The 288358-nt window shown below is 36.1% G+C and overlaps 15 protein-coding genes, 1 long non-coding RNA gene, 1 other non-coding gene and 2 pseudogenes across 24 annotated transcripts; 12 read left to right on the forward strand and 7 right to left on the reverse strand.

Moving 5' to 3' along the window:
* Window positions 1–4574: 4574 nt before the first annotated feature.
* On the forward strand, window positions 4575–5102 carry LOC143530195 (ethylene-responsive transcription factor ERF109-like). Its single transcript, XM_077025807.1, has one exon. It carries the CDS (start codon window positions 4575–4577, stop codon window positions 5100–5102), a length of 528 nt encoding a protein of 175 aa, XP_076881922.1.
* A 10226-nt stretch (window positions 5103–15328) lies between these two features.
* On the forward strand, window positions 15329–15751 carry LOC143530197 (ethylene-responsive transcription factor ERF122-like). Its single transcript, XM_077025808.1, has one exon. The coding sequence runs from the start codon at window positions 15329–15331 to the stop codon at window positions 15749–15751; it is 423 nt and encodes a 140-aa protein (XP_076881923.1).
* A 15629-nt stretch (window positions 15752–31380) lies between these two features.
* Window positions 31381–33026, reverse strand: LOC143530149 (myb family transcription factor PHL8-like). 2 transcript variants are annotated; one of them, XM_077025765.1, is made up of 6 exons: window positions 32780–33026; window positions 32559–32635; window positions 32406–32463; window positions 32250–32322; window positions 32093–32159; window positions 31381–31979 (listed from the first exon to the last, which is right to left on the reverse strand). In XM_077025765.1, the coding sequence occupies exons 1-6, from the start codon at window positions 32916–32918 to the stop codon at window positions 31488–31490; spliced, it is 906 nt and encodes a 301-aa protein (XP_076881880.1). In that variant the 5' UTR covers window positions 32919–33026; the 3' UTR covers window positions 31381–31487. The 2 variants fall into 2 exon arrangements, with proteins under 2 accessions (XP_076881880.1, XP_076881879.1); XM_077025764.1 differs by having other exon boundaries at window positions 31389–31979; window positions 32093–32162; window positions 32780–33024.
* A 45270-nt stretch (window positions 33027–78296) lies between these two features.
* Window positions 78297–219056, reverse strand: LOC143530154 (uncharacterized). The gene is made up of 6 exons (XM_077025769.1): window positions 218656–219056; window positions 216993–217092; window positions 216532–216652; window positions 216314–216409; window positions 215558–215686; window positions 78297–78315 (listed from the first exon to the last, which is right to left on the reverse strand). The coding sequence occupies exons 1-6, from the start codon at window positions 219041–219043 to the stop codon at window positions 78307–78309; spliced, it is 843 nt and encodes a 280-aa protein (XP_076881884.1). The 5' UTR covers window positions 219044–219056; the 3' UTR covers window positions 78297–78306.
* LOC143530150 (uncharacterized) lies at window positions 78580–79808 on the reverse strand. 2 transcript variants are annotated; one of them, XR_013134800.1, is made up of 3 exons: window positions 79448–79808; window positions 79057–79124; window positions 78580–78993 (listed from the first exon to the last, which is right to left on the reverse strand). It is a non-coding gene; the product is annotated as an uncharacterized LOC143530150 (long non-coding RNA). The 2 variants fall into 2 exon arrangements; XR_013134801.1 differs by having other exon boundaries at window positions 78599–78984; window positions 79448–79778.
* On the reverse strand, window positions 83226–86177 carry LOC143530151 (uncharacterized). Its single transcript, XM_077025766.1, has 3 exons — window positions 85702–86177; window positions 84578–84913; window positions 83226–83737 (listed from the first exon to the last, which is right to left on the reverse strand). The coding sequence occupies exons 1-3, from the start codon at window positions 86147–86149 to the stop codon at window positions 83412–83414; spliced, it is 1110 nt and encodes a 369-aa protein (XP_076881881.1). The 5' UTR covers window positions 86150–86177; the 3' UTR covers window positions 83226–83411.
* Window positions 114722–118926, forward strand: LOC143530179 (KH domain-containing protein At4g18375-like). Its single transcript, XM_077025791.1, has 5 exons — window positions 114722–114886; window positions 116455–117039; window positions 117764–118144; window positions 118224–118481; window positions 118591–118926. Exons 2-5 carry the CDS (start codon window positions 116494–116496, stop codon window positions 118741–118743), a joined length of 1338 nt encoding a protein of 445 aa, XP_076881906.1. The 5' UTR covers window positions 114722–114886; window positions 116455–116493; the 3' UTR covers window positions 118744–118926.
* Window positions 121566–125835, forward strand: LOC143530163 (2-hydroxy-palmitic acid dioxygenase MPO1-like). The gene is made up of 5 exons (XM_077025778.1): window positions 121566–121646; window positions 123552–123971; window positions 124971–125033; window positions 125306–125377; window positions 125556–125835. Exons 1-5 carry the CDS (start codon window positions 121566–121568, stop codon window positions 125670–125672), a joined length of 753 nt encoding a protein of 250 aa, XP_076881893.1. The 3' UTR covers window positions 125673–125835.
* On the forward strand, window positions 181936–184345 carry LOC143530152 (transcription factor MYB106-like). The gene is made up of 3 exons (XM_077025767.1): window positions 181936–182497; window positions 182820–182949; window positions 183396–184345. The coding sequence occupies exons 1-3, from the start codon at window positions 182368–182370 to the stop codon at window positions 184054–184056; spliced, it is 921 nt and encodes a 306-aa protein (XP_076881882.1). The 5' UTR covers window positions 181936–182367; the 3' UTR covers window positions 184057–184345.
* On the forward strand, window positions 196340–200812 carry LOC143530153 (transmembrane emp24 domain-containing protein p24delta9-like). Its single transcript, XM_077025768.1, has 4 exons — window positions 196340–196552; window positions 198702–198911; window positions 199752–199828; window positions 200571–200812. Exons 1-4 carry the CDS (start codon window positions 196340–196342, stop codon window positions 200713–200715), a joined length of 645 nt encoding a protein of 214 aa, XP_076881883.1. The 3' UTR covers window positions 200716–200812.
* On the forward strand, window positions 205020–208875 carry LOC143530180 (G-type lectin S-receptor-like serine/threonine-protein kinase At5g35370). The gene is made up of 3 exons (XM_077025792.1): window positions 205020–205441; window positions 206149–206688; window positions 207137–208875. The coding sequence occupies exons 1-3, from the start codon at window positions 205090–205092 to the stop codon at window positions 208873–208875; spliced, it is 2631 nt and encodes an 876-aa protein (XP_076881907.1). The 5' UTR covers window positions 205020–205089.
* Window positions 219057–222546: 3490 nt separating the features above from the next.
* LOC143530156 (vesicle transport v-SNARE 12-like) lies at window positions 222547–227808 on the reverse strand. 3 transcript variants are annotated; one of them, XM_077025773.1, is made up of 6 exons: window positions 227792–227808; window positions 225703–225812; window positions 224769–224827; window positions 224496–224684; window positions 223638–223808; window positions 222547–222823 (listed from the first exon to the last, which is right to left on the reverse strand). In XM_077025773.1, exons 2-6 carry the CDS (start codon window positions 225797–225799, stop codon window positions 222671–222673), a joined length of 669 nt encoding a protein of 222 aa, XP_076881888.1. In that variant the 5' UTR covers window positions 225800–225812; window positions 227792–227808; the 3' UTR covers window positions 222547–222670. The 3 variants fall into 3 exon arrangements, with proteins under 3 accessions (XP_076881888.1, XP_076881887.1, XP_076881886.1); XM_077025771.1 differs by having other exon boundaries at window positions 222548–222823; window positions 225703–225823; XM_077025772.1 differs by lacking the exon at window positions 227792–227808 and having other exon boundaries at window positions 225703–225835.
* LOC143530201 (U6 spliceosomal RNA) lies at window positions 225118–225222 on the forward strand. Its single transcript, XR_013134809.1, has one exon. It is a non-coding gene; the product is annotated as a U6 spliceosomal RNA (small nuclear RNA).
* Window positions 227809–229637: 1829 nt separating the features above from the next.
* LOC143530181 (hyperosmolality-gated Ca2+ permeable channel 2.4-like) lies at window positions 229638–236627 on the forward strand. 2 transcript variants are annotated; one of them, XM_077025795.1, is made up of 11 exons: window positions 229638–229718; window positions 231207–231550; window positions 231633–231788; window positions 231873–231936; window positions 232657–232866; window positions 232951–233076; window positions 233483–233781; window positions 234721–234997; window positions 235063–235335; window positions 235630–235863; window positions 236346–236627. In XM_077025795.1, the coding sequence occupies exons 2-11, from the start codon at window positions 231264–231266 to the stop codon at window positions 236508–236510; spliced, it is 2091 nt and encodes a 696-aa protein (XP_076881910.1). In that variant the 5' UTR covers window positions 229638–229718; window positions 231207–231263; the 3' UTR covers window positions 236511–236627. The 2 variants fall into 2 exon arrangements, with proteins under 2 accessions (XP_076881910.1, XP_076881909.1); XM_077025794.1 differs by lacking the exon at window positions 229638–229718 and having other exon boundaries at window positions 231177–231550.
* Window positions 236628–244826: 8199 nt separating this feature from the next.
* On the forward strand, window positions 244827–249874 carry LOC143530198 (uncharacterized). The gene is made up of 3 exons (XM_077025809.1): window positions 244827–244965; window positions 247198–247384; window positions 249509–249874. Exons 2-3 carry the CDS (start codon window positions 247247–247249, stop codon window positions 249872–249874), a joined length of 504 nt encoding a protein of 167 aa, XP_076881924.1. The 5' UTR covers window positions 244827–244965; window positions 247198–247246.
* Window positions 249875–251229: 1355 nt separating this feature from the next.
* Window positions 251230–253857, reverse strand: LOC143530158 (uncharacterized). Its single transcript, XM_077025774.1, has 4 exons — window positions 253637–253857; window positions 252442–252531; window positions 252189–252285; window positions 251230–251531 (listed from the first exon to the last, which is right to left on the reverse strand). Exons 1-4 carry the CDS (start codon window positions 253854–253856, stop codon window positions 251393–251395), a joined length of 546 nt encoding a protein of 181 aa, XP_076881889.1. The 5' UTR covers window position 253857; the 3' UTR covers window positions 251230–251392.
* Window positions 253858–257741: 3884 nt separating this feature from the next.
* Window positions 257742–258327, forward strand: LOC143530159 (uncharacterized). Its single transcript, XM_077025775.1, has one exon. The coding sequence runs from the start codon at window positions 257749–257751 to the stop codon at window positions 258226–258228; it is 480 nt and encodes a 159-aa protein (XP_076881890.1). The 5' UTR covers window positions 257742–257748; the 3' UTR covers window positions 258229–258327.
* Window positions 258328–261835: 3508 nt separating this feature from the next.
* On the reverse strand, window positions 261836–267002 carry LOC143530160 (uncharacterized; annotated as a pseudogene). The gene is made up of 11 exons (XR_013134803.1): window positions 266741–267002; window positions 265070–265217; window positions 264897–264968; window positions 264728–264799; window positions 264279–264336; window positions 264045–264188; window positions 263294–263374; window positions 263129–263200; window positions 262964–263035; window positions 262412–262483; window positions 261836–262295 (listed from the first exon to the last, which is right to left on the reverse strand). The product of XR_013134803.1 is annotated as an uncharacterized LOC143530160 (transcript).
* Window positions 267003–282283: 15281 nt separating this feature from the next.
* LOC143530182 (putative inactive purple acid phosphatase 2) lies at window positions 282284–285536 on the forward strand (annotated as a pseudogene). The gene is made up of 3 exons (XR_013134808.1): window positions 282284–282847; window positions 282894–283158; window positions 284208–285536. The product of XR_013134808.1 is annotated as a putative inactive purple acid phosphatase 2 (transcript).
* The last annotated feature ends 2822 nt before the right edge of the window (window positions 285537–288358 follow it).

Here is a 288358-nt window from a genome sequence, read left to right on the forward strand (position 1 = left end):
TTATTGTGGACATATATTAGTTTAAGTATTGTGTAGGGATTATTATTTGTTGTGTAAGGTTGTAATTATGCACTCGTGTAGGGATTATTATTTGTTGTGTAAGGTAGTAACTATGCAGTTGTGTAGGGATCATTATTTGTTGTGTAATTTGTAGTAAATATGCGGCTGTATAGAGATTATTATTTGTTGTACAAGGTAGTAACTATGTGGTTGTGTAGGGATTTTATTTGTTGTGTAAGGTAGTAACTATACGGCTGTGTAGGGATATATACTTGTTGTGTAGTAGGGATTTTTATTGTTGTGTAATGTAGTAACTACGCATCTGTGTAGGAATTTTTATTTGTTGAGTAAGGTAGTAACTATGCGATTGTATATGGAATTTTATCTTTTAGTTGTAGTTCATCATAATGACCTACACCAAATTATTATTATTATTATTACTACTTTTGTTAATTGAGAGTTAAATTTGTAAAACTATGTAAAAAATCCCGACATTAGGTAAAGTTGTTTTTTTTTACAAAAATTGAATACATGTAATTGTAATATGTAGTAGTAATATATTCTATGGATGCTTAATTCTTGAAGAATATGCATGTTGAGTGCACTATTTAATGCTATTGTATTCATAAGAGGTCATGTTTATGTTTCTTTTAAGAGTTTATGCATCTCGTTGTATGGTGTAGTAAGTATATATTGATGGTTAAACTGAGTGCATAAATCTTGTTAGATCGTGTAGTTATTAACGTTTGAATATTACGAATCGGTGTATTTGTTTGAACCCATATGTAGCATATTATTCTGTGTAAGATTATTAAAAGTAGTAAGTGTTTTTAAGTTAGTAATATTTATTTTGTACTTGAGTAACATGCCACTGTATCATTAGAATGTCCTTTTTTAGTTTATTTACAAAGTCTATATGTGTGGTTGTTTTGTGTAATTACTAGTAATAAATGATTAAGTAGTGGTGCCCATACAAAGAATACACATTCTGTAACTCTATAATTGTAATTACATTGAGTGGGTGTTTGGGAGTGTTTTTCTTTTTTGCTTTTTGCTTTTTGGAGGGGTAAAATGTCCAAAATGCCCCTCCAAAAGCAACTAAAAGCACCAAATTGAAGCTTTTATGTGCTTTTAGATGGGCATTTTGGACATTTTGCCCCTCCAAAAAACAAAAAGAAAAAAATAAAAGCACTCCCAAACATGCCCTGAGTAGTTAGTGATGCTTAAACCAAGCATTTAACTAGTAAGTGTGATTTACATTTGCAGGCCAGGCTCGTAAATCCATTCTTTTACAACGCCTGGCAGTAAGTTTGGTCTTTATCTAAATATTAGTGTAAGGAGACTTTTTGTTGATATATATGATATATTAGTAGACTATGTATGGATATGTGTAGGGTATACATATTTTGTAAGGATACTTTATGTTGATGCGTATGATATGTTATTCTATTGTGTAGTCTGTTATGTTGAAATGTGAAGTCTATATGATTTCGGTGTAGGGTGTTGGTGATAATGTGCATGGTATGCATATTGTGTAATGAGATTTTTAGCTGATTTGTATGATATGGTAGTAGACTGTGTAGGTTGTTATGTTGAAATGTACAGCATATACGATTTATGTGTAGGATGTTGGCTAAAATGTGCAGGGTATATTGTGTAAGGAGACTTTTAGTTGATTTGTATGATATGTTAGTAAATTGTGTAGGCTGGTATGTTGAAATGTGAAGTGTATATGAATCCTGTGTAGGGTGTTGGTGGTGTAGGATGCATAATGCGTAAGGAGGCGTTTGGTTGATGTGTATAATATGTTGGTATGCGTGATATGAGTAGATTGTGTAGGCTGGTATGTTGAAATGTGAAGGGTATACCATTTCTATGTAGGGTGTTGGTGATAATGTGAAGGATATACATAGTGTGTAAAAAAGGCAATTAGTTTATGTGTATAATATGCTGGTTTGCATGATAAATTAACTACGTATGATAGATGAGCGTATGAATTATTATATGCTATTTGGTGTTTATGTAAACAAATCAATGATGATAGTGTATGTAGGATATGTTGTTTGGTGTATGTGTGAACAAGTTTTAGTTGACCGTGTATGCTATGTGACGGTGCAGGGTATGATATTTGGTGTAAGGATATTGTTAGATATTGTGTATGACAGGTGACTGCGTAAGCTATAATATTTTGTTACTTGTGTTTATGTATGAATTAAAGACGTTGCATCTGATACTAGTTTAGTAAGTATTATCATGTTTGATATATAACATATTAAAATGATTTTTTTTATTTTGGATGCAAAAGGAGTATTGTGGTGCTACCTAAGGACTCTTGGGATGGTGGATCTAGCAGAGGAGTCATTAAAGTACTATAAGGTGCTCAGCAGTTTAAGGACTACATAATACCTTGAATTTATGTGTTTATGACCATATTATGTAGTGGGTTTGTTTTTTTAGATTTAATGTTACAGGTTTTCAAGATGGCTGTTAGAAAATGTTTATATTCCCTTGTAATTGTTGTGAATTTATGTTTATGTTTTACCATATTTATTAATTTGTTTGCTTGATGTTGATGTGCAGGTTCATTGAAATGAAATTAGCAAATGACATTAAATTATAACCCTAAACTTGCTTATACGAAGTAAATGATACCTAATTCTACTGAGTAATTGTTTGGTCACCCTTGTGTGACGCAAAATTAGTTTTGAGTATATGATACTGGAAGATGATTAGCCAAAATTGACATGAAAATACCTTGAACGTGAATGGATCGATGATCAAGTAATGAGCATAACGAGAAGTGAATAAGAAATCTAATCTTAGCCTGTGATGAAGGATCACACTAGTGATTATAACATCATGCAATAAAATATTTAAATTAATAGTTACAATATATATAATAAATAACAAAAGTGTAATAATATTTGAAACAGTCAAAAAATTAATAATTACCAAATACAGGATGATGCTAGATTACCAATATACCCATCTATATAATTTAATTGGAAATTAAAAATAAAATATTTGATTGGTTGTAATTACTTCTCGCACTTCTGACATTCGAAATACTTCTGAAATGAACCTAATCATATATATATATATATATATATATATATATATATATATATATTTATATATATAAAGAAATTCGGGCCTAACGGGTTTCGGGCATGTAGCCGTCGACCACCCAGCCACCCCAAGGGCCAGCCCCGTCTGGTGTAAAAGGCATGTGTATGTATCAAGTAGGCCTGGTCTGCTCGTAGTGTAAATTAAGTCTTCAAGAATATTAATATGTATATATAATTTATGTACCTATGGTAAATTGTGCTAATTAATACGTTAAGATGTGGTGATTTTATCTTTATTACATGAATGCATGTAAGGTTTTGATCAGTGGCCGATCTAGAACAAAATCTCGATCAAGGATAACGCTTTATATTATTTTACCGTGTTTATGCAAATAAAAAATATATAGAAACACATTAATAATAAATTTAAACACATGGGTTGCAAAATTCTTCTGTTCGGTTTTTGAAAGTTTGAAATCAAGCCATTACATAATCTTCTATTACATTATCAAGTGTTTCTATTTCGAACCCACAATTTAAAGCATTGTTCAAATACTCAGCACTCATTAGATTGCAAAAATTCGTCTTCATAAACTTTATTTTAGGAAAACACTTTTCAATAGTTGCGGTTGCAACCGATAAAACCAACTATAGCTTCAATGTTTGGTAAACCGAAAAGCATGTCATTTTTTCTTAAGGTTTATCGAATATTGAAGCTAGCGTTGGTTTTACGGGCGCAACCGTTAAAAAGTTTTTTTTTCTTTCTAAAGTAAAGCTTATCAAGACAGATTTGTGCAATCGAATGAGTGATGAGTATTTGAATAATGTTTTGATTTGTGCGGTCAAAAGAGACACATTTGATAAGGGAAAAGAAGAGGTTGTGATAATTCGATCTCAAGCTTTCAATATCACAATAGGAGAATTCTGCACCTCATGTGTTTAAATTTATTTATTATCGTGTTTATATTTTTGTTTATTCTCAGTCCATCCCCTAAGAATATGTTAGAAAATTTTGTAAATTATAGGGTAGGGTTGTGAATTATTGAATGGGAGAGAAAGTTACTTTTTTTTTGGTAAATTTGAGGAAAATTTGTTTTTTTGGTAAAAAAATAAAATAAGATAATATATCATCAAACGACCATTATGTAAGGAAAGTAACAAAGTTATATGGGTCAACGTGCTAGTTACTTGAGCAAAATTAGCTAGTTATTTAAATCCAATAACTATGTAAATTGAAAATGACTATCACAATAAACGGAGGCCTTTGCACCTATTGCTTTCAAAATATATGCATTGCAAGTTGCAATTACTTAACGTTCATTTTGTAAGTATGAACCATCAAAGTACTTCTACTACAAAACAAAACGTGGTGTCGTTTTGTAAACTAGCTGGCGACACATGTATTATTATCATGCTCTTGTGATCATTTGACTAAAATTAGACACGTGCGGCATACAAAACTATATAAGCTCTTTCAAAACTATACAAAACTATATAAGCTCCAAAATGTATAATAATAGAAGTACTAATAATAATAATAATGTTGAGCATTTCGCCATGGTTTCAGCACTCATCCATGTCATACGAGGCAATAACAACCCAAGTGATGGAATTGTGATCGCAGCGAGTGTGGATGAGCATGAAACATGTGACGGTTGTGGATTGACGGTTCCAGACGAGTGTTTGGGGTGTGAATTATTCACAAGAGGACATGAGAAAATAATTTATGGGACCGCTACTGCTGATGAAGAGATGAGGATGAAGAAATATAGAGGAGTAGGGTTAAAGGCGTCCGGGAATTGGGGGGCGGAGATTATGATTCCAGGGAAAGTGAGGAAGTGGCTGGGGACGTTCGAGACGGCAGAGGAGGCGGCCAGAGCTAATGACAGGGCTAACATTCGATATAGAGGAAAGAATGCCAAGACGAATTTTCCAGTTGAGAACTATCCGGAGATCCGACCAGAAGATCCGCTATCAGGGCCGGCTCTGAGAAAGCAAAAAAAAAAATTTGAGCCGTTGGCGAAATTTTTTTAGGCTTAAGTAAAAAGAGTATTTTGTTGAGTTTAAAAACAATTTAATTTTTATATGAGTATAATGAGTTATAATTTGGGTTGTGTAAAAAACTTTTTTATAAAAATAGGATTAAACATGTCTAAAATGAAACTAGATACCATAACCTTTTGGTTGGGAGTAATAACATTTTGCCACTAGACCAAGCTAGTGGTTATATAATTGAGTTTAAACATTTAATATACATATTATATATATATTATATTTAAAATTCGGGCCTAACGGGATTTCGGGCATGTGGCCTTCGACCACTCAGCCACCCCCAAGGGCTGGCCCTGTCCGGTATAAGTGGCTTGTGCATGTATCAAGTAAGCATGCATTGTTAGTAGTGTAAATTAAGTCTTCAAGAATATTAATTGGTATATATATAATTTATGTACTTATGGTAAATTGTGTTAATTAATATGTTAAGATGTGGTGATTTTATCTTATTTACATGAATGAATGCACGCATGCATGTAAGTTTATGATGTTTTTTAAATGAGAAATGATCATATAAAAGAATAAGTAAAAATTTAAAAGACATGCGTACAAAACTTACATGATAAAATCTACAACAATCCGAATAGTAAGTTAACTAATTAGTAGGACTAGTTAACTGCATTAGGACGCGCGATTTCGTCGCAAGTCCTTGGGTAACATGGACTACGGACATATTGTAAAAGATAAAAAAATGGACCTTGAACTTTTAATGCCTGATTATGTAAGACTCCAAAAATGAAGTTTTAGGGCTCTCTACTAGAAAAAGAGATGTTTTTCTACAACTGGATTCGTAGAAATTTTGTTAGAAAATTCAATTTTTAACAGTTTTCCAACAAAAAGTTATGTTGGAAAAACACATGCTTAAAAATCGTTTTCAACCGTTTCCCAACAACTTTTCTTACAAAATTGCTACATAAACATCTGGTTTTAAACTTCCTACAACTTTCTTACAAAAGCAGTTTTGATTTAACATAATGTTTATTAGATAATACTGTAGCAACGTTGAAGTTTATTTTTTTTTGTTGAAAATCTGTTGAAACTACTTGTTGTAGGAACTTTTGGGTCTTATGGTTTATATTGTCAGCGAAAGAAAAGTCAAAATCATATAATGTAACTGAAACCTATAAGGCTATAACTATAGACGTTCCTCTTGGTAGTCCAATCTGGCCCAATGGTAGTTATACTGGTATACTGCTAACCCAATCTGGCTTAAGCTGGTAATTCAACTAAACAGGGTGGTAGGCCTGTAAACGAATCAACAAACACGAACAACGGCATGACGTCTGTGTTCATTCATTTAACTTTAACTGAACATGAACAAGGACATAATCGAACAATGTTGTTTTTGTTCATGTTCTATAGTAAAGAAAATGGGCATGATTGAACGTTGTATAATTCAAGAACAAGAAACTTTAACTGTGTTTATAAAAATGATTTCCTTCTAACTTTAGCATAAAGATATATTATATCTAAAAATACCAGTTTGGTTTCCAGATTTTGTTTAAAAAGATAACTTACCATATGGCTATAATATTTAGAGGAACTATAGCTCGCATCCACTACCATTAAACGCGTAAAACGCGTTTGGTTTCCACTACCATTAATGGTTTCCACTACCATTAACTTTAGCATAAAGATATATTATATCTAAAAATACCAGTTTGGTTTCCAGATTTTGTTTAAAAAGATAACTTACCATATGGCTATAATATTTAGAGGAACTATAGCTCGCATCCACTACCATTAAACGCGTAAAACGTGTTATGATGGCGAAGATATCCACCTCTTTAAAAAGAAGACTTTGTTCTCCTACCCAACCGATGTGGGATATACATTTTTCCTTTTGACTTTGATCATTTTGTAACTGTTTTAGAAGTCTTTAATCAAACGGTTGAAAAACTCAAAATTTACAAGTTTAAAATAACATATTACTTGAGCTGTTGAGCCAAATCAGCTCAAATTTATACAAGTGAGCTATCTTACGCGAGAAAAATAAGAGAGTTACAAACATTAAATATTTTTACAAATCAACAAACTCGAGCTAAATCATTACAAAATTTTTAAGGTACTACTAACAAGAGAGTTACATTACTACATAAATTAATTGGAAAAACTCTATTTGTAATGAGTTTAGGAGAGGGAGGTGGAAATGTGGAATGTAAAGTTTAGGGGGTGATCAGTAATATTTTTGGAAGATTAGGGGTTTAGTAAAACACTTGTGGGACACCTTTTCCTTTTACTTGAAGGTGATGATCCAAAGAATAAAGCACAATAGAGGCAAATGATTGATTTTCTTTTGTAAAATTCTACATTATTGTATATGTACAAATTTATATGAATCATTTACACATCAACTATAAAACATTAAGATTTTTTTTGGTCATATTCAATGTGCAACTATTCGAAAAGCGGAGCACAACTGTCATATGCTAAAAAGTAAAAAAAAAAACAATTAGGTATCAATGTGGGTGATAATAGTTTTGTATTTTGTGGTTTGCATATGAAAACTTGTCTCTATAAACTAAATAGGTTTGGTCTATAATACTTGATTTTGTTAAATTACTATGAACAAAGTTTTATTGACATAAATATATGTTATATTTCTATTATTAGTGATCCACAGTGGGCATCATCATACTATGACTCAAGGCGAGGATGTTGCTACTCGAAAACTGGAAAACCAGTCAAAGATTTAGTATCCATAGGCTTTGGCCTAATTATGACGATGACATGATTAGGTGTGATTGCGAAAATTATGTCTGTGAAGTGAATAGATTAGTTCAAATAAGAAGTTATGCAGGGTATCCAACGCACCCCTATAATCAGAGTCAAACAACCCACCCCACACTCCCGAAGGATGTGGTCTTGAAGAACCCAAGATTGGGCCCTTGAAGCCACAAAAGCGTAGGAAGAGGCATCCTCAGCCGAGCCAATCCCAAGACCCCCAAATAAGATCATGACATATGTTCTCATATAATAGACAAAAATTACACCTATTGACAATTCTCGGGTGAAATTATGTTTGAATGTAACTCATTGGGTGAAAACTGCATTTGACGGTGACCCATAGTATAGCTTTTTCTCAATATATAAGTCATCATTAAACGTAATGTTTACCCAACTAGGGCTTGAGGACACATGTTATAATTTGATTCGTCCACTCTACAAGCAACATTGAAGGCGGCATCGGGCAATGTTGCTAAACACGGGAGAGCATGTTTGGAGAATCAACTCGTGTTTATTTCCTTTGTCTTTGACACTTTTGGTTTATTAGCTCCGAATGTTATGGACCTTTTGAACAGAGTTCAGAGGGCCGTATTGTAACTTATCGGCCCATAAGAACCGAAACTTTGTTTTTAGTAGGATTGTGTTTGATATCTAAAAGGGGGTTGCAGCGCAACTTGTTACCCGTTTACCTGTCACTGCATTGTAAATCGTTTGGACGTTTTTTAATCACCCATTGTTTATCGGTTAAAAAAGTCAATATGTACATTTACAAATAATTTAGTAGTACATTGCCAACTTGTAGATGTTCAAAGTGAATCATCATACCCTATATATTATCACAACATAAACTAAACCAATATTGTATGCAATTTGAGTGTAGGAATTAGACATGCGGATGGGGTGTTCCACACAATATTGAGCAAAATGAAAGAGGCAATAACAAAGGGTGTGGGTTATGAACCTTTTATAGAGTGAAATGTGGACTCCTCAGGGAACCACTAGATATTCCAAGTGTACCAATGTGTCGATGCATCGGCTACTAGTTTCATCAAATGCCCGGTTTTACCACATGGACGAGCTTGTGGGAATAAAGTCGAATTTCCATCGTTTTCAACGGCTTCGAGTCGTGACGAACTTTAGATCATTCGTTAAGTTGATTCTTTATTGGATACTTTGAATTTCGTTATACATTTGATAACTGATTGATGTATAATTCTGATATATATAACTTTAATTGCATTGCTTTACTCTCGAGTATAGATGTAAATTTTCTGTCACTATATTATTATATCTAAAAGTAGAAGACTAGTTTAGTAATTTTGTCATAAAATAACTGATTAATATTTTTAATTATCCTAACTCCTGGATCCACTTACTGTACCTGCGGGTACAAACTAGATTTCAGTTTTTTAGAGAAACCGTACCCTGATCAGAACCGAACTGGATTCACCAGAATCAATTCCACGTCTACATAATCAAAACGCGGACCGACCTGACAAAACCGTTAAAAACCTGACAAAACCTGGAACATGACGCTTTAAATTTGGCTTTAAAGCCGCTTTAACAACGGATAGTCTTAAGTGATAATGAAGTTTATAGTTAGGTGTTCATTTGGTACTAAAAAGTACAAACTGTGATGTCATCGATCATGTCATATTTTTAAGAGGCTACTGTTTATGGAAGACTATGAAAGCAATGATGTTTCATGTTTGGCTGATGTATTTAATCACGTACACCGCGGACGACACACCTAGGGCCACCTTGGCAACTGGATACTCGAATCTTTACTCATCCTTATTTACATACACACATACATATACATATGAACTTTCTTAAAAGAGCGGTCGGTGGACTTTCTTGGGGTCTTGGCTGAAGTGGGGATCATTATGTTTGGTCATTTTTGGTGTGTGTGTCTTGATATGTAAAATAAATATTTATTTTACTCTATTAATATAATATAAAATAAATAATCGTGTGTCTTGAGCAGTATTTATTCAACTATAATGAACGTTAAAAATATTCAGTGATGGTAATTATTCGATTATCGTAATTATCTTTACTGTTAGACTACGGGTAATGGGGGCGATAAAATAAAGGTTTTTGGGTGAATTTTGGCAACACCGCCCTCAGGCCCGGGGCGATATTGGGGTGATTATAAATTTGGGGGGTGGGGGGGGGGGATGCGACATAGATTTGTCGTCTGCTTTGTTTAAAAAAAAATTATTTTATTAAATGGACATGGCAACCGTTAGTGGGGGGGGGGGGGGGGGGGGGGCATTTTTTTGTTACAACACCACTACACCCTAAAAAATTAAATTGTCCCTTTGCTGATGTGATGTCATTTGCCGAAAATCCTCTCGTTTTGTAGTTCTTCACTACACATAGCCTTATAATTTAAGGTTTCCTGTAGTTGTGTATAAGAGATCATAAGAGAGGAATTCACCACCTTAACCCTAGGTGCACATCAACATTAGAGGCGCTCCCTCTCTCTCTCTCTCTCTCTAAACCGTGAGCTAAACATCTCACCTAATCTTATAATTGTACATCTTATAAAGGGGAAATCGATCGAGGATTATGACGACATCTCTCAACGTGTTAAACGGAATCACAGGTACACGATTCATGTACGCAAAGTCGAGGTAGTAAAGATGAGGATGTTGTGGTGGATATATGTGCATGTAAGTGTTGGTTCAGGCCCCTTTGATTACACACACAACACACACGTATGTATGTAATATGTATGAAAGACGAATGAGAAAATAAAACTTTATATTATTATCAAAGAAGGGATACTCTACTTCAATAAAACTAGTGGCTATAAATAGCCTACAAATACATAAACGTGCACCCCAAAATATAGAGTCAAAACAAAGAATTAAACAACCTGTAACAACTCCTAACCTATTCAACCTCAATCAAACGTACGCTTCCAAGAAACTCAGACAACATGGACCAAGTATTCTGCTGACCCATTTTATATGCATGACCCGTAAACGACTTAACCCGTACTCGACCCGAACCGACCTGAAACATCAAGATTATATATACTGGATATGAGGTTTTTAGGGAAATGTTAGAATTGACTAGCATATCGGATAAGATAAAGGAGGGAAGATTTAGATTATTTAAGCATGTGAAAAGTAGGCAAACCACAACACCAATTAGAGCAGTAGAAGCCCTTACTATAGTAGGTGGTGTATGTTTAAGTGTGCACTCGTCTTGGTTTGTAGTGAAGTATGTGCAACCCTCAACCCTTTCGTGTTTCATTTCGAGTAGTCTGAGTATTTTTTCCGTGGCATTATTAGCAATATAATATACCACAAGTTCACAACAGAAGAACAACAATTAAGAGAGATCGTGATGGTGAAAGAATGGATAAAGCAAGGTTAAAATCATGGAGAGAAGATGAATTGCATGAATAAAGACAATTAAAATTGGCGGGTACGTTTATGTGAGTACAACAGAAGAACAAAAGAAGAGTCTTAACTTTGGGGGGGGGGGGGGGATAGGATTGTATCTTGGTTCAAATTTAGTTTCGTTTCTGTCATGCTTTTAGGATCTTGCTAAGGTTGCAAAATTTTGGTTTGTTTGAATAAAGAAAGTTCGTTTTGCTGGTAACAAATAAAATAAAAGAATTTATCACTAAACGCTTATCATATAAGGAAAGTAACTAATTTATATGAGTCGCCAAATTAGCTACTTGAGACAAATATAAAACATAGAAACCTAATGCCATTTAAATGCGTGAGCCATCTACGACACATGGACACAACAACCATTGCCCCGGTTGTTATGTGACTGGACTCAAGTATCAACACTAATGGTTTAGTTCGTTCATTTCTTGTGGTCATAGCCACTACCCCATTCGTTCGGATACTTTTAAATTACATTTATGTAATTTATTTTGTATACGGTGATTGTACCATTTCCCAAACGTGTCCTCCTTTATACTAAATGTATGTGTTTATAGATCATAATCGTATAAAATAACCACAAATAATAGTTATATGTATTCCTAGTGAGTATACAAAAAAATGTATAAAATCTTCTGCATAAGTAGATAGAATGTAAACAGAAAAGTTAAAACATATGAAATAACCACAGTTAGAGAAGTCAAACAAACAAAAACCTTATGGCTAAACTAGAACATTTGTTTGGGAAAATGAGATGGGTATTAAGTAATGTGTTTAACTTTGTAAAAAATTGTGGGGTACGTATGAGATAGGCAAAAGAACAAACAATCAAAATGCAAAGAGACGAAACTTGAAGAACAACTCATCGAAGACAAGCAGTTAAGAAACGTAATTAAGAACAACACATCGAAGATAAGTAAAAAAAAATTATAGAGGCAAGTAATTAATTAGTGCTTTCAAAAATTTAGATAAATAATTAAGCTAAACAATCAAATTATTTCAAGCATGAATGACATTAATCAATTCAATACCTTGAAATATGGCATGTATCTTTTGTCGTTCAAGATTTGAGGTGGTACAAATTCAAAAGTTGGAACTTTTGGTCTTATAATGTCGCGTGCTAGACCTTGAAAACCTTTATCTCTACCAGATATTGAAAACCTTGAAAACCAAAAAGTCTTGTTTGGTAGAGCATTTCATGAAGTTCTAGAGGCAATATCTGGTAGAGATAAAGGTTTTCAAGGTCTAGCACGCGACATTATAAGACCAAAAGATCCAACTTTTGAATTTGTACCACCTCAAATCTTGAATGACAAAAGATACATGCCGTATTTCAAGGTATTGAATTGATTAATGTCATTCATGCTATTTTATTTTGTTACTTAACTAATTTCAAATTATATTTAGGATTGTATCGGATGTATTGACGGTACACACATAGGGGCCTGCATCCCAGAGAGTCAACAACTACCTTATATTGGTAGAAAAGGGGTACCAACTTTCAACGTAATGGCAACATGTGATTTCGATATGTGTTTCACATTCGTATCGATCGGATGAGAGGGTTCAGCACATGACACACGTGTTTTCATTAACGCAACCCAGGATAGTAAATTCAACTTCCCACACCCACCTGAAGGTAATATTTAAAATTGTTTAAACATATATATGGAACTGTTTCTAGTTATTTTTAATAAATCCCAACGTCTTTTGTTTTTCAACTCCTTTAATAGGCAGATATTATTTGGTTGATAAAGGATATCCATGCAGAAAAGGATACCTTGTTCCATATTCCAAGACAAGATACCATCAATCTCAATTTCAAAGAGAGCCCCGAATAATATGCAAGAAGCTTTCAACCGTTCACATTCATCTTTACGAAGTTATATTGAGAGGTCATTTGGAATTTTGAAGAAATGATTTAAGATACTTGGTACAATGCCCAAGTATAGCGTTCAAACACAAATTGATGTTATCATGGCTACATTTGCATTGCATAACTATATACGTAATTCTCAAGAAGATATAATGTTTACTACAATTGAGCAACATCCAAACTACATACCACGAGATGAACTTCATGATGTTAGTAACCATGACACGAGCACCAATGGTCTATTTGAATGAGCAACGAATGAGATGAAATTTGTTCGCAACAATATTGCTACTTTGATATGGAATGCACGACAATAACGATATAACAACATTATATTTTATTCTCGACTGTTTGGTATTGACTATGTTTTATTTGATTGAAAATAACCATGTTTTATTTATTTAAGAAACACACACACATATATATATATGTAAGTATATATCTGTGTGCGTTTGATTACATTTAGTATTATGTTCTTTAGTTATTTATTTATGTCTATTTTGGTCATTTTATACATTTTATTAAAAGCTTCAGCTTCTCTACCAAACACCTAAATATATCTAAAAAGCTACAGCTACCAGCTTCCAGCCACCAGATACCAGCTAGTTTTGCCAAACATACCCATAATATAAAAGCTTCAAGCTCCTCTAAATAGACACTACCAAACAAGACTTTTTATTAAATATGAGCTTTTTCCTAAAAGCTTGTAGCTAGAAGCTCTTAAAAGCTCTTTGCCAAACATACCCACCATAAGTATTATTATTATTTTATTATTACTATTATTGTTTTTAGTATTACTATTATTATTATTATTATTATTATTATTATTATTATTTCAATTACTTTATATTGTCTCATATATATGTATTATAGAGCTGAGCGTCTCTCTGGAAGCCACCTCTTTATCCCGTTGGATAGAGGTACGGTGTGCCTACATCCCACCCTCTTCAGATCCTACTTATAGCTTGACTGTTGGTGAGACTTAACCGGGTATGATTGATTGATTGAATCAAATTATTTCAAGAACTTAATAACTATTTTAACTTAGTTGCACAAATAAGTAAACAACATTACCCAACGACAATCAAAATATATAACCACAATACAGAAAAACAAAAAAGTTAAATTATAATTACAAAATAGCGAAGAAAAAAAAATGATAGTTAAAGATGTAAAAACAAATATATCATATTAATAAAAAAATATTAGATTTAAATAATCTCAACTTTTACTTGTTGGCCATAAAAACTCTCAACTAATGAAATATTTATCATTACTCTTAACTTTCAACTTATTTTCTTTTACCCTGAAAAATTAATTACTAGACCCTAACTTTATTAGTATTGTTGTCAATGTTAAGTTTAAAAAATGTTGACATAATTTAAAAAAAAATGTGGCTCCCACTACACGACTTCCTCTCACTTCCACATGATAAACCCTAACCAGCCAATGGCCATCGCCGGTTAAACTCCACCACCTGCAACCATCAACCACCATCTGCAACTACCCGGGCACACCAATCTTCCTTTGGTTAAGGTTTTGTGGAGAAGAAAGAGGAAGTAGCTACTAGCTAGCGGCGTGGAACCCACAATTTATTTTATTATTTCATCATTAAAAAATATCACATTAGCAATAATACTAACGGAGTTAGGGTCTGGTTAGTTTGGAACTTGGAAGTGCCAAAAGAAAATTAATTGAAAGTCAATTGTACATGAGTCATGAAGATACATATTTTGTTAGTTGGAAGTGTTCTCGATCGACAAATGAACGTTGGAATTATTTAAATCCAATAATTAGCCATGTAAATTGAAAAAAAAAACGATATAACAATAAGTGTGGGCCTCTGCACGCTTTCAAAATTTATTCATTGCAAGTTTGGAAGTGCTTAATGTTCTTTTTGTAAAATATGAAACCTCAAGTACTTAATAGTACAAAACATTAATAAACGCGGTGAAGTTTTGTAAACTAGCTGGCGACACATGTATTATAATCATGCTCTTGTGATCATTTGACTGAAATCAGACTCACGTGCGGCATACAAAACTATATAAGCTATTTAGAAACCCATTCTCACAATATGAACTATCAACTATCCAACCAAAATGTATAATAAAAGTACTACTACTACTACTAATAATAATAATAATAATAATAATAATAATAATAATAATAATGTTGTTGAGCATTTCGCCATGGTTTCGGCACTCAACCATGTCATACGAAGCGATAACAACCTTAGTGGTGGAGTTGTGATCGTAGCGAGTCTTCAGGAGCAAGAAACATGTGACGCTTGTGGATTGACGGTTCCAGACAAGTGTTTGGGGTGTGAATTATTCGTTAGAGAACAGGCGAAAAAATTTTCTGGGTCTGCTAGTGCTAGAGAGGAGATGAGGATGAAGAAATATAGAGGGGTAACTTTAAAGGCGTCGGGGAATTGGGGTGCGGAGATTATGATTCCAGGAAAAGTGCGGAAGTGGCTAGGGACGTTCAAGACCGCGGAGGAGGCAGCTAGAGCTTATGATAGGGCTAACATGTACTATAGAGGAAAGAACGCTAAGACGAATTTCCAATGGAGGACTACCCGGAGATTCTACAAAGGCATGCATTGCTCGTAAATAAAGTTTAGTGAATATTAATTAGTACAATTTATCTATCCGCGGTAAATTGCGCTAATTTGTATATTATATATACAATTTTGGAAGAGTTGTGTATCATATTGTTGTAAATTTTGGTTCATCTTTTATACATCATTATCTTCAATTACTTTAATTATTATTGTTTTTCAACGCAAGTGATTTTAATATTTATAAAAAGCACATATGAGCTTCTAACACAGGATTCAATTGGTGTGTTGGTGATAGGTCTCAAGTTAAATCCTTGGATGGGCTGGTTTATGTGTGTTCTAACACAGCTTCTTACACATGATTCAATTGGTGTGTTGGTTACTGGCTGCGCGAGAGGGGATGGTGACCGAGTTCGATGGTGGTGTTGGCGCCCTCATGTTTTTGAGTGAAGTGGGTGTGTGAATAAACAATTTTATACACCCTAGCAACGTGGGGGATCAAATACTAGCAGTGGCGGACCCAGAAGTTATTTTCAATGGGTTCATCTTTTCTCGGTTATCAAATTTTTCGCAACCAAATGTTAGAATTTTCAGGCGGGGCATAGCACAAATGAAAATACGGTATTATAAAAGAATATTAATTAGAAAACAAACAATCAAATAAATGAACAAGAGCTTTACGGTTTTATAGACAAAAGATTTACATGAAAGAAGAAAAAAATAATTTAATTTATAATGTATACACAAGAGAAGATAAGATGCGAATGATATATTGAAAACACACAAAAGGACTGATTAAGAAAGACTCATCGAACCTGGAAATTTCAGTGGAAAGAGATTAATGAACATGAGTTTTACCACTAAATCATCTTAGAATTTGTTAGAACATATTTAATTATAAAATTCTTATGAGCTCACTGATAATTTTTCTATGTCGTTTCTATGAAAATTTCAAAAATATATCATTGGGCTCCGGTGCACCCATGGGTTCCTATGTAGGCCCGCCAATGAATACTAGTTAATATATTAAGATGTGGTGATTTTAAATTATTTACGTGAATGTATGCATTTAAGTTTATTGTGTTTTTTAAATGACAGTGTTCATCAATTGACATAATATTTTCCAACTTCAGCCATAGTTTTGAAAAATACTCAAAATAGTCATTTTTTTGTCGGGTCCGACGTAAACAATACCCCTTCGACGGAATAGCCGAACCTATAACAATTCACCACGTGTGAAAATGTTCCTTCGGATCTGACGGAAGAGTGGAACGCCCAACGGAACAATGAAGGCTCCAACAGAAGATTAAACTATCGCCTTCAGCGCTGCATATCCTGCTTATGTCGGAACCGTGGAAAATAACAAGGGTTCGTCACTTTCTTACACGGACTTCTCAACAAAAACTGTGATTGTGGAAAATAAACAAGTTTTGTTCTCCTCGAAAAACAAAACAAATTACACTATGGATTTGCTTGATCATATGGAGAAATAAAAAGGATAGATATTGGTTACGAAGGTTTAGAATTTGAGACGTAGAAGATGAAGTATTACGTCATAAAATATGCATAAATTGCAATCATTTTTTAATAGTAAAATATGTATAAGTTAACCGGAAAAGAACATTGAACCAACGAGGGCTTGCTCCAATGGCAAGGAATATGATGGATGACCCGAATGTCCGAGGTTCGAATCCTGATTCCGACCGAATTTTACCAGAGCATTAAAACTTGTCGTGCATTCGGAAGGGGTGAGCCAACTGGGTTTTACCGGGAACGCCAAGCCAAACTCGGATGTTAGCGTGGATCCCGATCATATCAACATAGTTGGCCTGAGCAGGGTGGCGGGGCGCGACGTGTTTGCGCAATGAGATAGCTTAACCGTAAAAGTCACGGTTCGAAATAAATAAAATAGAAAAGAACATTGAGTAAACTGATTTTTGCATAGATGTTGACTTTTACCATGTACAAGATAATCACACATAATAGATGAAAATTAGAAATAGAATAATCACACACGAAATATTTATATGCAACTTGCGAATATTACGCAAATAGATACCCTATATATTGTCATAACATAACCTAAACCAGAATGGTATGAAATTTGAGTGTAGGAATTAGACTTGCTAACGGGCAATTTCACACAATGAGCGAAATGAAAGAGGCAACAATTACAAAGGGTGTAGGTTATGAACCTTTTATAGAGCAATGGGGACTCCTTAGGGAACCACCAAATATTCCAAGTGTACCAATGCAATTTCATCAAATGCCCTGTTTTACCTCACTGGTGAGCCTGTTGGAATATCGTTTTTGACTGCTTCGAGTCATGACGAACTTTAGATCATTCGCTAAGTTGATTCTTTATTGGATACTTTGAACTTTGTTATACATTTGATAACTAATTGTTGTATATTTCAATATAATAATTTTAATTGCATCGCATAACTCCCGAGTATAGATGTAAAATTTTTTAACTTTATATTATTATATCTCAAAATCAAAGTTTTTGTAATTTTTGTCATAAAATAACTTATTTATTTTGTTAGGAAGTAGGATAATGTAAGAGATTGTCACTTTTAATTGTCCTAACTCCTAAATACCAAGTACTAATAGCAAACAAACTTATAACTAGACTTATGGGCATAAAACCTAGTACCAGAACCGACCCAAATGTACTCAACCCAGAACCGGACCTGGTGTACCCGACCCGGAGGTACAAACTAGGTTTCAGTTTCTCAGAGAAACCGTACCTGGAACCTAACAGGATCCACCGAAACCGGTTTCACATATACTCGGTCAAAATCCTAAACCGACCTGACCAAAAACCGATAAAAACCTGGCATATTGGCAAAACCGGTCAGAAACCGACCATAGAAGTAACCGGTTCCTAGCTGGTTCCGGTTCCAAAACAAACCCGGTTTATGCACATCTATTTAAAACACTTTTGATTAGGCTAGTACAGACAGTTTTTCAGCCCATGTGTGTGAGTGTCTGGCACTTGGTATGATCCAACCCAGATCACAAACAATCTGCAAGTCCAAAACCATGTTTCATTACAATCCAGTTTAAAACATGATCAGAGTGGGTCCTACAAGTATCAAAGTTGACTTCAGGTTTTTCTTTTAATATACTTCTTACTTTTAAGTAAGGAGAAAAAACAAAGGAAAAAGAAAAAGAAAAGAAAAAAAAATAGAGATTATGAAAAAGGTTCGTTATATTCAAACACGTCTATATGGCGAGTTAACAACTCTATACGACTCGTATCGTATAGCCCTCTCACATGACTGACTATTAGTATAGAGGGAACATGATAACAGCTTTTTCAGTTTATATGGATTGTTTAGCCCCTGTACGAGCCGTATAAGCTTCAAACACTTGACACTCTGACACAAAATGACAAAATTCTGCACCTACACGGCTCGTATAGACTTGCATGATATCCAAGTAAGCTATATGATGGGGAAATAACCTATGCCAAAATGGAAAGACAGTGATAGAAGAAGAAATGGACAGAAATTATAAGTACAAACTGTGATGTCATAAATATTTACAAGAGGCTACTGTTTATGGGAAGACTTTGGAAGCAAAAGCAGTGATTATAAGTACAAACGGTGATCTATTTGATCACACCGCGGCCGACACATCTAGTGCCACCTTGGCAATCGGTAAATCGGTTCTTTGTTTTGACCAGAATTTTGGGATCTTGGCTGAAGTGGGGACTATGTTTGACATTGTTTGGTGTGTGTATATGTAAGATAAAATTATATATATTAATTTATTAATATAAAATAAATTATTTGTAAGTCAACTCTCCACATAATTATTTATTTAACTACAAGAACATATATTAAAAATATTCTATCGATAATTATTCGATTAACGTAATTACTCTGGCTATCATAATTGAGGGTTTTCATTATTATGTGTATATAAGGCCAAACGTAGTTGGGCGAAGGTTGGGGCGAAAAGGGGCGACAAGGTGGTGGAACACCGCCCGGCGATTTTTGAGCGAAAAGGGGCGGGGCCGACATCTACTTCTCGCATTTCTTCCTTTCCTTTTTATTATTATTATATTGTTTGTGTGTGTTGTGTATATATATATGTATATATATATATATATTACCATAACACCATTACAACTCAAAAACAAATTTTCATCTCTGACTGGGCGCCAAATGTCGCAATTCACCCTAATTTGTAGCCCCTCCACTAGGCATAGCCTAAGAGAAGGATTAACACCATTAACCCTAGCCGTCACACTGCCACATCACCATTAGTCCTCTCTCTCTCTCTCTCACTCTGAACCGTGAGCTAAATCTCTCACCTAATCCCCATCATAAACCGTACACCCTAAACAGGAAGTTGATTGCGGACTATTGTGTCATCTATCAATGTGTTAAATAGAATCACATATACACGATTCATATACGCAAAATGGATTTGTGGGCGCAAAAAGGCTTGACCGGATATGAGATGAGGATATTAGGTACGGTTGTTGTTGTTATCCTTCTTCATATCACGAAATTGATCAACAACTTCATTACAAATGAGGAAGAGGGGGTTGTGTGTGCGTGTGTTCGGTGTATATAAGAAAAGTAACTAATTTATATGAGTCAACGATAGCTAGTTACTTGAGCCATATTATCTAGTTACCTTAACCAAATATAAAACATCAAAAACCTAGTGCCATTTTGAATGTGTGAGCCATCTACGACATAATAATATTGCCTCAGTTGTTATACGCTGGACGACATACGCATTTACATTAGGGCCTTAGGGGAGGCACAAAATATGAGGGACTCATGCCGAGCAGGCGAGCATGAAGACTCAACCAACACAAATGGTTTAGTTCGTTCATTTCTTATGGTACGAGAGGCACTACCCCATTGGTTCGGATGCTTTTACATTTATGTAATTCATATTTTGTATACGGTAATTGTACTATTACCCAAACACATCCTCCTATATACTAAATGTAATTTTTTTTATAGATAGTAGTATGAAATAACCACATATAATAGTTATTTGTATTCCTAATAAGTATAAAAAAAATTGTACAAAAACTTCTACATTATATATAAGTATAGGGAATGTAAATAGAAAAGGAAGAAAGTATGAACTAATCATAGTTTGAGATGTCAAACAAACTTGAACCTTATGCCTAGACCCAAACTATTTGGATGGAAACTCAGACAGGAATTGTGGGCTATGAGATGAAGACGATAATATCCACGTGTACGTATGCATGCATGATACCCAACCAATACTAAACCATGCGTGACACAAAGTTGTACGTACAATAAATAATTAAATATGATATGATACTGATATTACCAGTAACTACTCAAATTATCATCCTCGCGATCTCTCAACCATAATTTAAAATTATGTGCAAAACCACCTATAGCTACAGTCAATGTTCAAAAATCCCGACTAGACACTGATTAATCCATGATTCATCGCTAGTCCACACTTCACTAATTGATTTTGGACTAGTCGACTAATTAATCAGTCAACGGTCAAATCCGGCCAAAATCGGCGGTTTCTGGCAGCAAGATTCTAACCAAAGTCAGTGGTTTCCGGCGAGATTCCGACCAAAATCAACGGTTTTCGACGAGATTTAGCCAAAACCAGCGATTTCCAGTGAGATTCCAGCCAATTTCAGGCCAAAATATATTTGTGTAAGTATAAAATTGAAAATTATATATAAATGTGTGCGTGTATATATAAAACTAAAAAATATACATTAAAATCCGATCTGATTAATCTCGAGTAATCTCGATTAGTCGTTAGTCCCCACCTAACCGTCCGACTACCGTCTAACGATTTTTACAACACTGGCTACAGCAAGTCTATAAGCTTGGGCAAAAGAGAAACACAATTAGAAGAACTACGCAATTAAGAACAACACATCGATGATAAGTAAAAAAGATTAATAGAGATAAGTAAGTAGCTAGTCAATGCTTTCCAAAATTTAGATAAGTAATTAAGCTAAACAATCAAATGGTTTCAATAACTTAATTACTATATTCTAACTAAGTTAAAATATTTGGTTCTCTTGTCTACCGGGGAGGAAGATTAATATTTGTGGGTGGTGAGTTTTGGGTAATCTTATCCCAACTCGGTCTAATTTAGTGACTAATTAGGTATTGAGGTTCTGTCTAGTTTATGCCCATTGTGTAATGACGGAATATAATCTGTCCTTCATGTGTTTGGGGATTGTAATGCGCTAAAGAACATTTGAATTTTGGTTGAAAGGTGGCTCGATGTGAATTTGCAAATTTTAAGATTTCCTTCGGATTTGATGGATTGGGTAGACAGCTCTTCGTTAAGTGTGGCTAAGAAAGAAGTTGTAGGTTCGATAATACATGCGACTTGGTGGACTATTTTAATGCTTCAGAATGATTTGGTCTTCTTGAAAAGTCGACTAAAAACTCGTGGTTGTTTGATAATGTTATGTATTTAACTTTCTACTGGTTCTCGAGTAAAACAACAGGTGTAAGGTTTATTGGATAGAGTGGATGAAAAATCTCATACTTTAATTTTCATGTAGTTTTTTTTTCTTTCTTACTCGTCTAGCTTCTGGCTGGTCGATGCTTTATAAAATTTCACCGTTCAGAAAACAAAAAAAACTATATTTTAACTTAGTTGCACAAATAACTAAACAACATTTAAACATCACAACACAATCAAAATAAACTAGTTAAAGATGTAAAAAAACAAATATACTTGCATTAATTAAAGAACAACCATTCTCATGCATTATTCTTGGACATGTGGAGGGGGGCCTATATACCCCATGCTATATATCCATTGCAACTAATTTAACTGCTTAAGGTACAAAACATTAATAAACGCGGTGACATTTTGTAAAATAGCTGGCACCACAAAATATCATGCTGTTGTGTTACTCGGACTAAAATCAGACCCACATGCGGCAATATAAGCTCTTTAGTAACACATTCTCACAATTTCAATATTGAGCTACATATGATACATGATATATATATATATATATATATATATATATCCCTCCAAGAAAAATGAACAGCAACAACAATAATAATGTTGAGCATTCCGCGATGGTTTCAGCACTCAGCCATGTCATACGAGGCGGTAACAACCCTAGTGGTGGAGTTGTGTTTGTGGAGAATCCGCTGGAATAAGACACATGTGTCGTGTGTGGACTGACGGTCCCAGACGAGTGTTTGGGGTGTGAATTGTTTGGTATGCGAGAAGAGACGAGGATGAGGAAATATAGAGGAGTGAGTTTAAAGACGTCAGGGAATTGGGGTGCGGAGATTATGATTCCTGGGAAAGTGAGGAAGTGGCTTGGGACGTTCAAGACGGCAGAAGAGGCGGCTAGAGCTTACGATCGGGCTAACATTTACTATAGAGGAAAGAACGCCAAGACGAATTTTCCAGTGGAGGACTACCCGGAGATCCAACCAGAAGACCTGCACTAAAAAGCATGTGTAAGTAGGCTGGATTTATAGTATGCATTGCTAGTAGTATAAATAAAGTCTTCATGAATATTAATTAGTACAATTTATCTATCTATGGTAAATTGTATGAATTAATATATTAGGATGTGGTGATTTTAACTTATTTACGGGAATGTATTACGCAACACGACGCTGTTAAAGTTCATGTTTGTAGGGTTTCGACCCTATTAAGGTTATTGTTCAGGACAATAACCTTTCCATATTTTTTTATTATGTGACACTCCAAAATCAGTTTTTACTGCTAAGGTACTCAGCCCATTAGCAATGATTGGGTGTGTATATTGCCAACTACAAGAAATGCCAAAGTAGTTTATTAAGTAGTCAGCAAAAGTCAGAATTAAAGATAATAACTGAAACTGAAATGGTAGTTATACTGATCCCCTAATGTGTATAGTGAAAGTACAAAACAGGTTGGTAGCTCTAAATGAACCACGCAAGTTCGTGTTCGTTCTGCATGAACATGTAACCGAACAATTTTTTTTTGTTTATGTTCGTTCATTAAGAAAATATGCATGTTCGTGTTCATTGAGTTTAACCCTAAACGAATAGTTCACGAACGTAAAGGAACATAAATGAATATAAAAAACAAACGTAACTGAACAAACATAAGCGAGCACAATTGAAGATGCTTGAACAAACATAAACGACATAAGTTAGCTTAACGAACACAATGGAACAAGTCTTGTGCCTTTATTTATATAAATATAGATAACTACTTGTGCATTATTTAAAATCTAAACGAACAAACAAAATGAACGAATGCAAATAAACAAACTTAAACGGACATCCACGAACATGAATTAACAACCAAAACATGTGTTCATCTTCGTTCATTTAGTTAAACGATCATAAACGAATTTCTTGCCGAACATTATGTTCATGAATGAATGTTTGGTTAACGAACATAAGTTAGCTTAACGAACACAAAGGAACAAGTCTTGTGCCTTTATTTATATAAATATAGATAACTACTTGTGCATTATTTAAAATCTAAACGAACAAACAAAATGAACGAATGCAAATAAACATACTTAAACGGACATCCACGAACATGAATTAACAACCAAAACATGTGTTCATCTTCGTTCATTTAGTTAAACGATCATAAACGAATTTCTTGCCGAACATTATGTTCATGAATGTTTGGTTTGTTTTCAATTGACGAGATTCATACACTATATTCGATATATGTTATTGACGAGATACATAAACATGAAGCAAATAGATATATCATATATGTCTAGCAGTCTAGATATATTGTACAAGCAAGGTTAGGATAGGATAATACTTCAAAATCATATTATGTTAGAGTGTGTGTGTGTATACACACATCAATAAGCAACATGTCTTCTATATCTAAACCTGCCTTCAACACAACTAGAGACTTTTGTTTTTTTACTTTGTTCAACAGGTTTGTTCATTATTTACTTTTGATATCTTAAAATGTCACGAAATCATTATTACTATGAACAACCTTTAGCGTAATAAATTACTGGTGATCCATAGTGGCCAGGATCATACTGTGACTTGAGGAGAGGTTGTTGCTACCCGAAAACTAGGAAGCCAACCAAAGATTTCAGTATCCATGAGTTTTGGCCAAATTATGTCCCCGTTTGATCAAAACATGATACTTGTGAGCCATTGACATAATTAGGTTTGATCCCTGAAATCAAAACCCGAGTTGTGTTTTTTTATAAAGAAAATAAAAGTTAATGTTATGTTACTAAATATAACAAATGCTAAATCTAGTATGTGTATGTATATGTATATATATAGGTTTCAAATACTGAAAGTGTGTTACAAGAGTAATGGCCAACACAATAACACATGCATGACTAGGTGGCGATGGTTTGAAGTTTTGATGTTACGAGTGGGAAAAAAACATGATACTTGTGCTGAATCGGTTTTCGACGAGTGGGGTTACTTTGAGGCCGGACTTTCTAGAAAAAAGCTGACCTTCTCCATGCTTAGACGAGTGCGAGTACGACTATTTATGCAAAAAGTACAATCATATTTGGAAATGTGAAGTAGGTGAATTAAAATGGACAAGCTAACCGACTTTAATCACAAAAGACAAAATTACACCTATAAAAGACAAGATCACCAACCCGTGTCTTGTCGTTAGACGAAAATTGCACGGTAAGGCTGAGGGGTGTGGGGCTTCAGCGGGGGCGCGAGAGCCCCTCCGCTCGCGCCCCCAGGCGCGAGCACCACACCACCGAGGCGCGAGAGGGGCGCGAGAGGGGCGTGAGCGCGGAAAACTAGGCGGGCGCAAGGTGGGTCGCCGGAGAAAGGGGGCGTAAAGGAGCATTGGGAGAAGTGAAAAAATCCGTTGGATCATTTAATTGAGCCGTTGGGCTCATAATTTAATAAAAAAAAAGTTTTTTCTTCCTATATATAACCAATTTCATATAAATCAATTACCACAACTTCAAAAAAAAACCCAAAATCAACCCATCTTCCCAATTTTTTTTTAAAAATAATGTCGTCGTACTCGTCTGATTCCGACTCCTCCGAAGAGGATGATTTGCTTCTTCATGTAGGAGGAGTTTTGACCGCAACCGTGGTCAATCTCTTGCAAAATCAAGCCCATCAACCTCGACTCCCGAGGGTTAGAGCACCACCTCGTGATCGTGATCGATCGGGTGCTAACGATACTTTGATTAAGCATTATTTTAGCCCTCAACCGGTATATGCGGAGTCGGATTTTCGAACTCGTTTCCGAATGAGCAGGCAATTGTTCATGCGTATAGCAAGTGATTTAGAGGCACGGTATCCCTTTTTTCAACAAAGGGAGGATGCTAGGGGTCTCCCCGGTTTTACCCCTCTTCAAAAATGCACGGCTGCTATCCGTCAATTAGCGTACGGCATCTCGTCGGACGCTTTGGATGAGTATTTACAGATGTCGAAAAGGGTTGCACGTGAATCCCTTTATTTTTTCTGCCAAGGTAAAAAACAATAATTTTACTTTTTATTAAATATCAACCAATGTATGACATTAATTTTGTAATGTATATTGTACGTAGGAGTCATATCGACTTACGCTCGGAGATATCTGCGTAAACCTACAATGTATGACATCCAACGCATATATGAGGTGCACGCAGAAAAACATGGTTTTCCTGGGATGCTCGGTAGCATCAATTGTACGCATGTTGGATGGGCTATGTGTCCAACGGCCTGGCGAGGTCAGTTCCACCGTGGTGATCATGAAGGGCCGACCCTTATACTTGAGGCGGCGGTGTCACAGGATCTTTGGTTTTGGCATGCTTTTTTTGGTGTTGCTGGGTCAAATAACGATCTTAATGTTATCGATCAGTCAAATTTGATCAACGACCTTATCGACGGGGTTGAACCACCTCAATCTTTTGTTGCAAATGGAGAACTCTTCAAGTACGGGTACTATCTGGTCGATGGTATTTACAACGAATGGGCTTTGTTAGTTCAAGCTTTTACAGATCCAATCGCCGACAAACGGAAGTATTTTACGAATAAGCAAGAGTCTGCTAGAAAAGATATTGAAAGAGCTTTTGGAGCTATAAAAAAACAATATTATGTTCTGGCGAACCCGATACGTTATTGGACTCGGGAGAGGATAACGGACGTCGTCTACACGTGTCTGATCCTACACAACATGACGTTAGAAGACGAGGGCAAAGCTATCTGCCAAAACTACCAAGGTGACATTCCGCCACAACCGTCCACAATCAGTGATCAACAAAAACTTCACAACATAGCAAATATCAAGAGCCGTGAGATACACGGGGAGCTTCGACATGAGTTGGTTGAACATTTGTGGGAGAGGCGACCCGATGATCTTGTATTAGATTAGTGTTATTATTAAGTATTATTGTTTGTTTAATTTTTAGTATGTTTTTTTTGTAATTTGAATTTTAAAAAAAATGTGTGTTTTTTTTAATAATTTATGAGTTTTTTTAATAATACGTTTTTTGAATATATTTATAAAAAAATAAAAAAAAATCCGCTGGAGCCCCTGCTCGCGCCCCTCCACACCAGGGCCAGGGGCTCCAGCGGGGGCTCCAACACCCATCTTATCCAGTTTCTCTCTCTGCCACACGTCACAATATTATTGGCTGGAGCCCCCACTCGCGCCCCCGTTAGAGCCCCCCACACCCCTCAGCCTAATTATTCATGGGTGAAAATTATGTCCAATGGTGACTTATTAGATGGAAATTATGCCTTAGTGTATTTTCACTCAATTAGTCATAATCAGACTTAAATATCACCCAACGGGACATGATATACGTTTTATGATCCGGTTCGTTCGTTTACAAGAGTTTGTTTATTATGTCAAGTGATGTTATGTGTACGCGGTTATTTTGTTTTATTGTATAATAAAGTCAACATGTTAGAGTTATTTTATTGGTTATAAAATCAATGTGTGTGTTTATAAATATTTTAATCAATATTTAGATTTTCTAAGGTGCTGTTTGTTTTTTAAGATAAAAACTGTCTGTAATTTGATTTCATGTCTGCAACTGAAGATGTGGTCTAAAGATCTGCAATCTGAAAATATAATACTGTTTGTTTTATAAACTGGATGTCTGCATAATGAGTGGAAGTGAGTGGTGGTGTACGAACTATAGAAGTGGGTGGTGGTGATGGACGGTTTTGGTGGGTGGTGGACGGTGGTAGTTGACGGCGATGGCGTCCGACAGTGGGTGGTGGTGGTGATGAATGGTTGTGGTGGGTGGTGGCGGTGATGGACGGTAGTGGTGATGGATGGTGGTGGTGGCGGACGAGGGGTAGTGGTGGTGGATGGTGGTAGTGGCGGCGGACGGTGGGTAGTGGCGGTGGATGGTGGTTGGCGGCGGCGGGGGATGGTGGCGGCGGCGTACGGTGGGTGGTGGTGGTGGCGGACGGTGGTGGGAGGAGTGGATGAGAGGGTGGTTGCAAAGGGAGAAAAGTAGGGTTTTTTGTGAAGATGTGTTAAGCAAGGTTTCATTGCTTTTCTTTTAAAATGAAAGAAGATAACTTCAGATTTGTTTTAAGAAGAAAAATAAACAGTCTTCAACGGTAATGTCTGCACGCTTGTAGACATTAGCTTCCTTGAAGATGTTTGAAGAAAAAACAAACACCACTTAAGTGAATTAAACCCTACATATCATCACAACATGATTAGCATCATTATTGAATAGTACAAGGATTTCTACATAAAGTACAATACTTGAAGTAAACCTATAACAGAGAATGTGGGTTATGAACCTTTTATGGAGTGCTACGAAATTCGCTACGAATTTCACAAATTTACTCTTAAATTTTCTTATTTTGATATTGCTACGGCTTTTGTCACGGATTTTATTTTGATATATTCTTTAATATTTTTTATTTTCTTAAATTGCTATGAATTTGCTACAGATTTTACCAAAAGTTTTTTTTATTAACATTTTAATATTCACTTTTTAGAATTTGCAATGGATTTTATAAATATATTTTTATTATACTTATTTTCTCAAGTTTGCTACGGATGTTGCTACGAAATATTTTTTGCAACCAATTATCCGTAGCTAAATCGTAGCAAAATGTGTCCCTTGCTAATCCGTAGCTAATTCATAGCAAAATTTGCAACCAACTTTTTCGTTAGCAAAATTGCGTAGCATATGACTGTTTGTGTAGTAGTGTGTGGATTCCTCAGGGAACCATCAATTATTCCAAGTGTACCAATGTGTGATGCATGGCTAATAATCTCATCAAATGCCTGGTTTTACCTCACGGACGAGCCTGCGAGAATAAAGTTGAATTTTCATCGTTTTCATCTGCTTCGAGTCATGACGAACTTTAGACCATTCATTCTTATCAATTCTTTATTAGATATTTTGAATTTCGTTACGCGTTTGATGATTGTTGTATAATACAAGATAAACAAACGTCATTCGCATCTCGCAGCTTCTTTCAATATATGTGATTTCTTTCTGACATTACTATAAAGGTATATCATATCAAAAAACTATATGTTTTGTGTTCTGGAGTTTTTTTACTATGATCATATGGTTAAGACGAGATTGGGGCATTGGGCTACAATTCTACTAAGGCTATAACGGTATTAATTGGGCCACTCCAAGCCCAGTTTACATTTCACAAGTCCCAAAAACTTATGTATTATAGGGATTTGATCCTCATACACCACCCCACATACCGATACGGCTCGTATAGGTCTATAAGGCCGTATAGGATACGAATGACTGACAAGGGGACAAAAAAACAGTTTTTTGCAGCCTATACGACCGTATAGACCTATACGAGTTGTATAGGCATTAAATGGCTCGTATTGGACCATGAGAAACCATAAAACCTATATGGTCGTATAGGGCTATACGACCGTATAGAAAACATGTGCAGAAAAATTCAGATTGTCTTTTGATCACTACTATCGCTGCCGGAAAACGACTATACGAGTCGTATAGTGTTATACGACAACATCAGACAGATTTTCAGTGCTATACGACCGCATAGACAGATTTTCAGTGGTGCGGGTCGAAAAGAAGAACGTTTAAAATTGCCAAAAAAAATATGATGCAAGTCTGATAATATATAAAAAAAATTCATAAAAAATGTCTATACGACCTGTATAGGCCTATACGAGGCACTATAGACTATGATCGACAACATCAGACACAAACTGACATGATTCGGCTGCTATACGACCGTATAGCCCTATACGAGCTGTATAGAAAAAAATGGTATGTGAGAACCGTAGATGGTGTGGAAGGATCCTAACCCATTACAATAACACAATCTGGTTCAACACATGAATACATGATTAGATTGATCCTACACTACGTGCAACTTCATACATAAACTCATATATACGAAATTTATTATTGCAATATATATTTAATACGAATCCGAAGCTAAAGTCGTACAACTAGTGATTTTTAACAAATGAACTTATACTCAGCTCGTCTCAAACTCGAGCCAGTTTTCATCTTATTACACTAGCTGGAGTTGACTCGTTTATTCTTTTAATTTTAATTTTGTATTTTCTAAAATACTTTAATTAAAAAGTTAAAACAATTTCAAATGTTACACAAGGAGAGTAACTAACTTATTTATATGGTGGGGGGGGGGGGGGGGGTTGTTATAGGCGAGTTACTTTAGCTGTCTAGCCAAATCAACTCAAGTTATATTCGAGTTATCTCCAGCTCAAAACCGACTTATAATAAGTACATGAGTAAGTGAACTCATGCTAAATCAACTCGATTTTTTAAGGTACTACTTTAAATGAACTAATAAGAGTTAACAAAAGTTAATTTAACAAGCTCTATAGGTAATGAGTTTGGGAGAGGGGGAGGTGGAAATGTGGAATGAAAAGTTTAGGGGGTGACTTGTAATATGCTTTAAAGATTAGGGGTTGGTAAAAACTTGTGGGACACCCTTTCCTTTTACTTCAAGTGATGAAGCAAAGAATAAAGCACAATAGAGCCAAATGATTGATTTTCTTTTGTAAAAATCTACATTATTGCATAGGCACAACTTCATATGCATGATTTACACATCATTATAAAATAAGTTTATTTTTTTTGGTCATATTCATTATGCAACTATTTGAAAAGTTGGGTACATGACCATATGCTAAAAGCAATGAGGTATCATTGTGGGTGATAATAGGTGTCTCTTCTTCTCATGTTGCGTTGAACGATAGTCGCATGAGTTTAGTCGGTAATACATGATTGGGTTAAATTATCTAATTTCGTATCTTTCGTTACAGTAGAGGACCTATTCGAACAACCAAGTAAACAAAAAAAGAAATAAGGAGGAATGTCAGGTAGTTCAAGCAATGTCGGGCATTACGTGTTGGATGATCAGGAAATCATGGAACGATATGGTATTTAATAGCAAACCACTTTCGTTGAATTACGTGATTGATGAGACTAAAACGACCTCATTTTTCTAGGTGAAATATGGAGGCAAACGATCAACCTTGGAGTGAAAAAGTGGTGTCGTTTTAACTTTATTAATTTTCCTTTGTAGTAGTCGTTTAGCTGTTCTTGTAATTATAATCAGTTTGTTGTTTTTTCTTATTTGTATGTTTGGGTCTCTTGCTTCCTGTGAGTCATTCCCTTTATCGTTTTTAGTATTGTTGCCAACATAAAAAAACTACCAAATGCATGAACATATGATTTGACACCAAATGTAGAATACATAATTTATATACTTCTTTAAATGGATATAAATATTATATACTATATGATATATGATATTTCTAAAAGGCATACATAAATATTACAAATATTCCATCCATCACCAATGTCACAAAACCTTTCACTTGGAGTTCAAATCCAATGTGTATGACCTTGACTCAAAGTCAAAGTCAACATCATTCACATATTCACTATTCAAATCAAACCTCTTACTTTTACTAACTTGACAATTACCATCCGAAATTGTACTCCCACTTCGCTTCCTCCCACTCCGATTTTCGGGCTTCATATCCATCAATGACAAAGCAATATTACCCTTTTCGTTTCTTCCCGAACTCTCGGATGACGTTAAGGAGCTTTCTAATGACGATTTTGTTTTCGGGTTTGTTTCAAGATCCGGTTTTGAAGTTGAATTTTCAAGTTCGGTAAGTACTGACAAAGAACTCGGGCACCCATTGTCCACCATCGAAACTAATTGTGACAACTCAGCTTTTGCTACTTCCACTTCTATAGTAGACGAATTATACCCCGCAAGGGTGTCTTGTGCCTTCTTTAAAACCGACTGTAAATACTTTCCTTGCGCCTCAATTCTCAATTGCAAATGTCTTTGCACCTAAAAAAATCAGCTGTCAGTGACGGATCCAAGATTCTTTATAATTCAAACAAGAATATGTCAAAAAGATTCTTTTTTCTTTATTTCTTCTTTTTTTTTAATATATTTTTTACCTCTATTTGTTCATGAAGTTTTCTTTGCACTTCCATTTGCATTTGCAAAGCTTGAGCAATCTTTAAGCTTCTGATACAATAAAGATTAAAAATTTATCAACCTTTAAGATTTTACATATCAAAAGATGGATCATTTATAGGTAAAAAGACGGATTACTCGTTAATCTGATTTGGGGCTTCAACGATATGATCGGTACTAGTGACATCACTTCTATGATCATCAACAAATTCTGCATAAAAATCAAGAATTTTATTAAAATCATGTATCAAAAAATATGCATATTAACTATTTAGTCATATACATTTTACACACCTTCTTGCTTACTTTCGCTACAATCCGGTGACTGTTGAATTTTCCCGAGCCTAAATTTCTTCATCGATAAACAAACGTAACATAACAACGATAAGTCGATTAGCATAGTACTAATAACTATTAATTGACAAACAAACTAAAGGCTAAAAGTACCTGCAAATGACTCTTTAAGTGGTACAAAGTAAGCCCATGAATGCTCATGACTCTCATCAAAGACTTTGGTGTTGCTTCTGTTCATATTATTCATATTTTTCATATTATTCATACCATAAATGTAAAAAAGATGCAAACTTTTTACCACCCAACTAAAAAAGATTCAACTAAAAGAAACATTTTATATATTTTATATAAATACATAATAACATATTACTCACTTTCTGGACCTCCAAGTTGAGCAACAGCATCGACGAACCGTTGGTGAAGCTCGGGAGTCCATTTAAGGCGCGGTTTAGCATCACTAGATAACACCAAATTCAAATCTTGTGTTTGATGTTGAATATTCTGACTAGCCATTTTTGGTGTTGAATATGTGTAGGTGTGTATATATATGTGTATTATAAGTGTATAGGTGATCAAACATAGAATAGAATTGGTGTGATTCTGTTAAATATAAGATATGTGTCTGAAATATGTGGCAGATGAATGTTAGTTTATATAATTGAAGGTGTGTAGGGGGTGGTTGATCACTTATTCTCACACCATATCTGGAAACAAAAGTGGGACAATGTAAGGTGAAGGAATATATGCTCTAATGAGCTGTTTATTTTATTTATTTATTTATCTAACTTTTATCAATTCATATTTCAATATCCACCCACAAAACAAAAGTGTTTTTTTATTCATTTTTGTTTGACTTCAATGGCATGAAGAGAATCTTTGATGGTGCAAAAACAAAGAAAGCAAACACAGTTCCATTTGGTTCTTAAAAGCAGAGAAAAAGTGCATGATTTGTTTTTATCCTCATGTTTTCAATCACCCACTCTTCATGATTCACACCAAACTCACAAATACCAACATATGGTTTCAAATTCACATCTAGATTTGATGAATTTTTACATGATTATGAATCTTGCTGTTACGTAAGGAGTTTTACCTTATGTTCACCTAAAGATTTTTTATGTTTGACGTACTAGGTTCGCATCCCACTTATATGCTATATTCTCTGGTTTAAGTCTGGGTAAAGCACCATTGGATGGATTAGGTCTCACAAGATCGAACCTCCCCAGAGAGCGTTTCCAGGGTTTCAGTAATGTTTGTCATTCAAAAAGAAAATAAAAATAAATAACTACAATTCACAAAAGGATTTTCATCGAATACATTGTGGGAAGAAAATAGAAATTTAGGCTTTGCACCCCCACAATTTCACGTTTTCTATCGATTGTGATGACGGATGATCGAAATTTCACAATTCACACCAAACTCACAAAATCTAACATTCAATTTCATGTTTACATCTAAACATCATGTATTACATAACCACAATTCTCATACGACTCTCGTCGAATACTTGATGTGCATAAAATATAAATTTAGGATTTACACTCCACAATTTCACGTTTTTTTATCTGAATATGTTGACAGATGCTCGAAATTTCACAATTCACACCAAACCCGCAAAACCGAACATTCAATTATAACATTTACGTCTAAATTTCATGAATTACATAACCACGATTCTCATAGGATATTCATCGAACACCCTGTGAGCATAAAATATAAATTTAGGCTCTACACTCCACAATTTCACGTTTCTTATCCGATTGTGACGACGAATGATCAAAATTTCACAATTCACACCAAACCCACAAAACCCAACATTCAATTTCATGTTTACATCTAAGTATCATGAATTACATAACCACAATTCTCATAAGACTTTCGTCGAACACCTAGCGTGCATAAAATAGAAATTCAAGAATTACACTCAACAAATCATAAAGTAAAGATCTTTGTTCTTTATCTTGCTTGATTCCTACTGAATTAAGGAACCCTACCATGATGTGTTTGTTGGTGCATGATTTCAGTAGTTCAGTGTCGAGTGTCTGTAATCGTGTTAGTTAGATTTGAGTTTTGTATGTAAGCGAAGTTATCACAAGTTCGCTAGTTATAGGCGAACTTGTGGAACAAGCGAAGTTAGGAACAACTTCGCCTGAACTTACCAGGCGAAGTTGTCGCCTATATATTCAGCTAGGTTACGGCTGAGAAGAAAAGAGAGAGGAGAGAGTCTTATTCGTGTATTTGAGTCAGAGAGTTTGTATTCAATGATCATAGTATCACGTGTTTACGGTTGGAATACAACGTGTGTTTGATTATCGTATCGTGTGTTAGCTCGTATTGTTTTCTATACTCGTAACGTCTTACGTAGGGATTCCGCACCTACGTAGAACGCGATATCTCGTGTAGATCCGGCTGGGAACCTACAATTGGTATCAGAGCGTTTGCTCGATTGTGTGGTTCGGGATTATCACGCGAGTGTAGAAATCGTTCCGTTCGACTATTCGCGGGACGAGTTTTCTGAGTTTTTGTGTCATACTCATCTCCTACAATCATAAACAACCCATAACACCTTCACAAACCTCGTAAAATCCAGAAATCAAACCTGCATATTCATCGTGTTCATCAGGCGAAGTTGCCGTCACTGTTCGTAGGGTTTCAACGAAGATATAAGGTTAAGCGAAGTTATCCACAACTTCGCCTACCTTCTCAAGTTCGCTTATCTCAAGCGAAGTTACCCATAACTTCGCCTACCTCTCAAGTTCGCTTATCTCAAGCGAAGTTATTCACAACTTCGCCGAATCAGGCGAATTTAAAAAGGAAGCGAAGTTCATAATCAGCGAAGTTCAGACTTAAGCGAAGTTATCCACAACTTCGCCTACAGTATTGTTTAAAATAAAATTTTTTATTTTTCGAGTTTCTTTGGGTTTCGTGAAAGATGTCTTCAATAAACATTACGGAACTAGTTAAGATGGAAGTGGAAGCGGGTTCGGCTACAAAGGCACCGAAGATGCTTAAGAAAACCGATTATGTAGCGTGGAAAGATCGTTTTGAACAATATGTCAAGTACCAAGATGCTAAGATGTGGGTGTGCATACAAGATGGTTACATTCCACCTACTGCTGAGTATGAGGGTCGTGATCAGATCAAGAAATACAAAGAGATGGAAGAAGAAGAGAAGAAAATGTATGAGGCCGAAAGCAAAGCTCATGCAGCAATTACAATGGCTCTTCCACAAGAGATTCTGCACACTTTCAGAAAGTATAAAACTGCCAGAGAGCTTTGGGAAGCGCTTGAAAACCGGTTTGAGGGCAATGTGGGAATTCGTGCATCGAAGATTAAACTTCTAAAAACCCAATTCTCGGTCTTCAAGTATCTGAAGAATGAATCACTTGAGGATATCATCACTAGATATTATCATCTGATGACTGAACTCAGCAACTATTCAATTGTTTACAAAGAAGATGAGACTGTTGAAAAGCTTCTTGATGCTCTCCCACCGAAATGGGAGATGTATACTGTGTTGATGAGAGAAGACAAAGACTTTGCTGACTATGACCTGGAGACAGCAGTTAACAAGCTAAGAATGTTTGAACTGAACATGGTACGAAAGGAGACACCTACCGATCAGGTTCAAGATCCGGGTATGTATGGTGCAAAGGTTAACTCAGGATCAAGTTCGAAAACTGAATCATCTGCTTATTACTCTAAGGGAGAGTCAGGCGCTAGCTCAACACATGAAGGACATGTATCTCTCAACATGAACGGTGATGTGTGCTTTGTAGCTGGAGGATCAAATGCTTCTCAACCTCAAGCAACCAAGAGTAGTTTTTCCCCAAGTGTTTCAAACAACAACTACTCGAAGATTCCCATGAGTGTTAAATCTGCTGAACAACAGTTTGCTCTCTATGCATCTTTTATTGCTTCGTATGAGAATTACATTCAGGGTAAGATTGTTGATCCTGCAATTTTGGATGAAGACTATGATCAGATCGATGCTGATGATCTGGAGGAGATGGATCTGCAGTGGCAGATGGCTATGATTGTGAGAAGGGTTAAGAGGTTCATGAAGAAGACTGGCAGGAAGTTTGTCGGTGAGAGGCCAGGGTTTGATAAGTCGAAGGTTCGCTGTTACAACTGTCAGCAGAATGGCCACTTTGCAAAAGAGTGCAAAAATGAACGTGTAGAACGCAGTCAAAACAGATCTACACAGCAGAGTGGTAGTGGTAATGACTATAGAGCTATGATTTCCAGACAGAATGAGGAGTACAACTGGAATCTGCATGTTGAAGAAGTATTTGAACAGGCCAATTTGGCAAACATCGAAACTGCAGATAGTGAGAAGGGAATTGGCAAAAATGAAGCTTACATGGCAGATGTGGCAGACCAGCTCTCCGAGGTAAGTACCGAACTCCCTTGTACTAAGTGTGAACATCTGTCTGAACAACTGACAACTATAACTGATCAGTTTGTTAGTTTGGATGCACAATTTAAAACATTAAAAGAAGATCATCATTTCACTAAAGCTAGAGAAAATAGTTACAAAGTAAAAATTAAAGCTAGTGAGAAAGATATTAAAAGTCTTAAAGCAAAGCTTGCTGAAAAAATTCAAGTGATTGATCTTAGCTATGAAGTTCTAGAAGAGAAAACCAAACTAATAGCTGAAAGGGATAAACAGATAGCTGATCACCAGGTGAAAGTGGTGGAACTTAACAGGAAACTTGAGCAATTCAGAAATTCCTCCGCTATACTTGATCACCTCGTTAGTGATCAAGGTTCCCCAAAAAGGGGAGGAATTGGTTATCATGAAGTTCCACCACCTTTCAATCATAATTACACTTATGACCCTAGTAATCAGAAATCTGTCGATGTTGACTATGGTCAGACAGTTCCGGTTAAAGTAACGATTAAGGAACCAGAAGTTAGTAAAGGCGAAACAAGTAAGCCTGTTACTAGTGTTAAGATTTATGCTCCGAGTCCTGTCTCATCAAACTCGGACAAGTCATCTGAGTCGAGTGAGACAAAACAAGAGGAAGTGTTACCAAAAAGTGGAGAGAAAAATAAAACACCTGAAAAGAAGTCTCCACTAAACCCGTATGTCCCACTATATGTGAGACAAACGGGAAGTAATACAGCCTCAACATCTAAGACAACTTTTGATAAGAAAGTTGAACATAGGAGTTGTTTCAGATGTAATCAATTGGGACACCTAGTTGCTGATTGCCCTCTGAAGCAGAGATTCAGAGATGTGAGGCCTTCGAGAACTGAGAATAGAACTAACGGAAATGTTAAAACTAAAAACCCATCAAAATTCAGAAATTGGTCTAATTCAGGTTTTCAAAGAAAAAGATCTCAGTTTTTCACTGCTAACAACCAAACCATAAGTAATAATTCTTTTAATTCACGAAGGTTTGAATGGCCTCATAGACAATCCACAAGAAGTTATCCTGTTAGGACTCACAGAAATTATTATGATACTAACTTTGGACAGCCAAGGTACGGGATGTATCGACCCAAGACCAATCGGTCTTGGGTCCCCAGATTTTAATCATCTGCTTTAATCGTGCAGGAACAATTGAACAGGGCTGCCAACAATCAATGGGTTGTGGATAGCGGCTGTTCTCGGCACATGACAGGTAACAAGAAATTGTTACACGACTGGAAACCTGTTCAAGGAGGAAGAGTGAGTTTCGCAGGAGAGAGCGGTGGAAGGATTACAGGAATAGGGACGGTGTCGAATGGAAAGATGACTTTGGAGAAAGTAAATTTTGTTGAAGAACTGAAGCACAATCTGCTGAGTGTTTCGCAGATCTGTGACAAAGAGTACACCGTACATTTTACAAAGAATGAGGCGATCGTGCTATATCCTGGTTTCAAGATACCAGAGAATTGGATTGTTATGAAGGCTCCAAGAGTGAAGAATACGTATATCATGGATATGAGGTCGACTGAGATGGCCACAGAAGAATCGTGTCTTCTGTCAAAAGCAACTGAATCGGAGTCCGAGTTGTGGCATAGGAGAATGGGGCATATTCATCTTCGAAAAATGAACTACCTTGTCAAAAATGGGCTTGTGCTGGGTGTTCCCTTGAAGAATTTCAACTTTGAAGACAAATGCTTATCATGCAAAAAGGGAAAGCAACACAAGAAATCCCATCTCACCAAGAAGGTCAATTCAATTGTCAGTACCCTAGAATTACTTCACATGGATCTCTTCGGTCCCGTGAATGTAAAAAGTCTATGAGGAACATCTTACTGCTTGGTGATCACTGATGATTTCTCTCGATATTCCTGGGTATATTTCCTGAAGTCAAAGGATGAAACAGTGCAGATGGTAAAGAATTTGATTACCAAGGTTGAGAATATCATGGGGAAACGGGTTAAATTCATCAGGAGTGACAATGGAACTGAGTTCAAGAACTATGAGATGGAGATCTTCTGCTTACAGAAGGGGATAGAACACCAATACAGCGCACCGTATACACCGCAACAAAATGGAGTGGCTGAGAGGAAGAACAGAACCTTAATAGAAGGAGCCATAACCATGCTGGCTGATTCGAAACTTCCCGTGGTGTTCTGGGCTGAAGCTGTTGCAACAGCCTGTTATATCCTTAATAGAGTGTTAACTGTTAAAAGATTAAATAAAACCTGTTATGAACTTATACATGGGAGAAAGCCCAACTTGAGTGGTCTTGAACCATTCGGGTCCCCGTGTTCGATATTAAAGACCAATTCTAAATTTGGTGAAGTAGCCGACGAAGGAATCTTAGTCGGATACGTTGTTGGGACTCCCAACAGACGGGTCTTTAATACATCGACCAGCAAGGTTGAGGTGGTGTGTAACACTGATATCACAAGTTACAAATCACCAAAACCAAGCACGGGACCCGCTGGGGTTTTCAACTATGATAGACTTTTTAAATCTTTTAACATACCTTATCTGGATTTTGCAGAAGTTGAGGAAAGAATTGCTACGAAGATGATATGCGATGAGGAAAACACTTTGGTGCAACGACCACAGTATGATGAATGTCAGCCTTCCTCGTCAAATGCTGTCAATACCCCTGCTGCCTCTACTGAAGAGGAATTCATCAATCCGTTTCACTCTCAACATCAATCACCCATTGATGAGCTATCTTCAAACTTGGAAGATAATCTGAATGTCAGTTCGGTTCCGACTACGAGAATTCACAAAGATCATCCTTTGGAGAACGTGATAGGTGATCTGTCCGCCGGTGTACAAACAAGAAAAAGCTTGAATGAGCACACCTGTGTTTACACATGCATTAAAGACACGGGCATTATCAACGAATGCTTGTACACCTGCTTCATCAGCCAGATTGAACCAAAGAACTATCAAATGGCTCTTAAGGACAGCTCGTGGGTCGAAGCCATGCAAGAAGAGTTAGCTCAGTTTAAGAAAATGGAAGTATGGAATTTGGTTGAAAAACCGAAGAATGTGCATGCGATAGGCACGAAATGGGTCTTCAAATGTAAGAGAGATGAGAAAGGGATTGTTATCAGGAACAAGGCGAGGCTGGTTGTTAAAGGCTTTAATCAGCAAGAAGGGATTGATTACAATGAGGTGTTTGCTCATGTGGCAAGATTGGAAGCCATTCGGCTGTTTTTGGCATTTGCTGCTCATAAGGAGATGAAGGTCTTTCAGTTGGATGTGAAGAGTGCGTTCCTAAATGGTAAAGTCGATGAGGTTGTGTACGTTGAGCAACCTCCGGGTTTTCCTGACCCTGACTTTCCCGATCACGTGTACAAGCTAAGTAAAGCGCTGTATGGACTACATCAGGCACCTCGTGCCTGGTACTCAACGTTATCCGATTACTTGCTTGAGAATGAGTTTGAAAGAGGTAAGATTGATAGCACATTGTTCTTCAAGAGAAAAGGGAGCGAATTTCTACTGGTGCAAGTCTACGTGGACGACATTATCTTTGCTGCATCAAAGGTCGCCATGTGTTAGGAGTTTGAGGCCGTCATGAAGAAGAGATTTGAAATGAGTGCTATGGGTGAACTAACCTTCTTTTTAGGATTGCAGGTTGATCAGAAGAAAGATGGTATGTTCATTCATCAGACGAAGTATGTTCATGATGTTCTCAAACGCTTCAAGATGGAGGACAGCACTCCATATGATACTCCAGTCTGCGTCAATCACAAATTGGGTGCTGATTCAGACAACGATGCAGACGTGGACCCAACCCAATATCGGGCAATTATAGGTTCTTTAATGTACTTAACTGCTTCTAGGCCTGATATAATGTTTGCTGTTTGTCTTTGTGCACGCTTTCAGGCAAACCCAAAAGAATCTCATTTGAAGGGTGCGAAGAGGATACTGCGGTATCTCAAAGGCAAGCCGAAGCTGGGGTTGTGGTACTCGAGAGGAGGAGACTTGGAGCTAGTCGCGTACACAGATTCTGATTATGGAGGGTGCAATCAGAGTCGGAAGTCAACGACAGGTGGATGCCAGTTTCTTGGTGGCAGATTAGTGTCATGGCAATGCAAGAAGCAGACCTCAGTCGCCATTTCAACCTGTGAAGCAGAATACATGGCAGCATCCAACTGCTGCTCCCAGGTTCTTTGGATTCAACAACAGTTGCGCGATTATGGTCTGAATTTCTCACTTACTCCTATTTGCATTGATAACACTGCTGCTATCTCAGTAACTAACAATCCCGTAAAGCACAGTAAAACTAAACATATTGACATTCGTCATCATTTTATACGGGATTGTGCTGAGAAGAAACTGATTGTGCTCGAAAAGGTTGACACGTTAGATAATTTCGCTGACTTGTTCACGAAAGCGTTTGACAAAACTAGATTTCAAAACCTTATTGAGCTGAATGGGATGATCTATCCCGAGTAACCATGTCGTGTGTTTTTGTTTAAAAAAAAAAAACGTCACTATCGCTTAGAATTATGTCGGTTGCCTCAGTTTGAAGGACATGTCTTCGGATATGTTTGGTCCTCATTTCTACTTGTAGAATATGAGGATAGCCATTAACCAGATGACTGAAAGTGACCGGGGCGGTTTATGATGTGTTTTCATTCTTTCGCTGAAAATTAGTCGATCATACTTAGTTAGAAGGACACATACTAGTATGTGGTCGGTCCAGCTGATCCATTGGATCTTCGGGATAGCCGTTTCCCTGAAGACTTTGATTTGGTCGGGGCGATTGAAGTTAAATTTTTTTTCTTTATGGGAGATGAAATTATTTTTCAAGTCTACTACTTCGTAAGAAGTTTCTTTACTATGTTAACAGAAAATTGATCCAACCTTGGAAAGTGATAGATATACTGATTCTGTGTGCTTAACTAGTGAAGTTATTAGGCCTAAAAGACTTTAGAACAGTCATTGTATGTCATGGTAGCTTTTTATGGTGCGTAAAAGTAGAAGTGATACTAACTAAATCTACTCGATTTTATGTGGAAACTCCTTAAGAATTGTGCATGTCTTCATACATATCTTTCCGAATGATAGGCAGAAAAGCGATTACCCAGTCATACACGAGCCCGTGAGTGTTCTGATTCCCGTGAAGATAACGTGTCAAGACACTGCAGTGATCCAGATTCGGGACTTGCAGCTGTTTTCTATTTGAAGTTGTGTATATACATGTTAAAAAAAATGTATTCTAGAGTTCATAATGTTAATGATTCTCAATCAAGACGCAAGAAGGTGAACGGGAAGCAGAGTCTAAGATCGAAGAGTAATTACTACTTAATCAGACACTACGGGTCGAGGTCAATTTGGGGTGACTTGGGGAAAGCCGAATACGCTTTGAGAATAGATAGGAGACATCATAATCTCTGAGTTGTTGCCCACTTAAGTTTTGAGCTTAATTGAACCTAACTCGTATCACAGAAACGATGAAAACCATTTTAAGTATATTACCTGCTTACAACCTGTTTCTTTATGTCATAATACAGCTGAACACGGATCTGTGTGACAGTCACGTAGTTAGTATGATTCCTGTTCGGATCTTTTCTAAAACATGGTAGTCCCTGTCGAGACTGAAATTTGATCCCGTATACTTTATAGTTAAAATATTTTTCTATTTTTGTAGTTGTATGATTTTATACCTGGTTACTTGGTCTTGATCGTATCATTTAACGCTTTAAAGGATGTTTTAAAACTTAATTGCAAATTGTTCAAAGTATGGGGTTTGTTTTGAAAATTTTAATATCAGCGAAGTTCTGCATAACTTCGCCTGATAGGCGAAGTTATCCATAACTTCGCCGGTACATCTGTGATCCTATATAAAGAAGTTTTAAGGTCAGACATGTTCATTATTTCAAAACCAGCGAACTTACTCCCTGTCAACCTAAGCGAACTTATCGTATAACCGATCAATCATCTGTGTTCTTATTTCGATTCAATCTGATTTCAAGGTGTGTAGGGTTCTTTTATCGTATAATCTCTGTCTATTGAGGTTAATCATCGGTCGTTTCGACTCGATTAACGACCTCGATCTTTCGAACCTTAAACACCCGATTTCAAACTTGTTATTACGTGATAGTAATTTACTTGAACGTCTAAAACTTCATAAAATCATGTGTTACGGAGTCCTCGATCTCCAATTTCATCATCTACACGTCGTTCGATAAACCTAACTGTTGCCGATTCGAATTCAGCGAAGTTACAGTTTAGGCGAAGTTATCCGTAACTTCGCCTGAGGTCTAACTTCGCCTGATAATTAATTTTGAAACAGTTTAGGAGGCGATGTTGTGGTTAGGCGAAGTTCTCTTTAACTTCGCCTGGACCATTTTACTTAACGGTTATCAGGCGAAGTTCAAGTTGAAGCGAAGTTGTTTCCCAACTTCGCCCCACCTTTAACTTCGCCTATTCAGAATAGATCACAACTTCGCTCATGGTAACAGGCGAACTTGTGATTTGCTTTGACGTTTATCTAACTTAACCTGTTTGTTGCAGATATGGCTGCTGTTGCTGGAGCAGGTGGTGCAGGCGGTGATGACGGAGGTGATAACCAAAGACAGTTCTTCCCGGGTCACAACATGTATATAACATTAGACCCGGAGGATAGCGGAGTTGATGATTTCTGCGAAATCATCACATTTCTTTTACGCTCGCGGATATTCCACGCGATTACAACAACTCTGCCGATATCCTTGCCCAACATTGAGGATTTTTGGCAGACCGTGGAATATGACTGTAGAGTCGAACCCCAGGTGATGCGCGCAACAGTAAACAATCAGATTGTTCAGTTCTCTTCAGAACAAATCCGGGCGGCTTTACGGTTTGAAAATGAGACAAGGGATGACTCGACAGAGTTTGTAGCTCCTTTCCGTGATGGAGCGTTTTTGAGGATGGGATACTCTGGTCCCTTGGGGGATACGCAGAGAAGAAAAGGGTTTTTGCTTGACCAGTGGCGCTTTCTCATGCATGTCATGATTGTATGCATGTCAGGGAGAAAGGCGGGCACTGATGGCATGGGTGCGACCATGCAGTCGGCGATGACTGCTCTGACTTACAACAAGCGATACAGCTTTAGTCAGATGGTCTTCTATGAGATTGATCGTCATAGAAGGGCGATGGCGCGTGAGAGATTCATCATGTATCCAAGATTCCTACAAATGATCTTGAATCATGTTGCTCCTACGCTACCTCAGCGCCGTCCAATCAGATATGTAGAGAGTGTGAACAAAAGAATCTTCGCCCAATGCAGATCTTCGAGTGCGAGGAGCAAACCTGAGCTCCGTCCTCGGCATACTCCACTTTTTGGGTACTTGATCAACCCGGGGTATGTGCCTACTCGTGGGGACGAGTTTAGGGACCCGGCACCACAACAGGCAGGGGCACCTCAAGCTATACCTGCTGCTCCTGTTGTGTCACCGGAGGAGACCGTTGACCTTGACGCAGCGTTTGGCGGTAAAGGATTTTTTGACATGGAAAGGGTTGATCCAGAGGAGAATGTACAGGTCCCGGTTGAACGTGCTTCGGGTGTGAATGTTACTAGGGCAGCTACAACGGTGGCTGGCTCAGATTCTGATGATGAAGTGGCCGAAGCGAGACAGATTTTGGTAACACATGAACGGACTCATGGGAAGAGAAAGAGAACTGATGATGACAGCGAGTCAGATTATGTAGAAGAGGTACAACAGTTGATCCGGAGGTCAAGAAGGGAACGGATAGGTGCAGGATCGGGAGCCGGTGAGAGCTCTAGGGTGGTACGTTTCACTCCACCAGCACTATCTGGTATGACAATGGTTCCCTCATCATTACAGGTTACAAGGCCAAGCGCTACGGTTATTCCCGTGGTGGCTACCTTATCTACATTTGGCCTCCCACCGACTACTTTCCAACTTTCGGCTCCTGAGATCGTTTCGTTGCCGCCTCCGACTGTTACTCCAACGGAGGTTGTGGCACAATTTATCGAGTCGACTGTTGTGGCCACTGCAGGGTTATCGGTGACGATACCACCTGCGGTTACGTCTATTTCTACTTCTGAGGTCCCGGTGACATCGGAAATCCCTCCTCAGTACACTCAAGATATATCACATATGAGGTTCGATTTCGATGCAACCCTATCAGACTCTGAACGAATAGCAGCACTTGAACGGGTCGTGGCAGAGCAGTCAAGGATTAATCTTATCCAGACCCAGGCTATTCAACGTCTAGTTGCAGAGAATCAGATGCAGTCGTCCCTGCTGGTAGAACATGGAAAAATCATAGATGCTTTTAAGGAGTTCTTGGCATCTCAGGAGGAGACGAGCTGTAAAGGCGATGAGTTGAGGACCAAGAGACGAAATGATAGAGACGATGATCCCAATGCATCGAAAGTTGCAGGTGGTGAGTTGCCAAGAACTGATCAAGCTCTTGGAACTTCCACAACTCAGGGGGAGTCGACAACTGCAGCTGGTGGTGATGATGTGGTGGTAGTGGAAGTTGAGGAGATGGATGATGAGTTGGTTGGTGATGATGATGTATTACCGAGTGAAGAGATAGAGAAGATTGGTGAAGAGATTGTGATTGATACAGAGATAGAAGAGGGAGAGATAGTTGAGGAAAATATTGAGCATGACATTCCAGATGTTGAGAAAGCAGATATGAGTAAAGAGATGGCAAGTGATGAATCTGAATGGGAAGAGCAGCCTAGATGGAAAGAAGGCTATGCTCAGTGGTTCGTCAAAACGAAGAAAACAGCGGTTCCTACAATGTTTAAGAAGAGTTACAACATTAAAGGTTATGCTGAAGCGAAGAAATGGATTATTTGCTGGATATATGATGAGCAGTTGAGGCTCTTCGTGATTAAGAGATATGACGGTGTTCAGTATTTCAAAAGACTGTTAAGATCGTTGAATACACTGCCAGAATGTGAAGTGAAAGACTTAGCCAGATTGGGGTTGATTAACCGAAGTGATGATAATATGGCTAGAGTTATTGGGAAAATTGTGTGGAAAGAGAGTATAAAAGAGAAGAAATTTGAGCTGTTGAAACCACAAAAGGGAAAACTTGTTGAAGACAAGGATAGAGGTTTGAGAGCAGATGGAAAACCTTGGATGATTATGAAGTATAAGCCGATCCGGTGCCTTAAAGAAGTGCCAATGAAACAGATGCCCAAGGATGTGCTCAAAGATCTAAAGTGGTGGTATGTTGATTGTGAAACAGCTGAAGCAGTGATGGAAGACGAAGATGAACAAGAGCTGCTAAGAGTTTATGATCCGATGCATATAGTGAACTTGTCACAAGCTGATTTGCATGTGTTGCATGAGAAGAAAATATTTTATATTCCTGCTTGGAAAGACGAAGCGAAGAAATATCAAAGAATTGTATCAGTTTGTGTACGCGAAGGAGTTCATGCTTAAAAATGAAGATGCAGGATTGTTGAAGATTACAAGACACGTGTTTGAAGCTAAAGAGATGAAGCTACTGCCAAGGGGGAGTCTGTTGGTGCATGATGTCAGTAGTTCAGTGTCGAGTATCTGTAATCGTGTTAGTTAGATTTGAGTTTTGTATGTAAGCGAAGTTATCACAAGTTCGCTAGTTATAGGCGAACTTGTGGAACAAGCGAAGTTAGGAACAACTTCGCCTGAACTTACCAGGCGAAGTTGTCGCCTATATATTCAGCTAGGTTACGGCTGAGAAGAAAAGAGAGAGGAGAGAGTCTTATTCGTGTATTCGAGTCAGAGAGTTTGTATTCAGTGATCATAGTATCACGTGTTTACGGTTGGAATACAACGTGTGTTTGATTATCGTATCGTGTGTTAGCTCGTATCGTTTTCTATACTCGTAACGTCTTACGTAGGGATTCCGCACCTACGTAGAACGCGATATCTCGTGTAGATCCGGCTGGGAACCTACAGTGTTAATGGGCTCTACTTTCTAAAACTACAAGAAACTTTGAGGAAAGGGGATTTAAGTTAGTGGGATAGGTGATTTTTTTTTAAATTAATTTTTTTTTAATTTTGAAGGATATTATTATTACTTTTGGGGATTGAAAGTGATGGCAAATGAGGTTTTGTTTTCTTTGATTAGCCTATATTTGGTGGAAGATGTGGTGGAATTGGCAGATTCTCTTTGTTGTTTGCAGCCTTAGGGGAATCAAAGAATCCAACAATAGATTTTAAGACAAATTTCTTGTTTTTAAGCCATCAATTAATATTAATATTTATTATTATTTTAAAAGTAAAAAAAGAAAAGAAAAGATAAAGTGATCATGAGGGGAATAAACCAATTCATCAATGACCATGCCAAACATATTCCTATCTATATTAATTTTATGTTTGTTATATATATATAGCTTTATTAAATAATTTTGAATATTGTATGTGAGTGTGTAACAAGGTAAAATAATATTACTTCATGAATACATGTTTTATGTTTAGTTCAAAATATTTACAAGTGTTTTGTTTCCTCTCTTTTAACAAAATAACTGGTTCAATTGTTTTACTGGTTCACTAGTTGAAACGACTTTTAAAACCCATGACATGAAATAACTTTTGGATGCGGAATTCCTCTATATTTTACTCGACTAGACCGATTGTATTAGTGGTTCCTGATATGCTCGACGGGTCTAGTTTAGAGAACATTTGTTAGATAGGTAAATATCGTATGACAAATCATAATTTACCTTTCTTCTCCTTTAAATATTACTTATTATGAACATTCATATTAATATGTTAAAATGCGGAATTCCTCTATATTTTACTCCACTAGACCAGTTGTATGGGTGGTTCCTGATATGAACGACCAATCTAGTTTAGAGAACTTTTACTAGATAGATAAATATCATATCACAAATCATAAGTTACTTTTCTTCTTCTTTAAATACTTCTTTATTATAAATATAATATGTTAAATATGATTATGAAAGTTATTTAATTAACATGACAATTGTCATGAGGTTTTTGGCATATTTATATAACTAACCGTGTTTTGAGCTTACTCATTTGACAACTAATTGACAGAAACAAACTAAACCAACTCATTTACAGTTGGGGTTGGCAAACAGGTCGGATGGATTTGGATCAAGGGTTAGAATGGGTGTTTGAAACAACCATCTATATCAACACAAAGTTTCAATAAAAAATGACACACAGGTAGTCATTTTTAAGATGATGGGTCAAACTTGACAGACGTATTTATTATAAAACCGGTTCCACTTATCATCATATTTTCTTAGGATTGAAATGAACAAAACCAATGTTGTAAAAGCAGGTCTACGTGGGCGAGTACCCGCTACAGGATATGGCGCTGATGCGATTTTCTTTAACTCCGTTTAGTTACTAGGAATTGATCAAATGTGGTCAACCTCAACCAGAATCACATTTAGTCAGTTAATTTGGGCTGATTTTGACTTAAAAAATAAAACATAATTTGTATATCTATAAAATTAAAGAACAGATTACGGATATCATTATTTTTTAATTACCGATTTGAAAATTATAGAATAACTTAGTATTTAAAAATGTATTTCTCTTATTTATATTGATATTCATCTATTTTGTTATAAATATTAGTAAACTTATAATATTTGACATATACAAAATATCATAAAATTAATTTTCTTTAAAAATACCATGTCTGAGTACTCCGAGTACACCCAACTCCTCAATTTGCCTCCTAAGGTCCGCATGCGACTTTTGCAATTTTGGACAAAACTAACCTTTATTTATTAGAAAATATAAAATAATGGTAACAACATTGAAATGTAAAGTCACGTGATTGTTGGGTCCATATTTGGTGGTTTGTACTTAGTTATGTGTTTATTGGGTTTAGTGTTGGGCTATGTATGTAAACCGAGATCACTAAGGGATCTCGGTGGGCTTTGGGCTTTACTTTGGGCCTGATTTTTAGCTTCCCTATATATAGAGAATACATGTATAGGGTTCAAGGTTGCTAGTTGTTCACGAGAGCAGAGAGTGGGCAAAACAAAAAGGTTGTTCATTCTCATTATTATCAAGTATTGTAAGTGCTTAAGCACCCGACGTATTCAATATATATATATATACGTGTGTTTTGAAGCAATTCTGCGTTAGTTCTCTTGTTATTTCTCGAGTTCTTGAATCACCGAGCATTGGTATTCTGCACCAATACTCGTTTGGTTGATATCATATTGTAGTGATCCAGATTCGGGACTTACAATTGGTATCAGAGCCTTTGACGAATTCAGGCTCGTTATTGTGATATCAACGGATTCAAGATATCAAGTTCGGTGGTTCTTATTGTTTCCGGCGAACTGTTGATCGGAGAAGAAGAAAGAAACTATTGTTTGTGAACTGATTGATCAAAGTTTGGAAACAAATCAAAATCCAAATTTTCCGGAAATTTGTTACAAGTTAGTTGAGATATTTACTGGTTTTCGGCCATTGTGAGTTCTCGGAAACATTACTCATTTGTGTTCTCGGCTCACACTATTCTCGGCCATTGTTTGTTCTTGGCAAATTAGTGATTTCGGTCCAACTGATTTGGTCAACATACACAGTTATCGGTGAAAGAAGGTTTTCGGTCAACTGATCTGGTCAACCAGAGATTTCGGTCAAATTTTTGGTCAGCTTGTGTTCTCGGTAAACCTTAGTTCTCGGCCCAAGGTCATTGTTCTCAGTCCAGTCTATGTTTGGGCTTCTCTTATTGGACTTACATTTCAATTGGACCTAAAATAAACCTGTAACCATTTTGAAATGGCCCAGTTAACCAATGGTAGCAACTCGACCAACTCGTCTCTTCACCAAGAACTTGATTCAATCATGGGTACTGCTATACGTGTACCTCGTTTATTATCCCCTGAAGGTTTCAATGAATGGAAATTTTGTTTTGAACACTATGCCAAGATGAAAGACTCAAAAATTTGGAAAAGCATTGTGAGAGGACCTCAAGTAATCACCTACCAAAGGGATGAATCAACCGAGGTCCTTATAAAGCCAGTTGCTCAATATGATGATGCTGACTTTGAAAAGGTGGAAGAAGATGAGAAAGCTCTTTCAACTCTAACTATGACACTCACGCCCGAGATTGCACTTCAATTTAGAGAACTCCGATCGGCTAAAGAGTTGTGGACCGCGTTGATAGAAGTTTATGAGGGAAATGAGGATATGAAAAGAAGTCGTCAAGATCTGCTGCGTCAGAAGTTTAATATGTTTAATCACGTTATGGGAGAGACACTGGAATCTCAGCTTCAAAGGTTCATATCCCTTGCAACTGAAATGAGAACTGCTGAAATCTTTCTACAAACTTCAGAGATTAACAACAAGTTGGTGAACTCTCTTCCAAAGAATTGGGACATGCATGTTGCCGTCATTAAAAAGACCAAATACCTTAACAGAATGAGCATGACTGAGATGATCGCAACTATTAAGGCCTGCGATATGGATGATAAACAGCGGGCAATAAATCATGCTAGCTCTTATTGCGCTGCTGGATATAACGTTACTTCTAACAGTGCTCTCATGTCTCAAGATAGTTTCTAACTATTTAAGCCCTCTCAATTACCACCTGGAAACTTTCAGATGTTCTCGTCCACCCTTGGTCAATCATCGTCATCAAATTCACCTAATCCAGCTCCAGTATTTTTTACCAAATCCGGTCAGTCAGTTAGTGATTCTGGCAAAACCACTTCCAGTGTAAACTCCAGCCAGATTCCTACTATACCTAAAGAAACTCAAGAAAATATTGCATTAATGGCAGGATTTATGAATTGTTACCATGCGTTTCTGGACGGAGACTTGGTCCAACCCATGGCTGCTACTGAATTTTATAAGATCCATCCGGATGATGTTGAAGAAATGGACATCTCGTGGCAAATTGCCATGGTGGTTTTCCATGCTAAGAAGTTTACCAAAAGGACGGGTAGAAATAACTGGAACATGCCAAATAATCAAAAAGTGGGTTTTAACAAGGAGACTCTAAGGTGTTACAACTGTCATGAGCCGGGTCATTTTGCTCATGAATGCACCAATCCGGCTAAATAGGGGAATACAGAAAGGGCCTTGGTTCCAGCTGGAAATGCTCGGGGTGAAGCTGGTGGAAGTTCAGGTAATGGGGAAAGAGGTATGGTTGCTCAAACGTTCTCATGGGAAAGTCAGATGGCTGCACTGAACATTGGAAATCAAACTGCTAATTTCTCAACAGTTGAGGAATCTGAAGAGGAAAACACTGCTGAGGAGAAGGTTAAGGAGCTCCAGTTTGCATACATGGCGTTCACTTCTCCGGATTCATCTGAGGTACGTTTTCAACCATGTTCTTTGAATTGTAGTGAGAAAATAGAAATGTATAAACTTCATTATGACAGTCTAAGTAGAGATATGGAAAGAACAAAATCAGAGAGTTTTAAACTTAAGAAAAAATGAAAAGGGCTTTCTAGACAAAATAGAATCTCTTAACAAAGACATTAAAAATTTAAGCCTGATTTTAGTATAAAAAGTTGTCATCACCTTGATGCCAAACAAGAAATCGTTGAATTAACTGCTAAACTGGAAGCCTCCAAACTATAAATCTTGAATCTCACTAGCAAGTTTGAAAAGGCTGAACTTGATTTTAAAAAATTCGATGGTTCCAGTAAAGTAGTTGATTCAATGATTGAAAATCAACTGTGGTGGAAAGAAAATGAAGGTGAAGGCATAGGATATAGTCAGGTTCCTCCACCATATAATCACAATTATGTTCCTACTCCTGTCACCAAAGAACAGGAATACAAAATAAAGGGTATGAAGTATGGTAAACCCGACAAAGGTGATGGAACCAACTCTACTGATGCTGGTCCTTCTAATTTAATGATGAATGATTCTAATGTCTCTACTTCATGTGCAGAAAGAGTAATTGTGAAGGAATGGACTGATGAGGATGACGACCCGTGTTTTGATTTTGATAATAATGTTGTTTCTGATGTTTCTTTAGAACTTCCTGTTTTGAATTCTGTTATTCCGACTGTTTGTGTGGGCTCTGTTTTAAAGAGCAAGGATTCTTGTGTGGTTGATTAGGTTGAAACTTTAAATTCTGATAATGTGATTTCTAATAAAAACAAAATTTCAAAAAATTCAAAAACATCAGAAAAATATGTTGCACCTAAGTTTGTCAAGGAGGGATGCTCCAATGACAACCAAGGTGATACGTTCAAAAGGCGAAATGTGAATTCTCGCAAATCTAAACAGACTGGTCCACACAACCAGTCCAGACAAGGAGCTGCCCAGAATGAATTTTTCATAAAACGCCAGACATGTTTTAACTGTGGCATTCCTGGTCATATTTCCAGAAGTTGTCCACATCGTTCGTACATTCCATACTACGCATTTTATCAAAGGAATATGTCGTATGTGCCTCATGATGCATATAGGCAAGGGTTTAGACATTATTCAGCAAGTTCCTTTGACGATGATTGGAATCGAAACAAATCTGGCAGGTTTAGTCCTCATCAGACCAAACCCAACATGATCAAAAGAAGGGTTAGTAAAGGTGTTTCAAGTTCAAAGTCACATATAAACACTAACACTAGACCTAAACAGGAGAAGAAAACGGTTTCATCTAATAAGTCTCCGTCTAAGGCACCGGAGATCATGACAACCATTCGTACTTATAATTCCAAATCTTTCAGACATAAATGGTTGCCTAAATCCCCGGCGAAAGCATCTAATCATTCTATTTTTGATGATCAAAAGGATATGACATGGTAGTCTGTGACAAAAGTTGATGAGTCAGGGTCACCCAGTGTAAGTATGGACTGGGTACCAAAAACTAACTAATCCCGTGTTTTGTGCAGGGACAGCTATGGAGGAATATCATCAGACCCTGGTATGTTAATAGTGGTTGTTCAAGGCACATGACAGGAGACATCACCCAGCTACACAACATTCAAACATTTAATGGTGGGTATGTGTCCTTTGCGGGAGGAGAGAAAGGAAAAATCACTCAAAAGGGTACTGTAAGTAACGGTGTGTTAAAATTTGAAAATGTTATTTTGTTCCAGAATTGAAGCACAGTCTTTTAAGTGTGTCGCAAATCTATGACAAAGATTTTTCAACTCATTTTACTAAAAAGGAGTGCTTAATTCTGAAACCGGGTATAATCATACCAGAAGAATGGATTCTTGTTCGATCACAACGAAAAGATAATGCTTACGTGATCGACATGAACCAAAATGTTCCCGACGAAATTACATGCTTGTTTTCAAAAGTGTCGAAACATAATGCAATGCTTTGGCATCGTCGGCTTGGTCATGCTAATATTAAAAATCTAAATCGTCTTGCTAAAAACAATTTAGTGCGTGGTTTACCTATCAAAGATTTTGTGACTGTTGAAAAATGTGTGGCTTGCGCTTTGGGAAAACATCATCGAAAATCTCATAAGCCTAAGTTAATTAATACCATCTCGTCAACCTTTCGGTTACTTCATATGGACCTCTTTGGGCCAGTTCATGTGTTAAGCTTGTCTCGCAGCTCTTATTGTCTAGTTATTACTGATGACTACTCACGTTTTACATGGGTGTTTTTCTTGTCAAATAAGGGCGAAACTGCATATCTGATCAAGAAATTTGTGGTATTAATGGAGAATCAACTAAACCTAAAGCTGGAAGGAATCAGGTGTGACAATGGGACGGAATTCAAGAATGCAGTTCTGAATCATTTTTGCTCAGAAAAGGGGGTGCTTCGTCAGTATAGTGCTCCGCGGACGCCTCAACAAATGGTGTCGCTGAAAGAAGAAACATAACTTTAATTAAAGCTGCAAGAACGATGTTATGTGATTCTAAATTGCCACTGTTTTTCTGGGATGAAGCCATTAATACGGCCTGTTATGTTCAGAACCGAGTAATAATAAACAAGTCAAAGATGAAGACTCCGTATGAGATTGTTTATGGTTATCAACCCACTGACGCACATTTCAGAGCTTTCGGGTGTCCATGCACATTGCTGAATCTAGAAACCACTCTAAAGTTTGGGGCCGCAGCAGATGAGTGAGTGTTATTTCGTTGGATATGCCGGTAATACAGACTACAGGGTTTACAACAAGTCTACCAAACAGATTATAGAGTCCTTTGAAGTTCGTTGGTTAGAAGAAAATGAAACTGACGCCCGTGTTGGTCCTGATTGGCTTTTCGACTACAATGAATTCTTCAAGCCTTTTAATGTGGTTCCAGTCATAATCACCGACTCTCAAAGTGGTTCCACAGTGGAGATCACTCAAGACAGCTCTCAATCATTGTCTCATATTTCTCCGTCACTGGATGATGAGGTTATTGAGATGACTAGTGCTTCAACCACAACCGAAAATCAGCCTATCCAATCTTCAGAGACCGTTCATTCACAACCAATCTCATCTGAGAATACTGCAAACGTTGAGGGGGGGGGGAGTTCCGTTTGTCAGATATTCGGGAGCACATTGTTTCCCGACGCCATTCTAGATGAATACGTTGTCGGCACCTCGTATTCTCACAGTACAGCAACGTCTGATGGAAAAACCCCCTTACTGACTCCGGGGAGAATATAACAAATCTTCAACCTAACTGTGATGTTTCTGATCATTCAATTCCTTCAATAATTCAAAAGAATCACCCGATTGAGAACGTCATAAGTCCCATTGAAGCGGGTGTGTCCACCAGAAGTCAGACCGGATACATAAACAGTTGCATGTTCTCTTGTTTTATATCTCAAATCGAACCAAAGAATGTTGAGATGGCTCTTCAAGAACCTAGTTGAGTTGATGCTATGCATGGAGAACTGAATCAGTTTGAGAAGTTGAAGGTATGGAGATTGGTTAAATTGCCGGAAGGAAAGAAAGCTCTTGATACAAGATGGGTTTTTAGGAACAAGCAAGATGACACCGGGGTTATTATTCGTAATAAGGCACGATTGGTAGTTCGCGGGTTTCGCCAGGTTGAAGGGTTAGATTACACAGAAGTCTATGCTCCAGTAGCTAGGCTTGAGGCCATTAGAACTTTTCTGGCATATGCATCATATATGGGTTTTACAGTTTATCAGATGGATGTTAAAACATCGTTTTTGTACGGTGAGGTCCAAGAAGAAATTTATGTCGATCAGCCGCCGGGTTTCGTTGACTCTAAGAAGCCAAATCATGTTTACAAGTTAGACAAGGCTCTGTACGGGCTACATCAGGCTCCACGGGCGTGGTATGTTACACTGACCGCGCACCTACAAGCGGGGAACGATTGATCAAACTCTGTTCGGGAAAACTGTCGGAAAAGATTTGATTCTGGTTCAGATTTATGTTGACGGCATCATCTTCGGTTCCACCAGTGCTGACTTGTGCAAAGAATTTGAAGGCGTTATGAAGAAAATATTTGAGATGAGTTCGTTGGTTGAAATGACAACATTTCTGGGGTTATAGGTTCGCCAAAGTCCAACGGGTATTCTGTTACATCAAGGAAAGTACGTTGAAGATATGCTGGCTAAGTTTGAGCTTCAAAATTGCAAGAGTGCTAATACTCCAATGGCTGAAAGACCGGTTTTGTCATCTGATCCTGGAGGGAGTCCCGTAGATCAGACATACTATCGATCGATGATCGGGTCTCTGATGTATCTCACAGCCAGTCGTCCCGACATAATGTTCGCAGTCTTCCAATGTGCTCGCTTCCAGGCTAATCCTAAACTCTCTCATTTAATTGCTGTTAAACGTATTTTTAAATATCTGAAGGGACAGCAGAAGTTAGGTCTTTCGTATCCCAAGCAATCAGAATTTGATCTTTATGCTTTTGCTTATAGCAATTATGGTGGAGATGACATTGACAGGAAATCCACGTCAGTGGGCTGCCAGTTTCTCGGAGATCGGCTCATTTCATGGCAGTGTAAGAAACAACAAACAGTGTCTACTTCGACAGCCGAAGCAGAGTATGTTGCTGCGTCCGCTTGTTGTTCTCAGGTTATCTGGATGCAAAATCAGTTGCTTGATTACGGTTTGGAATTTCTTGACACTCCTATTTTCTGTGATAATGATGCAACCATTGCTATTGTGAATAACCCAGTCCAACATTCTAAAACCAAGCACATCGATATTAAAATTCATATTATTCGTGACTATTTTGACCGAAAATTGATTCATCTTGAACAGGTCCACACCGATATTAACGTGGCGAACTTATTTACAAAACCGGTCGGAACAGCAAAATTTAATGTGCTTGTGAGTTTTCTTAAAATGCTTCGTTTCGAGGATTGAGTCTTTTTGGGGATAAATTTGTACTTTTATTTAGTTTTTGCACAAATTTAGGGGGAGAAAAATCAAAAAATAGTGTGTGTGCGTTGTCTTTAAAATATATATATATATATATATATATTGAGTTTCACTAATTTCATTTTCGCTTAAAATTATGTCGGTTGCTCAAGTTTGAAGGACATATACTTGTATATGTCGGTTGCTCATGTTTCACAGGATAGCCATTTACCTAACGACTAAAAGCACCTGGGGCGATTATGATATGTTTTTTGTGTTTCGTGCTCTTTCACTTAAAATTATGTCGGTAACTCTGAGTTGGAAGGACATATGTTTTCATGTATGTTTGGTCCAGTTAACCACTTTTGGTTATAATGGATAGCCATTAACCTAAAAGCTTAAAGTAAAGGGGGTGACTGAATGCTTAACACGTGTGTCTTTACTTAACTCTCTGGGAAATGATATTACTATTCAGTTAACAGCTTTTAGAAGCATCAAAACTATTTTCAAATGAAAATTGATCCAACCTTTAGAAAGTGATAGATAAATTGTTTCTGTGTGCCTAACGGGTGAAGTTATTAATCTTAAAAGGCTCTAGAACAGTCATTGATATTGTATGGTAGCTTTCCATGATACGTAAAAGTTGAAGTGATATAAACTAAATTTGCTAAACTTATGGTGGAGAGTCATTTTGAAGAAATGTGAATGTATCCATATACATCTCTCCGAATGATAGGCAGAAAAGCAATTACCCAGTCATACACGAGCCCGTTAGTGTCTTGATCACCAAAAATATTATGTTTCTAAGTTTTTGCTGAAAAAAAAGGAAAAACAAAAAGAGAGAATATATATATATAATAAAATAAAAAATTATTGTGATACAAAAATAAAAATTCGTATTTCAAAAGCTTAAAGGGTCAAACTAGAACTACAGAGATGGGGGCATAAAAATAAGTCCTGTCATGTTTCGAATGAAAGGCTTGTAAGTCCAGATGGCTTGTAAGTCCAACGTTCAACCTTAAAGCTTAAATTATTGTTTGTTTATCTATAAAAATCTTTTGATCAAGCACTAGGGGGTTGGAGTGAAATTGGGGTGATCTGGTGTAACATCCCCAAAATTTCGATCCAAATTTGAAAACTTAGGAAAGTTGAGGGATCAAAAATAATCTCAAAGATAAGTAATGAGAAAATATTAAATAAGGAAATATAAGAAAAATAAGGAAATAAAAATATTTCCTAAGTTAAGTTTACTTACATGAAAGAAATTCCATCCCACATGGAAAGATGTAAGAAAGTGAAAGCCTTACACCAAGGTATAAATAAGGAAAATGGAATCCATCCCACATTGGAAGTGGTAAAGAAATGGAAGCTCTTTATAAGAGATAGAATTTCCATAGTTATATTCTTTTATGAATATCATGCACCAAGTGGTCCTAGCGGAGGGTGCGTAGCACCCGACGCGCACGCGCACGCGCACGGGCTCGGACGAGGACGAGGACGAGGACGAGGACGAGGACGAGGACGAGGCCGAGGACGAGGACGAAGGCGATGGCCAAGGGCGTTGGGCGCAATGTGGCGCTTTGATGGCGCGCTTTTCTACGAGTCAAAGTCGACTAAAATCTAACAAAAGGAGTCGAAGTAAATCTATTCCTTCATGAAAGGAAGAGGCTTATGATAGCTCTACAGCTAATAACGATAACCCAAAGAATAAGAAACGAAAGAAACTCAAAATCGGTGGATGTTCGTTCAAAAACTTCAAGTATTATGGACCAAAGGAGTTTCACAGAGATAAAGGAGCCATCACAACCGTGAGGTGACTTGAGGAGATGGAAACAATAGTGATAACAAGTAAGTGTACTGATGTAGAGAAGATTCAGTATTCCACCTTAATGTTTAACGGAGAGGCGCATGAGTGGTGGAATGCTCTGTTGATGAGCAAAGGGAGAGAAGTGATGTATAACTTAAGTTGGCAAACATTCAAAGATCTAGTATTAAAGAAATTTTGCCCAACTCATGAAATGGATCGAATTTAAACTGAGTTATGGAATCACAAGGTTATTGGCACAAATCTTAGGGAATATAACACTAAATTCCTAGAGTACTGCCGATTGGTTCCACATCTAGTAACTCCAGAATATAATAAAGTAACTCGTTACATATATGGACTACCAAGAGAAATAAGAGACATGGTACGATCCCATATGCCAGAAACAGTTGAATCGGCTACGGAATTGGCCGGATATTTAATCAACAGTATGATAAGGAATCAAGAAGAAGAAAAGGAAAGATACAAAGAAGCCAAGAAACCAAAAGGTTCCGAGAAGTTAGAGAAAGAAGAAAGTACTCCCAAGTCAGCATGTAAGACTTGTGGAAAGAAACATACTGGGAAGTGTCGACTAGAAAATTCAAACAATTGTGCATACTGCAAGAGAGCAGGACACACAATAGATGAATGTCGTAAGAAGCTAGGAGTATGTTTTACGTGTGGAGAAACGGGTCACTTTAAGACTGAATGCCCGAAAAGAAAAGCTAATCAAGATTAATGAATGACAAGATCATATCAAAGAAATGTCAAGATAGGCTAGCTAAATTTTGTATATTAATTGTAACCCGTTCTTAAACGAGAAGTTTTGTAATCAAAGAAGGGTATTTAATTCCCTAAGTTATAAAGGAAATATTAGCATATAGATCGTGTTAATACACAAAAATGCTTATATTCATTACCTCTAAAGAAGAATCAAGAGGTTCAATTATTGCAAAGTTCATGCGAAACTTAGAACAAAGAAGACGTTGAGAAAATTTATCATCTAGGAGGATGATATACCAAATGTTAGATGATATCTAAATATGCAAGGACAATATAAAGTATACCAAATGTGATTAAAGTCAAAGTACAGGGGTACTGTTAAAATATAGCAAACATCATTGATCAAGATCAAGGATAGAATGGATTCGATAGACTAAATCTAAACAACAACTTAGTGGAATAGATTCGACAGATTGAATCAAAACAATAATGTAGTTAACATCAGTAAATGTTTAGAATACAAACGGTAAGCTAAATAGTTAAACACAACTGATCAATGTGTTTATAAATTTATATTTACTAATGATATTCTGAATTATTGACTGATTACATCATTCAAAGATGTAAGTTAGCAACAAAATAAAGACCCTAGTCATTCTAGATACAGATTATAACAACAAGGATAAGATTAGATAGAATCTAATCAACAATCAAAAAGCAAGAACCATTCACTTTTAACTCAACGAATCTCGAGGACGAGATTCATTCTAAGGTGGGGAGGATGTAACATCCCCAAAATTTCGATCCAAATTTGACAACTTAGAAAAGTTAAGGGATCAAAAATAATCTCAAAGATAAGTAATGAGAAAATATTAAATAAGGAAATATAAGAAAAATAAGGAAATAAAAATATTTCCTAAGTTAAGTTTACTTACATGAAAGAAATTCCATCCCACATGGAAAGATGTAAGAAAGTGGAAGCCTTACACCAAGGTATAAATAAGGAAAATGGAATCCATCACACATTGGAAGTGGTAAAGAAATGGAAGCTCTTTATAAGAGATAGAATTTCCATAGTTATATTCTTTTATGAATATTATGTACCAATTGGTCCTAGCGGAGGGTGCGGAGCACCCGACGCGCACGCGCACGGGCTCGGGCGAGGACAAGGGAGATGGCGATGGCGAAGGCGAAGGCGATGGCAAAGGGAGTTGGGCGCAATGCGGCGCTTTGATGGCGCACTTTGCACTTCGCATCGCCGCGAGCCACTTTGAGAGCCGCCTTAATATTTTTGGACAACGAGAATTAGACCAGAAGTGACAAGTTACTAAAGTACAAGGACTGAAAATGAAAAATAGACCCATCGCGCTACGCGATAAGTCCAAGAAAACGGCCATCGCGTATCGCGATGGGCCGTGATGACGCATTAACATGTGTCACACTCTGGTGACACGTGTCAGCATGACAGGACACGTGGCAGAACATGTCAGACCACGTGGCAACACGTGGCAGACGTGTCAGGCCACGTGGCGACGCCTGATGACATGTGTCATCGCGATACGCGATGAACATGAGAAAGGAGCCTATCGCGTATCGCGATAGGATCCAATTTTGGCTATAAATAATGAGGCTCACGGCATTTCTCACACACACATTTCCAGTCTCTCTCTAAGTTACTTTCTCTCTCTACCTCGGTTTGCGTGCCGAACATTGTTTTGCGTACCATCGACCCGACAATCATTACATCGTAATCCGTACCATAAACCCGGTGTTTTCCTCGAAGTTCGTGCCACTCGAAAGTAACCCGACATTCTGTCTCGAAGTACGTGCACGACCCGGCGACCGAATGTAACATCCCGAAATTTCCAGGTAATATTAATTATATTACTTAATATTAGAGAGAAAGTTTACCCGGGTTATTAGGAAATAAATAATAGAGTAGGAGTTGGTATGAGTCGGGCTAGTGTTGGATTAATTGAGATGGGTTAAATGAGAATGGGCCTCGGGTCCGTGGGCTTAGAGGGATATAAATATCCCATCCCAAACCCAATCTTTCATTTCCACCTTCTTTCTTGGCACACTCAAAACACACATTCTAACCGATCAAGATTCGAAGCCGAGACCCGAGATTTTGTTGATAGATCTGAGTTGGTAAGGTAAGAACATATCCTCCAAAGCTAATATTACTGAAAATGGTTAGGATTGGATGGGTTAACCGGACCCGAAACCCAAACTGCCCAAATCGGACCCCTAAAACGTCGATTTTAGGCCGATTTGATGGTTGGGATTTGTAGGCGCCGACCATACGATTCCGTGGGTACCAAAATCGAGTTATTTGGCTAAGAAACGAAGGATTTATGGGCAAACAGATCTGCAGCGCGATAACTTCGCCTGCAAGATTAAGTTCGCCTGATGAACTTCGCCTTCAAGCGTAACTTCGCCTTCAAGCGTAACTTCGCCTAAGGATAACTTCGCCTACGGCCAAGTTCGCCTAAGGTATAACTTCGCCTGAAGCCAAGTTCGCCTAAGGTTTAACTTCGCCTGAAGCCAAGTTCGCCTAAGGTTTAACTTCGCCTGAAGCCAAGTTCGCCTAAGGTTTAACTTCGCCTGAAGCCAAGTTCGCCTAAGGTTTAACTTCGCCTGAAGCCAAGTTCGCCTAAGGTTTAACTTCGCCTGAAGCCAAGTTCGCCTAAGGTATAACTTCGCCTGAAGCCAAGTTCGCTTAAGGTTTAACTTCGCCTGAAGCCAAGTTCGCCTAAGGTTTAACTTCGCCTGAAGCCAAGTTCGCCTAAGGTTTAACTTCGCCTGAAGCGAAGTTCGTTTATAAAATAAATTAAAAACCTAATGGAAAATGTGTTAAGGCAGTTATCGAAAATAAAATTTTTCCAAGCTGACCTGGCAGCTTAACCCCAGCCAGGGGCTCTGCCCCTTGGACCCCGCTAGGGGCTGCCGCCCCTAGAACCCCGCTGCCAGGGGCGCTGCCCCCGGACCCCCGTTCGTTGTGGGTCATATATAGATAGAAATACAAAACGAGTAGTAGTAGTTAATTGATATGTGTAAATATTATACAGTTAGCCGAGCCCAGTTAAAGAAAGGAATTACGATCAACGGCGAGCGTAACAGGATCCAGGTGAGTTTCTAGCCCCATTCCTTGTTATGTTTTCGGTGCTGTGTGCATACTTGATGTGTTGTTAATACATTTATCCTAAGTGATAAGTGTATGCCATATGTGATATATGTGATATGTATGAATGATTGCTTGATGGTACGTGAACGATCTTCGGATATTGCACGTACTGTCAGGTTGTAACGTTATAAATATGGTAAGTATGATATGTATGAACGATTGCTTGATGGTACGTGAACGATCTTCGGATATTGCACGTACTGTCAGGTTGTAACGTTATAAATATGGCAAGTATGATATGTATGTTTATGTGTATGAACGTAATAAAGTTAATAAAGGAAGGAAATGACGTTTGTATGGTTGTATGGTTACGAAAAGGGTACCGAGCCCTAATAATACTCGAGGTATGATGTATGGTTGTATGGTAACGAAGAGGGAATCGAACCCTACTAATATTCGAAAACAAGGGACCAGACCCTAATAATATCTGTGATGTTAGGGACCAGACCCTAATAATATCTGTGATGTTAGGGACCAGACCCTAATAATATCTGTGATGTTAGGGACCAGACCCTTATAATATCTGTGATGTTAGGGACCAGACCCTTATAATATCTGTGATGTTAGGGACCAGACCCTTATAATATCTGTGATGTTAGGGACCAGACCCTTATAATATCTGTGAGTTTATAGGGCGAAAGGCTCTTTAAAACGTATGATTATGAATGTAAAGAAAGTATGTAAGTAAGAAAGAAAGTATGTAAGTAAGAATGAAGGCATGAGTACTTATGTGTGTATGAAAGAAAGTTATGAGGTTAAGTACGTATGTATGTAATAAGGTATTGTATGGTATTGTATGATTAACTAGAACTCACTCAGCGTAGCTGACTTTTAGTATGCACGCAGGTGAGTAGGTTGAGACAGCTGACTTGAGTGGAGGACACATGGCAGAAGACTAAAGCCTGGCATCTGAAGATCTGATATGTTTTATAAGTTATGTTTTGATTTTGAAAGACAAGAGGAATGTTTTAAGACATGATTATGAATCGATATGTAATGTTTTATGAAAGTTTTATATTCCGCGTAAAGTTTTTAATTAACTCTGATATTTAGAACTGTGTTTATGAGTAAATCCAACACGAAAGTAGGGTTACCGGTAACGGGGCCTTACCATCGACCCGACAATCATTACATCGTAATCCGTACCATAAACCCGGTGTTTTCCTCGAAGTTCGTGCCACTCGAAAGTAACCCGACATTCTGTCTCGAAGTACGTGCACGACCCGGCGACCGAACATTGCCTCGATTTGCGTGCCAAGGAAGGTGGATCAAGAACGCCTCGAGAAACGTACAGATAGAGTAGAAGTGCTGCTCGTATAAACTTAGGAAATCTAACTCCGAATACCAGTGCGAGGTAAGGGGTTCTGCCTAAGTTATTATTATATTATTATAAATGGCTTAGACTGTAGTCGAGGGTATAGCCCAAACCTTGATTACGATTAAGAATAATATAACTTTACTTAAGCAAAGGTTATAATCAAAATAATATTTCTTTATGACTAAGAAATATGATACTTGAGATTATTGTTATGAAATTAATGTTTCTTCTTGAAGAAGAAACTCAGTATAGACGTTTCTTCTTGAAGAAGAAACGTAGCATATAAATGGTAAATAAAGAAAAGGACTAAAGGTCCAAATGTTTTCATCAAGGTTAAAACTATATGAAATAGACTAAAGGTCTAAAGCTAGATCGTTGATCTAGATATTTATACAAAAATGTTATTCTCGTACTATAGGTCCGAGGTAACAAAACAAGAAGAAGGAAACAGAAAACAGGAATCAGTAACAGAAACTGATTATAAACAGACAAGGTGAATACGCCCCAAACCTTTATATATTGAGTCAGAATGTTTGCATAGGATTTACGAATCCTTAAAAACTTTGTGTACAATAATAAGAAACGGACACTCTGATTAAGAGTATACATGTGTCTGGATCCAAACATACATGGTGACTCGACATTTCTCCGAGGCCATGCATATCATCTACATGCCTCTGAAGGTCTACGGGACTGTTCAGAGAAATGATATTGTGTATATAATTAATTGTACAAGGTACTTAGGGTAATTTGATCCCAATTTAGTTGGGTGCCTAATGAGTAGTCACAAAGGTAATATTGTTGGTTTCACAAAGGTATTATAAAGAGATTTTAGATTTAGCGTTATTCACCATCTTTGTGCTGACGTATTTTCCCACCCATGTTACAGGGAAACAAGAAAGGTTAGAACATACAAGCAAGAAGGAATAGAAGATTGGAGTTATAGTCATTAGATGCTATCTGGTGGCTCAAATATTTTATTTGAAAATATTATAAAAAGAGTTATGTTTTCCAAAGAAATGTATTTGAAATATCAAACGGATAATTAAACCCGAGATTTTAATAAGTTTTCAATATAATAATATTTTACTAAAGACTTCCGCTAAAACAAACCCGCAACTCTGATTTATTTACAAAACAGGTACCAACTTGTGGTCACACGCCAGGCCCTAAAGTGGGGTGTGACATCTGGGGAAAGCCAAATACGCTTTGAGAAGAGATAGGAGGCATCACAGGTCCATGAGTGATGTCCATCTAAGCTTTATGCCGAACTGAACCTTAATCATATCACTGATGCAACGAAAATCATGCTAAGTATGTTATACCTGCTATCAACCTGTCTCTTTATGTCATAATAACGCTGAACATGAATCTTTGTGAAAGCATCTTGAACAATATGATTCCATGTTCGGATCTTCTCATAAAAGGCGGCGTTTTTATCAAAACTGGAATTTAATCCCTAATTTTGCTAAATTACTAGAAGACCGGGTGATTAAATTAGTTTTATTTGTTGTTTTTAGTTTTATTTTATTTTATTTTATTTTTACTTCTTGATTACTCTTGTCGAAACAAATGTGTTAAGAAATTTTTTGGGAGTTTTCAGCTCATGAAATCTGATATTAGTTATTGTGTTATAGTTGGTTTAGCTGGTATGATCTCATTTCAAGTCTTTTCAAGAAAATTAAAAAAAAAACAAAAAAACATAAAAATTTCAAAAATATGTCTCTTATTTTGTTTTATTTAAATTGTTTTCAAAAATATTTTGGTTGATCTTTCTGTCAAAGATTCAAATTGGATGATGCTATCAGAAAAGGGGAGATGGTAGAATATTGGATGCAGATGCTGAAGTTGCTGATCATGTTCAAGGGGATATGGTAGAGTATTGGATGCAGATGCTGAAGTTGCTGATCACTGAAGTTGCTGATTATGTTCTAGTAAAGATTCTGAACATCATGAAAGAATCAGTCTAAGGGCAAGATTGTTGGGTCATAAATTGGTTAGACTGACGCATATCAAAAGGCCTCGACATGATCAAAACTAAAGTAATGCAAACGAAGACGAGTTGAAGAATTACATTGGTGCAATACCGAAATCGCTATGGATTTCGGTTAGGCTACTCTGAAGTGAAATAAACAAGAACGAAGCTACAAACCAAGGGGGAGATTGTTGGGTCCATATTTGGTGGTTTGTACTTAGTTATGTGTTTATTGGGTTTAGTGTTGGGCTATGTATGTAAACCGAGATCACTAAGGGATCTCGGTGGGCTTTGGGCTTTACTTTGGGCCTGATTGTTAGCTTCCCTATATATAGAGAATACATGTATAGGGTTCAGGGTTGCTAGTTGTTCACGAGAGCAGAGAGTGAGCAAAACAAAAAGGTTGTTCATTCTCATTATTATCAAGTATTGTAAGTGCTTAAGCACCCGACGTATTCAATATATATACGTGTATTTTGAAGCAATTCCGTGTTAGTTCTCTTGTTATTTCTCGAGTTCTTGAATCACCGAGCATTGGTATTCCGCACCAATACTCGTTTGGTTGATATCATATTGTAGTGATCCAGATTCGGGACTTACACGTGCAACGGATAATAACAAAGAATGTTGAAACAATAAACATCAATCGCTAAGTGTCATTTGTTATATATCACACGTCGCTAGTGTTAACCACAAATGATATGTCGAGTCCAATTGTCATAGCCCGTAGGCTCACTATCATGAATGCAATATTTAAGAAAATTGATACTTCATTATGTTTGTATTTATTTTTAGGGGCATTCAAGCAATTTTTTAAATCTACATATCGTTTTTCTGTTTTGAGGTGAATGACATGCATTGATGTGATTGGATGCAAATCAATAGGAAATAGGATTTGAGAGTTGCGGGTTAGGGGAATCACACATCGCCGGTGGGTTTATGTGGAGGGAGACGTTGGAATTCGGAGGAGAGGTAGGAGGTGAGAATTAGGGTTTGCCGTTGTATTGAAGTGACCGGGAAACTCACCGGAGAGTTAAGCTTGCTAAAAGTAGTAGGTTAGAGAAGATAGATGATGTGGGTTTAACTCTATAATTATTAATATAACTTTCTTTTTTTTAATTAAATAAGGGTATGAGTAATTTGCTAGGAAAATGGGATATGTGTAATTTATTTTTTTGATTAGGGAAATATGTAATTTATGGTGTTTACTATTTAGTAAGGGAAAAGATGTAAAAATCACTTATTTTTGTTACAACACGTTACATAATTTATTTACATGTAACCAGCGAAAGTTACAGTTTTGACCCTCATTTTTACCTCTCTTGTAGAAGTGTGTACTATAAGTAGGGTGTAAACAAGACGTGCCCGAGCTCTGCTCATTTTGACTTAGAAGAGTTCGGGTTTAAGCTCTTTTTCTAAAGCTCATGCTCGGCTTGTGAGTTGATTTTCTAAGCTCAGCTCATTTATTATATATCAATTAATTCACATACATTTTTAATTGTTTTTATACATTCCGAGAAAAACATTATATGAGCCTAAGCTCCGCTTGAACTGCTTTGAACGAGCCAAAGTTCGCCTACAGCTAGATAGTGCATTGTAAAATTAATTCACAAAATTCCAAAAGAAGTAAAAACTTGAAAAAACAAAGAAAAGGGGGGAAGCAACTCAAATTAAGCACAAGTATTGTTAAGGCTCGACGAGCCTAAACGAGTTTTTCATACAATGCTTAAACTCGTGCTCATAACTAAATGAGCAATTTGAGGCTCGGACTCGGGGTCAAGCTGGAAAAAGCTCGGCTCGTTTCGAGCTTTTTATCCATCCGAGCCCGAATAACTCATGAGCGCCTCGACTCGTTTGCACCACTAATTACAAAGGTCATATAATTTAAGAAATTAAAATTTTTCGGTTATGTTCCCCTCTTTTACAGTTTTACCCCTTTTAAGATATTACGTGGTAAGCTTAGATAAAAGAGAAAAAAAATAGAAAAATATATAAAATACGCAATTATTAAATCTCTACTCTTAAACTTTAGTAGTTATGAACGTTTAACCCCTAATATTTTTCGGTTATGATGTCACTTCCTTTTTTATCTAGTTCAAGTCAATTAGGTCGCTATTGATTTTATAAATAAGCCCATGAATTGTACCAATGATTCTAGATAATATTCTTTCTTATAGAAAAAGCAATCACATAGAAGAAAATATGGAAAAGGAAAAAAGAAAAAGAAGAATAATAAAGCAATGACATACACATATATATGAATATATTATATATATGAATAAAAGTCCTAAAATTATATTATTCCAAAGGAAGCATGTTTACTTTTCTTTTACAAGTCTCTATCCTTGATCACTCACCAGCTGGGATAAAGAAGATTTTTATAAAAATAAAACACCATAATAAGAAAGAACCAAAAAAGTTGATAAAAACAAGGATAACATTGGTTATATTAAATTGTGTAAACATGTATTATTTAAAGTTAATTGTGGGTATTATTTTTATGTTCGACTGCTTGGATTTTGTCATTTGTTATTTTCTTGGTTTGGTTTCTCTGACTGATTTTGTTGTTTTATGTAAGACCTCGTTGAAAACATGTATCCTTAATCACCACTAATTGATTTTAAGAAGATTATTACAAGCCTAATCGGTCATATATATATAATATGTAACTGGTATATAAATATAAACTATAAAGATAACTAAGGGGCTGTTTGTTTACATCTAAATACCATTCAGATGTAAACATCTGATTCATTCAGACTGTTTGGTTCCAAACAGAAAAACATCTGAATTGTTAAAATTAGGTCTGAATCATTCAGACTTATTGTTTTTGCTGAATGGGACAGATGCTCATTCAGATATGACTCATTCAGATCTGAATGAATCAAACAACCCCTAAATGTTAAAAGTACTAGCTAGATAAATCTATGCATACATTTTTCTCAACACATCAGTGTAACACATGATCGAGTAGATAGATTTTAACGTATGTCGTATGTACATGTGGCAACTAACAAAGGATATCTGGTAAATGGCTAAAATCCGTAAAGTGCGATAGGAAGGACTTCTAACCATGGGACCAAGGATATGAAGAGGGACCAGAGGGCCGGTCTAGTTGTTGAGTTCGTAGTATGATCGATATCAGGACACCATGGCAAATTCTAGTGCGACGACTTGGCAAATCATAAACTCTACGTGCTATTTTATATAAAACATCATAGAAAACACATGTATCATTTATCCTTATTTATAACCTATATGGAGACAATTACTAGAAAACCAACTAATTAATATCTAATAAATGAAAACCGATCATAAATATGAACATACTATATAATTTATATAATTTTCTTTCCATAGCAAATTCATGTTATAACATTACAAATGCTTTGGGTGCTAAAGATATTAGTAATGTTTTACCATCATTTTGTTTAGGAAAAAGGTTTAATTTGAGCCTAGGTAATTTAGTGTTTGGAACATTTCGATGAAATATATGTATATGTATATGTATATGTATATGTATATGTATATGTATATGTATATGTATATGTATATGTATATGATTTGCTAGCGAGATCAATGAGAAGAATAAAATTATTGATGGTGGTTTTAAAGATAATAATTGGTGGACCTCAAAATGTTGGAAAATCATAAGTAAAGGAGTGATTGAAGTTCCTTTGTTTTAAAAAACCAGGTGATGTACTTGTGAACCCCCTTTTCTCTTAGCTTTCAAATATTCCACCTAAGAAATTTCTAAATTGCCCTACAAAGCTCATCTTATTAACAAAAAATTAAAAAAAAAGAGTTGTGCAACAACTTAGGAGAGTACTCTACATAGGAGTTGAACTATTTTTAAAAACCAACCTAAGATTAATCAGATATTGATACTTAAAGTAGTGAGTTAACTTGGTATGGAACTTGAAACGAGGAAATGAATATACATAGGTGGTAGTCTGGTAGACAAACTTTGCAATGGTGTACACGTGTGAGTTTTTCTTGGCCGGATATTAGTTTCCTTAACAATAAAGAATAAGCAGAACCCTATAGGGAACAAGCTGTGATCTTATGGTGACGTGTTGATTATGCACTTTGCGTTGGGTTATTGTTGACATGCAACAACATGGTTGCCACCGATGAAAAGTTACAAAGTGCCATGAATTGAATTGAAAGAAAGTTTTTCATCGTCCACTTAAACCCGTATCAATGCAATCTAATTATGCTTATTACATTATTAAACAAGCATTTCGATCGGCTATCTTTTGTGTGAACATAAAATGAACAAGATGGTTGTTTTTACATACCTATTGTCGATCTTCTCCCCTTTGATCCTTAATTCATTTAACAAACTGAAGACGATTCCAATATATTAAGAGTTAATACTGGCACGCCATACGTGTTTGATGCCAATATGACTGTAACTTAAAATTTCATTTTATATTAAAAGTTAATAATCAATACTTGATTCTTTTTTGAACGACAATTTTTATTAAAAAGACAAAACTAGCAAGCCGTTAAAAGGCACAACAAAACACCCACTTAAAAGTTCAATGTATGATAATACAATATAAGCTTTTAATACATGCGATAATTGGTATCCGTGAATTATAAATTTATAATGTAAAAACCTAGTTTTAGTTAAAGTAGTATTTTTTTATTTTTTTAAAGTCAATTTTATGTAATAAAAACTTCGAGACTTGAATCGGATCTTTGGATGTTTAAGAAATTTTGATTCTGTCACTGGACCACCAACCCGAAAACGTTAAAAGTGTTGGTTATCTAATCAATTATTATTGTGATAAGAGGGCCCCATGAAATTAGAAAGAGATCTATGGTAATTCAAAAGCGATTAAAAGGGGAGACGAGAAGAATATGGAATCAAGAAAAGTGGAACAAAAGGAACTATCACCATCTTTATTAATTATTATCATCATTCATTATATTCTTATATTTCCATCATAATCACGTAATGACGTATGGCACATGTCACTAAGGACATACTTAAACTAAATCAAACTAAGACGATGTTGAAAATTGTGAGAATCGTATAATACACTTGTATATATCAGGTTTTGATTCTGATACGCAATATATTTATGTAACTATCACACCTTTTCTCCTTCCCTTACCTTGATTATTCGTAATACACTACTATGTAAGTGTTTTGTGTGATTCTCGCATAATTCAACATTTTTTAGATTTTAAATTTAAAACTGACGTAATGAAGGTAGATGAAGAAGTTTTGAGCAGGTTAAATGTATGAAAACTACTAAGGCTACCCGTAATGGGCGAAGAGTTGAGGCGACTTGGGCGATAGGGGCTACAACACCCCCCCCCCTCGGGCAAAATGTGGGCCGATAGGGGGGGGGGGGGGGCGAGAACCTTTTGTCGCCTGGTTTGTTTATGAAAATAATAATTAAATATTATTATTATATATGTTTGTGTGTATTGTGTAGTGTGTGTGTGTGTATATATATATATATATTAGCTTACAACACCATTACACCCAAAAAACAAAATTTTATCCTTTTGTTGACTGGGCGTCACGTGTCGTAATTCGCCTAATTTGTAGCCCCTGCACTACACATAGCCTAACTGTATTCTATGAAGTGTCACGAAAGCTTCATATGTCGGTCTAGTATAAGTAATAATTGATAAAACGAAAAACAAGACCGTCACAAATGCTGAATAATAAGAATCTAACAAGTAAGGTGGACATCTTTTCAATGAACCCCACATGTTTGATGTATGAGACAAAAATACATCATGTGAAATATATTCCTTTTTTAACTTAGACGTAACCTTGTATGCTTTAATAACATGTTTGGGGTCTCATTGTGTCATGGCTTGGGCTTTTGTTGGTGATGTCGATTACATTGGGCGAGACGAGGACGTGCTTGGAAGCTTTGAAAGTGCTAAGTCATAAGAAAGACCTGATCTGGTTGATTATGTATGTCACTTGGTGGGTTATACGTAATTTGGAAATGAGTTGGTGTTTAAGAAGAAGCGCCACAACAAACAGATGATCTTTGATGATATTCTACATTTTTCTTTCTTTTGGTATAGTAGTAAGAATCGGAAATGCAAAATTTATATAATTAAGTGGCTTATTACCCATTGTTGTACATGTAACTTTCTTCTTATTCTAGCATATTGCTAGGTTTACTTCTTTATATTCATAATATATATACCCTTCAAAAAAAATAATAATAACGTGTTTAATAGTTATCTCAATATAAATAATAAGAATATGATAATAAACTAATTTAAAATCTGAAAATAGTAGAAAATAAGAGAATAGTATTCAAACGCTATGTCAATGATCGTTGGCTCAGTCAACAAATGTTGGGTGAGTTAAGTGTGAGGCGAAGGTAGTGTATCAAGGTTCGAACCATTCATTTGGTAATAATTTTGTAGGAACCTCCTAAGATTTCGATTCAATTCCAACAAGTGTATGCTTCAAATAGGGAAATATTACAGGATCCAAACTCATATAAGGTGGGTTGTATGCGGGCAGTAAGCCTTTCGGAATCATCTAACAACCAGCTGCAATAAAGACGTTCATCAAAAGTATTCAAACGCTGTTAATCTTTTAATAATTAAGTAACTAATATTTTGTAACAAGAACTATTTAAATAGTTTTCTTTTGTTTTTAAACGACTAACAAAGCCCGGTCATCCGGGTACACCCATTAGCAGAAAGGCCATCCACATTTCTGATCACAGACAACACTTGTGATCTGACCCACCACCAATTTATTTAAAGGATTGACGAACTAAAAAGTTAAATTACAAAAATTATAATCCCAAAGTTGTAAGTCAATAAGCATTATGACAAAATGGGTCAATATGTTGTGGAACTGAAGGCCCAGATATATTAATTGGGCCAGTAATTCAAAGTCCAATTTTTATGCTTAAACTCTCCACTATATCATTGGGCCAGCCAAGAGCCCAAGACAGATGCAATCGCGACGGTAAATAACACTTTAGATTTGCGACGGTTTTGGGATGAAATAGCGATATTCCGGACGAAATATTAAGTATTTAGGAACCTCATTGCATCTTAGTCAGTATGTTGCCTAGTAACGTCTCCAGCGTTTTTGAAGACGCATAAGCCCCTTAACGTTGGTTACACTGTGCTGGGGTGTTAAGGGGTAGGCGTTTTTGAAGGCATGGTAACTCGGTAACAAGCGTTTGGGTCCACTCACCACTAATAAATGAAACTTTTTTTTATTGTTTATATTTCACTCATAATAACTAGCTAATTAATTACCCACAATACTCAAGTTAATAGGGTGGGCTAGTTAAAAATAAATTCCTGTGTGATAGTGAAGTGACGATTAGCCAACAACACGTATCCTTAGAGGTGAAAAACTAACGTAGCATGGAGATAGAATTGGATGTCAAGCACGTTGATTCTAAGAATACCCGTGAAGAACTTCCCAAAACTCCAAGAAAAGACGTAGATCGTAAATAAGATAAATAATTGAACTCGTTGATTCACACGAATACCAGGATCAATTCTTCCAACTATCGTTGATTCACAAAGAATACCGATAATTAGGTCCTTCACACACTAACACACACTGTGATAGAGAGGAAATGATTTTTTTATATATTCCAAACCTTATTTTTTTACATGACAAAATCTTAAGTATTTAAAAGAAACTATAAACCATTGGGCTTCTAATAATTAAACCAAAAGACAAAATATTAATTATAAACTCTTGTAATTCCATAACCTATGTCTTCATTATTTGGTAAATGTTTGATCTCCCCACATCATTCTCTCCACCTTTGAAAAAACTCGCCCTCGAGTTTTTGTCTTTGAACCGTAGCCACCTGGGTCAAAGGGACCATCTATCCGATTCATGTTAAATACTATCACCACACCTTCACCTTTAAGAGTTACGTGTATGATCCCGTCACAAATAATTACCACTTCATGTAATTCTTCTATATTCATGTAATCATCATTCACTTTAGGGCCCACCATATCAAGCTCAAACATAAAATGTTTTTCTTTAACTTTCGAATGTGGGAAATAGTTGATAATTACGGTAGGCAATTTCTTAAAATTTGCATCTTCATTTAACTCATTAATATGAAGTTTCAAAATAGTGGGAGATACCATGTATATGAAAGACAAATTCGAATCACCATTAACCACAATATCACCACCATTTTCTACCGTACCATCCCTTAAAATTTCATCAAAAATACCTGAATAAATTGGAGACCACTCATGCTTTCTTTTTAAACTTTCAAGAACATCACCGGTTGCCCAAACATACCATTCCTCGTCCTCGTATTCATCAAACACGGGCCAGGAATCATAGATATTGTCCCCCTCACAAGCCATATTGAGCCAGGAATTCGGCTTTGATACCACCTGACGCAGCGGTAAAACGAGAATGAAGATCGATCACGTTGATTCAATCGAATACCGTGATGAACTTCCAAACCCTAAAAATCCCACCCAAAGGTCAGGAAAAATGAAGAGGAAAATTAATTATTATAAAATTCAAGTCTAACTTTTTGAATTACATTACAAGCATATAAAAAGACTTTCAAATACGAAATGGGCCTAAAATGGGCCATGGGTCAAACACAAACCCAAAAACAAAAAAATAAAAAAGTGCTGAAAAATATAAAAAGGCCCAAAACTTTATTTAGGAGGCGTTTTTGGGCTTCGGAGCTTCGATTTGACTGGTAATATGCTTGAAACGGAGCTTCGTGGGCCAAGTTATGCCCGTTTTCGTGGGCCACCTTTGGAGACACGATCATGGGCCTCCAAATATAACATGACATGTTCGTCAATACTTAGGCCTTCATCAAAAACCTTAACCTATGGGCTGCCAGTTCGTGTCTTAACGTCTTTAACATGTTAGAGATGACGCGCATAACACAATTATCAATTATCAAACATGAAAATAACTCGTTTAACAATTGACTTTGGTGGTTTGAGCATGACAGTTATACGTTTTATGTACCAAGAAGGAGAAATGATGTACTCTAACGTTTTAATTTTAACTATATATAAAAAAGTATAAAATTGCATAGCGCATTTTTTGCTAAACAGCTATTATCGTGTCTAAACAGGTGCCCATTACGACGGCCGGTGTTCCAAAGAGACTATAGAACTACATAAACAACAATTTACTTGGAAAATATCTTCCTAACACCACTTTGTAGAGTAGTGTCTTTAACTAAACGGGACTCGTTTTCTCTCTTGAACTATAATAGATCAACACTGCTTGTTTATAATAAGACTTAACCCTCACCGCTTGTAAGAGACACTTGATACCATTTACAAGCCCTTTAGTAAATTTACCTATTTAATCCCATTGATGAAGTTCTATATTTGATAAGATAAATAATATAATCATATAATCATGAAAATCTATATTCAATGACAAGTGACCTGTACTTTACACATGTCATGTTACACATAATTATACAACAAAAATATGAATAATTAATGGATAAGTGATTAAGTGCAATCTATGCTTTATGAGGATTAAACATCTAGAATTGTTTAGTTTAATTGATCCCTAGAAGTCAGAATTGAAAAGTTTATTTAGTATCCACAGTAGGTCTATCATTTCATCATGAAACAAATCCTGATCATACTTTATGATTATTTTAACTATGTTTTGTTATTATGTCTCATTATAGTGTTCTACTTTTTCTATTCATATTTGCCTAAAAAAGATTTTTAAAAAATGCATCATGCTAATTACAAATTATCAGCAGAAACACTTATACATGATCACAGTAACGTAAAAGATTAATTATTGCGCGTTATAATTTCATGCAGATTTTTGTTTGAACTAATGAAATCTTGGAGACGATTTATGATCAATCTTACGTAAAAAGTTTCTAAAAATGATACGTGGAATAGTACGTTGCTCCAAAGTCGAATATAGTAGTGTTAGTTTTCCAAGTTATGTATATCCTGTTAACTTAGATTAATTGTGAGTACTCTAAATTGTGATTAGTTATTGGGCCTAAGTTAGGATGACATTGTGTATATATGTGAAACTGAGCTCAATACTAATTCATGACAACAAGTTATTCCTAATTATTTACAGTTTAGTAATTTAAGCTAAAATTTCAGAATTCCTATCATATTTTTAGTTTCTAGTTGTTAGACTTAATCGTTATGTTCACAAGTTTGTTAACATACGGGTGACGAGTCAATGTTAATTAGGTCAGTCAAAACAGAAGTTGGGTTAGACTTCTGAATTAAGTAAAAGGATGTTTTGAGTAAACAACTTGTGTGTCAAGTTGTTATATTATGATAAGTTAAAATAGTGAAGGTTAGCATATCTAGGAAGATAAGGTTGTAACTTGCAACTAGTTGTGCAATTTGTTTTAGATTATGCAGATTTTATGTTGTATGTTTTTAGTATAAATAGGTGGCTAAAGTGTCTTGTGAAAGTGTGGTGGTTTAATCCCTTTAATACAAAAACAGTTTTGTGACTTTGCCAACACTAGTATTTACAATATGTTTTTAACTAGTAAGAGATACCGTTCTTGTCGTGGCATGGTATTAATAATCGAAACATAGACAAAAGGCACGTGGCAACGGTATATTTGTATTGTTAGATTAATTCAAAGTGTAGAAGATTTGGCAAGCTGGCAAGTGACGTGGCTCAAGAGTTTCTTTTTTATTTATTAAAAGTTTATTTAGTATTGGTTGTTTTTGTTTTAGAAAGTGTCTTTATTTCAGTCGTGGGTTAAGAGTCCAAGTCATAGGTTATCATGCATGTTTAGTGGGCTGGTAGTTGTTATCGTGGTTTAGTTGAGTCGTGGTTGGTTTCTTTGTTTCTGAATTTAAAGTGCTCTTGTTTAATGAAAAGATTCATTCGAATCCCAAACTATTTTGTGTTACCCTCTAATTACCCAACATGTATATCATGAAAAAGTTACGTCGTCGTAAAAATGAACATCAAGAAATGGTAAAACGAACTTTAAAAATTGCCAATACTATGCATTTTTTTAATACGTTTCATACGACTTGATTATAATATTGATCGTCATGTTGTCTCTGGAATTATTTTTTTTGTTTAGTTTATTATTTATACCTTTCTTATATGTTTGTTTTTGTTAAACATAAAGTAGGAAGGATATTAAAATAAATTTAAGAAAACAAATTAAAAAATAGAAATTCCAAAACACCAATTGTACATTATTCACTCACAAGTTTGGTAACTATTGAAGCGTCAATTAAAATTCAAAGGTAGTGTTACTAATCCGTTAGTAATAAACCTTCGCTAATCATGTCGGTAAAAGAGTCAAAGTGTGAGCTCGGGAAACATGTCGGTAAGCGTCACTAAAGTTGTATGTCAGTAATCCGTCGGTATTAATCATTAGGCATCAAGTTACCAACAACCAAATTTCCAACGAAAATCACCATTCACCGCGGATCTTTGTCTAGGACCCTCTTTACGGAGTTTTTTTTATATTTTTTTTTGACAAAACCGTCATCGGCAATACTCATTAGTTTTTATTGTATTTAGTGGTGAGTAGTGATAAATATGGAACTAGTGAAAGGAACATGATTGTAACCTGCACATAAGGCAATATTTACTTCATGGGTGTGAGTGAATACCACCTCAGATCCACCTCAACCACACACATACAATACAACACACTAAAAACAGTTAAATGCTCCTGTTAATCTCTCCCTAATGTTTCTAGAGAGTTCTAATTAGTGCTCTACATTGACTTTGATTTTTGTAGGGTGAAGACAATTAAGCCTTTCAAAAAGATGTATTTGACTTTTTCATGTGTTTATAATCATTCATCTGCAGTTGATAACATGTAATTGATGGATGTAGATGCCAAACCTAATTGACAAGCAAAAGCTATGATTGCTTTAAATTTCTTTTTTGCATGGTTAATTTTTGCCTTTTAAGCATGATTTGTAGGCAATATTGTATAAGTTTGTCTCTAAAACTTAAAAAAGGTAAAAAGAGAATCCGGGATGCTTGGGATTTGCTTATATATATATATATATATATATATATATATATATATATATATATATATATATATATATATATATATATATATATATATATATATATATTACAAGCTTATTTTGTAATGTTTATGAAAAGATTTTGACAGCCAACTTTAATCAAATAAAGAATAATTGGTTGAAATAATCGATCTCGAGATTTTTTTAACCATGAGAACCATTATTATAAATCCATGTGACCCTATACCATGCGAATTAATCAACGGGATCAGGTAAGCCATAGTTTGTGCTGAGTGATGAGATTATGGTAACCGTGTAAGCAGATCTATTGAAATAAAAAAGGGGGGGGGGGGGGGGGGATAAGAGGCAAACTACAGTCCAAACTCCCCTTATAATAAATTGGCAGTTAAAGTGTTAAAACACACATGATTAAACATCTTGTTTCAATTAATTCTTGATTCTGGTTAACTCCAAGAAACTAACTTACATGTCTATTAACATGATCTTTATGCAAACAACTTACAAAGAAGTATAATCCACTGACTTTCATTGGAAAAATTATGCTATTAATTAATTTCTAGTGAATTATTACCATTGGTGAATCAATTAGCATAAAATTACCTATATAACGCGGGGAAATCATACATGCAACAATATTTAACCGGGATGGTTTGCTTGAAAGGGTAAATTTACGCGCGTTTTTTGTGTTTATGTGAAAAAATAATAATAATACATGGGTATATATTAGTTACATTTTCACCTCTTTTCCATTGTTGGTTGCTATAGTGATCAATGGTCACCAATCTTATGAAACTTTATAGTGTAACACGCATAATGCATTCGATCTTATTAGAGTACTTTGATCATCCTCCAAGTAATAATAATGATTCACTTCCATCTTCTCAAAGTTCCAGTTAGTTGTTCAATAATGCAACCAAAAGATGTTTTAATGGTACAATATATGTTCTTTAGAATCCATTCATAAACTCACTTTCATCTTTATATATGAGTATTATCATAAGCTTAACCTAGCTAGCTTCTTGATTATGAGAGAGTAATAAATTTCAAGCATTTAATATTTTTATGGATGATCTAGATGACTAGCTAGCTAGATGGTATATGAATAAATATAAAATAAAACACAAAAACATAGATGTACCTAGTAACTAAATACAAATTGCAAATATAGACTTGGAGATATGAATATCCTATCCCATAGTTTTCACTAAAGTCCAACAATAAATTTGTGCCAACTACTTGCACACAAAAATTCATGTCAACTAACACTATATCATATGTCATATCATATCCTAAAGCCTATCATATGATAGGCTTTAATTTATCATGTTGATCAAAGCGATCAACTTGAGATCGATTATACTTGACTACTTAAAAGTTCTTCACATCTACAAGAACCATGATCAAGGAAATAATGTAATTTTGTTGGTGAAAGTATGAGTAGTGAACTTTTCTCTTAATTCATATGTGATGGCAAATTTCCTAACTTGATTTGTCATCTATTAGTTTTGGATTACTAGTCAAACAGTGAAAAAATATTATTTACAAAATCAAAATGAACAAAGTTGTAGCACAAACATTACAATTTACAACAAAACATGAAATTTATTCATAAAATGATAACTTCTGCTTGATCTTACAAAGATACATCACTTATCAAACCTGATACACACACACAGGCACACAATATCCAGCCAATAACAAGATGTCACCATATAAAAAAAAGCCACCTTTTTAAAACCCTCATTTTTTGAAGCACACTTCAAACCCTAATTAGGTTGTGAGAAAACACCCATAAATATTTAAAACTCTTTAATCAGATGATCTCAATCGAGCTGTGGCGGTTTTGGAGTGTGATTTTTGTTTGCTCCTGGTCCCGGATAGTCGGTTTTCTCCAAATCCATCCTCTCACTCATGAATTCATCTTCTAGAAATGTAGTCTCTTCCATGTTTATCATCTTTTTAATTCATTAAAAAAATAACTAAGAGGTGATTCTCTATCTTTTACACAAAACATATATAGGATGTACCTGGTCTTTATTGTCCCCAGATGCCAAGCTTTCAACTTTCTCATGCAACAAATGTCTATGAACCTTTCCTGTCAAAACTTAATAACTTGTTTGATCCGCGTATTATGGGAATGGAAACAATCAAATGACTCAATAACTCGTGCTTAAAATCGAAAGCACTAGGTAAGAACCTCAAAGGTGTTCTTTACAATATTTAAAACTCAAAAAACTAATTGAACAATAAACCCTAGCTAGATGTCAACTTATAAAACATGAAACAAAAGTATGATCTTGATCTTCCTGTATCAGTTTATCAATTAATGTAGAATTAGGCTTCATGTACCCAAATGTAGCACATATAACAAAATGATGCATGCATCATGTGTACAAAAAATTAATCTTGGAAAGATACCTGATGTTGAGATAGCATTAGCCAAGAACATAAGGTGAGAAAAGGCAAGAAGTGCCACAATTAGAAAAAAGCCTTTAGCTGCCATCTTTGAAAATATTGCTCAAGCACTTCACTTAAATATTGGGGTTATAGACTTATAATGCTAGCTCCCAGTTTCTTCCCTATTTATAGATCACATGACATCTCTTTCATTTGTGGGTGGAGACACAAACACACACCAAGTGAGGGAGAAATCATTTAGAAGGTAGTGGTGGACACAAGATATATTCTTGTACATTGTTCAAATTATTATTATTAGAGATAGTATATGTGTAGGTCATACAGGTATTTATTTTCTTCCATATTAGAGAGAGCACATTGGTTTAAGCTCAATGTTAATTTTCGTTTTAGACTTTCGCTCAAGGCTTTTAGCCACCCCCCCCCCCCACCCCCCACCCCCCAAAAAAAAAAACATGCCAGAACCATTTACCTCCCAATCCTAAGTTTTAGCATAGCGCTAGCGGCCTTCGATTAGTTTACCATCAACATTTGATCAATTTATCACTGAAAAAATATTTAAGTTGCTCTTAATATTGACATCGAGCAACTTTTGGATTATTTTCTAATTATGAATTAACTTTTGGATTATTATTTTAATTATAAAATCATGTACTTTTTTATTATTTTTGAGTTGAAGTTGAACTTTTATGTAATAAATTATAGAGTTAACTAGTCAACTCGTTTGAAGCGTCCAGTACAACCGGTTATACGATTATCTAAACCCAACCCAATACATTTAAAAAACTAGTCTGTAAAACATATCTTATTATACAGAGCATCTATAGATGTTTATGTTTTAAAAAACCATTCAATAGAAACATATTTTCAATTTATTGTTCAAAAAATATATAATCCTTTGAATAATTATAAACCACAATGAAATCATAAACATAACTTAATATCAAGTAATGATGAACTAGCATTTAGTACCCATTGTCCCACTATGATTTATATCTGATCAATTATTTTCAAACATTCATAGCTAAAACTTTATCTTTTCTCCTTATTAAATCAACTCTATTATTTACATTGGGAGGAATATGCACTTGTTTGGAAAAAGCCAACACCACAATTCTCCTTTTGTGAACAAAAACAAGAAATTAAAATGCATGTTATTAACTGCAAGTCTAGAAGCTCTTTAACACTATTTTAAGGATTGCTTGTTGGTGTGTATTTGAAGAGCCCATAATAACAAATGCTTCAATAATAGAGATGTCCTTTTACCCAAGACGATTGAAGATATAAAGACACTTAATTGGTTTCTTACGGATTAAGAATAGATCCAAATGTATCGTGGTGGATTCGTTTAGTTGGTGCAACTTCAATTTATAAATACGTTTCCGTTTGTTTGTTGGGTTTTTAGTTTCTTGCTACCGTGGCCGTTTTTGTAATACAACGCCGTTAAAAGGAAAAAATCTTGAAGTCCATAACTCATGAAAAATCTTATATATTATAGTGATATATATAAGATATCATGTAGTACATGACTTTACTATGGTGCCCATTGGACAAAGTCTAAAAGGTTGAAAAGAAGTGGAGGATTACCTAACATTCCCTCTTAAAATGGACAATGTCCCCTTTTTTTGGTATTCTCATGGGCATTATAAAACAATACCAAATGTATGATTATTGATCCAAGTAATGTTATAAAAGTCTCTAAAAGTCTTTAGAGTATAATATAATGAAAATTAACACACGGTTGCTTTTGTGTGGCTTAAATCATAGTTATGTGTACACTTTAGCAAGCACACGTTAATTAACTCTCTCTAGAATTCCTTCCCTAAGGGAAAAAGGTAAATGAAAGACAACAAAAATAAAGGAAAGGAGTGAAACATTTTTTTAACGGCGAACAAAAATAATGTCTAGGTACTCTGTATAAGGTAACTCAATGGCAAAAGGTCATCGTCAGCTGGTCCAATCAGATGAGATGTTGTTGAGAGGATTATCTCCAGTTTTGGAGAACACTCATTCGCCCGAAAACTCACTGGTGGTAAAACCCGAACACCCTCAGAATCAAACTGGAAATCACAACGAAACTCTTCAATTTAAAGAGTGCGGTGGCCTAAAAAACACAAAAAATAAAAATAAAAAAAAAATCGTTTTTTTTAAAGAAAAAACAAATAAACATATTTATGGCAATCTAAGAACAAGCATCATCATATGCAACATGTAGAGATGGGGTAAACCATTAAAAAAAAATTTCAGAGATCGGAACCGGATAGAAATTGGTTCTGGGTTTGGGTCAATAAAGTCAAGAATCAGGCCAGGTATGATCGGGTTTTTAACCAGTTTTGTTTTATTTATCGAGTAGAGATGGAACCGGTTTTGGCGGGTCCGGTTAGGTTCCAGGTTCGAGTATAATTTTTTTGAGAAACTGAAACTTGATTCTTACCCGTGTGTCAGGTATAGCGGTCTCCGGAGCTGGGTTTCTTACGCCAAACTACCAAAGTGCTTAGAGTTTATGTCTTTGTGAGTTGTGACTTGCAACAAGCCCAAGTTCAAGGTATAAGCAAATAATTGGGGTAGGCCCAACTCCCGCCATTTGAAAAATCTAAATCTTTTACTAAAATCAAGGAATTGGGGTAGGCCCAACTCCCGCCATTTGAAAAATCTAAATCTTTTACTAAAATCAAGGATTCTAACTAATGTAAAAAATATTTGATGATTTTTAGATCTTGTATATTGTTTTTTGGATAATATTATGGTTAAGAAAACTCATGCATATCATCAAAATCATTTTATCTCTACCTTGTTTAAATAAAAAAAAATAAATAACAGAATCTATTATATTATATTTTTTCGACCGCAACAGTCTAAACAATCCTATTAATTAAAATCATCCAGCCTACATATTGTAGAACTAGAATCCTCATCATTTTGATGTGTGGAATACGCCTGACCACCCTGATTTATTAAGTTATACAGATGGTGACGGGTAAGTGAATATGAATCAATAATTGTTCATAACATACCAATTTTTAGTAATTTATATGGCTTGTGAAATCAGCCAAACCAGGCCTAAAAAAATTATATATAAATATGCTATCATTATGTTTTAGTTTCTAACAAAATCATGTGCTTTGTCGTTTTCTTTTACAAATCATGAGCTCGTAGTCAATTATGTTGTCATTTCAAATGACAAAACACCACAACAACAAAACAACCAAATGCTAGATATCAAGAATGGTTGTCACACTACAAGAATACTGTCATTACTAACACAGAAAAAGTGTCACTATATATAAAATGTCATTAAAGCCAGAAAGTTATAGCTAATGAAATAACCGGTCAAAAAAGTGTCCCACTATTGTGTCTACACATTTTTATTTTTTTTTTGAACAACAATTTTTTATTCACCTTAAATCCATCAAACCCTTGCATCATTAAGGAATTAAACCAACACACACATTTTTAAAGGGCAAAAATCATACAATCAGACCACTAGATCATATGTATTGTATCTACACATAAAAAGTGTGTAAAAAACACGATAAAAACTATATATAGCGACACAAAAGAGTGGAGCGTACATTTTTACAAAGTTTTTATGACATAATACTTTCATTAAAAAAAGTTAAAAAATTTAAACTTTGTAAGATTTAACCACCATTTGAAGAACTATTCCATATTTACCTTACTTAAACTAAATCATCTTGAACAATACATAAGTGACTACATGATAGATAATTAGATATGTAAATATATATATATATATATATTGAAGCAATAATATCTCACAAGTTAATTGCACTTTTACCCAAGCTTACATCAAGAAAATCACAGTCCTACCTCTCCACTTTTTAAAAAAAAAAAAATCTTAAAATATCCAATAAGTAACTGATAATAGTCAGTACTTGAGATCTTCTGCAGATTTACTGAGTGATTGCATAGAACTATAGAAGAAAGATGAAACCTTTAAACTTTTTTATATGGCTCCAACTCCAAGGAAGTCTATAAATGGTGGTGAAATGTTATTAACCTCAGAAATATCTTGTAGTGGTGGAGGTTGTGGTTGTGAGTAGCTGCTGCTGCTGCTGTTGTGGTTGTAATGGTGGTTGTAGAACTGCTGCTGGTTCATAGCAATAGTCATCAATGATGGATGTTGATCATGATGCTGGAAGTTGATCATAGAGTTTGGAGTGTTGTTCATAATCCAATATCTGTTTGAGGATGATGATGAATGGCTTTCAGAAGTAGTGTTGTTGTTGTGGTTAAACATGCTCATCATCAACTCTGTGTTGTTGTTAGGACCTGAATCATACATTTGTAAAGTTAGTACTTAAGTTGAAGCAAAATAATCCATGTGTCTTAACCCTAGTTTTACAAATTATTATTATTATTATTATTATTATTATTATTATTATTATTATTATTATTATTATTATTATTATTATTATTATTATTATTATTATTATTATTATTATTATTATTAGTTTAGCTTACGGAGGGCTGCATGTCAGCAGCCACACGATCTCCCCTACACCTCACACGGATGGACATCTGAAATGCATTGGAGATGGTATAACAAAATTACAAATATAGTCTCGCTTTAATATTCTAAAATCTTATTTAGCATTGATAAATGCAAGAGTTTTAACAATTTAATATTAGTATAGCTTACGGTGAGTTACACGTCAGCAACCACGCATTCTCTCTCCTCCAACTCAGACGGATTCTTTCCATCCGTCTGAAACGTATTGAAGATAGTCTAACAAAAGTACATATATAATCTCACTTTAGTATTCTAGGAGATCGTGTTTAGCATTTTAAACACAAAAATGCACGTCAGCAACCACACTAGCTATCTCTCTCCTCGACCTTACACGTCTGAAGTGCGATGAAGATAGTCTAACAAAATTACAAATATATTCTAGCTAGCTTTAATATTCTAGGATTCAAATGCATGAGCAGCAAACTAGTAAATTTGCAAGTCAAGTACATGACTCATTTAGTTGTCACATATATTAGTAGGCTTTTGTTGACTATCCTACCTTCATAATTTTGTAGTAGTTAATATTATCATGTGTAAACACAGTGACCAAACAGAAATTTATTAAAAAAAGCCCAAATTCAAGGAAGAGTATAGCTGACCAGAGACAAGACCAAGGGGTGGTGGCATTTGGTGGAGACCATAGCCAGTGGCAGGTGGTGATGGTGGTTGAATGGCGGATGTTTGACTTTGACTGAATATCATCTTTCTTCTTCTGTAGGCATTAGACTGTTCTCTATATTTTCTAGCCATAATAACATGCCAATGGTTCTTGACAGCATTGTCAGTTCTACCTGGAAACAATCTAGCCATTAATGCCCATTTGTTTCCGTATAGTCTGTGTGCTGTCATTAGTCTTTCTTCTTCTTCTTCACTAAATGCACGTTTGTTGATTCTTGGATCTAGTTGATTGAACCATCTTAACCTGCAACTCTTGCCTTTTTTTTACAAAAAATAATTATCCAAATCAAACCCAAGATCAAGTCTTTTAAACAATACAAAACAAAACAAACCTGTCATTTTATTGTAATCGTTTTCGAATTCACTGATAAAAAAATATATATATTTTTTGAAACAAGAATCAAGAAACACACATTTGTTCTTGTGAAATGAGTCAGACACAAAGATCGAGACTTTTATTTAAAAAATATTATTTTTTTATTTTTCCTTAAACTTTTTCTAAATACCCACAATAAAAAACAACAAAATTTACTAAAAAATCAAGTCTTTTCTCAAACAAATCACAGATTTTGAAGCAAGAATCAAGAGCTTCTAATATTTTTACAAGGGTATTCAGTTAAACCTAAAACACACTAAAAAAATAATTTTGTTTTAAATAATTGATAGTATAATACTATAATTTCATTGGTTAAAGTCACTGAAAAAGCATTATTGTGAGGTAATAAAATCTTTGTTAAAAAAATTCTGACTACACAACTCTATGGGCTCTAATCCCCACTGTTCTTTTAACTTTCTTATTTAGGAAAGATAAATGCTCAAACAACCACAAATCTTGACCTTTTTGTGTAACAACTCACTTTTATTCTTTAAAAAATCATTAAAAAATGAAAGAGAAAAGAAATAAAACACAAACTTTGAAATATTTTGGTATGTAATCATCAGCAAAAGGAATTTTGTAGTTTTAAAAGATTTTATTGTAAAAACCCTAAAAAATATTAATATGAGTGAAGTATATATATGTATATATGTATATGTATATAAGTACCTGATCTGCCATCAAGTTTCTCAGCAATGAGGTTCCAATTCTGAGGACCAAAAAGAGCAACAAGCTCTTTAAGCTTAGCATCTTCAGCAGGCTTCCAATGGCCTCTTGCACTTGTCTTTAACTGCTGATCATCACATGGTCTTATTCTAATATTATGAATGTTGTTACTATTTATGGAATAATTGCCAAAGAGATTTAGGTCAATATGTTCATCTTCTTCTTCTTCTCTTTCCTCCTCATCATTATAATTAGTATTAATATTATTATTATTATCTTGATCATGAAAGTTTATTCTTGAAGTACAATGAGGATCATTAGAAAGAGAAGATGAAGATGATGAGGTAGTAAGATATTGGCCATAGATGAAATGATCATTGATGATGATCTCTTTAGGGTTTTCATTGTTGAGTGATAAAGAACCAAAAGAGTCAGCAAATATCCTACTCATTGGCAAGACAACAAAGAACAAGAAGACTATGGTGATGATGATGATGATGATGATGATGATGATGGTTACAATAGTTTCTATGTTGCTAGCTAGCTGTTTCGTTGGAATATTATATCAAGAGAGAGAGTGATGGAAATGTGAAGAGTGAAATGAACAGGAAAAAGGGTGAAAATTAACATGTGAAAGTCACAAATGATCACTCATTAGGCTGAGGGGTGTGGGGGGCGCGAGAGGGGGCGCGAGAGGGGGCGCCATCCAATAATATTGTGACGTGTGGCAGAGAGAGAAAGTTGAAAAGATGGGTGTTGGTAATGGTGATAGCGCCCCGGGGCATGGTGTGGAGGGGCGCGAGAGGGGGCGCGAGAGGTTTATTTTTTTATTTTTTTATAAATGTATTAAAAAAACGTATTATTAAAAAAACAAGTAATTATTTAAACAAACACACATTAATTAAAAAAAGGCTTCGAAGATATGACGATTTTCGGTTTTGGGTGTGGTGTGTGAGAATTCTTTTGGGTGTGATATGTGTTATGTATGTGAATATGTATATGTAAATATGTATGTGATATATATAGAGTATATTTAAGTAATAAATTTTTTTTTTTTTTTATTCCAACGGCCAAACACCCCCAACGGCTATATTCACGTTTCCCAACCTTCTCTCAGGCTGAGGGGTGTGGGGGGCGCGAGAGGGGGGCGCGAGAGGGGGCGCCATCCAATAATATTGTGACGTGTGGCAGAGAGAGAAAGTTGAAAAGATGGGTGTTGGTAATGGTGATAGCGCCCCGGGGCATGGTGTGGAGGGGCGCGAGAGGGGGCGCGAGAGGGGGCGCGAGAGGTTTATTTTTTTATTTTTTTATAAATGTATTAAAAAAACGTATTATTAAAAAAACAAGTAATTATTTAAACAAACACACATTAATTAAAAAAAGGCTTCGAAGATATGACGATTTTCGGTTTTGGGTGTGGTGTGTGAGAATTCTTTTGGGTGTGATATGTGTTATGTATGTGAATATGTATATGTAAATATGTATGTGATATATATAGAGTATATTTAAGTAATAAATTTTTTTTTTTTTTTTTATTCCAACGGCCAAACACCCCCAACGGCTATATTCACGTTTCCCAACCTTCTCTCACGAGCGCAACCTCCCCAGCGCCTGCCTCGGATTCCGCTCTCGCGCCCCTCTCGCGCCCCTTTCGCGCCCCGGTGGTGTGGCTCTCACGCCCCGGGGCGCTATCGCATGCATTCTCGCGCCCCTCCTAGCGCTGCGCACCCCTCGGCCTCACGAGCGCAACCTCCCCAGCGCCTGCCTCGGATTCCGCTCTCGCGCCCCTCTCGCGCCCCTTTCGCGCCCCGGTGGTGTGGCTCTCACGCCCCGGGGCGCTATCGCATGCATTCTCGCGCCCCTCCTAGCGCTGCGCACCCCTCGGCCTTACTGCACACACTCGTGGGGGGTGAGGTTTTTCAGTAATTAGTTTGGGTAAGTTTGAGTCTGGACATTTTTAGCTACTGTTAGAAATAACTTACTCACATTGCCAAAAGATTCTACCTTTTTCCTTATTTTCATTTTTATGTAATTGTTATATGTTACAATTATATAATGATATCTACCATATACTATATACACACAACAAACCATGTAGATCTAATCTATAATCTATACATGTATACATAGATAAAGTAGATAAATGATCCAATACAAAGTTTCTTTGATTACCATAAAAAGCGTAAAAATGTCTTTCGCGCTTTACTTAATTAAGCATAAAGTAAAATAGTTATGCATTATATACAGGTAATTACGCATAAAAGTTAACTCATTATTAACTATTGTACATCTAATCTATACACGTATACCTAGATAAAGTAGATAAAAGATCTAATACAAAGTTTCTTAAATTACCACACAAAGCGTAAAAAAGACAAGTCCTAGCTTTTAAATAAAAAATGAATCCTTTAGAGCTCGGATTTCTAGCTCATTCGATTTTGGTGGTTCGATCGTGGAATTTCTTTGTTTCTGTATTTCTGGAATATGAGTGTGTGACTTGTTATAATGAATCCTATTTATAGTACAGAGAATGGGTCTGTCATCTTGATAGAGATGGTTTTCCTTCGTCGGATATTTATTCTATTATCTGGAACACGGAATATATGAAATAGATTAAAAAATATTTGAACTATGATTCATACTTAATATTCAAACCTCGCGGCCAGACTCCAAAAAGATTTCCAAGAATTAGAATTTAGAAATATAAATCGAAAACTTAATCAAGCATGAAGTAAAATAGTTACGCATTATATATAAGTAATTACGCTCATAAAAATTTTACTAGTTATTAACTATTAGCTACGCACTATTAATTAGTTACCAAATATGTAATAATAATTACGTAACAAAAATAACACAACTTGTGTTAATAATTACGCAATTGATATATAAGACTTTGTATATGCTTTGTAGATTAAGCTTCCATCAATACAATAACCTTTATGTATATCAAGTTATGTAACAAATCTCTATTTAAGACGCGAAAAGGTGAAAACCCTAATTTTCATCGAATTTCAGTAAATCCGAATCAAACTTTCCATTATTATTAACATTCTTCAAGTTTGGATCAATCTAGCTACTTGTTACTACCCATTCGATATTTCTAGTGAGCTCTTAAATTTATATTTTTTAACGGCTTAAACTTTCTTAACCACGGAATTTGAACTCTCACATTCTAGAAAAACAAAGTCTTATACAACACCGACACATGACTGATCAAGAGCATACACAATTACGATAGTTGGAACATATAAATATAATCCAAGTTGGATTATATAATTTTTTTTTTGTCTTTCAACTATTCATTCTTAAATATATAATTAAAGTAAACAATTTTATATAATACAAAATATGTGTATGTGACGAAAACAAAGTATAAAAGTATGAACCAAACCAAAGAATTTAAAAATATTTGCTCATGATAACTTAGTTTCTTGTAATAAAAATCTCGTACGTCGTATATATGTGCATGAGTATATGTGTGCACTAATATGTCTTATTATATACGTGAAAGTGTAATAAAAAAAGTAATATTTTTTTATTTATTTTTGTTCTCACAATAAGGCAAACGGAATTAGTTTGATGGTTTTTATAGAGATTACTTTATATAAATGTAGTAATAAATTTTAAATTTTTTTCAATCAGGTTATTCATAAAATGTTTTTTTCCAATCATATCAATAAAGTTTTCTTTGTGTTCTAATTTATATATTTTCCTAGATAGTAGGTTATGTATGCTTTTTCTATTTCTAAATATTTTGACATTGCAATTTTTTTTAAATTGACAAAATTAGTAAAAGTTGAGAAAAAAAAGTTTTAAATTGCGAAAAATTGCAAATATATATATATATATATATATATATATATGAAAATGTTGCAAAAAATCAGGTTTTAAAAAGTATTTTTGTCATTTTTTACTAATTTTTTCAATTATTTATAAAATATTTTTCAATGTCAAACTATTTAGAATTAAAAAAACCTACATAACCTGCTATTTAGGTAAAAATATATATGATTAGAATATAAAGGAAACTTTAGTGGCCTAATTGGAACAAAATATATATTATATAAGCGACTTGATTGGAACAATTTTAAAACTTGGTTACTGTTATACAAAGTAATCATGTTTTTATATATATATATGTACTTACTTATTAACATAAACATTTATCTTTAAAATGTACAAAATTTTAAATATATTACGTATATATGCATACATATATGTATATAAAGCATGAAATGAGTTGGATCAACTAAACGATTCATCAATGTTAGACGAGCTTGAGCTTCGCCGGCTTAACTCATTTATACATTGATCATGCGCGTCGTAATTACCACCTTTCTCTCTATTAAAATCACTCGTAAACATATATACACAAGCAATAGACACACATCCATGATTTATAGTTATCAACACACTAGCTTGACGATGAGGTGGGGAAGGGGCTATCAGGGTGGGGAAGTATCAATCCTAGTGTCAGAACGAGCATCATCAAAAACATATCCTACTCAATAAATATGTCACCTAAATTTATTGGTAACATGATATAATGATATATATTTTTTTTAAACTTTTTTTTACAGGTTCACATGACTACCCAATTATCTTCACTCATCTGAGTATTCGAGACCATCCTCAGAAGGAAACTCTTTCCATAAGTAAGAAAACTCCTTGCTAGTATTTAATATTTATATACTAGAAAAAACAAATACTATCCTTTTTAAACTCTAAATCAATGGAGTGTTTGGGATTCCTATTAAAACTCCTTATAACTTTACAATAAGTTATAAAAATGTAACTTATTAATTTTTTTCTCTCATATCAAAAACAATCTCAACCATTTTATATTCTTTTTCAAAAAATTAATAAGTTATAAATTGATAAAAATAAGCTGTCCCAAACAACACCCCCCCCCCCCCCAAAAAAAAATAATAATAATAATAAATAACCAATTTGATAATTGAATTCATTTAGTTCACTTCTATTATAACACAAAATAGTTTGTGGTGAATCTTTCATAAAAAAGAGCGTAAATACAAAACTGTCAGTTATAAATATCATATATATTTATATAGTGTGTTAATCGTATTGGTTGGTGGGTTGGCGAGTTTCAAGTACGTAAATTGGTTGAATTAATAAGTGAGCCCGAATCCGATTCATATATCTATATGCATGTGTCGTGCTTATGTCTAGTCTATTTAAATCTATTATTGTTCGTGTCATGTTTACAATTAATGAAATATAATTTTTGAAGTTGAAGAACCAGTGGTACCAAAGATGTTAAATATGGTGACGAGAGTTCAAATTTCATAGTAAGTGATGAAAATTTAGTAGCATGTTAGAGATGTGAGAGTGCTTTTAAAAAAATTGCTAACACTTTAAATTCTATAAATAAATAGTCAAACTATATGTTTGGAATTGTGATTTGGGGTTAAGCCTCGCCACGTAGGCATCTTGGGCGCGACACAACGAACACGTCACCAAACAAAAACGCGGAAGGCGCAAAGGTGGAATGGTGAAGAGGTACATATTGGGCAGGGGGCGAGAAATTGTGTGAATTTTTTTTATTAGTATTAATATATATAAATCATAATCCATCATTTAATGTCACCTCAACTCAATAACCACCATATTTCACTGAAGAAACACTAACCGGACCCCGGGCAGATTACGGGTAACCTGGGGGTTAGATAGATGTTTCCCACGAGGGGTTAGACCCGGCAAAGATGGTTCTTCTGATAACCTGCAAAACAGACCGTGAGCTCGTCACTGAGAAAGGGGGGGGTTCCTCCTTGTGACCACCCTCCGGCGTGAGAATCAGACTAGATTGCTCTTTAAATATAAATGTATATTAAGAGATTGCTAGAGCAGATATCAGGTATAATATGATGATAATGTGATAAGATATGATAAGATGAGATGATCATACCATTTGGGGTATTTATAGCCGAATGTAGGTTTCCAAGGAGGTGTGGCCGGCTGAATAGTATTCCTGTTATACCAACTGTGGCCTACGCACGTGCCCTGCTGGTAGTTGGTGGGTAGGCAGCGGCTGACAGTGACCAGGCCTGCTGTGTACTATTCCTTTTCCACCAACTGCCGGCTATGCACGTGGTATGACAGGAGTTGGTGAGTAGGCAGCGGCTAATAGTGACATACAGTACAAGAGCATGCTGCTCGCCATACTGTTGTCAATAAGCTGTCGTATCTTTAGTCAGATCTTTTGCCCATACCTCGTCAGGTACAGTACAAAAGATCTTCCCGTATCGTACGGACTGGCTTTTGGGCGGGAGTATTCCCCATCCCGCCTTTGTGCGGGATTGTTCCCGGCTTTGCTCATTCCTTCAGGTGACACTGATTGAGAGCTAAGTGCCTTGTGCGTGTAGCCTTGCTGCGCGGGTGGCCTTCCTTGATGGCTTGTATCCGCAGCTGCGGGAACAGGCAGAGTACTTCACCATTGGGAGGCATTTCCTGCGGGAACAGCTTGCGTACTGCGCGTAAGGACGTCACGTCTCTGAGCATGGTGGGTCCTGCGGATCCAGTTGGTTTCTGCGCAGACGTCCCTCTTCAAGGTGAGTCTTGCGGGTCCAACTGGGCTCTGCTAGGACCTACCTCTTCAAGTCCCCCCAGTCCAATGTTCTTCTCATGAATGTTTAATAAAGTGAGGTGAACTTTTGGACTTAAGCAAAGGGTTTTGAAAATGGTTTTTTTTAAGGTTTTCCATGGGGATTCTTCCCGCGGAAGTCCTTGTCACTTGCAGAAATTCCCGACTTTCCTGCTTGATCTTTGGGTATGATGCGGGTAGGTCTGTAACCTCCTCGCAAGTCAGGAGCGTTGAGTCCCACTTGTGTGGATTCTCCATGAGGTTTTGGTAGTTTTGAACATAGTGATCAATTATGTTAAAACCACCAATTCCATCCTGGAGCTTCAAACAATGTAGTTCTCGACGTTCCCGCTATGCGGGGATGTTATTTCCGTTTCCGCAAGCATTGCCCAGAAGATCCTTCTTGGTTTCAATTCCTGCGGAGCGCTAGGTATGTGAAGGGTTTTGCCTTAACACTGTACCCGCGCTCGTCTTACGGTTACTTTACTTCCAAGGTATTCCTGGCGTCCATTCCCTGCGGGTGCTAGGTATTTGAAGGGTTTTGCCTTAACACTGTACCCGCACCCGTCTTATAGTTACTTGGTTGCCGAGGTATTCTTGGCTTCAATTCCCTGCGGGTGCTAGGTATGTGAAGGGTTTTGCCTTAACACTGTACCCGCATCCGTCTTATGGTTACTTGGTTGCCAAGGTATTCTTGGCTTCAATTCCCTGCGGGTGCTAGGTATGTGAAGGGTTTTGCATTAACACTGTACCCGCATCCGTCTTATGGTTACTTGGTTGCCAAGGTAAGGGGTATTTTCCCGCTTACTTTTGAATCTTTTTGAATTTTGAAATTCGAAGAGTTGGTGAAAGGATAAGAACAGTCCAAACCTCTGAAACGTCGTGCGACGGTTTCTTCTGACTGTGTCAGGACGTGCAGGAAGTTATGGTGACGTGACAGTACATGGTCATTCCAGACGCTTTTTCAGGCGCGTGGGCGCGATTTTTCGGGCGCGTGGCCGCGAAATTAATGGTACGCGTCCTTTCAACAGCTGTTGCCAGCTTGATTTTTGCCACGTGTCATAGTTTCATTGCACCTTCGATTTCTCTCTCTTTCGCATTAAATTCATCGCATTAATTGCGATTAGTATATAAAGGGGGAGAGGGTTCTTTGTAATCCACACTTTCACTTTTCTCTTCATCTTCAAGACGATTTCCGGCGAATACTCATCTTTTCAATCGAGCATTCTCTTGAAAATCGTTTTCTTCTTTCATCTGCAAGATGTCTTCTCGTGATCTCGAATCTACAGCCCAGGAGGCTGGGGTGTTCGCCGATAACAAGAGTACTGCTGGCGAGTGCCAGTGTGCTCTACCTGTCGATCTGTATCAGTACATCGTCAGGAAGTTCATGCTCGAGTCTCTCGAGCCTGAGTTTCCTGAACCCCATCAGACGGTGTATGATGCCCCCCAGAGGCAAGATCGGGGTATATGCTGCATTCTTTGTTTATGGGAATCTTAGGTTTCCGTTGACAAAGTTTGTGTACCGTGTCCTGGAGAGGCACGGTGTGCACCTGACCGAGGTGCACCCCGATGGCGATCGCCAAGATTCGCCACTTCGAGTGGGTGTGCCGGATTCTGGGCATTGAGCCCTTCGTCGACCGCCTGATGACCTTCTACTCTTGGAGGTGCATCAGGGGTGGTACACGCTGATAACCCGGATTAAGGGTTTGAAGATTTGCGCAACAGAGCGCAGTCTTCGCTCGTGGAGCGGGAGTTCTTTTACATCTCCGCTCGCGCCATCCCCCTTGCCATGAAATTCAAGAATGGGCAAGCACTTCCCAGCCTTCACGCCTCCAACTACCAGGAGGCGGAATGGTTCTATAATATATCCCGAGTCCAATCTCCGGTTTACCGGTTTGCGGAGTCCGGGATGGTGATGCTCGGGATGAGCCGGGTGTGGAAGGATGCGGATGCGCAAAAGATCCCAATCGTCCTTGAATACGGTTCGAACTCTGTTCCTTACGGTATGCTCTGTTTCTTTTTGTTGATTTAGAATCTCTTCTAACTTCTTTCCTGTTTATTTCAAAGGGGAACGACTTGCAGTCGCTCTGTATCCGCGGGAGGCTGACAGTCCCGCTCGGATGGGTACTCGCGCTCTAGACGAGAACGAGTTGCCCATCCTATAACAAACGGCGGATCGGTTCGTGGATGTCTACCCGCTAGGCCACGAGATCCTGAGCGCCAGGCGGCCAGGTAAGGCGCTATTCAACCCTCGACCCCTCAATGTTGAAAACCTCTGCTGGAATTCCTCTAATCTTATGTTCTGATGAGGAATCCGCAGATGGTCCTCCGTTGGTGCGGAAGAAGAAGGCTGCCGGCGGGAAGGGGAAGGAGAAGGTGGCCTCCACTGCCGATCCGGTGCCTCGGTCTGACTCAGAGGCCGAGAGCGAGGAGGTGGCGGGGAACCCCGGTGGTGATAAGACCACCGCTCCGGAGGCTGCGACTGTCACCTCCGGAGAGCCCCGGATGACGACGGTGAGCGGCGCAAAGAGGCCGGGCTCCATCGGGTTCGTCCCCCGCCTGTCCGCACTTTCAGGCTCAAGAAAACCCGTAAGTACAAACTTTATTTTTAACTTCATAGCTTAGTATCATTAACACTTATCTTCTTTGTGCAGGCGTGGATGTTGACGCATTCCAGGGTGGAGCGGGGAGTAGTACCTCTCCGCCCATGACGGTAGGCTTGGTCAGCCTACCTGAGGCGACGACCCAGGCGGCTGCGCCTGCGCCTGCTTCCGCTGGTTCAGTTGCTCACTCCGTTGAGCCGACTGTTCCAGCTGTGATGACATCACCGCCGGCCGTCAGTGCCATTTTTAACCACATCTTTCACTGAGCCGCGTTACTTTTGCTGCGGATTCCGCAGCGGCGACCGCGGCGGCTTTTACCATACCTCCGTCATCGGCAACGACGGCCGATCCTTCAGGTATGCATGGGGCTTCTCGCCAACCTCCTACCTCCTTCCCATCTATCTGACCTCTTGGACGGATTTCCCTTAGGTTCAGGTGATGGGTTTGGCGGCTATCGGCCTGTTATTGACCCTACAGGTGCGTAGGGTTCTTTTGGCCTTTTTATATTTTTATTCATCTTTTCCTAACTGCTTTTTGTTTTTTGCAGTGTCGGATTCCAATGAAGTGTATGTTCCAAGATGGAACATCCGCCGAGGAACAACCCTTCGCACACCTGTGGAGTGCGTGGAGTGGGCTCGTCACGCAGCTCCCAGTGGTGCGTTGGGGGAAGCCATGGCTAGCTACCAGGAGGGTAGGCTAACCAATGAGCTTCGGGTTCTCCTGGCCCGGATGCAGCCACGCGTCGAGCTGCTTTGTCGTGAAAACGACAAGTTAAAAAGCAGCTCGCCTTCAAGAAGTAGCTCGGGCGCGGGCAGTCCGGGAGGAGAACGTAAAGCTTACCGCAGTGGCTGCGGAAAAGGAGAAGGCCTTCAAGGCCCTCGAGGTTGAAGTTCAGGCCCGGCTCGAGGCCCGTTCCAAGGCTGCCCAAGCTGTTAACGAACAGCTTCGGCTGGCTAAGGAAACTGCAAGGAACGCAACCGAGAGGGCCACCAAGGCTGATGCTGTTGCTGAGCCTCTACGCGTGGAGAATGAGGAGCTTAAAGCCAAATTAGAGGCTCTCCAGCAGGCTCATGATGCCTTGGCGATGGAAGACGCCAAAAAGCTCCAAGAGATCTTGGACCAGAGGGGGGTGCTTGACCACACTGAGCGGAAGCTAAAGGGCGTCGAAGAGGCTGCGGCTAAAGGAGTGTTGCTTGCCAACCTCAACAAGAGTGAAACCGAACGCGCCCGTAACGAAGCTCAAGCTGCCCTCCAGGAGGCTCTGGTTGCCAAGGAATGGCTTCTTCGAGAAGCGTTGTCTCAGGTATGCTTTTCATGTCTTTATGCTTTTCTTTGTAAATAGAAAAGGTTCTGATACTTGTATATTTTCTTTTTTGTAGGTTGTGCATCGAGTCTTCACGGAGACGTCTTATGACGATGCTATGAGCGCAGCCCTCAACGCTTCTCATGAGGATGGGGAAAAGGCCGGTTTCCTGCTTGGTCTAGGGTTCGTTGAGAAAGGCATCCCGCCTTCCAACTTCCCTTTATTTGATGTAGATACTGAAGCTGTATACGACCAAGCAGTGAATCAGTATGCCGCCTTCCCGCATCCGGTGGTGGAGAAGGTAAACGAAGTTGCTGCTGCTGATGATGGGCTAGCTATCCTTAAAGCTTTCCTTGAACTGCCACGCTCTACTGATGGTGCTGGTCCAAGTGGAAGTGGCCCTGAAGCTTGATCCTGAAGATCCCTTCCCACTGCTAGGATAGACTTAGCTTGTATAGATTTATATTCTTGTAGGCGGGTAGTTACCCGGCCATTCTTGTAATGAATATTATGAAATATAAATCTTTGTGCGGGTAAGACCGCTACTTTCACTGGATTCCTTGCTTTATAAACGTTATATGACTTGCATACTTTAGTTTAAATTAGCAATTTTCAAAGTGTTTAGAATAAGTTAACCTTTGAACGTGGTAGATAATAGGTTGAAGTTTTGCTTCCTCTTTCGTGATTGTGCGGGTAGGACCGTCACTTGCACTTAGTAGGATGGCTAAACTTTACCTACATCTGACCTGCGTAGAGGTTTTCCTCATCTTTTTTGAAATTTCTAAGTGTTTATGATAAGTTAACCTTTGAACGTGGTAGATAATAGGTTGAAGTTTTGCTTCCTCTTTCGTGATTGTGCGGGTAGGACCGTCACTTGCACTTAGTATGATGGCTAAACTTTACCTACATCTGACCTGCGTAGAGGTTTTCCTCATCTTTTTTGAAATTTCTAAGTGTTTAGGATAAGTTAACCTTTGAACGTGGTAGATAATAGGTTGAAGTTTTGCTTCCTCTTTCGTGATTGTGCGGGTAGGACCGTCACTTGCACTTAGGATGGCTAAACTTTACCTACATCTGACCTGCGTGGAGGTTTTCCTCATCCTTTTGTTAGAAATTCTCTGTTTTGAATAAGTTAACCGTTCGACGCGCGGTTGTCAATAGGTTCGGTTTCCTTTCATGATTTGTGCGGTTAGGACCGGCACTTTCATTTAGTTGACCAAAGTTTACCTATGACTGACCTGCGTGAGGGTTTGCCGTTTTTTGGGTTTATGCGGGTTTTGCCGCCTTCCCCACGCAACGAATTTCCAAGTAATTATGCGGTGAAAACCGGCATATTAGTGTTGAATAAATTAACCGTTCGACGCGCGGTTGTTAATAGGTTAGTGTTCAGTTTCCTCTCATGATTCATGCGGATAGACCGGCACTTTCATTTAGTGGGATGACTGAACTTTACCCTTCAACTGACCTGCGTGAAGGTTTGCCGTTTTTTGGGTTTATGCGGGTTTTGCCGCCTTCCCCACGCAACGACTTTCCACGTAATTATGCGGTGAAAACGGCATATCCGTGTTGGAAGTTCATAAAGTATAAATGTAAAATCATCAGCGTCGATGTTCTAAGGAGAATCATTTCCATTAGAAGTGGCTCTGGGCCTTTTCTTTACAAATTTGGAATTGATCTACATGCAAACTGTGTAATTGAGCTCCCTTCCATGTTGTTGGGATGGGAGTGCCATCGAGCCGATATGCACCTGGTTCGGGATCTCGTTGTTTGCGCAGTATGTAGTCTCCAACATTGAAGCTGCAATTTTATTCGTGTTTTCCCCAAATGGGGTTCTACACGCATCAGCCTGCTCAGCGTTCATCGCGCCACGAGGTGCGCAAGCGTCCTATCTCTGACAAATGCTTCGACCATGTCCTTCACGTCTATGCATTCTTCAGTGTTGTGGCCTTTTGTCCTGTGATAGTCACAGTATTTGCTCCGATCAGCATTGTGACGATGTCGGATTATTGGAGCCTTTGGCCATGGGAGCTCCTCACTGGCTAATATCTCGGTGACGCTTTTGGTGAGTGGCGTCCATCTCGAGTTCTGGTTTGACTGTACGTTATCCCTTCCGCCTAACCGATGTTGCAAGCCGGATGAGGTGTCAAAGTTTACCCTTGACTGCCAAATGCCTAGCTTCCGCTTTTTGTTTAATCGGGCGGTAAGGACGTTGTCTTCTCTTGTTTTCTGGGTGTAGAGGTTTGTGCTCTGTGGGAGATCTCTACCCAGTTGCTTCTCCGTTTCCGCAAAGCGTTTAGCTGCTGTCATGATGGCATCCCATGTGGATGGCATGCCATCTTTACCCGTTAAGGTGCGGATGAGCTCTGGGTCGTTCGCGCCCTGGATGAAAGCAGCGCGAACAAGATCTTCGTTGATATTACCCAGACTAAGCTTCTTTGAGTTGAAGCGAGTGATGAAGTCTAGCAAAGATTCATCTTCCTCTCGAATGCATTTGAGGATTGTCCATTGCTCTTCGGTATACTTTCTTTGTTGGCTGAAGTGTTGGCTAAACTTCTGTTGGAAGTCTGCCCAGTCGTAGATGTGGTTGACCGGTAGACGATCGAACCACGCTCTAGCAGCCCCAACAAGCGTCATTTGGAACATGTAACACCACGTAGGTTCCGTCCAACTACTGACGGTTGCCCCCGCTATGAACCTGTTCAAATGATCGTCTGGATCAGATATACCATCGTAAGTGCCGATGTTGGACATTTGTTTGGCACTTTTCGGGACGATTGCTTCCGCAATGTCCCTTGCAAATTTGGACGTTCCCGCCTTTGCAGCAGTTGGTGTAAATGTTTTCGAGAAGTCACGTGGACTTCCACCTGGGTTTTTTGGTTTGAAGGCTTCCCCAAAACGCCTTCTCGGTTGGGAGTCTGTTTCTTTACGCTTCCCTTTCGCCTTATGACGAGGGTTTGCGTCTCTATCGGATTCCTCCGAATCATCGTCCGAGTATTCTTCGAACTCGTCAGCCTGTTGGACGGAACGCAAGCGTTCGTCCAACTCAGCTTGGAATTCCTTCTGACGTGCCTCCGCCCATGCCTTAACTTCCTCGAGTGTTTGGCGGGGGAGCCTTGTTCGTTTCTCTAACTGGGTATCGGTGAATCCCAGTGAGCAATTATTTACTGCACTTGCCCCAGCTTGGGTAACTGGGGTAGTGTTCGTAAAATTTACTTCACTTGCCCCGGCTTGGTTAACCGGGGTAGTGTTTGTAAAGACTGTGTAGCCGGTATTCCCCCCAGTAGCTGGGGTTGGGGTTACCGGAGTTTCTTTAACCATCTTTCCAGAAGTTTGAAAAAACTGAAAAGAAATGTTCAAGCTTTATGCACGGATGGCGCCAATGAAGAAACACTAACCGGACCCCGGGCAGATTACGGGTAACCTGGGGGTTAGATAGATGTTTCCCACGAGGGGTTAGACCCGGCAAAGATGGTTCTTCTGATAACCTGCAAAACAGACCGTGAGCTCGTCACTGAGAAAGGGGGGGTTCCTCCTTGTGACCACCCTCCGGCGTGAGAATCAGACTAGATTGTTCTTTAAATATAAATGTATATTAAGAGATTGCTAGAGCAGATATCAGGTATAATATGATGATAATGTGATAAGATATGATAAGATGAGATGATCATACCATTTGGGGTATTTATAGCCGAAGGTAGGTTTCCAAGGAGGTGTGGCCAGCTGAATAGTATTCCTGTTCTACCAACTGTGGCCTACGCACGTGCCCTGCTGGTAGTTGGTGGGTAGGCAGCGGCTGACAGTGACCAGGCCTGCTGTGTACTATTCCTTTTCCACCAACTGCCGGCTATGCACGTGGTATGACAGGAGTTGGTGAGTAGGCAGCGGCTAATAGTGACATACAGTACAAGAGCATGCTGCTCGCCATACTGTTGTCAATAAGCTGTCGTATCTTTAGTCAGATCTTTTGCCCATACCTCGTCAGGTACAGTACAAAAGATCTTCCCGTATCGTACGGACTGGCTTTTGGGCGGGAGTATTCCCCATCCCGCCTTTGTGCGGGATTGTTCCCGGCTTTGCTCATTCCTTCAGGTGACACTGATTGAGAGCTAAGTGCCTTGTGCGTGTAGCCTTGCTGTGCGGGTGGCCTTCCCTGATGGCTTGTATCCGCAGCTGCGGGAGCAGGCAGAGTACTTCACCATTGGGAGGCATTTCCTGCGGGAACAGCTTGCGTACTGCGCGTAAGGACGTCACGTCTCTGAGCATGGTGGGTCCTGCGGATCCAGTTGGTTTCTGCGCAGACGTCCCTCTTCAAGGTGAGTCTTGCGGGTCCAACTGGGCTCTGCTGGGACCTACCTCTTCATTCACATTTCAAATTTTCGCGTCATATGCTCTAGGGTGTGAGATGTGAAACTACACACTATACACGTGACCCTTACATTCATCACCTTTTTTTCACATTACACACTACGACAAGGTCCACAACTCATAGCCTTGTGGGAATTATAAGTCAATATCTAACTTTACATTTTAATAATTTTATCTTTACACCAAAATACGAAGTTAAAAAAACCTCTTAAAAGGATGAACATATTAACTTGTTTATTTAATAGATTGTGTTTTGTTTAACTAATTTTAAAAACATGTCATATTTAAGTTGACTTATATAACTAATGGGTTGTATTTGACAACCCAAAACCTGATTTTGATGTCTTGTATAGAGTTTGTTATTTATTAAACTATTTGTGCGTGAAATTAATAAATATCAGAGAAAGAAAAATAAGCTATTTTTTGTTTGATCCGAAGTCCCAATCAAATGGGGTTGTCTTGTTTGTTCCTCACGTGCTTCTCTTTCCAATTAAAAACAAAAATAGAAAAGTCGTATATAATCTTTTACCTTCTTTATTTACTTTAACACAAGAGTTAAGTATTGTTTTAGTCCATATGATCTTAAAATATTGCTTTTAGTCCAAAGAGTTAAGTAGTGGGTTTAGTCCGATTTAAATCCACTCACTTAACATTGTTAATTCGTGATGTTAACCATTCCTGATGTGCAAGTCACATAACGGGTATTTCGATAAATCGATATGACAAGTTGAAAAACATAACGGATTATAATCGAAGCTAAACAAATGTTTATTAAATTATCTAAGTTAGTGTTTTGTGTAATAAGTGAACCTCGTACAAGTTATGACAAAGATGAAATCCTTACATCATTTTTAAAATAGTCAACTATATAGATACAATGTGAAAGAAATGAATGGCATGAAAGTATTGAATGAGAGTTTGGGTGTCAATCAAGTCGGATAGACGGGTTGAATCCACGAATCTTAGACACAATATGTTTAACTCATTTATTTAAACAAGTCAAATGATGACGAGTTTTAATCAAGTTGTAAACGTATAAAACAAGTCTGATGGCGTGCTGTAAATTGTACTCCATCCGCCCTATTAAAAGTGTCAATATTTCCTTTATTATTTATCCTATTACAATTGTCAATTTTCAAAATTTTTTAGCCAATTTCTAAGTTTACCTTAAAAACACACAACTAATATTGATAAGACCATCCGTAGTCGCCCAAGTTGTGGCATTTGGGAGGGGGGGGGGGTAAAAACGCGGGGGAACACCGCCCCCTATGCGTTTTGGGGAGGCGTTTCCTACAAAAAGCTAAGAAGGCACGGAGTTTGAGGATTTTGTGAGAGAGAAGGGGAGGAGAGTGAGGCGTATTAGAGTCTTTTTCCTACTACATCCACATTTTGCAAAATGGCCAAAAGCTGACTAGGCGCCACATGGCATAAAATGCCCAAGTGTGCCTAGTTTTGACTACGCATGGTCTAAACAATATTGATGAAACCAATTTTCAAGTACATTATTGTCATTCAATATACATTGAATTTTGTGTTAACCATGGCACTTAATGAGACAGAGGAAGTAATAGATGTGTAAACTGGTTGACGGGTCAACATATTCAATCAAGCATCGGTTAAACATGTCAATATATTTGATTAAACCGGTTAAATATATCAACCAAATACTACTCCTTTTAGTAAGTTTCAATTTAAAGAAAAGATAAAGTAAAGGGGGAGTGTGTGAAAATGTGTGGGTGAGAAGCTGGTTTGGAAATTGGAAGTACATGAAAACCTGAAAAGAAAGGACGTACATTAAAATGATGATGTCTCCCCTACATTGCAATGAACAAGACAAAAATCTAAGCTATAACATGGGATTGTTCACTGATTTTAATAATTCACTTGATTTAGCATTTATTCCCCATAAACATAAGTAATAAATAATATAAATAAATGTTAACGGTTCAACAAAACCAATACTATATAAATATCTAATGGACATTAATTTGAGTGTAACTCATGCCTAGTGCTACAAAATAAGATTAAAATTCCATTTGCCATGACAATTAGGCCTTTTTTCTTTGGAGATACTAGTGTTTTGTTCTTGCTTTATTTGGGTTGAATGTTAGAAGTTAGAACCTCTTAGAGTTATTTTTTGCTCAGTGTAGATTACTTTTAGAGAGACAACTGATAGTTTCTTTGTTATCTAATTCACCAACTCAACCCAAACACTACGTTTTTTACTTTAAACACACTACGTTTAGTGTTTACTGATTTCAGTTACTTAACTAATATCCCTTAACGTTTCTGGAAAAGAAGAAAGGATTAATGTGATCTTTTGTTTTCATCAAACTGACATTACTTATCTTTGAATCTTTAATCAACCATAGGATAAATTTTTATTTATTTTTAATAAAATGATCAAATTACAAATAAAGAGGCAGGTAAACGGGCAACAAGTTTCACTACCACCCCTTTTTGAATGGCAAAAACAATTCTACCGAAAACAAAGTTATCGTTCAGAAACGTAGCAACATCGGGGCAAGGGACCCAAAATGTATCACCCATATAAATAAATTTATAATTTTAAAATTTTACTAGGATTTTGATTTTTGTGTAACGATTGTGTGGTGTTATGTTGCTTTAGGGAGAAACGCCTATTAATTAAGAAGACAACAAAATGAAGTCGACGTCACTTTCCCAACAACCAAATTGCCAAGAACATTGTCGCCATTTGAGCTACAATTTTGTCATCAAACATTAAACAACTACAACCTACACAAGTCCATCTAAAGACGTTTATGATTCGATCACAACCGACAAGTTCATGTCAAGTATATAAAAAGGACCTTGATGTAAGAGAGAAAAAAAATTCAATCCCCCTATGGTGAGAGTTAAAGATACATGAAAAAAAAAGATGAAGATTTAAGAGTATGATTAGAGGGTTAGTTAATTAGTTGTATGTTAAAAAAATTAAAACCCAAATAAAAATATTATTTTCAATTTGTATAAAATTAACCAACACGTTTAAAATTATAACATGAAGTTATAAAATATTTAATTTATAAGTTTAACATGACAACCTATTTATTACTTGTTTACAACTTTATTACAATTTGTTTACAGCCCATTAACATGTTTATGACACATTTAAGGTATTTACAACTTTATTAAAGCATCTACAACAACAAACACATACAAACCGTCACCTGATCACTAAATCATATTTCAAACTTTTTCTTAAAAACTTCATTTTCTTCCACAATAACAAACATTCACAAACCCTATTAAAAAATATTAAAGTTGTATATAAATGTTATATATATGTATTAATGTGAGTGAAATGGATAAAGTGACTTTGCCTAACAATTTTTTACTAAATTAATGAAATATGATATATTACAACTAACCATATTATACCTCTTGTTTAAACCCGTTTAGATAATTATTTAATTGGTTATATTCAATGTATACGGGTTCCAAGTATGTTTAGGTTATAGTTGATGTATTTTACACAAAGATATACACGAGTCGTGTTGGTTATCCGTTAATCTGATACGATTACCGCCTCTACTATTAAAACCACTTAAGCTGGTTGTTGTGCATGATTTTAGAGGCTTAAGTTAAAGTGTCACGTAAGGTTAAAGCCTCACCCCTTTAACAATATGTTGTGGTTTAAAGCATCTTAAATCCCTTAATTTCCCACCCCTTATAGCACTTGGGCCCAACCTTGTGTTAAAGCATCATTTTTGCCGCTCGGTAATGCTTTGAAGCCCCAGTGTGGCGTTTGAAGCTTTAAAACCATGCCACGTCAACTTACTGCCCGGTAATGCCTTGAAGACCCTCCCTTGAAGCCCCAACGAGATGTTTGAAGCTTTAAATTCATGCCACATCAACTTGTCGGTCGTGGCGATGGCGGCGGTGGTGGCGGTCGTGAGATTTTAAGTTTAAATACATTTTTCATTTATCCCCCCTTAACTTGGAAAAATGACATGTTTTGCCCTAAAATAACCGGGTTATATCCTGCTAAGAAAATGCTCAATGAAGGCTAATAGGGTGAAAACAAAGATTAACCTAAAATATTTCTTAAGTTGACATTAATACTGGTCAATAGGTCAAAGTTTGGATTATTAAAATTACTCACGAAATAAAGATAATAAACCATAGATCGGATAAACCAAAACAAGGGCCATTGAAAATGTGACAAACATGATATAATTTCAAAATATAAGGCCAAATCGCACCAAAGCTTAAAACGTACAATCAGAACATGCAGTCACCAGCTGATGGGTGATACACGATTGCTTATTTTCAAATTCAAACAATTGGGAAAACTGAAAATGAAAATATATCCCATAAATAGATAGTTGTCCAATCCAAAAAAAATTTGTAACATGTTCTAATTAAAAAATATTGGTAGTAAAATATACATAGCAAATATAAAAGTTTGTAATGTATAGATATTTATGAAATGTTACTTTAGAGTATATTGATATATTGTTGTCCAATCCAAAAAAAATTTGTAACATGTTCTAATTAAATAATATTGATAGTAAAATATACATAGCAAATATAAGAACTTGTAATGTATAGATATATATTTATGAAATGTTACTTTAGAGTGTATTGATTTATTAAAATTTGACTTCTAAATATAAGTATATAGCGATTTAGAAGGTTGTTTCAACATTTGGTTGTTCATCTCCACAACAACGCACCCCTTGTGGTCGTCGGCTAGTTTAGATGTCGACGGAGTCTGTCACCATAAATTGATTAAGAAGGTGCTCGGGAAAGGTAGGAGGTTGTGAGGTCTATTAATTTAACATATTTTTGTACTTAATTTATTTTTTTATATATAGCATATAATTACACGAATGGTTCATTTTTTACCATATTTTAACATCATTGATCCCTAATATGAAAGAACGTTAAAACTTTTTCGCTAATTGTAAAATAACCAATATGCCTATAATATCAAAATAATAAAATCTTTTTTCTGGCATATATATATATATATATATGATTGATTTCTTTTAAGAACCGCTTTGAGTTTTAAGAACTCGAAAGAACTCAACTTAACAACTCTTTTTTTTGAATTTTTTTTACACATGTGTAATACGTAAGTGTAAGTAATGTACAAAAAATTACCGTAATTTTTTACATACCGAATCGACTTATTACACATGTGTAACTAACATTTAAACTTGTGTAATCATCATAAATACTTATTCTCTCTCCTGATTAATATTTTAATCAGATTTATTCTCAGTCACATATTCCATACTCATTTAATTAAATGTGTGGTCCATATTGAGTTCTCAAAGTTCTAACAACTCAAGAGGTTCTCAAATTATCTCTCCCCTATATATATATATATATATATATATATAGGGGTGAGTTAAAATAAAAAAAGATAGTTTTATAGGAAGAGTAAGAATAAATCTAGACCATTGGATCTATGTTCTAGTGGTTGAGAACTATACATTTTTATTTTAACCCTTTTCTATATATATATATATATATTTGGCAGGTGGTAATGGTGAGGATGGTCGACGTGTGTTCACATGGTAAAACGAAGAACAATTCTCTTTATTTCTCTCCAAAATGAGGGTGATGAGAGAAGAGAATGTGAGGCTGCTATCTTAGACTATGTGTAGTGGAGAAGGTGCGGGGGCACCAAGGCATGCCAACTTAGCACAATGGGGTGCCAAAACCATTATGCCGACGCCAAGGAGGGGCGTCATGGCTGCTTTCGCTAATGCTTTAACGGAGGAGGGAGGTAGTCAATTAGATGGGGCCACTTGCAAACCAACAAATCACATATTTTCTTCTTCTTTTTCTTTTATTTAATGTTTAGTTAAAATCATTACACTCGCATGAAATGATAGATTAGTTAAAGGCCCATTGACATGTCATTGACGCCATACTTCAACAATGATCGAATAACATGTAGTTAAAACCATTACTCATAACTTGAATATACCCATATCTTCACTGACGATACAAAAACCCAAACCACCGCCTCTCTCGACCAGTGACTAAGTGTGTTTATTACAATTTTGAAACCAAAACCATAATATAATCGTACTATAACACACGACCTTGTGGTATAGTGATATGATGTTTGTCATTCAATAGCTACAATAGTAAAATTCAAATACTTACAAATGCAAGATTTATAGATTTTATGTGGTGGTAGCTAGGTGGCGAAGTGTCTTATTTTAAAACGACAATTTTAGTTGGTAAAATTACCGGTCACGTTCCAACATCCCAGACAAGGTGGAAATTTACCAAAAAAATATGTTTTCTATTCTCATATCCTTATTAATAACACAAAATTAAACTAATATAAAAAATTAGGTCTCAGATGAAGACTTTTTCCAATGTTTAAACTATAGTTGATTAGTTGTACAAAATAACCTGTTTGGGATCGGTTCACTATAGCCGGTTTCGGTTTGAAAAAAAAACGGTTTCAGCTAAACCGGTTCTTAAACTGACCCAGACCGCCGGTTCTGGCATGGGTTCCCTTTTTGGAACTACCAAACCGGTTTTAAACCAGTCCAATTTGAAAAAAAAAACGGTTTTATATAGGTCAAACCGGTTTTAAACCGGCTTCTAACTGAACCAAATCGCTTCTGACTTGATGAATGCTCTTAAACCGGTTTCCAAACCGGACTCGAATGGGTCAAACCGGTTTTGACCCGGCGTTTACCAAAGCAGTTCGGTTTGGGACAAAACCGGATTTGTACACCACTATTTAAATTTTGAACTTTGATAGTTGGTATATTTTGGACTTACTTTAGACCACTTTGAAACGAGTCATAGCCCATACATAAAACTTGAAGCCCATCAGTTTTGGCTAACCCATCTGGCATTTTGGTTATTGGTATAGGCGTATGGCACGGTGCCACTATAGCTAGGACTAGGACATCAGTTTTTTATTCTAATATTTTAATAACATTTCTATAATCATTTAATTATTTTTTTTCATTAGCAAACACTTAAATACATAGTTATGTTTGATTTTTTTTTTACTCAAAATTTCAATATAATTGAAAATGGAGTTGTATTCAAAGTTAAGAATTTTTCGGTATGGTACTGTGCATATATTGTACCAAACAGAACGAATACTGATCAAACAAGATCATTAACAGTAACCTTATTTACTTTTACGGTTTTTGATTACGATAATATTCATATATCATATATGTATGAGTCATTGAATCCGAGTCTTAAGAATTTCCATCTGCAATAGAGCGTGGGCTCCTTACCCACTAGTAGTATTAATAATTTATCAAACTAATCAAAATATTAATTTAAGATAACCAAATAACAAATCATCATGAAACCGAAGTTCCATCATTAGTTTTTTCCGAACTCAAAGAATTTTGTAACATATTAGGTTTTTAAAATCAAATATGTTATATAAATTTCAATCATTCTATAGGTCTTATATATAATGCAAGGAGGCATCAGTAGTTGTATTTATTTTAAAACAGTCGAGTTGGGCATTCCCTGCCAACCAAGTGAACCCGGCGGTTTCTTGGTCATGATCGAACCGGAAAGCAATGAATTCATGGCTAAGGAAGACAATTAAGAAGTTCCACAAACATCAATGCAAGAAAAAAACTAAATTTACATCACACACACTGTAAGGCCCCGTTACCGGTAGCCCTACTTTCGTGTTGGATTTACTCATAAACGCAGTTCTAAATATCAGAGTTAATTAAAACATTCGCGGAATATAAAAGCTTTCATAAAACATTTCATAACAAAACACGTCTTGTCTTAAAACATCATTTTTGTCTTTCAAAATAAACGAAACATTAAACTTAAACGTCTTGAGTCTTCCGATGCCAGCCTCTTATTCAGTGCCACGTGTCTCCTCAAGCGAGCTGCCTCATCCTACTCACCTGCGTGCATACTAAAAGTCAGCTACGCTGAGTGAGTTCTAGGTAATCATACACTATACAATACACATAAACTTATATTCTTTCATTCATACTTTCATACTTTCATACTTTCTTTTGTATTAACTTGCTTTCATATCTTACGTTATAAAGAGCATTACGCCCTACATTCCTCGAGTATTATTAGGGCTCGGTACCCTCCTTCCTCGAGTATTATTAGGGCTCGGTACCCTCCTTCCTCGAGTATTATTAGGGCTCGGTACCCTCTTTCCTCGAGTATTATTAGGGCTCGGTACTCTTTTTCCTCGAATATTGGTAGGGTTCGGTTCTCTAGTTCTCGAATATTAGTAGGGTTCGATTCCCTCTTCGTTACCATACAACCATACATCATACCTCGAGTATTATTAGGGCTCGGTACCCTTTTCGTAACCATACAACCATCATTTCCTTCTTTTATTAACTTTATCACGTTCATACATATAAGCATACATATCATACTTACCTTATACATAGCGTTACAACCTGACAGTACGTGCAATATCCGAAGATCGTTCACGTACTAACAAGCAATCATTCATACATTTCACATCATTCATATAAGGCATACACTTATCACTTAGGATAAGTGTATTAACAAACATATAGAGTATGCACACAGCCCCGAAAACATAACACATAAATGGGGCTAGAAACTCACCTGAACACGGTTACGTTCACCGTTAATCGTAATCCCTTTCTTCAGTTGTGCACGGCTGACTGTATAACAAGTATACGTATCAATTAACTATCACTACTCATATCATCTTTCTAGTCTTAACTACTACCCACAACGAACGGGGGTCCGGGGGCAGTGCCCCTGGCAGCGGGGTCTAGGGGCGGCAGCCCCTAGCAGGGTCCAAGGGGCAGAGCCCCTGGCTGGGGTCGAGCTGCCAAGTCAGCTTGGAAAAATTTTATTTACATTAACTGTCTTAACACATTTTCCATTAGGTTTTTAATTTATTTTCTAAGCGAACTTAACTTTAGGCGAAGTTAAACCTTAAGCGAACTTAGCTTTAGGCGAAGTTATCAGTTAGGCGAACTTGGCCTTAGGCGAAGTTACCAGTTAGGCGAACTTGGCCTTAGGCGAAGTTACCAGTTAGGCGAACTTGGCCGTAGGCGAAGTTACCAGTTAGGCGAACTTGGCCGTAGGCGAAGTTAAGCCTTGAAGGCGTAGTTAAGCTTTGAAGGCGAAGTTAAGCTTTTGCAGGCGAAGTTACCCAGTTCAGCTACGGGTTTAGTTTTTATCAAGCATTTTGGCGATTTTAATACCCTTGTTATGGTTCGACATCACCCACTACGTTCCCTAACCGTTTTCGGTCGTATATATATCCCGTATATACTATAAAGCTTGGACCTTTAAGTAAAAACGTTCAATACTACGTAAACTTTAAAGGTCAAGAACATACCTTTAGCGCTCGTTCGATTTTGGTTAGCTTGTTTATGCACTCTAGATCTCGTGTAATAAGATCTAACACCAACTAACGTTTACTCTCTCTCGGGTCTTGCTCGTTTATGGTGTGTGTGTGTGTGTGTTTGGAGTGTGTAGAGATTATGATGGAAATGAAATGAGGGTTTAGGGTTTTAGCTTGGTTTAGGGGATATTTATATCCCTTAAAGCCCATGGACCTAAGGCCCATTCTCATTTAACCCATCTCAATTAATCTAAGTCCATGATCCGTTCTTTACTCGATATTAATTAATTAATAACGCGAAATCACTAAACGTAACTTTCTTTATTCAACATTATAAATTTTAGGATGTTACACACACAAAATATATATATATATATATAGATAAAGGATCCAATACAATAATCCCTTATTGTACAGTAGGTACGCGAGTGTCTGGATCGTCGATTTATGAAAACACGCGGTGACAATATTGTAATTTTCTTCAAATCATATTATGTCCCTAATTAAATCTTTCGCTCATCAACCACGATCATACATCGACTCCTAAATTGCAGACCAATATCAGAAACATAATCAATTTTCATTCACAGCCATCGTCTACTGTTTCACAGGGTTTTACACAAAACATCAGATACTTGTACATGATAATCAAAATCGATGAGAATTGATCAATTTACATCAACCTAATTGATCAATTAACCTTGAAATTGATCAAATTGATCATCAATTGAAAGCTTCAATCGATTAATTATTTGAACGTATTAGTTCATTTTGGTCAGAACGTTTAAACTTGTGGTTTTGGTCAGAACGTATTAGTTGAACGTTTAAACTTTTTGTGTCATTTTGGTGTTCATTTTGGTCAAAACGTTTAAACTTGTGGTTTTGGTCAGAACATATTAGTTGAACGTTTAAACTTTTTGTTCATTTTAGTGTTCATTTTGGTCAGAACTTTTAAATTTGTATTTATGGTCAGAACGTATTAGTTGAACGTTTAAACTTTTTGTTCATTTTTAGTGTTCATTTTGGTCAGAACATTTAAACTTTTTGTTCATTTACGGTGTTCATTTTGCTCTAAACTTTTTTACTTTAGAAGTTTTAGACAAAAAATTTAAAAGTTCTGTACAAAAAGTTTAGAAGTTCTGTACAAAAAGTCCAGAACGTTTAATGTTTTGTGCAGAACGTTTAAGCATGAACCCTAATCATAACTCAATTAAGTATATTATTCTACAATTTTATAATCGATTGATGATTCTAAAGCCTCTTACACATCAATTCAGTTGATTAAATCAACAATTTTTGATCAGTTTGAAGATTATTAAACTATAGCGATAACGAGTTTATAGATTTTGATTATGCTTTAGTTTTGTGGATGATTTGATTATGGTTGAAGACTTGCAGCAAATGACGATCTGTTGTGCGAGAAGTATTTTTTAATTTAATTACAATTAGGACACCACGTAGTTTTAATTGCAATTAGGATCGGGTGGTGCAAGGTCTCGCGTACCTAATGTACGATAACCTATTATTGTACGTTAACCCTCCCTTTTATATATATATATATATATATATATATATATAAATACCTAAAGTAAAACTCGCATTAAAACATTTCAAAAAAAAATCTTTTCGTTTTTTTTGGAAGTTCACTATTAACCAATTGTTTATTTTTTTTTTTAATATTCCAAATTATTTAGTACAAAATGCATAAACGGACGCCAAATCGCATAAACAGAGGTCAAAACGCATGAAGGAGTTTGAAACGCATACACTAAGGTCAAAGCACATAAACGAAGGTCAAAACGCATAAACGAACATCAAAACGCATAAACGGACGTCAAAGCGCATAAACGGAGGTCAAAACGCATAAAGAAGTTCAAATCGCATACAGAAGTTCAAAACGCATAAACGAACGTCAAGACGCATAAACGGAGGTGAAAACGCATAAACTGAGGTCAAATCTCATAAAGGAGGTCAAATCGCATAAACTGACATCAAATCGCATAAGCGGACGTCAAAACGCATAAAAAAGTTAAAAATGCATGAGCGGAAGTCAAAATGCATAAACGGAGGTCAAAAGGCATAAAAGACGTCAAAACGCATAAACGAATGTTAAACCTCATAAAGGAGGTCGGAACGCATAAACGGAGGTCAAAACCCATAATGGAGTTCAAAACGCATAAACGGAGGCCAAACCGCATAAACGGGGGTCAAAACACGTATAAGAGGTCAAAACGCATAAACAAAGGCCGAAACGCATAAACAAAGGTCGAAACGCAAAGACGAAGGTTAAACAACAACATAACATATGTTTAAGTTTAAGTATGTTAGCATAGAACTATGACATGCTATTATTTATCATATGCATCAATTATGCATCTTATGAGAACTGAATGCTCATTAAATGCATAATGTGTTGGTCATTGTATTTTGTCAATTTTGATAGTTGTTAAACAAGAAATAAAATTTATGGAAAGTTAAATATATTTTTTTATCTGAAATCCACAAATCAAGGAACAAATATATTAGATTATGATTGCCTGCTTAGTTAACAAGTTTTTAATTAAACATTAAATCAATTAGACTTTACGGAAAGCTATATATATATATATAGGATCAGGATCATGAGAGAACCTTTTTGAAATTGAGAACTATGAGAACCATTTTGGACCACAAAAGATCCAAAAATAAAAAAAAATCATAAAATAAAAAAAACACAAAAATCAAAAAAGTATAAAAACCAAAATTCTTATTTTATCATCCCGGTTTCATAAAAAAAACTCGGTTTAGCTAAATTATATACACATATGTATAATATATACATATATGTATATTTACATGTTTTTTTTGTACACATGTGTATAATTTAAGATAAATGATACTGTACATATGTGTATATTACGTAACCAAAGATTATATAAAATTATACATATGTGTATGATACGACATTTTTTTTTGTTTTTTTTTTGTATTTTTTTAATGAAACCGGAATGAAATATAAGAATTTTGGTTTTTTTACTTTTTTAAAATTTTTATTATTTTTTGTTTTATGATTTTTTTAAATATTTTTTTAAAGGTGTTTTTAGTGGTTTAAAATGGTCCTCAAAGTTCTCAATTTACAAAGGGTTCTCTTAGGATCCTTACCCTATATATATATATATATATATTAATATATATATATATACATATATATATATTAGTTTTAACTGATAATTCAATTAATGTTTACATTGTTTCTCTTTGTATTAGAAATGTTATAAACACTAAAAATGTTTTGGAGGAAGCATACATGTGCTTTGATTATAATTATGTGCAAAGTTTTTATTTAAAGTTATATGTTACACGAGATCGGTATTTACAATTTCACAAGAGATTTACAATACAAAGTTGATCATTCATTTAAAAATTCATATTGTTTGAATAAATTACGCGAATGTTGTAGATTATCAGTTTACTTATAATTGGACCATATTGTCAATTTGTATTATTATATTAAATATGTGTTGGTATATTGTTATTTTAAATACTAGACGGAATATTATGGATTTGGAACCATGACCTGTGTTTGAAAAAATTAAGTATCTTCTATTACAAATTCTTATGTAATTGGTTTATATTATCACTTGTGTAACACGAGATCTAACATAGTTTAACTAATAACTCCTACACTTTGATGGATTGATTTTAACTAACGATTAAATCAAAGAAAAAAGATAAAACAAAACAAATATGTCTAATGGCTAAACCTTGAAGTTTTATACAACTAAATCATTTTTTTAAACCATGAATCTTAAATCGTTTTATTTCCAAGAAAATTATTTTCCTACTATTACGTTAACTAAGATACATAAAACGACTATATATAACCACACATTCACTTTTGTCATACTCCATCAATATTTTTCAAACTCGATTCCTGTGTTTTCAAAACATATGCATACATACATGTTTCTCGTTCTCATATTTCTCTACTTAAAATTAGTATTTAATCCCTTAACAACCATTTTAATTTTCTTTCAATCGTATGCCCTATATGCAGTTGACTGATAAAATTTCATCTCAAAAATAGTTGCCGATGATCCCACCTTTTACACTAATTGTTTTCATTGGAAATATGTTAAAAAAAAACTTATCGGAAGTTTAATCACCCGAACCGAACACCGTTTCAAGATAATTTTTACATCAATCGACTCATATCCTCATTCCGATCGAAAGCCTTAAACCATCAATTTTAAGTTTGGAAAAAACTTAACTATGCTAAGTTTTTTTTTAACGGATGTCCATTGAAACAATGTGTGAAAGGTTGGACCACTAACAACTATTTTCTAAGATGAAATCATTATTGACCAACTGCAAAAAAGTCGGATTATTATAATCCAATTTGCTTAGAAAAAATACGAGGGGTTAGTTGTGTATCGTTGTATAAGGCTGCAAACGAACCGAACGAACACAAATACTGCCTTATTCACGTTGGTTTGTTAAAGAAATAACGTGTTCACGAACACAAACAAATTAGCGAAGCCTAAAAATTGAGAATTTGATATTAATGTATTCATCAACGTGAATATTGAAAAATAAAATGTGAACAATACAAAAATAAGTTAAGAATATGGTTTCCTATTTTATGTTAGAAGTTAATAAATTAACGAATATAAAATATTTAGATAAAATATATAAATATACAAAAAACTTTTTTGAACAAATAAACACGAACATGAATGAAAGTTCATTAACACATTAATATGTTCATGTTCGTATATTTATCAAACAGACAAAAATAAACGAACTTCTTACCGAACCGTTCACGGGATATTATTAGTAACTAACGGCGCCCCTCTTTTGGTGCTGAAACCCTAAATATACAAACAAACAAACAAAAATCAAAACCTGCAAACAAACTGCTACAGTAATAAACCTCACACGCATATGGTATGTGTGTGTTAGTCTCATTCAGACACTCACATCTACACACAGTAAGCATTATTATCTTTTCATTCCAATTGAATCCATTCTATTAAGTTTTGTAGTTGATTTCGAGCATTTAATCGGTGTATAATTGTATATAAATTAAGTTGATGTATTTTGTTTGTGGATAATAATAACGCACGTAAGGTGTTTGTGTAAATGTCACGACTAGTAGACCTTATCAGCTAATGAAGATAAACTCGTTTAGGCTCGTCGAGCTTTGTGTATATTAAGTTTTACCTCTTTAGGACTTTTATGTATTAGTTTAGTTTCACATTGAACGCGAGCTCGAGCCGAGGTTTGGCTCGTTTAGAGGTACTACGAGCTCGATCCGAGATTAGGCTCGATTAAGGTTTTCTCAAAATGTATTAAAAAATGTGTGTGTGTGTGTATAATTAAGTAATTAATTAATAACAAACGCGCCGAGCATGAGCCGAACTCGAGCTTGAAAAATGACTCACGAGCTGAACTCGAGCTTTGGAAAAAGAGTTTTAAAGATCCGAGCTCGAGATCTTTTAAGTCAAAACGAGCTGAGCTTGAGTCTAGTTGAGCTTGGGCTTGGCTCGGCTTCTTTAAGGTATTCCACACGACCTCGAGCTAAGCTTAGGCTCGTTTAAGGTACTACGAGCTCGAGCCGAGATTAGGCTCATTTAAGGTTTTCTCAAAATTTATAAAAATAAAGAATGTATATATGTTTTAATTATTACAGTAAGTAACAAGCGAGCGGAGCATGAGCTGGATTCGAGCTTGAAAAATGACTCACGAGTTGAGCTCGAGCTTTAGAAAAGAGCTCTAAAGTCTAAACAATCCGAGTTTAAGCTTGAGCTCTTGTAAGTCAAAACGAGCCGAGTTTGAGTCTAGGTGCTCTTGGGCTCAGCTCGGCTCGTTTAAGGTATTCCACACGAGCTTGAGCTGGGGTTAGGATTGTTTAAGGTTTTCACAAAATGTATAAAAATAAAGAAGTTACATATGTTGACTAATAAATGATAAACAAGCTGAGACTAAGCTTGAAAGAATGACTCACGAGCTGAGATCTAGCTTTAGAAAAAGAGTTTGAAACGAGGCGAGCTTGAATGTAGTTGCTCTTGGGCTTGGCTCGGCTTGTTTAAGATATTTTACACGACCTCGAGCTAAGCTTAGGCTCGTTTAAGGTTCTCACAAAATGTATAAAAATAAAAAAAAAGGTTACATATATTAACTAATAAATGATAAACAAGATGAGACTAAGCTTGAAAGAATGACTCACGAGCCGAGATCTAGCTTTAGAAAAAGAGCTCGAAACTAGCCAAGCTCAAACTCTTGCTCTTGCAAGTCAAAATGAGCCGAGCTCGAGTCTAGTCGACCTCGGGGTTCGGCTAGTTTACACCTCTACTCTTTTTGAAGCATAAGAATAATGATTTGTGAGAAGTCAAATACACACAATTAGTGTTTGAATTTGATGATTAAGTGAATATTTAGGCATTTAGCTTCAGAACCACTTACTTTATCTGATAATTTATAGTTATTATTACTAATGTACTTAGATCTGATTCATGAAGCTAATAATGTTTATTGGTCTATTTGTTTCCATCTCAAGGCCTATAATTAGAGTGTTTAGCTATAGTAAAATCTGCTAATGGATCGCGAGAATACCGACTATGGAAAACGATATCCTTATCAACCTGATTTCCCTGCTGATACAAAGGAATCACATGCTATCGGACCAGAAGATACAGTGTACAGATACCTATGCCCTAGTAGAAAAGTTGGAAGTGTAATCGGCAGAGGTGGTGAAATTGTGAAACAATTAAGGTTCGAAACACATGCAAAGATCAGAATCAATGAAAACGTGCCCGGTTGTGATGAGAGAGTTGTTATTATCTACAGTTCAAGTGAAGAAACTAACAATTGTGGAGATGATAATTATCTTGTTTCGCCTGCACAAGATGCTTTGTTTAAGGTGCATGATATTATCATAGCTGAAGAAGCAGTTGGTGATGATTTTGATGAAGTTCAACATGTTATTGTTAGAATGCTTGTGCCTTCTGATCAAATCGGATGTGTGATTGGGAAAGGTGGACAAGTTGTTCAAAGTATAAGGAATGAAACTGGTGCTCAAATTCGTATTTTGGGTAGTGATCATCTGCCATACTGTGCATTGAATTCTGATGAGCTTCTTCAGGTACTAAAATTTTGGTTTGTTAACACGTCTCGATTAATTTATGATGTTGGAAAGTTGAACTTTAACCGTTTATGTTTCTTTAACTGGTAACCGTTCGTATGATCAAATCTAGTCCCTGTTTTCCATCAGTTTAACTGAAAACCTGCCAACGTTTAGAACTAATGTAACCATACAGATATACAAAACAAATTAATTCTTGAAAGCGGAAAGTTATTTAGTTAAACCTCTAAAGGAATTGAATGAACCCGAACAGGACATGTTCATGTTCGCTTGTTTGTTTTACTTTAACTGAACTAACAATCGAACACAAATGATTAAATGAACAGGGTTTTGTTGTTCATGTTCGTTCGTTAAGAAAATGAACATGCTCGTGTTTGTTTACGTTCGTTCGTTAACCGTATAAACGAACAGTTCACGAACGTAACTGATTATAGATAAACGAACATAACTGAGCGAAAAACAATTAACAGTAAAAGTTAATAAATATATACTAAATTCTAAGGGGTGATATATTAGTTTCATAAAACTAGGTAAATCGTAATGGATCTGAAAAGCTTAAACAAATATGTAAACATACACACATAAAGAACGTTCACGAACATAAATGAAACAACGAGACGTGTTCATTTTCTCTTGTTTAACTAAACGAACAAACAATGTTCTTCTGTTAGCATAAACGGACTTAAGTGTGCTAAAAGTTTGAAACTTTTTTTTATCTTTATAGATAAGCGGAGACACTACGGTTGTTAGAAACGCTCTTTACCAAATCGCATCTCGCCTTCATGATAATCCATCACGGTCCCAACATCTACTTTTGTCTTCTAATCTCCACCGAGCCAGCGGGGGCTACATGGGCTCGAACCCAGGTGCACCCATGGGTGCAGTCTCGGTAATGGGCCCTTACGCGAGTTACAAAAACGATTCAGGTGACCGAGCAATGGACTTCTCACTTCGGTTCGTTTGTCCAACTGAAAACATCGGGGCGGTTATTGGAAAAGGCGGTGTAGTTATCAAACAAATTAGGCAAGAATCTGGCGCCTTGGTTATGGTTCATAGTTCTACTGTTGAAGGAGATGATTGTTTAATAACTGTATCTGCAAAAGAGGTATTAATAATTTAATATTTCATAGTTCTATACTTCTATACAAACATGAAACATGACATATATGTTTATATTTTTACAGTTTTTTGAAGAAGAGTCATCGACTATTGACGCTGCAATGCGTTTGCAACCTCGATGTAGTCAAAGATTTGAAAAAGATTCTGGAATCTCTATACTCACTACTCGTTTGTTAGTCCCGGGCTCACAAATCGGATGCTTGATCGGTAAAGGTGGCGCGATTATCTCTGAAATGAGAAACTTAACAAGAGCAGGTATTCGGATTATAAGTACGGAAAATGATCTTCCCAGAGTTGCATCTGAAGATGAAGAAATGGTTCAGGTTTTTAAAATTTAATAAATTATTAATTAATATTTTAATTCCCTGTATTAAACTTTATGATTTAATTATTATTATTATTTTTAGTAATAATTGTGCTTCATAATGGTAGATTACCGGAGAGATTAATGTTGCTCGTGATGCTCTTTTCCATGTAATCAAGCGCTTAAGAGCTAATGCGTTTGAGATGGACACGCCGGATGTGTCGAGACATAGAAACCGTGATGGTAATTATCGAGGAAGTGGTTCCCAGGTAATGAATTAGTGAAATTTCAAGTTTGTAGGAATGTTTGGATTTGTGTTTTGAAACTGATATGTGGAATTATATAATTCACTAAACAATGTCAGCCTTGATTCAAACAGCTACTAGTAGAAATTAGTGTTTGGTTGTGTTTGAAGTTGTATAATCAGATTTTTTATTTATTTTTTTTAATTTCATTGTTTAGCAAGTTAATTGCCTGAAATATTTGTCATTCTTTGTTACATAATTAATTTCTTAAGTTTATCTCAATAGATGAAAGCCTTGCCATATCACACTTTTAACGCCCCAAACACCGTTGCGCGGGTGTTAACAAGGGGCGTCAAAGATGAGTTTGGATTCATCCTCAATAAACCAATCACACATTTTGTTTTATTTTTCTTTAATCTAATTTTAAGTTAAAACCACTGCAAGAAAGTGAAAAAGGTTTGTTAGTTAGATTTATACCTGAAAAATACCCGGTTTGTATCTGAAATCGGGTTTTTTTCAATATTCGATTTATATCTGAAAAATACATTAAAAATATAACCCTCTAAATAACCCAATCTATACCCGAAAAATAGCCCCAAAAAACTCAAAAATATGTTTTTTTTAATACCCGGAAATACAATATTCAAATTAAAACCCAAATATAGAGTTTTTTTCAATACTTAAAAATAGAGTATTCAAATACCCGATTCTATACCCGATCCAAACCCAATACATAGGGTATAGTTTTTAGAGACAATACCCAAACTTGAACTTGACCAAGGTATTGCTAATACCCAATTTTTCAATACCACAACCTAACCCGGTCCCAATTTTCAAATACCCACTCAACTATAGGCGATTGCAAGTCGAGGTGCACAAATCAGGTTTTTCAAACCCTATTTTCGAGTTCTTTTCGGGCCCTTTTCCATGTATTTTTCGAATATAGATTTGATTTTTTAAGGGGTTTCAATTTTTAGGGGTATTTTTAAGGTATAGATCCAGTATTTGAAAAACCCGGTTTCGGTTATTGGAAAAACTCGGCTTTCGGGTATTACCAGGTATAAATCGGGTCCGGTTCCATATACGGATTTTGGTACCGAAATGCATACCCTATCCATACTCTACGGATAGGGTCGGTTACATGTTCGAGTATTAAAAACCTATGTATAAAAAAACTAGTTCCAGGTATTTTTTCAGGTCCGGTTTCGAGTTCGGGTTTTGTGTGCACCTCTAATTGCAAGTAGTCGGACTTGGGCCCATTGAGAATAATAAAGTGAGAGGTCGAGGCCCATCTTTACTATTTACTTTCAGATTTTACTTTTCCTGGTCGGCTACTGCTAACCGTCGATAGAGCATGTCGTAATCATTTTTAGTATTTGGCGGTGTGCCTTTTGACTAATTTGTTTGCAATTTGCTTATTTAGTTGGACAAAATACACAAGAAAATGATAATTACCATATTTCAATGTTTCATGCATAATTAGAAATAACCATCACCATCTTCTGATATATGGAGGTGTCATTCATGTCGGGTTGATGGGTTAACTTGTTGCGGGTTGGCTGGTTGACGGGGTAAAATGTGCAACCTGAACCCGACCCATATTGTTAAAAACTTCAACCCTAACCCACACATACATGAATACCAGTTAACACGAACACGACCCGCTTAACCAATTTAAAAAAAAATTAGAATGAAAACAAAATTGATATGACTTAGTCATTAAAGTAGAGTAATATTAATATATATTTTTTTTGAAACTTATTAAAAATCTTGAAAATGAATTGGAAATTACAAAGGTTTTCATAATAGTTAAACGGGTTAACGGTTCAACCTGACCCGTTTAACTATTAAAAAAAACCTAATTAACTATTGCTAATATCTTTTTAATGAGTAAATAAAATATAATTACAAAGTATTATATGAATACTAATTGCTTGCTTACTTGTATTTTGGCTTTAGCTTAAAAAAATCAAATATGCTTTTCATCTATATTTTGGACAATACAACCTTCAATTCATATAGTACTTGTTCCTACTGTTCTCCCCCACCTAAACACATGTATCTTAAATCATGTGTAGTCAAAATTCTACACCGTTAAACGTTTTATTTTACGCTATGTGACGTTCAGTCCGCATTTCAAAATTTGGAAAAAACAAGTGTAATGGTAAAGTACACACAACTCTCCTGCAATCATTATTTATCCCCACACCCCCACCTTCGGTCTCTCTCAAAACGTCTCATTACAACGTTGTGTACACAAAGTTAATCACCAAAATGCTAGCAAAAACGGTAGGTGGGGGGGGGGGGGGTGTTGTTCTCAGGCGTTACACCCACAAAGGTCGACTACACTCGTTTTATATCCCCACATTAGTTATATTATTAATTGCTATTTTTGTTGTAACATCTAACATACATAGTCTTAGACCTTAGTCTCTTATTTCTAAACCTTCTATCCAAACTTAACTTTTGTCTACTATTTTATTTTCTTTGTGTGAGAAGGCCCCCAATCTACCTTAAACCCAATAAAATTCACAAAATATTCATTTTGAAAAGAAAAGAAACACACAAATACCAAAAACCAAGCAAACAAAGAAAATTTTGAAATGAAAAAAAAGGTGATAAGATCTTGATAAAAGATTGAAACAATCTCAAAAAGTTGATGAGTTAGGGACCTCCTTCAACTTGCAAGATACCTTGGGACCCTTCACATATCATGTTCCTCATCCATATATATCACCATTATCATTTATATACATGCAACATCTCTTTCTAACCCAAAAATGCACAAAGAAACCATTTCCACATTTAGAAATCAAGTCCCACATGTGACACATCTTCTACAACATCTTCTTTCCATAATGAGAAACACATTTCATATTGATTTGAGTCACATTCATAGAGTTGATACATTCATCCATGTTCTTGCATGTGAAGACACGGTATGTGTAATGTAGCCAAGAATGACTTGCCGGCAATAATCTTGGTTCATTGACCCGAAAATTCTAATAGATTCGTCTGTTTAAAAGATTTCCATGCTTTAGCGTTCTTTAACTGGTTTTTTTTTATCACAATATTCGTGATTAATGATATGTATTTATCGGTGAGTTGTCCTTGGCTACATATCTATCCGGTACTTACATGCAAGAACTATGGTGAGAAGTTATCTAAAGTTGGAGGATGTTACATATGAAGTACTTATTATGGTAAGTCATTTTTTATTTATTATTTTTACTTTTTAAGTATTTTTCATTATTTTTAATTTTAGATTTAGTTCTGTTAAAAATGTCTCACACACTATTTGTGAATCTCCGTGAATGCAGCTTGTGGGGCTTGAGTTTTATACTTTTAGTTACAAGTGAGATATCCTTTTAAAAGATTATATACATCAAGTAGTTAGAAAAAACTAAATAGTTTATGATATTATGTTTTTAATGCTATTTTAAGCCATAAAAATTGGCACGTGCAAATAAAATTTTAAAATGTATAGATGTAAATTTTACTTGAAAGTCTTGAATGCGGAATAGTGTAGAAACACAATTGCACGTTGACGAGGTAACAGAGGCATGTCAATCGGCATACGAAGACCCAAGAAGAATAAACACAAAACTACGACGACTAAACACCAAAAAAATAAAATGTAGTTGTAAATTATAAGTTATTATGTAATATTTTGCAATTTTTTGTAATTCTAAAACAACAAAATAAAAATAAAACGAATTATATTTTGTTCACTTTTTTTTATAATATTAAAATAATCTATACTATTTAATAAATAAAACTTTTTAAATGCCACATGTCATCACTATATTCATCCTTACAAAATTTTCCCACTTTTCTCTCATATTAAATACATTTCTCTTTTTAATATTTCATTTTCAATTTTTAATAATTCATCCTAACTTAAAAGAATTAATATCATCATACATATGTTAATTTGTTTAATATAAAATATATTGCATTAGTTATTAATATTAGATTTTTATAAGTAACCAATACGAAACAGGTGGGTTTCTTAACTGATTAAAGTATAAAAAATTGTTCATGTTAAAACAGTTTAAGATTAAAATAAGTTTTGGTCCACTAGTTGGTTTAAAAATGTAGCCATTTACACATAAGTTTTGATATAGAAAATAACAAAGAAATAATTTATGATTTATGAATTTTCTAACAGCTTTTTATTTCCAAATTACTTAATATGTAATTTTTTTAACGTATAATATATCGTTATATATTTGATACGTTTTTTTTGTATTTCACATTATGTTATTATTTAAAAAAATACTTATTCTAACCCGTGTGCTACACGGGTAACTCACCTAGTAAATTATATAAAAAAACTGTTTCAAAACTGGTTATACCCTACTCAATTTCGAACCCTACCCAACCAAGTGCCTATTAGCATTCGGGTCAGGTTTTCTCTCCAATAACCAGTTCCATACTCAACTTAACCTCTTTAACTGAAACCAAACTATTTATTTTTAAAATGATTTTGTGCACCTCTTACATCACACATGACACATATCCGATCTAACTAAAGTGTAGCTAAGTTTTCTTTCACATCCATTTTTTTTACCAACTAAAAAACTTTAATGTGTTTAAAATATTTTTATGTAAGGTGGTCCAAACTCCAAAGCAAAGTAATTAAAGTAATAAATAAAAAAACTACTATAGATTTGTTAACGTTAATGTATGGGTTCAGATCCAATGGGCCTAACACTAAATTTTGTCAGACCAAAGCATCTAGCCCACTTTAGACTTTAGACCACAGCACACGTCATCATGCATACACATCAAACACATGACTTTCACAAACATCTAATCTAATAGGCATCTAACTATCTAAGCATCTAACCACTATCCATTTATTTCATTATTATTATTATTATCTTTTTTTTTTATCCAAAGTTTTTCAAAAAATAATGTTTCTTGATCTTGAAAAACACTTTGCTTTCTATGCAGCTTATCACAACAACCCAATAAACATTGCAGTCCACATGATATTTGTTTGGCCAATATTTTTCACTGCTGTTGTTCTTATTAATTTTATACCAACTCCATTTGATCTTCCTAGTATCAGTTTTTGTTTATTTGGACATGATGTTATGTTGGTTTTTAACTTTGGGTTTTTGTTTACTTTAATATATGTTGTGTGTTATGTTTGTTTTGATGTTAAAGCTGGTTCTTTGGCTGGTTTACTTTGTTTGTTTTGTTGGGTTGCTGGTTGTGTTCTTGGAAGTCAACTGGGGTTTCAATTGGCATGGAAGGTAATTTTTTAATTTATTAATTATTTAATGCTATGATATTGATATTGATATTGAATTGGATTTGGGATTTTTTTTTAAATTGTGATTTTATTGACTTGGTGTTGATGAATTAGGATGCCAAATTGTTTTTTTTGCCTTAATTGATTAGCTATATTAGTTAACTTCTTCACTAGCTCTAGGGGTGTGCAGGGTTCAGTTTGGGTTGGTTTTGGGCTAAAACGTTCAGTTTCGGTTTTTTCGGTTTTCTAATTTGAGTTTGAAAATTTTCGGCTGAAACAAAAAAGTTGGCACAAAATTATAAATATATTTGGGCATAAATAATTTTGTTAATTAATAACTAACTGGTTATTATACATTTAGGCTAAAATATTCGAGTTACATATTTATTAAGTTTTTATTAATTATTTGAATATAAATAAAAATAAATAAAAATCTATACATTCGGTTTGTTTTTTTCCAGTTTTTATTACATGTAAATCCAAAGGTCCAAAACCCATTTTTTTAGTTTTTATTACATGTAAATCCAAAGGTCCAAAACCCAACCGTAAGTTCGGGTTTTACAAAAACATAAAACCAAACTGTCAACTTTTGTTTCAGTTGTGTTTTTTTTAGATCGTTTTTTTTTCAGTTTCATGGATGCCCCTAACTAGCATATTTATAATCCTAACTACGATCCGTTATTGGGCGATAATAATCTATACCGACAATGTGACTAATGACGGTCTAACTTTCGCTTTTGTTACAACAATTCCATTCTAATATAGAAGCTAGTAACTCTATATGCCCATAACTTTTACTTATGTCGTTTCAAAACAGTTTACAACATTTAGATTAAATAAAAACCAGTAGTTCGTTAATTCGTAGCCGGTGAGGCGGTGATATATGAATTATTTAAATCGAATTTGCCTAAAAAATATAAATAACATTGATTATGATCTGCAAACACCTCTATTTTGACATTAATGTAGCGTATATGATTAATGGTTATGAGCATTACAGGTTGTTCTAGTTGTGCAATTGATTTCATGGACCGCACAATTTATAGGGCATGGGCTATTTGAGGTAAGACCGATTAAGTTTCATTGCGTACAAGATAGTCATAACTCATAACTCATAAGTCATAAGTCCTATGAAAATTGCAACATTTGTTTTTTCAATGTATATTTCAGGTGAACGTTATTTATTTGTTCGTTATCAAGATTCTGTTATTTGTCTTTAATAAGCTTTTATTAAACAAACGGTCGAACAACTTAAACCATGTGTCAAGTCAAATGTATAATTTTCATAGGTGATAAGTTAAACTTCATATGCTTATGATCAAATAAAATTTGCAGCGAAGAGCACCGGCTCTTCTTGACAACCTTTTGCAGGCCTTTTTGATGGCCCCGTTCTTCGTTTTGTTTGAGGTAATATATATATTTTTTATTTTGCGTTTTGAAACTGATTATCTTATTATTAAAATTGGAATTTTATTAATAAGTTTATTAACTTCACCAGTAAAATAATCAATTTTTTATGATTAATTATGCAAGATTAATGTTGAGCTAAATATTATCTGACAATCTTTTTTTTTAATTAATTTAGGCACTTCAGATCTTTTTTGGGTACGAACCATATCCAGGATTCCGAGTTCGTGTTGCATCAATAGTAGATGCTGAAACCGAAGAGTGGAGGAACAAGAAGGCTGAATTACTACCTTAGTATATAATTAACATGTCTTTAATATTATTATGCTAGTTTAACGAATATGATTAGATTCTTATCTAATGTTGCGTGTTTTCAAGAATTTCGTCACTCGAATTCTTGGTTGGTTGGGTTAAGGGTTGAAACTGGAAAGAAGCATTGTTTACGGGTCAAATCCGACAGTTTTTTTTTCTAGAAACTTGTCTTTCTAATAAAGTATATAGCTTTTTGAATAGAGCAAGGGGGTGTTTGTTTTTTCTTCAAACATCTTCAAGGGAGCTAATGTCTGCAGGCGCGCAGACATTACCCTTGAAGACTGTTTGTTTTTTTTCTTAAAACAGATCTGAAGTTATCTTCTTTCATCTTAAAAGAAAAGCAAGGAAATCTTGCTTAAAACATCTTCACAAGAAAACCCTACTCTTCTCCCTTTGCAGCCACCCTCTCATCCACTGCTCCTACCACCGTCCGCCAACACCACCACCCACCGTACGCCGCCACCACCACCCCCGTACCCCGCCGCCACCGTCCACCACCATCCACCGCCACCACCACCGTCCACCACCCACCATCCATCACCACCACTGTCCACCACCCACCATCCATCACCACCACCGTCCGCCACCACCACCACCATCCATCACCGCCACCACCACCATCCATCACCCACCACCACCACCATCCATCACCGCCACCACCACCACCATCCATCACCGCCACCACCACCGTCCACCACCCACCATCCATCACCACCACCGTCCACCACCCACCATCCATCACCACCACCGTCCGCCACCACCACCACCATCCATCACCACCACCGTCCACCACCCACCATCCATCACCACCACCATCCATCACCACCACCACCATCCATCACCGCCACCACCACCATCCATCACCCACCACCACCACCATCCATCACCACCACCGTCCACCACCAACCAAAACCATCCATCACCACCACCCATTGTCCACCACCACCATCCACCGCCACTACCCACCGTCCGCCGCCACTACCACCATCCACCACCACCACCTTCCACCACCCACCAAAACCAAATCGGCATGGCAAGCAAAGACTAAAAACTAGATGTAACTTGAATAAATGACTTCTATCTTGTGAGATAAGTTTGACAGTTATGCAGACAGTATCAGCTTATAAAAACAAACAGTCTTATATTTTCAGCTTGCAGATCTTCAGACCACATCTTCAGTTGCAGACATGAAAACAGATGAAATCAGCTTGCAGACAGTTTATGTCTGCAAAAACAAACAGCACCCAAGTGTCAAAGAAATATAAGCAGGCCCGGCCCTGAACCCACGCGGGGCTTGGTCGCTGTTTTGGGGCCGATTTTGGTAGGAGACTGAATTTTTTTAAGTTTTATATGTTTATATAAGGGCCCGAGTCTATATTCATGGGCCTACAAATAATCCAAAAGTCAAATATAAACAAAATAGTTAATTGGGCCGAAGTCCTAATAGTTATAATTAATTGATAAATGATCTGGCCTCTGGATCCAACCGTTTGCAACATTAACGATCGTAATCAGGATTTCGTCACAAGGGCGGAGGGGCACTCGTCTTGTAATAATTAAAACTAAATAAGACCCATTTTTTATACTTGTTTTGGGCAGTCGAATAACCTGAGAGACGGCTCTGAATATAAGAGTTTTGTAATTGATAAAAAAGAATTTAGTACATTAGGTTTTTATTATTTAAAAATCTCAAAAAACTTTATACACAGAACAATGTGCATGAATGGGAACAGACAACTCAAGTAACTACGTTAGTATTTTATTATTTAAAAATGTACGGCTTAAATAATAAAATACCATTGTAAATAAATAGAGCCAAAGTACTGTGTAACAGTTTTCAAAAATTGTACCAGTGTAAATTAGTTATTATCCAATCTTTTATGCAACATATTAACATCATGAACACTCAAATAGGGTTAAAAGTCAAACCATAAGCACACTTATTGTTAGAACTCCGGTTTTTCTATTTGAAACCGAAACCGAACCGAATACAAACTTAGTTTTTTTTGTTTCAACTATAAATATTTTACCCGGCGAAACTAAAGACACTTAAACCCGAACAGATGAATGGCTCCAGGCATGGAAAGTCGTGTTCGGGGGGGGGGGGGGAGGCTGGTGTGTGTCTTAGTTGCAAAGGCTTATTAGTCATTCTATAAAAAGTTTACAAAAAATCCAAGTTATGTTTTGAGTGTACAATGAGAATCAAACATGTTGGAGACCTGAGTTTGTGGCTCTTACATAATAATGTTTTGTCGTGCATTAAGCACATAGTGGTTTCGTTGCCAAAAACATTGAACACAAAAAGCTTATAGGTGATTGTGTGACGCGTATTCTAATAGTTCTTGATGTCATTATTTGTTCATCCTGGGACGGGAGTAGTTAACATTCTAAAGAAATCATACATCATTTATCATTATAAAAACACTTACTTTGACCAATACTATATATAAGGCTATGCATAGTGGAGAGGCTACAAATGGGGGCGAATTGTGACACGTGGCGCCCAGTCAGTAAATGGTGTGAATTTGTTTTTGGGGTGTAATGGTGTAAGGACTACAAGTTGGGCCCACAGTATCATTTTTTATTATTTTCTTTTTTTATAATTAAACTAATCAAATAAAAACCAATTTATTTAAATAATTAAATAAAAATGCATTAAAATTAAAAAGAAATACAAATAAATACATAACTAAAAAAAAGATACATAACTAAAAAAAACATAACTAAAAAAATACTAATATCCATAATATTCGCACATTTTTTTGACCCGTCGTCGTTGCAACAATGCGGTTTCTTCGTGTGACCCGGCCGCTTTGAGGGATTCGTATTCTTTACTCATTTCCCGCAACTCCATCATAGCAGCAATCTTTTCGTGTTGTTTGTTGGTTTCTCTCATGGTATCGTTGAGTTCCTCGACAAACTTTTCGTGTTTTTTGATGATTTCAGTCATGATAGCGGTGAGTTCCACATGTTTCGGTTGGTTCGGGTTGTTTGTAGGATTCATTTTGCTAGATTTTTTGAAGAATTTGGGTATAAATTGTGTATGAAATGAAGAAGAAGGGTGTATGTTTATATTTATATATATATATAGTGTTTTAATTAATTATTATTTTTTTTTACATTTGACCGTTTACAACGGTCATTATAATATAATAATATTATTATTCAAACCATCCCGGCGACAAAAGAACCCCGCCCTCGCTCCTTTTCGTCCAAAAATCGCCGGGGGCGGTGTTCGCGCCCCTTCGTGCCCAAAATCGCCCAAATTGTAGCCCCATTACATATGGCCTAAGTGAAGTTAAAAATAAATGAGAAGCTAACTATTAATTTGTGAGAATAAGTTTGATTACTAATTTAGGGCTTGAATCAAATAAAAATGAAATTATCGTGTTAATTGTGAGATTCAAATAGAGTAATTATATATACAAGTAGAATATTATTGATTTACATCATAAGGTAATCATGTAATTACACTATGATATAATTACATAATTACTCTACTTGTATATATAATTACTTTACTTGATTATCACAATTAACACGTTAATTTCATTTGTACGTTAACTTTCCTCTACTAATATATAAGTTAAGATTCATATATGTTCCATTTAAACTACTTAATTTTAAAATCTTTTGTACAAAAGTTTTATCTCTTATTTATGAGTCACTAAACACACACACATGACAAGCATGTTACAACCTATGTGGTCCATTGTATTATTGTGTAGGTTTGTTCGTGGGCTGTTGGCTCCACCTCAATTTGTTAAACACATATTTCTCTCTGTGTGTGCCCACCCTAAAGACATTCTACTTCAATAATACGAGCATGTTACATACATACCCCACGACTTAAAAACAATAATACAAGGAACAAAAACAGAAACAAGTACAAAAATAGAAATGTTTTATTAGTAGAACATGTTTTAACAACAAAAATAGAAATATTATTGTGTCTTGAGTTTTATTTATTAGTATACATGATCACAAGAATTTGGGTCATGCTAGATTTATTGAAATCTCTAAACCATTGTTGTATTTTGTATTATATTATGATACTTTATATAGTATTCTATAAAACACAATCCTGAGTTTGTTTGGTTGTTTTAACAAAGACACATGCTCTTAAATGGGGTTTAAACATAGTGTTTATATAGATAAATAAAAAATAATATTAATACAAATGCTATTGATAATAATATGGCAATATTAATATTAATACTAATACCGGTATTAGCGAGTAATAATAAAAAATAAAAGACTAAAATAAATAAAAAATGAAAAAAAAAACCTTTAGAGTTATTTGATTTGACATAACAATGGGATACACTAAGTGAAAAAAAATAGTTGGACGTGATATGTTGAATAAACAAAATAAAGTAAGAAAAAGAAATAAATTTAAATTATTGTTATATTTTTTTTTGGGAGACGGTGAAATAACCAGTAAGAATTATGGAGATGAAGGTATGTTTGGCAACACCCTTCAATCTTTCGGAATATATCAAGACTGCATTTCTAGGTTGTGTTTCCTGCTTTGATTAATCAGGTTATATCAACCGATAGCGATTTCAAGTGCAATCATTCGAAAAACACACGATCACTGTTCATCTTAAGAGACTATCATCAAACTACAAGCTAGATACGAGCTAATGGGATTGCTTGCTACCAAGAAGAGCTAGCATGAAGTCACATGATGGTTTTTATTCTTCATAACTTTCTTTTCCTCTTTTGACATGTGTGATCGTACATAGTTTGTCCGCATCATTTTTGTAACCCTCCACGAGTTGCATAAGAGCACCTCCTACGCAGTCGTTCGAAGCAGAGGTGGAAAGAGACGGGTGAACGAGAAATCAGACGAAAGTGAATGTGGGAGTGAAGTCCTGCGGCTAGGTCTGTTACTGAAAACGAGCTTCAGAAATTTGTGAGGGAGAAAGTAGGAGAGAGGAGAGATGGCATGCTGGTGGTGATATGACGGTTTAATGGTGTTCAATGCTCTAAATAAGCTAGGTTTACAAAACCAAAAGCAATATTATCAAAGTATTCAAATAAAAAAACAATATTTGTGAATAATATTATTTGAAAATCGAATAATTAAAAATTAAATCTCTTTATGTAGAGAAATCACAAAGTAATATTAATTACAACAAAACTAAGCAACTAATTACAATAATGATCAAATGTTTATATATAATTTTTTAATAACAAAACTAAGTTATTTAAAAATAACATTCATAGATCGTGGGATTATAACATTACTCATTCATATAATTGGGTAAATTACTGGTCGGGTAATTAAACAGTTAAGGGTGGGTGTGTTTTTAAAAATGGAAAGTGGTATGATCAGGTTAGATCAGATGAGCTAGGTAGCTAGGTAGGGTTAGATCAAGGTCATTTGATGGCCAAATGATGAATGACTCATGTCTATGTCCATTAATGATATATATCCCCACATTTGCAGAGAAGTTATTGCTAAAAAGGGTGCATCAATACTTACCTCCTCCTGTGGATGATGGGAGTTAGGCTTCGAATAGGGTCCATTTTCTTCTGGTACTTGAAGAAACACTAACCGGACCCCGGGCAGATTACTGGTAACCTGGGGGTTAGATAGATGTTTCCCACGAGGGGTTAGACCCTTGGAAGATGGTTCTTCTGATAACCTGCAAAACAGACACCGTGAGCTCGTCACTGAGAAGGGGGGGGGTTCCTACTTGTGACCACCCTCCGGCGTGAGAATCAGACTAGATTGCTCTTTAAATATAAAAGTATATTAAGAGATTGCTAGAGCAGATATCAGGTATATTATGATGATAATGTGATATGATATGATAAGATGAGATGGTCATACCATTTGTGGTATTTATAGCCGAAGGTAGGTTTCCAAAGAAGTATGGCCGGCTGCAACAGTGTTCCTGTTCCACCAACAGTAGCCTACGCACGTGCCCTGCTGGTAGTTGGTGGGTAGGTAGCGGCTGATAGCGACCAGGCCTGCTGTATACTATTCCTGTTCCACCAACTGACGGCTACGCACGTGGTATGGCAGTAGTTGGTGAGTAGGCAGCGGCTAATAGTGACATACAGTGCAGGAGCATGCTGCTCGCCATACTGTTGTCAATAAGCTGTCGTATCTTTAGTCAGATCCTTTTCCCATACCTCGTCAGGTACAGTACAGAAGATCTTCCTGTATCGTACGGACTGGCTTATTTGGGCGGGAGTATTCCCCCTCCCGCCCTTGTGCGGGATAGTTCCCGGCTTCGCTCATTCCTTCAGGTGACACTGAGTGATTGAGAGCTAAGTGCCTTGTGCGTGTAGCCCTGCTGCGCGGGTGGCCTTCCCTGATGGCTTGTATCCGAGGCTGCGGGGACAGGCGGAGTCCTTCACCATCGGGAGGCATTTCCTGCGGGACCAGCTTGCGTACTGCGCGTAAGGACGTCACGTCTCTGAGCATGGTTGGTCCTGCGGATCCAGTTGGTTTCTGCGCAGACGTCCCTCTTCAAGGTGAGTCTTGCGGGTCCAACTAGGCTCTGCTGGGACCTACCTCTTCAAGTCCCCCCAGTCCAATGTTCTTCTCATGAGTGTTTAATAAAGTGAGGTGAACTTTTGGACTTTAAGCAGAGGGTTTTGAAAAGGGTTTTTTAAGGTTTTCCATGGGGATTCTTCCCGCGGAAGTCCTTGTCACTTGCAGAAATTCCCGAGTTTCCTGCTTGGTCTTTGAGTATGATGCGGGTAGGCTGTAACCTCCTCGCAAGTCAGGAGCGTTGAGTCCCACTTGTGTGGATTCTCCATGAGGTTTTGGTAGTTTTGAACATAGTGATCAATTATGTTAAAACCACCAATTCCATCCTGGAGCTTCAAACAACGTAGTTCTCGACGTTCCCGCTATGCGGGGATGTTATTTCCGTTTCCGCAAGCATTGCCCAGAAGATCCTTCTTGGTTTCAATTCCCAGCGGAGCGCTGGGTATGTGAAGGGTTTTGCCTTAACACTGTACCTGCGCTCGTCTTACGGTTACTTTACTTCCAAGGTATTCCTGGCGTCAATTCCCTGCGGGTGCTAGGTATGTGAAGGGTTTTGCCTTTACACTGTACCCGCACCCGTCTTATAGTTACTTGGTTGCCGAGGTACTTGGCTTTAATTCCCTGCGGGTGCTAGGTATGTGAAGGGTTTTGCCTCAACACTGTACCCGCATCCGTCTTACGGTTACTTGTTGGCCAAGGTTTTCTTGGCTTCAATTCCCTGCGGGTGCTAGGTATGCGAAGGGTTTTGCCTTAACACTGTACCCGCATCCGTCTTACGGTTACTTGTTGGCCAAGGTTTTCTTGGCTTCAATTCCCTGCGGGTGCTAGGTATGTGAAGGGTTTTGCCTTAACACTGTACCCGCATCCGTCTTACGGTTACTTGTTCGCCAAGGTTTTCTTGGCTTCAATTCCCTGCGGGTGCTAGGTATGTGAAGGGTTTTGCCTTTACACTGTACCCGCATCCGTCTTACGGTTACTTGTTCGCCAAGGTAAGGGGGTATTTTCCCGCTTACTTTTTAATATTTTTAAATTTTGAATTTTGAAATTCGAAAGGTTGGTGGAAAGATAGGAACAGTCCAAACCTCTGAAACGTCGTGCGACAGTTTCTTCTGACTGTGTCAGGACGTGCAGGAAGTTATGGTGACGTGACATTATATGGTCATTCCAGACGCTTTTTACGGCGCGTGGGCGCGATTTTTCGGGCGCGTGGCCGCGAAATTACTGGCACACGTCCTGTCAACAGCTGTTGCCAGCCTGCTTTTTGCCACGTGTCATAGTTTCATTGCACCTTCGATTTCTCTCTCCTCCGCATTAAATTCACCGCATTAATTGCGATTAGTATATAAAGGGGGAGAGGCCTCTTTGTAATCCACACTTTCACCTTTCTTCTTCTTCTTAGTGATTTCCGGCAAATACTCCCCTTTTCAGGCAAGCATTTTCCCGAAATCACTTTCTTCTTTCTGCAAAATGTCTTCCCATTGCTAAGACTTGTATAGTTTTATTCTTTTAGGCGGGTAGTTACCCGGCCATTCTTGTAATATATTCTTGAAATATTAATCTTTTTGCGTATAAGATTGTTATTTCCTTCTTTGGGTTCCTTGCTTTATAAACTTATGACTTGCATACTTAGTTTAAATTAGCAATTTTCCAAGTGTTTAGAATAAGAACCTTTGAACGTGGTTGATAATGGGTTAAAGTTTTGCTTCCTCCTTCGTGATTGTGCGGGTAGAACCGTCACTTGCACTTGGTAGGATGGCTAAACTTTAACCTTCATCTGACCTGCGTGTAGGTTTTCCTTTTCGAAATTTCTAAGGCATTAAGATAAGTTAACCTTTGAACGTGGTTGATAATGGGTTAAAGTTTCGCTTCCTCCTTCGTGATTGTGCGGGTAGAACCGTCACTTGCAATTGGTAGGATGGCTAAACTTTAACCTTATCTGACCTGCGTGTAGGTTTTTCTCACCTTTTGAGGATAAGTTAACCTTTGGACGTGGTTGATAACAGGAAGTCTTGCTTCCTCTTTCGTGATTGTGCGGGTAGAACCGTCACTTGCACTTAGTAGGATGGCAAAACTTTACCCTTATCTGACCTGCGTGTAGGTTTTCCTTATCCTTTTTAAGAATTTTGTTTTGAACCATTCGACGCGCGGTTGTCGATAGGTTAGTGATCGGTTTCCTTTCATGATTCATGCGGATAGACTGGCACTTTCATTTAATAGGATAATTGAACTCTTCCCCTTCAACTGACCTGCGTGAAGGTTTGTCACGTTATTGGGTTCGTGCGGGTAGGACCGCCTTCCCATGCAATGACTTCACGTAATTATGCGGTGAAAACCGGCATATTAGTGTTCAGAAAAGTATGAATGTAAAATCATCAGCTTCGATGTTCTTAAAGAGAATCATTTCCATTAGAAGTGGCTCTTGGCCTTTTCTTTACAAATTGGAATTGATTTACATGCAGACTGTGTAAATGAGCTCCCTTCCATGTTGGGATGGGAGTGCCATCGAGCCGATACGCACCTGGTTCGGGATCTCGTTCTTTACGCAGCATGTAGTCTCGATTTTGAAGCTGGAATTGATTCGTGTCTTCCCCAGCTGAGGTTCTATACGCACCCGCCTGCTCAGCCTTTATTGTGCCACGAGGTGCGCGAGCGTCCCATCTCTGACAAATGCTTTGACCATGTCCTTTACGTCTATGCATTCTTCAGTGTTATGGCCTTTTGTCTTGTGGAAGTCACAGTATTTGCTCCGATCAGCATCGTGACGATGTCGGATTATTGGAGGCTTTGGCCATGGGAGCTCTTCAGTGGCGAATATCTCAGTGACGCTTTTGGTGAGTGGCGTCCATCTGGAGTTCCGGTGCGACTGTACATTATCCCTTCCGCCCACTCGATGTTGCAAGCCGGATGAGGTGTCAAAGTTTACCCTTGACTGCCAAATGCCTAGCTTTCGCTTTTTATTTAGTCTGGCGGTGAGGACGTTGTCTTCTCTCGTCTTCTGAGTGTAGAGGTTTGTGCTCTGTGGGAGATCTCTACCCAGTTGCTTCTCTGTTTCCGCATAGCGTTTTGCTGCTGTCATGATGCCATCCCATGTGGATGGCATGCTATCTTTACCCGTTAGGGTGCGGATGAGCTCTGGGTCATGTGCGCCCTGGATGAAGGCAGCGCGAACAAGATCTTCGCTGATATTGCCCAAACTTAGCTTCTTTGAGTTGAAGCGAGTGATGAAGTTTGGCAGAGATTCATCTTCCTCTCGTAAGCATTTGAGGATTGTCCATTGCTCCTCGGTATACTTCCGTTGCTGGCTGAAGTGTTGGCTAAACTTCTGTTGGAAGTCTGCCCAGTCGTAGATGTGGTTGACCGGTAGACGATCAAACCAAGCTCTAGCAGCCCCAACAAGCGTCATTTGGAACATGTAGCACCACGTGGGTTCCGTCCAATTGCTGACGGTTGCCCCCGCTATGAACCTGTTCAAATGATCGTCTGGATCAGATAAACCGTCATATGTGCCTATGTTAGGCATTTGTTTGGCACTCTTTGGGGCGATTGCTTCCGCAATGTCCCTTGCAAACTTGGACGTTCCTGCATTCGCAACGTTTGGTCTGAACGTTTTGGAGAAGTCTCGTGGACTTCCACCTGTGCTTTTTGGTTTGAAGGCTTGTCCAAAATGCCTTTTCGGTTGGGATTCCGTTTCCTTACGCTTCCCTTTTGCCCTATGGCGAGGGTTCGCGTCGGAGTCGGATTCCTCCGAGTCATCCTCCCAGTATTCGAATTCGTCGGCCTGTTGCACGGAACGCAAGCGTTCGTCCAACTCAGCCTGGAATTCCTTTTGTCGTGCCTCCGCCCATGCCTTAACTTCATCGAGAGTCTGGCGGGGGAGTCTTCGTTTCTCAAACTGGGTATCGGTGGATCCCAGTAGGCGATCATTTACTGCACTTGCCCCAGCTTTGGTAAGTGGGGTAGTGTTCGTAAGATTTACTTCACTTGCCCCGGCTTCGGTAGCCGGGGTAGTGTTCGTAAAAACTGTGTTGCCGGTATTCCCCCCAGTAGCTGGGGTTGTGGTTACCGGAATTTCTCTAACCATCTTTGTAAAAGTTTGAAAAAACTGGAGAAAATTGTAGTTCTAGCTTTATGCACGGATGGCGCCAATGAAGAAACACTAACCGGACCCCGGGCAGATTACTGGTAACCTGGGGGTTAGATAGATGTTTCCCACGAGGGGTTAGACCCTTGGAAGATGGTTCTTCTGATAACCTGCAAAACAGACACCGTGAGCTCGTCACTGAGAAGGGGGGGGGGGGGTTCCTCCTTGTGACCACCCTCCGGCGTGAGAATCAGACTAGATTGCTCTTTAAATATAAAAGTATATTAAGAGATTGCTAGAGCAGATATCAGGTATATTATGATGATAATGTGATATGATATGATAAGATGAGATGGTCATACCATTTGTGGTATTTATAGCCGAAGGTAGGTTTCCAAAGAGGTATGGCCGGCTGCAACAGTGTTCCTGTTCCACCAACAGTAGCCTACGCACGTGCCCTGCTGGTAGTTGGTGGGTAGGTAGCGGCTGATAGCGACCAGGCCTGCTGTATACTATTCCTGTTCCACCAACTGACGGCTACGCACGTGGTATGGCAGTAGTTGGTGAGTAGGCAGCGGCTAATAGTGACATACAGTGCAGGAGCATGCTGCTCGCCATACTGTTGTCAATAAGCTGTCGTATCTTTAGTCAGATCCTTTTCCCATACCTCGTCAGGTACAGTACAGAAGATCTTCCTGTATCGTACGGACTGGCTTATTTGGGCGGGAGTATTCCCCCTCCCGCCCTTGTGCGGGATAGTTCCCGGCTTCGCTCATTCCTTCAGGTGACACTGAGTGATTGAGAGCTAAGTGCCTTGTGCGTGTAGCCCTGCTGCGCGGGTGGCCTTCCCTGATGGCTTGTATCCGAGGCTGCGGGGACAGGCGGAGTCCTTCACCATCGGGAGGCATTTCCTGCGGGACCAGCTTGCGTACTGCGCGTAAGGACGTCACGTCTCTGAGCATGGTTGGTCCTGCGGATCCAGTTGGTTTCTGCGCAGACGTCCCTCTTCAAGGTGAGTCTTGCGGGTCCAACTAGGCTCTGCTGGGACCTACCTCTTCAGTACTGCATGTCATCGGGTCGTAATAAAAACACTTTTCAGGCTGATTAATTAAATCGATGTAGTGTAACTTTACATAGCTTCAATGTATGTATGTATGTATGGATCAGGCTTATTTATTTTTATTTCTTTTACTTTAGATGAGCTTCAAGAGAAGGTTGTTTTAAATAAAAACAAATAGATAAAATAATGTTTTTTTAAGTTTTATTGGTTTGCTATATTTTCTACACTTTCCACATGTTTTTTATGCTTATTTTCTTCAAACGATAAAACGGTGCTTAGTTTTGGGTATTTAAACTTTCAATTAACATAATTAAGTCGTTTGGAGCTTCGTTTCAAGATAAGTTTTCAACCGACTCATATCTTCCTTCTATTAAGCTTTCCTTAACTAAGGTTCAATGAGAATTATATAGGGCGAAAGATGGGACTGGTTGCAAGAATTTTTTAAGGTGAGATTATTACTGACCAACTGAAAAAGGATGAGATTATTAAAATACATTTTGTCTTATTTAATTGGTGCTTACTTTCTATTCCTTCTACATGTTTTAATGGATGCTTAGAACATCCACAAGCCATTATCATTTTGGTGAGGTGATCAGGAGTTTTATTTTAGGTTTACTAAGGACTTCTTTTGTTTGGCGTCGCGAGTTTGAATCTCATTTATATGTTATATTCTTGTATTTAAGCATGAGTTAAGCACCACTAGATGGATTAGGCTTTACAACATCGAACCCGGCCCCTAGCTTAGAGTTTTCCAATAATTTAGCACTTTAGCATGTGTTTGTCATTTTAAAGAAAAGAACATCCACAATGCTGGTGATGTGGCTCGTCCGAAAAATTCAGACCCACTCATTCCAAACTTCATGCTTTGTGTGGCGATTTGTGCGTCCATCCAGAAATTAAAAACTGTAGTTGACTAAATGGTGCTCTCTCTCTCTCTCTCTCTCTCTCTCATACACACATTTCAATATTTTTAATGGATGTTTAAAATTTTAGCATTACAACGATAAATACTCCCTCCGTCTCATTTTAAATGTCTATTTTTTCATTTTTGGTTGTTCCAATTTAAATGTCATTTCTATACATATAAATTCAATTTTCAATTGTGCCCTTACTATTAAATGTCATTTTTTAGCCAAGTAAGAAAAATTGTTTTTAGCCATAATAACTTAAAGGACATTATTGTCATTTTACAGCTCATAAAATAAAATGATCAAACATTTCTTAATTTATGTGTTTTGAATCCCATGACATTTAAAATGGGACGGATGGAGTATTTTTTACGGATGCTTGGAAACTAATGTAACATGGCGATTTAAAATATTATAGTGTTATCTATGCTTTTATTATAATATTTAATTACTATATAAACTTATGTGTTTTGTTTATAACATGAAAATTTTATAAATTTACTGATTTTACATATGTGTTCATATGATCATGATAGGGTTTTGAGTATTCTCATGGTACAGTCTTAACTCATGATTCCAAGTACCTTATAGTTATAACCATCCATTGTAATGGCAATACCCATGTCTTTTCACGTCCATAGTCATGAATATACATAGACAAAGGGACCCTTGTCTTAATGAACACGAATTTATTAAAGCGTACATTTCTTCGTCTATCCCTAAGTTCACAAACTTGTATGTATAGTCGTGATGTAAGATTTCTGATTGTCGAAATCGTTACTATAACTGAGACATGATGAACAGTTATTCTCAAAATCCATTGGTGAATTCCTTATCGGGAATTACAACTCGAAAAAAGGGTATATATCAAGCTATTGGTACTAATAACGTGTTGAGAAAACATGAAAGAGAAACTAATTCCTTTGTTATACCGGAACATCAAACACATACAACATATATGTTATTTTGTGTGTATTAATACAATATGTGAAAATTTTAGAGCAACTCATCATTGGACTGAATTTAAAATATTTTGCGTTAATTTATAACATATTGATATGTTTTAGGCAATGTTGCAAAAGTCGTTAGGTGGTTCTTAAGCGACCGAACCCCCTGTAGGGAGTACTCAAAGTACTCGAATATGATAAATAATAATATAATGCAAATTAATTATTGATTATTATATATATGTAAAACAAACATAATTCATGTCAAAACCAACCTAACGTTTTAAAATTTTAAATAGAACCCTAATATGGTCGGTGGTGACTGGTGAGTGGTTTAACATCAAACCAAACTAAAACATTGAACGAATTCAGCAAATTAGGACAGAACCCTAAAATAACAAAAAACAAGGTCTTGGAGGTGGAAGTCCAAGGACCTAGTAATCACTGATTCAAATGCATTGTAGACCGAGTTTGACCGTGGCCGAGACATAGTGTCGAGTTGGAAAAATCAGGCAAGGTGGACGTTCGAGGACCAAGTAATCGCCGATTCCAAGGCCTTGGACGTCGATCTTTACAACATTGGTTTCGGGTTATATATAAATTAGAAAGCATTCTCATAAACAGTTGTGCCCTGCTTGCGGTGCACACATATGATGTATATATGTGTGAACCCTGCTTGCGGTGCGCACATATGATGTATATATGTGTGAACCCTCGGGTGGGCAAAAGTGAAATTGCACTAATTTTGACGTTATTTTACTAATCTCGTGAAAATAACGTTAAAAGTGACGGACGGTAATCAGGCATCATGTAGTGGCGTTGATAGCTGAAAGATAAGGGTACATGCACCGATCAGCCGGTGTCCCGATGATTGAGTGCTATGTGCCTTATGTCCAAGGCTTGATGCAAAACTACTATCGAGCCGGGGGTCTCACCGGAAGCAGCCTCTCTATCCCTATGGGGTAGAGGTAAGGCTGCCTACATCTTACCCTCCTCAGACCCTACCATAGCTTTGCTATTGGTGGGATATACTGAGTACGATGATGATGATAATGATTCTCATAAACAGTGACAATTTAAGAAAAAAATTGAAATATTGGAAACTGCATCTCTTCTTAATTTGTTTTATCAATTATATATCACTACAAATCATCAAAATTTCCTCGGTGAAACCTTTGGTAATTCGTGAGTGGTACTTCGTACAAAAAAATAGTGTGGGTAATGAATTTACTGTATATCTATGCAATCACCAATGAAGATTATTACCATCGAAATATGTTGGGTACTCATATGTCAATGTCATGACATGATTCTTTCTCATGACATATTTCCGACAATTTTATTCTTCCTTCATTTCTTTATATATTAACAAAAAATTATTTTCGGTTTCTACTTAGCACGTTCTAAATGATGAAAGGGTACCATAAATAAAATAGTTGTTACAATCAAAATGTGTTTATAATTAATACATGAAAAACAATAGCGTAATGTTATGGGGTGGTGACGCTACTGACTATTGTTGGCACTACAAAGCTTCGACGATCTCTTGCAACATTTATTGGAATTCCCAGGCCTTCGTTGAATCTTATTCGTCGCATATTGTGCTTCCTGATCCATTTTTATCGTGTAAGATAATAACCTACACATTGAAAAATTAATAGTATTTTCATGATGATAAAAATAATTAACTACATTATATATGATCAATAAAAACATATCTATTATGAATAGGCGAGGAGTGAGAGATCTCGCAGTGCTGGAGATCTCAAAGTCGAAGTCGAAGATGTGATCTTTTCTAGTCTCTTATCACTTTCAAAAGATTATTAAATTTGATTAAAACACTCATTTGATGCACTCTCGATGAGTGTACTTCGTTGCACTCAACAACTCCCCTGTCAACCGAGGCTCAATTTTTAAGTGCATCGTCTCAAAATCGTCCGATACTAGTAAGATCTTGTCCTAAAACCATGATCTACAACAAAGGTTAACTTGTTAGTTACTAAAGTCTAAAACAATTAAAAAATCTAGAACATAGTTAAATAAAACTGACCAACTCTTTTGATATTGTACCTTATAACTAATCAACCCCCGGTGTCCAACAAAGACACTCTATCAAAGGCGATCCTCTAATCGATCTAAGATGCAATTTAGCAAAACAACATAAAAGTGTTGATTTATGAAAAAAGTTGTAATGATCCCCCGTTAGTAATTTGCCCACCATCATAATTGTCTGAAAAATATGCAGTCTTATTCAAAATCCTCTCTTTAACTACTATCGGATTCTCTGTCACAGTGAGATCCCACCAAACCCAACAAAATTTGGACTATTGGGCTATTGGCTAAGTTTAAGAATTTTGTTTTATCAATAACACACATTTATTTAGTGATTTAATGAAACATAACTCAATTTGCTGCTTCTAATCGAGTTCTACAAATTTCCCATTGTGGAAGCAAATTCTTTTTAGCTAAAGCATGAAGATGTTATATGGCACATTTTTTCATAAAAAACATGATTATATACCGTGTATCCACAACTTTGGAAATGAGCTAAGACACACAAAAGCAGTGGCGAAACTTAGATAAAAACGTGGGCTCAAGATTTTCAGACGAAAATAGGTAAATTTATATTATGCATAAAAATTTCCAAACAAAAAGGTGAAAAATTACACGACTGGGTTATTTAAACAAGTAGTCTAAGCTCAACAGTGGCGGATTCAGAAACTTTTACTAGGGTGGGCACAAAATGAATCGGGTAAAAATTAGTGTTGGGTCTAAGAGAACAATGACGGCCGATCATTCTGAAGCCCAAAGCGTAATGAACTTTTGGGGCGAATGACTTCATAAATTGTTCTTTATACACCACTATTTTAAAGTTAAAATGCGTATTACATTTCATATAATTAAGACATTTAAATCAAACAAAGTCATATTCAACATCTTCCTTTTGAGTTTAGAGGCATCTTACCGGCCAAAACAATATTATGTTTGCTCTTCGATTTGTTCAGTAACGGGTGGTAACCGACGGAACTAACGGAACTAGAATATTAGAATGAGAGGGGCAACATATATATTTTTTACATTTGTTTGTATACATCAATTACTTTATTTAGCAATCAATGTATCGATTGGTAATTATAATCATTTGGTCATCATATCTTGAAATCCTTGTAAATTATTCTATTTTGTAATCCTATAAAAACATATTCGTTTGAGTTGTTTTATATTCTTGAAATCCTTATATATTTTTAACGAAACAATTTAACTAGAGCACAAAGTGACATTTTTTTTAGTTATGTATCATTTTAAAAATAATAAAAAAAGAAATCCAATTTAAGTAATAATGAGTATATGATCAAAATAATTTATAATAAACCTGAAACTATATAAACAATTAAAATTAAATTATTACACAATATTTAAAATTAGTAAAATAATTAAATACTTAACCGACGTAAAATGTTATTGTTAGGTGCCAACTTAATAAATTTAAATAAATTTAAAAGAAAGTATTTTATAAATAAAAATAAAATATATATATATACCTCATAAATAACAATCAAAGACATATAATTAAATATAATAAAAAACTACCTACTAAAGTTTCCCTACATCAACTATTGTCTTCAACTCTTCATATTTCAGATTCATTGCCAGAACTACTCAGGTGTATATTCCGACGAATATAGAATCCGACGACCAAAGGGTTTACGGACCATCTGGATCCTCCCCTAGCCCGGACGGTGGGCACTGGACTCATTATTGACTCATCATATATTAACGACTACGTGAAAATATGGTACTCCGGCAGTCGGACGGTGGGCACCGGCCCACCATCCCCAAGCCTTGGATCCGCCCCTGAAGCTCAAGCCAAATTTAGAGCTCTTTTAGTTTACAAGATCAAGGCCAAGCTTCACACTTGGGGCTTGACCACACTCGTTAGTTTAACCAAGCCTATCATTTTTGAATAACTTTGAAAGTGCATAGTTAATATAACTATATTTATAGAATGATAAAATAAATATTAGATAATATATGTTGTTACATATAAAACTATGATTATGATTATAAATACTATAAAAGTACTAATACATTTATAAACAAAATAGTAAAAGCTTAAGTCGAACTTAAAACTTTCTACTGTTTTCTTTTATAAAGATTTTCCTGCATATATATTTTAAATGTGGGGTGGTTTATAGCGATTTTGAATGCAGCTGTGGTACTTCTTTTAGTAGGTGTGCATTTGAAGCATGACTAATTAGATTTTATAGCACCACCCCAGCATCTCAATAAATATGTCTTGGTCGTTTATAGATTCTACTTTTGTACATTATAATTGATGTGATAATATATAATCAATTTTAATTTTTATCTATCCATACGCAGGGAAGTGGATGTACGGAGTTCGAACCACACATTTGAAAAGGATTATGCCGGAACCTTTTGGGGTTCCGATTGGATTTCAATAAAGAAGAAGGTTGTATATATGTAGGTGGTAAGCACTTCAAAGTCTCACAGTAATCAAAAAATCATAATTTTAAATTAAAAAAATTATTATTTTTAAATTGTGTATAGAATTACTATATGTTTTTTAATATTATTTTCTTTATAAAAAAGTTGATAAATAGCGAGACACGTTGTGTAATCATAATGCAGCATTATGTTGGGTAGTTACATGTTAATTATAATGTTATGTAGTTAATAAAGATTTTAAGGTTCACTTGGATTGTTAATAAGAGGAAACTATAGATTAAGGGCTTTGTGCAATTTTAATTACACGATTATAACGTTTCGTAATTATCTCTGTTCAAAAAAGTTATATGCATAAATATCTTGTGTAATTTTTCAAATATTAAATATATACACATAGGAGCGGTAATTCCTGACACGAAAAGACAAGACATGAACACGACACGAAAAAATATAGATTTTTGGTCGGCTGACACAATCCGTTAAAAAGTGGGTTGACCTGTTAACCTGTTTAAGAATTTTTGAGAAATTAATATTTTCATTTTATAGATAAGAAGTGTTACATTTTTAAGTTAAATTCTTAGTTTTTTTTTCATATAAAAGTTAACTTTTAAAAGCAAACTAATTTCTTTTCGAAACAACTTTTATCTACTTTTCCACTTCCTACATTTTTATTTTATTAGTTTGAGTTGTCTATTCTCCGATGAATACCATTCATTTGTTCTTATCTTGAGTTAAATATGTAAAACCGGGTTCCTTAATTGGGAATGAGTGACAAATACACAAGAACAATTAGATCTATCACAAATTACTAAAATGTTTTATATGATGAGGAGTAGTTATATGTTTAAATTGTTACTAAATCACTAGATATATTACTTATATTCGTAAATGAATGTAAAATGGGTTGACCCGAAACACGACACGAATTCAAACGGGTTGGCTTGGGTTAGGGTTGAACAATTTCAACCCAAAAATTATCCCCTGCCTCAGAGTTATTAATGGGGGGTGAAGGAATGAACATCCGGACAAGTTAGGTGGGTGGTTAATTCGTTGGACATCGAATCCCGGTTCTTGCAAAATGTTTCTGCGAGGTGGATAAATGGATTTAGGCTTGCCATGAAAATTAGAGAACTCCATGCAAATCAAAGAACTCGATGCAAATCAGAGGACTCCATGCATATCAGAGAACTCCAGGCAAATCAGATAACTCCATGCAAATCAGAAAACTCCATGCATATCAGAGAACTCCAGGCAAATCAGAGAACTCGATGCAAATCAGATAACTCAATGCAAATCATAGAACAAATTAAATGCAAATCAGAGAACACCATGAAAATCAGAGACTCAATGCAAATAAGAGAACTCTATGCAAATCAGAGAACTTCAAGCAAATCAGAGAACTCAATGCAAATCAGAGAACTCCATGTAACCTTGGGCTTAGATGCAAGTTGAAGCCCAAATACTCTTATGAGCTGTTTGGGCTTGATCAAGCACACTTAGGAGCCATTAGGACTAGTCATATATAACCTAAGCTAATTCAAACATAATAACCCGAACTAACTGACTTCGTCAAATCCATTAAGTCCCGTTAACTTTTTAAGAGATAAGTTAGCCGGTAATGAAAGAAGTGTGTGTGTGTGTTAAATTAAAGGATTAATGAATGAGATAAACGAGTCTAATAATCGAAAGTTATAAATAATAAATGTAAGAAGTAGAACAAAGATAGTAACTACCTTCGTTAATCAAGGTAACCCCGTTAGATCAGTTAAACTAAACAAAAGCCTAGCTTATCAAGTACGTTTAGTTAACTAAAATTGAAACTTAGTTAGTTATGTTAGTTAGTTAGTTAGTTACACGGTTAACCAAGAAATATACATGTCAAACTGTTAGTCGTGCACAACTGAATAAAGAAGTTACCATTAGCTTTGAACGTAATAGGATTCAGGTGAGTTTCTAGACCTTTTCTCTGTTTATGTTTTCGGGGTTGTGTGCATACTTGTTAGTGATAAGTCAACACACTTTCTTTAACTAGTAAGTGTATGTTATATGAATGTCGTATGTATGTAAGAATGTTATGAATTTATGAGTGTGTGTGTGTGTGTATACATACATACATATATATATATATAGAATGTATGTATGGTTGTATGGTTAAAGAGTTGCAGACCCTAATAATATATGTGAAGGTTAAAGGGTTGCATACCCTAATAATATCTGCGAAGGTTGTAGGTAGAAAACTCTTTAGGTTTTGTATGAATGATTATGTATGAGTAAAGTACAACAAGTAAAGATGAGAAAGTATGAAAGTAAATATGAATGTATAGATGAAAGAATGATGAACAAGTTAAGTAAGTAATGTGTATCTCAGTATGTGTATGTATGGTATGTTTCCTGTTAAACTAGAACTTATGTAGGCAAGAAAATATGATGAAACAACTGGATTGAAAAGCACACATGTCAAAAGAATAAAGAAGTTGACATCTAAAGATTGGAACTTATGATGTTTTGTGATGTTAGAACTTAAATGACACGTTTGAAAGTTTTATTTAATTTAATATTTTGTAATGATGGTTGAAGTTTTAATTATTTCGCAAAAGTTTTAATTCACTATGATATTTAGAACTGTGTTTTTAAGTGAATCCAACGTCTAATGTAGAGCACCGGGACCGGGGCCTTACAGAGAATCCTGGAACCGTTACATAATATTATATCTTCATTATCTGCTTGTTATAATGGCTCCCAACGTCCTAATACTCATATCTTGAGCGAGTCATTAGTTGAGAATTAATTACTCGTCGTTGCTTGCAATACCAAGTCAAAGATAAAATGTAATATGTTGATTAATAACGTTAGTAGCTCAAGATATTGTCTTCTGTCCAAGATCTTGATGTGTTATAATGATCTTTAAGTTGACTTGGAATTCCGATATCCTTAACATTTACCCATAACAGTGACTGATAAACCAAGGGCTACAATCGTAAATTACAAGAAATGTGGATGGGTGTTGGCGTACACTCACCATCCAAGAGATAGAGAAATAATCCTATGGTCGAGCCATACGCCTCATGATAAATACAGTTAAGTGCTTCCTTCAGCACATAGAAATACATAATAGAGATGTTGTGGTCTAATCATCCCAAGCCACTGATGCCTCAATGACAAGTCTATGGAAACCCCATAGAAAGTGTTTATGGGGTATCAGAATTCAGATGTTGGGTTAGATAATATAATTAAGAATAATTTTAATAAAATAAATGGTGGTCATGCAAGAATATTGTCAAAAATCCAAATTGATGGTCATGCAAGAATTGTTGGGTTTTTAACATGTCTTTAAGAAATATTTTGCAACAATAGCTTTAAACATGTTAATATTTTAAATCTTGTAAACAAACCCACTGTTGGGTGCGGATTTTCATCCTCGGAATTGAGCCTAATTTCAGGATAACGACTTAAGCTGCTATTCTGAGGAAGGTACGTTGACTAATTCAATTGTCCTATATTATCTGATTGTTTTGCAGATAAAAGCACGTGTTAAATATGGTTATAAGAACGTGGATTGCAACGGAATGATATTTGAACTTCGTCAACAAACAACGTGGGCAGCAACGGCTTGTTGAAGAAATAGTCTAGGGTTTCCGGAATAATCGGAATAATAGTTGTAATCTTCTTATTATAAATATGAGCTGATAGTATCGTTAAGTCACACACAACTCACTCGTCTAGCTGCTAGTATTCATTGTATCACTTAGTTCACGATTACTAATCAGCTCCAACCTTTGTAATCACATATTTCGTTATTAATAATATCGACGGTGATAGTTTTCACCATCCGGGGGTTTTTTGTGCCGGAGATCATAATAATCAAGCGTAATTCGACCAAAAGTTAAGTTCATAATCTTTAACTGAAGAGATTCGACTAAAGATTACGTTGTAAACTCTTGACCGAAACGAAGATTATTATAATCAAGGGTTTTTTCCCTCGTAATCATATCCTTGTGTTCTATCTTTTTATCAACAAGCACCTCGCCTCACACACTAATTTGATCAAAAGTTAGTTTGTTAATTTTTGACCGAAACACCCACTAAGGATACAAATGTGAATAACTCAAAATTTCAATAAAATACACACAATGTTGGTGTTATTTCGAAGAAACCTGATAACATTCAGAAGAAAACTGCTACTCCACTATTTTCGGGATCGAGACCATCCCCCCAGGATCCCGTTATTGTATCTAATAATGAACTTTTGTCTATTTATAAGCGGTTACAAGAACAGATGGATCGCCAGAACAAGACCAACCAGATGCTGGTGAAGGAACTCGAAGATATCAGAAAAGCTAAGAAGCTGAAGAATTCATGCCATTAATCCCGAGATATCTGGATTTCACTCCTCCAGGATCCTCAGGATTGGTGCGTCAGGAGTCAACCACGGTGTACAACCTTGGATTCTCGCTCTTCCAGCACTCAGGGTCTGCGGGATTGTACTCATCTGGATCCCAAGGATTCCTGTATGCATCCTTTGCTGGGCCGTTTCAACATGTAGGATCCTCAGGATTGTCGCAGCAGGGAGGATCCTCAGGTCCTTATCAGCAGGCGTTATCCTCAGGATTTCCGCAGCAAGCAGGATTCTCAGCAGTGCCTTCATCAGGGTCCTTCAATCCTCAACAACCATTTTGTCACACCCTCGAAATCCACTAACGGAGTTTTACCGTCAGAGGGTGTGAACTAACAGGATCGGAATCATTAGTTATAATCAAACCATAAAACAAAGTTTCAAAACCATGAAAACGTTACGAGTAATTAAATGCGGAAGCGTAAAACCATAGAAACCAATGTTGCATCACGCAGGACGACTTAAAACCTAATGATAACAGTTTAAAATAAGTTTGCATAATTAAAAGTGTTTCAAGCAATGCATGTTCCTAAACCGCGCGCCCGCCTCGGCTACCTGAGAATAACATACTAAAAGTGTCAACACAAGGTTGGTGAGTTCACAAGTTTATATAAAATAAAGCGTTTAGCGTTTGCGTTCAGCGTTTTGCGTTAAGCGTTTTGCGTTACAGCGTTTTGCGTTACCAGATAGTGATATGTCAATTATATATCTATAGGTAGCTAGCCTATAAAACAAGTATCACTAAGTGTTCGACACCGAAGCTGACTGTTTATCATTTGCCTTGCCACCAGGTCTATCCCGACCATGGTATGTGTTTAGCCAAGATTACACCCACTCGACCTCCAGTCGAGTTTAGCGTTGGGTGGGGTTTGTCAAACCCAGTAGTACTACTCAACAATGACTCGCTATTATCCAATATTAAACGGTTCGATGTGAATGAAGGACTTTAGTTAACGCGTTTGCCACTTAGTCTTTACAAGTGATATATAATCTATATTAACAAAATCTTAAATGCGTTTTCGGAGTATGTTACCTCCCCCAAGTGAAAAGCGTTTAAAAAGTTTAAAAAGGGGAAAGTGAAACTCACTGTTTGCGAAGTATTTCCAAAATAATTCACCCAGATGCGCGTCACAGAAAAACTCTTTCTAGCGTTCTAAAACAATAAAGATTTTTTTTCTAAGTGTCGGAATATTATCGAGTCTCTAGACCCGGCACATAATACCTATGCACACAACATGTTTCGTGTTTCGTTTGTGAATCGTGTGTGACTTTAACAAATGTATTTGTGATACGTTACATGTGTAAGCAATTATTTACGTGTCATGTATTCATAATGTACATCACTAGCAATTACTCCCCGTAAGGGCAATTTGGTCAACACATAACAATTAACTAGCAATTATTCCCCATGAGGGCAATTTGGTCAAATCATGACAATCAATTAGCAATTATTCCCCACAAGGGCATTTTGGTCAAAACACGATAATAAATTAGCAATCACGTTGTTTCATGCAACTTTCACAAAACTCAGCAACTAGTTTCTTAACGACAGAATTCTACTTGAAAAACTAGTCTATCCCACCGATCATAGCATCACAATTAATTTACCAAAAATCATCACAAAAGCATATATGTCTTAGGTTTCCAGAACATATTTTATTATATTTTTATTCCACATAGGTTTCTCACAATCATCAAATCATTACAGCAAACTCATAACAGTCAAATTCATGCGCAACAGAATGTTATTTGAAATTCCCGTTAACCGAAAAATCCAATAAATGCAAGACCACTTGGGTTAGATTCCTAACTCAATAAGTCAACTTCCAAAAGTGGAACCAACCCAATTGGTCTCGTAGTTCATGAGATATAATATTTACAAAACAACCTAACAGCAGGTCTAACAACTCAGCTTTGCACAACGTTTTTGTAAAATCATAAAAGTTAACCTTTACTTGTCCAAAATTTACAAGTTTGGACTTTATGAAAACTAGACTCAACAAAGTATCCTGTAGTGTTAACAACCTCAACCAATTTCCACATTAACATTTATTTATTGTCGTCTAAACATAACTTACAATCTGTCCAGTACCAGTTTTGACCTTTAATTACAATTAAATCGTTTGACCAACCAAAACACCTCCAAATTTGGCGTGGTTGGACTTTCTGAAAACTAGACTCAAAGTACTACTTTGTAGACTCATAGTTTTCTCAGTTTGCTTTTATATCCAACAAGTTACACATCATTCAATCTTAACAATCACTGCTGTCAAAAACTCAGCAAGCCTAAACAATCATCTAACATGCATCATAAGCATACGACATAACCCAAAACATGTAATACACATAATCAATCATAGAAAATCAGTAGCAACCCTCTAGGGTTTACAAACAATCAACGATTCATCAATCTTTCACCGTTCAAAATCACATATGATCCTCAATATCAACAACCAATACAAAATTAATCATAAGAACACTTAATATGATATTTACTAGTTAGGGTTTCATATTTATACCTTAAAACGCAGAAATAAACCAAGAGAAACGTGAGGGGTGCTTAGAAACGAGTGTAGGATGCTCCGATTATGACGAACAATATCAAAACGAGGTGATATGTGGGTGTGTGTGAGCTGCCGATCGCAAGGATGAGGGAGAGAGGGGCTGCCGATCGGGGTAGAGGAAAAGGAAAAGAAAAGTGAGTTAGGGTTTAGGTTTAGTATTATTTATAATAATACTATGTTACACTCAAGTCCCTCAACTTTCAATTGTTGTTTTTCTAGCTTAATTAACTAGTTCTAGTACATTGAGTTAACGTTTATAACGATGTTATCACATAACACATAAGTCTAACACATAATTATCACATAATTATTGTTTTGACGTTTTTCGTTTATTCACCAATCATTTGCGTCAACTCGTTTGCGTTTCGGTGCAATTCCCGAAAGACTACACATGTAGTAAGTGTTAAGCGTCATTTAAACCCTAGTTTAAATGTAATGAAGTGTGCGTTATAGATTCAATGATCTTAAGTTTGAATTGACGGAGTTGAGTTAACGGAGTTAACCTGAAATTGACGATTATCACATCATTCCCATGTTAAAGAATTTTCGGGAGTGATGAGTGTCTGAAAAAGTAAGAAAAATTTCAGTTTGTCATATCATCCCCTAGTAGAAAGAAATTTCGTCCCGAAATTTAATTCATACCTCCGGTGATTTCTGACGGTTTGCCGGGTTTCGCGGTTTTCTGTGTTTGGTCAGCCCTTCAAAAAGGTGAGGATACTTTTTCATCATTTGATCCTCGCGTTCCCACGTGAACTCCGGTCCACGTCTCGAGTTCCAACGAATCTTAACGATTGGAATTTTGCTGTGCTTGAGCTTTTTGGTTTCCCAATCCAAAACCTCGACTGGTTCCTCAATGAAACGTAACTGTTCATCAACTTGCAGTTCATCCAAAGGGACTACTTGGAGATAGGCATTTCTTCAAATTGGATACGTGGAATACATTGTGTACGCCACTGAGTTCCGTTGGTAGGTCCAGTCGGTATGCCACCGGACCAATGCGCTCAGTTATCCGGTAGGGACCAACATATCGTGGGTTGAGTTTGTTTCGCTTACCAAAGCGAACCACACCTTTCCAAGGTGAGACTTTGAGTAACACTCGATCGTTCACTTGAAATTCGAGAGGTTTTCGGCGCTTGTCGGCGTAACTCTTTTGGCGATCTCGTGCTGCTGCCATGCGGTTTCGGATTTGAACTATCTTTTCCGAGGTTTCGAGTACCCGTTCTGGACCAGTGATTTGGCTGTCACCCACCTCTGCCCAGCAGAGAGGTGATCGACACTTCCGTCCGTACAGCGCTTCAAACGGCGCTGCTTTAATACTTGCGTGGTAGCTGTTATTATACGAAAACTCTACCAAAGGTAAGTGAGGTTCCCAACTTTTTCCGAAATCCAATACGCATGCACGCAACATATCCTCCAGGGTCTGAATAGTTCGTTCACTTTGCCCATCCGTCTGAGGATGGTATGCTGTGGTCATATCAAGACGGGTGCCTAGTGCGTTTTGTAGCGACTTCCAAAAGTGCGAAGTGAAACGAGAATCTCGATCGGAAATGATTGAGACAGGCACTCCGTGCCTAGACACCACTTCTTTCATGTAAACACGAGTCAGTATTTCCATTTTGTCTGATTCCTTAATCGCTAAGAAGTGTGCAGACTTAGTCAACCGGTCAACGATTACCCAGATGGTATCGCATCCCGTCGGTGTCTTAGGTAAACCCGTGATAAAATCCATTGAGATGTGTTCCCATTTCCACATTGGGAGTTCCGGTTGTTGCAGTAGGCCAGATGGTTTCTGGTATTCTATTTTGACTCTGGCACAAGTCAAGCATTTGCTCACGTAGGTGGCAATGTCGGCTTTCATGTTCGGCCGCTAGTAAAGTGCCTTTAAGTCATGGTACATTTTATCCGAGCCAGGGTGGATAGAATATCGGGACTTGTGGGCTTCGTCCATCACTAGAGTTCTCAACTCTCCGTACCGGGGAACCCAAATCCGGTTCTCAAAATATCGGACCCCGTCCGATCTGGTTTCAAGTTGCTTGTTCATGCCCCGCATGAGTTCCGATGGAAGATTATCATCTTTCAAAGCTTCAAGTTGCGCCTCGCGAATCTGGTCAGGTAAGTTGGCATGAATCGTGAGTTGCAATGCTCGCACTCGCCTGGGTTTATCTGTTTCTTTTCTGCTGAGGGCGTCGGCCACTACATTGGCCTTGCCAGGGTGGTACTTGATGGCACAATCATAATCCTTAAGCAGCTCGACCCAACGACGCTGTCGCTTGTTCAGCTCCTTCTGATCGTAGATATGCTGGAGACTCTTGTGGTCGATGTAAATGGTAAACTTGGTACCGTACAAGTAATGCCTCCATATCTTAAGGGCAAACACCACAGCTCCGAGTTCCAAATCATGGGTCGTGTAGTTCTTCTCGTGAACCCGTAGTTGTCGAGAGGCGTAATCTATAACCTTCTCGAGTTGCATCAGCACACAACCGAGACCTTGTATCGATGCGTCACAGTGTACCTCGAAATTTTCCGTTCCCTCGTGGAGGGCTAGAATAGGGGCGCTACAGAGTTTGGTTTTCAACAGTTGAAAAGCGGATTCTTGCGCGTCACCCCAATTGTACTTAGTGCCTTTGTGAGTTAAAGCGGTGAGGGGTTGAGCAATCTTTGAAAATCCCTCGATGAAACGCCGGTAGTAGCCGGCCAGTCCTAGGAATTGCCGCACCTCAGTCGGAGTCTTAGGTGCTTCCCAGTTTTTGATGGCCTCTACCTTACCGGGATCGACATGGATACCATTCTCGTTGATCACATGTCCTAAAAAGTGAACCTCGCGAAGCCAAAACTCACATTTCGAGAGTTTAGCATACAGTTGTTCCTTCTTCAATAATTCCAGAATTACCCTTAAGTGTTCTTCATGGTCAGCTTCGTTCTTGGAGTAGACGAGAATATCATCAATGAAAACAATCACAAACTTGTCGAGGTACGCCTTGCATACTCGATTCATGAGATCCATAAATACGGCTGGTGCGTTGGTTAGTCCAAAAGGCATAACCGAAAACTCGTAGTGACCATACCGTGTTCTGAAAGCCGTCTTTGAGATATCTTCTTCGCGCACTCTTAGTTGGTGGTAACCGGATCGCAGATCGATCTTCGAGTAGTAACTCGATCCTTGAAGCTGGTCAAACAAGTCCTCAATTCGGGGTAAAGGATAACGGTTCTTGACCGTCACCTTGTTCAACTCCCGGTAGTCGATACACATGCGGAAAGTCTCGTCCTTCTTTCGGACAAACAAGACAGGGGCTCCCCATGGCGATGAGCTAGGTCGGATAAAACCCTTATCCAACAAATCTTGCAACTGAGTGGACAACTCCTGAAGCTCTGCCGGTGCGAGCCGATACGGGGCTCGTGCTATGGGTGCTGCATCAGGTGTCAACTCGATTTGGAATTCGACTTGTCGTATAGGAGGGAGTCCAGGCAAATCATCCGGGAAAACTTCCGGAAAATCTCGCACAATCGGTATATCTTCAATTCGCTTCTCCTCCGCGGGTTTCTCAACAATCTGCGCCAAAATTGCCGGATGACCCTTTCTCAGGTACTTCTGCGCCTTCATGAGGGTAATGACGCTGGTGGTCATGCCGCTTCTCTCACCTCGGATCGAAATGATCTCGCCGGAAGGGGTAGTAATGTGGACTATCTTGTCGTGACATATAATCTCCGCTCGGTTCTCGGATAGCCAGTCCATGCCGACCACGACATCGAAACTACTAAGCGTAAAAGGAATAAGGTCGATATCAAAGACATGACCTGACAGTTTTAACTTGCATCCCGCAAGTACATGAGTCGTTACTATAGTCTTACCGTCAGCTAATTCAACATGAAACTTAGCATCTAACGGAGTTGGAGTTAAGTCTAAGAGTTGGCTAAAGGCTTTCGACACAAAACTCCTATCAGCTCCAGTGTCAAACAATACAGAAGCAAAACAATCATTCACAGGGAACTTACCAGTCACCACGTGCGGATCATTGCGGGCTTGACCCGACCCAATAACGAAAGCTCTTCCTTTGCCATTGTTTCCACCACTACTGCCACTTCCATTACCTCCATTGTTGTCGTTCTGTTTCAGCTTGGGACAATCTTTCCTGAAATGACCTTCCTGCCCACATTCGAAACATCTCTTCGTCGTCATAGGTGGTTTAGGAGCACCCTTTGCCGCAAGGTCTCCTCTACAATCCTTCGCCTGGTGACCCATCTTTCCGCATCTCTGACACTTGACACGGTCACACGGGCCAGTATGATGATAGTTGCACCTATTGCACTTCGGATATTTCCCAGCATATCCACTAGAACCCTGCCCGCTACCGTTGTTGTTGTTGTTGTTGTGACTCTGATTGTTGAAGCTCCGAGTGAATTCGGGCTTACGGTAGTGTTGTTGCTGTGGGAGGTTCGAGGATGAGGATCTGGTGTTGTCAAACTTTCTCTTTCCGCTGCTCGGGTTGCTGTTGCTGTTGTTGTCATTACTCGGGTTGTCATGGGCTTTAGCGGTTGAACCCCTAGGTGGTAACGCACCTTGGGTCACAGCTTGATCCGTCAGTTTGTGAGCTAAACGGATCGCTTGTTGAATCGTGGCTGGTCTGGAAGACGTCACCATGCCCTGAATTTGCGGTGCTAACCCATCAATATACATTTCAATCCTCTTACTCGGCGGATCTACCATCCGCGGACACATCACCGCTAAATCGTGAGAACGAGTAGTGTAAGCTTCGATTTCTGAACCCACCATCTTCAATGACCAAAATTCTGATTCCAACTTTGCAATCTCCTCCCTAGGACAGTACTCTTCTCGCATCAGGTTCTTGAACTCCTCTCAGTTCATAGCGTTAGCCAGTTCCAATCCAAGAATTTGCACATTTGCACATCGTCTGGGGACACCTCTGAGTGTGCCTCTGGCTCAGCCGGTTCTTCCTCCGGTTCCTCTTCGGGTTCCTCCTCGGGATCTTCCTCGGGATCCTCCTCAGGCTCCTCTTCGGGATCTTCTTCGGGTTCCTCTTCGGGCTCTGCCTCAGGTTCGGCTGCGTTCTGAGCAATTTGCATTTGTAAGACATCGCAACGCTCTAAAGCTATCTCGGTTCGGGTTCTTGCTACTTGGAGTTGCTCTTACAAGTTTATCATCTCGGCTTGCATCTTTCTCATAATCTTCATCTGTTGATCACTAGCCTCTTGCATTTCCTTCATTGCCGCTGTCATGCGGGAAATTTCCTCCTTAGTCTCGGTTCCGTCTTTTAACAGTCCGGAAACGTTCGCTCTCGTATAGCGCATGTAACCCACGTCACGCTCCAAGCATGAAACAACAGCTGCGAGAACTCGCTCTACAGGTTCGGTTATGGGTGGTAGGGTGTTGGGGTAAGCAGGGTGGTTCGGGTGAGGTAACGGGGGAACTTGTTCGCGATAGACCATACGTCTGATCATATTAGGGTACCAATCCCAGCTAACTTCGTTTTCGTACATGCCTCCGGATAAGCGGTACCTCTTCGGTGCGGGAGCTTTGAGTTCCGGGACTACTCGGGGTGGCGATGCGATAGGTAACTGCGGTTCCTTCCCGTGAGCATGAGTCATCGGATCGGATGATGATGATGATGGCGGCGTCGACATTCCTACAGGTAAGCCGTGTATGCGCGCGCGTATGAGTGAAAGAGGTAAAGAGATAAGATAACAAAGACTACACAAATCTATGCAGTGCGTATCATTATAACTAATGGGTCGTCGCGGTTATAGTCTAGTATGCATGCAGCTTCTAGTTCGCTATAACCAATGGCTCTGATACCATTTTGTCACACCCTCGAAATCCACTAACGGAGTTTTACCGTCAGAGGGTGTGAACTAACAGGATCGGAATCATTAGTTATAATCAAACCATAAAACAAAGTTTCAAAACCATGAAAACGTTACGAGTAATTAAATGCGGAAGCGTAAAACCATAGAAACCAATGTTGCATCACGCAGGACGACTTAAAACCCAATGATAACAGTTTAAAATAAGTTTGCATAATTAAAAGTGTTTCAAGCAATGCATGTTCCTAAACCGCGCGCCCGCCTCGGCTACCTGAGAATAACATACTAAAAGTGCCAACACAAGGTTGGTGAGTTCACAAGTTTATATAAAATAAAGCGTTTAGCGTTTGCGTTCAGCGTTTTGCGTTAAGCGTTTTGCGTTACAGCGTTTTGCGTTACCAGATAGTGTTATGTCAATTATATATCTATAGGTAGCTAGCCTATAAAACAAGTATCACTAAGTGTTCGACACCGAAGCTGACTGTTTATCATTTGCCTTGCCACCAGGTCTATCCCGACCATGGTATGTGTTTAGCCAAGATTACACCCACTCGACCTCCAGTCGAGTTTAGCGTTGGGTGGGGTTTGTCAAACCCAGTAGTACTACTCAACAATGACTCGCTATTATCCAATATTAAACGGTTCGATGTGAATGAAGGACTTTAGTTAACGCGTTTGCCACTTAGTCTTTACAAGTGATATATAATCTATATTAACAAAATCTTAAATGCGTTTTCGGAGTATGTTACCTCCCCCAAGTGAAAAGCGTTTAAAAAGTTTAAAAAGGGGAAAGTGAAACTCACTGTTTGCGAAGTATTCCCAAAATAATTCACCCAGATGCGCGTCACAGAAAAACTCTCTCTAGCGTTCTAAAACAATAAAGATTTTTTTTCTAAGTGTCGGAATATTATCGAGTCTCTAGACCCGGCACATAATACCTATGCACACAACATGTTTCGTGTTTCGTTTGTGAATCGTGTGTGACTTTAACAAATGTATTTGTGATACGTTACATGTGTAAGCAATTATTTACGTGTCATGTATTCATAATGTACATCACTAGCAATTACTCCCCGTAAGGGCAATTTGGTCAACACATAACAATTAACTAGCAATTATTCCCCATGAGGGCAATTTGGTCAAATCATGACAATCAATTAGCAATTATTCCCCACAAGGGCATTTTGGTCAAAACACGATAATAAATTAGCAATCACGTTGTTTCATGCAACTTTCACAAAACTCAGCAACTAGTTTCTTAACGACAGAATTCTACTTGAAAAACTAGTCTATCCCACCGATCATAGCATCACAATTAATTTACCAAAAATCATCACAAAAGCATATATGTCTTAGGTTTCCAGAACATATTTTATTATATTTTTATTCCACATAGGTTTCTCACAATCATCAAATCATTACAGCAAACTCATAACAGTCAAATTCATGCGCAACAGAATGTTATTTGAAATTCCCGTTAACCGAAAAATCCAATAAATGCAAGACCACTTGGGTTAGATTCCTAACTCAATAAGTCAACTTCCAAAAGTGGAACCAACCCAATTGGTCTCGTAGTTCATGAGATATAATATTTACAAAACAACCTAACAGCAGGTCTAACAACTCAGCTTTGCACAACGTTTTTGTAAAATCATAAAAGTTAACCTTTACTTGTCCAAAATTTACAAGTTTGGACTTTATGAAAACTAGACTCAACAAAGTATCCTGTAGTGTTAACAACCTCAACCAATTTCCACATTAACATTTATTTATTGTCGTCTAAACATAACTTACAATCTGTCCAGTACCAGTTTTGACCTTTAATTACAATTAAATCGTTTGACCAACCAAAACACCTCCAAATTTGGCGTGGTTGGACTTTCTGAAAACTAGACTCAAAGTACTACTTTGTAGACTCATAGTTTTCTCAGTTTGCTTTTATATCCAACAAGTTACACATCATTCAATCTTAACAATCACTGCTGTCAAAAACTCAGCAAGCCTAAACAATCATCTAACATGCATCATAAGCATACGACATAACCCAAAACATGTAATACACATAATCAATCATAGAAAATCAGTAGCAACCCTCTAGGGTTTACAAACAATCAACGATTCATCAATCTTTCACCGTTCAAAATCACATATGATCCTCAATATCAACAACCAATACAAAATTAATCATAAGAACACTTAATATGATATTCACTAGTTAGGGTTTCATATTTATACCTTAAAACGCAGAAATAAACCAAGAGAAACGTGAGGGGTGCTTAGAAACGAGTGTAGGATGCTCCGATTATGACGAACAATATCAAAACGAGGTGATATGTGGGTGTGTGTGAGCTGCCGATCGCAAGGATGAGGGAGAGAGGGGCTGCCGATCGGGGTAGAGGAAAAGGAAAAGAAAAGTGAGTTAGGGTTTAGGTTTAGTATTATTTATAATAATACTATGTTACACTCAAGTCCCTCAACTTTCAATTGTTGTTTTTCTAGCTTAATTAACTAGTTCTAGTACATTGAGTTAACGTTTATAATGATGTTATCACATAACACATAAGTCTAACACATAATTATCACATAATTATTGTTTTGACGTTTTTCGTTTATTCACCAATCATTTGCGTCAACTCGTTTGCGTTTCGGTGCAATTCCCGAAAGACTACACATGTAGTAAGTGTTAAGCGTCATTTAAACCCTAGTTTAAATGTAATGAAGTGTGCGTTATAGATTCAATGATCTTAAGTTTGAATTGACGGAGTTGAGTTAACGGAGTTAACCTGAAATTGACGATTGTCACACATTTGCTCAGACTCAGCAGTTTGCAGGGTCCTCCGAGATGCACCAGGGAGACTTCATCCCAATGCAGACTAACACCTCGACCACTCCATTTGTCACTCCAGGAAATACTATGTTCGGGAATGCCAGCTACAACACCCAAACCGTTCCTCAGAATATCAATCAGGGTAACACTTTCAATACAATTCCTTTTAATGCTAATCAAGGATTTTTGCAGGATGCAGGCATAAGTTCAAGTTTAGCCCGAGAATTTCAGAAGCTTAAGGACATGATATCAAATGTTCCTTGTGTTACCCGTCCCATAGCTGAAGTTCCCACTGATAGCCACAGAATATCCCGATTTGTGCCATCAATTGGTGACGTACAAATCCCAAAACGGTTTCAAACCCCAAATATGAAAATGTACGATGGTTCAACAGATCCCGAGGAACACGTTGCACAGTATAGAGAGCGTTTGGAGATCAACCCAATCCCTATGGAAATCAAGGAAGCATGTCTTTGCAAGGGGTTTGGGTCTACCTTGACTGGAGAAGCCATGAAATGGCTATTGAGTATTCCTCCTAATACTATCACTTCCTTTTCTCATTTAATTAACTTGTTCAATAACCAGTTTTCTTGCAGTAGAACATTTGAGAAAATGACAGGTGATATTTACAGGGTTACCCAGAATCCTGGGGAATCCTTGAGAGATTTTATTACCAGGTTTAGCAAGGAGTAATTGGAAATTCCAAATCTAAACCCGGCTTCAGCAGTGGAAGCTCTTAAGCTGGGGTTGGAGAAAGGCTCCTCTTTCTATGAAGATCTTGTTATGACTCCTGCAAGTCATTAGATGAAACGAGAAGCAGAACTCCGAGGTTTATCAGGCTGGAGGATGATAAGAAAAATTATAAGATCGGTATCCCGAAGTATGACCAGACGAACAGGAAAGCCGAATCCCCAGGAAAATCATATCGGTCAAAACCTTATTACAAGCCTGATAACCCTAGGATCAATGCAGTTGATGATGAGGATAATGAAGAATATCCTAAAATTTCTGAATATTGTTTTTCTGTTGATATTGGTTGATTAATGTGTGCCATGCAGGATTTAGGTGAAAAAGCCAGGTGGCCAAAGAAGATGGAAAAACAAGGAGTCTACAAAGACAAGTCAAAGTGGTGTGCCTTCCACGAAGACTTTGGACACCTGACTGATGATTGCATTGCTCTCAGAAGAGAAATTAGCTATCTTCTCAGCAAAGGCCACTTGAAAAAATTACTTGGCAGGAAAAAGGGAAGAGAGCAGAATCCTGAGAATGTTCCTGAAAAGCCAACTCCTCCACCAACGGATGCAAAAACAATCATGTTCATATCCGGAGGATCCGACATCTGTGGAACCTCTTATTCTGCTGCAAAAAGAAATGCTGATCAGAGGAAGTTAGAAGTGGCTGACAGACCAACAAAAACATCCGTTCTCACTCAAACAAAGACCATGACCTTCGACGAAAGTGATAGAGTCAACATCCAGGATCCCCACCATGATAGTTTGGTAATAACATTATATGTAGCTAACCATTATGTGCGCAGGATCCTCGTAGATAGTGGAAGCTCTGTCAACATTATTCAATTAGATGTGCTGAGAAAGATGAATGTTCCTAAGGATGAGATCGTTCCCAGTTCTTCAGGTTCCCAGTTCCTCAGTATTGGTTGGATTCAGCGGAGAGACTAAGAACACTATTGGGGAAATAAAGCTCCCAGTATACGTCGAAGGGGTAAATAAAATAATTTTTTTTTGTGTTATTGACTGTTTGTCTTGTTGCAATATTATATTAGGCATGCCCTGGATACACGACATGAAAGCAGTCCCCTCCACCTATCACCAATGTGTGAAACTCCCAAGTCCGTGGGGAGACATCAAAATCATCAGCGATCAACAAGATGCAAAAAATTGCTACACATCCTCTATGAAGTGTACTGCCAAACCCCAGCAGGCATAACAATTACAGAAAACAGCACGAGTCGTAATGGAGGCCAGGGAATAAGAAATAAAAGAAGTACTCCCTTATCCCGAGGATCCTGAAGTCAAATTGCTGATGGGAACCAGCATTCCTGAGGATATTGAGTCAAAATTGCTCGATTTTCTCAAGTCAAGACTGCCGACATTCGCATGGAAACATGAAGATATGACAGGTATTTTCAAAGATATTATAACACATAAACTTGGAATTGATAATTCTTTCAGGCCAATCCATCAAAAGAGAAGAAAATTTGCACCTGAGAGAAACATAATTATCCAAGAAGAAGTTGAAAGACTTTTGAAGGCAAATATGATCAGGGAAGTTCAATATCCCCGATGGTTAGAAAATGTAGTAGTGGTGCAGAAAAAGAATGGAAAATGGAGAGTTTATGTGGATTTTACAGACTTGAATAAAGCCTGTCCTAAAGATCCATTCCCTCTACCACACATCGATTCAATGGTAGATGCTACAGCCAGTCACGAGATGCTGACGTTTATGGACGCATCCTCAGGATTTCAGCAAATCCAAATGGAACCCTCAGATCAAGAAGACACGGCCTTCATGACTCCCACAGGTATTTATTGTTATATTGCTATGCCCTTTGGACTTAGAAATGCAGGTGCAACCTATCAGAGGTTAGTCAACATGATGTTCAAAGAGCAATTGGGGGACACAATGGAAGTCTATATCGATGATATGGTGGTGAAGTCCAAGAAAGCTAAAGATCACCTCCAGGATCTCAAGACTGCATTCGATATCATCGACAAATATAACATGAAGCTGAATCCTGCGAAGTGCCATTTCGGAGTGAAGGCTGGCAAATTCTTGGGATACATGGTCACCAAGAGGGTGATAGAGGCAAGTCCAGAGCAGATACAACCTATCCTGAATCTGAAATCCCCAGCATCAGTAAAGGATGTTCAAAGGCTAACTGGCAGGATAGCGGCGCTCAACAGATTTATATCCAAATCCTCAGAAAAGTGCAAAGAGTTTTATGATATCCTGAGGAAAAACAAAAGGTTCGAGTGGCCTCTATCTCTATATCTAGCTGTATCAAATAATGCTGTGAGTGCAGTTTTAGCTAAGGATCTCTAAGGTCAACAACATCCCATCTATTATGTAAGTAAGAGTTTATTGGATGCTGAAACCAGGTATTCTTATCTTGAGAAATTAATTTTAGCACCTATTATGTCATCTACTAAACTTAGACATTATTTTGAAACTCATCCTATTCTTGTTAAAACTAATTACCCTATTAAGTCTGTTTTGAGAAAACTAAAAATGTCAGGTAGGATGGAAAAATGGGCTGTAAAGCTGAGTGCATATGATATAGCATATGAACCCAGGATTGCCGTCAAATCCCAGGCATTAGCAGACTTTGTGGCTGATTTCACCAGTGAACTTAAAGAAGAAGCAGACTTGGAAGTCCAACACTTGAAGAAACCAAAGATAAGTGGACTTTATACACTGATGGTGCTTCAAATGTTAGAGGAACAGGTCTCGGGATCCTGCTGAAATCGCCACAGGGGGACATTATACCTCAATCCATATCCTGCGGATTCCAAGCCACAAACAATGAGGCAGAATACGAAGCTTTGATAGCAGGATTACAACTAGCAATCGACATGAAAATCAGGTTTATTCAAGTACATGTTGATTCATTATTATTAACAAATCATTTTAATGGTTCATATACTGTTAGAGGAGAAAAACTAATGAAATATTTAGAGCTAGTCAAAAAACTAGCAAAATGCTTCGAAATGTTTGATATTTCACAGGTACCTAGAGAAGAGAATGTTGAAGCAGATGCCCTAACATACTTAGCTTCATCCTTCAGAATACCAGAGGGTGTCAAGATTCCTATCATACACATCCTGAGCCCAGCAATAGAAGAGCAAGGTGTCAATGAAATATCAGAAAATGATGAAGATATGAGAGTCAAGGATCCTGAGGATACTGAAAATGCTTGGATTATTCCCATCAGGAAATATATTCAGGATGGCGTTATCCCCAAGGATGAAAACCCAAGAGCTTTTCGCACAAAGGTAATACCATATACTATAATGAATGATATATTATACAGAAAATCTCTTGCAGGACCATATCTTAGGTGCTTGGAGAAGTCAGAAGCTCAAGAAGTTCTTTAGGATATCCATGAAGGAGACTGTGGGAATCATACTGGGGGGCAGAGCACGATTCTCCAAAATCCTGAAAACAGGATACTTCTGGCCAACGATGAAGAGGGACGCTATGAATTATTCTCAGAAATGTGATGCATGCCGAAGACACATCAACATTCTGCACCAGCCGGCTGAACCATTGTATCCTATTATATCCCCTTGGCCTTTCATGAAGTGGGGTATGGATATAGTGGGAAAGCTACCAAGAGCTCCGGGAGGAAAAGTCTTTATGCTGGCAATGATAGACTATTTCTCAAAGTGGATCGAGGCTGAATCTTTTGATCAAGTCAGAGAGAAAGAAGTTATCTCATTCATCAAGCGCAACATCCTAAAAAGATTTGGAATCCTAAAAAGAAGTTATCTTGTGACAATGGCTCGCAGTTCATTGGCAAGAGAACCACCAACTTCTGTGCCAGTTGGGGAATCAAAATGTTCACCTCAACACCTGTCCATCCTCAGGCTAACGGACAGGCCGAGTGAAGCAACAAAATCATTTTTAATAACCTGAAGAAAAAGTTGGGGTCTAAGAAAGGAAAGTGGGCCGAGGAACTACCCTTTGTTCTTTGGGCAGACAGGACCACTTCAAAAGAATGCTACTGGTCAGACTCCTTTCTCATTGGTGTTTGGAGCTGAAGTAGTTATCCCGACAGAAATGGTTATCCCTACAGCTAGAGTCAGTCATCAAAATCCCGAAGATAACACTCAAAGTTTACTTGAAGATTTAGATGCAGTAGAAGAACTCAAGGATTTAGCAAAGATCAGAATGGCCTCTTATCAACAGAAGATTGCAAAACCCTACAACAAAAATATTAGGGTTCGTAGATTTCAAGAAGGGGATTTGGTTCTCCGAAAAGCCTTTTAGAATACTACAAATCCTGCAGATGGAAAGCTTGCACCAAAGTGGGAAGGTCCTTACTTGATAGATTCGAAAGCAGGAAAGGGGGCATACAAATTTTCCACTTTGGATGGTGACTTACGACCAAGGGATTGGAACGCTATTCACCTCAAAAAATATTTTATGTAAGATCTCTATCCCGAGGATAATTTAACAGTAATGTTAAACAAATAAGGTATATATTCTAATTTATCTTTTTATTTTTTCAATATTATTATTCTTCTATCCTGGTACTGACTTAAGCATCGGAGGGGTGTTAGAAAGGCTAACACCCACCCCTCACTTAGAGTTGACTGTTTTGTAGCTTGAAAATATGTGGTATCCCCACATGGAATGGAGTTAAAGTAGGCCATGTCACCAGTATCTTTGGGTCTTGTCGCCAGTTCATCTCTAAGGTTTAAGGGGTTTTCACCTCTTCTTAAGGGCCTTGTCGCCAGTCGGCCTTTATCGCCAGTTAAAGGTATTATTCAATACTTTCTAAGGTTTAAGGGGTTTTCACCTCTTCTTAAGATCGCCTGTAGCACATGTTTATTCGACCATAGTTTGAGAGACTGGGCCAGCACATGAAATATAGTAACTTGTTACCTCGTTATCCGCAGCTATTGGTTTGAATCTCAAGTTTATGGTAGACGTACCATTTCCTAAGGTTTAAGGGGTCTTCACCTCTTCTTAAGGGTCATGTCGCCAGTTTAATCCTAAGGTTTAAGGGGTTTTCACCTCTTCTCAAGGGCCATATCGCCAGTTTAATCATAAGGTTTAAGGGGTTTTCACCTCTTCTCAGGGCCTTGTCGCCAGTTTAGGCCTTGTCACCAGTATATTTGGGCCTTGTCGCCAGAATTTCTGAAATTATTCTCAGGATAATATTGTAGGATATCTTTATGATTAGAAGAACAACCTGAGAGGTAATCTTATTAACAAGGACGAAGTGGTCTATACCTTATCAAAGTTTGTTACTAAATAATTCTGATTTCTAAAATCAACTTTATTGCGAAAATTCGATAACATGAACGAGGATAAAACACCAACACAAGTCATAAAAGGTTATTCTACTAATATTAAAAGTGCAGGAAAGAGACGATTCAGGTTTCACTCAAAAAAGAGCCCATCCACCTAAACCATCATATTGTCTTAAAGCAGGAAATAAAAGTTTTGGGCTTCGTCCTGAACCAGGATCCCTCCACCCAAACCATTATCCTAAGCATACTATGTTATCCTTACATAACCAAAATAGAAATTGTTCAAAACAACCATTGAAAACACATAAAAACAACCTGTAAACCAGGTTCAAACTTTTCCACCTTCAGCATCATCACCTTCCTTCTTCTCCAAATCCGTCACCTCCCCAGCCTTAGTCTCCTTCACATCCTCATTGGCTCCAACCTCCTTGATCACCCCAGAAGTTCCAGCCGTCTCATCCTCTTGAAGCTTCTCCCCCCTTAGCATCTGGAGCTTTTTCTTCCAAGCTACAGAATTCCAAGAATCCATCACATGACCTTTCGCTTACGCTTCCTCTGACATCTTGATCATCGACTCCAGAATGTTGGCGGTTGCACACTTCTTGGTCTTCTCAAGGAACTCAGTCTTCTCCAACTCAAATGAGGCTTTGAGATCCGACATCTCTTTGTCCTTCTTTTTGAGTATCTTGTCCTTGGTGTCAACATCTGGTAGAAGATCGATGAGCTTGGCTTCAGCCTCTCTCCTGGACAATTCAGCATCTTGGGATATCTGACGGTAACTTTCAGTTTTCTGTTATCCCCAAATTAATATTAGTTTTTCTGCAAATTACTATTTTCAGGATAAGCAAAAAATACTTACTGTTCCAAGAAAGTTAGCAAGAGATTGAAGCTTTTCTACAGCATCAGTAATGGTCATGTCGGCAAAAGGCTCGGTCTCGGCTGAAGTAGTGGTGTTCCTCTTCTTCTGTGCGGCACTTTTCTGGCGGGTTGTTGGAACTCTCACCGACGGAGAAAGTGTCTTAGAATGTTCTTGCTTCACCACAGTCCTATCCTCAATAAGATCATCAAAATCCACTAAGCTAAAAGACTTTGGCCTCGGCATCCCTACACAATGATTTATAAGTTATTTTCAAGATAACAAAATCCCTAGAAAACCTAATATCCCCAAAACACTTACCAGAATTCATGCTTTCAGCGGGTTTTGCAGCAATCACACTCGTTTCTCCTGTTTCTTCCTCTAACCAAAATTCCCTTTCCTCTGCTAGAATCTTGAACAACGCCTTGAGCCTTTTCTTCATATCCTTCCTAAGCTTTATCAAATCATCAAACACAACTGTCAAAAAACAAACCATGTTAAGATGAATCATTTGCAAAGAGAAGTTTATTCTACAGATTTCCTACCCTTATGAACCCATTTAGTAGGAAAGTTCATCCCATCAGGAATAGAATCCCGACGAACAAAAAAGAAATGTTTTTTCCAATCAGGGTCACTACCGGACACCTTGGGAACCATGTAAAGACGGATGGACTTGGATTGAATACAATAGCGAAAGGATCCGTGGGTCCGGAGGTTATAAGTTGCGGCAATCTCAGGCACACCTATGGATAGACCACAGGTTTTGTTCAGACGATCTACTGTTGCCAAAACCCTCCACACTATTGGCATGACTTGTGAGTACGAGAACCCGGTCACATCAAAGAACTCTTGTATGAGCGGGTAAAACGGATATGAAAGGCCAATCGAAAAGGGGTAATAGAAAACGCAGGTACAGGTTTTAGAGGAAAAATCGGCTTTGACTTTGGGATCGTTTGGCCTAATGACAGTACCGGCGGGTAGTAAACCCGACTCTTTCAGAAATCTAATGACTAAATATTTGAAAAGACACTGGTCTTCATCGATCGCCGGAATGAGAGCCTGGTCGACGAAATCATCTGAGGTTGCAAAAGAGAAAGGATTGGGCGCACGCGGGGTTCTTTTCCTTTTTTTTTTTGTGGATCGAAAGAAAAACTTCAAGAAATTAAGAAGACGAGAGATGAGAACTAACCTGATTATGAATCGGTGGAAGAGGATTGTGGTGTAAAAGACTGGGAATGCTTTAGTTATAACCCAGAGAAGCGGTTGTGGATTCTCCTCGATTCCCGCACACGTCATTTCACATCGCAGAGATATTATTGTTTTTGAAATTCAAAATTTTTACAGCTGTCACGCAGTAAAAATTAGGGGCAATTGTTGGGTGCGGATTTTCATCCTCGGAATTGAGCCTAATTTCAGGAAAACGACTTAAGCTGCTATTCTGAGGAAGGTACGTTGACTAATTCAATTGTCCTATATTATCTGATTGTTTTGCAGATAAAAGCACGTGTTAAATATGGTTATAAGAACGTGGATTGCAACGGAATGATACTTGAACTTCGTCAACAAACAACGTGGGCAGCAACGGCTTGTTGAAGAAATAGTCTAGGGTTTCCGGAATAATCGGAATAACCGTTGTAATCTTCTTATTATAAATATGAGCTGATAGTATCGTTAAGTCACACACAACTCACTCGTCTAGCTGCTAGTATTCATTGTATCACTTAGTTCACGATTACTAATCAGCTCAAACCTTTGTAATCACATATTTCGTTATTAATAATATCGACGGTGATAGTTTTCACCGTCCGGGGGTTTTTTGTGCCGAAGATCATAATAATCAAGCGTAATTCGACCAAAAGTTAAGTTCATAATCTTTAACCGAAGAGACTCGACTAAAGATTACGTTGTAAACTCTTGACCGAAACGAATATTATTATAATCAAGAGTTTTTTCCCTCGTAATCATATCCTTGTGTTCGATCTTATTATCAACAAGCACCTCGCCTCACGCACTAATTTTATCAAAAGTTAGTTTGTTAATTTTTGACCAAAACACCCACTAAGGATACAAATGTAAATAACTCAAAATTTCAATAAAATACACACAATGGGTTTTTAGCATAACAACCATTAATTAAAAACGGTAGATCATTGATGAAGACATATGAACAAAGATCCAAGTGTTTCTTCTCCTAAATGTATCTGCATCAAGCAAGTTCAAGTCTATAAGCTATGTGAGTCACAAGAACCTACAAATTGTCAAGAATGCAATAACATGAAAACTATCTTTTGTTGTTTGATCTAAGCAAGTGTATGAACACATCCAAGAACCAAGACAAAACATCTCTTAAACTAAGGTGTTTGTGTGTTTAATGTGTTTAAATTTCGTATTTCAAGAAGATGAGAAGATAAGGTTCATTGTGATTATCTCTATTTTTTTAACTTAAACTTTCAAGTAGGAAGGTAATGTATTTTAATAAAAAAAAATAGATCTTCAAGGAACCAATGATCAATCTAGATCATTCTTTTTCTCGGTTTCTATACTGGAAAAAAACGAGTCCCTGAAGGAGGTATATGCACCCACGTGAGGACTTAAGTCATAACCACATCACTAGTTGTGTAAGAAATAACAAGTTTTAATAGCATATCTAGTTGTGTGTTTAATGAATGTTCAGAAACCCCAATTATATTTTCAGAATGTTCCACCAAATCATGTTTGAAATCTAGATTTTGAGGGTGGGTCATCATTCTTTGAACATACATGAGTTAGAACTTGAAAAACCAAAAATAAGGTAACAAAATATACCTATGAACTTGATTTTCCACATTGATCATCAAAACAAGTTTGGAATTGTGGTGTGAGCTCAAGATTGTCACACCCTCGAAATCCACTAACGGAGTTTTACCGTCAGAGGGTGTGAACTAACAGGATCAGAATCATTAGTTATAATCAAACCATAAAAACGTTTAAATGAAAGTAAGTGCGGAAGCGTAAAAACCAAAAGACAAAAGTTGCGTCACGCAGGACGACTTAAAACCCAAGTAATAATAGTTAAAAACATGTTTGCATATCAGAATGTTCAAAAACCATGCATGATCCTATACCGCGCGCCCGCCTCGGCTACCTGAGGATAACATACTAAAAGTGTCAACACGGGGTTGGTGAGTTCACAAGTTTGTATAAAATAAAGCGCTTAGCGTTTTGCGTTCAGCGTTTTGCGTTTAGCGTTTTGCGTTCAGCGTTTTGCGTTACCAGATAGTGTTAAATCAATTATATATCTATAGGTAGCTATCCTATAAAACAAGTATTACTAAGTGTTCGACACCGAAGCTGACTGTTTATCATTTGCCTTACCACCAGGTCTATCCCGACCATGGTATGTGTTTAGCCAAGATTACACCCACTCGACCTCCAGTCGAGTTTAGCGTTGGGTGGGGTTTGTCAAACCCAGTAGTACTACTCAACAATGACTCGCTATTATCCAATATTAAACGGTTCGATGTGAATGAAGGACTTTAGTTATTGCGTTTGCCACTTAGTCTTTACAAGTGATATATAATTTATATTAACAAAATCTTAAATGCGTTTATCGGAGTATGTTATCTCCCCCAAGTGAAAAGCGTTTGAAAATAGTTTAGAGGGGTAAGTGAACTCACTGTTTGCGAAGAATTCCCAAAATAAATCACCAAAGGATGCGCGTCATAGAAAAACTCTCTCTAGCGTTCTATAACAACAAAGAGATTTTTCTAAGTGTCGGAACTATTATCGAGTCTCTAGACTCGGCACATAATACCTATGCACACAATGTGTTTCGTGTTTCGTTTGTGAATCGTGTGTGACTTTAACAAGTACATTCGTGATACATTACATGTGTGAGCAATTATTTACGTGTCATGTATTAATAATGTACATCACTAGCAATTACTCCCCGTAAGGGCAATTTGGTCACACATAACAATAAACTAGCAATTATTCCCCGCAAGGGAAATTTGGTCAAAACACGACAACTATTTAGCAAGTATTCCCCGCAGGGGCAATTTGGTCAAAACATAACAATTATATAGCAAGTATTCCCCACAGGGGCAATTTGGTCAAATCATAACAATTAACTAGCAATTATCATGTTTCATGCATTTTCACAAAATTCAGCAGCTAGTTTCACAGAGACAGAAATTCTACTTGAAAGATTGTACTATTCCACCGATCATAGCATCTCAATTAATTTACCAAAAATCATCAAAAAAGCATGCATGTGTTAGGTTTCCAGAACATATTTTATTTTATTTTTATTCCACATAGATTTCTCATAATGATCAAAATATTACAGCAAGCTCATAACAGTCAAATTCATGCGCAACAGAATTTTATTTGAAATTCCCGTTAAATGAAAAATCCAACAAATGCAAGACCAATTGGGTTTGGTTCTTAACTCAACAAGTTAACTTTCAGAAGTTGAACCAACCCATTTGGCCTTGTAGTTCATGAGATATAATATTTACAAAACAACCTAACAACAGGTCTAACAACTCAGCTTAGCACAACGTTTTTGTAAAATCATAAAAGTTAACTTTTACACGTTCAAAAATTGCAAATTTATATTCTTTAGAAACTAGACTCAACCTAGTTTACTTTAGTATCAATAATATCAACCAATTTTCACATTTACACCCCGTTACAGTCAATTGAACATCAACAACACAATCTGTCCAGAAACTGTTTGCAACAAAACTCAACATATTAACCATCTATAGACTATAATCCGTTCATATAACACTCTAGACTCCATAATCACTATCCATGCACATCAATTACACATTACATACATGATTAGGGTTTTTGCTTGAACTCAAATCAAAGACACAAACAATTAACGTGTGATAACATCAATTCTAGTTATCAAATCACAATCAATACATCATCTAATCAAACAAATCATATGAGCACCATATATGAAAATTTTCGGAACCTAGGGTTCACAATTAACCCATTAAAAATCGAAATTAAGCAAGAAGAATGCATAGGATAGTTGTTTATACCTTCCTAGCACCTTAATCTTCGATCAAACTTGAAAGATCTTGTGTATATGTGTGTGTGTGAGGCTGCCGATCGCGAGAGAGGGGAGGGGGAGGGCTGCCGTCGGGTAGAGTGAAAGGGAGAAGAGAGAGTTAGGGTTTATTGTTATTAATAATAATAACATGTTACACTTTAGTCCCTCAACTTCCAAATGTTACTTTTCTAGCTTAATTAACTAGTTCTAGCACATTGAGTTAACGTTTATAACAATGTTATCACATAACACATAAGTCTAACACATAATTATCACATAATTATTGTTTTGACGTTTTTCGTTTATTCACCAATCGTTTGCGTCAACTCGTTTGCGTTTCGGTGCAATTACCGAAAGACTACACATGTAGTAAGTGTTAAGCGTCATTTAAACCCTAGTTTAAATGTAATGAGGTGTGCGTTATAGATTCAGTGATCTTTAAGTTTGAATTGACGGAGTTGAGTTAACGGAGTTAACCTGAAATTGACGATTGTCACATCATTCCCATGTTAAAGAATTTTCGTCCCGAAAATTTGAGTCAAGTCGTGATGAGTGTCTGAAAAAGTAAGAAAAATTTTCAGTTTGTCATATCATCCCCTAGTAGAAAGAAATTTCGTCCCGAAATTTAATTCATACCTCCGGTGATTTCTGACGGTTTGCCGAGTTTCGCGGTTTCCGGTGTTTGGTCAGCCCTTCAAAAAGGTGAGGATACTTCATCATTTGATCCTCGCGTTCCCACGTGAACTCCGGTCCACGTCTTGAGTTCCAACGAACCTTAACGATTGGAATTTTGCTGTGCTTGAGTGTTTTGGTTTCCCAGTCCAAAACTTCAACTGTTTCTTCAATGAAGCGTAGCTGTTCATCAACTTGCAGTTCGTCCAAAAGGACTACTTCGGTTTCATCAGATAGGCATTTCTTCAAATTGGATACGTGGAATACATTGTGTACGCTGCTGAGTTCCGTTGGTAGGTCCAGTCGGTACGCCACCGGACCAATGCGCTCAGTTATTCGATAAGGGCCAACGTATCGGGGGTTGAGTTTGTTTCGCTTCCCAAAGCGAACCACACCTTTCCAACGTGTTTATAGATTTCTTAAGTGATAGACCTATAAACATAACTCTTAATTAGCATTTTGCATGAAAGTTTGACTTCATTAACTTCTTTTCCTTGGGTAAGAAAAATTCGAAAGTGGTCATACGTACCAATTAATGAGGTTTGTATCATTTAAGTTTTTCTTGGTAGACGATAGATCACAAATATCAAGAAGAGGGAAAGATAAGGTTTTTTGTAATTATCTCTACCCCCTCTTTTAAATTTCAACTTTCAAGTGAGAAGTTAATATATTTATTCAATAAGTAGATATTTAGTGGACCGATGGGCAATATCACTATTTCTCTCGGTTTCCATACTGCAAAAACCTAATTTGTAACATCCTAAAATTTATAAGGTTAAATAAAGAAAGTTACGTTTAGTGATTTCGCGTTATTAATTAATTAATGTCGAGTAAAGAACGGATCATGGACTTAGATTAATTAAGATGGGTTAAATGAGAATGGGCCTTAGGTCCATGGGCTTTAAGGGATATAAATATCCCCTAAACCAACCTAAAACCCTAAACCCTCATTTCATTTCCATCATAATCTCTATACACTCCAAACACACACACACCATAAACGAGCAAGATCTGGGAGAGAGTAAACGTTAGTTGGTATTAGATCTTATTACACGAGATCTAGAGTGCATAAACAAGCTAACCAAGATCGAACGAGCGCTAAAGGTATGTTCTTGACCTTTAAAGTTTACGTTTTATTGAACGTTTAGCCTTTTGAATGTCCTTAAGCTTAAAGATCCAAGCTTTATTGTATATACGGGATATATATACGACCGAAAATGGTTAGGGAACGTTAGTGGGTGATGTCGAACCATAACAAGGGTATTAAAATCGCCAAAATGCTTGATAAAAACCAAACCCGTAGCTGAACTGGGCAACTTCGCCTGCAAAAGCTTAACTTCGCCTTCAAAGCATAACTTCGCCTTCAAAGCTTAACTTCGCCTACGGCCAAGTTCGCCTAATTGATAACTTCGCCTAAGGCCAAGTCCTGTTAAGCTCGACCCCAGCCAGGGGCTCTGCCCCTTGGACCCTGCTAGGGGCTGCCGCCCCTAGACCCCGCTGCCAGGGGCACTGCCCCCGGACCCCCGTTCGTTGTGGGTCATATAAAGATAGAAATACAACATGAGTAGTAGTAGTTAATTGATACGTGTAAATATTATACAGTTAGCCGTGCACAGCTCAAGAAGGGAATAACTATTAACGGAGAGCGTAACAGGATTCAGGTGAGTTTCTAGCCCCATTTATGTGTTATGTTTTCGGGGCTGTGTGCATACTCAATATGTTTGTTAATACGCTTATCCTAAGAGATAAGTGTATGCCTTATGTGGATAATGTGAAATGTATGAATGATTGCTTGATGGTACGTGAACGATCTTCGGATATTGCACGTACTGTCAGGTTGTAACGCTATGTATAAGATAAGTATGATATGTATGCTTATGTGTATGAAAGTGATAAAGTTAATAAAAGAAGGAAATGATGGTTGTATGGTTGTATGGTTACGAAAAGGGTACCGAGCCCTAATAATACTCGAGGTATGATGTATGGTTGTATGGTAATGAAGAGGGAATCGAACCCTACTAATATTCGAGAACTAGGGAACCGAACCCTACTAATATTCGAGGAAAGAGGGTACCGAGCCCTAATAATACTCGAGGAAAGAGGGTACCGAGCCCTAATAATACTCGAGGTATGATGTATGGTTGTATGGTAACGAAGAGGGAATCGAACCCTACTAATATTCGAGAACTAGGGAACCGAACCCTACTAATATTCGAGGAAAGAGGGTACCGAGCCCTAATAATACTCGAGGAAAGAGGGTACCGAGCCCTAATAATACTCGAGGAAGGAGGGTACCGAGCCTTAATAATACTCGAGGAAGGAGGGTACCGAGCCCTAATAATACTCGAGGAATGTAGGGCGTAATGCTCTTTATAACGTAAGATATGAAAGTAAGTTAATACAAAAGAAGGTATGAAAGTATGAATGAAAGAATATAAGTTTATGTGTATTGTATAGTGTATGATTAACTAGAACTCACTCAGCGTAGCTGACTTTTAGTGCACGCAGGTGAGTAGGATGAGGCAGCTCGCTTGAGGAGACACGTGGCACTGAATAAGAGGCTGGCATCTGAAGACTCAAGACGTTTAAGTTTAATGTTTCGTTTATTTTGAAAGACAAAATGATGTTTTAAGACAAGACGTGTTTTGTTATGAAATGTTTTATGAAAGCTTTTATATTCCGCGAATGTTTTAATTAACTCTGATATTTAGAACTGCGTTTATGAGTAAATCCAACACGAAAGTAGGGCTACCGGTAACGGGGCCTTACATAATTCCTCCAACTTGTCATGCGCACCCACATAATGATTTTAAAGTCAAAATCACACGACAATGTCACATTGGAGATTTGAGATAAAGTTTATTAACTATAAAATGGTTAAACATATGATTAATATCTTTGAATTATTAACCATTTTAAGTTTGTAAATATTTGCAAAAGGATATAAGAGAGTATGTTGTATTCAATAAACTTAACTCGTTACTTTGTAGCATGCAAAGATATCATCAAAAAAATTTATCATTAACCGCTTTTTAACGAGTGTTATGATAGTTTTCAATAATTTACACAGCCATCACCACCAATTGGTTTGGTGCCAAATTAAAGTCGGCTGTGGGGATTGACTGCATGTTTCATTCACTGATTTGACCATGGAGTATCAGTTTCTTTACCCTTACACTCGCACATTCCATGTAGTTACATGCATTAGTACATTGAGGACAATGCACTAAACTATGGGGTGTGAATTGGATAAATGGATCACTTACATTGTTATCTCATCAAATTATACATAAATATAAACACGTTTGGCAGTTTTAGGACCATTTTTCAACATTTTCAAACCCTTTGAGTTCACCAAAATAATAAAAAGTGGAATAGTGGAAATCATGACAAGTAGATATAACGGGTATTATACATTAATTTGGAATATAAAGTAATTTCATTTGTTGCATTACATGATTAGAACTTGTATAACTTATGCATTTCAAGACCATGAACAAGGTTATTGCATAAAAACCCCTCTTTGGCCTTAGGCTTTCATTTATATCATCTTTATCCACCTTATCCAGATTTAGTAAACACCAGGTAATTGACTAAAGGTTAGTTCAGTAGTTCATTGGTATTTGAAGCACCATCAATTACTTTATGCCAGTTATATTCGCAACGATATCTTATTCGATCGATCGAGACTTTGGTACACGAATCCAAATCTCGGCATGAATAAGGTGAGACTTCGTGCCATCATGCAAAGTTTTCAATCTCATGATTATCGTTAAAGCCTTTGGGTTTATACTAATAAATGCCACATTGTGTTAAATTATGTGCTTAATACCAGAATGCTCTTTAATTGAAAACTTTCAAGGTGAAACATTCGAGTTTTTGTACAACTCACATTTGTATGAGAAAACCAGTTTTCCAAACCTGTCATTGAGATTCTTAAACTTGTATAACTCATGAAAAAGTATAGCAGTCCAATGTTTTCAAAAGATTTTTATTACATTACAGTGATTAAGTCTTTTTAGACTTACAGGATGGTTACTAATGGTATTGTGGGGTTTTGAATACAATTCTAACTTATATCGTAACTTATTGGATAAAGAGTTAGCCAATAAGGAATATGACCACAGTCACATATACGATCTAGTGACAAGTACCTTTCAGTAATTTATAAGCAGGCAGTGTAAAAGCATCTTAATGTTGTACTGTAAAAATGTGTCATTTTCAAATGAATGTACTCAACAGTATTTCCCGCTAATCTGGTGTTTTTAAACATGTTTCAGGAGACTTGTTGTAAAAGAAACATGAACAGTACCACAAATGGTTTATCACCAGAACAAAGAAATATGTTATTTTTGTAAAATAGGGCATATCCCTATAAAACCTAATTTTGTATAAATTTGGGTTTTATCCCCAATTTATGATATAAAAATCACGGTGTTTTAAAACTCAGATGATTTTTCATAACTACGTTCCTGATAATTTTTTCCGCTGTCAAATATTTTAATCAACACCAATACCACTGCTCATGTTTGCGGCTCTTGTTTGGGCTTAGGGTCATGGGTTGTGACAGATAAAGTGGTATCACAAACACTTTATCTCCAACTTGAAATTCTAATGGTTTGTGTTGATGATCAACATAACTCTTCTGACAATCTCGTGCAGTTTTCAATATTTCCTCTTTTTTTATTTCTTGTACAATTTCGAGACATGATAATTGTTTTTATCCTATTTATGTCCAATACACTGGAGTGTTGCACTTCCGTCCATAAAGTGCTTCAAATAGGACAAGGTTAATGCTAATATGATAATTGTTATTATAAGAGGATTCTATTAATGTTAAATGTTCATTCGAGATTCCACCAAAATCTATTACACATGCTCTTAGCATGTCTTCTAATGTTTGTATGGTCTTTCACTTTGACCATCGGTCTGTGAATGGTATTCTATACTCAAGTTTAATCTTGTTCCCATGGTTATTTGGAAACTCTTTCAAAAATGAGAAGTGAAACAACTATCTCAGTCAGAAACAACAATGGATAATGGAACTCCATGTAATTAGACTATTTTGTCCACATACAGTTTAGCTGGTTGTTCCATTTTGAAAGTTTTCTTCATTGGTAGGAAATGAGTTAATTTTTTCAATCTATCCACAATCATCAAGATTGTGTCATTACCTTTTTTTGTTTTAGGTAATTTAGTAAGAAAATCCATTGTTATTAGTTCCATTTTCATACTCGTATCTCTATTGTTGAATTAATTATAATGGCTTTTGATGCTCAACTTTACCTTGCGAACAAAACATTTCGAAACATAACTATTTATATCATTTTTCATTCCTATCCACCGATAGATTTTCTTCAAATCTTGATGCAACTTATCGCTTCCAGGATGCATCAAGTTTTTTAGATTTACGAGCTTCTTCGAGAATCCTTTCTCGTTGATTTCCTTTGATAGGAGTCCATCTTCTTTTCTGGAACTTCTAAATTCTATTTTCATCTTTCTCCAGTTCTTTTATCATTCCTTTAAATCATTCAGTGTCATTAGTAATAGTTGCTTCCTGTGCGCTTCTCACTTGCTATATTAAATCAATTTGCAAATTTAATCTGAGAGCACGCACTCGTTTTGGTTTCTCACGTTGTTTGCGACTTAAGGCATCTACCACTACGTTAGCCTTTCTAAATTTCACAATCATAATTGCTAAGAATTCCATCCATAGTCTTTGTCTCATTTGTAACTCCTTTTTCTCAAAAATATATTTTAAACTTTTATAGTCATACAGATAATATCTCCAGATCTTTAGGAAAAAAATATCACTCCCAATTATAAGTCATGTGTTGTGTAATTTTCTTCATGCTTCATTAGTTGTCTGGATGTATAAGCAATTACTTTTTCACATTGCATTCATAAACATCATAATCCTGATTAGGAAGCATCACAACAAATTGCGAAATCCTCAATTCCTTCTGGTAATGCAAGTATCGGGGCATCTGCTAAATTTTGCTTCAAATATACAAAAGCTTCTTCTTGCTTGGTCCCAGGATTTACACGTTAACCTTTTTAACGGGATGAAGCGTCGATAATATCCTGCTAATCCTAAGAAACTTCGAATTTCTGTAGGAGTTTTAGGAAATTCTCATTTAGTGATAGCTTCTGTCTTAGTAGCATCCACATGAATACCTTGATGGTTAATCAAGTGACCTAGAAATTGTACTTCTTGTAACCAAAACTCACACTACGAGAAATCATCATAAAGCTTGTTTCTTAATAGTGTTAAAAGTATATGAAGATGTTTGATATGGTCCTCACTACTTTTGGAATAAATAAGTATATCGTTTACAAAACTGACTACACATTTATCCAAATACGGTCTGCATATCTGATTCATCATATCCATAAATGCAGTTGGGGCATTGGTTAGACCAAACGACATAACTATAAACTCGTAGTGATCGTATCTTGTTCTGAAAGCAGTCTTAGGAATTTCTTATTTATGTACTTTCAGTTGATGGTATCCTGAGCATAGATCAGTTTTTTAGAAAAATATCAAGCTCCTTGGAGTTGATAAAATAGATCATCAATTCTCGGTAATGGATACCGATTCTTAATCGTGTGCTCCCCACAATAATGAGCTTGGTCGTATGAATCCTTTTTTTTGTAATTCGACTAATTGCTTATTCAGCTCTAACGTCTCTATTGGCGCTAATCGATACGATGTTTTAGCAATTTGTGTTGCTCCGGGTATTAAGTGAATTCTAAACTCCACTTCACGGTCAGGAGGTTGTCTAAGTAGATCTTCTGGAAAAACGTCAGAGAGTATTCTGATACTACCGGAATTTCCTTTAGTTCTTTTCTTTTGGCGATAATGATTACGGAAATCTTATATACTACGCTTTGCTTACTTAGATAGTTTTGTCTCTTTCATCACATATATAAACTTTGTGGGTTTAGAAGTCTTATCTCCTTAAATTTTGTGATCATCTCTCATGTTGGCGTACGAATCTCGACAAATTTCTTATTACATAATATTCGTGCATGATTAGCTGCCAACCAATCCATTCCTAATATGACATCGAATCAATCCAGAATCATTGGAAGTGAATTCGTTATAAACTTATGACCTATAGATCTATTTTCTTTTTTTGAAGTATTTTATGAATATGAGTGGAATTCCCGTCGACTATTTCTACCATGTAGGCTTGATTAAGTTTGGTTAATGGTTTCTTTGGACTTTAGGAAAAAGGCGTATTTATGAAACTTTTATTTGATCCGGAATCAAATGATACCTTAGCGTACACGTCATGAAGAAATTGTACCCATAATCACATCCAGAGTCATTGCTGCTTCTTGTGCCGTAAGCACAAAAGTCGTGCATTCTTCTTAGGTCCTTCAACATTTTTGCCTTATTGTCAGACGCCTTTGTCAGCTTCGGGCATTCTTGACAAATATGACCAGGTCCTTCATCGTTGTAGCAAAATCACGGGTTTCTTTCCTTCTACATTCTTCCTCCGTATGACAAAGTATTTTACATAAATTGCAGTACTTAGTTTTCTTAAAAACGCATTTCCATGAATGCCTCTTTTTGCAGATCTTACAGTAAGCTCTTGGGTAATTTTCTGGGCTAGCTCATTCTTTTTGTTCTCTTCCTGTGATCGGATTAATCCTTCTATCATGGTATTGGCCAGCTCAACTATTTCCTCTATAGTCTGACGTTTGGCTGCCTTTACCAAATAACGAATTTCACTTACTAATCCCTAAATACAACGAGAAATTAGTACTGATTATGGAAAAGCCATAGACGATTGGGTAAATAAAATATTAAACAGTTACTAACGAAGATTTAAGAATTATAAAACATCATTTTGATATAAGATATGATTAAAACTGAGTTGATAAAATGGAAATCCGCTCACTTTAATTTTGCAAATTGTTAAATTATACATTACGAATGGTTGAAAGATGATATAAAATAAGCATAAAATAAGTAAACTGAGCCCACAAAATTGTGATAAGTGATAATCAATCATTACTTAGTCATTAAGGGGGGTTTTTGGGATTGTTTATTTTTACTAACTTATAACTGATAAACTTTTTGAAAAGTAATAAAGTGTTTATGATTGTTTATACTCAGTGGCGGACCCAGGATTTTTTGTCAATGGGGTCCCAATTTTTTCAGTTTACATAATTTTCGGGCCGGTCGTTATTCGGGTCGGGTCGAAAATATATAAATAATAAAACACGGAAATATGGTATCATTGGAAACGAGTAAGTAGAAAGAATATAGATTATGAACTAGCTTTTAATTCATTTTTATTCATACCCGAAAACATAAAGTAATTAAGCTATATTTATGGTCTTACATACATGACCAAACATGAAAAACTAACTCTAACACAAATAAATGATTAATTATAATATGCATACACAAGATAAATAATAAAAGAATATCAAAACCTATGTTGCCATTATATATGTTGCATGGTGACAATGACTATATGAGAGAAACTAACGAAAAACACAAATAATTAACTAAATAACTAATATTGACTAGGATATAAAAAAACAACAAAAAACATGGCTATATGGGAGAAACTAACGAAAAACACAAATACTCTAACTAAATAACTAATATTGACAAGGATATAAAAAAACAATAAAAAACAACAAAAAATGGTATGGTGAGGCTTGAACCTACAACCTCTCAAAGGAAAAACAAATGACTTTTCACTAGACCAATTTAACTTTATTAATATTGGTTCCAAGTATTAATTTTTATGGGGTCCTTACAAAATTTAATATACCGCCTCTAAATAATTTTCAAAAAACATTGGTGTCCCGGGACTCCGATGGATGCTATGTGGGTCCGCCCCTGCTTATACTGTGAGAGAAAAAGTTTCATAAGTTACCCTTTTGTAACTTATTAACTTAATGAAAAGTTATAAGAAAGTAAAATAAGAAATCCCAAACACCCCCTAAGTATACAGATTTAGTGAAAAGTATATATTTTAAACGCCATTACACACTAACAAGTATTAACAATAGGTTATACAAAATTAAGTCATACAGAATGTTATCATACATCAAAGATTTGAACAGAAATCTTTTAACTGAACTTTAATTGCATGAAAGAATGCAAAACTTATTTCAATAAACAGAAATTACAACCCATTGTTGTAACTTGTTTGTTTATTTTTAATTAACACGTTTGTTCGATGGTGTCATGTAGGCATGGACACTTATGCTTTTAACTCAAGATAGTGATGTTTTAAAATGCACACCTACTTGTTCAAATTTCCATAAAAGTAGCCGACCGCAATTCCCACCTATGAAATTTATTTTTATTATTTTTCTTCTAACAACTAATCTGTCTCATTTATTAATAAACGTGATTAAGTTAAACTATAACCTATAACATTTTAATTAAAAACATACACTTTTATCAACAGATTAAGGTAGTGATTATGAATTTATTTTTATCAAATGAATCTTATCTCAAGATAAATTATATACAAATAAATTTGTTGTACTTAGAAGAATGCATTGTTAAAAGCAACATTATTTAAAGTGTTAAAATTATTTAAAGTGTTAAAAGCAACTTCTCTATGAAACTTGGTTGTATTTAGAAGAATGCATTGTTAAAAACAACTTTTATAACTTGATTACCATTCTATAATATTCTCTTTTTTAAATGGGCAATTTCATAAAATAGTAACCAAGTTTTAAAAATGTTTTAATTATGTCACTTAACTTTAAAAAATGTATCAATTAACTCACTCAACTTTCATATTATATTAAATTAAATGATTCCAATTAACTCATTCAACTTTCATATTTCACTTCTTGAGTCAATATGTAATGCTAAATCGAAGAGAAAATACACACACATACAATTAGAGAATAAATACACCGATTATAGGATTGGCAATGCTGAGAATGATAAGTAATTATAGTATGAATTATGAAATAATCAACAACTTTGCTTCCAAAAATATGTTTCGTACGAGAGCCTCGCGATTCCTGTAAATATGTAAATATATTACGATTAGCGTCATAATATTGTTGAATTATATGTGTGTGTTAAGGGCCCATTTTTTACTCGCGCATGACACCCGAATCCGGTCTCAAGCTGCATGAATTGATGCAATGAGAATCTAATCTATAGACACTATGTAATGCCCAACCACCATGGGAGGAAATGCCCCATCCAATCCACAAAAGAACATAACACACCAAGAAGATCCCATTAATTAGCCACGTAAGCAAACATGTTGTTTGAACAATAAATTCTCTCTGAGATGTTGGGTATCTACGAATTTATGCATATTGCTAGTCATTACACCATGAAAACAATAGTACGTAACATGTCTGATTTCCTTAGTTAATGACCCGTGTTCTTTTGTCTAACCCCAACCCCAAGCTCATATTCATCTTAATGTTACTTCCATTATATATTCTCACTTCCCTATTAGCTAGCTCATATCCAACCCCACTTTCCATCATACTTGCAAGTTTATATAGAACTAATTATGGGAAGATCACCAAGTTTCGAGAAGGGATTGAAGAAAGGTCCTTGGACGATGGAGGAAGATCGAAAACTCGTGGCATACATAGAAGAACATGGTCATGGAAGTTGGCGTGCATTGCCCGCCAAGGCTGGTAAGCAATCACACCTAACCATCGGCCGGGGAACAAAAGTTTCGGGGGCACAAACATTTTTATACATATTACATACATATGTTTTTGGTGTTAAAAATAAGGTTATTTGAAATAGTTTATGAAATAATTACATGCTCAGAATGATTTTTGTTTATAATAAACCGGTTGATTAAAGTTTTATCCATGTACGCTAGCGAATAAAAAATTTTCGTTAAGACGTACGAGCCTTTTTATTTTGGCTCAGCCGAGGTATTTAAATTCTCGGTAACGGCCATGTTGTTAAATATAACATCCGACCTCTCATGTCAACCAATACATGTAGGGTTACAAAGGTGCGGAAAGAGTTGTAGACTGAGATGGACAAACTATCTTAGACCCGATATTAAAAGAGGAAAGTTTAGTTTGCAAGAAGAGCAAACCATCATCCAACTCCATGCACTTCTTGGAAATAGGTAATCCATTTGCTTCAAGTTTTAACTACATTTCAAGAAACATATACTGATTATTTTTAAAATAGGTAGCATGAAATATGCATAGACATTTGTTTGTTAAATATTACATAATACTGTTGTTTAATTTCTAAAAGTGAATATATATTCTGTCCTATTTCCTCTCTTTGTTGTCTTTTTTATCTAAAAATAGAATGTCTTAAAGAATCACTGAACCAGGGGGGAGTGGTCACACTGAAAACGATAGAATTGGAATCATCAAACAAAATGTATATCTTTGTAAATAAATAAATAAATAAATAAATATATATATGTGTGTGTGTGTGAGAGAGAGAGAGAGCATTTAAGCTTATTATTGGTTAACTAACGGGACATGTTAATATTCTGGTAATCAACGGGATCAAGTAAATCAATATACTTACGTACACAAGTGTTTACATGAACTACAGGTGGTCAGCTATTGCAACTCATCTACCCAAGAGAACAGACAATCAGATCAAGAACTACTGGAACACACATCTTAAAAAACGATTAACCAAAATGGGTATCGACCCAATCACCCACAAGTCAAGAACCGCGGTCAATACCACCTTGAGTCATATGACACAATGGGAGAATGCTCGTCTCGAAGCCGAGGCTAGGCTGGTTTGTGGGCCTAGGGTTGCTTCCAACTTTTACCAACGATTCCATTACGGTTCAGCCCCTCTTGTCAACAAATCATCAGTGTCTCGACCGTTATGCCTTGATGTGCTCAAAGCATGGCAAGGTATTACTTTGAGTAAGCAAACTGATTTAAGTAGACTTGAGAATTTTAACAAGCAAACCCTAGCTGTTAAATCATCAGCTCTCACAGATACGCAAACAGAAAACCATACAAACGGTTTAAAAATATCGAATGGTTCGGTTAACAATGATCTTGAAAGCCCTAAAGATGAAAGGGTCCAAAACACACTTGATTTAGCGAGTGACATGATATACCAAGACGACTATTTGATGGAGGCTTTTACAAACCATTTGGTTAATGATGGTGATTATGAAGACGGTAACAACTACTGGAGTAACATTCTTGATAAATTAGGGAATAATTCGTCGTTTTCGTCTATTTTCTAAACACGATATCGATCAATAAAAAAAGACTAGTCTTAAAACAATGAATTGGGTGGATATATATTTCACCTAATTTAATGTGTGTCCTTAACTGAATTTAATAGCTAATAAACATTTAATGTTACTCAGTGATATATTGCTATACATATTCATTACAGTATGTATGCCTTGATTGCCTTCTAATTCGTTATTGAATCAAACAATATATTATATTTTAACTTAGCATCACCAAAAGGACATTTGGTTGGTATGAGTATCCCTTCGCCACAATGGTGAGTATTTGAATTTTTAATGTGTTCAAACTTAATTATGATTTTAAACACTGCCCCTGAGGCGCCATAGAAGGGTTTTTTTTCTTTTTTTCTTTTTTTTTTTGCGTTGGCCGTTTTGGTGAAGGTGTCACCCCTTTTTTTTTGCATTGATTGTTTTAGGTCCCATTCTTGTTCAAAGTTGGCCTTTGGTAATACATTGGTGTTCAAAGTTGGTTTTCATGTGTGGTGTTCCAAATCACCATGGTGATTGGGGAAGCTAGATTGTTGTTGTGGTTCTTATTTTATTATTATTATTATTATTAGAACATTAATAATGTTAGACTTCTACAAACAAACAGTCATATCAACATCACATTAAATTCTAAAGTTTTTTAAAAAAAAACACACACTTTCTTTTATAACGCCAAATCTTCATAACCTGCATTAAAAATTTATTAAAATTGTGTGTGTGTGTGAGAGAGAGAGAGAACGGGATAGGGGGAGCTCACTCTTCGCATCCGCGCTGTAGTCTGCAGCCATAGACCCTCATCCATGGACTTTGATCCACAACGCTACAGTCCGCATCTACCTCGTCCGCTGCACCATGGATCTAGACCTCAGGAACCGGATGGGTTATGGGTGTTCATAATATCATTTCTCAAATCATCAATATTGTAACCAGCGACATCATGATTGATGACTACTTCACCTGTGACTTTAATATATTTTTAATAGTATATATACTGAAAATAGTATGATATCCTAATTGCAACGAACTAATGAAGCATGTTATAAGGTTACATGTAGTGGAGGGGCTACAAAATGAGGCGTTTTGCACCATGTAGCGCCCAGTCAGCAAATGATGGGTTTTTGTTTTTGAGGTGTAATAGTGTTGTAGCTATATATATATATATATATATATATATATATATATATATATATCACACACATATGATATTAATAAACACACACACATAAACAGGCGAGTAATTCTCCCCCCCCCCCCCTTCTCGCCCCAAAATTTGCCCAGGGGGCAGTGTTCATGCCTCTTAGGCCTTGTCGCCCCGTAATTATCGCCTAGTACACATACCCTAAGTGGTAAAGTTCCCATGCATATATATTAGCTAGGTACTTTTAGTTTTTAAAATTAAATTTCAGGCTATGTAATCTTAACGGGTTTCAAAATAAATGTCATGTTGAGCTAACGATATATCATCTGTGGATTTCAACTTCAAACACAAACAACATACAATCCATCATATGATGACTCATTAGTATTATTAATAGCTTGTTCAAAGATCTCGCGACTAGAAACTTAGTTAGAAAACCTCAATCGAAATTAGATTGTATAAATTTCAATCCGAATCAAGTTGGCTCGTATAATTTCATGAGCAGAGATGAGTTCCCTCAAGTGAATTTAGCATTTAAGAAGACTCATTTTATATAAAATGGAAATACTATTTGTCTTTTTATTGTTAAAATATTAATTTTTATTTATATGTATCTGAAGAGGTAGGTCTCAGCAGAGCCCAGTTGGACCCGCAGGACTCACCTTGAAGAGAGACGTCTGCGCAAAAACCAACTGGATCCGCAGGACCCACCATGCTCAGAGACGTGACGTCCTTACGCGCAGTACGCAAGCTGTTCCCGCAGGAAATGCCTCCCAATGGTGAAGTACTCCGCCTGTTCCCGCAGCTGCGGATACAAGCCATCAGGGAAGGCCACCCGCACAGCAAGGCTACACGCACAAGGCACTTAGCTCTCAATAATTCAGTAGTCACCTGAAGAAATGAGCAAAGCCGGGAACAATCCCGCACAAAGGCGGGAGGGGGAACACTCCCGCCCAAATAAGCCAGTCCGTACGATACTGGAGGATCTTTTGTACTGTACCTGACGAGGTATGGGCAAAAGATCTGACCAGAGATACGACAGCTCATTGACAACAGTATGGCGAGCAGCATGCTCTTGTACTGTATGTCACTATTAGCCGCTGCCTACTCACCAACTCCTGTCATACCACGTGCATAGCCGGCATTTGGTGGAAAAGGAATAGTACACAGCAGGCCTGGTCACTGTCAGCCGCTGCCTACCCACCAACTACCAGCATGGCACGTGCGTAGGCCACAGTTGGTAGAACAGGAATACTATTCAGCCGGCTATACCTTCTTGGAAACCTACCTTCGGCTATAAATACCCCAAATGGTATGATCATCTAATCTTATCATATCTTATCTTGTATCTTACATATTATACATGATATCTGCTCTAGCAATCTCTTAATATACACTTATATTCAAGAGCAATCTAGTCTGATTCTCACGCCGGAGGGTGGTCACAAGGAGGTACCCCCCCCCCCCTTCTCAGTGACGAGCACACGGTGTCTGTTTTGCAGGTTATCAGAAGAACCATCTTTGCCGGGTCTAACCCCTCGTGGGAAACACCTATTCAACCCCCAGATTATCCGTAATCTGCCCGGGGTCGATTAGTGTTTCTTCAGTATCCATATTTGAAAAAAAGGAAAAATACAAAACTATCAAAACTTCTACACAAACTGGCAAGAGCTTTATCTGTGTCGTGCTCGAGTACTTTAAGTTAAGCTTGCATGTTAAGAGGTTTTTATTCTGCCTTATAAGCTGGTGACTCGTTTTATATACATTCAAGCCTGAGTATGAGCTATTTAACCATGAGTATGAATTGAAGTTGAATCGGCTCGCTCTTCATACAACCATAATTAATATACTTATCTCTCTCTCTCTCTCTCTCTCTCTACATATATATATATATACACACACTATATTATTAAACATTTTAGTTTAGAAGGGCATGTTAAGAATATTTTTTTTCAAGAGTTTTATAATCTATTATTCATATGATACAATATAATCAGGGCCGTCTCTTGGGTAAGCTAAATGAGGCAGTGACTTTAGGCCTCCAGATTTATAAGACCTCCATCTTAAATAAGAGAGATGTATTATGAGATTTTAAAAGTATAATTCTTTTAGAATTAATAACTCAATAATGAGCCACAAGTTAAGGATGATTGCTTCATATTCATTATCGCAGCATATCATCCATATTCAATAATTCTTGTATACTCTAGCGCTATACGCCACTACTAGAAAAAGAGATGTTTTTCTACAACCGAATTGTAGGAAATTTGTTGGAAAAATTCAGTTTCTAACAATTTTCTAACAAAAAATTTGTTGGAAAAACACATGCTTGAAAATCATTTTCCAACAACTTTTCTTACAAAATTGCTATAAAAACATGTGGTTGTAAACTTCCTACAACTTTCCTACAAAAACTATTCATAATGCTTATTAGATAATATTGTAGCAAAGTTTGAGCTTATTTTGTTGTTGGAAATCTGTTGGAATTACTTGTTGTAGGAAATTTGTAAAAAGTTTTTGTGAGAAAATGACTTGTTTTCTAGTAGTGCGCATAAAGAAAAGAAAATATAAAGGCCTCAACATTTAGTTGGTTTTAGGCCTACGAGGACGTTGAGCCGGCCCTGAATATAATGCATTTATTTTAAATAATTACACTTTTTAAATGGATAAAATGGTCTTTTAGTCACTAGCTAGCTCTACATTCGATTCAATCCATATTAATAAGTTATAATAGATCATACATGTATTAGTAAGCATATTACATTAGAGAATAATTTATTTTTGTTTTAATTTATTTTTTTAAACTTTTAAACATTTCAAGCAGTATTATTATCATGGTCGAGTCACTACTATTTAAGTCACGAAATCGTAAGGGCCCTCTTCATATCTTAATCCATATTTACTGATATAAATTTTATTATGCACAATAATAATAATGGACTTGCACAGGTTAGATTAGATCCAGCATATCCTATCATATATTTGAAGAACTATCACTTATTTAGAATTTTTTTTTTTAATAAGTATTGTTAATGTCCTTTTTTTTTAATTGGATTTGCTTCTTAAATTCATAAATATTTACTAGGGTTTCGTTTCCGATTTTTTTTTTTTTTTTAAAAAAAAAACAACTTGCGCACATAAAATCCCGATATAACACCCATGGGCAACCTACTTTTACAATATTATAGAACAATATTTTATAATGTTTGAATACCTTAGTTAATTTGCTGAACAAAATGGTCCACGAGCATTTAATATGTGGTCTTGTAATTTGTTTTATGTAGTTTCTTTCTTAGTATCCAACCCCCAGCGTACGTACGGTTGGTTCTAGCTATCGACATTTATTTGTGTTATTTCATTTTTAAACAATAACTATTGATTACAATTGTCTTTGTGACAATTATGGTTGCATGTATCTCTGACCCAAACATGATAGAGAACTTGTCTCTTGTGTTAATCCAGTATGGGTATCAAAAGTTATTGCAACGAACTAATTTCCTTTTTTTTCTAATTTCTTTTTTTGTAATTATTTTTTTTAACTGCTAATTTTTTTCACCTTTCACCAATCACCTCATAAGTGAGATTAAAACCCAAGCAATTTGGTTATAAGACATATATTTTTTATGTGAAAAGATCCAATACACTAATGTATTAACGTACATTACGTACGCGAATCCAAACATCTCGGAATCGTCAATACATATCCAATCAATCATTTGTTCACTGAAAAAACAGTTTTGGATGGTTAATCGATCAATTTTTCATTTTTTTCACGAAGACCTTTTTTGAGCGTTTGTTAAGCGTTTGCTGAGCGTTTAAGTTTTGTGAGCGTTTTAGGTTTTTGCCCTTGTTTTTTGCCTTTGAGCGTCTCGCATACCTACCGTACGTTAAGCATTAGCGTACAGTAACTACACCTACTTTTTATAATTAATAATACGTCTTTAAGTGACTATAAACCGATAATCCTAATGACGCGATTATAATTGAAGAAAAGAGTTTAGAACTCAAATACAATATTTATTTAAGTTTTTTAAAATATATGGTTTTTAGATTATCGTATTTAGTATTCTTTTGCATTAAGTTTGAATATTAGGGTTTTGCATAATTTAGTATTTTAGTATGTTTTCTACTTAAATATCTCTAGTTAACATATTAGTTATTTTGATTGGATTTGAATACCAGCCCATATAAATAGAGTTAACCAATATCAATAACAAAGCTGTAATATTTGTGCGCCATGTAGGCACATACATGATACAAAGTTGTTCTAAAATTGTGAGACAAATTAAAACTAATAAAAAAAACTGTTATTAATTTTTCATACACGACCAATAATCGATTTGTTTAATTCAGTTACTGAAAAAGACAGGCCGGTTCATTCAGTTAACCACCGGATTTGGACATCAACAGATTTCAATTAATAAATTTTGTTACATAATGGTCGATAAAACTTCCGTTCTTAAGTTATTAACGACACGCATAAGAACAAGTATATAGTTGAAAATGATTCTTTGGTTGCATATCTCATAGTTGCAAATTATGATTTAGTTGGTTAGGTAATGTTCATTGTTCAAAGTTCAAACAATCTCACAATTATTGCTACTGCATGTGGTGGATTGGATCATGGCTGGCATGAGTGTGACAAATTGCATGGAATTTTGGGTAGAAATACATATCTAAATTTGGTAAAATTGCTAGCATTGAACATATTCCAATTTCACTTAATCTAGATATAGCAATTTCATTGAATGGCCTCGTTGGTGATTTGACACAATTGTGATGTGTTTCACTGATTTTTAAGAATGGTTTTAACCAATAAATAAGATTTTATAATTTAATAGATGAATAATGAACTTCTCTAGTTATCCTATGTACAGTCATATGAGAGAAATTTTTGTAATATAGTGGAGAAAAGAGACAAGAAAGAAAATTTAATGATAAAAGTAAATATATCTATGCATATCTAAGAGGTTAATGTTCTACCATGTTAATATTTTAATATATTTTTTAGTGGTTGTGAGTGAATAAAAAAGAAAATTTAATGATAAAAGTATAAAAGAATATTTATTTAATTAAAAATGAGGGAGTAAAAAATCATGATTTTTAGTGTAATGTTAAATTTGATTCACAGAAGAGATGTGAATGCTCTAGTGTTTATAAATTCGAACTGCTAACTAACACCAAGATGACGACCAAAAATATACTATGGGTGTTTATTATCCATCGAAATAGAAGCACGTTAGCCAATTTGAATATATAACATTTGGTTTGTTAGCCAATTTGAATATATAACATTTGGTTTTAACAGTTTCAGTTTGAAACTTAAAAAGGTTCTTTGATATTTATTATTAATTTTTTTATTTTTATTTTAGGAATATAAATTATGTTAATATGACATATTTATGAACAATGCTTGTTGGTTCCAAATCATATATATGTGTTAGTTGATTTTGTTTTATTTTTCTATTATTATTTTGAAAGTCCTGTTTATTAAATGATTTAATTTCAACAAACTAATATGAATCATTTTCTTAATACACTTGTGTAATGAAATAATTTCACACTAATCAAATTTTAATGTTTTGAAAGTGAGAGTATATAGAGGTGCATAAAAAACCCGAATCCGGAACCGGACCCGAAAAAAATCCGGAACCGATTTTTTTAAAACCCGAGTTTTTAATACCCGAACCCGAGCCCGACCCTACCCGTAGGGTACGGATTGGGTATGACTTTCAATGTTGAAACCCGAACCCGTACCCGATCTAAACCCGATAATACCCGAAACCCGGTTCTATGTATACCCGAAACCCGGTTTAAACTATACCTGAAACCCGGTTCTATTTATACCCGAAACCCGGGTTTTTTGCATACCCGAACAAGATTTTTTGTATGCTAGGATATTCGTGTTTGTGCACATGTTTTTGTTTGGCTGTCATAGATCTATAGTCATTCTCCAACGGATCTTTTTTGGAGCACGTATATGATATAAATACTTGTTTAGAGCAACACATTATGATATACCAAACAACAACTGAAAACACATAAAATATATGTTTTTTATATAATTGTTTAGTTGTTTATGTATGTTTAAATGAACTTTGAAGTTTGTATGCAAAAAAATGGAGTTAGGATAAAAAAATGAAGCAGACCCGTTAATAGAAGAAAACTGTAGAAAATGAGTTTTTTTAAATACCCGGAAAATAGGGTATTCAAAACCCATAAAACGGGTTTTTTTCAATACCCGAAAATAGGGTCTTTAAATACCCGGGTATTGAAGACCCGGTTCAATACCCTACCCGAACCCGGTACACAGGGGATGGTTTTTCAAGCCAATACCCGACCCGAACCCGAACCCGACCCGATTATTGTTAATACCCGATTTTTCAATACCCGGTCATATCTGAACCCGGTTCTATACCCGAACCCAGTTTTTCATAATACCCGATTTGTGCACCTCTAAGAGTATATAAAATAAGACAAAATAATAAAAAATAGTTGCTTATGCCTTATTGGGCCATTGGCCGTGTTTGTGGCAGACTGGTTTATTCAAAATGCTCATGACGGATGTTGGCCCATTTTGTGTTTAGGAGGCTTATGCTTATTGGTCTACAAAAGTTGAACAAAAATCCCAAACTAAATGAGCCCAAACTATTAATTTTTTTTGCTAAATTAAGAATATTGATTATGGATGGGTGCTGGACTATTGGTTGACAACGAAAGATTTTAGTTAGGTTTTGCGAGGTTGTTAATTCAGACCCTGTCATCCAAACTATTAATTATAAAAACCTATCAAACAGTCATCCAAATCTCTAACTATATCTTAATCACAAACAATTATTTTTGTTGTTTTGTCTCGGTTTTTTACACTCGTAATTTAATTGATGAATAGTAACTCGCTAAATATAAGGAGGGTCACTATTGTATCTATCAAATTACTCTTTATTATATAAATTTAAATGTAGGGATGTTTAAGTTGTTTCTTCTATTCTTTTTCTCTAAATTTATAGAAAAACTGGTTTAAATACTCTTCAATGTGTGCGTTCTGAAATCTATAATAAATAAAAATTTGATGAAAGTAATTCAGGTTTCCGGTCAATCCGAAAAACCCGAGCTATAAATTATTTGTTTAAAAAAATGAGATACATAATAATATTATTAGGTATGTATACCATCTACAAAACACTCGACACATTCCACTTGTTTCTGTTCCACCTGTTACGGGTGATCGACTCTTTATTGTTCATATTTGTCTTTTCTTTTCTATTTAGGGCTAATAACAACCGTAATCAAATAATATGTTGCTTTAATGGGTTATGTTTATTTATTATCAGGTTATTTACGTACCAAGTAAAGAAAAATACGTGGCTTTAGTTTTCGCGCTGGACGTTTCTTTACATTTTTATTCGAAACCCGATTAACCCAACTCGAAAAAACCCGAACCCCGAAAAAACCGTGAGAGATATGGGTTGGGTTTCAGGCCTAAAATTAAAACTTTGAAACCCGAAAAACCCAAAACCCGAAGTACACCTCTGTAAACACACAAAGCATTGTTCTTTTCTTCACTTTCTATTTCTTTTTTTTTCTTAGACTGTGTGTAGTCAAAAACTCTTCACATATGAGCATTGTGCAACACGTGTCATCCCAATCAATAATGAAAAGTTTTGCAAAAATGGTGTAGTGATAAAATGCCTCAAAACTCTCCGGCAATCATTAGACAAATATTATTTTTTTAATTTTTTTCTAATTTTTTAACATAAGTAAAAGAAATAAATGTGAGACAAAAAATTTGATTGACTAAAAGAGACGAAGAGAGGCATTTGTGGATAACTTTTCATGCCAAAACTTACCTCATAACTTAGAGGGGGCAGTGTTCATAGAGTTTTAAGAGAATTTTGAGGTGAGAAACATCTCCAGTACAGATGGTTTTAGATACCCAAAACCCGATTAACCTAACTCAAAAAAACCGTGAGAGATTTTAGCTTGGTTTCAGGTTCAAAATTAAAACTTTAAAACCCGAAAACCCAACCTAAGAAAACCAAAACCCAAAAAACATAAAAAAAAACTTTGTGAATATTTTATTTCCACCTACAAGGCGGTTTCATAATACCTTCTTCCTCACTCCAACAATAATAAAACCCTAAACCACCGCCGTCACCACCACCACCAGTAACTACTGCCATGTCATCCAAATCCGATGAACCCCAAAACCCATCATCCGACAACCTTAAACCCCACGAACCCAACGACCCATATCAAGAAAATAAGAATCAAACACAACAACAAGAAGATGAAGAAGAAGAATGTGGGTTTTGTTTGTTTATGAAAGGTGGTGGGTGTAAAGAAATGTTTATTAACTGGGAAAAGTGTATTGAAGAAGGTGAAAAGAATAAGGAAGATATAGTGGACAAGTGTTTTAATGTTACTTCTGTTTTGAAGAAGTGTATGGAGGCGAATTCTGATTATTATGGGCCTGTTTTGCTGGCTGAGAAGGCGGCCGAGCAGGAGGCGATTAATCAGTTGAATAAGGAGAAGGACGCTGCTGCGTCGTCTGGTTCTGGGGTGCAGAAAGACGCCGCAGCAGCCTCTCGTTCCAAAGACGCCGCAACAGCGTCCAGTCCAGCCAGTCCAGCTTCTGGTGATAGTAAGGACGCTGTTGTGGCGTCTGATTCCAAAGACGCTGCAGCAATCTCTGGTTCTGGTTCTGCTGCAGCGTCTTCTTCTGGATAGGAGAAAGAGGCCGCAACGAGTTATTGAGTCGTGAGGATATGATGAGTTAAGAGAAAATTTTGGAGGTGATTTAGAGGAAAGAATGTTGATTAATGAAATGATAATTGTTGAGATTTTGAAATAAGGTAGTTGAAATTGAGGATGTGCATCTAATTATATGGTTGTTTGATTGATTGATTGATGATGCTAAACAAAGATGTTATTGGTTTTAAAGTTATGTGATCTCTTGTGTAAGGAAGCCGAGCTCAGGAGAGCTCGGGCTCAGCTTGTTAGCATTTTCTTCATGCTTGGGCTCGGCTCGTAAGTCGTTTCTTCGAGCTCAAGCCCTGCTCGCGCTCGGCTTGTTTATTATTTATTAATTAATTTATATACATTTTAGTTATTTTTATGTATTTTGAGAAAAACCTTAAACTAGCTGGCTCGAACTCGTGTAGTATCTTAAAGGAGTCAAAGGTCGGTTGTTCAGTGTAAATTCATACATCAAAGTTCCTACAAGGCTCGAGCTAGAACTTGATAACTAAATGAGTTTTATTTGAGGGTTAGGCTTGAAAAAGTTCGGCTCATTTCAGGCTTTTTTATCGATATGAGCTCGAGTAGCCCACGAGCAACTCGGCTCATTTTCACCGTTTTGTTCTCTCGTATGTTTTTACATCTAGACCTATTTATTAGTTAAATCTTTCATAATTCATGTATCTCTTTGTTTTTACTTTTGTTTTTACTTGTAAACTTGCTCTTTGAGAGCAGTTTGCTGTTTTTTATGCTGCATCATATGAAAGCATTCATATTATCATGCAATGTGTGTTATTGCTTTCAGTTTTGTTTGTTGTAATTTAAAACAGGCTAGGTGTCATTCGTGTAATTATATGGTCACCCCATAATGCTTCCAAACTGGTTCATCTTCTGAACCACCAAACCGGGCCCAAGCCTAAGGTTTCAATCGGTTTCAAAGTTTCGGTTTGGGTTGTCTGGTCGGGTCGGTTAACTGGTTTTTATGTGCACCTCTAAACTACTTGAACCGAAACAAACATGAAACATGATTTAAGAAATTCAGTTTCCATATTGCTCGATAAAGGAAAATATTTGCTTTCTTAACGAATTGAAAGATCGTCTTATAACCTCAGCTCTTGTCATATGCTAGTATTAAGAAACTTCATGAGCAAGATCTTTTGTTTTTTCTGAAAAGCATGAGGTTGTTAGTTGTTGCTACAACATGTATTAACCATAGTAGTCAAAGGCGCCCAGGCGCAAACATACCGCCTTGCATCCATTGAGAAAGGCTCACCCTTTGTGTTTGTGCTAGAGGCGTTCACAAAACATAAACGAACAAAAATAACTAAAAGTTCAATTACTGAAAGTGACCTGTTTGATTTCAGTTCGATTTTGTATAACTAGAAACCAAACTGAAAAACCAGTTTTTGATCATTTATAAGAAATTAATAAATAATGTAGCCTAAACCTTCTAGATTCAAATGTATACTAATCGATTAAATTATTAATCATCATAAGATCATGATTGTAAAAATCGTGTCTTGGCCAAGTACTCCCCGACTATGGTTTCAACCCAAATTAATTATTTTGGACCGTTTGTTTTTCAATCCAAAATTTTAAACTCAAATGATAAAACCAAATAAAACCGAACTCATAATAAAAACTCGAGATCTTGGGTCCGATCGGACTGCTGTTCACGAGCCGAGCCAAAACGAGCGATGGCTTGCTCGTTGCTTGGCTCGTTTACAACTGAACTGAACCGAACGACTGAAATTCGAATCGAGCGAAAACCGAAACGAGCCAAAATCGAATCAAGCATTTTTCGATCGAACATCGAGCGATTTCGAGCAATATTTATTTCTTTTTCACTTTAAAATTTTCAATAAGAAACAAAATTTAATGGTTGTAAATAATATATTTTATAAATAAATTAGTAGTTTTTAGACAAACGTGTAATATATTGTAATTTTTTATTAAAAATAAGTTTGAAGTGAGATATAACGATTATGTAAACAAACTTCTAATATTCTAAAAACTTGAATCGAACAAAAAAAACTATAAAATTGACGGAATATGAAAAAGTTTAAGAGGTAAAAGTAATTGTAAGCTTATATTTACATGTTTTATCTATACATTTTATATATTTGTTCATATATAATTATATATAAAATAAATTAAAAATATTCGAGCCGAACCAAACTGTTACTTGGCTCGTTTACAAACAGAACCGAGCAGAGCGGCTCGTTTTCAATCGAGCGAGCATTTTCCGAGCGGTTTGGACTAGACCCGGTCCACAACCCATGGATCTCAGTTTCCATTCAAACCCAGCCCACTTTCACCCCGATCTTGTTCACCCGTTAAATTCGTAACACCCAATTGAAACCCAATTGACTCTCAGTTTCATTTCTTCAAACAAACTCTGTTTCAACTATGAATCTTCAACGATCTGCCATCTGGGTTCTTATTATTATTATCGGGTTTGTATTTATACCCGGCCAATCGATCCGATTCGAGCTGGAATCGGGTCGCACGAAGTGCATAGCGGAAGATATTAAGAGCAATTCGATGACTGTGGGTCATTACAAGATTGTTAATCCCAATGAAGGACAACCCTTACCTGAATCGCATAAGATTACAATCAGAGTTAGTTTAATTCATCATTTTTGGTTATAACTTGATTTGTTTTAAATTTAATTAATTTGGTTTTTGGTTGGTTGAATTAATTTTATAATCTGATTTGTTTGTGTGTGGTTGTTTTTGAACTGCTAATTTATTACTATGTGTTTGCGCCGGTTTTGGGCTAAAAGTGTTGCAGTAATTGCTAGTCGGCCGGGATGAATAGGAATTAGTCGGCGCCTAGTCGAGATTTTTACGACCATTAAAACCGAAGCAAATGAATTTTATGAAACAATGCGGTTTTTGGTTTGGTTTGGTTTGGATTCGGTTTTGTTATTTGAGCTTGAAAATTTTGGGACGGTAAAAAGTATTTTGGTCCAGAATAGTTCAATTGATAAATTTTGTAACTTGATTTTGGTTATGAATTGGTATGTGATTTGTTTGTTTGTGTATTAGAGGTGTGCGCGGTTCGGGTTGGGTCGGTTTTGAGCTAAAACCGAACAAAAAACGAAACTTTGGTTTTTGGAGTTTTCAAAACTGTTCGGTTTCGGTTTTTATTTTTATTTTTTTTTCGGTTTTGCTATCTGAGCTTGTTAATTTTGGGCGGAAATAAAAAATACCGGCCAACATTAATGAATTTAGGCTTAATTAAATCATTTCGGTAATTATTCTAATTGATAATTACATATTTGGGATAAAATATTGTAATGAAGTATTAAATAGTTTGTTATAAATTACTTGAAAATATTTTTAAAAAAATGAAAAATTGTAAATAAATTTGGATTTTTTGGTTTTTATTTCATGCAAAACCAAGTTCGTTTTTTACAAAAATGTAAAACCAAACTGTCGGTTTTTGTATCAGTTCGGTTGTCTTTGTACTCTTATCATATTATTCTTATTTGCAGTTTGAATTTGGTACAACTTGTATGCTTTGGATTGTAGTATAGTTTTGAATGTTTTCGGTTCTTATATATTATGCTTGGGTTTGTTTGTTTATGGTTGTTTTTGAATTGTTATTATATTACTATTTGTTTGGTGTTTGAGTTTGGTACAACTTGTATACTTTGGATTGTTGGTATTGAGTATTTAGGGATATTATATATTCAATTGTTGGATGTTATGACTTTGTCTTGGATGAGGCTTCTTGTAAAATCCTGTGTTTGATATATGTTGTTTAGGGGTGCAAACGAGCCAAGCCGCTCGCCAGCTACTTGAAATCGGATCGATAAAAAGCTCGAAAATTGCTGAGCTTTTTCTAGCTCGATCTGAGCCCGAGCCTCAAATAAAACTTGTTTAGTATTGAGCCCGAGCTCAAGCCTTAAATTTCACACTGCACAGCCGAACCGCTCGCGAGCTACTCGAGATCGGATCAATGAACAGCTTGAAACGGGCTGAGCTTTTTCGAGATCGATCCGAGCCCGAGCCTCAAATCAAACTCGTATCGAGCTCAAGCCTTAAATCTCACACTGCACAGCCGAGCCGCTCGCGAGCTACTTGAGATCAAATCAATGAAAAGATTGAAACGGGCTGAGCTTTTTCGAGCTCGATCCGAGCCCGAGCCTCAAATTAAACTCGCTTAGTTATTGAGCTCAAGCCTTAATTTCACACTGCATAGCCGAGCCGCTCACGAGCTACTCGAGATCCGATCAATGAAAAGCTCAAAATGAGATGAGCTTTTTCGAGCTCGAGCCTCAAATAAAACTCGTTTAGCTATCGAGCCTGAGCTTAAGCCTTGTGTGATCTTAAATTTTACCTCTTTTGGACTTCTATACGTTAATTACACACTGCAGTGCCGAGCTGTTTAAGATTTTTCTCAAAGTATATAAAAATAATTAAAAACGTATATAACTTAGTTAATAAATAATAAACGAGCCGAGTCCGAGCTTGAAAAATCGACTTACGCGCCAAGCTTGAGCTTTAGAAAAAGAGCTCGAAACGATTGGCTTGGCTCGTTGACACCCCTATTGTTGCTCCATTTAATATTTAAGTTTTGAATTACAGGCTTAGGTCATTGTATTTGTTTAAGTTTAGGGTTATTATATAGATCTTGTATGACCTTCTGCGGGAAATTGTGGATTATGTCTGCATTTTTTGTTATAATCTTATGTTATTCAATTTCGGTACATATATATGAATTGAAATGTTGTATTGATTGCTGTGTGTTTATATAATTTAGGTGACTTCTGCATACGGGAATAATTATCATTCTTCTGAAAACGTGCAATCGGGACAATTTTCTTTTCAAGCTCCTGAGGCTGGAGATTATATGGCGTGCTTTTATGCCATTGACCATAAACCGCCGTTTAATATTACCGTTGAATTTGATTGGAGGTCTGGTATAGCTGCTAAGGACTGGTCAAATGTTGCCAAGAAAGGTTCAGTTGATGTAAGCTTATTAATCCGTCTTTCTTAAGTTAGCGCATATAATGTTATGCAAATATTATATATCTCATAGTGACTATGTGATGAGTGAGCTACAAATTATGATGTCATAGTTTAATGATCACAACATATGAGTTATAATATCCACAATATTATAACTACTCCGTCTGTCTTTAAACAAATGCGCGTTTGAATAATGAATAGACAGTGGTTGACTGTTTATCAAATTATTAAACGCTTAATATTGATAGGCTAGGAGAACTGGGTGTACCAATATAGATTCTGCAAATAATTTGTAATGACTACTGATAGCAAATAGGTCAATACCAAAAAAACTTTGCCAAATGATTTAACTATGATTAAACTAAATAACCTTCTTAATAAAGCTCAAATGGTGATTAGGAGAGTCTTGGGGACCAAGTATTACAATTAGACTTGGGATCCAAGTTAACAAAATAATAATAATAATAATAATAATAATAATAATAATATTCATCTGGGTCACAAGTTGACTCATCAGAGACGAGTCAAAAATTACCTAAAAAGTGTTGACTTGATAGGCAGACTCGTATACACCTAACTCACACTTTGGCTCACGAGTATTGGTTCTGAGTCGACTCGACTTGTAACTCAGACGAGTCAGAGAAAGTATAGTTTGTACCAGGTTTTGCTTCAACCAACAAAAGACCCTAAGAGACTAATTCTGTTGGGTAACATGTCAAAACGGGCCGGGTCAATATAGTTTTTTTACTTTTTTCCAAGTTGGATTTAAAGACTATTGTTTCAATATTATTCAATTGAAGTTTTTTTTAAACCTTTTCATTTTACATTTCTTTTATTTCAGGCAATGGAATATGAGCTGAAGAAACTTGCAGACACCATCACCTCGATTCATGAGGAAATGTTTTATCTCCGAGAACGGTTAGTAAATGATATACCAAAATATTCATATTCCATCTCTTGAAGGGGCAAAATAGTATAATATTGGTATTTAAAAAGTCCAAATTGTTTTTTCATTATTACTAAAGTTAAATTTATGAGATTGATTTGAGTAAAAAAAAATTATTTTTTTTTATTTTTATGACTAGTTCTACAATTTTTTTCATATTCATGAAAAGGTCAAATCATACAGTTTCATGGGATTTGGTCAACAAATGATTTGAACTATTTGACTATCATATTTGGTTTTCGTTTCAAATAAACTATTATTCTTTATCCCTGCAAAAATACAAAAAACCGTACATAGGCGACCCAAGTTTTATTTTTGTTTTTTCGGTCAAAACCTCACCAGAAATCGTAAAATGACAAATATACATACCTCTAGCTCTACCAAAGAAATAATATTAATTTTTCTTCTGAAGAATGTGACAGTTTGATGACAAACAATATTTTTGACCTCTTACACGTCGGTTCCTAATCAAAAGGGTATATATGTCTTTGTTTTTCCGAGGGCATTTTTGTCATCCTGCAAGTTGTTAGTTAGAACTTAAACCTAGAAAATGCAAGCAGCTCGATATTTTGGTCAGCGTTATGTAACTTTTTGAACACACACGTGGTCAATGTTAAACATTATCTTTCTCGTTTACATTTTCTGATAAATAGTTAAATTTCAATGATAGGACATTATGAATATATTATTAAATATTTAATGTGTTTACTACAGGGAAAGAGAGATGCAAGAGCTTAACAAAGTGACAAATTCGAGAATGGCGTGGTTGAGTTTTCTTTCGCTGTTCATATGCTTATCGGTTGCAGGCATGCAAGTTTGGCACTTGAAAACTTTCTTTGAGAAAAAGAAGCTCATCTAATACCCATATTTTTATGGATTTTAATTCAGATACATGTAGCGTCGAGACATGAAACCGAGTTTCTAAAACTAAGAGAATCAAATGACTGATATTTTGTATCTTTTTTTTATTTATGATTGTTATTTAGGAGTAAGCTGAGCGGGTTGGGTAACTGGTCAAAATGTGTTCAACTTAAAATGTTGCGGGTCAAAACATGCTTTTTTGTATCAATATAGTTCGTGTTCGGACCAAAATGCGAACCGCCTTGAAATGGGAAATTAAACTTAATTTCGAAATTTGGTCTTTTAGGAGCGGTTTTTTAGTTATATCTATTGATTTTAGTTCAAACATAATTGTAAAGCATTAGCCGGTCTGACGTGGCAACAAAAAAGTGCCCAAAACACTGCGCCGGAAGTCTGGGCTTTAGTGGTGGTGGCCGATGTGAATGGTGGTGACGCCCCAGGCGTTTCTTCACGACGCAGGCTAAAAGCGAGAATCAATGACTATGAAATTGTGATATTATATTTGTGTTTCTTTAGGTGTGTTGCTTAGGAACATGGTTGTAAAAATCCCACCTGAGTGTCAACTAATCCTCGATTAATCATGAGTTAATACCTCACCGACTAATTACTGATTAATCGCTATTTGGTAAAAATTGAAAATTTTATATATAAAACTTGATATGTATATGTATATGTATTTTTTAAAATTTACATATAATATCTGATCCGATTAATTCCAATTAATGGCTAGTGGTGTACCGAGTTCTACAACATTGCCAATATAGGAAAGTAAGTTCAACCTAACTAGAGGTGCACAAAATACCTGAACCTGGACCCGAAAAAATACGCCGAACCGGTTTTTTTTATACCCTGGTTTTTAATACCCGGGCGTATGGTACGGATATGATATGTATTTCGATTTTCGATACCAAAACCCGTACCCGGATTCGGACCCAATTTATACCCGGTAATAACCGAAAACCGGAACCGGTTTCATACCCTGAACCGGGCATTTCAAATACCCGCTCTATACCCGAAATTACCCAAAAAATACCTGAAAAATACCCCTAAAAAGTGCAACCCCTTAAAAATCCAATCTATACCCAAAAAATACCCGAAAATAAGGTTTTTAATACCGAGAAATAGGTATTCAAATACCCGGTTTTAGAATACACGGTTTTATATCTGACCCGAACCCGATGCATAGGATATGATTTTTAGAGACAATATCCGAATTCGAACCCAACCTGGGTATTACCAATACCTGATTTTCTAGTACCCAATTATACTCGTACCCGGTTCCATACCCGAAACTGGGTATTTAAAAAACCTGATTTGTACACCTGACTATATGAAAATGCTGGCTCTATAAATGATGATAGCAAAGTTGTCAACTCTAATCTTCCCACCAAACTGGTGGGCACTGGTGGGCTTATCATACCTTCCAAACTTGGTCTTACAACCTGTCATTATTATTTATTATGACTCGTTACAATGTCCCATTTTTACCCTTGAGACCAGGGGACTTATGGGCATTTGATTAATTAATTAATTAATACATTAATGATGTCAAGATTCAACATCATGGAACAAGTCAATGTTTCAAGATAATATATAGTAGTATGCTCCTTTGCCCTAAATAATCGATACATATAAAATTTATATCTAACATCAAATAGTTATGATATGTGTTAAGTTGGACGAATTATTAGAGACGGGTATCTAGGCGATATATCGACATCGATTACAACGTTGATTCGTAGACGGAAAATTGGATGAATCGTATGTTAGACGTAGCATTTTAAGTTTTTAACCTATAGTGTATCAAAACTCGTTACTTGGAAAGGATGAAACGTGTTACTTGGATACAATGTTGTGCTACAATAGTTGCACTCTTATAATGGGTTAAAGACGAATTGTGGTAATTATTTAGACGCACTGTTGTCGTTTTTGGTGGTGATTAGACGGTCTGAAAATGTTGTTTTCTAGACGATACAACAAGACTCGTATTTTAGATTCTATAATCTATCTATACTCTCTAATAAAAGCCTACAAGTTTTGCCACTTGTCACTTCTGCATTAAACCTCACCCCTTTTAACAAATTTATATTTATAAAATAATAGTAATCATTCTTAGAAATTTTTGCTTCAAAATTTGTTAATTTAATATTTACTTCATATTTTTTTTCCAAACATTTGATATTTATAATTATCTTTTACTCTAAAATTGTTTTAAAGACTATTGTACAACGACTGTGTTAATAGTGTTTAACGGGTTTATTATTTCTTGTCTACTGATTATTTATTAAATATTGTATTTTCAAAAACTACCCGTGTAGTACACGAGCCTCAAACTAGTATAATATATTTTAAAGAAAATATATTAGGGTGATTTGAAATTAATAAAATGGGTGAAAATTAGATTTAGATAAAAATAAAGAGTTTTAGCATTTTTCTCCTCCTTTAACTTTCCAAATATATTATGATGCCTATTAGTTTTTTTATCCCTACATTAATTTTAGAGAAAACCCCAAAATAGTCTAATTGATCAAAATAAAATTACGAAAATAGTCTTAATATTTTTGAATTACCAAAATAACCTTGAATTTTTTGTTCTATTTCACAAACACATATACCTTCTACGCCACTATTTACCTTCTTGTGCGTCATATGACACATCACATCACATTCTACGTCAATATCGGTCGGCTAGAAGAATCTACAGCGCAAACACACCAGTTCTCTGCGTCGTTCTTAGTCTCGCTACGCCAAAAGGATAAAATGATAATTTACAAATTTCATTGCTATGCTGGTAATTTTTTTAGTCAACATGGTTTATGATGATTTTCCCATATTTTTAACCATCAATTACTTAAAAGTTAAAACCCTAGCTTCTATGATATTTAAAAAAGAAAAAAAAAGACTTTTGATTTGATCTTATTTAAAAATTAAGAAAAGTTTGTCTAGGTAAAGAGATGTAGGAAGAAAAGAGTGAGATATCCTTGTCTATCCTCGTTTTTTTTGGTGTTATGTTTTGTTTTTTCATCAACTTCACCAACCATCTTTCTAGTCACATGTCCTTCTATTCTCTTCCAAACCTTTTTAGCCCAAAAAAAGTAAAATAACTTTTTTGTATAACTTGCCTAATGTGTATATACTATGTCATTGTTATGTATACACACGTGTATGTAAATGTATTGTTAATTGTGTTAACATATTGCTAGTGATTTTATAAAATACTAGTAATGATAGTTTAATATATATTCAACAATATACAATTAACTTAAAGTTATCATTAATTTGGTGTTTGTTTTCCTAAATAACTCAAGAAGAATATTAGTTATCATCTATAAAGTTCATTAATATGATCATTGTCAAATTATAAATTTTAATTACCGAAGCCATACACCATACACGTCTATTTAGCGCAACTAGGCTAACTTTAGCCTGCAAATGCAATTTTTAAAATGGCTAGGAAGAAAGAAGTCAACTAAATTAGCGTTAACCTCCTAGCCTACAAGACAAACGACTAAGCGAATGCGTTTATAGGCTAAGTTGATCCCTCTAACTTATTATCAAACTCAGTAGCAACAAACGACAAACATCATCTAAAACTTAGCCTCGCATATATATATATGACAACTTCTTATTAGCTAAATTTAATAATGTCTATGGCCTTACGACTAAAGTCAATGTCTGTTTTGATAACTTCGTTTCTGTTCAACAAAATTTTCATTTTAAAATTTTAACCAAATAAAAATGTTCTGTTTTTATGGTGGCACCACGACTGTCAAGTGGTAGTCATCGATATGGTTTTCCGAATAAAGCCCAAGCTTTGGTTGCCCAAAAGGTCACACATCCTGCTATTACTCCCACATGAGCAGGCTTAACTGTGGAGCAGCTCTCCGTTTGTCCACTAGCATTAAGCCTAAAACGCATTGGTGATTAAGAGACGAAATATTTACTTATGAACCAAGAAGCTCTCATGTCCACAGCCGATGTGGGATTCACCTAAGATGTTACACAAGCCAACGTAAGCTCGGTTAAGACAACATAATCTGATCAAAATAAAACAACGTGGTTGGAAAGTGCGATGAACTAAACATCTTCGTTCTAAAAAAAGCTAGCTCATGTTAGCACAACCCGCCACGTAAGCTTCTATTTATTTATTTTTTTTGTAAAGAAAGCTTCAAATAATTATAAACAAAATAATAATAATAAAAAAATAATTAAAGAAACTACACCATCACATTTCATATAAGTCAACTCCTTATAATAATTTAACAACCGAAACCATCACAATAATAATAATAATAATACAAACTCACCACCATTTTTTATACACACTTCAAATTTAACAACTTTCTCCGGCAACCAATTCCTCTTTGCATGGATGGCCGCCACCACCACCACCACCGTCACCGTCACCGCCACCGTCTTCTTCATTCTCAGCCTCTTCACAACCTCCTACTCCTCCATAATTTACTCCGGCTCCATCGCCCCGAATTTTACAACTACTAGATACCGATTAATCGATAATTTATCGGGCGAGTTCCTCCGGTCCATTAACCGAACCTACACCGCCGCGATACGCAACCCGCAACCCAAATCGACGTCGTTTTACCTAGTGGTTTACCATACCGCCTCCGACACCGTCGTTTGGGCCGCGAACCGGAACCGAGCGATCTCGGATTCCGGTGAAGTTCGCTTGTCATATAGCGGAATAACTATACATGACGTGTCAGGTAGTTAAAATATTAAATTTGTGTAAATAATGGTGTAATTGTGATATTGTATTGTATTGATACTAATTATATTATAAATTATCAATACAATAATTAATTATATTGTATTGGTAACCATAATACCAATACAATGGGTATGTTTGGCATGAAGCTTTTAGGAGCTACAAGCTTCAAGCTTTTAAAAAAAAATTCATACTCAATTAAAAGCTCTGTTTGGTTCAAGGAGCTTGAAGCTTTTAGGTCAGGAGAAAAAGCTTAAAGCTTAAAGCTTCTACTAGTAACGTTTAGAAAGAGCTACAAGCTTTTAGTATGATAATTTACTTAAATAACCTTTCAAAATAAATACATTTACTATTATTGATTTTAGTTATACCCATTTTAGTAATTTTATATGTTTTATTAAAAGCTTCAGCTATTCTGCCAAACATTTAAATATAACTAAAAAGCTACAGCTAACAGCTACCAGCTACAGCTTCCAGCCACCAGCTTTCAGCTACAGCTACCAGCTAGTTTTGCCAAACATACCCAATATAATAATTACACGTACTTAATTATGATATTGTATTGATAATCTACAAGATCATAATTACATCATTATGTTACATGTAAACCTCACATCATTTTATTTCTTTACGTGACGTGAGGTTATACTGACCTATACATGTTACTAATATTAACATTTACTAATTAATTTGTGTCTAACGCAGGTGAACTAGTTTGGTCAACGTCGGAACTTGACTCCAGGGTGAGTGCCTTACAGCTGTTGGACTCTGGAAACTTAATTCTCGTTGACGATTTTAACAAAACTCTATGGCAATCGTTTGATCACCCGACAGACACAGTCGTCGCGGGTCAACGATATCCCAGCGGGAAATCGTTAACCGCATCTACTTCGGATACAGATTATTCCGAAGGCGATTACACGTTTAAGCTCACCTCCGGGGACGGGATACTCCAATGGCGAAATTTAACATACTTCACTTTATTGATGGATACCAGATCCATCCAAAACTCGAACCCGCCCATTACCTATTTATTGGTAAACGGGTCGGGTTTTTACGTGTTTGGGGACCCGGTATCCAAACTTGCTATACAAGTTTTGATTACACCCACGGTCACATATTCCGCTTACCGAATATTAAAAGTTACAAAAGACGGTCGTCTCGTCGTTAACCGGTACGCGAATAAAGCATGGGTAACGGATTTCATGACGCCGTCAGACAGTTGTGGGCCGCCCTTCCAATGTGGTAAGCCACAGTTAAACTTAAACTCTTCTTAAGTGTGTGTAAATGTTTCCATAGTTTTATAAATAATATTATTATATTAAATGTACCGCGGTTATATATCAATCAATCAATCATACCCAGTTAAATCCCACCGACAGCAGAGCTATAGGTAGGGTCTGGGGAGGGTGGGATGTAGGCACACCGTACCTCTATCCAAAGGAATAAAGAGGTGGCTTCCAGAGAGACCCTCGGCTCTAAGAACATGTGTATGAAGCAAAAAAAGGAAATCAAAGTTTAACAGTTATATAAAAAACTACTACTAATTATAATAATATTAATAAGGTCACAGTTTAACCGCAATATAAAAGCTAATAATAATAATAATAATAAAATATACCGCGGTTATATCTTAACTCATATTTACATATTACTACCTCTAACGTCTGTCTAATTACATTGTGTCTAACAGCTAAACTCGGACTTTGTTCCGCGGGAAGCTGTTCTTGTCCCCCCGGGTTTCGAACCGACCCGGTCACGAAATGGGGTTGCTCGTTATCGGATCCTTCGCTCTCGTTGCCGGAATCTTGTACCGATAATAAAACGCGCCAGAATTATGTTTACGTACCGCTCGGGGCGGGTATGAAGTATGTTCCGGTCGATTTCATTAACCCGATTAGCACCGGAATCGATTTAACAACATGTAAAGATATGTGTAGTTCAAGTTGTTCATGTTTGGGTTTGTTTCATGGAAACCAATCAGGATCATGTTATTTGATTGATAACTATTTTGGGTCTATTGTATCACAAGCTAGTAATAGATCAGATGATAAGTTTGGTTATGTGAAAGCGGTATCTATATCGTTTTCGGGTCGAAACAAAGCCGATGGTTCGGGTTCGGGTTTCCCGGTTATCGGGTTAATATTACTTCCGGGATCCGGGGTTTTTGTGATATTAATTTTGGCTGTTTGGATTAGTAGAAGAGCGAAAAATAATAAAACGAAGCGAAATTCGAAGAAATCGAGCGAGAATTCGTATTCGGGTGATCTCGAGATGTTTTCGATAGCGGGTTTACCGGTTCGATTTGATTACGAGGATTTAGTCGAGGCGACGGTGAATTTTAGTACTCGGGTCGGGTCGGGTGGGTTCGGGACGGTTTATAAAGGCGTGCTTCGGGATAAGACGGTGGTGGCGGTGAAGAAGATCACCGCGTTGGGTGCTCAAGGGAAGAAGGAATTCGGGACCGAAATCGCGATTATCGGGAACATTCATCATGTTAATTTAGTTAAACTTAAGGGGTTTTGTGCGCACGGGCGAGAGCGGTTTTTGGTGTACGAGTATATGAGCCGGGGTTCGCTTGACCGCACGCTTTTCGGCCCTGGGCCGCCAATGGAGTGGCAAGAAAGGTTTGAGATTGCAGTGGGGACCGCGCGTGGTCTTGCGTATTTGCATAGCGGGTGCGAGCATAAGATCATACATTGTGACGTTAAGCCCGAGAACATTCTTTTAAGTGATAATATGCAAGTAAAGATTTCGGATTTTGGGTTGTCTAAATTATTAAGTCCTGAACAATCCGGTTTGTTTACAACAATGAGAGGGACCCGCGGTTACCTAGCACCCGAGTGGCTCACGAACGCGGCTATTTCAGATAAAACCGATGTTTATAGCTACGGTATGGTTTTACTAGAATTAATTCAAGGTAGAAAGAATTGTGTGCAGGCCCCGAGCCATGGCTCGGGGAACGCGAGCACCAGCACTGACGGCCAGTCCTCGATTTCATCTGGGTCCCACACCCGTCCTCGTGCACGTGCCTTTTATTTCCCTTTACAGGCATTAGAGATGCACGAGGAAGGTCGGTACCTGGACCTAGTGGAACCGAGGTTAGTTGGCCGTGTGACAAATGTTGAAGCCGAGAAGCTAGTAAAGGTGGCTCTATGTTGCCTACACGAAGACCCGACCTTGCGGCCCACGATGGCTAACGTCGTGGCAATGCTAGAAGGGACTTTACCCGTGGGTGAGCCACGGTTGGAGTGTTTAAACTTTTTGAGATTTTACGGTCGAAGGTTCACCGAGCCGTCCACGGTTGTAACCGGTGCGGAAATCGAGGCACCAAGCGGATTTATGGCGGCCACGGTTTATAGTAGTAGCCCGAGTGCGTCCCCGAACTCGTTTTCGTACATGTCATCACAACAACTATCAGGACCTAGATAACATTTAAATACTGTATGTATTCTCATTGTTTAGGATATTTAAAAATTTTGTTTTCATAATCTTATTGTTAAGTAAATAAACATTCAAAATCTTTGTACTTGTAGTTTTGAGTTTTGGATTGATTGTAATCATTGTATGTAAATCATTACCAGATGAATATTAATAATATATGACCTTTTTGAGTAAAATGTGTTAAAAGCATTTCTAACTTAAGGACAGTGGTGTGTACGGTCCAGTTTAGGTCGGTTTTGGGCTATAACCAAACTTTTGTTTTTGAATTTTTAAAACCGTTTGGTCTCAGTTATCTGTTTTTGATTTGATTTCGATTCGATTCTTCTAGTTTTATGACTTTATCATTTAAATTTAACATTTTGAGTATAAAGAAATTTTGGCCCAACATCATGAATTTTGATCTAAATTACGTCGATAGTTAATAACTAACTAATGATTATATTTATTAAATTCTTATAAATTATTTAAAGAAAATGAAAATCTGCATCATTTTGGATTGGTCATTTTGGTTTTTACTATATGCAAAAGCGAAACCGAACCATAAGTTTGGTTTTTACAAAAACATAAAACCAAATTGTCGGTTTTTGTTTTGGTTTAGACTTTACATTTTCACCTTTTTTTTAGTTTTTTCGATTTCATGCACACACTACCTATTTACTTAAAACATGTTTTAAGAACATGAACTCTATATATGTCAAATTTCACAGACTAAAAAAATGTAAATAAGCAATTCTTTGTATTTTATATTTTCTACAACCAAATAATTGTTGCTCACTTACCCGTTATCCAGATGTAGCTCGGTTGGTGTTTATAATATGTCTTTTAAAATAAGAAAACTTTTGACATATAATTTATATATATGTAATGTGTGTAATAATTGTCATTTCTTAATTGTTATTAGACTTTAGGAGATGTGAGATATTCTAAAAACAGTTAATACATGGGGGAATGAAGCTAGTCACCCATTTCATATTTTAACACCCACTTGAGTCTCAAAATAATTGTGACATTGAATGATTCATTTGTTAAATAAAAATATATATATACATATTTAACTTATGGTTGGGATGTTTAGTTGAATCATAAATTCAAGGATCAATCAAGTTGAGGAACACGTTTAGATTTAATATTTAACAACAATAATTAAATAAATAGTTATATTATAAAGAAAGTTGTGTCTTTTGAAGCCGACCTTTGGCTTGTTTTTTCTCAAAGGTATATTAAAAACGTCTATAAACTAATTAAAGCATTAATAAGTTACATACATTAAGTAATAAAGAAAAATAAAACACATACAAAAATTAACCTTAGATACGCTCATTTTAGATGTTCAGGGATGGTATCCCAAACCTAAAATTTGGGTACAGGTACCAAAAATCCCGCTCTCAAATTTTGAAAATATTAAAATTTGGGTACAGGTACCAAAAATCCCGCTCTCAAATTTTGAAAATATTAAAATTTGGGTACCGGTACCAAAAATCCCGCTCTCAAATTTTGAAAATATTTGGTATCCGTATAGGCATTTAAATTTTGAAAATATTTGGTATCCGTATAGACATTTAATATTTGGCATCCGTATAGGCATTTGAGAAACACCAAAATTTGGGTACCGGTACCAAAAATCCCGCTCTCAAATTTTGAAAATATTTGGTATCCATATAGGCATTTAATATTTGGCATCCGTATAGGCATTTGAGAAACACCAAAATTTGGGTAAATCCCGCTCTCAAATTTTGAAAATATTTGGTATCCGTATAGGCCGACCTTAGGCGGCCACACCAGTACATAAACTCAAAACTAAGTTATGACATAAACTCAACCACTTAGGCCGACCTTAGGCGGTCACCCCTCCAAAGTGCAATGTAGGTCACCAACCTAGGCCATGGGCCTTCTTAAGGCCCTAACCCATTAGCCTCTTTCATTTTTTATAATATCCACTCACACTTCTTCTTTTCTCACCCACCGATGTGGGATGCACTCAAATTACTATTTCTGTTTCTTCTTCAGTTTTATTATTATGAAACATTAGCCAAATGCTTTATCATAGATTTATGTTTTTATGATTATGTATCTTCGTTTTAGTGTTGATGTTGATTTGCAAGTGATGTTTCGGTAATAGAATTGGGCTCGTATAAAACCGACATAATTAGGCTTTTTTTTATCACACAAGATAGTTGAAGAACATTATCTTATGCTTTATGATTTGTATTTTTGTGATTATATGTCTACATTTTGTAAGCTGAAGTTTTAGGGGTAAATTTGATATGCAAGTGATGCTTCGGTGATATAATTTGGCTCGGATCGAACTGGTAGAGTTACGGGCTTTGTTTTATGGAAACAACGATAAGTAGAGAGCATTATGGGAAAAGAAGAAAAATAATGAGAATGCTGGAGTTAGATGAACACAACGTGTGAGATTGTATTGGAAACGACATTAAAAAAGTATATTGTTTATTTTTTTAATTGTTTGGAACTTGTTTGGAGTGAAGTCTGGTATGACATGTTTGAACATGTTCTTTTTAAGGTTTTCTTGATTTATGGCTTTGTAATTCACGCCCAGCCCAAGTAGAGGTGAAAAAAAACACCGGGCCTGAAAAAATGCCCGGAACCGGTTTTTTATACCCGGGTATTCTATACCCGAAACCGACCCTACCCGTAGGGTATGGATAGGGTATGCATTTTGAGGTCAATACCCGTACCCGGAACCGTACCCGATTTATACCCGTAAATACCCGAACCCGGTCATACCCTATACCCGATACCAATTTCTAATACCCGAAATAATACATGAGTTTTTATAGTATATTTTTTTGTTTACTTCACAACTTTTATGTTTACGTTTTTGTAAAATGCATATTACTAAGTAAATAATTTGTATTAAGTGGATTTATGGTTTTTGTAATATAATTTAATTATTTTTACACATTAATAAGCAAATTTAAATTTTAAACAAATTAAAAATGTATAAAAAAATTACAAATTCAAAACCGGGTATTAATACTCGGTCGTACCTGGACACATACCCGGTTCCAATACCCGAACCCGATCATACCCTACCCGGGTACATAGGGTTGAGTTTTTCTCCTCAATACTCTACCCGATTTCTCTCAATACCTGATTTTCCAATACCCGATTATACCGGAAACCGGTTCATACCCGAACCCGGGTATTAGAAAAAACCCAATTTGTGCACCTCTATGCCCAAGGGGAGGACTCAGGCCCCAGGCCCACTCCCCTTGAGGGCCATAGGGTTTTAAATTATATGTATGAATTATTGGCCCATTTTATTAAAAGCCCACCTGATTAAAAATAATAATACCAATTAATATTAACAAGATCAAAATAGCGACCATCAGACTTCTGTTTTTCCAGGGGGCGGCGACCACCATATACCGTACTTCCGACAAACGAGGCGACTTTGAGATCTTCTGTTTGTTCGACCATCGTTGTACTACTAAACAGCTAAGGAGGTTATTTAATAACTTATTAATTTATGTAGTTTTTTAATTAACTACTTATTATTCAATTATATGTGTTAACTTTCATATTAGTTTTAAACTTTTAGTGTTAAATAATTTCATATTCGTTAACTTTAATATATGTTAACTTTTATTAGTTGATAGTTAATTAGTTATGTTAATATTTTTTATTTAGATATTATGTATTCTAAGTCTAAACACTTGTCCAGTAGTCAAAAACATAAAAAGAGAAAAAATAGAAGAAACGTTAAGAAATACACAAATCACGACGGAAGAATGCATACGTTTTTCAAAAGCAACCTCAAAGATTTATTATTAAAGAAAAAGATGTATATGTTTATGAAGATCACGAATTACAAAGAGTTAGTCGAGGGTTTTGCTTCCAAATTGCTAAACGAGCATTACGATTCGTTTAAGTAGTTTAGTTAGATCAATTTGCTAGTTTTTTTTTTATTATTATTTATAAAAACCTTTTGTTTTTATTATTGTTGTTATATGAGAGTTTTTGAGGGTGTATTTTAGGGCCTTTTGATTTTCATGTCCCGGGCCCTAAGTATTTTCAGAGACGGCCCTGGGAGCAGCTACCGGTATCTACCATGGCGAACGATGGTGACCTGAACTTGAAGCTTGAAGACGATATGAGTTTCACTGACATTTGTGTTTATATCCGAAACAGTGCTGCTCGATCAACCAAGTCTTTCGTTCGCGTTCTAGCCTCGGACACCAAGACCATCGTAGCTGATCTCGGTGCAGGGATCCTGGAAGTAACTATTGCAATTCTCTATGCGATAGGAGTAGCAGCGAAGACACTGATGATGTTTTTGGTAATGAGTATGATGGAAAAGTGCTGTAACATGGTGAAAATGGAGGAGGAAGCTGCTGCTGCTGCTGCTGCTGCTGCTGCGTTGAAGGCAAAGGCGGATGAGAAAGCTGCAGAGTCGAAGGCTAAAGCGGATGAGGAGATGAAGTCTGAAATGTATGCGAAGATTCAAGTCCTTCAAGCTGAAATTGACGAGAGGTAAGATGCGTTTTAGTCCTTAACGTTTTATATATTTACTCATTACGCTTTTTATTTATTATTATATTTCTTTTTAAACGTGTGTAGAAAAAAAGGATTGAGTGAGGGGCTCTGCTGTTGGTTGGATGGGAGACAGAAGAATAAAGTTGGAGGCTCTGGATAGAAAACGTTTTCGTTATCTTTGTCAGTGAAATAGGATGTTATGTTAGTTTCAAATCATGGGTTATTGTGTATTGAACGTTTTGCTTGATGATGCTGTGTTGAGGCATGGGTTTGTATCTCAGGTTAAAATTCCAAATTACTGGTTTTTGAAGATGCCCTGGTTAGGTATTATTAGGGCTTCATAAACTTATGCGATATCATATGATTGTTAGGTGGTATTTGGGCTTTATAAACTTATGGGATATGGGATATGATTGTTTACTTTTGGTGTTTTGGGACGGGGGCGAGGCTGTATACGGGCACGCGAACAAGACTTCGTTTTTTAGTGAAATAGGATGTTATGTTAGTTTCAATGATGTTGTATTTGAGCATGTGTCAGTTTGAACTCTCGTTAGAAAAGGTTGAACTTTGGTGGTAATGAAATGACTACTTATTCTTTGCCCTCTTGATTCTCGGTAATCATCTTTTCTCCGACCACCAGACCTCAAACCCAATCTCAGGTTACGAGGTGACGGTTATCGATATTCTGGACGGCTACGTGGCTGGACATTGGTAGGCTATGTGATGAATTGCCGAATCCGTACCGATTGGCTGCGAACAAGAAAGTTAAAGTTTCAAGTTGCTACGAGTTTTTGGATTCAGTGGTGTCTTGGAAGTGGGATGGAAGATCAGTGCCGGTGGAGATAATTGAAAAGGGAGCATCGCCAACGTCTTATTGCTAAATAATTCACGAGGTTTCGCTTAAATTAGCTGGGGATTGTTGGTACTGAGGATTGGACAAAGGTGCGCCGCTTAAATTATGTTATTGTTATCGAGTTTGTTTAACGTTTAAAGGCGTTTTAATGTATATGCTCTCATATTTCTTGCAAGTCTTAAATAAAAAGTTGAAGTTAAAGTCAAACTGCAGAAAACTATTATAGTCAACTATTAAGAACCGTAAATGCCAAAAGGTCAAAGTTATGAACTGTTATAGTCAAACTACTAAGAACTGTAAATGTCAAAAATCAAAGTGTTGAACTGTTGTAGTCAAACTATTAAGAACCGTAAATGTCAAAACCGTAAAAACCGAACCAGACCGTAAGACTTAAATATAAGAACCTTGAATAAAATAAAATGTGTGACTTGCATTTTAGTAACATAATTGTTCACATGTATTTGCATTAACCTAATCCTTATATTTACAGCAACTACTTATGTTTAATGATACTACCAAGTAATTTATGGAGTGAAAATGCAGATAATGTTTCTTACACTCATATTATTTTGTGTTCTTTGCATGTTTATACAGGAACATGTAACAGTTCTTTGTGAAATACGAAGTTGAAGTTTTAATGTTGATTCTTGTTTGCAAGTGATGTTTCAATAATATTATTTCGGTCGAACAGACTCATTAGAGTTCCCGGCTTTTTTTATATCAAACAACCATAATGAAACATTAATGGAAAAAAAATGAAAAATTATGAGAATGCAGGACTTGAGAGAAACAAGACATGTACAATTGTATTGAAAACGACGTCAAAAAAGTATATTGTTTTTCCAGATTGTGAAACCGCAGATTCAAATATTATGGTTATATACTGTTTAGGTATAAGTACAAGTAAATGTAATATGGTAGCTATGTATGACATGTTTTTATAAGGTGTTTTAAGCATCTTCTGTTTTATGGTATGTAAGATTTGGCTTAACTTTTAGCTCAAAAGAAAAGGCTTCAAGAATCCACTTGAAATGGTTATTTACAAGAATGGTAATTTATCTTTACTTGTTGATTAGAGACCAATGACACATACAAACGTGACGCGAAAGTAAGTCGTATGTTGGTGTAATAAACCATTAACAATTGTTTTCATCCCACATATGCGTAAAACGATAAAGCAAATGCATTTGCAGAAGATGTATAATCAAATTCTTTACTAAACGAATGTAATTAGTTTGTTATATACAGCTTATATATTTAGGAGTATGTATCATAAGGTAGTTGCACGAGCGGATTTGTCTTGTCATATCATATCAAATCCTCTTGGTCTTCAAGGGAGCGTTTCTTGGCGCTTAAGTTAAGTTTAAGGCTTTCGGGTAGCGGTGGTGTTGTTCCTCTCCTAAACAAAACAGCGAGCGCCCTCATCTTCCGGCATAGATCAAATACCTGCATCATCATTTCATATATTCATTTACTTCATTTTATATATTTAAAGTATCAATTCAAATTGCTAACTGAAAACAACTTCTTTCATCAACATTTAATTAGATAAACAGTTTGGATGAACAATCGCAAACTCCCCAAATCGTAGTCGAACAGTTTGGGTCAAGACGGGTCGGTTCAGAACTCATTTTTTATTTCTTTGTATATAGCTAAGTCATGAAATATGGTTACAAACACTATATTATAACAATAAAACTTCAAGTTTTAGAATAAACGATTTACTAAAATTATTAAAACTACACTTTGGATGCGTCTGATCCATTTAGCCCGTTCCTGTTTTTGCCAAATCTTTTTATTTGGCGTGTTTGAGAAGAAACATAACTCAAATCGACCCATTTTATAAGTAAACGGGTTTAAATTGCAACCTTTGATTACTATTATTTTCTATAATATTTATTATGCGATTGGATGTCACGGGTAAACATTGCTTAGCATTCTTTTCCGCCTCTAATCTTAACAAAATCTTTATTTTGCATCAAAAGCTTTAATATTTGACCACTAACTAACAATGCCTTGTACTTTAGACTTTATTTAAATTTAGAAAAAAAACGAGTTAATAATGATTCTTACTGATGAGGCTTCAACCTCTGCAACTCCTTCACAGCCTTGACCTCCGCCTTGCAACAGATCACAGTATTTTGCTGCTTCAGTCTCGTCTTCAAATACCTTTAAAAGATATATTATTATGATTGCGCTTGGTGATAAAATATCTTAAGTTCATTTTGAGAGTGTATCAATATATATCATGAATTTAGAGTAAAAGTAAAGGTAAAAGTAGTAGAACTTACAAGAACGCCATCTCTCACGTCTTCAACGAGCATCTGGAACTTATTGGCACTTGGTTTCTTCGTTTGATTTCTTAACTTACGCCCTTTTGAAAACAACATCCCGAGTTCCCTTTCAACTTCACTGAAATGCAAACCGTGTTTAAGTGATTACAAGACGGGTGGGTCAGAGAACGGGTCAAAACAGGTTCGTGTATGTTATGATTACAAAAGAATAAAATTACAATGATAATCTAAATATATGGATAACAATGATTTAGGGGATTGTGTGCACTAAATATAGACTTTGTGGCAACATTTGACCCGTTTGCCCTGTTCCCCTTTTAACTAATTTTCAAGATATGGCCCGTTTGACCCGTATGAGATAAAGCACAACCCAAATCAGCCCATGGGTCAAAAATGCCACCTAAGCAGATATACTTTACACACAAAAAATTGTATTAATAAGAAAACAGAAGTTAAACCTGCGATTCATTCGGCTTTTCATTGTACAAAGCTCGTTTTCTCTGCGGGTTAATACATAGACAGCTTTTGAATCTTCTCTCCATGGGTTGGCTTCCAATACTGAATCAATAGATCACAAAAAGGGCTTTTAAAATACTTGGATTTCTGGCAGATATTATATATGGGATTAATTGAAAATTAGGCAAACAAATGGAAATGAATATTCACATTCATACATCAATGATCAATCCAACGCCTATTATTGTAGTTTATATTCATAATCAAATATAATGACAAATAATCAAACTTTCTCAAATCTAAAGCCAAGCACACTGTATTAACAAGTTTGAACTCTGCTTAACTTCTCTTCCTGTGTAAATTTAACATCTTTTTTTCTTAACTAATACATATTAACCAAAATATATAAAGAAGCAAAATAGTACAAGCTTCTTAATTGAAACATGACTATTGGGAATGTGGAAATAGAGTGGAGAAATGGGCCAGCAACTCTAATAAAACAACCATTATATAAATCTCTTTGCAAATAGTTGACTTTTTATTTAGATTCTTGGTTATATTATTTATCTTAATTAAGTCTAGAGGTGTTGGTCATTTGACTAAAATTAATATTTTGGTTAAGATCTTTTATTTCATTTCTAAATATGAAGGTTACTTTAACCAAACCTAATGAGTCGTTTACGAGTATAGCCTACAAAAAAATGACTCATATGTAATGCTTGAAAACAACTTATGATATCATAATAAACTTTCTTACATTTGAGATATACACAATAAAAATACATTTGAAAACATATCTCGAACACACTTTTTCTCGCTTTCGTATTACGTAGAGAAGACACTTTCTTTTTGGCTTTCTTACATCTGGGGGTGATTAAACGGGTCTTATCTGCCAAACCCGACCCGGACCCGATGTAATAGTAAAGATGAGACCCGAGAACCGACCCTAATGTTGATAACCGGTTCGGGTCCTAGACGGGTTTATCGGGTCATAGAAAAACAATTCAAACTAGTAACAAAATCTAACAGTAATCAACAAGGTTCTATAACTTATTTGAAATTCAAATGGGTTCGTCGATGTTCCTTCAAACCCGATTAACTCCATATACCCGGGAACCGACCCTGTTAAACTACGACGGGTCTCCTGGGTCTTACCTGGTTTATGCCCACCCCTTGCATCAATACAAAAGAGTGGCGTTTTTATTTGCAAAACTAGAATATAAAAATAATGTTTTCTACTTTTCTTATTTAACTAACTTTACTTCATTTCTAGTTTATAACTTTATAAAAGTAATATTTTCTTAAGACATGCATCACCTAGATGCATAATCAACAGAACTAAAACAATTAAATTATATCTAACAAAGAGCAAAATAATGATACCATCGTGACTGCTAATATCAAACGTCTGTTGAAGATAACGCCTCATATCATCCGTTTAATAGTTTATGTTCAATCACTCGTTCAGTTAAATTTAAGCAAACGAACACGAATATGTTCTGTTCATGTTCATGTTCATGTTCGTTTACAACTAACTGTGCTTAACTTTAGTTCAACTTCATAAAATAACAAATTAAACTATAATCAATGCGAAAGCGAAGTTAGTTAGAAACCATAACAGAATTAACAGAAATAACAGAATTATAACAATGAAAGTTAATATACCATCATAACTGCTGGTATTAAAAGTTTGTTTCAGGTGGCGTCTCATGTCATACGCACGAGACGACACCTGCTCAACAAACTCATTCGACGACCTCGGTATCGTTCCGTCTAATCGCAACGCCTTCTCCACCTCATCCTCTTCTTCTTCTTCTTCACCTTCACCTCCTCGTTCTCCAATAGCCTTCAATTTACAACTCACGCTATTCACTCTTCCACCACCGTACAGTTGTAATTGTACTTGTACCCTAGGGTTTGAACAAATTGAACCGGAAGGATGTCGGTGATCGAGATGAAAGCGTAAGGAATCGGATCGCCGGGGGTGCTGGTGGCGGAGGGCGGTGGTGGTGGTTCCCGGAGGTAGGATGATTGAGGTGGATACAGAGGACATTATTAATATATATATGTGTTTGTGTGAGTTTGTAATATTAATATTATTATTATACACAGTGAGAGAGAGGGTGATGGTGGAGAAGTTGGTGGTGGTTTGGTGGCTGCGTGAACGACTGAAACACCGCCGGAGTGAACGAAAGGAAGTTGAAGTTAGTTGGATTTGTATTATTATTCCAGATTTTTATTTTATGCACCCAAGTATTTATTATTTTATGAAGGAAATTGAAACACATATAAATAGAATAAAAAATAAATTGGATGTGCTCAACTCATTCTATTAGTGAAAGATTGGGGTTAGACAAAATTATAAATTTTATTCTTTAAAAAAAGTCAAATTACGGTTCGTGTCTTTTTTTATGTTACCTTGCAGGCGGTGTCCTTTAAACATTTTTTCCTATACGTTACGTCCTTTACGCTAACTGGGTTAGAAAAACTCAGTTAAGTATGACATGTGCCAGACATGTGATGGGCATAATTGTAATTTTAATGTATCTTTAAATTTAAAAAAAGAAAAGAAAATATATATATATATATATATATATATATATATAATATCTTCCCCTCCTTTCCCTCTTCTTTCTCTCTAAGCCACCACCATCACCATAAATTCCAGCCACCATACCTCTACCCACCTCGTTGCAAATTCCATTCAACCCACCACCACCACCTCCTCTCCATACCCCCACCTACCCTCCTCCGTAATATCCAACCTCCCACTCCCACCATCGCAGTCAACAACCAATCTCCAACTATCACCCGAACCCGACCCATCCTTTTCCAAAACCCATATCCGAAAACCCAATTCACCTAACCCACCCACTGACCGACCGCCTCCACTGATCACCATCGCCTGTTATAGTCTCCACCCGAACCCTACCATCGCCTGTTACAGTCACCTAACCCGATTTTCCAGCGAGCCCACTTAAACTAACAGATCTGAGATCCGGGTTAACCTAACAGATCAGGTTATATTAGCCCACTTAACCTAACTCCGGCCACCATAAATTCCGGACGGAGTTATGATTAGCCCGATTTTCCGGTAAGATGTTATGATTAGCCCACTTAACCTAACAGATATGGTTATATCTGATCATGTTAACGGTGGTGGTGGTTGTTTCCGGCGAGATTTGGGCAGATCTCGAACCACCAATGATTTTCCGGCCAGCTCTTGGCAGATCTCGAACCACCACGAAATTTAACGATTGAGGTTGTGCCTTCAATCTAAGTAGACAACGACTGGAAAGGGGGTTGGTTTGGTGGTGGTCACGGCTGAGAGAAGGAGGTTGGTAGTGGTGGTGGTGGTTTAGAGAGAGGAGAAGACAAGAATAGAGAGAGAGAGAGTGTGTGTGTGTGTATATTAAACACCCTCGTTGAAAAGACCAAAATGCCCTCACGTGCCATGCACATGTTGTCATTTAACTGAGTTTTTCTAACCCAGTTAATGTAAAGGACGTAACGTGTAGGAAAAAATGTTTAAAGGACACCGCCTGCAAGGAAACTAAAAAAAGGACACGAACTGTAATTTGGTTTTTTTTAAAGAACAAAATTTGTAATTCTGTCAACTTTTTAAACCTTAATATCACTAATTTATATGGAGATATGAGGGATGGTCATGGCTTGCCAGGCTTCGAGTCCTGATTTCACCCGGTTCTACCGGCTCCTCGTTGTCGTGCCGTTTGGGGGCGTGGGGGTCGGGTTTTATCCGGGGAATCTCTCAATAGATGGACTGCTAGGGGCTCAGTCGTCAGGACTCGTGGCCAGCTCGGGCTATCTTTAGCCAATGAGGGTCACATACAGAGTACCCGGCGTTACTTTATTGATCATTCTAAAAAAAAGAATTAAAAAAACAAAAATTCGTGACAAAAGTGTCAACGAATCAAACTTTAACTCTTTGACACATGTATTTATTCATTTTGGTTTTGGCACCTTTGGTTTCTTTGCGCCTGAAGGTGTGGAATTACTTACTCCGAGTGAATGTGTTTTTTAAAAAATTTAGTTTTGCAATTCAAAATGGGGTAGTAGCGTAGCTTGTGGCTTGTTTGCCTTCTGTTTCGATGCAATCACTACTTTTCAAGTATATTATTAAAATTGTTATGGTTAAAAGAAAAAAAAACTCTTTTAAGTGAATTGGTTATGAACCGTCTTAAGGTAAGTTCGTTTATATTCATAAACATCCCTTTACGTTTGTTTATGTTGTTTATGTTCGTTAGTTTACGTTTATGTAAGTTTGTTCATTAACGTTCGTTAATACATTCATTTTAAGTTAAAAAACTTATTAAGTGTATTATATTGTTGTGCATGTTTTCTTTTAATTGGTTATAGCTCAATTATATTCTTTTTTCATATATTTTCATTTCAGACTTTCAGCTATGTTCTTTCGTGAACCATTCGTTTATTAATAAAAGAATACAGATGTGTTAATTTTCTTAACGAATGAACACAAACAAGATGACCATGTATGTTTAATTGTTTTACTTGTCATATGTATGGTTAAATGTACGTCATGAACATGTTTCGTTCGTGTACATTCAGATCGTTTGCAAGCCTATTCTCTCCTTTTATAGGTCGAATACCAACCTCTGCACGCCAACAGGCCCGACTTCAAGAACGCAAAAAATATTTTGGGCCGAAGGCGAAATTTTTTTTGGGCCTTAATTAAAAAGGAGTATTTTGTTGATTTAAACAATTAAATTTTATATAGGTTTACTTTGTTATAATTTGGATTGTGTAAAAAAATTTTTGTATAAAAATATGATTAAAAATTAAAAAGGAGTATTTTGTTGATTTAAACAATTAAATTTTATATAGGTTTACTTTGTTATAATTTGGATTGTGTAAATTTCTTTTTGTATAAAAATATGATTAAACGTGTCTCAAATGAGACTTGAACCCATAACCTTTTGGTTGAAGGTAATACCTCTCTGCCACTAGACCAAACTAGTGGTCATATAATTAGGTTTAAACATTAAATATACATATTTTTTTTAATAAAATTTAAAATAATTTTTTTATAAAAAAAATTTCGGGCTTAACGGGGTGTCGGGCCTGTGGCCGTCGACCACCCCGCCACCCCTATGGGCCGGCCCTGCACGCCAATATACTACCTTTACATGTTTGTATACTACATCAACATGTCCGTATACATGTGTTACACCCCCTTTATACACTCGTATACCACCTTATATAAGTCCATATGGCATTACATATGAAACAAGCCTGCAGTTTGCAAAAGTTATATCAGTCGTGCAACATTATACGGCTCATATGATTTGACAAGCATGTTGTTCTACAGATTAATGGATGGTGTATGGCTGTATAGCACTATACGATCACTGTCTAAATCTAGTACTAAAATGTTCACTTACAGTACGCCTCGTATGATCTGAAACATGTTCTTCTCGGATGTCAGCAATACATCAACTCTTTAAATACAACCCACCTCGACAAAAAAAGTTCACGCATAACATAACCTGAACCATGTTTGAAAAGAAATCAAACTTGACATTAATTTTACAACTTAGGTTCAAACAAAAGAGTGGTTTCTAAACAGCAAAACACAAGGTTTAAAACAACATATGTCTGTTTATGTACACCCAAATACCCAATATGGTCAAATGTGATTTTGCTAATAAAAAAGCTTGTAATACAAGATAAGGATGATTGCAAGCACAAGAGCACCAATCAAGGAGCCAAGGATCCACTTGTTCTTTGACATCCTTCTTGACATTGATGTCAAAACCTTCTTGCTCTTATCAATGGCATCGTCTACGCCATGAAGCTGTCAAAACAAGTACAAGTGTTACGGATATTGATGCGTGTAAAACCTTATGGCGAGTATCATGTTGTCAATATATACCCTTACATACGTGAAATTTTTCATATATACCTACCCAAAACTAAGAATATCATATGTGCCCAACTTTAATAAATTTTTATCCGGTGACCATTCTACCCCTTTCCATTATATTTGTTTAAGCCCTACTTTTAATTTGGATTTTGATCGACGTTGACAATAAGCAAGCGAACCAGAACTGTCATCTCTCCTCTTTTGTTCTCTCGATGACAGATAACACAACAATCGAATCTGTATGTTCGAATCAGATAATCGAACTCGAATCAGATGATCAAGCCAGGTGTATTCGCATGATAAGCGTATTATAAGCATCTAACTCGAATTAGATAGTCGAATCAGGTATAATCGCATGTGTCTCCGTCTGTTTATCGCGTTATTTTATCACATTAGGGAATAAAATTGCATCGGTTTAGACTTTAGCGCATCGGTTTACCGACTTATGTTAATTTTTGTTATAAACGAAAATTGTTAAGAGTAACACATTTAAGTTAATAATGGGTAACAAAATTTAAGCTAAAAATGAATGAATAAAAAGTTTGAATAAAATTTTCAAGATTTAGAAAAGTAGGGGTTAAATAGTCATTTACTAAATTGTTTTTTATTAACTAGGTATATTGGATATTTTAACTACTTTGCAAGGGCATACATAATATTTTTAGTTTTGCAAGGGCATATATGATAAACTGCCCCTAAAATGTATATCAACCTATTAATGATGATTTTGAAGATTATAAAATACCTTCGCATGGGAATTTAAGAGAGTTTCTCGTTGTTGGTGCAAATCTTGAAGAATTGAAACTCCGAGTTCCTCTGTTTCAAACACGGCTCTCCTGCTTTCCTTAATTCTATCACTAGATTGATTTAATCTCTCAGTTGACATTGTTAGTCTTTCTCGTTGATCTGCAGATGCCTGTAATATAAAATATATTCAAATGTATATACATTAACAGAATTATTTGGTCAAAACTCAAATCTTTCATTAAAAAGTTCACATGAACATTAATTTTCTCCAAATCCACCTCCTAAACTTAAACTAATCTCACCACTTGAACAAAACCAAATTCACAAGTCAATTGACCATAAAATAGACATAATTAATATTACCATCTATTCTCATACTTGGTTGGCATAAAAGTGAATCATTCAAAAGTGTCGTTTGTTATGCAAACAGTTTAAATTTTTAATGAAAATAAGTTAATAAAAAACAATAAAAATACACTATATAAAGATAAACGTGCATCTATGAAATATATACAGCTAATTTAGATATAAACTTATATCATGTTTGTTTGTAATATAATTCTTATAATAAATAGTCAAACAAAATTCTTTTATCACACTAAAAGTCTAAAACTTTGTTTACGAGTAAAAAAACAGATTAGATGAGGTACCATAAAATCTCATATATAATTAAAAAGGATATAAACATTCTCAAATATAACTGAAAAGAAATTTAACATGTGTTAGTGTTAATATAGGTTACGGAAAATATGTACAGAATAAACAGATACTCAGATAGGACACCATATATACAGAAAATACTACAGTTTCCAACCTAGTAAAAGTAAAACAAACGTTTAAAAAACATATAACTTACCATATGAGCATTGGCCAATCCAGATTCAAGTAGTTCCTCATGTGCAGTTTGACTGGATTTAGCAGAAGCAAGCTTTTTGACTTCTTGTTTCAATTTGGTTAGATCAGATTTATATTCACGAAGTTTGGCAAGTAGCATTGCTTTCACACCTGGCTGCAAACTTCTTGCCTCAAGATCCATTTTTCTTATCTGGACCAATTTGTTATATGTGAATTATAAACTAGAATCATAAGAAGCTTTGCAGAAAGATAAAGTTAAATGACTAATTATTACCAGAACGTCAGCCTCATCTAATCCAGATTGTAGTTCTGATATCTCTTTGCTTTTTTGCTCTTCATATCATCACGATTACAAGTAAAAAATATCAGTTTTCAATAAAACCAAAATGACAATAATTCCAGCATTATACTAACTATACAAATTAGAGAGACTATACATCTAAGCTCAGCATTCCCACATCAAAACAGTTGGTAAATACTAAATCAGAAGTGCTTTTTTAATGGGCAAATGCCTAATAAACCCGTGACACGTCTTTTATGTGTTAATCAGATGTTAAGCTTCTAAAAATATCATTAACAACTTTCACTCAGAAATGCGTTAATGTACTAATATGATGTTGATCATATGATGTACCATATTATCTAATAAAATCGGAACGATACAGAGAATGTTAGCATGGCCCCTACGCAAGGATGACAGTAATTAACTACCCTTCAACATAAACATTGTACAAAATCATTAAGTAAAAGAAATAGTCATTATGTTATAGCACTATTTAATCGTTATTTATATAACTAAATTACTGAAAGCTGGAGAGCCATTAAGCATGGTAAGAAAATAAAGCAGATAAGCACTTTTGAGCATTTAGATGAAGAAAAGTATTTTTGTTTATATTAGAAGTTTTCAATAAACAGTTAGTTTGCTTCTTTAACCTGGTATTCTTGACTCAAAATTATAACTTATAGGTCTACATTTAGCATGAATAAGTTGTTTTCAATAAGTGATGACATAACTTGTACAGATAATCTTTCACTAACACCTCAGAACATCAAATTAAACAAAAAAAAATGATAATCTCTTAGTCAAAATAATGATAAATTATAAAACATAATCTTAACTGAAAGCCAAAAATCTGAAAAACTTAAAAGCAATGAAGAATATAGACAAACAAAAGCTGTTATAAAAACTATTCTAAAATAAACAATACCTTCATCAAGAATTGAACCAGCAGCATTGCATTTTCTGGACAGATTTGTAGACAGCTCACAATACTGTCGCTCGTATCCTTCGAATACCTCACTCATCTCTGTCTATCTTCTATAAAATACCTTAAATTACAACCTGCTTCAAATCCAAAGCTAATATTACAACATTATCATATCCTTTATTCATAAAACAACTCGAAACTGTTAACAGAAATTATATTCATTAAACCAATAGCTCAACCAGATCCGTCATTTCGCAATACGATTACATCTAACAAACTACTCAATAACATTCACTGAAAGCATTATCCATTTAACTTAATACTAAATTTCTCAATTATAATTACTAATTACAGCCAGCTTCAAATCCAAAGCTAAAATAACACCACAATCATTTCATATATTCATAAACTAACTTGAAACTATTAAGAAAAATCAAATTCACTAATTCGAATTGAAACAATCACTCAAAACAGATCCGTCATTCGCAACACAATTACAATCTAATAAACTAGTCAATAACATTTTCTACTATAAATCCTGTAATTCGTACGATTAATCCTAATTTATTTCGCATAATGATTACAATCAAATAGACTAGTCAATAACATTCACTAAAAACATTAATCCATATAACTGAAACTAAATTTCTCTATCAAAAATCCTGATTACAACCTACTTCAGATCCAAAGCTAAAATTACAACACAATCATTTCCTATATTCATAAACAGATAAACTAACTCTAAACTATTAACAAGAAATCAAATTCACTGAATCAAATCGAATTCAAAAGATCAAATAAACAGATTCGTCATTCGCAATGCGATTACAGTCTAATAAACTAGTCTATAACATTCACTGAAAACATTAATCCATAGAACTGAAACTAAATTTCTCTATTACAAATCCTGATTACAACCTGCTTCAGATCCAAAGCTAAAACTACAACGAAATCATTACCTGTATTCATTCATAACTAACTCGAATCATATTCATTGACTTATAATTGAACTGAACTGAACAGATCGGCTCTACAGATCCAGCATTCGCAACACAATTATAATCTAATAATCATTCTCTAATACAAATCGTGTTAAGTCGAACGATTAATCCTAATTTATTTCGCTATTACAATCTAACAAACTAGTCAATAACATTCACTGAAAACATAAATCCATAAAACTGAAACTAAAATTCCTGTATTATAAATCCTCATTACAACTAGCTTCAAATCCAAATCCAAAGCTAAAGCTACACCACAAATCATTTCATATATTCATAACCTAACTCTAAACTATTAACAGAAATCAAATTCACCGCATCAAATTGAATTGCAACAATCGCATAAACAGATCCGTCATTCGCAAAACGATTACACTCTAATAAACTAGTCAATAGCATTCTCTATTATAAATCGTGTAATTTGTACGACTAATCCTAATTTATTTCGCAGAACGATTACAATCTAATAAACTAATCAATAACATTCTCTAATATTAATCGTGTAAGTCAAACGATTAATCCTAATTTATATCGCAAAACGATTACAATTTAATAAACTAGTCAATAACATTCTCTACTGTAAATCCTGTAATTCGTACAATTAATCCTAATTTATTTCGTAAAACGATTACAATCTAATAGACTAGTCAATAGCATTCACCGAAAACATAAATCCATAAAACTGAAACTAAAAAAGTAAAAAACACTATTATATATCCTTATTACAGATCCAAAGCTAAAATTACACCACAATCATTTCATATATTCACAAAGCAACTCGAAACTATTAACTCGAATCATGTTCATTGAATTAAATTGAACTGAATTGAATTGAACTGAACGAATCGGTTAAACAGATCCGTCATTAGCAATACGATTACAATCTAATAAACTACTCAATAACATTATCTATTATTATAGATCGTGTAATTCGTACGGTTAATCCTGAATTTAAACCCTAATTTATGATCCGGTCAATAATAACAGAGAATCAATCGTTGTAATAGAGCGAGAATATGAATTCAATTGCGTAAATTCAATTGCGATTATAACGAGTAACAATTGGAATCGTAGATGGATTTACTTACAGAGATGTTGAGGAAGAGACGAAATGATATTATTATTATTATTATTATTATTATTATTATTGTTTTGTTAGTTGTGTAATTGAATAGTGGCTTCTCGGGAGATGGGCACGTATTATTATTTTGTCAGCGGGCTGTAGTATGTTTCCTGTTCAAGTACCTTCTCGGTAGATGGGCACGAAGTCGTGTTGTCTGAACGTCACGTTGTTTTTACCGCGGATAATCTTTGGTTCAATGGTATTACTTGATATTTCTAAGGTTTTAAGTTCGAAACATGACTCATTTTCCTATGGTGATGGATTTCATCAATGGTGTTATTTGGTGAGTAAGGCCTGAAACGCTAAAGTCATTACGCATCACTGGCATATGGGGTTAATTCAAACGTTGTTTAAAAAAATGTTCAGGGATGATTATGAAAGCTTCAGTTGATTAGGTTTGTTACGCAAAACATCATGTTTAACTTTTATAGTCACAAAATGTCTCTAATAACATGAGTGTTGGCGTCGGTATAATACCATCATACGCCTCTATTTACAACCAGTTAAATTCCGTCACATGTCTCAAAATGAACGTAAATGCCCATGTGTTTACTAATGTAGGCGGATTTGATAGTGTTTCTTCCTTCATGTTACTGACGGTTCTACTGGTCTCACATCCTTGTCACGAGAATGTGGGGCGGTTTTCATGCATTCTAAACGATTTTTTTTAAAAAGATCCCATCAAAGAATTTTGGACTGCTCCAGACAGTGAGGAAATGATCAAGTGAGAGAGAGAGAGATGGTGTAACTAGATGTTGGTGGTTGTAATCAAGCAACATCAAGACAATGGTGGTAGGTAGGAAGATATTGATGGATATTTGTGGTGATTGAATGCAACAATGACATGTGACTTGGAGTAGGATGTGATCAAACAACAATACGGTGGCAATGGTGCATGGTGAGCATCTCAAAGGCGGCATTGGTGATTAGTTGGCATCGTGTGCATTCCGTTAAACTGTTTATTCCATTACCCTGTATCAAATAGACATTTAAGGCTAAATGACTTAATGTGTATAGTTTTGTGACATGTGTTGATGAGATTGATCAATATGCGAACACGGCTCACATGCCGGCAATGATTGAACATCAGTTTAGTAGTAAAGGTACATATTTGATGAGGTATAAGTTTTATGACATTGTCCATAAAAGTCCATTGACTTACATGAAATGATGCAGTTTTCATGTATTGCTTTAACCATAAAACGTGCCATGTAGTTAACAAATGTGATTAGTGTTTACATAGACAAGTGGTTAAATGTAACAACTATGAGATGCGTCAAATGTGTCAATGAAAAGAAAGGTGATTTATTTACGAATACGATTCAAGACTTATAAAATTTTGTATGAAATGATTATGTGAAGGCCTGAAACACAAATGTTACGGTGTTGTATTTCAAATTATTTATGGGGGTGTCTTATGTTTTACCAATACAAAACGACGATTTTAACACGTGTTTCAATATAAAACATATATGAATAATAATAGAAAGTGACGGTGATATATACCGACGACTATATGATGTGCACATACGGAAAAAAAAATCAAAAATCAAAGGTCCACATTTTAAAACGTGACAGTCACTTAACAAATTTTTAACACCACATGAAAAATGAAAGAAATAAACATAAAAAATAAAAAATATTTCTTCAAGCGAAACTCACACGTCTCACACGTTATGTCACCATCCAATTGTCAATCAATTAAACTCATCTCTCTTAATAAACATAAATATTAAATAAACAGTAGACTATGAATATTAAAGTTATATATTCTCCCAAATATACCGGCCAGTCTGTTGAGATATTCAACGGTAGTCAACCACCTGCCAATCGGTCAACGGCAAGAAGCACATTAGATATAGATATAGATACATACAAACGCGTATATGCAGGTATTATTATTAGTATTATTATTATTATTATTATTATTATTATTATTATTTCGTTCGTGATGCAACTAACTGAATGAAGAGTTAGGTACGTTTTGCTATTAATTTGTTATAATTAGGTTCTGTTAATCAAATACTACTGTGATATTGTTAACTGTTAGTTAATATTGAAGCTATTCGAGTTTAACAAGCGCTCGGATACTCGATATCGGTTCATACCGTTCTGTTACGGCAGTTAGTCAGCTAGTTGTGTGTTAACTGTTAAGCTTATGTGATTGTGAAATTGTATTAGTTTTAGCTTAATATGCACTAAGATCTATATGTATTTGTGTGTTAGATCTGCTGAGTGTTACTTGAAGGTTTTTATTTAGTAAGCAGTTAGTCAACTCCGCATATTATTATTATTATTATTATTATTATTATTATTGTTTCGTTTGTGATGCAACTAACTGAATGAGAAGTTAGGTACAATTTGTTATGATTAGGTTCTGTTAATCAAATACTACTGTGATTTTGTTAATCGTTAGGTCTGGTAATAATTCAGATGCTGTCATCACGTTTTGCGAGATTCAATTCTCTGGTTGTTTGTTAGTAAACTGTAAATATGGAAGCTATTCTAGTTTAACAAGCGCTCGGATACTCGATATCGGTGCATACCGGTCTGTTAGGGCAGTTAGTCAGTTAGTTATGTGTGTTATGCATCTGTGATTGTGAAATTGTATTAGTTTTAGTTTAATATGCACTAAGATCTATATGTATTGTGAAATTGAATTTGCTGTATTATGCTTCTGTACTCTGTAGTGAATACTTGGTCAACTCCACATACATGTGGATTTCTTATTTCAGTTTCACAGTGACAGTACAATTATATGACCTGTCATACACGTATGAGTGTGTATGTCAACTAATCTAGCAAGACATTGGTAGTTTATTGTATTTTAGGACCATTATTGGTGAAGCTGTTTATTTAGTTATGTTTCTGTAGTAAATACTTGGTCAATCTCACAAATATGCAGATTTCTTGTATCAGTTTCACAGAGACAGTAAAATTATATGATTTGAATTTTGGACGCCTCATATACAGTGTGTTTATCAACTAATATAGGGAAGATATTGGTTGAATTTTGAGCACCATTATTTACACTCCAAATCTCTATGCAGCTCTGTTGTTTTGTTCTCACTAGCCTGATCTTCTTCACATTATATTTAATTTTGAAAAAACAACCTGGAATTGTAATCTATTTGAGTTTAAAAGGTACTGAAGATCAATGAGTATCTGTGTGTTAGGGTTGGTAGCTGTTGAATTAGTTGTGTTATGCTTTAGTAGTAAGTTGTTAGTCAATAGTCAACCCCATGCTTTGACTGTAAAGTTAATAAGTTATATGATTTGAGCTTGAAATATCTTATATACACATGAGAGATGGCGGTAGTTAATTGTATTTGAGCACGTATACCATTGTTTACACTCCTAATCTAGTAATCTCTATGCAGCTTTGCTGTTGATTCTCAGTAGTTTGATTTTCTTCAACAAAAACTCGGGGTTACCAAATGATTCTCTCAGGTCTTCTTACGTCTGTTGCAATCAATTTTGCACTATGTGTAATCTTCTTCACCCTGTATTCAATTCTGAGTAAACAACCTGGAAATTATAAAGTTTTTATTCCTCGTTTGCTTGCTGAGGGGATGGCCAGTGTACGTAGACCAAGACAGTTTCATTTGAGTAGGCTGTTACCTACTGCTGGTTGGATAAAAAATGCATGGCATCCTACCGAAGACCAACTGCTGGCTTATTCAGGACTTGATGCGGTGGTATTCATGCGAATAATCACCTTTAGGTGATTATGTTTTCAAAATGCTTTCCTAATGATTAAGATTGATGTTTATTGCACTAAATAGTTTCTTTTTCTTTATTTTCAGTTTTAAAGTATTCACTATCGCGGGTTTTGTCGGGATCTTTATTCTGATCCCTGTGAACTGCTCGGGAAATCAGCTGCAAGATGTCGATTTCATAAACTTAACAAACAATACATTGGAAGTATTTAGCATATCTAATGTAAACAATGGTTCAGATAGGTAATACGTGGTAACTTGATATCATCATATGCTTTCAAATGTGTGTTTATTGAAACCTAACAACTTAGTTGAAACTTCTTGCAGTTTATGGATACATTTAGGTGTTGTGTATTTTGTCACCCTTATTACATGTTATTTTCTCTTTTCTGTAAGTTATACTATTTCTGTTTTTGTTGGTAATAATATGCTGAGCGAACTTATCTTACTTAGATTTAGTATATTGTGTTAATAAGTAGATAGTTCATTCTAAATTTACATCGTATGAAATAATACGGTGAACATCGTACATTGTTTTTTTATTAACATCAAACTTTCCCGAAAGCAGGCTTGTAAATGAACCGAACTAACACGAATGCGGCATGTTCCTGTTTGTGTTTTTTTAATGTAAACGAACGGGGTTGTCCTGTTCATGTTCGTTCATTAAGAAAATGAATGTGTTTGTGTTCGTTCATGTTCTTCTGTTAAAGGTATAAACAAATGGCTTACAAATGTAAACGAACGGGCATATTGAACATAGATGAACGAACATAAATGGATATAACTGAGCGAAAACCAAATATAAATAAATGTAGCATCAAACTGTTGGGCCTAAAAGTTAATTAAACCAGACCAAATTGTAATAGGTTATATTTTAATTCCATAAAGCTCAACTAAATTGTAATGAACCTAAAAAATTATAATTAATATATAAATGAATGTAAACAAACGAATTTACAAATGAACGTAACTAATTGAACATATATTGACGAACATAAACAAATTTAAATGCACGAACGTAAACGAGCGTTGAGGAACATAATTGAACAAACAAGACAAGTGTTCTTTTAGATAACTGATTGTACTTAAGATCTTAGTTTGCATCATTCAGGAATACAAATATATATCTTCAAAAAGGATTGATTATTTCAGTTCATCAAAACCTCAACCTCATCAGTTCACTATTTTAGTTAGCAATATACCTGTTTCAAAAGGTATCAGTGTTGGCACTAGTGTTGATAACCTTTTCACCGAAAATCACCCGGACACATATCTATCTCATGTGGTGGTTCATCGAAAGAGCAAAGTTTGGACCGTTGCTGTAAGTTACATTCTTTTACATTTACCGAATTTTATATAAGTAAATAATTTGCTAGTATGTTTTACTATAAATTATTATGTCCAGCATGCCTTGAAGAAACTCTACAAGAAGATTTTCAGAATCAAAAAGGCGTCAACTCAGCATATGTTCACGCGTGATGGTTTCTTAAATGGCTCGAATGTGAAAGTGAAAAAGGACAAATCAAGAGAGGTAGATCCCAACTACAATCTTTTTTTATGATCAAATAAAATATTAGAATCAGTAATTATTGCACTAGATGCTAGAGAGATATAAATATGTAGAGAGAAATTTGTAAATCTTGTATTTTTTATACAAAACTAATACTATAAATAAACTATCAAATTTTAGAAAATTCGGGAAAAATAGTTTCTTGTATTGACATTTGACAAATCCTGATATTATGGTCAATACCTTAGGATATGTCATTTTTATACTACTTAAATATTATGATCAAAACAGTAAAACCAATAGTTTGGTGCTGTATAAATCACCTCCCATACATTAGTTACACTTTTCATGAATGATGCACGATAGTTTTGCATATTTGTTATAACATCTCAATTTTCTATTAATATTTACTTTATTGCTAAGAAAGGAAGTCAGAGCTGCCTTTGTGTCATTCAAGTCCCGTTATGGTGCTGCAGTCGCTCTTCACATGCTACAATCAAATAATCCCACAGAGTGGCGAACTGAGCAAGCACCTGAGCCACAAGATGTTTATTGGCCATTTTTTTCTTCAACATTTATGAGAAGATGGATTTCAAGGCTGGTGGTTATTTTATCGTGTGCTTTTCTTACAATCATATTCCTTATTCCGGTTTTTATCGTTCAAGGACTTACAAATCTTGCTCAATTGGAAGCTTACTTTCCTTTCCTGACAAGTATCCTTACAATGTAAGCAGTTTCCACAAACCACAACATTCTATAACTTTATGATATATGCCGGTCAAGCGGGTTGGCTAACAGGTCAAAACAGGCTCGAGTCCAAACGGGTGATTTTGGTCAGTAAGGGTATAAACGAGCTGAGCCCGAGCTTGGCTCGTTTAACTTGCCGTGAGTTCGAACTCGGCTCGTTTCGAGCTCTATCACAAAAGCTCGAGCTCGGCTCATGAGTACTTTTTCAAGCTCGGGCGCAGTTCGTTTATCATTTTATTAATTAATTTATCTATATTTATAAGTTTTTTTTGTATATTTAAAATATAAGCTTTTTGTATAACAAACTGTATATTATTTAGTTTCTGTTATCATAATTTTACATTTAATAATTCTTATTATACAAATATATATTTAATATATCTAATAAAAATTGTATGGCTGATCAGCTCGTTTAGGCTCGCGAGTCAGCTCAAGCTTGATGAGTAAGGCTCAGGATCGGGCTCAGGCTCGTTTAATAAACAAGCTTACTTTTAGGCTCGGGCTCTTTCTCATTGGATTCAAGCTTTTAACGAGCCGATCTCAAGTGACTAAGCTCATTTACATCTCCTACAAGTCAGGTTGGGTCGTGCTGATCCTGAACAATTTTTTTTCCAAAATTTAAAGTTTTTTATATATAATTGTGCAAAATAAGATTCCAAAGATTATATTATTTCAAGAACAATCTAATGTTTTTTAACAAAATGTTTTAGGAGGGTTTTTTTGCATTTAAAAATAAAAATACACTTTGGGCTACTTCCGATCCGTTTGCAGAAAATTAGATTTTCTAATATATTAAGAGATGTTGAAGTCAACAAAATTTGTGTTCTTGATGACATATAATAATGCCTGTATTCAAATAAATACAAATATAATGAAAATTTAAGCTCGTGTCACTGGAAATCTTTCGTAATGTTGCAGATCTATTGTGAGTCAAGTAATTACCGGATACCTTCCGAATTTGATTCTTCAGATGTCATTAAAGATTATTCCTCCAACTATGAAACTGTTATCCTCTCAACAAGGGTATGTTTGTAATAGTGATATTGAAAGGAGCGCTTGTCACAAAGTAATTTGGTTCACTGTGTGGAACGTGTTTTTTGCCAATGTTTTATCTGCATCGGCTTTTGGTCTACTATCTATATTTCTTGAGGTCAAAGATATTCCGTCCAAGCTTGCTGTCTCTGTCCCCGCTCAGGTACATAACAATTTTCCAAAATTTTATATATAACAAATATTTATATTTTTTAAGCGGTTTTGCAGGCATCGTTTTTCATTGCATACGTGGTGACCTTAGGGTGGACGAGTACTTCATCAGAACTCTTTCGTGGGATACCGTTCATAATAAGCTTAATATGTAAACCTTTTACCAGGAATTCGGATGAGGTCACGGTTCCGTCTTTCCCGTATCATAAAGACATTCCAAAGATTCTTTTTTTTGGACTTCTGGGATTTACATATTTTTTCTTGGCTCCTATCATTATTCCCTTTCTCTTGATTTACTTTGCTCTTGCATACATCATCTACCGAAACCAGGTTAGTTTTACTTTGTATATATACTTCTCGTTCATTTATTTAACGAGCGAACAAACGTGAACAGATATTCTCGTTCGTTCATTGTTGTTCATTACTGCACGTTTGTTAATATGGTCAACTAAATTTTGTAGGCCTGCTACAATTTAGTCTAGTTTTAATAACTTTTTAGACTCAACTCATTCGTTTAACTGTTCGTGATCACCTGTTTGTTCGATTAAAGTTAAATGAACGAACACAAACATGCTCCGTTCAGCTCGTTTACAGGCTGATGAAAAAGGCACTGTTTATATGCAGATGTTATACGTCTATGCACCAGAGTATGAATCTGCTGGGAAGTTTTGGCCCATTGTTCACGATACCACTATATTCTCTCTTGTTTTGATGCAATTCATTGCGTTTGGAATATTTAAACTGAAGAAGCTTCCTTATGCAACATCCGTCACTCTACCTCTTCCGGTTATCACTCTTCTCTTCAATGAATATTGTCGGAAACGCTTTTTACCCATATTTTGTGCTTATTCAACCGAGGTATGTTGTTCATGGTTATATAAATAGTCTAAATTCACATGTGCTTTATGTTTTATCTCTAATGGGTAACAAAAATAGTTAGGTAAAAATATAACATGTCAAAAGTCGCCCAAAGTGTATTTTATGCATAAAACGTCATATAATAATAATAATAATAATATGAATATTAAACACTTGTCCCTTTTTTAAGTTTCGTATAGAGAGTTAATGTGTTAACTGTGATGGAAAATAAAAATAAATAAAAAATTCTAATGAAGGTATTCAGGAGGGGTTGTATACATTAATAAAATACACTTTGGGCAGCTTCTGACCCGTTAAACCCGTTTTCTTTATAGCTAATTATTTTGACCTTGCTCATTTGGCCCGTTAGTGACTAAACAGTAAACACAACCCGAATCGAATCATTCACATATAAACAGTTTTACTAAGTAAACCCAAAACCCCCCTAAATTCCTTTACCTAATGTGCCTTTATAAATGTAGACTTTACGAAAGAAAGACCGAGAAGATCAAAGTCAACCTGAAATGCCTCATTTGTTGAGGCAACTTAGCTCCGCCTATCAGGATCCAGCCTTAGTTCCTCAGTCATATTCTTCAAATCATAGCAGTCTTCGTGAACCGCTTATCTCTGTTGCTGAAGTTCGGTGAAATGGTATTCGTTATCAGTTATCACTATTACATGTGGAATAGATTATATAAAACGTCGACATGAATTTTCAAGTCATTGTAAAGAGACATTTGGTGAATATTGTGTGCATAGATTAGCTTTACATGTATATAATGCTTGATTTTATAATTTTCGATTGAGTTTACATGCGGGTTTTTACTTTTTATGTACATAACATACGCATTTGTATGTAAAATGTACAAAATTAATAAATATTTTCACAATAATTTAGTATTTTGCGATGAAATGCCATGTACTGTCCCAACAAGCATAAGCAAAAAAACACGGTGTCTAAAACTCGTTTACATTACACTCTCCACGACTTCTAAGCTACACGACTTACAACTAAAGAAGAAAACTGTACTCATCATGAAATCGATAAGCACAACGAAGCTATACACAAACACCAAAACAGCTCGTTCCCAAATCCTCGAATCCCCGTCTCCATAACTTAAACTCTTCACCCGATGCTCAAACAAGCCTTTAACGATCGCCATCCCAATCGTCGACCCAACAAATATCATCAAACCAACTCGAGTTTGACCTTTAATTAACGCACCCGACCTCATAACCGCTTGCAGACCCGAAACATCCTCCCACACTGAAATCACCATACAAAGATCACATATAATAATAACATAACCCAAAAATACCAAGAAACACAGCACTGATACAACTGCAACGCAAGTAATCGATTGGTGCGATAACCCGAACACAAAAAGCAGTCTGCTTACACAAATTAGCATGATCACAAATAAAGTGACACACCCAACAATTAATCCACAAATCAACAAATAAGTTGTGACAACTCGCCTCCAAATCGTTCGCATAATCAAATAAAATTTAAACGTAACGAATTTTTTTCGCGAATAAGTGCATTCAACGGAGTACACAACAGCTGCTTTCTAGATTAATAACAAAGTGCAGTATAAGGGGAGAGAAACCAGGGATGAAATCGTAATTTCTGAAAGTTTTCGACAACATTCCTTCACGAATGGATTCGATGGAAGCCCGCATGATTCGACGATGATTAAAACTGATTTTGTGATTTGTTTTACAATGGATTTATCGACTAGTAGATTCGATAAATGGATAGCTGAAACCGGGTAGATTAGAAGTAAACTAATGGTGATAAATGTAGTTGGATTACATTTCAAGATTCTAACGGTTTCGGTTATGATTTGTAACGAACTAGATTGTCGAAACGAGTGATCGGATCGGATAACATTGGTAGAATTAGGGGTTTCCATGAAATAAATGTAAAAAAAATTAGATAAATTGCATGGGGATTGAGGTTTGTATTGAGTTAAGTGAATTTGGGTTGGATTGAAATGAGGATTTGGTGTGTGTGTGATGTGTGTATATGTATGTAATATGTATGGTTACATAAACATGTGATGATATATGATTATGAAGAACAAGAATGTGGAAAGGTGGTAAGGGATTTGGGAATGTAAGAGGATGATGTGCTGATTTCATGGGAGAGGGAGAGGGAGAGGGAGAAGATATAGAGATCTTTATTGATTTCAGAGAATCAAACATTATACTTTTTTAAAAAAATTCATAAATGTTGTTAAAAGAAAAAAAGAAAATATACTTTTCTTGAATAAATAACCTTTTAAGGGTTTTCAAGTATGAACCTAGAAATAAAATAAAAACGAGTTAAATGAGTTGACCCGAGTTAAAAATCGAGTTTGATTTTTTAATTTAACAGGTCTTGAACTCGAGTTCACTTGTCTCGTTTATATAAATGTTCAAGTTTAGTTTAATATTTCTTTTTTATTTTTTACTTTTAGTTTGAGATCGACTTATTTATTATTGTTTTTAATTAATTATTTTAGTTATGTATGCATATGTACTTATAATATACATTTTTATGCTATTAACTCACTTTATCATAATTTGAATGTAATAGTATTTGCTATTTAATTACATACTTATTACAAACTAAATATCATTATACTTATATAAATAATAGGCTTCTCTAGGCTCACCGCCCATGACTCTATTCAAACTCGAGATTTGAAGTTTGGGTTTGAGCTCGCTTAAGCTAGATTTAATTCGTTCTTTTAGCGAGTATATCTCTAGTAGCTTAAAACCGGTCTAACTCGTTTACAAAATATGTTGAACTTTATATTTGTATTTGAGTTGAGAAGAAAAATCCTATAAAATCAAACAAAAGTAACAATTGTTTTATGTAACATTTTTATATATATTCTAAAAATATACAAATGCACGTTAAGAATGCAATTCGTTGAACATAGATTGAAAGCAATGTAGCTTTAACTCTCAATTTATTGCCTTTTTAACCACTTATTCGATATTCACATGTTTTACATGCTTTCTAAGAATCTCAATCACGTCGTGATAAAGTTTGATTACTTTGCAAATTTTTTTTTAGTTGAATTCAACTACAATATATAGAAACATAGATATTACATCAATATAGCAGGTAGGCGGGCAACAAGCTGCGCCGCTACCCCTTTCTGAATTGCAAACCCTAACCTACTAAAGACATACCCCTGCCCCTTTGGAGTCGACACATTGCTATGCACAACCTGTTGGACCCTGGTTAGAAAACGGATAGCTTCCGGTGCCAAGGAGCCAAATGTATCAAAAGCCAGAGGGACAAAAACATGTTGGTTCTCTTCGCAGGCTTTAGCATGTTTCTCCACCTTCTTCGTTTCAGCCCTTTTCATTGCTTGCCCAGCTACAAACCCATTATCCCTCAAACCAACTAAGGGAGATACCCCTGTGAGGTCAACACAAGCGTGTTTTCCCCCAGCCCAACTAAAGACGAGCAAATCTGCCGGTCGTAGAGTGGATCTCCCTTCCGTGGGGTCTGTAAGGAAGTTTACGGGGGCTTCCTTTTTAGCTGATATCCCAGCTCGCCTTAAGATGTCCCAAAGAACGTCTCGCACCCAATCATGTCGGTATTTGAACCCAGGCATCTCCTTGCAATGAATCGCATGCTCTCCGAATTTATCCAGGCAAGCCTTACGGCAGATCGGACATGTTTCGTCTTCTGGGTACATTGGGACCATCAAACGGTACTTAAGAATGGCCCTATACTCGACCGCAGACATGCTTTGGCCCAAGCCATCAATCGGGATAACGGTCAGAAAATCTTGGGCATGAGGACCTTGTAAGCATTCAATAACCGCCTTCTGTCGGGGGACAATCCAAAAACTTCTCCCAGGCTCTGAGCGATTTTTCCAAAAAGGGCATTCGCCAAAGTTTTTTGAGGCTTTGGTGGGGCGGTGTCCATATTAGAGAAACCGCCAATGTCAAAGTCTGGGAGAGCGCCATTTAGGCGTTCCAGGGCCTGCACGTAGTCTGGGTCCAGGTCGACAACTCCGCTATTCCTTAAGATGTGATTCTGTAGCTTCCAAGACTGAGCCCTCGACGCTACAAAAGCGTAAACCCCAACATCATGAGCCGAAAGAAGGCCTAAACCCCCTAAGCGCATCGGTAAAGATGCAAGTCGCCACTGAAGATCACCAAAGAACGGGCCTCCACATACAACTATGTCTTCGATGGCTTCTCGTAGCCCCTTATCAAAGCAGGATACCGCATCATCCATCATATGGGGGTGGCATGTTTGTAACCCAAAAAGCAACTTAGCAACCCCCATGCAAGACCTAAGCAGGAGGAGTTCGCTCTGGGGATCCCTAAGTTAAGGTAAGAGTTTCATAAGTTCAACCGCACGAGATGTTCTCCGCCTCGCTAACTCCTTAATAAAGTAGGGATCTCGACTAACAGCCCCTCCAAGGAGCTTTACCCCTCCCTCTGGTCTACCAATCCCACTAGGGAAGAGCCCATCTTTGACTTTCACCCCATTACACGCTGGCCAAAAAACCTCGGTTTTCTTAATATTAAGTTGCAGCCCCAATGATGGCCCTTCCGAGTTGATAATGTCTAGGGCTTTAGCGACTTCGTTGGCACCACCAATAATAGTCCCATCATCCAAGTACCAAGCATGAAATGGGAGGTTACAGTCATTTTGTACCCGGAGAACAAGAGGGTGTAATGCTAAGGCAAAGAGGATGGGCCCAAGGGGGTCTCCCTGCTGAACCCCAGTAGTAGCCCCTATACAGTCATCACCAACGTACAACCTAGCCGGCTGGGCATAAAGGAACTGGACCCATAGATCGATAAACGGGCAATGATGATGAACCTCTCGAAGAAGGGCTGTGCGGTCGACCATATTGAAGGCGTTGGAGAAGTCCACGGTAAGCATAGCTAAAGAGCCGTCCGCGTGAAAGGAGTTAAGAAACCGGTTCGCGCTGTGAAGCACCGCCTCTGCCCCATTAGGGGTCCCCACCCCAAACTGAAAGTCCCCTAAATACTGAGTCATTTCCTTCCGAACCATCTTCATAGCCACTTTAGAAACCAACCTACGCCAGATAGCCCCCACAGCAATGGGCCGAATTCCATTATCCGTCTTTAATAAAGGGGTAAGGGGGGCCGAAGCAATAAACTCAGCGAGCACCTTGGGGCACAGACCCCCTAGCCATAAGTTGACGACTTCAGTGATGGCTGAGAGCAGACCCATGGAAGTCACTGATCCCTCACCACTAAGAGCGTCCAACAAGTGTTGCGCCCGCATCCCGTCTCTCCCGCATGAGGTCCCTTTAGGAAATGATCGGATACATCTAAGCACACAGTCCCCATCCACAGAGAGAGTAGGCAGGACGACAGAGCTAGAAGGCAAGGACGGAGGCGGCACCACTGGGTGTTTATCAATGAGGGCTTTCATGGTTGAATCTCTGAGAGGGGCAACCCCACTTGAGTATAATACCTTGATTGCAGCTGTGAAATGACCATCCCTGACTTTCCTGAGACATTGTTTAATATTGAGGCTGTTTTCAGAACCCTCCTCCCATCCCACCTCTCTTTTAGAAAAAGTGCTCCCCCCACGTTATCAAAGAGAGAAAGAACCAAGTCAGCAAAACCAGATCCATCTTTCCACACCGCAAGTGCTTGTTGAATGCTACTACATTGCAAATAAAAAGTAAAAAAAAAATCATGTCATTTCGTTGTGTGATTTATAATGTTTTTCTTACATGTATTTTATGTTGATTTATAATTATTATTCTCTTAATAATTTACCTTTGGTTCAATGTTTGTATCACGAATTAACCTCCTTGTAAACTATAACATTGATTTCATTAATAGTTATGAAAGTATAAGTTTTGTTTTTTAGTATAACGAAAATAAAATAATATAATAATAAAAGTACTAGTTTACATTTATGTTAATATATATGAAAAATTAATAACAGTAATTATACTATTATAGTAATTATGAAACATTAAAACAAAACATTTATTTTATCATCAATGAGTAATTAATAACAGTATTTTTTTTCTTTTATGCTAGCCCAAGGACACTTTAGTTAACATATAAGACCACCCGTAATGGGTTGTTATGTGTGGCGTGTAGGACGAAAACGCGGGGGGTACACCGCCCCCCTGCGTTATGGTGAAGCTAAATTTTCAAGCATTGTATATACAACGCTGAGAATGACAAAAATGATCGTTGGAAAATTAAAAAAAAAATGACCGTTGGAAAATTAAAAAAAAAATTATTTCCTATATATTAAACCATTTCATCCCCAATCAAACCTCATTAAATTTATAAAAATTCTCTTTTAACTCTATAAAAATTCCTTTACACCAAATTCACTATATATGGATCCTCCATCTATATATAAATAGTTTTTCGGGCCCGACCAACAAGCCGAGGACGTGGAGGAGGAACGGGCGGTTACGAGTGCGATTATGCTCGCGACACAGTATATGAGTTCCGTTACGGGTGCGATTAGCTCTCCACCCCCCGTTTCAACAAGAACATATATCGAACGAGATCGTGCCGAAGCCAACAACCGGTTGATGGCGGATTACTTCTGCGACACGCCGAGATACAAGAACCCGAAGACCTTTAGGCGTCGTTTTCGGATGTCTAAAAATTTATTTATTCGCATCACCAATGATTTGGAGCGTGAGTTTGATTACTTTAAGCAAAAGCCTGACGCTCGAGGGACGCTAGGATTCACGGCTATTCAGAAGGTTACGTCAGCCGTGCGCGTGCTCGCCTACGGAAACACGACCGACATCAACGACGAGTATTTAAAGATGGCCGAAAAAACAACTCGGGACACCTTGGAGTATTTTTGTTACGGTACGTTTTGTTTTTTTTTTAAATAGTTTATCACTTGTTTACTGTGATCATGTATTTTATAAAAATTTTGTAAAATATAGGAATATTTAAACTATACGGACCACATTATCTGAGAGAGCCCAACGTTAACGATCTACAACGTCTTTACGAGGCACATACAAGGGTACATGGTTTCCCCGGCATGATAGGAAGTGTAGATTGCATGGATTGGGAATGGGCTAATTGTCCAACTGGATGGCGAGGTCAATTCACACGAGGTGACCAAAAGGGACCAACGGTCAGCCTTCAAGCGATCGCTTCATACGACCTTTGGATTTGGTCGGCATTCTTTGGTGTTCCTGGTTCCAACAATGACATAACCGTCTTAGAGCAGTCTCCTGTGATGGAGAGTTACATATCTGGGACCGTTCCCGTCGCTTCGTTTTGGGCTAACGATAACTTCTACGATCATGGGTACTATCTGGGTGATGGAATATATCCAGAGTTCGCGATAATTGTTAAAACATTCAGAGACCCGATGGATGAAAAAAGACAGTATTTTAAGAAAGTGCAAGAGTCTGCGAGAAAGGATATCGAGAGGTGTTTTGGTGTTCTTCAACAACGATGACATTATGTTAAAAATCCTTGTCGTCTGTGGTCTTTAGAAAGAATGAGATGTGCTATGTATGCGTGTATCATAATGCATAACATGATCATCGAGGATGAGGGAAGAGCAATATGTCCAACTTTCATACCGGACCCGGATCCACCACGGACTCCGGCAAGTATGGAGCAACGACTCGAAAACTCGGATTCCGTGCGGTCAAGAGAGATACATAACGCACTAAAGGAGGATTTGGTCCAACATCTTTGGATGCATCGGCCTCTGCCTGGTGAAAACGATGAGGAGGACGAGGACGACGACGATGATGAAGACAACGACGACGATAAAAACGACGATGAGGACGATGAGGAGGACGAGGACGACGACGAAGAGGGCGAAGACGACGACGACGACAACGACGAATAGTTTTTTTTGTTTTTTCTTGTAATATTTATTTAATAAAATATTATTGTTATTTGATTATTCTTATTAAAAATTTTTAAAAAAAAAACAAAAAGTGTAAAAGTGACTGGGCGCCACGTGGCGCATAACCCCTGGATGTGGAGAGTTATGACTACAGCCTGTTTAACCATAACTCTGACTGGGCGCCACATGGCGCATAACCCCTGGATGTGGAGCTTTACGACTACACATGGTCTAACATCTCACAAGTAACTCTGATTTTCATTGTTGTAGACTTGTAGTTTGACAAATCTTTAACGTCCATAAATGTTCTATGAAACCCATATAGAACCATCAACAACTGATTTATAGTTATGTCTGAATTCGCCGTCATGAAATATATGTTTTCTTTTTGATAAAATCATCATATTTATAAAGAAACATAGGCTCGTTCTTTCATTAGTCTTCCTAGACGAATTTCTTGGTGTTGCAAGTGGAAAGATCCAGTTAAGCAAACCTAAAGATGTTAGGATCTGGCTTGGTGATAGCAAAAAAATTAAATTTTGATTTCTAACTGAAAATGTTTTTATTCACCATTCTGCTTTCAAATTGGTGTCATTTTCCGGTTAAATTATGCTTAGAAATAATAATACACAACAACACGACGCATATTGATCATTGACAATTTCACACCGACACATATTCACCCTCACGAATAATCACACCACCAATACTAAGGACATGTTTGAGATTGAGTTTGAAAACAACTTATTGACTTATAAACTTTTCCAAAAATCAAATAAGTAAAAAAGTGTTTGGCAGTTACAAATCGTATAATCCAACCGGTACCAACTTGTCAAGATTATTGAAGATTTGAAAAACAGAAAAAACAAAACAGTACCAAAACGGGTACTGTACAGACACCTATACTCATACCATACTGATATAAACAGTACAATACTCGGTACTCAATTTTATTGTTTTCCAATGCAAGTACGACACATAAAACATTAATTCCATCAAGGTGTTTTAGCGACTACATTTGAAACACAAGGACTCAATATAACACATTACAAAAAAACACAAACTAAAAGTAAACTAAACTAAAGTTACTGTTGTTGTCCGATAAATAAACAACCAATGAATCACTCCGACCACACATAACGACATCTTCACTTCTAGTTTCATGGCGTCCGTGTAATAATATACACACAACAAAACAACATCAAATTCCTTAATAATAGTAATCCTCCAAGTTTTGCATCTAGGTAATGTTTCTCATCATTTTCCCCAATTTATATATTTAAACGATATTATTTATTTTGTAATTAGATCTCTCATTTTGCATAATTAAATTGATTTTACAAAATTACTTGATAATTTGTTGTTTGTGTGCATTTTTTATGATATCTAGAAGATCGATAATAAGGTTATATATATACATATTGATTTTTGTTGTAATTTGTAGAATTGAGTCTTGATGTCTTTGTGCTAAACAGACACTAGGTCCCATTTATACATACGACTCGTATAGGCCTATACCGTACGTATAGATGACGCTGACTAGTAAATATACGAGTCGTATTGAGCTATTCGCCTATTCAGGTCATATAGATTGACTCCTATACAAGTCTTATATTTATATTTATATTTCTCAATTCTCATTAAACTCAAAACGATTACAATAAAGTGGCAGGCAAACGGGCAACAAGCTGCGTCACAACCCTCTTTTGAATAGCAAAGCCAATCCTACTAAAAACAAAATATAAATTAAATATAAATTAACGTGCTAGTTGTGATAAACAAGTTGTGTAATAAATATAAATATAAGAAATATAAATTAACGTGCTAACTGTAATAATCAAGTAGTGTAATTATATATACAAGTAGTGTAATTATGTAATTGCATCATAGTGTAATTACACTATGCTGTAATTACACTACACTATAATTACACTACTTGATTCTCACAGTTAACACGTTAATTTAATTTGTATTTGATCCAAACCCTTGATAGTAATAAATTATTAAGTTCTATAAAAAACACACCCTATGTATTTTTTTATATACTCATCTGGAGTATAACGAGGCAAGAATCTTGGGCAGCACGCAAAACTAGGTGCCTATACGGTTCGTATGGACTTGAGGCTCTATATGAGACATCAGGGTCTATACACCTCGTATAGGGTTATTCGCCTCGTATACGCCTTGACAGGTTGGTGTTCAAATATAGCACCCATTCATTGCCTACGGCAACACTCGGCTGTTACAGTTTCCTAGCAGTTAGACAGTTTAATCTTGGTTTTAAAATGCAACAGGTGCTCAAAGACGTTTAGGTCGCGAAAGCCTATATACAACCAAACAAGCTTTATGTATGACCGGAACTGCATTATTTATATATGTCAGTCTTTTAATCAAGTAAACCATTTATAATGTCTTTGTTCTTTTGGTTAGTTCTATATATCAGCCTCCTCCGGAGTCCAGACCGTATATTTTACCAGTTTTGACTTTTGACCCACTTGTAAATGAAGTGCTGCCTTAAGGCACTGAGGCGTTTTTCTGTTCGTCTCTCACTTTTTAAAACTAAGAGTTAATTACTTTTTGTATATTCTTGTATATATATGTCCATGTATGTATTCTTGCAAAGCTTAATGTGGAAAGTTGAGAACTTTCGCCTATAAAATTTAAAGGAAACTAATTGTATGTCTAAGACGGCCAATAATTCGATATAAAGGGTATTTCTGGATTATATCAGTGTGGATTGCAATCATATATGTTCGGAGATATGATTGTGTCACTTGATTAAGTTCTTATTATTTTTATAGGAAGTGTTTTGGCCTTCTAAGTTTGATACTCCATAATTTCGAAACTAAATTTTAACTTTTTCGGATTAGTGCTTAAACTCTGCAACTGCAACTTTGAATTTGAGAAGAGATGATTATTATTTTTTCCAGTGGAAAGTTGATAATTTCATCAAGACGTCAACTTTAAAAACTAGTACCATCCGAAAATTTGTGTTTTTATGATTTTTATGATTTTGTAACATGTTCCTTAAATAAGTACCAGATTTGACTTCAAAAGGTCTAGCACATTTGGAATGAAGGAGTATGCCTCTAGTTTAGTAACTTATACTTAGAAAAGAAATAAGTTATTAACGCATTTTTTATACAAACAAGTTTAGACCCTTTTAAGTGTGAAGAAACATAAGTTAACGATCATTTTGCAAGTACCTTTCTTTTTTATAGATATTCACTTTTTAGGCAATTCATAAGAGTTATGGCACGCACATGGTACTTTGGTCCTTTCTGAAACAAATACTCTTCAAACTAATTAACTCGCATAACTTATCTGATTAATGAATCTATGTTGATAAGGGATGAAATGATACTCGAAAGATTATGTAAATCTTCATGGGACATAATTTCACTTTGATAAAGTTTCATACTCGTATAATTTCCTTGTATTGTTAGTTAAATGATTAACTGCCTTGTGTTTTTCAGATGTGATTATATATTCAACAATACCAACCCGAAGAGTCAAATAGTCAAGATGGAGGAAGAGATGGTTAAACTGTGTAACATCATGCCAGTGGAGCTTGCAATCAAAAGGGAGCTAGAGTACCGCAAGAAAATCGAAGCGTTAAAAAATCAACATCAAAATGCCTTGAAACCGCTCTTACTTGCACAGGTAACTTTCTGAATAATGATCATGTTTTTTTTCTCAAAATGCATATTATGAATATTTTTTGCGACAATTATTATTGCGTTACTTGGTTCTTAACGCTTTATATAAAATACGATACACAAAATTTGGTTTGTTTTTTGCATTAAGGGTAGACTTTCGGTGAGTTTGACCTTATTGACTTATTTGACCCGTTTGACCTGTTTCTTATTTACCCGCTTGACCCGTTAGAGAAAAAACATAACCGGAATCGACCCATTCTTTTATAATTGGATCAAAACTGTCGTCTCTATCAGCAATGCCGGCTATGAGGTAGGGCCGGGTGGTCGACCGACCGCGGCCCGACTCCCCAATAGGCCTGATTTTTTTTTGTTTTTAAAAATATATATAAATATTTTAAAAAAAAATACGTATCGACCGCTGCCAGACACTCCGATAGGCCTGATTTTTTTTGTTTTTAAATATATATATATATATAAATATTTTTTTTAAAAAAAATACGTATCGACCGCGGCACCCCGATAGGCCTGATTTTTCTTTTGTTTTGAAAAATATATATATAAATATTTTTTTATAAAAAAATACGTATCGAGCACGGCCAGACACTCCGATAGGCCTGATTTTTTTTTGTATTTAAAAAATATGTATATAAATATTTAAAAAAAAAATATGTATTCTTAATGTTTAAACCCAATTACTCGACTAACTTAAGGCCCAAATTTATTTTCGCCTTCGGCCCAAAATTTTTTTCGCGATTCTCGGAGACAGCCCTGTCTATCAGTTGAACCAAGAAAACAGTTAACTTACTGTGACATGAAGAATCAGAATCAGTTTTCGGTTTTGACCCTAGAAACTCCACATTGTAGGGCCCACCGACACAAGCCAGGAACGAGGATGCTGAGTTGGCACCACCGCGCACGTCTCAAAAGTCTCCAATGCTGCAGTTTTCTTCAAGCCTCAAAGAGAAAATTGCATTTTCATGCAAAGCTTGTCAGTTGACTTTTAACTCCGTTTTTCACCTTACTTGTCACGTCGAAAGTCAACAGCACAAAGTCAACATGTCTCAAATGAAGAAGAGAAGAGAGGCGATTAGTAACCCGATTTGGTGTGAATTATGCGGATCTCCGTCTTCAAGTTTGGGTCAAATCGAGGCGCATCTGAACGGGTCAAGACATAGTTTATCGGTCTCAAGTTCAGTCAAAAGGACGAAAATTTAACCGAATTTGTGGGACCCACTTGTCAAAAATAAAGTTGTTGTGAAGTTGTTATCGGTTACAAATAGTTTAGTTTATAGACCCAATTGTTCGTTGACGCTCATTTATGTTCGTGTGTTTACATATTAATCAAAGTATTTTAGGACCATTACAATTTAGTCTACTTTTATTATATTAATATATCGCGTCGTTACATTTTAGTCTACTTTTATTAAATTTTAGGTCCAACATATTGATGTGCATGTTTACTTTCAGTTAGTGTTTGCTTTGTTATGCTCGTTCGATGTTCGTTTACACTATTAAGTATTAACGAACGTACATAAACGGTGATGTGGGCCCAAGTGTAGAAGATCGGGGCATGATGTTTCTGGAGGCCCAAGATCGCGTTTCAAGAGGTGTTGCACGAAAATGGGCATAACTTGGGTTATGGGCCTCCGTTTCAAGCGTGCTACCAGTCAAAACGACCGTTGGAACGCGGGCCACGTTGTGATAACCATCCCGTTTATTTTTCTGACATAAGCCTTCTAAATAGACTTTTGGGCCACTTTTATGTTTTTGTCTAGTTTTTGGGTTTTCTTTTGGGCTTGGCCTGTGGTTATTTTTGTTAGCCCAAACCCATTTTGGATGCTTAATTAATATGTTAAGATACTTGTGACTAATCATTGATCAAATTTTAATAAAAAAACGACTTGGCTTTTCAAATTCCTGCCTTTTGGGTCGAATTTGGGGGTTGGGAAAGGATCATCACAGGTATTCACGGAATCAACGTGATTAACCTTCGTTCACTATTAGTACGCTACATCAAACGGACACAAACACTCTCATTTTTTAACGAACGTTCACGCTCGTTTGGTTCGTTTACAAGCCTACTTTTACGATTATTTTATATGTAGCATTGCTAAAACATTTCATGCAGGTGCCGGTTTCCGAGAGTCAAACGGTGGTTGACCGGAAAAGAAAGTTACAACCCTTCAACGCGCAGTCTTCTCGAAGCTCTCGGTCGTCTACAAGGTTTGTTTGTGTGGTCTGCCAGGTGGCGTTTGCTACGGCGTACCATCTAAAGATGCATGGTGAAACATTTGCGCATAAAGCGAAAATTAACAACTCAAGAAGAGGTGGTAAAAGCTTAAGTAATCCATTTTTATGTGAAGCTTGTGATATTATGTGTTCAAGTGGTAGAGTTATGGAGCTTCATGTTGCTGGATTAAGGCATGCTGCTTCTCTTCAAGAGTTTGAAGATGCAAAAAGAGTAAGAAATTATGGGAGTTTGCCTTCAAATTAATACATCACAATCTTGTTTTTTTATTTATGTTTGAACAAAATATTAAAATTTGGCTTTTTTTTTTTGTATGTTAAATAATAAAGACATGTTGGTAAGAAATTAAGGGAGTTTGCCTTCAAATTAATAACATCAGAATCTTGTTTTTTTATATTTGTGTTTGAATAAAATATTAGAATTTGGCTGTTTTTATTTTTTTGTAAGTTAAATAATTAATAAATACTCATTTTGGTATGTTGGAAGGGTGATTATGGTAACTGGTAAGGACAAGTTGTGGTAACTTGTAGTTTTATGTATCTAATGTTTTATATTGTTACCAGATTTTATCCCCTGTATTATGGGGTTGTTTTACATTATTTGTTTCTATTATTTATATATTTTGTGGATTTTAATTTTTTATTATTATAATGAAGTTAATAATATATTTAGAATTTTATGATGAAAGAGTTTTACAAATAAATGAGATGTTATATCCTGGTTTAAAAGGTAAATGCGTTTGGTGAGACCCATGACCGCTTATTTTTATTATTTTAAAATTGTTTATTAATTATAAATAATATATTTAAAAAAATAAGTATTAATTTTTAGTATATCCCTATTTTATAGGATTTTCATATCAGATATTTGGTGAGATCATTTTTTTACTTTAATGAGATGTTATAACCCGTTTAAAGGCTATCTGAGTTTAGTGCGACCCATACCTGTGAATTCGGGTCAAATGTTTGAGAAACCTCTATTTACAAATTAAGCAATCTGGTAGCTTGAGAGAATGTAGAGAAGAGAGCTTTTAAATGTTTCGTTTATATATATTTAAGATTTACTACCTTGAAGCTTTCATGATTACTTGGAATAAGGTTTAAACGAACCGAACAAATATGAAAGTGCGTTTGTTTTCTGTTCATTTGTTTAAGTTAAACTAAACAAATGAAACATTTAAACGAACGGACTTTCTTGTTTGTTTTAATTGTTAAGAAAAACGTTTATTCGTGTTCATTCAATAGATAAACCAACAAACATGAAAAGGCATAAAGCATTTGCTACAGCCTATTAAAAGATGACAATAAAGTTAAAATATAAATTTTCGTCGAAATCAAGCTAAGCTCAGACGTGAGAATAAGTAATATAGTAGATGTACACGTAATTCTCTAAAAACTTGAATGTCTACCTTAGTGTATCCAGACTATTATTCAGTGTATCCAACGATGTAACATGTGATTCCATTCTGAAGCTATATTGTTACAGGGTTCGTTGATGTTTACGTTGATCATGAACCTATATTATTATTACAGGATTGCGTATGTTGTTATTCGTTGATGCATACTGCCTTGTTTTCGTGTTTCAAGGTTGTTTGGAGGGTCTAATCGTGGATTTATCGTTTTAAATCCGTGTTTAAAGTTTCTATTAGGAGATACTTTAACATATATACAATGGTCCAACATAGTCCTTGTTATAAACCATGTTTCCATTAACATTGTTCATGTAATCAAATGATAAGGTACAACTAGTCTACAAAAAGAACTCTTATTCTACTCCGGCCTTCTTTTTCAACGCGGCGATAAACTCGTCCCTTTCTAGTTGTGTCATTCCTTCGGTCGAGCAATCTCCAACTCCCCATTCCGCTCCTCTTATGCAATACTTATCTTGTATCGACTGTCGATTCCTGAAAATGTCTCATAACTTAATCAGAGTTGTTAAACTCATTGACCTTTATTTGTTTCGAGCTTTTTTTTTCTAAGGCTTGAGCTTGGCTCGTGTACTGTTTTTCAAGCGTGAGCTCGACTAGAGCACAACTTGTTTATTACATATTAATTAAATTTTAATGTCTTTAATTAATATTATATATATTGAGAAAAACCTTAAACCAACCTAAGTTCGGCTCGAGCTTGGTTGTGAAGTATGAAATTAATACATAAAAGTCCAAAGAAGTCAAACTTAATTTTATACAACTACAAGGCTCAAGCTTGGGCTCGATAACTAAACGAGCCTTATATGAAGCTCGGGATTGTTTTAAGCTTTTTATCGTTCCGAGCTCGAGTAACTTGCATGCAGCTCAGCTTGTTTGCACACATACTTTAAAAGTAGTTTTGCAGGATTTTCTTCGGTTAAAATAAAAAAAGTATATTTATAATTTAAAATGTACAATTTGAAAATGTAACACAGTTTTGTTACATCTTTATATAAAGTACATTGCATTGAGAAATGCATATTGTTAACACTTAACACATTATTCATAGATTACTTTCAAGTTTTTTTTTTCTATTATTATTATTATTATTATTATTATTATTATTATTTAATAATTGAGACAGGGTCTTACTTTTCTTTGTTCAACTTGGACTTTTCAAGCAACTCCTTAAGCAAAGGAGACTCTTTAAATCTTGCATCATTTTCTGCATACCTTTTTTGGTTTTCTTCTGCAATGCACAAAAGTTATATATATATATATATATATATATATATATATATATATATATATATATATATATAGTTTGTGTTAGGAAACCGGAATGCAAATGTGAATATTTTCGTGTGTTATAAGACTATAAAAGAGTTGGAAAGGCACATGATACCGTTGAAGCGAGAGAGGGAATCGAACTTTGGTAGTTCGGGACCAGGGACTGATTCTATTCCAGGGAAACCCGAGAGTATCCCGGCTTGGGCTATTACCAACATTGCCAAAACAATTAGTCTTATAAAAGAATCCAAAATAAAGTGTATAAGAAAATGTGTTACATTAAAAGATTGTTACATCAAAGGGTTAAAAGTTGTTTAAAGGAGGCTTAAATTGGCTATTTGTTTTAGCTTACTAGAAACAGTTTATGATTTTGTAAACCTTTTATGCAAAATTTTCATCTAATCAAGGCTTTTGACACATGATACGAGCCGTATGATATGACATAAAAGGTCATATGGGTCGTAGGACTTTGTCAATTGTCACAACAATCATTTATTTGTGTCAAACACATCATACTAGTCGTATAATTTTTTCCATACTGTCATACAACACATACGGCCATTAGCTTCCCCCCCAACCCCCGAGAAACGGCTAGCCCGAAATTCGGGTTGGTTCTTGGGTCCAAATTCTAGGTTTCGGGTCAACCCGAAAAACCTGAATAAACTTTTAGTTTTAAAATTGTATATATTTTTTTAGGTATAGGCTAAGCTTTAGCCGCTGACGTTATCGAATTTAGTCTAAATCGACTGTTCTCATTCCACCTATTATGATCGATTGTTTATTGTTAATTAATGTTTCAATTTATGAGCAAAATCAACTATATCACGGCATATTGAAAACGATTATGTCGGTCTTGTTTATTATGGTTGAACTCTGTTAAATTTTACTCTTTTTATGATGTTTTATCGGTTATTTTTGTTTTGATATTGGTTTATTTAAATTACGATTAAAGAAGAATATGTTGCATTTGAATTTAGCAATGTAGTTTTTTTTCCTAGGATACTCGAAACCCGAACCCAAAGAAATCGTGAGAGTTTTGGGTTGGGTTTCGGGTCTGGATTTAAAACTTTGAAACCCGAAAAACTCGAAACCCAAAAAACTAACCCGAATAACACCCATAGTTCTAACCCATTAATAAAAAATATTCAAAAATCCCAATGATCAATTATACATGTTAAAACAAAATGAGCCACACATATGTTATCATCAAGATTGGACCAAGGATAAGATAACAATGCTAAAACAACTTATAATATATACATAAAAGATAATATTAGATTATTAACCAATGTGATGAATATTGTATGTACCAGGATATGTTGATAGAAGAAGAGTCATAGAAGCAGCCAAAGGAATAATATTAGACTTATCAAACCAACTTTTTTTCTGCAATATTAATGGTGGTGGTGGTGATGCATGTAAAACATTATTACAAGTGTATTTTCCACCGCGACCGCTAGTTGTGGCGGTACACGGTGTGGTTAAGAAGCAAGTGTGCCATGTAGGTGCAAATGAAGCAGAAGAAACCATGGCTGGCTACTTCTTTCACTTCAGTTTGTTAAAAGAGTTTAATGAGTGGATGTATATAGAAATATATAGATAATAAAGAGGTGTAAACCATTGGTTGTTATTTGCATCTGATGTGGCTTGTTGCTATTGGTTGTATAGTTGGACTTATTTTAAATAGATAAAAATTGTTTGTGTTGGATTATTAGAAGACACATTAAAAAATACATAGCTAATAATAAAGTTGAAAAAGCCCAAATGAAAAACTGCTCCTAAAAGAAGCCCACCTAATATACCACAAGCCCATGTGCATCAATAACAAGGTCATTTAGAAAGGCCCAAATTAGGAATCCATTCATTCCATTGTGTAACATTTTGATTGCTTGAATATTAGGATTGTTAGAAAAAATGATAATATATTATCATACTATCACTAATAATTTAGAGCTCGTCTATTACACGAGGTGAAAAATATCAATACATAATGATTTAAAAAAAAAAGAAATGTAAAATCATATAACTGGGTTTTGAAAATACATTCGTTATTATTTAATGTAATTTAATTTTCATTAGTTGTTAGTAACTCATCAACGTTGAAGAATGATAACTTTGTTTTCAGTATTATCGGTTTTGTCACTCAAAAAGAGATTGCGGCGTAGCTTGTTAACCACTTATCTGCTTCTTTATTGTACACTGTAATTGAATTCTTTTATTATAATTGTGAATTTATTTTTCAAAAATTATTAAGATATATTAAAATAAATGTGTTTTATTAACAATTAATATTAATGAGAGAGAGAGTGTGATTAGAAAAAATTATACGGAGACAACATGTGATATGAGAGCTTTTTATTTGTTATATAACTATAGAAGTATAGATATAGATTAGTTTTTTGTAATATTTATACCTGGTAAATAAGTAACTAATTGTGTTACCCAGTAAAATTCTTTGATCACATGTATATTACATCACTTCATGCATTAGAGAATTGTACATGCCAACCATTTGTGTAGTATCATGGAGTTGTAAAAATACTCTGCCAGTGACTCATCCGAAAGGTCCGGGGGCCACAAATGGTTCATCCTAGCGTAAGTGCCTAAGTGGTAAAAATACTCATGCATGACAACTTTAATAAGGTAATCACAACCTAGTAACCTACTCACAAAATCTTTCACATTCATTTTATTTTCTCGAAACCAATCGCTTATTCTCACGCATATGACAGAGAATATACCCCCCCCCTTCTCCCTCTCTCCAACGAACTTAATCAGCGTTCTGTTTTGTAGGTTAACAAGTCTCACTAGTTGAATTATCTATACTCGAAGCTGCCCGAATCTAGTAACCTCTCAGGTACTAATTCTTGAAGCTTCAAGCATAACTTTACATAAAAATGACGTTATATAAAAAAATGGTTAAAATATTAGCGTCTCACTGGTATTCATACATGTGGTTGTATGTGATTGGCTTTCAAAACCATGGGGTCGATTATTAAATATCGCTAGTTTTTTATGAACATTTTCATTTACGTAAAAATCTGATCAAATGGGTATTTTGTTTGATGTTTTTTTTATTTTCTAATAAATGATTTTAACATGTTGCTTTTTTATATTTAATCATTATTACTAATATAAAAATCTTTATAACTTTTGATAGGCCAAAGAGATTCACTATTTTCAGAATAGGTGATTGTAGTTGAACCACGTTTGGTTTGGGTGGGCTTTTTAGGAATGTTAAAATTTTATGGAATATGCTATTTAGATGTTGCCAACAGTAACAAAATAATGTGCATGGCTTTATATTATAAAGTTGTCACTTTAATTATTCTTATATTCAATAATTAACAAGTGGTATGTGTTATTATAGAGGGTTCTTACTTCTTACATCATTGGTTCAGAGATTAAATTGGTGTTTAAAATCTTTTAAACAATAGATTTACATTATATAAAGATGGTGCATTGGTTTCTATTAACATTTTTGGTCGTTATCGGTCTCAACTAACGAATTGGATGATAAGCATTAACGAAGCTTACTTAGGGCCCGAGGTGGCCCCGCCCCCTTGTTTTTTTTGTTTTTTGTGCAGTAGTGTAAATTTACCCGATTTTGCCCGAAATCTTGTATACGTGGTGTAAATTTAGCCGTTTTCAGTCAGAAAGTTGAGCTCCCCCCCCCCAAAAAAAAAGTATCTTAGTCCAAGCTTCGCTATTGGTGATAAGAATACCACCTTATATTATATTTGTTCTCAACAGTCTGCGACTAATAGAATGCTAACCCCGTTAATTGCAGGTCGTTGGAAGACGTTTTTTTGCCGGAAAACTCACATTTTTCCTGTAAACTCAGCATTTCGTCCCTAACATTTTTGTAACCATAGATCGGACCTTTAGAAACATTTTTTAGTAAAAGCCCCAGTTATCGAAATTGCTAGAACCCTAAAACAGCTGTCATAATCGATCGGTGGTGCTCAAGTGCTGGTTGTGATGTTGAAGTGGTGTCAACCCAATATTTTGTAATGTTTTGTAACATCCACTGTTCACAACCTTTTACAATAATCCTCAAAACTAGTAATATGATTAATTGTGGTGGTTGTTGACTAGATATTCAAAAGTTTGGAGAAGTTAACTCCACATACGATATTCACAAGACTCTTGATCCAAATAGTAAATGAATCAAAACTATTAATGTGGTAGTTGAGGTTCACTAAATAAGGGAGTGTATATTTTGGTTGTAGATGTTTTTATACATTGTTCATCTTCGTAGGTTTAATCTTTTAACCACATAAGACGATAAAACAAAGTATACCTAATATTCGTGAACCCGAAAGATGATGAGTAACAGATACTCGACACGAGATGATATTTATGATACAATTATTTAATTAAGCAGACGGAATCCAAGTTACCCGCTATGTGATTACTTGTAAACTTGTAGTCTAGCGATATCAATATGTGTGATAAGATTTTTCATAGAGTGGCAGGGAAGCCCAAGAAGTGGACGTAGGCGGACGACAAGGTGGCAAATTTTAATACGATGTGTCGTTGATAGGGGTGTTCACGGTTCGATTTCAAACCATTAAACTATCAAAACCATTCATCATTATGATTTCACGGTCTGTTTCAAAATCTGTAAAGCGTAATGAACTGTTTGGTTTGCGATTTATATAAAAATTCGGCCGTATAAAACTGTACCATATTGCAAGTTTATATTATTTATATTGTAAAATATATATTTCATATATACATAAATACACTTGTGGGCTTGTAGCTTAATAGTTTTGCTCCCAACATAAGTTACAAAAGAACCAGTTCTTGGCCCACTAATAAATTCTTGTAGTAACAATGCATTCAAAGTTTTTTCTTTTTTTTCTTATAACAGTTACTTTCTTGTATTTAAGCTATCATGTTCTCTAAATTTACTAATTTAGAGAGTTTTATTGTCTCACTTTAGCCAGACTATGTTGTGTTAACTGATATTTTTAAGTGAAATTTGGGCGGACGATTGATCCGATCTGACAAGTTTAACCCGCGAACCATTTCGATTTGCTTTCTAGTACTTTTTTTTAAAAACATGGAAGGAAGCCTTGTTATTTGTTATAAATCGTCAAAAGATATTTTTTTTGCTTACACTTCAATGACACGCATTCAACACCATTCATGGAGGCCACTTGTAAAGCTAAGGCCCTGCCACGTTACAAGCAATCCAAACCAGGCCCCACAAACATATCCATCACAAAGTGGCCGACACAAAATAATATCAACTAACATTTAAATGACCATTATACCCTCACAAATTCACCCCACAAACCACACACTACCTTTTTCCCAAAGGGCAAATCCGTCCACACCTCATCTATTTAACCCCTTAAATGTTAAATCCCACCCCAACAAATACCAATAGCCAATTTCATTTTTTTAAAAAAATATGAGCTTCTTAAGCAGCATTAAAAGCGCCGCCGCCAGCGCAGTCATTGGCGGCGACGACAAAGAAAAAAACACAAACCCTGACCAGACATCAAACAGTGACCTCGTGTCAAGTGCCAAATTGGTTGCTGAAGCAGCGCAGAGCGCTGCCAGCAATCAGTCTGACAAAATTGACAAGCCGAAGGTGGCCGGCGCCGCAGCCGACCTCCTCGACGCCGCCCAAAAGTACGGAAAATTCGATGAGACTCAAGGGGCTGGCCAGTATTTAAAACAAGCTAATGATTATTTACACCAGTATGAAAAGTCCGGTACTCCGGCTGCGGCGCCGCCGGCTGCTGAAGAAAAAAAAGTTGACGCGCCGCCGGCTGAGGAGGAGAAGAAACTTGACGCGCCGCCGCCTGTGGAGGAGGAGAAGGAGGAGGGGGGAAGTGGGTTTGGGGCCGCGGACGCGTTTAAGGCGGCCGGAAGTTTTTTTAAGTAGAAATAAAATTAAAACAAGAATTATGTTGATTTTATTTTCGCATTGTTGACTTGTACACTGTCTTTTACATGTTGTACGTTGTATTAAGTTTTATGTTTTTATGTATTAATAATTGTGTTAAAAGTGTGACTGTTAACTAATTTCGGATTGTGACTTGTGTGATTGTTTATAAAAAAATGAAATGCGACGTAACATTCTTGATTTTTATAATTATTTATAAAAGTACTTTGGATATTAGCGTACGAGATGGCGTAATATGGTTGGTTAAAATTTCCGTCGAATAGGATTGAAAGCTAAAAGGTTATTTTGATTAGCCGATCAAATAAATATTTTAGTTATTTTGATGACCACATGTTCATAATCACTCGTGTTATGAACATGTTTTTAGTATGAACGATTGCAAACGAAAAAAACATGTATATGAAATCGGGTAAAGGATCTGATACAAACGGCTCTTTAACGTGCAAAGTGTATGAAGTCCTTCTACGCCATAATTATGTATGAAGTAAGAATCAGACATAGAGTAAAATAATTACGTATAAAGTAAAATAATTATGAATGACGAAAATTATGCAACTTATAAAACAATCGCGCAACCTATATTTATTAGGTATTTACATTTAGGTATTTACAGTTATGTCACCGCGTTTTTGTTATAACTGAAATCAAGAGTCATGATTCCTTTGTACGCTTTGTATGATAAGAAACCTTTATATAATAACATTTCCCTTTAAATTAAAGACCTATAAATTAGTTTAAAATATGGATGGCGTTAAACACTTGCATGTTTTTACATATTCAAAAAATTTCGTAGCTAGTTATTAAAAGCAATATTAAAAACATGTGGTTGTGTACACGTTAAATGCGATGGTTATCTTGATATAAGTTAACTAAGTACTTTTGTTAAGCCACATACATATCGGTATATCACCTTACATGTTACGCATATGGTTGTGTTACAAATCACTTATTTAATATGTAGATATAACATAAGTATTTTTGTTAAACCACATAAAATATCATGTCTGCATGTGATCATGGTCGGCATAACTTAAATTTATTTTCGTATATGTCAAACCAATTGCCTAACTATCTTACAAAGTATCGTTGTCACGAATTAAATGATGATGTTGCTCGATTATTTCATAAAAACACTACCCTTTCTTTCATTCAATCTTCTATTGTCATCGTCACAATAGAGACACCACCTCATATAATTATAATTAATTTTTGTGAGTTAGTTGATTGTATTCGGGTTGTTTAAATTTGCGGGTGGCAGGTACACCGTACACCCTCTTAAAATTTGAGAAACATAAATAAATATTTATATATTTTTTTATAAATTCAAAAACTTATATATAATTGTATTACAACTCTTTAACCCGTTTACAACTTAATTATAACTCTCTGTCAATTTATTACTTGACTACATGATTTTAACCCCAAATTTGTTTAACATTTTAACCCCAAATCTGTTTAACATGTTGGATAAAAGAGTTACTTGTGTCGTTTTTAGCCTACATAATTTTAACTTTTTAAGTGTAGTCGAATAAGATAGATTACAATGTACCTCAACCAAACGAAGGTTAACTTAATTGTAGATTTTTTTTTTTCAAATTTCGTTTTTTAGTTAATACCAAACTATATGTCAACTTCACATAGGTCAACTTGACTTATTCATTAAATGAAACCACAAATTAATATCATATATCTTCATATCGTCACTGAGGTGATGTTTGTTTTTGCTTCAAACATCTTCAGGAGAGTAATGTCTGCAGGCGCGCAGACAATCAGCTGTGAAGACAGTTTGTTTTTTTAAAAGAATAAGATCTGCAAACAGCTTATAACTTCTTAAAACAAAAGCTATTGAAACATGCTTCAAACGTCTTCATCCTCCACAACCGGTCGTCCAGCCCTTCCAACCCTAGCCACCGCCTCCGTCGCTCCTCCACTCGCCGGCAGCCATCGCCACCGCCTCTGCTCCTCCAGGTACACTCCTTCTCTTCCTCTCTCCCTTGGTTCCGGTCGCCATAACCACCGCCATACCGCCTCCTGCTCTCTCCCTTGGTTCGGTCGCCATACCGCCGCCATAACCACCGTTCGACCACCTCCGTCGACCCCCCGCTGCTTCATCATTAAACCGTTCGACCACCGCCGTTCGACCACCTCATTCTGGTGGTTGTGTTTCGGGCTGATTTGGTCTGCTTATATAAATTGAAAGAGTCGAGAAGTTTTATCGTGATTCATACAATCCGTTCAGTTTCTCTCTCAAACATCAATTTTGTTCATCTTCTGTTAATTTAGGGTTTTGATTCTTGAATCCGTTTGTTTTCCAGTTTTAGTCTTTATGATTGTTGTAATCAGTAGATAAATTCTAGTGTACCAGATGTGCTACAACGAAATATTACGATTGCATGTTTTGCACTTCACAATTTTATACGGAAAGAGGGTTTAAGCGATGACCTTTTTGATGAATATGATCACCCAAATGTACGTTTTCAAGATGGAGATGAAAATGCACAAGATAATGGTGAAGAAGGAGAAGCTCGACATGGAAGTGCAGCGGATCGTGAATTCATGAGTCAACTTCGAGATCAAATAGCACAACAATTAAAGCAAAACAATGTGCTTTGAGTTTATTTTATGTTATGTGTTTTTTAAACTTGTTTTTAATATTATAATTTTATGTAACTTGAATGTTAAATAATTTCTATCCAGTGAGATAAGTTTGATAATTTACATATTTTCAGTTTATGCAGACAGTATCAACTTATAAAAACAAACAGTCTTATTTTTTCAGCTTACAGAGCTTCAGACCACATCTTCAGCTGCAGACATAAAAACAGATGAAATCAGCTTACAGACAGTTTATGTCTGCAAAAACAAACAGCACCTGAGAGAACGTGTAAGCTTTATCTATCACAAGCCAACGAAAATTCAAGGTGTCAAAAAACCCATCACTCTTACAAAAATGTTTTTTTTTTTTTTTTGTGTGTGAGGGGGCGGTCGGTTACCCAAGTATTCATTTAACAATTAACTAATAAGATAATGCCGCTTCAAGTCACTACCCAACTATCCAGCCCATTACTCAATTTACCGGGAGTACTCAGAAGCCAAAGCACTACTCATCTGGACCGAGTAGTCGACCCGGCCCACACATTATATATTTAGGTAGAGGTGCACAAAACCAGTTTTATTCCCAAACCGACCCATTTGGTCAACGGCTGGTCAAATCCGGTTTGACTCAAACCGGTTCGGTTTATAAACCGGTTTAGAAGCAAGATTGGCCGGCCTGGTCCAGGTTTGTTTTGTCCAGTTTAGAACCGGTTTTCTTCAAACTAGTTCGGCTTTAAAACCGGTTTGATAGCTTTTAAGGGAAACTGGTCCTGGAATGACGGTTTAGGTCAAATTGGGAACCCTTTTTTTGTACACCTCTATTTTAGGTACAAACAGTTAGGGTAAACTAATGCCAAAATAGTGTTGTCTCCTGACACATTTTATAACAAGTTTACAAGTCAAAACATTACCATTCTATCCACTAAACACTTGTTTCTTTAACAGATTCTTTAAGAGAACGATGTAAATGAAACGGATAGTGAAAAAAGCTTTAATAGTCGACGAGTCAAGCCGAGCTTGATGAGCCGGAGTAATGCAGTGGCTCGACTCGTTTGAAGAGGATTCAATATCAACTTAGAAAGCTCAAATACTTTCGTAAAAATTATATTTGATAACCAAACATATTTCGAAACTACATATAATAACAAAACCCGCTTCAAATATACATAAAACTACAACAAAACTTCACCATACGTTCAAATCGCCATTACAAAAGAGACAGTAATCCCCATTTGGGACACAACAGAAAAATGGTAGATTATCAAGAACAAAACTTTGAATTTCTTTTATACGGTTTTGCTTTTTCGGGAATAAATAATAAAGCTAATAACACTCGAGTAACACACAACAAATTAGGCGACTAAAATAAGAAATCCGAGACTGATAATTCGAGTACCTTATGAATACCAATCGGGTTCACACCGGGTCGTAATGAATTCCCTTCTATATATCTGCAAAATAACACAAAAGTAAGCAAAAATTCTCCCATTAAACTGATTCTGATTAAAAAAAAATATAATAATAATAATAATAATAACAAATAAATCAAAAACGAGTAAAGACTCACAGTTCTTTTAGATACGGGTGCTTGTAGAAAGCATCAGGAATTCTTCCACTAAATTGATTGTGATCCAAATACCTAACAACAAACTCTTCGATCAGATCAAGCGGTGCATTTTTTTATATTTAATTCAATGTTGTAAAACTCGCTAGGCGGTCCCTAGGCGGCCAACCCCCTTGTAGGGAGTACTCGGAGTACTCGGAAATGATAAATATAACATAACATAATTATTGGATATTATATATATATATGTTAAGACAAGCATAATTCACGTCAAAATAAGCATAATTCATATGAAAAAAACATGTTTTCTTGTTACTACCAAAAAGAAAAAACAAAAAAAAATTTGCGGCCGAGTCGACCTTGGCGTCTGAGTACTCTGACTTTTGACCGAGTTGGGCCTTTGGCGAGTAATGGTGGCCGAGTTAAAAAAAGGCGGCAAGGTTGATGTCCGAGGATCTTGGAATCACCGATTCCAAAGCCTTGGAATCCGACGTTTACAACACTGTTTTAATTAAATAACTAAGACAACGTATGAATAGATTTGGGGACACTTACAAGTAAGTTAGCTTGGGAATGTGAGCGAGTCTAGCTGGCACGATCCCGGACATCTTGTTGTAAGATAAATACCTGAATTCATCATCACCGTTATTGTCAGGTTCAAGAAAGTTAGAAGAATATGTGTTATTGAACTAATAAGTTGCTTGAATAACGAATACTTACAAAATTTCCAGATTAGTCATGTTTGCGAGCTGCGCGGGAACTCCTCCAGTTAAATAGTTATTATTTAGATACCTGAAAATTACACAACAGTAAACAAAAGCTATTAAACATTTGTGGAAATGGTACAGGTGGCAATTTGAACCAATTTATTTATGAAATACATACAGGTTGCGAAGAACAGGAAAACATCCTTCTATACGTATCAGTTCCCTTATAGTTCCAACCAGGTGATTGTTTCCAACATCTCTACAAACACAATTTCTCGTCACGTCAGCACCATTCAGGTTTGCAACTTTAACAAATACCCCCCCCCCCCCGGGTCTTTGTTTGGAAAAAAAGGTCCACTAATGATTTTGTTGATTCAAAATTCCACAAAGATTGTATATAAAGGCTAACCAAGTTTTCAAAAGTTCTTGTTAAGACTACTTGACTATTAAAACTGTTTTTAGATGTCACCCAAGTAGGCAAGTATCAATCTGGTTTCGTTTATGTCAATTCCGACAAAAGACTAGCAAGTAATTTGTAAAATAACAAAAACTCCTTGAACTTGAAGCTTTTGTGTCACGTCTAGAGTTGTAAGAATGACAATAACGTGCCAGAAGCTACCCAAAATAATCAACTCTAGATGAACTGTCATAGCATATTAAGTAGATGGTGGGCCGTTTTTGTCATTTTGTCACTTTTTGAAACAAACGAAACCAAATTAATACTTGGGTGGGCTCTAAAGTTGTTTAAATAGTTAGGTGGCATTAATAAAAACCTTTTAGAGTACTTGGTGGCCAATGTATAAATTATTCGATCACATGCATAAAGAGATATTTTTCTAAGTTTTCAAGGGAAATAATGAAAAATAAAGTCATTGAGTGGACTACTTTTTAAATGTAAGTTATATGTTAGTAAAAAGGTTGAAACATACAGGTGGCGAAGATTCCGCAAGGTCCCTAATTCTGCTGGAATTCGCCCAATAAAGCGATTTTCATGAAGATGAAGATATTGTAGATCGGGAAGATTGGCAAGTTCCCTTGGGATTTCACCCTTAAAGCTATTGAAACTCAAGTACCTGAAGACGTGCCAGTAACTAATTCAATATGTGTTTTATTTTAGTTTGATATATAATAGGCCTTATAAGAAAATGGTGCAAATTACTCACAGATGTGTCAGTTTCTTCAGTTGGGATTACATCCTGCAGCTTGTTCCACCTCAGATTACTGGAAAGATGACACGGATCAGGAATTATATACAGTCTAATTTGAGTGTGTGACTATTAGTTAATTATCTAAATTGCCCCTAATATAGAGAAAACCGAGGAAGCTTATGGAGCAACATCAATTTTACTCATAATGTAACGAGTATGTATATAACTACATGATAGAACACTGCATGTTGGTGTACATTACAAACACATATATAAACAGAAAAACACAAAAGTTATCAAAGAAGCCTTGGATGCAACAAGATTATCATATGATCAAGTTTACTAAGGCCCATTAACCAATACGATGAAATTTAGAAAGAAATATTATGAAGCTTCCTTTACTAGCAATATACGTAAATATCACAAAATGATCTAATACTAAAGAATTAAGTGAAGAAACATACAGTACTTTAAGACGCTTCAAACGCCCGATTTGACGTGGGATTGGTCCTGTCAGCTTATTGTTGTGAAGATCCCTACCGAGAAAAAGGTAAAAAAATAAATAAATACTTTATCACAGAAGTCACAAGCACAATAGTTAACACTACAGTAAGATCTAGAAGAGAGTCTTACAGCCTTGTAAGATCTAGAAGATTGGTTACAGCAGTAGGAAAGGGCCCGATAATCGAAACCGCATATACTTCTCTGAAATTACATAGTTGGATCAAATGTAGACAAATTCAGATAAATTGACATATTCATAAACTGGTAACATGATAATAGAAACTAAAATGAATTATACTTACAGTTCGGTAACTACTCTATAATCACCTTGTGTGGAGCAAGTGACTCCAGACCAGGCTGGTAAATCGCCATCTCCACACAGATCGTCTCCAACCCAAGCATACACCACTCTCCATCCAAGAGATGCTTTAATTTCATTAAGCGCTTTCACTACAATCAAACGCGAGTACTATTGATTAGCCTCAACAAAGGTTAGTTGCATACTTTCATCACCATAATTTTCTCGAAACAAGTTTCATATCATTAATAATATGAACCAGAAACGAAAAAAAATGCAAGGATTTGATAAAAATTTCTTAAAGCAGGTATAATCTTTTCGTAAGAACTGTCACTAAAAGAGTGCTGATTCTCAGCACCCAATCTTATAAGACCATATTTTGGACTTCAATTCCATGGTTTAGAGATTGAAAACTCGAAACGAGCCGAGCCCGTCTCTCAAACATATCTCACTTAGTTATCGGGCTCGAGCTCAAGCCTTGTATAGTTGTATGGGAAGCTCTTTTGGGCTCTTCAAGCCTTAACGAGCCTTGTGTATTTTAAAATTTAAAGTATTACCTCTTCTGAACTTCTATGTATTAACTTCACACCGCACAGCCGAGCTCGAACCGAGCTTTGGCTTGTATAAGGTACTACACAAACTCGAGCCAAACTTAAGCCCGTTTAAGGTATTTCTCAAAACATATAAAAAATAAAAATCATTATTTTTATTACCTATTTGTTTTTAGTTGCTGTTTCCTTCTACAGTTTCATACCTATGACTTTAGAGTTGGGGGTCTCTCTAGAAGCAACTTCTCTATTCTTCGGGATAGAGGTATGGTTTGCCTACATCCCATCCTCCCCGACCCTGCTGATAGCTCTGCTATTGGTGGGATTTTACTAGGTATGATTGTTGTTGCATATAAATATAAAAAATCATTAAAAATATACATAATTAAATTAATAAATAACAAAAGAGCCGAACCGAGCCCAAGCTTGAAAAAAACAACTCACGAGCTGAGCTCGAGATTTAGAAATAGAGCTCAAAACGAGTCGAGCCCGAGCTTGAAAAAACAACTCACGAGCTGAGCTCAAAATCTAGAAATACAACTCAAAGCGAGCCGAGCCTAAGCTTGAAAAAACAACTCACGAGCTGAGCTCGAGCTTTAGAAATAGAGCTCAAAACAAGCCAAGCCTAAGCTTAAGCTTAAAAAAACAACTCACGAGCTGAGCTCAAAATTTAGAAATAGAGCTCAAAGCGAGCCGAGCCTGAGCTAGAAAAAACAACTCACGAGCTGAACTCGAGCTTTAGAAATGGAGCTCAAAACGAGCCGAGCCTGAGCTTGAAAAAACAACTCACGAGCTAAGTCGAGCTGTAGAAATAGAGCTCAAAACAAGCCGAGCCTGAGCTTGAAAAAACAACTCACGAGTTGAGCTTGAGCTTTAGAAATAAAACTCAATTACATATTTCAACTTAAACTTGTTCGATCAATTGCACAACAGTATAAGTTTTAACCTAATGAAACTTATTAACATCATTTAGACCTCACTAATTAACCAATGCTAAAATCATAACCAAACTGCATTCAATTTCTACATCAAGCCATACGATCCAACTATCTAACACCAATTCAAGCATACTGCAATAATAAGATACACAAAACTTAACCTAATTATAATATTAATCGAGAAATTACCGTCACGTTTAAGCGTTTTACCGTCAACGTAAACAGTTAAAACGCAATGAAGCAATAGAATCAATGAAACCGCTGCAAATACACGAGCACGCGTCATTTTAGGTCAGATTGATTTTTGGAATGAATCTGAGATTTAAATTTAAATTAAATCCTCATTTGTTTGTTGTTTGATTGTGTATGTAAAATTATATATCGATGAGAGTGAGATCTGAGTAGAGATAGAGATACAAGTGTGATTGAGAGATTATCAGTTGGTAGATCTAATAACTGTTTTATTTTTAAGTTCAAGAGTTGAGTTATGATTAAAGCAGTTCGCGAGCTGCTCGAGTTGGATTTTTTTGTTTGAACGGTGACTTTCTCTGTTAAGCACAACTTCTATGAGAGGAGCCCCACCACCCCATTCAGGCGAGACTATGTTGTCTTAGTCAGATCCACGCTGGCATTCGAGTTTGGTTTGGGCGTTCCTAGTAAAACCCGACAGTCCCAACCCGCCCGAAGGCACGACAATCGAGTTAACCAGAACGAGTCTGGAAACAAACGGTAAAATCCAGGCGGCATCGGGATTCGAACCCAGGCCAAAGGCAGGGTCAGCCATCATTTGCCATGTAAAATGACCACTCCGATGGAATGGCACCCACGATAAAAAGTTTGCTCGAGCTTGGATTGATAAAATATTTGAAATAAGATAAGAGTTTTTTTAGTTTTTTTTTTGGTTTCTGCGTATGAAATTTACACTGCAAAGCCGAGTTCGAGCGAAGCTTTGGGTTGTTTAACGTGCTACACGAGTTTGAGCTGAGTTTAGACTCGTTTAAAGGTTTTTTTTTCACAATATATAAAAAATAATTAAAAACGCTTATAAGTTAACTAATTAATAGTGCACGAGCCGAGCTCGAGGTTTAGACGTTTTATATTTTATAGTACAACGGCAACAGAATTGTTGATGGCTTTGGACCGAGAAATTTACACATGCCTAAACTAAACAGCACTAGAAGGTTATGTGTATGCCAATGTGTCATAAGTGTATCATAGATGAATGTTGAGTAAAAAAATTAAGTAAATAGTTGTACGTAGTAACATAAAAATACTTGTATGAAAGTTAAGTTATGTAACCATTTACTTCACTCGTTTTCAAACTTCCATTGTATATTGTGATCAAGCATTATATGTTTTTAACAACTCACACACACTCAACCCTACTTCTAAATTACATAATTCTTTGATGACCAGATGACTTGAACCTTTACCCTTGGAAAACGTTATCTAACTCATTGGTACCATAAGGCCAAAGAAGAATAATGATACTTTGGTCGTTAAGCTTATAGTTTTCTACTTTTTGCCTGCGACAAATACGTATAGATTCAATAGTTAAAATTATTTTAATTTATAAGGATGGGAGGGGTGCTCCTCTTTGGTACCCCAAGATTAACCAATAAAATTTGATCACTTTAAATTCACTCCAAATTATCTTAAACTACCGATTTTTTACAACACTCCTTTCACATACCCTCAACTCCCCCCCCCCCTCTCTCTCTCTCTCTCTCTCTCACACACACACACACCTCTTTTTACCGGGTAGTACAACCCAATGATGGATCTTTTTACGGGTTGCGACGCACTAGTTTTTTCGCTCAGTAGTGTGTTTTTTCGGGAAAAAAAAGTTATATGTATTGAGCCTAGACCAACCATATTATTTGAGTCCGGTTATCCAGATTATCTGAGTATGGGGCACCATTGAATATACATATACCTATTCTAATAAAGTAAAATAATTGTGAACATGTGTCAATTTGTGGTTAATCCTTATAATTTTTTCCCCTCCAAAAGTAATATATGTCATAGATCAACCTCAAAAACTAATATATGTCAATGATTATCAATTATTTACTTTCCTTTTACATTTCATTTATATTATATCTATAATATGATTAAATTATTAATTTTTCTTTAAACTTTATTTATATTATATATCTATTCATTTTTATAAAAATAAAGATTTACATATTATACTAATATATGTTGTTAGAATATATTTCACAACATACTTGGTGAAATTCAAAAAAATTTAAATGTTTAAAAATAAAGATTGAAAAAAATATAATTTTAAATGTTATCGTCAACATATTATGCTATGTATATTGTTGAATATTGTAAATAAAAAAAAAACTCTAACATGCTTTTATTTTAGGAAATAATTTTTTTAATCGCTAAATCTTAAATATATATTAACGAAACCTTTAAAAACTCTCTGGTTGCTCCTTATATTCTATCAAACTACTATATTGTTTTATTTGTAAATTGAGTTTTCTCATGCATTTGACCTGAATTCACGGGTATGGGTCTCACCAAACCCAGATAGCCCTTAAACGGATTATAACATCTAATAGAATTAAAAATTAATCTCACCAAATATTTGATATGAAAATCCTATAGAATCAGGATATATTAAAAATTAATATCTGATATTTTTAAAGTAGATATTATTTATAAATTAAAAAACAGTTTAACAATAAAAAAATAAGCGGGTCATTGGTCTTACCAAAGACCAAATCTGGATAATTTGTGAACATTTTTATCATCAACTACTAAGTATATTATTAATTTTCTTACAATAAATAAATTAAAATCTAAAATAATATATAAATATTAGAAACGAATAATTAAAACAACCCCGTAATACAGGGGGACTAAAACTAGTTTTAAATATAAAGATAAAGAAAGCCTAATAAACAAATCTCATAAGCCCAAACCAAATAGATTTTAAACGAAAAGAAGCAACATCAAGCCCAAACACAACCCCTAACATCTGATTAATTGTCGAAGTTGGAAGGGCCTTGGGCACTGCTGGTTCATGTACTCGTGTGGGTGTGAAATCAAACATAACAGAAACATTAATTATGAATAAGTGTGTTTTGATTATATGAATTCGGTCGACAAATGTCAATTTGACGTGTTTTGATTTTGGATTAAAGGGTGTTTGGCTAAGCTTTTGTAAATTGCTTAATTGTAAACAATTTACAAAAGCTTCAAAATACAGTTTTTTCAAATGACTTATTTGCTTTTCTGAAAGTAGATTTTTGCTTGTTGTGATATGTGTTAGGTTAACTATCATGGGAAAGAAAGACTGAGTTTAGAGTTTTTATTGTTCGACCCGATTTGAACCGTATCGCCGTAAGTAGTAAAAAAAATTTTGTCTAGTGACTACTGGACCAGTCTAATTAAATGTTTAAGCTCTGTCCCTGGTATACCCGATTTCTCGAGCACTACCTCAAGGTAATGAGGGAGATGTTCCCTTCTAACGAAGCTCTATCTTATACAAGTACCCGAATGACCCCCTTCTTTAACTATTGAAATGTTTGACTCCTCCATATTTCATTATCCAATTACGTGCGTCAGCATCTAGAAGGAAATAGAAATTAGGTTGATGATGATTAATGCATGGGAACTTTACGTAACTACGTTGACTATTAATAATTTCCATAATTTAAGAATAGTTTTTGAATTGAGAATTTGCAAGATTTTGTTTCTAATGTTAAAGAGGTTCTTGTTTCCGAAGGCTATCAAGAAGGTGTTCAATGAATGTTTTTTCTCTGAACATTCGTGGGTTAGGGAGTTCTAGCAAAGCCGATTGGATTCGAGGTCTTCGAGTCCATCATGAGGTTAGTTTTATTGTTTTACAAGAGTCGCAATTTGTTTCCTTGGATTCTGTGGATGTGGGACGGTTTTGGGGTTATGGTGAGTATTCTTTTGATTGGGTTCCTTCGTCTGGAAGGTCGGGTGGGTTATTATCGATCTGGGATTCTCAAGTCTTTCGTATGGAAAGGGTGGTCAAGAATAATAATTGGCTTCTAGTTTCGGGCACTGTGAAAGGAAAGAGTAGCTCGTATCATATTCTCAATGTTTATTCTCCTCAAAATCTAGTTACTAAACGAGCTCTTTGGGGGGAAATTCGTGATTTGATCGAGGAGGGTAATGGGAGGTGGATTGTGGCAGGAGATTTTAACTCGGTTCGGTGTGCTGAGGATAGGCGGAATTCTTTGTTTAATGTGGGTGAGGCCAATGAGTTTAACGATTTCATTGATGATTCGAATCTTCACGAGTACTCCTTGAAAGGGAGGCGTTTTACTTTTGTCGCAGGAAATAAATTAAGCCGTATTGACAGAATCTTCGTTAATTGGGATTTCTTTATGGAATGGCCGTGTGCGGAGTATATTGCTCTCGAAAGGAATAAGCCGGATCATAGTCCGTTGGTTTTGAAAATTGGTTCTTCCAAGAACTATGGTCCTAAACCGTGTAGGTTTTTCAATTCATGGCTTGGTAGAGAGGATTTTGGGACGTTGGTTAAGAAGACGCTTGTTGATGGCTCGTTTCATGGTTCTCCGGACGCGAGATTGTTGTATAAATTTAAAGCTTTGCGTGATGCTATCACTAGATGGGCGATCGATTGTAAAGCCAAAGAAAAGGAGGAGAGGGTTTTATTGGAGCATGAGTTGCGTGACTTGGACCAAACCTTGGAGGTCCGGGACTTGTTGGAAGAAGAGACATGGTCTTTAAGCGAAATTAAAAGACGGCTAGGCGAGTTGGATAATCATTATTACCGGGATTTGAAGCAAAAGGCTCGGTGTAACTGGGCGATTCATGGAGACGAAAATTCTCGATTTTTTCACGGTTTTATTAATAAACGTAAAGCTTCAAATTATTTTCCGGGTTTGGAAGTGAATGGGGCGTGGGAAACAAACCCGGTTCTCATTAAAAAGGAAGTTTTGCGATTCTTTGCTGGTAAGTTTAAAGAATCTATTACACATCGGCCTCGGTTGATTGGATATGGGTTTTCGGTCTTGTCTTCGGTGGAGGCGGATTTTTTGATCAGTGATTTTTCCGTGCATGAGATCAAGAAGGCGGTTTTTGATTGCGGTGGTGACAAAGCTCCTGGGCCAGATGGTTTTAATTTTAGGTTCATTCGGTTTTATTGGGAGTTGTTCGAGAAGGATTTTGTGGATATTCTTGATCATTTTCATAAGGTTAAAAGTTTTTGCTCGGGGGTTGGTTCGTCTTTTATCACCTTAATTCCTAAGGTAAACAATCCGTCTTCTTTGGGGGATTTTAGACCGATAAGTCTCATTGGTTGTATTTTAAAGACTGTGTCGAAGGTGTTAGTGAATCGACTCAAAACGGTTATGAATAAGATTGTCTCAGAGCATCAGTCGGCTTTCTTATCCGGGAGATATATTCTTGATGGCCCTTTGGTGGCTAATGAGGTTATTGCTTGGGCTAAGAAGAGGGAGAGAAGAATTTTTATGTTCAAGATTGACTTCGATAAAGCCTTTGATAATGTGAATTGGGAGTTCTTGTTGTCGGTTCTTTCTCAGATGGGTTTTCCTTCGGTCTGGTGCGATTGGATTAGTGGTATCTTGTTGGCGAGCAGATCGTCTGTTCTTGTTAATGGATCTCCTACATTCGAATTTGGATGTCATAAAGGCATTCGTCAAGGTGACCCGCTATCGCCTTTTCTTTTTATTATTCTGATGGAGGCTTTTTCAGGTATGTTGAAACAAGCCTGTGATATAGGTGCGTTTCATGGTATTACTCTTCCTAATGAAGGTCCTACTTTATCCCATCTTTTTTATGCGGATGATGCTATGATTATGGGAGAGTGGTCTTCTTTTAATTTTGATAACTTGAAACGTATTCTTCGCATATTTTACTTGTGTTCGGGGCTAAAGATTAATCTCCATAAATCAATGTTATTTGGAGTAGGTGTAGAAGATGGTGAGATCGATATCCAAGCTGGTTTCATGGGTTGTAAGCCGGGTAGAATCCCGTTTTCTTATCTAGGGATTATGGTTGGCGCTAACATGAATAGGGTGGTTAATTGGGAACCGGTTGTGTCCAAGTTCAAGAAGAGGCTATCTAAATGGAAAGTTAATTCGTTATCTATTGCCGGTCGGTTAACCCTTATTAAATCGGTGCTGGATAGTCTTCCTACTTATTATTTTTCGCTTTTTAAGGCACCCAAGAAGGTTACCAATGATTTAGAAGCTTTGATGAGAAGGTTCTTATGGGGTGGTTCAGATGAAGTGAGGAAGATGTCATGGGTGGCTTGAGAGGTAGTCACAAAACCTATAAAAGAAGGGGGTTTAGGTATCGCTCGTTTAGAGGTTAATAATCAAGCGCTGATTACTAAATGGCTTGGGAGATTTCTAAATGATCATCACGCGATGTGGAGAAGAGTAGTGTTGTCTATTCACGGGTCCTCGCGCTGTTGGGGGCTTGCTCCGGTTAATAATGGAGTTCCCGGGGTTTGGAAGAATTGTGTTATGTTTTGGAACAAATTTAAGGTTGATGGTGTGGGTTTTAATAGAGTGATCCGGGCCATAGTTGGGAATGGTCGCCAAGTTCGGTTTTGGACGGATTTGTGGTTGGGTTCGGCGCCGATTATGGACAAGTATCCGTCCTTATATGCGGTAGAAAAACATAAAAATGTCTTGTTAGCAGATCGGTTGGTGGTCACTGGATCTTCTCGTCGCATTGTGTGGGATTGGCTTAGAGCTCCTTGCTCCCAACAGGAGGTGATCGAGAAGCAGGAGTTGGAAGATCTCCTTCAAGGGGTGGTGATGGTTGACCGTGAAGATTCATGGTCTTGGGCGGTTGGTAGCTGCAAAGAGTTCGAGGTTTCGGCGATTAAAAGATGGATGGTGCGGTCCGTTGTGGATGCTGGGAGTTCCAGTTTCCAATGGAGCGATTGGGTCCCGAAAAAATGTAATATTTTTATGTGGAGGCCGTTTTGGATAGTCTTCCAACCAAGCAGGCTTTAGCTAGACGTCATTTGCATTGTGATGATCATAGTTGCGCTTTATGTGAGAGTAATGAGGAATCGCTCGAGCACTTGTTAACCGGGTGTTTCATTTCTATGGCCGTTTGGAATGCGATTGGTTCATGGTGCAACATCCCTAGATCTTTTGTTTTTCATGTCAATGATTTGGTGGAAGTGCATAAGGTTTGTGGTGCGACGGGGAATAAGAGATTGATTATTCATGGAATTGTCATCATTACTTGTTGGAGGATTTGGCGGGCTAGGAATGAAAAGATTTTTTCGGGCAAGAACACTAAGGTGGCAGAAATGGTTGCGGATATAAAATCTTTGGGTTTTCTTTGGTACAAAAATAGATCTAAGATAGGGGTAGTGGATTGGAAAAGTTGGTGTTTATTTGATGTAACGTGATTGTTGGTTTTGGTTTTTGGATTTCAGCGTCTTTCTCCGTCTTGGTGAGAGTCGTTGGTTGTGTTTGTTTTTAATGAAAGTCAATTTTCAAAAAAAGAATAATATAATTCAGATATATTGTACATGAATAACATAAACTCACGTATTAATTAATCTTGTATCATGTACGTAGGGGTGAACATATAACTGAATTAATCAAATCATAACCGAATTATGCTAAGTTTTAACCCAAAACTTTTTAATCATTTATTTGAAAAATTGAAAATTTTAAATCTTTAATTCAATTCAATTTTTTGATTAATTAAAGAAAACCGAACCAACATTTATAAACGATTAAACAAGACCAAATTTACAAAAACTGGTCGCTTTTCAAAAGCTTTAAAACGCAAATTTCGATTTGATTTGAGCTAAAAACCGAACCAAATCATACACAACCATGTAACTTGTTAGTTACAACTTCAAAGACAATTATATACATTAACAAAGTCAAACAATATTAAGCAATTGAATAACCATAAGTACTATTTTACCCCTCAAAGTTTATAAACTACAACCAACCTCCCATTGAATTGAGCTACCACCTTCCTCATGAGAAAAAAAGCCTGAAAATTTAATGCAAGTCATGGACTTCTCTTGACACCTCCTCAACCTATAATTCTATAAACATATTTTTCAAAAAAAACCAAAAAAGAAAAAAGAAAGTACAACTTCTATTGCCTTTAGTACTACTATATTTCATCACTATTTCCATTCTTGTTTTTGCTGCTTCCACACCAATATTCATAGCTCTCTGTTTATATACTAAAACTTCGGAATTCAAATTCAATAACAAGGATGGAAATTGTGATTCAAATTCAACAAAATTAGGCTAGAAAATGAACTAATTGTAAAAAAGAAAAAAACAGAGGATCTTGAAATTGAAAAGAATTGACGGAATTCAAATGAATTTAATCGATTAAACGATATGGGTATCCAAGATTTCAAGTTTTAACAAAATCCCATATCGTTGATTTGATTATTGGTTCAGTTTTTAAAGAAATTGAGATGAATTGGTATAAAGACAGAAACAGAGGATCTTGAAACTGAAATGAATTGATGGGATTCAAGTTCAATTTGATCAATTAAACGATATGGGTATCCAAGATTTCAAGTTTTAATAAAAACCCATATCGTATATTTGATTATTAGTTCAGTTTTTGAAGAAATTGAGATGAATTGGTATAAAGACAGAAACAGAGGATCTTGAAATTGAAATGAATTGATGGAATTCGAACTCAATTTGATATGGGTATCCAATATTTTGAATTTCAACAAAAACCCATATCGTAGATTTGAATTTGCTTCAGTTATGAAGCGGGTTTGGTCCGGATGGGACTAATCGTTTCGCCACGCCGTATCTTGGATCAATTTCTTCTGGTGGTGGTGGTGGTTGTGGGTGGTTTGGTGGTGGTGGCGGGAACGGTGGTAGACAACGGTGGAGTGGGGTGGGGGTGGTGGTGTTGGTGGTGCAATGGTGGTGAGTATGGTGGTGGATGGAAGTAATTGGGAATATTCCGGTGGTGAAGAGGTGGAGGAGTAATAGTGGTAAGAGGATATTCCGGTGGATGTTTTCATATTTTGTAATTGTAAGTTTTGTTGGAGGGAGATGGTGATGATGGTGGTGGTGAAAATAAGAGTGAGAGGTATGATGTTTATAGGAGTTGGTGAATATGATGTTTATTATCATGTCATTTATATTAGTTTATGTATTGAAAATCATATTATTCATATAGGGATTTAATATGTATTTCATAGTGACATGAATTCGGTTGGTATTTGTTAATTTTGTTATGATATGATGAAAAACATATAGGGATTAATGTATAGTTTCGTTATGATGAGATGATGATAAACTCAAAATGAAAATTATGCTAAAAAGTATATTTAAAATGATGTGTAGTCGGTCGGTAAAGCGAGTTTGACGTGAATTTGATTAGTATTCGGTTACGACACCTGAACTAAACAATTGAATCGCCAATGCCAAAAATATAACAAATTAGTATCTAATCTAATCTAATCTAATCTAACTATGCTAATAAAAGAAAATAATGAGAATGATGTGACAATCTCACATTCATTCTAGGCCTAATCTGTCTTTTCATTCACCCTACCTATCCATGGGTTATGGAGCAAAACCATATTGACAAATGAGTTATAATTTCCTTTCTACTTATCTAATTTATCATCTCATTCATCTCAACTATCCATTGGTAATGAGCCATAATAATTTTTGCAAATGAGTTATAATTTCATTTCCAATTCTTTAATTTCTCATCTTATTTATCCTACATATCCATGGGTCACGAGACAAATCAGTTTTGAGAAGTGGGTTATAATTTCTTTTTTAATTCTCTAATCTCTCATTTCATTTATCATAGTTATCCACGGGTAATTGGTCAAAACAATTTTTGCAAATGTTGTATATAGAAAAATCAAATTTGAGATTTTAAACTTCCTATTGTTTATATTATATAATTTATCTTCTTTTTACCTATAATTCTGTTCATTTCTTTTAGATAATTGATCTTTTTATTTTTATTATTTGACAAATCCCGTGTAATTCACGGGTTCAAAAGCTAATTCTTAATATTAATCAGAAAAGTTGACTCACACAATCAAAGTCTATTAAATGACTCAATCACACTTGAATGTATATTTCATGGCATCGAACATGAATTTTAATCTTTTGTGTAATTTAAAGGAATTGGAAATTAATTAATATTATAAAATTATATCTTTCTTGATACGAAAGACGGTTTTTAAGAGAAGAAAAGATGACAAATTCATTTTAATTCGTTAAACCCGAAAAAATTAAGTTTTTTAACTCTATTTAAGTATATTTACTATTTATATAATCCGTCTTTGAATCTTTGAATAGTGTACTATTTTTTTATATAAACTGTTAAAAGTCGATTCAAAACCACATTCGAATTGGTAATTCAAATTTGATTTGGTTGCCTTTTTTTAGTACAACTAAAACAATGAGCATAAGTACATAACTATCTTAAATTTTTAACTCATATATATAAACAACATATGATGTTCTTTTTTGGTTGAATTTGGATTATTTTTTAATACAATTAAAACAAAGAACATAACTATCTTAACTAATATAAACACATTGACATATAGTGAAACTAAAATGTGAATTGTTCAAAATCCTTTTAACATTTAATCATCTTTATTTTATATGACATTTTAAACATCCATCCACATCAAACAAAATCTACACGAGTAAGTTGAACTTTCCCTAGTTGAAGAGACCATGTGACCTTTTCAATTATGTTTGTTGTAATTACTTAAAATACATAATGATACAAAATTGTATGTTTCCCCCCTAAATAATATTATTTTGTTTTATACACAACCATACATACTTTTTTTTTTCTTGTTTTTAACCTGAACATGAACATAATTCAAATATGTTTTTTCCAAATCGAATTCGGATTCAATTCAAATTTTTTTAATATTCGAATAACTCTACTCGACTAACTCAGAAATTTGATTCGTTAAACACCCTTAAGTTAAAGCTTGTTAAGGAATAATATAAATGCATATACTATTATATTGAAAAGAAAAATATAAACCGAATCACCAATCCTATTTTCAAATTATAAACCTATACTTCTATACACATATTAATAAAAGAAAAAAAAAATAAAAAAGTACTACTATTTTTCTTCATTGCATGGGCATCCAAGATTTCAAGTTTTAACAAGAACCCATATCGTAGATTTGATTATTGGTTCAATGATGAATTGGGTTTGGTCCAGACGGGACTAATTGTTTAGCTACGCCATATCTTGGATTGATTTCTTCTTGTTGTGGGTGGTTTGGTGGTAGTGGCGGGAACGGTGGCAGGCAACGGTGGAGTGGGGTGGTTGTGGTGGTGGTGCAATGGTGGTGAGTGTGGTGGTGGATGGAAGTCATTGGGAATATTCCGGTGATGAAGAGGTGGAGGAGGAGTAGTTGTAAGAGGATATTCCGGTGGATGGTTTTCATATTTTGTAATTGTAAGTTTTGTTGGAGGGAGATGATGAATGAGGAATGATGGTGAAAATAAAAATAAAATAGGAGGTATTTATAAGTGATGGTGAATATGTATTGGGTTTGAATTGGGATTTGTTATTTGAATATTTGTGTCATGTATTTGAGTTTGAGTGTAATCGGTTGAAAATCATAGGGGTTTAAAACGTGGTATACGGTGACACGAATTTAGATGATATCTGTTGGTTTTGTTATGGTTATGGTTATGGTTATGATAAATAATATAAAAACTATCATTAATTTCATTTCAAATAAATTAGGAAACGAAAGATTAATATTGACACTTACGTAACTTATAATAAAAGGTATATTTAAAATTATGTGTAGTCGATTGGTAAAAATTTGCATGACGTGGCTACAAGTTGACAAAAACTCGGTGTGTATTCGATTACTTCACGATAATAAAATAAAAAAAAATAATTTCGTTAATGCAAAAATGGCTCAATCAAACTTGAATACATACTTCGTGACATCGAACAATCATTTTAATCTTGTGTGTAAATGAAAGGTATTGAATATTAATTAACATTATAAAATGGTGTCTTTCTTGATACGAAATTTATAGATGGTTTTTATGAGAAGGAAAGATGATAAATTCTTTTTAATTCGTTAAACGGGAAAAAAATAAGTTATTACTTACTTTTAGTATTACTTCTATTTACAATCATTGAATAAAAAATAAGTTATTAATTATTTTTAGTATTACTTCTATTTGTAATCATTAAATAGTTTACTTTGATTTTAGATTTCTGATAAATTGTTAGAATTTGATTCAAATGATAATCTGATTCAAACCAAATTCGAATTGGTAATTCAAATTTGGTTTGGTTGAATTTTGATTTTTGGTACAACTAAAACAATGAACATAAGAACATAACTATCTTAAATTCTTAATTCACATATATAAACATATGATGCTCTATTTTGGTTGAATTTTGATTTTTTTAGTAAAATTAAAACAAAGAACATAACTATCATAATTCATGTATACATATAAACATATCATTCCGGTTAAAATAAAACAACATTTACATTTTTATAGTTATTATAGTAGTTATAGATTTATAAACACATTGACATATATTGGTTCAATGATTACATATATTCTCCTCTCTCTCTCTCCCCTCTCCACACACAAAACGCCATGGCCAAAACGTTATGTAAAAACGTCATGGCCAAAACACCGCGTGATAAAAGCCGGGGGGGGGGGGGGAGGACCTCCTGCGTTATGGCTCCGAAACGCCATAACGCGGATGCACTACGGATGGCCTTATACGTAATGATACAAAAATGTATGTGTCCCCTAAATAGTATTATTTTGTTTCATACACAAACATACAATTTTTCATTTTTTTTCTTGTGTTGATAAGTTAATGGTTTTATTAAAGAAAAATAGGTATACGATAAATTGGCACAATGGGTGTAATTATTGTTTCATGTAGTTGTTTTATTTTCTTTTTTTTCCCTTCCTTTGGGTTGTGGAGTCTTTTTACGGCTTCGACTTTGGTTTATAGAAGTTCACAGTTTGAAAAAAAAAACTACCATGTCATCAACATTTCTAATATCAACTATACAACGTGTTGCTAATTGATATTGATTACTTAAGCTATGACTCAACTTTTGTTACATGTAGTTTTCTCTTTCATAACTTTTTTGTTTGATGTTGTTATGTTTATTTTTGAGTAAACCGTAAAAAATCGTATATGTGGTTTGGTTATTTTTAATAACTCTAAATTTGATTCGTTGAACACCCACCCTTAAGTTAAAGCTTGCTAACGAATAATATAAATGCATATAATGTTATTTTGCAAAACAAAATAAGAACCGAATCAACAATCCTATTTTCAAATTATAAACCTATACTTCTATTAACATATTAATAAAAGAAAAAAAATAAAAAGTACTACTATTTTTCTTCACTATGGATCTTGAACTTGAAACGAACTGACGGGATTCGAACGAGTTTGATCGAATAAACGATATGGGCATCCAAGATTTCAAGTTTTAACAAGAACCCATATCGTAGATTTGATTATTGGTTCAATGATGAATTGGATTTGGTCCTGATGGGACTAATCGTTTTGCAACGCCGTATCTTGGATCGATTTCTTCTTGTTGTGGGTGGTTTGGTGGTAGTGGCGGGAACAGTGGGAGACAACGGTGGAGTGTGGTGGTGGTGGTGGTGGTGCAATGGTGGTGAGTGTGGTGGTGGATGGAAGTCATTGGGAATATTCCGGTGATGAAGAGGTGGAGGAGTAATAGTGGTAAGAGGATATTCCGGTGAATGGTTTTCATTTTTTGTATTGTAAGTTTTGTTGGAGGGAGATTATGAATGATGAATGATGGTGAGAATAAAATAGGAGGTATTTATAAGTGATGGTGAATATGTATTGGGTTTGAATTGGGATTTGTTATTTGAATACTTGTGTTTATCGTATCGTTTGTTTGAGTGTAGTTTGTTGATAATCATAGGGAGTTAAACTAAAAACGTGTTGTATAGTGATACGAATTCAGTTGGTATCTATTAATTTTGTCATCGTTTTGATTATGATAATAAACTCAAAAAGGAAATTAAGAAAGGACAGAACAATATTGACGTTTGCATGACTTATGATAAAAGATGTATTTAAAACGACGAATAGCTAGTTGGTAAATTGTGCGGTGTGACTGCAAATTGATGTGAATTTGATCGGTATTAAATTACGACACCTGAACTAAACAAATAACATAAATTAACATATGTTTTTTCTAAAAGAAGTTGACATGAATCCATGATACAATCACAGCTTGTTACGTGGCTCAATTCTTGATAAAAAATTTGTAGATGTTTTTTTGATAGAAAGGAAGAAATAAATTCCGTGTATTTCGTTAAAAGGGGTAAAAGTTAAAATTTTAATTTTTAATTCTTTTTTGATATATTTGCTATTTATAGAATCGGTCTTTGAATTGTTTACTTTGATGTTATATTTTTGATAAATTGTTAAAATTCAATTAAGATGATAACACGATTCAAAACCAAATTCGAATTGGTAATTCAAATTTGTTTTGGTCGAGTTCTGATTTTTAGCGCAACTAATACAATGAACATAAGTATATAACTATCTTAAATTCTTAACTCATATATATAAACTACATATGATGCTCTTTTGGTTGAATTTGGATTTTTTTTAGTACACTTAAAACAAAGAGCATAACTATCTTAACTCATATAAACACATTGACATATTGAAACTAAAATATTAATTGTTCAAAATCCTTTTTATTATTTATTCATCTTTATTTAACATGACATTTTCAACATCCATCCACGTCCACAAAATCTACTAGTGTTATAGTTGTTATAGTAATTACTAGTGGCTAGTTGGCCCGAGAGATGAGGATTAACGATTAATTGGTGTATAGTCGGGATTTTTACAGCCATGCATGTGACAAATAATAGGGGTTTACAAATTGCATCAAGAGGTTTTCTCATCTATAGTGAGCTTCCTCCCATTGGTGGAATAAAGATAATCTATTTCAATATTAACCTTTTGACAAATACAATTTCAATTTTTTAACAATTTTGTCTGAATTTAACTACGACTTGGTTAATTTGATATTATTTAGTTTTTTATATAATCTCTAGGATATGGAAAATGTAGTTAAATGATGTAGAATATGAAAGAAAAAATAAATAAATAACCTTTAATCAGTTTAATGCTTCATCCCTAGTGATTTAAAAGATGACGTGAAAGAAAGAGACTAGGCTGATCATTTGAGAAAGGTCTCCAAACGCCACCCCAGTCTCACTTTTGCCCCTCTCATTGGCTGGAACATATCCAACACACATATGTCGGAATTCAAAACAACCACTCGTTACCACACTCACGGAGGAGCCCTTGACGCCCACAACACGGTGTTTGACATCCCCTTTGCTAATTTGGCACTGATCTAGGTATCCAACGCCCGTCAGACATAGTCTTCGTGATATAAAATTGAACGCATATGCTGTTAAAGTTAAACTTTCTAATTTTATACCGTGTGTCCCTTCGTTATGTGTAGAGTGGGACCTACAACATCACCCTTCGTGATAAGAAACCGGTTTTAATCCGAACCAAAACCGATTATTAACCGGTTTTGATTTTTATTGACCAAACCAAATCAGTTTTAAGTTTTAACCCAAACATGTTTTGACTTTTAAACCGGTTTCTGCATCTTTGGTACAAGGTACAACCATCCTATGCATCCACCAATCACATCTCAACTCCTGTCAAAAAAACACTGACACAACAACAACAACCACCAACCACCTTGCTTTCATCACAATCAAAACCTTAAATAAAATCTATTCATCATCTTCTTCACAATAACTTCAATTCCACCATGATCTCACCAATAATAATAATAATATTATTATTATTTACTCTCTTCATATTCATAACCCCATCAATCTCTATACAACAACCTTCACTCACTCTTTCCACAACCTCTTTATCAACCTCAAACAACTCACTCACCATAACCTGGTCCCGAGTCAACTCACCTTCTCAACTCGACTGGCTCGGTATCTACTCACCACCCAACTCATCCCTTAGAAACTACATAGGTTATGTCTATCTTAACACCTCACCCGCTTGGCAATCCGGGTCGGGTTCCATCACCCTTCCTTTCATCAACCTAAGATCCGGATACAAGATCCGGATCTTCCGTTGGACCGAGTCCAAAATCGTCCCGACCCGCCTCGACCACGACCGCAACCCATTACCCCAACCCAAACATGTTTTAGCCGAAACCGAATAATTCGGGTTCGGATCATCCGGGTCCGGGTCGGGTCATGAATCCAGGTCCGGGTCGGGTCATGGACCCGGATCCGGACCAGGTGCATTTGGCGTTGACGGGTGGGGCGGGTGAGATGAGGGTGATGTTTGTGAGTGGGGATGGGAGAGAGAGTGTGGTGAGATACGGGTTGGGTTCGGGTGGGATGGAGCGGGAGGTGGGGACGCGGGTGGAGAGATACGAGAGGGAGGATACGTGTGATGCGCCGGCGAATAGTAGTGTCGGGTGGAGGGATCCGGGGTTTGTGCATGATGGGGTGGTGGTGGGTTTGGAGCCCGGGAAGCGGTACTTTTATAAGGTAATAATATGTCGTTGATCTGTTAGTTTGGATTAATAAAATCCAATTTTTGTAATTAAAATCGTAGTGTGTTCATGTTAATGTTGTGATTGCGAGTAGTTGCTTTGACGTAAAGAACATCGATAACCAGTTATCCGGTTTAGGTTTTACGGGCAATCCAAAATAACCCCCAAATTGGTATTGATTATATTAGGGGTGTAAACGAGCCAAGCCTGAGGTCGGCTCGTGAGACGTTTTTTCAAGCTTGGCTTGGCTCGTTTATTAGTTGTTAATTAGTTTATATGCGTTTTTAATTATTTTTATATATATTGAGAAAAACCTTAAACAAGCCTAAGCTTGGCTCGAGCTTGCTTAGTAGTTAGTACCTTTAATAAGCCTAAGCTTGGCTCGAGCTCGTTTAGTACCTTTAATGAGCTAAAGCTTGGCCTGGGCTCTAAAAGTACACAAGGCTTCAGCTTGGGCTCAATAACTAAACAAGCTTTATTTGAGGCTCGGGCTCGGCTCGTTTCGAGCTTTTTATTACTCTGATCCTAATTCCCAGGTAGCTTGCGAGCGGCTCGACTCAGCTCGTTTGCAGTGGTTAATTATATTAAATTTAATGTCTACCGGTTATCAGACGATTAGGGGTTGCTAGATCTTTAATAGGGCCGAATCTTGAAACACATCTCTCAAAAAGTTAACGGCTTGCTTGAAATCTGATCGATTATAAACGTGTCAAGCCAAGCTGGCTTAAACGAGCCGAGGTAAGCTCGCCTTTTGTTTGCTTGTTTGGCTCGTTTTAGTCAAGAACAAATTTTATTTTTTATAAATTAATAAGTTATAATCTAGTTTTATTTGTAAATAAGCCTGCTTAATGTGGTGCATGATCTCCACTAAAACCACTCAAAATATTACTTTTCACTTAAACGAGCCGAACTCGAGCTCAAGCTAAAGCTGGCTCGGCTCTCGTTAAGCGGCCATTAACAGCAGAGCATACTCATATAAGAAAGTCTGTGTCTGCAAGTGTTAATATTTATGTACATAATATCTTTTGGCAATTGGTATTACAGGTGGGGAGTGATGCTGGTGGTTGGAGCAAAACTTTCACATTTGTGTCACCTGACGAAAACGCAACTGAAACGATAGCGTTTTTATACGGGGATATGGGAACCGCAACACCATACAACACGTATATACGAACACAAGACGAAAGTATATCAACCATAAAGCACTCGGTGATAAACCGGCTTTAATATCCCACATTGGTGACATAAGCTACGCCCGTGGCTACTCGTGGGTGTGGGACCACTTCTTTAACCAAATCGAGCCCGTGGCCTCACAAGTCCCGTACCATGTCTGCATCGGGAATCATGAATATGATTGGCCGTTGCAGCCGTGGAAACCGGACTGGGCCATGTATATTTATGCGAAAGACGGAGGTGGCGAATGTGGCGTTCCGTATAGTTTGAAATTCCACATGCCTGGAAACTCGTCCGAGTCGACCGGGTCCCGGGCCCCAGCGACTCGGAACCTGTACTACTCGTTTAACTTCGGCGTCGTTCATTTCGTGTATTTATCGACGGAAACAAACTTTTTAAAAGGGAGTAAACAATACGAGTTTTTGAAAAACGATCTGGAGTCGGTTGACCGGGTCAAAACGCCGTTCGTTGTGGTCCAGGGTCATCGACCGATGTACACCACGAGTAACGAAGTGCGAGACCGTCCGATAAGGGAAAAGATGCTCGAGCATCTGGAACCACTGTTAGTGGATAATAAAGTGAACCTGGCCCTGTGGGGCCATGTTCACAGATACGAACGTTTCTGTCCAATAAATAATTACAAATGTGGGAGTGGGCCGGTACATGTGGTTATTAGCATGGCTGGACAGGACTGGCAACCTATCTGGGAGCCCAGGTCTAACCATCCAGACATGCCAATATTCCCACAACCGGCGTACTCCATATACCGAGGCGGTGAGTTTGGGTACACCAAACTCATCGCTAACAAGGAAAAATTAACATTTACATATATCGGAAACCATGATGGCGAGATGCATGATAGCGTAGAGATACTAGCGAACGGGGAAGTCGTGAATGGTAAAATTACTAATATGGTCCTTACTGAGGGTAACAGTAACGGTAACGATGATGGTAAGGGTAAAGTGGGAAAAACAACATATTTGTGGTATGTTGAAGGTGCAGGTGTGTTATTATTTAGTGTTTTGGTTGGATATTTACTTGGATTAATGTCACGTGCAAAGAAAGAAGTTGTTACAAATAAGGAATGGATACCACTTAAGACAACTGAAGAAGCATAATACTATGTTATCATAGTATTATGTTTTGTTTAGTTTGTATCTAAGTTACAGATTTTGTTAATGTTGGGTATGGAGATCATTTGTGTGTAAATAGAGTATATGTTTTGTAACGATGAATGAAAAAATGTTGCGGTTTTGAGCATTGTTTTCACTTTCAGAGCCAGATCGACTAATTGATCCGAAACTAGCTATGTCACTGGTCTGGTTGAGTTTATTTAGCTTTCAATTGAACTGATCAGACTGGTTGATCCAACGAACTAACCCGTGCGGTTAGACAAATGTTATACAGACCTTTGGTTACGCAATCATACGATTTGTTTTTTGTCAACAGGAACTTAGTTACCGCTAATAATTGACTTTTGTCAACGGTAACTTATTTACAGTTGTTTGGATCTCAACACTAACATCAATTACCATTCATAAACTGTGTTGACTTCTGTTGCCCAAACCGAACCGGTTTTGGGTTTTAAACTTGTTTGTGCACTTCTTGTTCCTCGGGTTTCATCAGCCAACTTTAAAAGCATTTCGTACTAATAATCAATTTTTCGCTCGCTAGAGGTGATACTCCCTTTGATCCTCACCAAGGAAGCGTTGCTCGCTTGATCTCTCATTTGTGTTGTCCGTCGGAGTTTGAAATCAGACTTGGTCTAAAACAAGTGTGCACTATGCACATCCTAACTCATAACGAAACTTATTCGAATTTCCTTTATGTCTTTAAGTATATTTTAATCACCTAAAATGATTTCATAACACTGATTAAAATCACCGACACAAGACGAGGTCCAATGAATTTACGAGTAACGTAATCTTGATGTCGAAATAATACGGTTATAATATGGGTCGATACCAATATAATCATATGGGTATCATTTTAAAGTTATATAGACATATAGTACGTCAAGAATGGTCATGTACACGATTTAATTCTAGAAGAAAGCATTTCATAAAGTTTATAATAAAAGCATATATAATGTTTTGTGACATTATACCAATAGCTTTGAATACTTTTGTTTTCAAAGACTTTTGAATGGAGAAGTGATTATTAGTTTATTACCGGGTTTTAGTGTTTTACTGCTTCAACTTTTAAAGTAAACCAAGTCTTCTCTTTAACCTTTTAAAAAATTAAAATGTTTTTAAACCTACAAATACAAAAAAAAAAATGAACTAAAACCGAGTCCCTCAAGGGAACCAAGTGGTTTGAGGGTTGGCAAAATTGTATTACGGGGCACGTTTAATACATTACCAATTTAAATAGGAAAATTTTAAGAATTACATAACAAAGTTGTGCGCAGCGCATGAAAGATAATCAGAAATAGTGAAATGGATAAAGAGATGCGATTACAAAAATTTGTATCACATTCAAGACAATACATAAATATACATACACACACGCTAATTGTGACTTCCTACTTAAAGTTGATTATGTATTCTATGAATCTTGTAGTATTACTCATGTAAATTGTTTTATAAAAAAAATTAGATTATTATCAGAGTTTATCTGTTATTTATATCTCTAACGATGTATAAAAAGGTAAAAAAAAGCAAATACTTGATAACATTCCGTATAAAAAGATATTTGCTTTAGTCCAACCCCCCCCCCCCCCCCCCCCCAAGGCCCAAATCCCTAGGGTAATAGGGTACCATTCAGATTCCCTATGGGTTTCATCTCTGAAAGTGCTCATAGCAAATCTCTAAGACTCATCGCTATGGGCAGTAAAAGGGGGCATTTTTAGGGTGCTAGGGGGGGGGGGTGGCACAAAGATCGACGCTCAAACAGTTTTTTTGTGTGCCACTTTACTTTTCACTCTCTCACTTTCTCATACACATACATATATATGTATATATATTGGGGTGGTAAAGGAGTATTAAACCATAGCGGGGTATTATGGAGAAGAGCTTCGAAACCCAGTTTTTCTTACGTGGTGATGATGTGGCCCCTCCATAGTGAACAACCTAAAGGACATCTCAAAAAAATCGGTTTTATGAACCTGAATCTCCATGAGATGGATGAATGATTGTGTGTATATGATTGGTTGGAACATCTCTATAAAAATCCGTGGAAAATCACACCTACCAATTTGGAAAACTTTTGGGTAAAAAAAAAGCTGTTACATTTTATTGGATGATGTGAATCAAGTACTTAAAGGGTTAATTATAATGGTTAAGGAGTGAAATGTAAATAATTAAATAGAGTAAGAAGATGCTCAAAGATTAAAGTTGATGATAAAAGTAGTCTAGAAAGAGAAGAGAGAATGGTTGAGTTACAGATATCGAGTTTATTATTAATTGTTCAAGTATTATTAGGAGTTAGAGTAGTATGCAAGTCAGTGTTGGTATATATATATAGATGTCAGTGTATTATATTTTATATGATCTTCGTTTTTAATAACATAGAAAGAGTCATTATAATTTACCACAAAATTATCAATGTAGGTTGTGTTGCTCAATCCAATTAAGTCCAAGAGTACATTGGGTACTTTTCCGGGCATATTTTACTATGTTAATTGGTTGATTAGTTTGGTCTTTGGCATATTTTTGGAATGTAAAAGACATTGATATGACACACGTGTGGGCTATTGGGAGTGAATGATCATGAAGGAAATAATAATCACATGAGATGGTGGGTGGTGGAATGAAGATGGTGAGGGTTGTTGGGTGGTGGAAAAGAGAGGAGTGATGGGATAAAATCATTATAATCTCTATACTTATCAATAATCATAGTATATACTTTTAATTGTAAAACAAAGTGGAGTTGTAAACATTTTTTTGGTAAGTTATGGCAATTGCCTATCATAAAAGTTTATCATGACCACTTTTTGAATCTACTAACTTTATATTATGAGATGCAAGCCATACTAACATTTTTTTGTATAAATAGTTATATACAATGAGAATGGTCACTAT

Source organism: Bidens hawaiensis, unplaced genomic scaffold, assembly GCF_021521415.1.
Source record: "Bidens hawaiensis isolate Kalapana, Puna unplaced genomic scaffold, B.hawaiensis_p1.1 tig00008858_1, whole genome shotgun sequence".
In the NCBI taxonomy this organism is placed as follows: domain Eukaryota; kingdom Viridiplantae; phylum Streptophyta; class Magnoliopsida; order Asterales; family Asteraceae; genus Bidens; species Bidens hawaiensis.

Bases quoted from the DNA above. Each gene is read 5' to 3' on its own strand.
- LOC143530195 (XM_077025807.1), top strand. From the start codon at position 4,575: ATGTATAATAATAGAAGTACTAATAATAATAATAATGTTGAGCATTTC.
- LOC143530197 (XM_077025808.1), top strand. From the start codon at position 15,329: ATGGTTTCGGCACTCAACCATGTCATACGAAGCGATAACAACCTTAGT.
- LOC143530149 (XM_077025764.1), bottom strand. From the start codon at position 32,918: ATGGCTAGTCAGAATATTCAACATCAAACACAAGATTTGAATTTGGTG. The intron at 32,636-32,779 runs GTGAGTAATATG...TAATATGAACAG, and splicing joins TCAACTTGGAGGTCCAGAAA to AAGCAACACCAAAGTCTTTG. The intron at 32,323-32,405 runs GTGTGTAAAATG...ATTTTTATGCAG, and splicing joins TAGCGAAAGTAAGCAAGAAG to AATTTGTTGATGATCATAGA.
- LOC143530151 (XM_077025766.1), bottom strand. From the start codon at position 86,149: ATGAGTAGGATATTTGCTGACTCTTTTGGTTCTTTATCACTCAACAAT. The intron at 84,914-85,701 runs GTACTTATATAC...TGTAAAAAAAAG, and splicing joins GAAACTTGATGGCAGATCAG to GCAAGAGTTGCAGGTTAAGA. The intron at 83,738-84,577 runs GTCAGCTATACT...TGTATGATTCAG, and splicing joins ACCCCTTGGTCTTGTCTCTG to GTCCTAACAACAACACAGAG.
- LOC143530179 (XM_077025791.1), top strand. From the start codon at position 116,494: ATGGATCGCGAGAATACCGACTATGGAAAACGATATCCTTATCAACCT. The intron at 117,040-117,763 runs GTACTAAAATTT...TTATCTTTATAG, and splicing joins ATTCTGATGAGCTTCTTCAG to ATAAGCGGAGACACTACGGT. The intron at 118,145-118,223 runs GTATTAATAATT...ATATTTTTACAG, and splicing joins TAACTGTATCTGCAAAAGAG to TTTTTTGAAGAAGAGTCATC.
- LOC143530163 (XM_077025778.1), top strand. From the start codon at position 121,566: ATGAGAAACACATTTCATATTGATTTGAGTCACATTCATAGAGTTGAT. The intron at 123,972-124,970 runs GTAATTTTTTAA...TGAGCATTACAG, and splicing joins GGTTTCAATTGGCATGGAAG to GTTGTTCTAGTTGTGCAATT. The intron at 125,034-125,305 runs GTAAGACCGATT...TAAAATTTGCAG, and splicing joins TAGGGCATGGGCTATTTGAG to CGAAGAGCACCGGCTCTTCT.
- LOC143530152 (XM_077025767.1), top strand. From the start codon at position 182,368: ATGGGAAGATCACCAAGTTTCGAGAAGGGATTGAAGAAAGGTCCTTGG. The intron at 182,498-182,819 runs GTAAGCAATCAC...CAATACATGTAG, and splicing joins TGCATTGCCCGCCAAGGCTG to GGTTACAAAGGTGCGGAAAG. The intron at 182,950-183,395 runs GTAATCCATTTG...CATGAACTACAG, and splicing joins CATGCACTTCTTGGAAATAG to GTGGTCAGCTATTGCAACTC.
- LOC143530153 (XM_077025768.1), top strand. From the start codon at position 196,340: ATGAATCTTCAACGATCTGCCATCTGGGTTCTTATTATTATTATCGGG. The intron at 198,912-199,751 runs GTAAGCTTATTA...CTTTTATTTCAG, and splicing joins CCAAGAAAGGTTCAGTTGAT to GCAATGGAATATGAGCTGAA. The intron at 199,829-200,570 runs GTTAGTAAATGA...TGTTTACTACAG, and splicing joins ATGTTTTATCTCCGAGAACG to GGAAAGAGAGATGCAAGAGC.
- LOC143530180 (XM_077025792.1), top strand. From the start codon at position 205,090: ATGGCCGCCACCACCACCACCACCGTCACCGTCACCGCCACCGTCTTC. The intron at 205,442-206,148 runs GTAGTTAAAATA...TGTCTAACGCAG, and splicing joins AACTATACATGACGTGTCAG to GTGAACTAGTTTGGTCAACG. The intron at 206,689-207,136 runs GTAAGCCACAGT...TGTGTCTAACAG, and splicing joins TGGGCCGCCCTTCCAATGTG to CTAAACTCGGACTTTGTTCC.
- LOC143530154 (XM_077025769.1), bottom strand. From the start codon at position 219,043: ATGTCCTCTGTATCCACCTCAATCATCCTACCTCCGGGAACCACCACC. The intron at 216,653-216,992 runs GTTTAACTTCTG...TTTGCATTTCAG, and splicing joins AAAAGCCGAATGAATCGCAG to TGAAGTTGAAAGGGAACTCG. The intron at 215,687-216,313 runs GTAAGAATCATT...ATGATGATGCAG, and splicing joins CAGAGGTTGAAGCCTCATCA to GTATTTGATCTATGCCGGAA.
- LOC143530156 (XM_077025773.1), bottom strand. From the start codon at position 225,799: ATGAGTGAGGTATTCGAAGGATACGAGCGACAGTATTGTGAGCTGTCT. The intron at 224,685-224,768 runs GTAATAATTAGT...AAATTGGTCCAG, and splicing joins TAGATGAGGCTGACGTTCTG to ATAAGAAAAATGGATCTTGA. The intron at 223,809-224,495 runs GTAAGTTATATG...TTTATATTACAG, and splicing joins GATTGGCCAATGCTCATATG to GCATCTGCAGATCAACGAGA.
- LOC143530181 (XM_077025795.1), top strand. From the start codon at position 231,264: ATGATTCTCTCAGGTCTTCTTACGTCTGTTGCAATCAATTTTGCACTA. The intron at 232,867-232,950 runs GTAAGTTACATT...TATTATGTCCAG, and splicing joins GCAAAGTTTGGACCGTTGCT to CATGCCTTGAAGAAACTCTA. The intron at 233,782-234,720 runs GTAAGCAGTTTC...GTAATGTTGCAG, and splicing joins CTGACAAGTATCCTTACAAT to ATCTATTGTGAGTCAAGTAA.
- LOC143530198 (XM_077025809.1), top strand. From the start codon at position 247,247: ATGGAGGAAGAGATGGTTAAACTGTGTAACATCATGCCAGTGGAGCTT. The intron at 247,385-249,508 runs GTAACTTTCTGA...CATTTCATGCAG, and splicing joins AACCGCTCTTACTTGCACAG to GTGCCGGTTTCCGAGAGTCA.
- LOC143530158 (XM_077025774.1), bottom strand. From the start codon at position 253,856: ATGGTTTCTTCTGCTTCATTTGCACCTACATGGCACACTTGCTTCTTA. The intron at 252,532-253,636 runs GTACATACAATA...TGTTGGTAATAG, and splicing joins TCTTCTATCAACATATCCTG to CCCAAGCCGGGATACTCTCG. The intron at 251,532-252,188 runs GTAAGACCCTGT...AGACATTTTCAG, and splicing joins TCCAAGTTGAACAAAGAAAA to GAATCGACAGTCGATACAAG.
- LOC143530159 (XM_077025775.1), top strand. From the start codon at position 257,749: ATGAGCTTCTTAAGCAGCATTAAAAGCGCCGCCGCCAGCGCAGTCATT.